Source organism: Akebia trifoliata, chromosome 12 (assembly GCF_017979445.1).
Source record: "Akebia trifoliata isolate Shusen 1 chromosome 12, ASM1797944v1, whole genome shotgun sequence".
In the NCBI taxonomy this organism is placed as follows: Eukaryota; Viridiplantae; Streptophyta; class Magnoliopsida; order Ranunculales; family Lardizabalaceae; genus Akebia; species Akebia trifoliata.
The window spans coordinates 33,578,018-33,839,382 of record NC_141386.1 but is presented as its reverse complement, the minus strand read 5'-3'; the positions used below and the strand labels follow the sequence as shown (position 1 = coordinate 33,839,382).

Sequence of the window (261,365 nt, the reverse complement as noted above, 5' to 3'; positions counted from 1 at the left end):
ACCCCATAAAAATAGTTTAAAGCCATTAATTTTTTATCATTAATTTGTAGATAATTTTTATGGGGTGAGAAGTTTTCATACTAGACTTGTTTTTTTGTGATGACGATCTCCTTACTATAGAGATCAATCTCACAAAAAAATCAGTCCATTCCGAAACTTTTAGACTATATAGGACAAAACACTTTGGTGAGGAATCTTAGCTACAGAACAACCTATTATATATATATATATAAGCAAGGGGAAAATATAGAATGGACATGTATAATTCTCAAATTAATGGTTAGATGTGGTTTTAAAGTATTAGTCAAAATATGTATATGCATTTTTTGTATTTATTTAGTTGTATCAAAATGGGTATATTTGACTGAATTTACCTTTATACCTTCTTCTAAATTTCATACAAATGGACTGATTTTTTCTAAAAGGGTAAGTGTATAAAAATAAAACCACAAAAGTGATCATACAATAAGTACCCTTTTGGTAAAAATATATAAATACCCAAACATATATATATTCTTATTGATACATACTTTGAAAATAAGTTTATGCCGGTAATTAACTTCAACAAAAGACTCGCCCATTTTGGTAAAACATCCTCTAAACAAAACAATCAAACGAGTCACATTTTTTATTATGTCATGATTAATTCCCATGGAATTTAAGATTCATGTGCGATACCACTAGTGTTTTTTTTTTTAATAAATAAAAATAAACAAGCTGACTAAAAATTATAACCAAAATTAATTAGTTTATTTATTTAAATTAATAAAATAATTAGTAAAGAAATTTGGCATAGAAGTTTAAACTTCAGAGGACAACTCCAATGTCAACTAATTCCTTTATAAAACAACCCATTAAAATAAAGGTCTTTTGTTTGTTCTTTATTTATAATTATCAGAATGAGACAATTTTTAGTGGAGTTATTTTATTTGTTTTATTTTGATTAATTCTTCAACGAAAACCTTTTTCTTAAGCAATCCAATAAGAAAACCCTTTGACATAGCATCCATTAATGGAATAAATATTTATAATTGTAATTTTTTTTATTGGAGAATAGACGAAATTTTCCTTGTAGCCACACCAATTCTCATACATGTTATAGGCTTATAGCCATCTAAAGTAAAATCAAATCGTTAGTTGATGCCTCTTCATTTATATTCTTTGATGGAAATATGAAGTATTTCGGGAATTTTTGCAAGTACACTACAAGCTTGTTACTGCCACCAAAAATCTCAGGACATTTGTTATCTTAATAAATTTATAAAAATTCTATTGCCACACTAATATTTTCTTATGACATCCTCACTGATAAATGGATTCTTCTCCCTTTTTCCTTTGTTTTATTGAAGAGAGAGATTATGGAATTTCATATTGAAAATTATTATCCCAAAATTCTTTAATGAGATATGTTGAAATTTTCAGCGCAGTACACATTCCAAAATGTTTACCAAATCACATTTTTTTTCATTATACGTGAAAATTATTTTTATTTTAAAAATAAACAGTTAAATAACAAGGGAAACATTTATATTTCACCAAATTAATATTAGGGGTATTTCCGATAATTACCAATAGTTTTTTACCATTTAGAAAGAAACATTTTTGTTATTAATTTAAATAGTTTGAAGAGTGCTAGGGTGACTTCGCAAGACACTACAATCGACACTGAGTTGATGTGGCAATGCCATAGATGCTTTTTCTCGAGATGCAAGTGAAAACATCTATGACTATGCATAACATGGCATCAGTTACATATATATATATATATATTTGGTGTAATGATTTTCTGATGTCCCCTTTTGACACACACCCCCCTACGTCCTCATCACAAAATTGTAAATCAATTACCTTGGGATACACATAATCATAAAAAAAAATTCTTGTGTATCTCGAGACTAATGATCTACGGTTTTGTGATAGTACCATGTTTTAATGGGGGGCGTCATATTATCACGACTCTTTTTATTTATTTGGTGGAATTGAACATTTGTTGTTGATAAGTAAATAGTTTGGAATTTCTTTATAAATATTTTTTGAATCTAATCTTAAGCCATTCTATAACGTTAATGGCAACTTGTATACTTCAGTACGTAACCCTTTAAATTTTCATATGCAAGCAAGAAAACGTGGTTCTTCAAGAATCACAATCATTCGATACATATTATTTTATTAATTATTAATAATAAAAAGGATTCAAAGACTTTGTATTATTATTATAAATAATACGGCATTGGTGGCAATTTTTGTTTGATATAATCCTCCAATTGGAGATCTTTGATGTGTTCCCCTATCAAAGTACATATATGAGGTATCTGAATCATTAGTTAATTAAACTCTTTTGTTTACTTAGTACAAGAGGATGATCCCAAATTATTAAAAGGCACACACTATTAAGACTTTAGTCCCCTTTGTGATTGGTCGGTCCTTTCCCTTTGAATCGATCTTTACTTACTTAAAAGATAATGTTAATTAAATAATATAATTAAGAATTTAACAATGGTATCCTACTATCCTATGCAACACAACTATTAAGTTAATAGTTGATATTATGTTTTAAAACTTGGAAACCGACCCTGACTTGAATATATTTATTGACTTGGAGAACAGGTGAGAAAATGATTTTCATTAAAAATTGCAAACCCAAAGAAATTTAAAGCCTTTTGATTAGAAGTTGAAGAAAAGAGCATTTACGTCATTTCTCACCAGTCTATTAGAGAAGAACTAATTCAAGGGGCACAGTAGAGTATCTCAAATATTTATCAAAACGCCTACATGACCCTTTGATCTCGGTCTTCTTTAATAGATTAATGTAAAATGATAACAATATGCTATCTTCAACTTGAAACTAATAACCTTTTGATTTCTCTTCCTAACACTAGTCATCTTCAACCCTTTGGATGGGGGGTTGTTGGGGAGAAAATTCAAGGACTTTTAGTTAGAGTTTGAAGAAAATAAAATTTACGTCATTTCTCACTAGTCTATTAGAGAAGACCTAATTCAAGGGGGCACCATAGAGTATCTCAAATATTTACCAAAACTCCTACATGGCCCTTTGATCTCGGTCTTCTCTAAATGATTAATGTAAAATGATCACAACACATTTTTCTTTAACTTGAAACGAATAACCTTTTGATTTCTCTTCCTAACACTAGTCATATTCAACTTGTGGACACGGGATTTTCAAAGTTTTAAAAACATCCCTCCACTTTGGGGTGTTTTGGAGTCGCCACCATTCAAATGCGGAATTGGGTGTGAATGGTCACCCGAATTTGTATTTTTTGAAAAACATGTCATTTAGACATTTGATGACTCACATATGGATAGAGCACATTTGGTCCAACCTTGATTCAAGGTAAGGGGGTCCATTTATGGAGTAGGGAAGGTGTTAGGCACCTTACTCCATCCACCATAGGTGGTAACCTCGGATTCAGTTTTTTAAAATAAAGAAAATGAAATTAAAAGAAAAAAAAAAGAAAAAAAAAACATTTGATGTGTGCCCTCAAGTGTAAGGGGCTTTCGATATAGGTTCAAATCATTGAGGGCACCCTTATGAAGAAGGGGCCCTTGGGTGATTTAGACCATAGTGGTGTGTGCAAAAGTGTAGAGAAAGGGAAGAGTAGAGGAGAGAAGTTGAGGGGGGTGTTCTTGGTCCAAACCCACCTTGTTCCTTCCTTGACTTCCTTTGACTTTCTTTGATTTCTTTTTTCCTTGCTTGACTTGTTTGAGAGAAAGTTGAGAGTTGAGAGTTGAGAGTTGGGTGTTGAGAGTAGAGTAAGAGTAGAGAGTTGAGGTGAGTTGTGATTTTTTAGAGTTTTTTGTCAAATTTTCATTAGGGATTGAGAGTTGAGAGTGATGGGGTTTTTATAGAGGTTGTGAGTTATTTTGAGGGGTAGAATTGGGTGAAATAATGAGAAGTGGTAGAATGGTGTGGGGTTTAAGAGAAGGGTATGTGTAAATTGATGGGGCTTGAGGGGTATTTGTGTAAGAAGGTTAAATGGGTGAGTTTTGACCCAAATGGTTTGGATCCAACCCAACCCATTTGGGTTGAGTGTTTGGTGAGGTGAGTTTAAGGTAGTAGTTGTGATTAAATGATGTTTGATTTAAGAGAATGAGTGATTTAATGAGGTGGTTGATGATATTTTGGGAGGGTGAGGGAGATGATGACAAGTGTCAAAGTGGGTGGAAATGAAGGGTTGAGATGAATTGATATGAAAGGATGGGTGTTTGATTTGAGAGGATGGGTATAGGTGTAGATTGTAGAGATAGGTTTTGTAAGGAATGATGGGGGTAGATTAGGGGAGGGTGATAGGTTATAAGTGTTTGATTTGAGAGAATGGATATGATAGGTTATGATAGGGTTATGGGTTGAATTAATTTTTGGAGAGAAGTAATGGAGTTGGTTGATTTGATTAGATGAGAGAGGTGAAAGGGGGTGATGACATGGATCACACCTTGATGATTGTGGTGATTGGTTGTGATGTTGGGCTTGGGTAGAGAATTGGGCTTGGGTTAAATGGTTTGGACTTGGGTAGAGTGTTTGGTTGGGCTTCGGTTGTTGGTTGAATAGGAATGAGTTTGGGTCGAGTTGAATAGGTTTGGATAATGGATTTGGGCTTATGTTGGATTGAGTTGAGTTGGGTAAGGGATTTGGTCCGTGGGCCACGTGAAGGGCCTTGGGTCGTTTATTAAAAATAAGATGACAAAATTTATTAGATTTTTGTAGGTTTGGGCTTCGAAGCCCATTCCGATTTTTGCTATTTTTGGGCACTTTGCGTCAAGGGCCCGCTCAAATTTGGGTGTCTACACAACTCTTTGGGTAATTTTTTTTTCTTTTTAAACTTCGTCTATAACCTGAATATTAATCTACTTTAATCATCAAACCTAAATAACAAGATTGATTTTTTGATATAGAAAATGATGACGTTATTTGAAGGAAAATTCTACGATTTCCAATAAAGGATTAATGTGAGATTCAAAGTGATCGATTGAAGATAAGGTTAAATAGATTAAAATTAATCTATTATAGAGGTCGAAGAAATTGAAATTGACTAGTATGAGTCGGATAGAAAAATTACGAGTTTTTGTGTTTTTTTTTTTTTCTTTTTTGGGGGAGGGGGGTTGCAACAATGTCAAAGAGGTACATTTGAAAATACATGTCGGCCGTGCTAGGTCTGCAACAAATCATTTACAAATGCGAATAGTTTTCTTAAATCTATTGTATTGAGGCTTTGTTACACAATACAAATGATTAGCATTGCACAAAATTTGCATGAATTACATAAATTTTTAAGAAATTGCAGCACAAGAAGTACCGCAAATCATTTGCAAAATCACAATGAAATTTTTTATTGCAGAGATCAACTAATCATTAAAAAAGATTCGCAATAGATTTTTCAATGGTTCCCAAGCAATAGTAAATCATTCATTGCCAGTGCAAATCATTTGCAAATATAAATGATTTGTAGTGTACCAAGTAAGGCCATCATGTCAAATATTCACAAAATTGTCAAAAGGGCTGTTATCAATTTTATCGGTCAAAGGGGGCATGTTTGAAAACACAACGGTATCTCAAATATTCACCAAAACATAGGGGGAAAGGGCTGTGATCAAATTGAAAACATGGGTATCTCAAGTATTCACCCAAATGCTTAGAGGTATCTATATAACAAAAAAATAAAAAAGTATGTGGGTGTAGGGGGGAGCTACTGCCCCTTCTTGCCCTTATCCGGCTCTCACCAAGTTGATCATCGTCACCAACATGAATTTCAAGACAGGCTTCTCAGGATGAATTGATTTATTGTGAGGATCAATGTTTTGAAAGGCATTTGAGGTTTACATCTTAGGATAAGGCTCATTAAATTTGGATTATGCCTTCAAATCAAATCAAATCAAATCAAGATGTTCAACATATGTACACCTCAATGTAAGGCTTGACTAAAGTGTCTATCCTTTGACCTGACAAGAATTGAGATAAACTAAAAACCCACCTAGATCAATCATATCTGGTGGTGAGATTATTAGTTAATAAAGAAGGTGGTTAACAACTTGATCTAATGCTAACGATGATTTGGTACTTTTACATACATTGTAATACAATACATTAACCGATTCTCTAACACCCGTCCACAATCGCACGATCCTGTGAATAAAGAACTTGCAATCGATTACATTTAGATATGAACAATCCTCACTTCAATGATTGAATTGTTCATCGTGTTTGTCATGAAATGAATATCAGTATCAATGCCATTCCAATGATGAAAAGAAGAATTCTTCTTGATTGCTTCCTGAGAGAGATATAGACAATATGTTCTTGTGTGTAGGAGCGATACGCTCAACTCGGATGGGCCAATTATCGATTTTAGGTTAGATTGAAAGCTAACTGATTTTAATCTGAAAATGATAAAATAAAGAAATGGTCTACAATGGACCAGAACAAACAAGATCAATGCTGACGTCTTTGTAGGAATAGTCATTGGCAATGACCTTTATTGGGCTCTAGTGGGCTCATCTTGAACCAATGGCCTTAAGTTGTGATTCCCATAACCAACAATGGTAGAAAAATTTCTCACATTTTATTTTTGTTTTTCTTACACAAATAAATATAGGGACATATTAGATATTATGTGCACAACTCATTGGACCATAGGCTTTGCGCAGACATATTTGAAAATTTTGGACCTGTGCACTTGAGAGGGGTTCAGGCTTGAGGAACATAAATTAATGGGCTGACTAAGACCTGTGCACTTGAGAGGGGCTCAAGCTTGAGGAACATAAATTAATGGGCTGACTATTTTCACTTTGGCTTGGTTGGAGCCTTGGAATTGGGCATCATCCCAACAAAACTATTTTTCCTTGCTTGAAAAAAAAGTAATGAGTTGGTGATTGGAATTTGGATAAAAGATCAGATTTTTTTTTTATGGGCTGGACAAAAAGAGGTTTAAACATGATTTTAAAACTCGGTTTTGCATCTCATCTAAGCTAGAAACTGAGTCATCTCGGATGAATTTTTTGATACGTTTGAGATGTTTTGGTCAAAAAATCAAAAAATTGAACGTGAATCCTAAATCTCGATTAAAAAAGTGACTTTGTGAGTTAGTCTCGTTCAGCTTAGATACCAAGTTAATTTGGATAATACATCTCGATCCCGGACAAGTTTTAAAACCATGGGAGCCTAAGTGAGAATTTTGAAAAACAAAGAAGTTACAACTTCTTCAACCATGTCAGCCCAAGGTAATTAGTAGTTTGGGTCTGATGAACAAGGATGGTGCAAGAAGAGGGTGTTAATTTGTAGTGTTTGATCTCTTGGATTACGTGATGATGGGTGAAGGATCATTAGTATGGGTCCCATACATTACCCATCGAAACAAAGGGGTAGAATTCTAAGAAGCTTACCTTCTTCAACACGCAATGACTACCGTTTATATCACTCTACTCGTAATGATCATAGAAAAGATAAAGATAAAAGAGTCAACATAAAGATTAGAAAGATTCCCCTTTAGTGGCAGACATGTCATGTAGAGAAAAGGTGGAATTTTAGTCCCATTTGACCGTATCAAACAAGTTAAAAAGTATTTTTCTTTTATGGACTCCATTTTCTTTTTTTAATTTCTCCAACTGTTCCATCAAATGATGGGTCCCTTTAATTATCCAGTTTTTGGTGGGTCCTATACTTATGGAAAAGAAAATGTTAAGAGTCAACATAAAAGACTTCTACATTTACAAGGACTTTTCTAACCTCAAAATCAAAATCATGGTTAAAGCTCTCCTTCAACATTACCGTCTGCATTCGAGAAAAAAACTAATTTCTTATGAGTTATTTTCAATCTCTTAGTGATTTATACATTTTTTTTTCTAGGCATATATTTTACTTAAAAATCTCCAATATCCCAATGGTTATGTTGATGGGTGAGTATTGTCATGATGAATGCATACGGTTGATGTGGTAACGGCACAAAATCATAGATCATTTTTATCAGGATGCATAGGAAAAGATGTGCGGTTCTGTGCTCTTGACATGTCAGTCACGTATTAAGATTGCGTGCATTTATCATTATTTTTTTCATATTATACTAATTTACTTTCAAAATGTGACTAAAGAAAAATGTGGGTTCTCCCTCAACTTGTTCGATACGCTTTGAGAAAAAAAATAGATATAATTGTAGACACCCCAAATTGGGCGGGCCCACATTCGAAAGGATCCAAAAATACTAATTTTTCAATAGGATTCGCCAACGGACCTCAAAGGCCCAAATCACTAAAAAGTGACTTTTTGATCAAACCAATGCCCCTAAGACCTCTTTATGGTCTAGGAGACCCACCAAAAGGGCTTGGCCTATCCTACGCTTTCTCAATATTCGTCGCACTATTCCCAAAATCGAAAATGATGAATTCTCAATAAAATTTACTGACAGGCCCTAAAAAGCCTGATTTGCCAACACGTGGCATCTTGATCAAACCAATAATTTCAAAAATCACAAAAAAATAAATAAAATTAAAAAACGAGACTTGGGACGCCTACCATGCCTATCCCTTCACCGCTCCATCTCTAAATCCGAAAAAATCTAAGCCCACCTAAGGCCCATAAACCCTCAATTCTTTAAAATCTATTTTCCTCATCTTAACCCTAACTTAAACCTAATCCCACATCACCTAAAATCTAAAACCAATCTACACCTTCAAAATCCATTCCAAAATAAACCTCAATCAATCCCTAAAATCCAAAACCTTTTCTAAAATCCAAGCCCAACACTACAAAGCCCACAAATAATTATCCATATCAAATTCATTATTCAATCCATAACCCTAACCCATAAATCACAACCCACACCAACCAATCACTCTTTTATCATCAAAAGATGACACATGTCATCATTCCCTCTTACCTCCCTCATCAAACCACCCACTTCATCACCTTTCTTTAAAACATTAACTACCCACATCACTTTTTCTCTAAAAAATCACATCAACCCACACCCTCCCCTAACCTACCCTCATTAGTCCCTATAAACCTCCATTCTCTCAAATCAAACACATCAACCCACACCCTCCCCTAACCTACCATCATAATTCCTTAATCCCTATTCTCTCAAATCAAACACATCAACCCACACCCTCCCTTAACCTACTATTATAATTCCCTAACCCCTATTCTCTCAAATCAAACGCCTCTAACCCACACCTCCCCCTAACCTACCATCATTTTACATCTCCCTAATCTACCATCATCATTTCTTATAAACTCATCTCTACAACCTAAACCTACACTCATTCTCTCAAATTAAATATTTAATCTCTTCCATCAATTAAATCTAAACCCTTTACATCCACATATCTTGTCACATGTCACCATCTCCCTCATCCTCCCAACCACCCTCTTACACCCTCCATTCTCTTCAACCAAACACCACTCAATCAATTAATCACCCTCTTAAATACCCATCATCTCACCTCACCAAACACTCCACCCAAATGGTTTGAGTAAGATCCAAACCATTTGGATCAAAACACAACCCATTTACCCTCATTCATATTTACCCCTCTCTCAACTCTTAATTTCATACCCTCCACCTTTAAAACATATGTCATTCTCTATTCTTCCCCACTTTACCCCATTATATCCCTAAAATAACTTTTCAACATCTATAAATACCACCATCCTCTTTCTAAAAATGGTTCCCAACTCTCACTAAAAAAAAATCACTTACAAAGTCTCACAAAAATCACTCTACTCTCTACTCTCAACTCTCTACTCATCTCTTTTCTACTCTCTCATACTAATCTAAAAAGAATTATACTCTCATGACTCATTAAGGACTCAACTCAAGAAGAAATTAAAGAAGAAGATGAGGAAAAGTAAGGGAAGAAAATGGTGAAACATCAAGGTGGGTTCAAAGAACACCCCCTCCTCCCTCCTTCTCTACCCTCTTCTATTACCCCTTCTTCTCTTCATTTTATTTTTAGATGGACTTTGGGTGAATAGTCCTCAAGGCAAAAGTTTATAAGGATCATTTCCATCAATGGAATGATCCTATAATCGAGCCGAAAGTAAGCTCTTATTTAGGGTACAAATGCACACACGTGGTACTTTTATTTTCATTTTTTAAAAAATCAAAATGACTGAGTTCTTTGAGGTTACCGTCACTTGGCGGGGAGAAAATGGTGCCTAACATCTTCCATTTTCTCCAACCGAGCCGCTTATCCCGAATCTCAAGGTTTGATTACCCCTTATCCATCGTGAGCCACTAAAATGTCAAAAATGTCATTTTTTGAAAAATGGACATGGGGTAACCATTCACACCCACTTACAACATGAATGGTGGCGACTCCAAATCTTAGTAGATGTGACCATCCTAATGACGAAAATCACGTATCTACAATAATAATGGTAAATTTACCAAAATATGAGCGACATATCGAATATTTACCAAAACGAAGCATTATACATCTTATTTATCAAAATGATAATTTACCATTTTGATAAAAATTTTATCATACCAAATGGTAAAAACATTAATTTTCATATATTTGCTATCGAAAATATTCTTTTTGTCAGAAGGATCTTTTTGACATGAAGTCAGATTGCATTTTATATAATGTTAGAAGAAACATTCTGACAAAAAAAATATTTTCAATAGCAAAAATATTAAAATTACTATTTTTATCATTTTGGTAAAATAATAATGTTTACCAGAATGGTAAATTACTATTTTGGTAAATAAGACATATAGTGCTCTGTTTTGATAAATAAGTTTGAAAAGTTGTATGTTTTATTAAACTTCTCTATAATAATTTAGATAATTAGATCTTACTGAGCTACCACAAAAGTAAATCTAATAATAGTTCAAAGGGGTAAGTAGAGAGAATTCGTTTTAAGTGTCTATGACCGCAAATCATCCAGAAATACATGAAAAAAAGAAGAAGGCAAATGCTCATTTGATGAAAATTACTAAAAGAATATATATGAGCAAAAAGTTTCAAAATGGGCTAATTTTTTGTGAGGATGATTTCTATGGCAAGGGATCATCATAAAAATAAAAAAAATCAGCTCATTCTGAAATTGTTAGTCCCAGTTTACAAGTTGAAGAATCGTGAATTGTTCATTTTAATTGTTAGTTTGTAACCACTTTTCATAGGGTTAGAAGTTTTAGAATTAGGTGATTTTTTGTGAGGATGATCTACTTACCATAGAGACCATCCTCACAAAAAATCAGCCCATTTTGAAACTGTCTTTCCATGTAGGACAATTATATATATAGGTCGGGTTATTTTGATAAAATCTTAAATAACATTTTAGATAAAGTTTTGTCTTATATGACTAAAAAGTTTCGGAATGGGATGATTTTTTGCGAGGATGATCTCTATGGTAAGTAGATCATCCTCACAAAAAATCACCTAATTCTAAAACTTCTAACCCTATGAAAAGTGGTTACAAACTAATGGTAAAAAATTGACGGTTCACGATTCTTCAATTTATAAACTAGGATTAGACATTTTAGAACTGACTGATGTTTTGTGAGGATGATTTTCTCATCATAGTGATCATCCTCACAAAAAATCAGCCAATTCTAAAATTTTTAACCCATATAAGACAAAATTCTTTGTCTAGAATGTTGCATAGGATTTTGTCAAAATAACGCTACCCTATACATATAAAAGGCATAATAATGGCTTATTTTGTGTCGTTGAGAAATTAATATACAGAACGAAAATATCTTTGACAAAGTATGTATATGTAGTAGCATAAAATGTTCATAGTAAATGATAATTTGGTAACGACTTAAAGATGATTAAAAGAATCAAATAGCTCTTAATCAAAGATGATTCTTGTACAGGGATGTAACAATTTCTAAAGACAATATATTGAATGATAAACCAGAATTATCATGATGATTTCAGTAACAACAAGCAATCATACATATGAAAATCACATTTTTCAAGTGCAAAAGAACCGTAGCAAATGAAAAATATTCTATTTACTCCATAAAAAATATTTGTGATAGGGCTTAAAATGGGTCGGGTTAGGGTTAGATATGTGTCTACCCTATATTCATATCTGGATTTTTAATTTAGGTTCAAATCATATCCAAATTATTATTATTATTATTTTACTTTCATTAAACCCATATCCAAATTTGATCCAACTGAATTAATTGATTGGAGTCGGATATTTTTAAATCAGTACAAACTAATTTATTAAAAAATAAATCTTAACAGTCAACTTTAATTATTCAATTGTTGATGGTCCCGTACATTACCCATGGACCAAAAAAACAAAGGGTAGAATTCTAAGAAGATTACCTTCTTCAACACGTAATGACTACGTTTATATAGCTATACTCTTAATGATCATAGAAAAAGAAAAAGATAAAGAGTCAACATAAAGGCTAGAAAGACTCCTCTTTACTGGCAATTTATTTCCAAAATGTGACACATCATATAGAGAAACGGTAGAATTTAAATCCCATTTGACCGTATCAAACAAGTTAAAAAGTATTTTTCTTTTGAAGATTCCATTTTTTTTTTTTTTTTTTTAAATTTCTCCAATTGTTCCTTCAAATGATGGGTCCCCAAATGCGTTGTGTCAGTTTTAATCATCTAGTTTTTGATGGGTCCTGTACTCATGGAAAAGAAAAAGCTAAAGAGTAACATGAAAGACTTCTACATTTCTAACCTCAAAACCACTGCTAAGGCTCTCCCTCAATGCGACCGTTTGGATTCAAGGAAAAAACCAATTTCTTAGGAATCATTTTCAATCTTAACATTTTTTTTTCTAGGCATATATTTTTCTTTGAAATTCTCAACATCCCAATGGTCAGGTTGATGGGGGAGTATCTACCTACATTTTCCATATGAGTCGTGATGCATGCATGCGGTTGATATTGTAAGGGCACAAAATCATAGATCATTTTCATCGGAGATACACAAGAAAAAGATATGCGGTTTTGTGCCCTTGTCACATCAACTGCGTATTAAGACCATGTGCATTCGTTATTATTCTTTCCATATTATGCTAACTTCCTTCCAAATTGTGACTGAAAAAAAATGAGGGTTCTCCCTCAAGTTGTTCAATATGATTTGAGAAAAATGCAGATATAATATGGTAAATTTATCAAAACATGCCCAACATATCGAATATTTACCAAAACAAAGTATTATACATCTAATTTTTCAAAACGGTAATTTACCATTTTGGTAAATATTTTATTTTACCAAAATGATAAAAATAGCAATTTCCATATTTTTGCTATCGAAAATACTTTTTTTTGTCAAAAGTATCCTTTGAAAATACTTTTTTTTGTCAAAAGAATCCTTCAAAAGGATACTTTTGACAAAAAAAAGTATTTTCGATAGCAAAAATATGGAAATTGCTATTTTTATTATTTTGGTAAAATAAAATATTTATCAAAATGGTAAATTACTGTTTTGGTAAATAAGACGTATAGTACTCCATTTTGATAAATAAGTTTGCAAAATTGCCCATTTTGATAAATTTCTCTATAATAATTTAGATAGTTAGATCTTCCCGAGCTACCACAAGAGTAAATCTAATAATAGTTCAAATGGGTAAGTATAGGGAATTCGTTTTAAGTGTCTATGACCATAAAGCATCCAAAAATATATGAAAAAAGGATAAACATATATATGAAAATCATATTTTCCTAATGTACAAGAACCGTAAAAATGGAAAATGTTCTATTTACTCCATCCAAAATGTTTGTGATAAGACTTAAAATATTCTGGTTGGATATGTGTCTACTCATATTCATATATAGATTTTTAATTCGAGTCCGAATTCGGATCCAATCCAACTAAATTAATTGATTTGGATCGGATAATTTTAAATTATTACAAAGTAATTTATTAAAAAAATGTGATTTTCGCTTAAAACATCTTACTATTTGAGAAGAAGTTTGACCACTACACTTAATACTCATTTGTTAATGATGATAGATTAAAAAAATATTAAAATATAACATATAATATACAAAATAATATATCATTCGGATATAGGGATGAGTTGGTATCCAACTCTTATTCGACTCGGGTCATCGACCCATATTTTAATTAGGATATGCTTAAAGAAATCAAGTACGCTAAGAATTGAATTCAGATCACTCGGATTTTGAATAAAAACCGACTCATTTTAAATCCTAATTTGTGATGTCCACCAATATTATCTAAATATATGCTTTTAGAATTAATACCCATGGGAAACTTTAACCAATCCCCAGGAAATTCTGTTTTCCTGTTTGTTTTTTTTCTCTCTCGTGTTTGAGACTATGAAAGTCCTTCTGTATGTATGAACATTAGCCTATATATAGGACTAAATACTAATCTTATTGAGACATTCTCATCTCTCTAATTAGTAATAGTTATTCGTGATGGATACATCCACAGTAATTCTTCTTCTTGGGTTTTTCTTCATTGCCAACACCAATATCAAGTTCACTTTCGGTTCATTTTCAAATCCAGACGTGCTTTGCACACAAAGAGAGAGACAAGCTCTGTTGAGGTTCAAACAAGGTCTCAAAGATCCTTCAAATCTGCTCTCCTCTTGGTCTTCTGGTGAAGATTGTTGTAAGACATGGAAAGGTGTACATTGCCACAACACCACCCATCGTGTTGTTGGCCTACACCTAAGAGGTTTTTACAAGAGATCAACGTTGGGTGGTACGTTAAGTCCTTCTCTGTTGGAGTTGAAATATCTGAATTACTTAGACCTAAGCGGTAATGATTTTGGTGGAATTCGAATTCCAAAGTTCCTCGGATCGCTCGATAATCTGAGATATCTAGACTTGTCTGTAGCTGGTTTCAGCGGCACAATTCCTCATCAACTTGGAAATCTCTCAAGTTTGCGTTACCTTGATTTGTCGTCAACTTCTCCTGGTGATTTAGATGTTGAGAATCTTCAATGGCTTTCTCGTCTCTCTTCTCTGCGATACCTTGGCTTGAATGAGGTGTACCTCGGAAAGGCATCTGATCATTGGTTGCAGGTAATCAATATGCTCCCTTCTTTATCTGAGTTACACCTACCATTTTGTTCTCTCTCTGTCCCTCTTCATCATACTCTTCCTTATGTGAATTTTACATCTCTTGCTGTCCTTGATCTTTCATTAAACTCTTTTGAGTATAATCGGATGCCTAACTGGTTGTTCAGTCTTACTGACCTTGTCTCCCTTAAACTTACGCAAACAGGTTTAGAGGGTCCAATTCCTGGAGCTCTTCAAAACTTGACTAAACTCAGATACCTTGATTTTTTTAATAACGATTTTAACTCCACCAATTTTTACTGGTTGTATAACTTTACGAGTCTTGAATCCTTGGATCTCAGCTTCAATTATAATCTCCAAGGTACAATCTCGGACACTATCGGTAACGTCACTTCAATCACGAGTCTTGACCTATCCCGTTGTTACTTTGAAGGAAGGATACCAACAACCTTGGGAAATCTTTGCAATTTGCAGAGATTAGGTTTGAGCAATAACAAATTAAAAGGAGAGATATCTGGATTTTTATCTGGATGCATGGGAGGTAGTTTGGAGTATTTAGATTTGTCCGACAACCAACTTTCAGGTCCATTGCCTGATCAACCACTAGGCCAGTTTAAAAATCTAGACTACTTGTCTCTTCGCCACAACTCCTTTTCTGGCCCTATTCCCAAAAGTCTTGGAAGCCTTTCAAAACTAGAGATATTAGACCTCTCTGGTAATCTATTTGAGGGTGTTGTGTCTGAAATTCACTTTGCCACTCTCACCAGATTAATGCAACTAGCAGTGGATTCAAGCTCATTGATTTTAAATGTGAGCTTAGACTGGATTCCTCCTTTTCAAATCAGTTTTTTACAGTTGGGATCTGTCCAATTATCTACCTTTCCAGCTTGGCTTCGTACACAGAAGGGTCTTCGTACACTAGACTTATCTAACTCTGGAATTTCAGATACCATTCCCACTTGGTTTTGGAATTTGTCCAACCGAGTTTCCTTTCTAAACCTCTCCCACAACCAGATCAAGGGGAAGTTGCCCAAGTTTTACAAGTGTGATCCTGGTGGAACTTCTTGTAGGATTTTCTTGCAGTCCAACAACTTTGAGGGCCCACTACCCCACCATGTCTCTCCCTATATAGACATACTGAATCTTTCTAACAATTCATTCTCGGGACCTATTTCTAACTTCTTATGCAATTCAGGGAACAACAGAAATTATTTGCGATTTCTTGATCTTTCAAAAAATCATCTATCGGGTGAAATTCCTGATTGCTGGATGTATTGGTCAGATCTTTCCGTCATAAATTTGGGGGCCAACAATTTAACAGGAAATATTCCAAGCTCTATGGGGTCTCTACTTGGGCTCAATTCGTTGCACTTGAGCAACAATAATCTCTCTGGAGAACTTCGTACATCTTTTGAAAATTGCTCAGATTTGCTAATTATTGACCTAAAAAAAAATGGATTCTCTGGAGTCATACCGAGATGGATGATTTATTTACCAAAGCTGTTAGTTCTTGGCCTTCGTTCAAATAAGTTTAATGGTGGTATTCCTCAAGAACTCTGTCATCTCATTTCTCTTCAAATATTGGACCTTGCACATAACAATCTATCAGGATCCATACCACAATGTTTCAGCAATCTCAGTGCTATGGCCACCAAGCCAAAATTACAGTTAATGCATTTTATTGCTGGTGATGGTACCGTTACATATGTTGAGAAAACATTGTTGGTGACGAAAGGAATGGAGCTTGAATATACAAACACTTTTACACTTGTAGCTGGCATGGACCTTTCAAGCAACAATTTGTCTGGAGAGATTCCTGAAGAGCTAACGTATCTTTTGGGATTGATATCCTTAAACTTGTCTGATAATTGTTTGACAGGAAAAATCCCTGAGAAGATTGGTGTCATGGGTTCACTGGAATCCCTTGATTTCTCACTAAACAATCTTTCAGGAGTAATTCCACAAAGCATGGCTAAGTTAAATTTTTTAGCCGTCTTGAACTTGTCAAACAATAACTTGTCAGGTAAAATTCCATCGAGCACTCAGCTCCAAAGCTTCAACGAGTCCAGCTATATTGGTAACCAAGGACTTTGTGGACCTCCACTCAATGTGAACTGCACACAAGGTGAAGTATCTCGAGATTCTGATGATGGTGATGGAGAAGAAGAAGGTAAAGATGACCATTGGATTGAAATGGAAAGCTTTTATATAAGCATGGCACTCGGAGTCGTGGTGGGCTTTTGGGGTGTGTTTGGTGTTTTGGTATTCAAGAAGACTTGGAGATTCGCTTATTTTCGATTTATCGAGGATGTGATGGACAAAGTCTGCACTCTGTTTTAATAGCATTGTATTAATTTCTGTTGATTTCTAGAGAAAAGTTTTATGTTCTGCCTGTAAGTACAACTTTTATGTTTCTGTTCTGTATTTTATTTGAAATAATGCAAGGATGATATTGCTTTGAAAATAATTATGTTTACGAGTGTTGGGCTTAGACCTATAGCCCAGTTTGTTTGACACATTGCAAAGCAACTTTGATTGCCTTCTAATCAAATAAGAGGAAAAATCAAAGTTATTCATCGTTACTTGGACCAGGAAAAAAAAAATTAAATGAACTTAATGATCTGTTCGATTGCACATGAAAATGGTTGAAAAATGAATTTCTGTGGAAAATGTGATTTTAGGCATTTGATTTCGTATTTTCCTTGGAATATAATTTTCTGCCAAAGTGATTTTCTACCCTGGGAGGGAAAATGGATTCCCATCCCACACCAAGGGAATATGGTGTGCTTTGTTCTAATAATTCATGTAATTAGCAGTGATACTTATTTGTTGGGTAAACTGTTTCATTCCAAGGGCTGTTGTAGACAGCTTATTACCACTTTGTTACATATGTTTGAGAACAATTATGTTTTCAATGAACGTAAGTGCAGAGATTAAATTATTCTTTTTCTAAACTTGCAAAGCTCCCTTCCCATAGGCATGAATTTGGGTTTGGATTGTCATGTCCGTCCGTTAATTCGGCCATTAAATAAAATTGTGATACTGTTCATATTGTTTTGCAACCAGTGACCGAGAACCAGTCTTGGGTAAATTTGCAATCAGACCTCTAGTCTTTCTAAAGGCTGATTGGGTACAATTGGTGATTTGAACTAAGTAATATGTAGATTCTATAGTTCAAAGTATGGATCAGTTTCAAACAATTATTTGTTTCTGCCCCATCTGTTTGCATTCACTTATATGTTTGGATTGAGAGAAGTAGAGAGAAGAGAAACTCATTAAGAAGAAGAGAAACTCAATTTCTCTCCACCATGTTGGGATTGATAGGAGAGATTTGGGACAATTTTAAAATATCATAAAAGAGATTTAGGGGCAGAGTTGGAATTATAAAATATTTTATATGGGTTTCTCTCCTTTTCTCTCTTCTTCTCTCTACTTTTGGAGAGAGAAAATTAACTGTTTTTTTTCTCTCTTTTTCTCTCCAATTATTTTCTCTTCTCTCTCCCACTTAACAATCCAAACAAGATAAATGGAGAGAAACTCATTTATTTTCTCTCCTCTTCTCTCCTCTCCATTTCTCTCAATCCAAACATAGGTGCTCTGGAGTTTAGAAAATGGGTACACACCTTAATTTTATTTCCTAAAAAAATTAAAGATTGGTTTCAATTAGTAGTAATAATAGGGCCTGTCTACAATTAATCTTTATCAATTGTCGAATGCTTTCAACGTTTTCATCATAATTGGTCAGAAAGTAGACATATTTTGTCAGTAAGCAATCCATCTAATAATCAATAATCATATCCTGACTATTTCGAATTAGATGTTTAGAGTCTCCAATAGCTTTATGGCCTTCCTTCCATGCAATTACTTAGACATGAGTGAAGTGAACCCCAATAAGGATAGTACATGAAGAGGGTGTTAATTTGTAGTGTTTGATCTCTTGGATTATGTGATGGTCCATTGGGTGAAGGATCTTTAGAAGGATAAGTAGGCCAAGAAAAAGCGGTACCAAGTGACAATGCTGCGCGAAAAGAAGAGATGTTGGATCCAAGTAAAGCAGCTCATTATAAGGGCTGCATATTTATAAATTTTAAAAATTCTTTTGAGGGCAAGTGCCCCCCCCACCGTTAATCCACTCCTGTATGATAACTGATTCTCTAACATGACCAAGGCTAATGCTCATAAGTTATTAGTATTTTTTTTTCTTAATTTTTTTATTTTTAAAATATTTGTCAATCATATTTCTGTCCTTTTTTTTCTCGCCCATAACATGCAACATATGATTAAAGCATTTAAACATAAATATGAATATAAAACAATAATATGTGTAAAAGATGTTGTTCAATTGACATAATTTATAAATATATTTTTGCAATATTTATTGTATAGAGAAAATTATTGAAAAATTGTACTGTGATTTTAAATTTTGAAATTTGAAACTATATATATTGTGATTACTTAAATTTTCTATTTATAATAGTAATTAATTGTATTATTTATTTAAAAAATTCCACGCACGTTGAGACTTGTGCTTTATACCTCCAATCAAGAATATATTATTTATTTCTCACTTGATGATAGTCACATGAGCCAAAGAAGTGGGCATCTAGATATGGAGATTTCTTTCTAAGAATAGATTTCTCTAAAAATGACAAGAAAGCTTAACAGCCAGACACATCTTTTGGCTTCTCATACCCTTCTTTCTAACTCGCTCCTGAGGACTCATCTACTCATGTAGGGATTTCAATTTCACTCATAATAAAATCTATTATCTTTTTAATCAAAAAAAAAAATATATATATATATAAATGTTTCAAACATTTATAAAATCTTAAAGTAAATTATTTTCAAGCGAGAGCATGGAAACTGATTTTTTTATTGACTCATTTGAGGTTTAGAAGTTCATAGAGATTTTCAAAATTTTAACGAGTCATTGAGATGGTCTAGGCATAGTCAAAATCACTCTGAGACTCCTTATAGACAGAGTCGACTCATTTTGGTACCCAAATCCTAAAGCTCATGACTCTCAGGAGATGGCCGTTATCACTTAAAAAATATATCTACTACCAAAACTCTTGAGAAATGAGAATTATACATGAAAATCCCAAGAATCAAGAAATCTAAAAAAAAACCTTAACAGTCAACTTTAACCACTCAATTGTTGATGGGTCACATGCATTACCCATGAAATAAAATGGGGGTAGAATTCTAAGAAGATTACCTTCTTCAACACACAATGATTACGTTTATATCACTCTACTCGTAATGATCATAGAAAAATATAAAAAGTCAACATAAAGACCAGAAGACTCCTCTTTACTGGCAACTTATTTTCAAAATGTGACATATTATATAGGGAAAAGGTGGAATTTTAGTCCCATTTGCCCGTATCAAACAAGTTAGAAAGTATTTTTCTTTTATGTGATTTCATTTTTTTTTTTTTTAATTTCTCCAACTGTTCCTTCCAGTGATGGAGTCCCCAGATGAGTAGCGTCAGTTTTAATTATCCAGTTTTTTGGTGGGACCTATACTCATGGAAAAGAAAAAGTTAAAGAGTCAACATGAAAGACTTCTTCATTTATAAGGACTTTTCTAACCCCAAAACCACGGTTAAGGCTCTCCCTCAACGTGACTGTTGGATTTGAGGAAAAAATCAATTTCTTAGGAATCATTTTCAATCTCTTAAGGATTAATATATATATATATATTTTAGGCATATTTTTTCTCAGAAATGCCCAACATCCCAATGGTCATCTTGATGGGGGAGTATCAACCTACATTTTCCATATGAGTCGTGATGAATGCATGCGATGGGGTATGCGGCTGATGTCGTAAGGACATAGAACCATAAATCATTTCAGCGGGATTCATAGGACAAAGATGCGTGGTTATGTGCCCCTTCCATGTCAGCTACGTGTTAAGACTGCATGCATTCATCATTATTCTTTTCATATTATGTTAACTTGCTTCCAAATTGTGACTGAAGAAAAAAGTGGGATCTCCCTCAACTTGTTCGATACAATTTGAGAAAAAATGCTAATATAATAATGACAAATTTATCAAAATATGCGTGACATATCGAATATTTACCAAAACGAAGCATTAAACATCTTATTTACCAAAATGATAAAAAATAAATGCACAAACACAAAACACAACAAGATTTTTATGGTTCGGATTATGTTAAATCCATTGATGAGATGAGAGCGATTCACCAATTGAGAAAGAAATTAAAATCCTGGATTTCTCATTATAAATCTCAAACCTATGTATAATATGACATATATCTCCCCTCCTTAATCTCAATCATTATACTAAAAAAGAATGTATCTCAAGGACAACTTTTATCTTTATTGCCTCATTTATATTCATTTCTAAGAATAATCTTTCAACTTTAAATATTTTGTTTCCTATTCTCTTTACTAACTAAATTTTTTTTTTAAAGTCTTACTAAGGGTATTTTTACTCAAATGGATTGCCACATTAGGAATTCAACACCACAACCCTCTAAGTTTCATCTAAACACTTAGATAAAAAACAAAATAAAATTCAAAAAACAATTTCTTTTTAGATTGATCCAAGGTTTTGAAAATGGACGGCTACCGATCTTCTACATAACTCCAACACTTAAAATTAAAATGGAAAATGCTAAGGTAACATTAAAATTTATATCGATTCTCACATTGTTGATGTGGATGTATGTATGGAACCAAATGTGCGTTTTATCGAGATACAAATGAAAAGCATCTATGGCTATGTATGCACCTCCACAACAGCAATGTGAGAATCAATGTCAATTTTAATGTTACTCCAGCATGATTTAATTAAAATTCAACTTTGAAAAATAATTTTTTTTGGGATTTTTTTTAGAGTTCATAGAATTTGATCCTCTACAACTGTGAAGCATTGGATCATTTTCTTGAATGCCACAAGGTGAGCCCAAGGATTCTTAATAAGGCTAGTCGGACTCTTTTAATAGTAACCTCCAACTTTATATTGTCTTTCTTTTTCTTCCTCTTTTTCAATAATGTCCTTCCAACTTTATTGTTTTCCTTTTTACTCCCTTAACTCCAAAGAGGATGCCTGTGTCATAGGCACACAACTAGATTAAAGACATCTACAACAACACCAACTCAACCATCCCAATTGTGGGTTACTAGCAAGATATGGGTATAGGGTCATCGATGTTGAAGGGTCGATAGAATCATAATCCATTCTCTACATTCAAATGGTAAGTTAAGGAATAATTTATATACCACAAGAGTTACTTTACAATGGCTGCATTTGAAGCTGGACTAAGAGTTTGTGATTTTTGTTTTTTTTTTTTTCGGGGGATGTAACAATGTCAAAGGGGTACATCTGAAAATACATGTTGACTGTGTTAGGTATGCAACAAGTCACTTACAAATGCAAATAATTTTCTTAAATCTATTTTAGTTATGCTTGGTTACACAATGCAAATGATTTGCAATGCAAAAAATTTGCATGAATCACATAAATTCTTAAGAAATTTCAGCAAATAATTTGCAACACAAAAATACCGCAAATCATTTGCAAAATCACAGTGAAATTTTTTATTACAAAGATCAACTAATCACAAAAAAAGATTCGCAAGAGATTTTTCAATGGTTACCAAACAATAGTAAATCATTCCTAGCCAGTGCAAATCATTTGCAAATACAAATGATTCGTAGTGTACCAAGCAAGGCCATCATCTCTAATATTCACAAAATGGTCAAAAGGGCTGTCATCAATTTTATCGGCCAAAGGGAGCATGTTTGGAAACATAAGGGCCTCTCAAATATTCACCAAAACATAGGGGGAAAGGGCTGTGATCAAATTGAAAACATCGGGGTACCTCAAGTATTCACCCAAATGCTTAGGGTATCCATATAACAAAAGAAAAAAAATTGATGTGGGTGCGGGAGAGGAGTTACTGCCCCTTCTTGCCCCTATCCGGCTCTCGCCAAGTTGGTCATCATCACCAACATGAATTTCAAGACAGGCTTCTCAGGATGAATTGATTTATTGTGAGGATCAATGTTTTGAAAAGCATTTGAGGTTTACATCTTAGGATCAGGTTCATTAAATTTGGCTTATGCCTTCAAATCTAATTAAGATGTTCAACATGTGTGCACCTCGGTGTAAGGCTTGACTTGAGTGTATATCCTTTGACCTGACAAGAATTGAGATACGCTAAAAGCCCACCCAGATCAATCATATCTAGTGGTGAGATTATTAGTTCACTACAACAAAAATGGAAATTAGAAACGGTTTATAACCGTTCCTAAATGGCTATGAAACGGTTGAACGACCGTCTCTAATCAAGGCGTCGTTAATGAATTTAAACGGTTAGAAGCCGTTCTATATGTCAGGATTTGGAACGGTTACAAACCGTTCCAAAATCTCGGAATTTGGAACGGCTTACAATCGTTATAAATCTAAATGCACACAAAAAAAAAAATATACCTTAGACATCGATTAAAATCCGATGTCTATAAGACTGATGTCCTAAGTTGAGACTTTAGACATCGATTACAAACCGATATTTAAAATTATCACAAACCGATATCTAAACTTAAAAAAAAAAAAAAAAAGATATATGCCAATATGGATGGGATTTGACAAAAAAATGTGGATGCAATATTTTAGAGCATAGATAAAACTTACTAGGCCTATGGATCTCTGCAACCCTATTTGCACAAGCTCGACCAAAAACAACAATGTCAAGCAAAGAATTTGCACCAAGACGATTGGTGCCGTGAACTGACGCACACGCTGCCTCCCTAGCAGCCATTAGTCCAGGAACAGTTGCATCAGATAAATATCACCTAATTAAGCTTCACCTTATGATACTCCCCCAGCATCAGCCATTAGTCTTCACCACATCGAGTGGAATCGTCAATGCAGTAGTCAAAGCCCCAGCAGCAGCCCCAGCCGTGGCATGAACCACCAACTGCTCATTGCTCACATTCACCAAGTTAGAAATATCTCAAGAAACAATAAAACAATAGAAATAGTGGAAGGGCAGTTATCAAAGCAACAACATATTCGTAGCTCTTATTGCTTTACATGCATATGCTCTACGATAGAAGTCACAAGAAAAAGTGATAACAGTCATAAACAACTCTTAAACTGTGCATTCTTTCCTTACACACTACAATATATACTCATCAAAATCTAGGGTCCTATGTTGAAGGAAATGACCTTTCTTTCCTTAAGCTCAATCTGAGAGTAATAATTAATGAAAGGCTCAGACCTTACCATACAATGGGTTGAGTACTTAAATCTTTCAGGTCAGAACTTGAAGAAATTAAAGCAGATGATCACCTACTACAACCATCCAATTTGTAAATATGTATCTAGAGGTTTGCTTTTAATTGTTAGGTTGATTTATATAGGCATTAGAAGAGACTAAAATGTTGGTTACCTCCTGGTTCCAATTGGTTTTCCAAATGACTATCAAGAGATCAAGGTCTGTAGAGCAGTTCCACAAAGTATGCCAGCCCAGATTCCCTACAACCATAGCACTACACATTAGTATAGAACTTGATATGCTCCAAAAACTTTCAATTGTTATATTATCCGAAAGCAAATGTGGCAATGAAAGTGAGATTTACCTCAACTCCCCAGTTCAATTTGTAGCCTAGAAAGAACCCAAAAGGGAGCCCAAAAACATAGTAACAAGCTAAGTTAATATAAGCCACCAGTGTGTAACATACCTGTTCAAGCGGTAATTAATGGCAGTCAAGTCTTTGGAAGGGCTTTGGTATGCATGAGTACTCTCTCTCCAACACCTGCGTAGAAGCTTCGAGAGCTACTGTTTGAGATTAAAGCATCCATCTGCACACATATTTTAACAGTCATTACAGATACCAACCTAACACAACAATGGAACCAAACTTAAAATGCAGTCATCTTTTATAGACCACACATATATTATTCAGAAAATTGGATAATTAGAAATCTGTGAAAACAAGGTCATGATCAAGCAACGGATGTGTATACGATTTGGGACTCCATTTAAAAAAAAAAAAAAAATTATGACCTTCAGTTTCATTCGGTGAACTACAATCTTGACCCACAAAAGTTTTTTTTTATTATATTCAGCTGAAAAGTCTCCAAAAGAATAAATCCTCTCGAACATTCTTTATTAAAACTACTACATTTTTCTATAGGTGAATAATTCCAACTTCTGTATCTCAAGAATAACTAATATCGGATAAGCATTCATATTGCAACAGAGTCAACCCTTGAGGATCTAAGAACTTGTATGTGCTTCAATTCTTTATTAGTTTTTCCTAGCCAAAGTGGAGAAATATCTCACTTCCCCTTCATTAAAGATGTTTCTTAGTTTTACTTAATACTTGCTAAAAAACGCTTCTTAATTTTGACTTTTGAATGAGTAATATAACTGCTCATAGGCAATGTCATTCCAAACTAACTTGCTCCACATGGAAATGTTCTCTAGATCTTTAGATTATCCTCCGTAAGATAGTAAGTATTTGTGTTCCCTTTTGTGGGGATAAAGCGTGCACATCCTACACTTGTCGTACATTGGTACCATTTAGTCTAACATGCTTAGAATATGTAAAAAATAAAAATAAAAATCTGGTCGATATGTCGGTTAAAGAAAAGCACAGTTTGCTGACAAAGGATTCTTTTAATAAGACAGTAAACAGTCTCCCTCAGTTCTTGAGACAGTTTTAGCCTTTCAACCAAGCCATTGATTCTGACAGTACCCAACTTGACAATCTATGAAGTCAACAAGATGCAGAATTAAAAACTAACTAGGAAATAAAAGAGGTACCTATAGCTGCATAGATGGGGAACTAGCAGTTGTGGGTCACATCATTGATGGGACCCACTGAGGAAATCTTCCACACCAGAACTCGACCCATTCGAGTGTAACCATCCAAGCTATACAGTTTTCTTCTTGATTATTCGCCATATATTTCCAATCATCCAGAAGAAAGCTATATTGATTAGATGGTTTCGAATTATGATTACTCTACAAGATTAACCTTTGGCAAAGATCTCATAAATGAGATCAGCCAAATGGACTACGGTCTACGTGATGAAACCTTAGATTCCTTGTAGTGCTAAAACAATGAGAAGCTGCTTTCAAAAGTTTCCCCTCGGCGCATGTTTCCCCTCCTCCTCCAGGATTTGGTCGTGTTGGGCTGAAAATGTTCACCCAAATGCAGATGTTATCATGGCAGAACAAAGAATATAGTAACATTGGCTAATGGATAGCTTTATTTCCATACAAAATTATCAAAGTACCTGGAAAAGGCAGACTGCAGAGTAGGTGGTGGTAACTTTGGTTTCGGACTGTTAAAGGCCACTAGGCGATCCTTCACCGGCGATGCAAAGGAATTACGTTCTATCAATACACTCTATAATCACCACACACTCTCTTTGGAGACCGGATATCTCCATTCTGACCTAAAGTTGAATTGAAGGATTGAAAAAATTTTAAATTAGAATACTTGAAGTCTGAATAGAAAAAGCAACATCCAAGATCTACCATCAACTGCCATACATGCTTTGATAAAATGCAATAATAAAGATTGAAAATCAATGCTAAATTGAGCTCGGAAAACTTGGAAAATCGAATTGAAGATTATTATGCTCTGCACAATCATGTACATTAACTTAGAATCATATTTCAGTAACTTTAGCTGGAAATAGACAACCATTCATAACCTGATGAAGTCTCTTGCTTGTGCAAAGTGGGCAAAGGTGGCAAGCCTCCATAGGAAATGTTATTATGATTTTCAATGGAATCCAACGATGGCATTGGTTCTGCTAAAGACAAGGCCAATCAGTGTTTCCAAGGAAGTTCTCACAGATGCCATAAAACAAAATTTGATTTCAGTGGAACCTATGCACAATCACTTATTTGAAAACATTGGTACAACTTCCATGACAACTATATCCATGCAATAACAACAAAAAATATCCCTACAAAGCAAGAAGAAAGACAAATGAATACAAACCCCCAGCATATAAAATGTTTACATCAGTTAGAGATTGCAAAACTAATAAACATATGTATATATATAATTCTCACGAAGAAAATATATAAATAAGCACCTGCCCTGGCCCCAGGAGGTTGAAGTGCATACAGACCCCCAGCATCACCATAACCAGACTGTTGCACAAAACAAACAGAAAGAGACATAGATACTTTAGCAGAGAAGGTCTGAGGAACAAACATTAAAATGATAACCCATAAAGCTTGTAAAGAAAGAAAAAAAGGTTGATGATGAGAACTGCATAGAAAACTTGGGAAATACAATGAAACAAGGGGACATACATACTTGTGATTATGGACTCGCTGGTAATTTAATAAACGGTTCACTCTTATTGATTATGGACCTTGTTTCTAAGTGCTTATTTGCTTCTAGCTGAAGAATTGGCATTCGATTGATACCCACACCTGGATTTTCGTTTGTTGCGATGGGAGTGGTTGAACTCACAATACCTTTTCCTCTGGCCCTGGCAGGGCTAGCCTCTCACTGTATCCCAACTTGGTTCATTAGTCATCTAAATTATGAGACTATATCATGTATGCCAAGAAACAAATTCATTATAAGCTCTCTATAATGTCACACTATTAGTATCACAATATGGTGATGACCCTCAAACAGTAAATATGGACATAAAAGAGTTTTAAGATTCTCCCAACACTAATAAATACAAGCAACAATCACACAAGTCTATGTACCAGTAGTAAGTTCTCATCGCATACCCTCCATCCATGAACCAACCCTCTCAATTGTGGTGATTCCTTACCTATGCTTCAAGATTATCAACTTTGAATTGTACTCCTGCCAGTTCAAGTGACACTATTTTCATTATGGAGAAACCATATTTCTTTGATGTATGAGAAAAATTTAACAACAATGCCTTCTTTATTTTTCATGCTAAAGTTCCTAACATGCTTATTTCTATTTTTTAAGCATTCAGAGATCGAGCCCCCACTACAGTTACGTCATTTCCAGACACCATAGAATAGTTGAAATGAACTTACCCACGAAGTCCCAAGTATCAAAGTTAATATTGCTTCGGTTTTCAGTTTTGGACATCACGTTAAAGAAAAATAATCAAATTATGTTTCATCAAATTCAACTCTAAAAAATAACTGGTTTATAAATTTCCCAATCCTAATATATTTCAGCTTTTACCAAAGCTTACCTAATAACTGGCATAGAGGCAGGTGCTTTGCACATGAACAAAACTCGAAATATTTTTGGTCTACTCACTCTTTTTGGAACCTTCAAGCTATTTGGTCTTCTACCTCAATCTGAACCTGAGTCAGATTCAGAGAATCATTGGAGCAACAATTGGATATAATTTCATAGGCAATAGTAAACATTCTATTTTCAGTCTCCACAATTATAATGAATCTGCCATCTTAATTACTGGTATATGTATATGATATTCTAATCAGTCAGATGTGGTGAAAAAGATCTTAGAGATATTCACACTCTATAAGTAGTAAAACCAACCATTATAAACATCGTACAAGTCAATTTTATTCTTCAAAGCATAAGAAAAGCTCATAAACAAAATTAAGGTCACAAAAGAAGAAAAAGAAGCTCATGTGAGATGACTTGAAATGAGAAAAAAATTGTAACTTATTGATCAAAAAAGACGATGTAAGATGGTTGCCAAAAAAATGAAGAACAAAGAAGACTTGTTCTTCTTTACCTCCCTCATCGGGCAAATCTGAAGTCCAAAGTGTGAGATTGTCCCTAAGAAGCTGCATTATGATGGTGCTGTCCTTATAAGATTCTTCGTTGAGGGCATCGAGTTCTGCAATAGCCTCATCAAATGCTTGTTTGGCAAGGTGGCATGCCCTGCATTGTAAGAAACCTTGAAGTGATAAGATGATCTAACGGGTAATCATTATTGATTAAAAGTAAGAAATTTAATAGAGTTCAATTATTATTATTATTATTTTAAATTTGAATTAAAAAATAGAAATGAAGGCAAAAGCAAAAGTTTTAAAAATAGAAATCCAAATTAAATACACAAAGGAAAACATAGAGAAGCTTGCAAACCTTTTGGGTGAGTTCAATATCTCATAGTAAAAAACAGAGAAGTTGAGGGCTAAACCAAGTCTGATTGGGTGAGTTGGTGGGAGATCTGCTGAAGCAGTGCTAGTGGCAGCCTACATCAGCACAAACAATTCCGTAACCACTCTCATTTCCACTTGTAAAGTTTGAAAAATTACAAAGAACGTAAATAATATATATATATATATATATATATATATAAGAGACCTCATAGGCCTTGAGTGACTGATCTGCCACTTCTTTACGTTCATTCCCTGTTTTAAATTCGGCCAAATATCAAAAATAGTTCCCCTTCCTAGACAAGAGAACCAAGATTGAAATTAGCCTGAAAAATACTTGTTATGATAGAAAATCAAAACCAGGGCAATTTTCATATATCAGGTTTTGGATTTATATATTTGTCGGTGTTATAGGAGAGAAATCGAAATGGGAAACTCGGGTTCGAGGTAGGGGAGATCTGAAAGAGCCAAAGAGGTATCATTTGGATACACGTGTATCTAATCATAATACAAGCTTATAACAAATCCAACATTTATAGCATTGAAATGTTGTTCACATTCTGAAACAAATTGAAATTAAGTCAAGGTACTCCAAACAAATATGAGGAAGTAAATGATTGAATTTACAAGTCATACTAACAGGGCATCTAACCTATAAACAAATGTTAGAATAAAAAATATAAGTACATAGCAAAGGAATATCTATAGATGGAAGGGTTTAATGACCAAAGACAAAAAGACTAGGACTAGAAGTTAGCTACTCCCACAACAGTAAGACTAGGACTAGAAGTTACTCACTAACTCACAAATTACTTATGCTACGCCTACCAAATTAAAGAAAAGAGGGAAAACTCTTAAGAGTTGCTCCCACAACAATAAGACTAAGACTAGAAGTTAGTTACTCCCACGACAGTAAGACTAAGACTAGAAGTTACTCACTCATTGCAGATTTGTAAAAGTAGACTCATCCACATAAAACCTTAATTTGGATGCTTCATCTTCTGTAGTGATATAAGTCGCATACTTAGATCAAGCATAATGAATTTTAATATAAACTAAAGCTAATATTCAAACACTAGTGAGAAATTATCATCATTGTTGAAAAAAAAAAGAGGATAACTATAACAATCCTCATCCCCATATTGCTACTTCGGACAAAAGGCATCGAAAGTTGGCTACTTTTTAGGATAAAAATTATATTCTATTCTACACAATAACGAAATTCAAATATATTTGGATAATAATGATAATGATTACCAATGAAGCCTTAAATGGCCTAAAAAAATCCAACAGAATTTTATTGTTGAAGGGTCATAGAAACATGTAATTCCAATGTAGAAATGGTAACACAGTCCTTAAATGATTGTCTGACTTGGCAAATACAATACTAACTATTGACAATCTTACATGTCACTGTATGATTCAATTAATTTTTGTTTCATATTCAAATCATTTTGGGAGTCAAGTCAATCATACCTTAATCCACAGAAACGGAAGGACTCTACAACACTTACTATCTTTTGCAGCTTGTTGGGACCTTTGGAAGGAAAGGAATTCTTAAGCATTCGATGGGAAGGAACATTCTTCAAGAACTTCTATATTAGTATTTTGAGTATTTTGTTCTTTTGGGGAGTTGTTCGAGGGGTTCAATAGGTGTCTTCTTTTTCTAAGTAGAGAAGTATATGGTTTCCTATAGTTCGCAACGGGTGCAGAAGTGTCAACCAATTAGGTAATGAACGTATTTCTGCAGAAAAACCAGGAAATCAGGCCCTTGTCATATATAAGAAGAGTAACTATATTCTTGACCAGATACATGGAGTGGTTTGTGCCCATGTGTTAAGCTGTTGATTGTAAATTTTGATCACTCACAAAGGAATTAGAATGAAACAAATGACTGCACAGAACATAAACACATCTCAAGACATCATCTTTAATCTTAGTATTTTGAATCATCTCAGCAACCATCGAGACCAAGATGACTCTGACAGCATGTAGACTAATATAAGAAGCTAAAATCACAAAATCTCATTTTATATAGCTCACAAATATTTAAATTCTGAAAAATCAATTACATATATAACCATTCTATACTGGTCGAGTCTTTCAAATTCTTGGACAAGATGACTAGTGTTTTGGACCAGTCATTAGGATGGCTGATTCATAGTAGAAATCTCGCTTGGACGCCTCAAAAGTCAGAGATCACTCGTCTAAGCTGTCTCCAAAATGTTGGATCATGGATTATGATCTATACTAAGTCCTCTATAGAATTGTACCAACCACACATAAAGAAATTCTTCAAAAATTAAAATAAAATTCAGATCAAAGAAGAATCTGAATTAAAATAAATATACCTGACTTTAAAATTAAATTAAAATTCAGATCAAATAATAGCATTACATACCTTTCAATTTGAATAATCCCAAATGTTGTTAAAGAGAGATCGAAAGAGATGTTTCAGATTTTTGGGGAGTTCTTCTCCGATTGATAGAGAGAGAGAGAGAGAGAAGTTTAAGATTTTGGGGGTTTTCGAGTTCTCCGACTGAGAGAGAGAGAGAGATATATGAAGGCAACGAATTAAAGAGGGAAGATATTGAGAGGTCGTTCGAGGGAGCGACTGAGAGAGAGAGATGAGATCTGAGAGAGCGACTGGGAGATCGAGAGATGAGATTGAGAGAGAGAGAGAGAGAGCTCGATCGAGGGAGCTACTGAGAGAGAGAGAGAGAGAGAGAGAGCTCGATCGAGGGAGCTACTGTGAGAGAGAGAGAGAGAGATCGAGAGAGAGAGAGAGCTCGATCGAGGGAGCGGCTGAGAGAGAGAATGAGACTGTGAGAGATGTTCGTTCCAATACGGTGATTGGGGCGTTTAAACTACGAATAAAACGGTTTTATAAAGTAAAACGGTTTAATACCGTTTTTAAAAAAAAACGGCTTAATACCGTTTTAGACGTCTGTTCCTATTTGGCAATTTTTTTTGGTAGTGGTTAATAATAACCAGTTAACTACCTTAACAGCTTGATCTAATTCTAATGATGATTTGGTGCATTTACATATATCATAATACAATACATTAACTGATTCTCTAACACCCATCCACAACCGGATGGTCCTGCGAATAAAGAACTTGCAATCGATTACATTAGATATGAACAATCCTCACTTCAATGATTGAATTGTTCATCGTGCTTGTCACGGTAACCGCGTGTATTTTGACGAATCTTGATTTCAATTGCCTGTTGATGATAATTCACGAAATGAATATCAATGTCAATGCCATTCCAATGATTAAAAGAAGAATTCTTCTTGATTGCTTCCTAGAGAGATACAGACAATAAGTCCTTTTGTGTAGGAGCGACACGCTCAACTTGGATGGGCCAAGTATCGGTTTAGGCTAGTCTGAAAGCTAACTGCTTTTAATCTGAAAATGATAAAATAAGAAGATTACCTTTTTCAACACGCAATGACTACATTTATATCACTGTACTCGTAATGATCATAGAAAAAGAAAAACATAAAACAGTCAACATAAAGACTAGAAAGACTCCTCTTTACTGGCAACTTATTTCCAAAAATGTGACATACCATATGGAGAGAAGGTGGAATTTTATTCCCATTTGACCGTATCAAACAAGTTAAAAAGTATTTTTCCTTTGGTGATTCCATTTTTTCTTTTTTAAATTTCTCCTACTGTTCTTTCAAATGATTGGTTCCCAAATGCGTTGCTTCAGCTTTAATTATCCAGTTTTTAGTAGGTCCTATACTCATGCAAAAGAAAAAGCTAAAGAGTCTAACAAGAAAGACTTCTTACATTTCTAAGGACTTTTCTAACCTTAAAACCACGGTTAAGGCTCTCCCTCAACGTGATCGTTTGGATTCGAAGAAAAAATTAATTTCTTAGGAATCATTTTCAATCTTTTAGAGATTAATACATTTTAGAGAATAAGCTTTGAGCGCTACACCCAATACTCATTTGTTGATGAATGAAAGATTAAACAAGTATAAAAATATAACATATAATATATCATTTGGATATAGGGATGAGTCCATATCCGATCCCGTATCCGACTTGGTTCAAGGGACATCAACCGATATTTTTAATTTGGATGTGCTTGAAGAAATCAAATTCGCTAAAAGTAAAATTCGGATCACTCAGATTTCGAATAAAATCCAAACCATTTTAAGTCATATTTTGTAATGTCCCCGTATATTATCTAAAGATATGCTTTTAGAATTAATACCTGTGGGAAACTTTTACTAATCCCCGGCAAATTCCTTTTTTTTTTTTTTTTTCTCTCTTGTGTTTGAGACTATGAAAGTCCTTTTTGAGTAAACATAAAACAGTTGTATATATGAACATTTTAGCTTATATATAGGACTAAATGCTAATCTAATTGAGACATTCTCATCTCTCTAATTAGTAATCGGTATTCATGATGGATACATCCATAGTTGTTCTTCTTCTTGGGCTTTTCTTCATTGCCAAGACCAATATCAAGTTCAGTTTCGGTTCAGTTTCATATCCAGACGTGCTTTGCACACAAAGAGAGAGACAAGCTCTGTTGAGGTTTAAACAAGGTCTCAAAGATCCTTCAAATCTGCTCTCCTCTTGGTCTTCTGGTGAAGATTGTTGTAAGACATGGAAAGGTGTACATTGCCACAACACCACCCATCGTGTTGTTGGCCTACACCTAAGAGGTGTTTCCGTTGTCATTGATCATGTCTTCGATCCTTACACTCGGGAAAAGTATGAAGTTTACAAGAGATTAATGTTGGGTGGTACGTTAAGTCCTTCTCTGTTGGAGTTGAAATATCTGAATTACTTGGACCTAAGCCTTAATGATTTTGGTGAAATTCGCATTCCAAAGTTCCTCGGATCCCTCGATAATCTGAGATATCTAAACTTGTCTCAAGCGGGTTTCAGCGGTACAATTCCTCATCAACTTGGAAATCTCTCAAGTTTGCGTTACCTTGATTTGTCATTTTCTGATAAATTTTTAGATGTTGAGAATCTTCAATGGCTTTCTCGTCTTTCTTCTCTGCAATACCTCGACTTGAATTATGTGAACCTCACAAGGCATCCGATCATTGGTTGCAGGTAATCAATATGCTCCCTTCTTTATCTGAGTTACACCTACACTTTTGTTTTCTCTCTGTCCCTCTTCATCATACTCTTCCTCATGTGAATTTTACATCTCTTGCCGTCCTCGATCTTTCAGGAAACTCTTTTGAGTATAATCGGATGCCTAACTGGTTGTTCAGTCTTACTGATCTTGTCTCCCTTAAACTTAAGAACATAGGTTTAGAGGGTCCAATTCCTGGAGCTCTTCAAAACTTGACTAAACTCAGATCCCTAGATCTTTCTGGTAACGATTTTAACTCTACCAATCCTAACTGGTTGTATAACTTTAGGAGTCTTGAATCTTTCGATCTCAGCGACAATTTTAATCTCCAAGGTACAATCTCGGACACTATTGGTAACATCACTTCATTCACGAGTCTTTACCTATCCTATTGTTACCTTGAAGGAGGGATACCAACAACCTTGGGAAATCTTTGCAATTTGCAGAGATTAAGTTTGTCAGGAAACAAATTAAAAGGAGAGATATCTGGATTTTTATCTGGATGCATGGGAGGTAGTTTGGAGTATTTAGATTTGGCTGAAAACCAACTTTTAGGTCCATTGCCTGATCAACTACTAGGCCAGTTTAAAAATCTAGACTACCTGTCTCTTCGTAACAACTCATTTTCTGGTCCTATTCCCAAAAGTCTTGGAAGCCTTTCGAAGCTAGAGATATTAGACCTCTCTGGTAATCCATTTGAGGGTGTTGTGTCTGAAATTCACTTCGCCAATCTCACCAGATTAGAACAGCTAGCAGTGGATTCAAGCTCATTGACTTTAAATGTGAGCTTAGACTGGATTCCTCCTTTTCAAATCAAGTTTCTACATTTGCAATCTGTCCAATTATTTACCCAATTATTTCCAGCTTGGCTTCATACACAGAAGCATCTTTATGAACTAGACTTATCTAACTCTGGAATTTCAGATACCATTCCCACTTGGTTTTGGAATTTGTCTAACCAATTTTCCTTTCTAAACCTCTCCCACAACCAGATCAAGGGGGAGTTGCCCAAGTTTTTCAAGTGTAATAATACTTACTATACTTGTTGGATTTTCTTGCAGTCCAACCACTTTGTGGGCCCACTACCCCATGTCTCTTCCAATATAGAAATACTGCATCTTTCTAACAATTCATTCTCGGGACCTATTTCTAATTTCTTATGCAATTCAATGAACAACAGAAATAAGTTGGTAACTCTTGATCTCTCGGAAAATCACCTATCGGGTGAAATTCCTGATTGCTGGATGTATTGGCCATATCTTTCCATCGTAAATTTGGGGGCCAACAATTTAACAGGAAATATTCCAAGCTCCATGGGGTCTCTACTTGGGCTCAATTCGTTGCACTTGAGCTACAATAATCTCTCTGGAGAACTTCATACATCTTTTGAAAAGTGCTCAAATTTGCTAATTATTGACCTCAACGAGAATGGATTCTCTGGAGTCATACCGAGATGGATAGGTAATGGTTTACCAAAACTGTTAGTTCTTGGTCTTCGTTCAAATAAGTTTAATGGTGGCATTCCTCAAGAACTCTGTGATCTCATTTCTCTTCAAATATTGGACCTTGCACATAACAATCTATCAGGATCCATACCACAATGTTTCAGCAATCTCATAGCTATGGCCACCAAGCCAAACTTAGTTTCACTAAATCAGGATGGCGCTTATGGTATTGAATATGTTGAGAAAACATTGTTGGTGATGAAAGGAATGAAGCTTGAATATACCAACACTCTTACACTTGTAGCTTTTATAGATCTTTCAAGCAATAATTTGTTTGGAGAGATTCCTGAAGAGCTAACAAATCTTTTGGGATTGATATCCTTAAACTTGTCAGATAATTGTTTGACAGGAAAAATCCCTGAGAAGATTGGTGTCATGGGTTCATTGCAATCCCTTGATTTCTCAGTAAACAATCTTTCAGGAGTAATTCCTCAAAGCATGGCTAAGTTAAATTTTTTGGCCGTCTTGAACTTGTCAAACAATAACTTGTCAGGTAAAATTCCATTGAGCACTCAGCTACAAAGCTTCAACGAGTCCAGTTATATCGGTAACCAAGGACTTTGTGGACCTCCACTCAATGTGAACTGCACACAAGGTGAAGCATCTCGAGATTCTGATGATGGTGATGGAGTAGAAGAAGGTAAAGATGACCATTGGATTGAAATGGAAAGCTTTTATATAAGCATGGCACTTGGAGTCGTGGTGGGCTTTTGGGGTGTGTTTGGTGTTTTGGCATTCAAGAAGACTTGGAGAATCGCTTACTTTCGATTTATAGAGGATGTTATGGACAAAGTCTGCACTCTGTTTTAATAGCATAGTATTAATTTATGGTTATTTCTAGAGAAAAGTTTTATGCTCTGCCTGTAAGTACAACTTTTATGTTTCTGTTTTGTAGTTTCTTTGAAATAATGCAAGGATCATATTGCTATGAAAATAATTATGTTTACGAGTGTTGGGCTTTGATCCATAGCCCAGTTGGTTTGACACATTGCAAAGCAAGTTTGAGGTCGTGGGTTTAATTCTAGCTTACCTGAAAGAAACATAACTTTGATTGCCTTCTAATCAAATAAGGGGAAAAATCCAAGTGCACTCCAAACTCTAGCAATAAAAATAATTCTTTTTAGCAATAAATTTTAAAGCTATTCATCCTTACTTGGACCAGGAAAAAAAATTATGTAATGAACTTAATGATCTATTCGATTGCACATGAAAATGGTTGAAAAATGAATTTCAGTGGAACATGTGATTTTAGGTGTTTGATTTTGTATTTTCCTTGGAATTCAATTTTCTGCCAAAGTGATTTGCTAGCTTGGTAGGGAAAATGGATTCCCATCCCACACCAAGGGAATATGGTGTTGCTTTGTTCTAATAATTCATGCAATTAGCAGTTATACTTATTTGTTGGGTAAACTGTTTCATTCCAAGTGCTGTTGTAGACAACTTATTACCACTTTGTTACATTTGTTTGAGAACAATTATGTTTTCAATGAACATAAGTGTAGAGATAAATTATTCTTTTTCTGAAGTTGCAGAGCTCCCTTCACATAGGCATGAATTTGGGTTTGGATCATCATGATCATCTGTTAATTTGGTCATTAATAAAATTGTGACACTGTTTATATTGTTTTGCAACCACAGTGACTTAAAACCATTCTTGGGTTAATTTGCTATCAGACCTCTAAAGTCTTTCTGACGGCCAATCGGGTTCAATTGACGAATTGAACTAAGTAATAAGTAGATTCTATAGTTCAAAGTATGGATTGGTTTCAAACTCTTATTTGTTCCTGCCCCCATCAGTTTGCATTCACTTAGGTGCTCTGGAGTTTAGAAAATGGGTACACACCTTAATTTTATTTCCTAATAGATTAAAGATTGGTGTCAACGTTTTCATCATAATTGGTCAGAAAGCTAAGATAATTTTTGTTGGTAAGCAATCCATATAATATTCAATAATCATAACTTGGCTATTTCGAATTAGATGTTTAGAGTCTCCAATAGCTTTATGGCCTTCCTTCTATGCAATTACTCAGACATGAGTGAAGTGAACCTCAATAAGGCATTCGATAATATGCTTCATTCTTTATTAGCGTTAACATTGCACCTTGTATACTCAATGGCATTAGTTATGTAGCTTTCATATGTGAATTTTACATCTCTTGTGATCCTTAATCTTTCTTTAAGCAATTTTGCTCCTTTGATAACTACTATTTTTTTCTGCTAAAGAATGGCATGTTTGGTCTTTGTCTTGAACCACCCAACTGATTTTTTCTAATGTCACCACTTAGCCCTTTTGCTAATATTTTTTCCACGCACAAATGACACTTTCTTTGTAGTTTTTATGCAAAATTGCTTGGTATTTATGGTTTCACATACCTTTTTTTCTTTCCTTTTCTCTTGTTTGTTTCTCTTGGAGGTGTCCCTTCTTGGTCCCGTTGTCTCTTCTCAGTATACAATCTGTCAGGAGTAATTCCTCAAAGCAATTAGGGAAAATTACTTATTGAACCCTTCTCTTTCTAATATTTCCTTTTTGTCAAAACCTCATTACCGTTATTTATGCCTTCTCTCTTAGTATTCAAAATTTCAAATTTTTTTGCAGCAATGCTGTTTCAAACAGTTGAATCAAATACATGCCATTCTGGTCACAACCTCTCTAAACAAAAATATTGAAATTTCATCTAAATTTCTTCGGCGAAGTACCGAGTTTGGAGGGATGGAATACTCCGAACTCATCTTCTCCCAAATGGATCAAATGTTTCATTCGGAGACATCTCTCTGGAATGCCATGATCAGAGGGTATGCTTTCAATGGCCCATACAAGAAAGGCATCTATATGTATGATAGAATGTCCCAAAGAGGACTCAAATCCAATAATTACACCTACCCCTATGTCTTGAACTTGTTTGGAGAAATCGGAAACCATAGAGATGGGAGAAAGGTACATTGTCAGATTATTAAAGTGGGATTCGAATGGGTCTCTTCTGTTGCAAATTCGCTTCTAAATTTCTACATAAAGATAGATAGTTTTTGTGATTTTGTGAGAAATAGGAAATTAAGTGATGCCCAGAAGATTTTTGACGGTATGATTCTTAAACAACCGATAGAATTATGGAAACGAATGATATCATTCTATGTGAATCTAGGCAAAGTTGAGAGTGCAAGAAGATTGTTTGAAGTGATGCCTGAAAGAGATGTTGTTTCCTGGAATTTAATGGTTTCACGCTATGCTAGAGTTGGGGACGTGGAAAATGTGGGAGATTTGTTTGAGTGGATGCCAGAGAAGAACGTTGTGTCTTGGACTACCATGGTTGGAGCCTAAGCTAGTTCAGGGGACTTTGAGACAGCGAGCAGATTTTTTGAAAAAATGCCCAGGAGGAATGTGGTTTCTTGGAATTGTATGATTTCAAATTACACACAACATGGGAAATATAAAGAAGCCTTGGATCTATTTGTCCGGATGCACTCAGAAAGTGTAAATTTGGATGGGTTTATTTTTGTTTCCGTTCTATCAGCTTGCGCCCATTTAGGTGCTCTAGAGTTTGGAAAATGAATACATTTTTTTCTGATAAGAGATTGGTTTCAATTGGGAGTAACAGTAGGGACTGCTTATATAGAAATGTATGCCAAATGTGGAGATGTGGACGGAACCTTTAAAGTTTTCATCAAAATTGGTCAGAAAGACATCTTTTGTTGGAATGCAATGATCAAATCAGTAGCAATCCATGGAAGGATAGAAGATGCCATGAAATTTTTTCGATTATATAAAAAAGACGATTAAAGCCAAATGACTTCACATTTACCAGCGTTTTGTTTGCTTGTAATCATGGAGGTTTTGTAGAGGAAGGTCGGGAGATATTTTATAGTATGGAAAAAGAATATGGGATAAATCCAATGCTTAAACATTATGGGTGCTTGATTGATTTGCTTGGCTGAAACAGTCGGCTTGAAGAAGCACAATTGGTAGTGAAGGAAATGCCTTTTGAGCCCGGTATTGCTGTTTGGGGAGCTCTTCTTGGAGGTTTCAGAGTTAGGAGTGATATCATGTTAGCAGAGAATATGATGGAAAAGGTTGACGAGTTGAAAACCAACACATCGGGAATTTATGTGCTCCTATCAAACATCTATGCCTCAGTGGGGAAATGGACAGTGGCTTTAACTGCAAGAGAGAAGATAGATGACTAAAGGATATGGAAGAAGGCCGGGTGTAGTAGTGTTCTTGAAATTGTTAATAATGGAGATTGAGAACTCTATGGAATGATTCCAGTGAAGTTAGAAGTAGAGTTTGTTAACCCCCACTTTTTATATTGAAATAAGAAAAAATGTAGTAATCATCCAGTCATGAATAATACATGCAGTATTCATGATCAATCCATATCGATCAACCCACCGCCTCTCAGTTATGTCCAGTATTTTGTTCTGACTTTATATCCTAGATTCTTTGATGTCAAACTATATATGTTTAAGATAACAAAACTATTTCTCATCCATATTGGCAAGAACATTTTTTGTGAAAAGTGGTGATCCGAATGAACCATTTTTTTTTTTTTTGGACAGAGAATCATAAATTGAATTTTAGTTTACCTTGCATTTCAAATGAATAAAATACAGTAACACCTTGAATTTGCTTACAAAGGAAAATGAGCCATACCCAGTTAGACAAGAATTCCCTTATGATGTGGGAATGTGATGGAACGATAAGAAATCAAATTCAGAAAGCTCAGTCTGCCTCCCTGAAGTTGCCAGTCTCCTTAAAGAGTTGCTCAAAGTGAGGTTTGCAGTAGAGGACCCCGTCCATGGAGGAGTAGTTGCTCATCTGTTTCATACCATCCCAACATGCATCAAAGAGCCAAACAATCATGACATTCTGACTTTTAAATTATGCCCTTTCTAAGAGCCCCTTTATCAGCTGTGAATGTCAATCCCCATTTAAAATAAAAAATAAATGCACAAACACAAAACACAACAAGACTTATATGGTTCGGATTATGTTAAATCCACTGATGAGATGAGAGCGATTCACCGAGGAAGAAATGAAATCCCCGATTTCACATTATAAATGTCAAACCTATATATAATATGACATATATCTCCCCTCCTTAATCTCAATCATTATACTCATAAGAAATATATCTCGAGGAAACTTTTATTTTTATTGCCTCATTTCTATCATTTTTCAAGAATACCTTTTCAATTTTAATTATTTTGTTTCCTCTTCTCCTTATTAACTTAAAAAGATTTTAAGCCTTACTAAGGGTTGTTTTACTCAAATAGATTACCACATTAGGAATTCAACACTACAACCCTCTTAAGTTTCATCAAAAAACATAGATAAAAAAAAAATAATAAAAAAAATTTCTTTTTAGCTTGATCCAAGGTTTTGAAAATGGACGGCTACCAAATTTCTACATAACTCCAAAACTTAAAATTAAAATGGAAAATACTGAAGAAACATTAAAATTTACATCGATTCTCACATTGTTGATGTGGATGCAAATGTGTTTCATCGAAATACAAGTGAAAAGCATCTATGGCTATGTAAGCACCTCCACAACAGCAATGTGAGAATCAATGTCAATTTTAATGTTACTCTAGCATGATTTAATTAAAATTCAACCATGAAAAATAACTTTTTTTGGGATTTTTTTTTTCAAAGTTCATAGAATTTGATCCTCTACAATTGTCAAGCATTGGATCATGTTTTTGAATGCCACAAATTGAGCCCAAGATCTTTAGTAAGACTAGCCAGACTCTTTTAATAATACCCTCCAGCTTTATATTGTCTTTCCTCTTCTTTCTCTTTTTCAATAATGCCCCTCTATACTTATTATTTTCCACTTTTACCCCTTAACCCCATAGAGGATGCCCGTGTCATAGACACACAACAAGATTCAAGACATCTACCGCAACACTAACTCAACCATCCCACTTGTGGGGTACTAGTAAGATATGGGTATAGAGTCATCAATGTTGAAGGATCATTAGAATTATAATCCATTCTCTACATTTAGATGTTAAGCTACGGGGATAATTTACATACCACAAGAGTTGCTTTACAATGGATGCATTTGAAGTAGGACTAAGAGTTTTTGTGTCTTATTTATTTATTTATTTATTATTATTATTTTTTTTGGGGAGGGGCAACAATGTCAAAGGGGTACATTTGAAAATTAATGTTGGCCGTGCTAGGCATGCAACAAATCATTTGCAAATGCAAATAATTTTCTAAAATCTATTTTATTGATGCTTGGTTACACAATGCAAATGATTTGCATTGTCAAAAATTTGCATGAATCACGTAAATTCTTTAGAAATTTCAGCCAATGATTTACAGCACAAAAAGTATTGTAAATCTTTTGCAAAATCACAATGAAATTTTTTATTGCAAAGATCAACCAATCACAAAAAAGATTCACAAGAGATTTTTCAATGGTTACCAAGCAATAGTAAATCATTCCTTGTCAGTGCAAATCATTTGCCAATACAAATGATTCGTAGTGTACCAAGCAAGGCCATCATCTCAAATATGCACAAAATGGTCAAAAGGGCTGTCATCAATTTTATCGGTCAAAGGGGGCATGTTTGAAAATACAAGGGTATCTCAAATATTCACCGAAACATAGGGGGAAAGGGCTGTGATCGAATTGAAAACACAGGTATCTCAAGTATTCACCCAAATGCTTAGGGGTATCTATATAACAAAAAATAAAAAAAATTATGTGGGTGGGGGGGGGAGCTGCTGCCTCTTCTTGCCCTTATTCGGCTCTCGCCAAGTTGATCATCATCACCAACATGAATTTCAAGACAGGCTTCTCAGGATGAATTGATTTATTGTGAGGATCAATGTTTTGATTGAGGTTTGCATCTTAGGATAAGGCTCATTAAATTTGGTTTATGCCTTCAAATAAAATCAAGATGTTCAACATATGTACACCTCAGTGTAAGGCTTGACTAAAGTGTATATCCTTTGATCTGACAAGAATTGAGATAAACTAAAAACCCACCAAGATCAATCATATCTGGTGGTGAGATTATTAGTTAATAAAGAAGGTGGTTACATAACTAGTAAACTACCTTAACCACTTGATCTAATGCTAATGATGATTTGGTACTTTTACATACATCATAATACAATACATTAACTGATTCTCTAACACCCACCCACAATCGCATGGTCCTGTGAATAAAGAACTTGCAATCGATTACATTATGAACAATCCTCACTTCAATGATTGAATCATGCTTGTCGTGAAATGAATATCAATGTCAATGCCATTCCAATGATTAAAAGAATTCTTCTTCTTGATTGCTTCCTGAGAGAGATACAGGCAATATATGTCCTTTTGTGTAGGAGTGATACGAACAACTCGGATGGGCCAATTATCGATTTAGGCTGGATGTGCACTAGAGAGGGGCTGAGGCTTGAGGAACATAAACTAATGGGCTGACCATGTTCAATTGGGCTTGGTTGGAGACTTTGGAGTTGAGCATCATCCAATAAAAAAAAAAAAAAATTTGTGTTGGTGATTGGAATTTGGTTAAAAGATCAGAATTTTTTTTAAAGGCCGGACAAAAAGATGTATAAAGGAGCCTAAGTGAGTTTTTTGAAAAACAAAGAAGTTACAATTTCTTCAACCATATCAGCTCAAGGTAATTAGTAGTTTGGGTCTGATGAACAAGGATAGTACATGAAAAGGGTGTTAATTTGTAGTGTTTGATCTCTTGGATTACGTGATGGTCCATTGGGTGAAGGATCTTTAGAAGGATAAGTAGGCCAAGAGAAAGCAGTACCAAGTGACAATGCTGCCCCTAATGAAGAGATGTTGGATCCAAGTAAAGTGGCTCATTGTAAGGGTAACATATTTTTTTATCCGCCGCTAATATCTGTAACAATAGTTCATTAATCTATAAATTTTGAAAATTATTTTGAGGGCAAGCACCCCTGCTGTTAATCCGTTTCTGCATGACCATGGCTTTGATACCATAATACAATACATTAACTGATTCTCTAACATGACCAAGGCTAATGCTCATAAGTTATTTATTTAGTTTTACCACACACTTTAACAAACGCGTTTTGTCTTACATGGGTTAGAAGTTTCAGAATGAGCTGATTTTTGGTGAGGATGATCTCTATGGTGAGGAGATCATCCTCACCAAAAATCAGCTCATTCCAAACTTCTAACCCATCAAATGACTTACAAAAACAGATTTTCAACGTGTAAACATGGACATTTCGGAATGGGTGATTTTTGGGGAGGATGATTTCTATCTAGAGATCATCCTCACAAAATCAGCTCATTCCAAAACTTTTAACCCATGTAGGACAAAAAACGTTTGTTAAAATGTGTGGTAAAACTTAGGGTGCTGAACATTTCCCTATATATATATATATATATATATATATATATATATATATATGGGTAGCGTTCTTTTGACAAAATCCTAATCAATATTCTGACAAAGTTTTATCTTATATAACTAAAAAGTTTCGGAATGGAATGATTTTTTATGAGGATGATCTCTATAGTGAGTAGATCATCATCACAAAAAAATTCAACCAATTCTGAAACTTCTAACCCCATGAAAAGTGGTTACTAACTAACGGGAAAAATTTATGATGCACGATAAATTAGGGTTAAAATTTTCAGAATTTACTGATTTTTTGTGAGGATGATTTTCTCATTATAGAGATTATTCTCACAAAAATTCAGTCTATTCTAAAAATTTTAGCCCACAAAAGACAACATGCTTTGTCTAGGATTTTGTCAAAAGATATATATATATATATATATATAGTGACTACTCAAATTTTCTATTTATAATAGTAATTAATTGTATTATTTATTTAAAAAATTCCACACACGTGAGACTAACGCTTTATACGTCCAATCAAGTACCTCATGTCATGCACAATGCTTGAAAACGTTGGTAGCATGGAATTCATTCTAGGGATATATTTCTCACTTGATGATAGTCACATGAGCCAAAGAAGTGGGCATATAGGTATGAAGATTTCTTTCTAAGAATAGATTTCTTTGAAAATGACTATGACGGAGAACGCTTAACAGCCATACACATCTCTTGGCTTCTCGTACCCTTCTTTCTAACTAGGTCCCGAGGACTCATCTACTCATGTAGGGATTTCAATTTCACTCATAATAAAATCTATTATCTTTTTAACCAAAAAGTAAAAAATAAATATAGATGTTCCAAACATTTATAAAATCTTAAAATAAATTATTTTCAAGCGAAAAAATGGAAAGTGATTTTTTATTGACTCATTCAAGTTTTAGAAGTTCATAGAGATTTTCAAAATTTTAATGAGTCATTGAGATGATCTAGTCATAGTCAAAATCTCTCTGAGAATCCTTATAGATAGAGTCGACTCATTTTGGTACCCAAATCCTAAAGCTCATAACTCTTGAGGGATGGCCGTTGGATCACTTAAAAATATATCTACTACCAAAACTCTTGAGAATTATACATGAAAATCCCAAGAATCAAGAAATCTAAAAATAAACCTTAATAGTCAACTTTAATTATTCAATTGTTGATGGGTCCTATGGAGGGTATTTCTTGTAGCGATTGACACGTGGCAATCTTGGAGAATCATAACCGGCTCGACGAGTTGAGTGATGAATGCATCGAGCTACATTAAAATTGACGTTTGCAAGTACCCTACATACATAGGTCGGGTGTGCCCTATGAGACCCGACAGATCAAGTGTTACAACTCTAGCATTGACAGATTAGGTAAACTCTAGCACTGACAGATCGGGTGTAACAACTCTATAGCTTGACAGATCAAGTGTAACAACTCCTGTGATTGACAGATTAGGTGTGGCCACTTTTGAGACTAACAGATTAGGGATTAGGCACAACTGATCAAGTCCTGTAAAGTCATTTTTGGGTCTATAATTACACAGAGATTACCCACACTTGATTGCTATTTTCCCCAAGTAAAGACAAATCATGTAAAATTTTCAAGTTATTGATAACTAAAAGAATTTTTATTGATTGTAGGTAAAAAGGTCAAATTCGGATATAAATGAAAATTGAATAATTTTCAATACAATGCTTGAGCCAATGAGGATCAGTCACCCAAAACTCGGAGCAAAAATCTTCCATGTCACCGTGCCATGGCAAGGGTGTGGTGCACCACGGTGATCCTAGTGAGAAAAGCCTCGAGATTTGTGTTGAAACTTTTAAGCCTTTTGGTCGTTGCATTAATGAATCTGTCTCACATTAACTGGAGTAGATATGATCTGAAAACCCTAGAAATTTTTTATAAATAAGAAGTGTTGTTAGTTTGTTAGGGAGATGAGAAGATGAAGGGAAACTCCAAGGTTTGGAGAAGGAGTCTCTCTCTCTCTCCCTTCTCCTCTTTCTTCTTTGTTCTTCTTTTAGTTTTCGTTTAATTTAAGTTTTTAATTTGAAGCTTTGTAATGAAGGATGATCCAACTACTATTTAGATTCAAGATCAATGAAGAAGACTTTTCATCTTTCTCATCTTTCATTTCTATTTTATTTTCTTATTTATTGTTTCTTGCGATGATCAACGGCTAGACCCTCCATTAGAGAGGTCAATGAAGTTGAAGCTAGTTTGCCTTCATTATTTCTAATCAGTTATATTTCTTTTGTTAAATTGTGTATTTGTGAAGACTTTTAAGATTGGAATTATCAGACCATATATCTAGTATTATAACTTTGATGATTCATGCTTAGATGAGATCAAACTTAATCATACTCAGTGATGAACATGGGACAAAAATCTAATAATCCCATCCTATTTAAGGATTCACATACTTTTGAATCACATTTGAAATTTATAGATTTACCTTCCGATCCACGAGCAATGATTTGTTGCATGGATTGAGATAAACTTAGAACCATCGAGATATTATGATAACTTGCAATGGTGGATTTAATTTCTCTAACCTTTACTTTGTATTTCATTTCTTACTTTAATTTCACTTTTTCGTAGCTATATTCTCTCCAAACACTGTTTTAAATTGGTTTTTAAAATCTGCATTGGTTTTAAGTCAAAAGAAGTTTTGAATTGGTCGTTGTCCCTATGAATCGACCTTTGCTTTCCCAAAGTTCTACTTGTTCATTTTATTATCTGTAATCCGCAACGAAAAAACAACTACTTCGAAAAAAATCACCGAGGGAATCCTAGGAAATCCACAAGTAAGGAACTCTATAAATACCAGGCAGCAAATAGAAAATACTTTATTAGATCGGCATTAAAAAGTCTAACTTGATCATTGGAATGGTTTAGTTACAGGCTACCCACCGAGCTTAGGAATTCTTGAGGAGGATCTCGAAGTAGATTGAAAATCTGCATCTACAGGTCCTATACATTACCCATGGAAAAAAAAAAGGGGTCTAAGATGATTATCTTCTTCAACACGCAATGACTACGTTTATATCACTTTACTCGTAATGATCATAAAAAAAGAAAAAGATAAAAGAATCAAAATAAAGCCTAGAAAGACTCCTCTTTATTGGCAACTAATTTCCAAAATGTGAGATATCATATAGTGAAAAGGTGAAATTTTAGTCCCATTTGACTGTATCAAACAAGTTAAAAAAGTATTTTTCTTTTGGTGATTCCATTTTGAGTCGTGCTGGGGTGACGCAAAGGGAGACACAAGGGTGACAAAAACTCGTGGTGTTGTGCACATTACCATACATGCTTTTCCACGAGATACGAGTAAAAAGCATCAACGGTTATGTGCACGCCACTACATCATTTTTGTCATCCTTGTGTCTCCATTTGTACCATTCCAGCATTTTCCTTCCATTTTTTTTCTTAAATTTCTTCCAATTGTTCCTTCAAATGATGGGTCCTCAAATGCGTTGCGTCAGCTTTAATTATCTAGTTTTTGGTGGGTCTTATACTCATGTAAAAGAAAAATTCAAAGAGTCTAACATAAAAGACTTCCATATTTCTAACCTAAAAACCATGATTAAGGGATTAATACATTTTTTATTCAAGGCATATATTTTTCTCAGAAATCCCCAACATCCCAATGGTCACGTTGATGGGGGTGTATCAACCGACATTTTCCATATGCGTCATGATGAATGCAAGCAATTGGGTATGCGACTGATGTGGTAAGGGCATATAACCATAGATCATTTTCATCGGGATACACAGGAAAAAGATGTGCAATTCTGTGCCCTTGCCATGTTGGCTGTGTATTAGGACCGCGTGCATTCATCATTATTCTTTCCATATTATGCTAAGTTGCTTCCAAATTATGATTGAAGAAAAAAGTGGGTTTCCCCTTAACTTGTTCGATACGATTTGAGAAAAAATGTAGATATAATAATGTCAAATTTACCAAAACATGTGTGACATATCGAATATTTATTAAATAGATGCATTATACATTTTATTCACCAAAATGGTAATTTATCGTTTTGGTAAATATTTTATTGTACCAAAATGGTAAAAACATTAATTTTCATATTTTTGCGACCGAAAATACTCTTTTTGTTAGAAGGATCCTTTTGACATAAGATCAGATTGTAATTTATACAATATTAAAAAGAGTCTTCTGACAAAAAATGTATTTTCGATAGTAAAAATATGAAAATTACTATTTTTATCGTTTTGGTAAAATAAAATATTTATCAAATGGCAAATAAAACGTATAGTGCTTTGTTTTGATAAATATGTTTGAAAAGTATTTCTCTATAATAATTTAGATAACTAGATCTTCTTGAGCTACCACAAAAGTAAATCTAATAATAGTTCAAAGGGGTAAGTAGAGAGAATTAGTTTTAAAAATATATGTAAAAAAATAAAAATAGACAACATTCTAAACAATGTTCTAGACAATGTGTCTTGCTTTATATGGGCAAAAAGTTTCAGAATAGGCTGATTTTTTGTGAGGATGATCTGCTCACTATATAGATCATCCTAACAAAAAATTACCCCATTTCGAAATTGTTAAAAAATTGGTTACAAACTAATGTTAAAAAATTGATGATTTATGATTTTTCAACTTATAAACTAGGCTTAGAAATTTAAGAATTGGCTGATGTTTTGTGAGGATGATTTTCTCATATGAGATCATCCTCACAAAAAATCAGCCCATTCCGAAACTTTTAACTCACATAAGACAAAATACTTTGTCTAGAATGTTGTCTAGGATTTTTTCAAAATAAAGCTACCCTCTATATATATATATATATATGTATAAAAGGCATAATGATGACTTATTTGGTGTTGTTGAGAAATTAATATAGAGAATGAAGATATCTTTGACAAAGTATGTATATGCAAAAAAACATAAAATGTTCATAGTAAATAATAATTTGGTAATGACTCGAAGGTGACTAAAAGAATCAAATAGCTCTTAATCAAAGATGATTGTTGTGCTGGGACATATCCAATTTCTAAAGACAATATATTGAATGATTCAGTAATAAAGTGTGATCATACATATGAAAATCACATTTTTCAAATGTACAAGAACCATAGCAAATGGAAAATGTTCTATTTACTCCACTCAAAATGTTTGTGATAGGGCTTAAAACGGGTCAAGTTCGGGCAAGATATGTGCCTAGTTATATCAATATCCGGATTTTTAATTCGGGTCTGAATTTGGATCCGATTAATTCAAACCATATCTGATTTTTTTAATTTTCATTAAACACATTTTCGTATCCGATCCAACCGAATTAATTGATTCGAGTTAGATTATTTCAAATGATTGCAAAGTAATTTATTAAAAAATGTAGCTTAAATGTGATTTGAACTCAAGAGTTCTCCCCTTTGGAGAAGAAACTATGCCCACTACACCTGATACTTATTTGTTGATAAATTTTAGACTAAAAAAAAAAATAAAAAATATAACATGCAATATACGAAAATATATGATTGGGTTTGTATCCGACTCGGGTCAAAAGACATCAACCCATATTTTAATTCGGATATGCTTGAAAAAATCAAATTTGCTAAAAATTGGGTTCAGATTTCTAATAAATTTTGACCCATTTTAAGTCCTAGTTTGTGATGTCCCTGAATATTATCAAAAGAGAAGCATTTAGCATTAATACCTATGGGAAACTTTTACTAATCCCCAGGAAATTCTGTTATTCTGTTTTCCTTTTTTTTTTGACCAAGAAAGTCCTTCCGAGTATACAAACAACGGTTCTTATGTTTTGAGACTATGAAAGGACTTCCGACTAAACATACAACAGTTGTATATATCAACATTTTAGCCTATATATAGGACGAAATACTAATCTTATTGAGACATTCTCATCTCTCTAATTAGTAATAGTTATTCATGATGATGGATACATCCATAGTTCTTCTTCTTCTTGGGCTTTTCTTCATTGCCAACACCAATATCAAGTTCAGTTTCGGTTCATTTTCAAATCCAGACTTGCTTGGCACACAAAGAGAGAGACAAGCTCTGTTGAGGTTCAAACAAGGTCTCAAAGATCCTTCAAATCTGCTCTCCTCTTGGTCTTCTGGTGAAGATTGTTGTAAAACATGGAAAGGTGTACATTGCCACAACACCACCCATCGTGTTGTTGGGCTACACCTGAAAGGTGTTTACGAGGGATCAACGTTGGGTGGTACGTTAAGTCCTTCTCTGTTGGAGTTGAAATATCTGAATTACTTGGACCTAAGCCTTAATGATTTTGGTGGAATTCGCATTCCAAAGTTCCTCGGATCCCTTGATAATCTGAGATATCTAAACTTGTCTCAAGCTGGTTTCAGCGGCACAATTCCTCATCAACTTGGAAATCTCTCAAGTTTGCGTTACCTTGATTTGAGTTGTGATTCATTTTCTGGTAGATTAGATGTTGAGAATCTTCAATGGCTTTCTCGTCTATCTTCTCTAAGATACCTTGACTTGAATTATGTAAACCTCAGACAGGCATCTGATCATTGGTTGCAGGTAATCAATATGCTCCCTTCTTTATCTGTGTTACACCTAAAATTTTGTTCTCTCTATGGCCCTCTTCATCATACTCTTCCTTACGTGAATTTTACATCTCTTGCCGTCCTTGATCTTTCATCAAACTATTTTGGGTATAATCGGATGCCTAACTGGTTGTTTAGTCTCACTGATCTTGTCTACCTTAAACTTCAGAACACAGGCTTTAACGGTCCAATTCCTGGAGCTCTTCAAAACTTGACGAAACTCCGATCCCTTGATCTTTCTTCTAACTTTTGTAACTCTACCAATCTTAACTGGTTGAATAACTTTAGAAGTCTTGAATATATTGATCTCAGCGATAATGATCTCCAAGGTACAATCTCAGATACTATCGGTAACATCACTTCAATCACGAGTCTGGACATATCCATTTGTTACCTTGAAGGAAGGATACCAACAACCTTGCGAAATCTTTGCAATTTGCAGAGATTAAGTTTGTCCAGAAACAAATTAAAAGGAGAGATATCTGGATTTTTATCTGGATGCATGGGAGGTAGTTTGGAGCATTTAGATTTGGCCGACAACCAACTTTCAGGTCCATTGCCTGATCAACTACTAGGCCAGTTTAAAAATTTAGACTACCTGTCTCTTCGTCACAACTCATTTTCTGGTCATATTCCCAAAAGTCTTGGAAGCCTTTCAAAACTAGAGATATTAGACCTCTCTGGTAATCCATTTGAGGGTGTTGTGTCTGAAATTCATTTTGCCAATCTCACCAGATTAGGGCAACTAGCAGTGGATTCAAGCTCATTAATTTTAAATGTGAGCTTAGACTGGATTCCTCCTTTTCAAATCAATTTTCTACACTTGGGATCTGTCCAATTATCTACCCAATTATTTCCAGCTTGGCTTCGTACACAGAAGGGTCTTTATGAACTAGACTTATCTAACTCTGGAATTTCAGATACCATTCCCACTTGGTTTTGGAATTTGCCTAACCAATTTTATTTTCTAAACCTCTCCCACAACCATATCAAGGGGGTGTTGCCCAAGTTTCTCAAGTTTAATGATACTTATGCTTGTATGATTTTCTTGCAGTCCAACAACTTTGAGGGCCCACTACCCCATGTCTCTCCCAATATACTACAACTGGATCTTTCTAACAATTCATTCTCAGGACCTATTTCTAACTTCTTATGCAATTCAGGGAACAACACAAATAGTTTGCAATTTCTTGATCTCTCGGAAAATCAGCTATCGGGTGAAATTCCTGACTGCTGGATGTATTGGTCATATCTTTCCGTCATAAATCTGGGGGCCAACAATTTAACAGGAAATATTCCAAGCTCCATGGGGTCTCTACTTGAGCTCAATTCATTGCACTTGGACAACAATAATCTCTCGGGAGAATTTCGTGCATCTTTTGAAAATTGCTCAAATTTGCTAATTATTGACCTCAGCGAAAATGGATTCTCTGGAGTCATACCGAGATGGATGGGTAAAGGTTTACCAAATCTGTTAGTTCTTGGTCTTCGTTCAAATAAGTTTAATGGTGGTATTCCTCAAGAACTCTGTCATCTCATTTCTCTTCAAATATTGGACCTTGCACATAACAATCTGTCAGGATCCATACCACAATGTTTCAGCAATCTCAGTGCTATGGCCACCAAGCCAAACTTAACTTCACTAAATTATAATGGCACTTCTGTTAATGAATATGTTGAGAAAATATTGTTGGTGATGAAAGGAATGGAGCTTGAATATACCAAGACTCTTACACTTGTAGCTAGCGTGGACCTTTCAAGCAATAATTTGTCTGGAGAGATTCCTGAAGAGCTAACAAATCTTTTGGGATTGATATCCTTAAACTTGTCTGATAATTGTTTGACAGGAAAAATCCCTGAGAAGATTGGTGTCATGGGTTCACTGCAATCCCTTGATTTCTCAGTAAACAATCTTTCAGGAGTAATTCCTCAAAGCATGGCTAAGTTAAATTTTTTGGCCGTCTTGAACTTGTCAAACAATAACTTGTCAGGTCAAATTCCATCGAGCACTCAGCTCCAAAGCTTCAACGAGTCCAGCTATACCGGTAACCAAGGACTTTGTGGACCGCCACTCAATGTGAACTGCACACGAGGTGAAGCATCTCGAGATTCTAATGATGGTGATGGAGTAGAAGAAGGTAAAGATGACCATTGGATTGAAATGAAAAGCTTTTATATAAGCATGGCACTCGGAGTCGTGGTGGGCTTTTGGGGTGTGTTTGGTGTTCTGGCATTCAAGAACACTTGGAGATTTGCTTATTTTCGATTTATCGAGGATGTGATGGACAAAGTCTGCACTCTGTTTTAATAGCATAGTATTGATTTATGTTGATTTCTAGAGAAAAGTTTTATGCTCTGCCTGTAAGCACAACTTTTATGTTTCTGTTTTGTAGTTTCTTTGAAATAATGCATGGATGATATTGCTTTGAAAATAATTATATTTACGAGTGTTGGACTTTGACCAATAGCCCAGTTTGTTTGACACATTGCAAAGGAACTTTGAGGTCGTTGGTTCAATTCTTGCTTACCTGAAAAAAACAAAATTTTGATTGCCTTGTAATCAAATAAGGGGAAAAGTCCCAAGTGCACTCCAAACTCTAGCAATAAAAATAATTCTTTTTAGCAATAAATTTTAAAGCTATTCATCATTACTTGGACCGGGAAAAAAATTTATGTAATGAACTTAAGGATCTGTTCAATTGCACATGAAAATGGTTGAAAAATGAATTTCCGTGGAAAATGTGATTTTAGGTGTTTGATTTTGTATTTTCCTTGGAATTCAATTTTCTGCCTAAGTGATTTTCTAGCCTGGGAGGGAAAATGGATTCCCATCCCACACCAAGGGAATATGGTGTTGGTTTGTTCTAATAATTCATGTAATTAGCAGTGATACTTATTTGTTGGGTGACCTGTTTCATTCCAAGAGCTGTTGTAGACAACTTATTACCACTTTGTTACATTTGTTTGAGAACAATTAATGAACACAAGTGCAGATATAAATTATTCTTTTTCTGAACTTGCAAAGCTCCCTTCACATAATATGCATGAATTTGGGTTTGGATCATCATGATCATCCGTTAATTCGGCCATTAAATAAAATTGTGATACTGTTCATATTGTTTTTCAACCACAGTGACCTAAAACCATTCTTGGGTTAATTTGCTATCAGACCACTAAAGTCTTTCTGAAGGCTGATCGGGTACAATTGACGATTTGAACTAAGGAATGAGTAGATTCTATAGTTCAAAGTATGGATTGGTTTAAAACTATTATTTGTTTCTGCCCCCATCAGTTTACTTAGGTGCTCTGGAGTTTAGAAAATGGGTACACACCTTAATTTTATTTCCTAATAAATTAAAGATTGGTTTCAATTAGTTGTAATAATAGGGACTGTTTACAATTAATGTTTATCAATTGTAGAGATGTTGATAGAGCTTTCAACGTTTTCATCATCATTGGTCAGAAAGCTAAGACATTTTTTGTTGGTAAGCAATCCATATAATATTCAATAATCATATCTTGGCTATTTCGAATTAGATGTTTAGAGTCTCCAATAGCTTTATGGCCTTCCTTCTATGCAATGACTTAGACATGAGTGAAGTGTACCTCAATAAGGCAATCAATAATATGCTTCATTCTTTATCAGCGTTAACATTGCACCATGTATAATCAATGGCATTAGTTGCTCCTTTGATAACTAATATTTTTTTTCTGCTAAAGAATGGCACGTTTGGTCTCTGTTTTGAACCCAACTGATATTTCTAATATAACCATTTAGCCCTTTTGCTAATATTTTTCCACGCACAAAGGACACTTTCTTTGTATTTTTTTTTTTTATATGCAAAATTGCTTGGTATTTATGGTTTCACAGTTGTAAATCTGCTATCTTTGTCTTTCCTTTTCTTTGGTTTGTTTCATATTTATGCCTTCTCTCTTAGTATTCAAAATTTCAAATTTTTTGCAGCAATGCAGTTTCAAACAGTTGAATCAAATACATGCCATTCTGATCACAACTTCTCTAAACCAAAATATTGAAATTTCATCTAAATTTCTTCGGCGAAGTACCGAGTTTGGAGGGATGGAATACTCTGAACTCATCTTCTCCCAAATGGATCAAATGTTTCACCCAGAGACATCTCTCTGGAATGCCATGATCAGAGGTTATGCTTTCAATGGTCCATACGAGAAAGGCATTTATATGTATGATAGAATGACCCAAAGAGGTCTCAAATCCAATAATTACACATACCCCTATCTCTTGAACTTGTTTGGAGAAATCGGAAATCATAGAGATGGGAGAAAGGTACATTGTCAGATTATTAAAGTGGGATTCGAATGGGTCTCTTCTGTTGCAAATTCGCTTCTAAATTTCTACATAAAGATAGATAGTTTTTGTGATTTTGTGAGAAATAGGAAATTAAGTGATGCCCGGAAGATTTTTGACGGTATGAATTTTAAACCGATAGAATTATGGAATCGAATGATATCTTTCTATGTGAATCTAGGCGAGGTTGAGAGTGCAAGAAGATTGTTTGAAGTGATGCCTGAAAGAGATGTTGTTTCTTGGAATTCAATGGTTTCATGCTATGCTAGAGTTGGGGATGTGGAAAATGCTGGAGATTTGTTTGAGCGGATGCCAGAGAAGAACGTTGTGTCTTGGACTACCATGGTTGGAGCCTATGCTAGTTCAGGGGACTTTGAGACTGCGAGAAGAATTTTTGAAAAAATGCCCAAAAGGAATGTGGTTTCTTGGAATTGTATGATTTCAAATTACACGCAACATGGGAAATATAAAGAAGCCTTGGATGTATTTGTCCGGATGCACTCAGAAAGTGTAAATTTGGATGGGTTTACGTTTGTTTCTGCTCTTTCGGCTTGCGCCCATCTAGGTGCTCTAGAGTTTGGAAAATGGATACATTTTTTTCTGATAAGAGATTGGTTTCAATTGGGAGTAATAGTAGGGACTGCTCTTATAGAAATGTATGCCAAATGTGGAGATGTCGACAGAGCCTTTAAAGTTTTCATCAAAATTGGTCAGAAAGACATCTTTTGTTGGAATGTAATGATCAAATCATTAGCAATCCATGGAAGGATACAAGATGCCATGAAAATTTTCTCAATTATACAAAAAAGACGATTGAAGCCAAATGACTTCACATTTACTAGCGTTTTGTTTGCTTGTAATCATGGAGGTTTGGTAGAAGAAGGTCGGGAGATATTTTATTGTATGAAAAAAGAATATGGGATCAATCCAAAGCTTAAACATTACGGTTGCTTGATTGATTTGCTTGGCCGAAATGGTCGACTCGAAGAAGCACAATTGGTAGTGACGGAAATGCCTTTTGAGCCTGATATTGCTGTTTGGGGAGCTCTTCTTGGAGGTTGCAGAGTTAGGAGTGATATCATGTTAGCAGAGAATATGATGGAGAAGGTTGACGAGTTGAAAACCAACACATCGGGAGTTTATGTGCTCCTATCAAACATCTATGCCTCAGTGGGGAAATGGACAGAGGCTTTAACTGCAAGAGAGAAGATAGATGACAAAAGGATGTGGAAGAAGGCCGGGTGTAGTAGTGTTCTTGAAATTGTTAATAATGGAGATTGAGAACTTCTATGGAATGATTCCAGTGAAGTTAGAAGTAGAGTTTGTTAACCCCTGCTTTTTATATCGAAATTAGCAAAAAAATTGTAATCATCCAGTTGTGAATAATACATGCAGTATTCATGATCAATCCATAAAAGATCGACCCACCACCTCTCAGTTATGTCCAGTATTTTGTTATGACTTTATATCCTAGATTCTTTGATGTTAAACTAGATATGTTTCAGATAACAAAACTATTTTTCATCCATATTGGCAAGAACATTTTTGTGAAAAATGGTGACCCTAATAGAACCTATTTTTTTATTGGGACAGAGAATCATAAATTGAATTTTCGTTTACCTTGCATTTCAAATGAATAAAATACAGTAACACCTTGAATTTGCTTTTAAAGGAAAATGGGCATACCCAGTTAGACAAGAATTCCCTTATGATGTGGGAATTGGGATGGAACGATAAGAAATCAAATTCAGAAAGCTCAGTTTGCCTCCATAGAAATATGTTAGAACATGGGGAAAAAAAATGAAAGAATGTAGAAATTGGCAAGGAATTAAGGCACTCATTTATGATTGCTCCTGTGTCGTTTCTGGTTCTGGTGTAGCTGCATGTTCAGGTTCTGGTACTTGTGCTACATTTCGCTTAATTGAAGCAGTCTTGATTAGATGATTGTAACTACCTTTTTCCTTGAACAATTGTGCAAAATGGTGCTTGCAATAGAGGATTCCATTCAAAGCAGCATAAGATGAAGGTGTAAGGCAACACCCCCCATGAGAACACTTGAAACATGACTTATGGTAAGATTCTCCCTCCACAGTAACCTATCAGACAAATATGGTATGATTTATTATTATAATTTGGATTTTCATTAAAAAATTTGTTAAAATTCAACAAAAATTAAAAAAATAGATGATAATTTTGCGATTTTTATGTTGAAGTAGTGTTTTTTTTTTCTTTAACTGGGTCAAAGATCAAGTCCATTAATGTTCACACGATCATTTGGTTGGATCAATTTCAGGCTTATGAATCTCCCTAATGGTTAGCCATTCTACCTACAATATGTGCTGCATCTGCTACTCCTACTACTACTATGGCATCAGTCATAGAGAAAAACACAACTGAAGACCATCTCAATATTGGGAGACCCATTTATCAATATAGATAAAAGCCGGGCATTGCAAACCTTCTCCAGTGGATAAGCTGTTTTGTGACAAGTGGCGCATTTGTCTTGGGTCCCAGAGAACAAAGAGGAGAGCTTGCTAGGAGTCCTAGACTGGAAAAATTAACATAGAATCAAGTATCAAACACAAAATATAAAACAATGTAACAGAGATATAGATAGCCAAGTTTATGGAGTTACAAAACTGTACCAGCTCATTTAGCTTCTCAGCTGACTTTCCAGCTTAAATTTCATCACAAATGCAACAATATTAGCCCACCAATATCCATAAACTAAGGCTACATAAGTAAGTAAATTATTGAAAAAGAGAGAAAGGAAAACTCACATGTTTGAAAATTCTTACTGAAGTTGCCACTCTCCTTAAAGAGTTGCTCAAAGTGAGGTTTGCAGTAGAGGACCCCATCCATGGAGGAGTAGTTGCTCATCTGTTTCATACCATCCCGACATGCATTGAAGAGTCAAACTATCATGACATTCTGATTTTTAAATTATACCCCTTCTAAGAGGCCGTTTATCAGCTGTGAATGTCAATCCCCATATAAAATAAAAAATGACGATAAAAAATAAATGCATGAACTCAAAACACAACAAGATTTATATGGTTCGGATTATGTTAAATCCACTGATGAGATGAGAGCAATTCACCAACTGAGAAAGAAATTAAAATCCCTATATAATATGACATATATCTCCTCTCCTTAATCTCAATAATTATACTAAAAAAGAATGTATCTCGAGGACAACTTTTATCTTTATTGCCTCTAAATATTTTGTTTCCTCTTCTCCTTACTAACTTAAAAAAAAATTTTAAGCTTTACTAAGGGTTATTTTGCTCAAATGGATTACCACATTAAGAATTCAACACCACAACCCTTTAAGTTTCATCGAATGAAAGGGTCGTTTTGCTCAATTATTGTCCCCTTTGCTTGAGTGATTGGGAATCTGTGGATCATATTTTAGTCCATTGTTCGTTTTCTTATAATATTTGGTCAATTTTCATTCATTTTTTCCGTATTAACTAGGTCCCTCCTCATAAGTTCTCCTCGTTGTTAGTAGAGTGGACCAGTAACGCTTTCCACACCAAAAAAATGATTCTTTGGGCTATGCTTCCCTCAGTTAATGTTCTGGGGAGTCTGGAACAAGAGGAACAATAGTGTGTTCAATAATAAGAGTAGAAGCTTTCATGTAGGTTTTTTGGAGATCTTGGGTTTGTTAAATTTTTGATTAAAGCAGAATATAGAGTTTGCGGAGACTACTTTTGATGATTTTATTTTTAGATGGCATTTTTTATGTAATCACTGATGTTGTTTTTTTTTTTGCTCTTCTTGAGGCTATCTCGACCTCTTTGTTTTTTATTATACTTCTCAAAAGAAAAAAAAAAGTTTCATTGAAAAATTTAGATAAAAAAAATCAAAAAATAATTTCTTTTTAGCTTGATCTGAGGTTTTGAAAATGGATAGCTACCGAACTTCTACATAACTCCAAAACTTAAATTTAAAATGGAAAATGCTGAAGTAACCACTAAAATTTACATCAATTCTCACATTGTTGACGTGGTTGTATATACAGAACCATAGATGCGTTTCATCGAGATATAAGTGAAAAGTATCAATGGTTATGTATGCACCTCCACAACAAGAAGGTGAGAATTAATGTCAATTTTAATGGTACTCCAGCATGATTCAATTAAAACTCAACCATGAAAAATAATTTTTTTAGGATTTTTTTTTCAAAGTTCATAGAATTTGATCCTCCACAACTATGAAGCATTGGATCATGTTTTTGAATGTCACAAGGTGAGACTAAGGATCCTTAGTAAGGCTAGTTGGACTCTTTTAATAATACTCTCCAATTGTATATTATTTTTCCTGTTCTATCTCTTTTTCAATAATACTCTTTCAATTTTATTATTTTTCTCTTTTACCCCCTTTACCTTAAAGATAATGCCCATGCCATATGCACACAACTAGATTCAAGACATCTACCACAACACCAACTCAGCCATCCCAATTGTGAGTTATTAGTAAGATATGAGTATAAGGTCATCAATGTTGAAGGGTCATTAGAATCATAATCCATTCTCTACATTCAAATGTGAAGCTAAGGGGATAATTTACATACCACAAGAGTTCCTTTACAATGGCTGCATTTGAAGCAGGACTTATGGTAGGTGACTCCATCCGCAGACAATAAATCAACCACATAAACAGTCTTATCACATGCATTACACTTCTGCAGAGTCCCAGTGAAAGACATTTTTCCTTTCGCGAGTATCTGAAACTCGAACCAAAAATTAAAATCCAATCTAAACTAGGACGTAGAGAGAATCGAAGAAAACTTAGAAGATACAAATTGAATGAGAAATCATAAACTTCTCTTATCTATACTTTTGGGAAATTGAGATAGAATGAACTCTGATTAAGCTTATTGAAGACCCATTTAAATGTGTCGGATCTTCGGCATCTCTTGCAATGAGTGAAGGTACATTAAAGGACAAAAAAAATGGATGGATTGATTGGTAGACAAGCAGAATTCAACCAGTAAATCAAGGACAAGTGATTGAAGGTCCAATTATTTAGGAAAAGTAGAGATTAAAGGGCAATTATGGTCATAATTTCATTTAAAATAGAAATGGAGAGAGAGAAAAGACATTTTGTCCGAGTCAATGAGAAATGGTCGGGAGGGAACAACTAACAAGTGTGCTATTCTTATGTTGGTAGTTAAGTTCGTTTTCTTTCGTTAAATTCTACTATATTTAGTTGATAATGATTGTGTATTTTGAGTTTGCCATTCATGTTGTGGCATATTTATGGCCCACTTATGAATCAATCTTGACCGTTCTATTTGTGGGTCAACTCTTGATTATATCCCTCCAATATTAGTAATACAGTGTCATTGTATGTCTATAGGATCTGTTCATGACATGGTGGAGGATATTATTCCATATCTTAAGGGCCACACTTTGTTAATGGGGAATATTATGGAAATTAGGGCTTTCAACGACTCGGTTCTTGTCGGATTGTTACTAAATGGTACCAATCTGATGAAAAAATTAGACCCAGACCCCATTGGGTCTGTCATTTTAGGCTCTGGACTTGATCCGACAAAATACATGATATTTTGGATTTGACTGATCCGAAAATCGATATTTGTAGATTTTATTTGTTTTAATCTATTTCAAATTGATCTAAACATAGAAGTAGGACATATACAATATAAAATATGGGTTGGGATCTGTTGACTCGTGAAGTATAATTAATGAGAAAATGCATGATTCCAGTCGTGTAAATACAAAGTCAAACAGCCAAGTTCGATTTATACATATCTTTGCAACTGACATCTCGGAGATACTTACTCTGGGATAAATCTCAACCATTGGATTTTAAATTTAAATGACTGGGATCATGTGTTTTTTTTTCATAAGTCATTGATTCTGATCCTATAAATATACATAATTTGTATTAGTTGAGATAAATGCATGTGATCTTGGTTGGCGGCTGACATGGCAAAGGTACAAAACCATAGATCGTTTTCATTGAGATACATAGGAAAAAGATGTGCTATTTTGTGCCCTTGCCCTGTCAGCCGTGTATTAAGACCATGTGCATTTATCATTATTCTTTATATATCTTTAAAAAGGGTCCAGATCCCTTGACTCCTAAGAATGACTCGTGAAATCCTTGGGATAAATATCTTTGCAATTTATATTATCAAGATACTCATAAATCTCAACTTTTAGATTTTGTGTTTGAAGGGTTGGGATCATGTGCTTTTTTCCTGATTCATTCTTAGGAGTCATCGGATCCCAACCCCTTTGAAAATATTATGAGATTGGGTCTCTATGTAAAGTTGATCAAAACCACTCAAATAAATTACATTTTTATCCACTCCGACCCTTAATCTTTTGGAATGACTATCAAAGTCGAGTTACAGTCTTTGAAATGACAACTTCCTTGATGAAGTTCCCATGGGTTACCATTATGTCTCCCAATTTTTCTGAAAGAAAGTACTAAAAGCCATCTGGCCTATGGCTCAGCTCGCTTTGTAGATTTGATTTATTGAAGCTCTTCCTTATTTTCGTTTGAAAAATCATCATTATATGTAAATAATGGTTACAATTCTTAGTTTGTTCGTATGGAATTCTTCAACGAGCTGGGCTTTCAAGTTCAAGATGCTAAAAGAGCGAGATCAAGATTCAAAAGAATAAGAGAATCGAAGAAAAAACTTGCTCTCAATTATAGAAGATTGAATTTAGACAAAATAAAAGGAGAACATTATTTGTCTAGTTGACCCAAATATTTGTGATACGGCTTTGTTATTGTCGTTGTAAATTTAAATGCTTTTTCCTAGTTAACTTTGTTGCATTGGACTATTCATAACCCCGTAATAAGGAAGTGGAATAATATGTACATGAGTGACCTTAAAATTTACAACGATTCACACTTTGCTGATGTGGATGTGTATAGAACCATATAGATATTTTTCATTGATACAAAAGTGAAAAGCATCTATGCTTCTGTGCACACCTTCATATGTCAACAAAGTTTGAGTCAATGTAAAATTTAAAGTCACTCCACCACGACTCTAAGGAAGTGTTTAAAAACTTGAAACCCAAAGACTGGGAAATATAGAGGATAATTTAGTAAATCCCTTTACAAAATTAGTGATATTAGGTTTATCCTTTCAAAATGCAGTATAGAAACAACGCCTCTTCAACCATGGTTTTGGGTTGATTTTTATAATTTACTAAAATTTGTTAATACTTCTTAACATATTATTTTAAACTAATAATAAATTGAATCGAAAAAAACCACTCGCTTTTCACGCGTTTGACGTGGCATGTAATCTTTTTTTCTTATGTATCCCGAAGAAAAAGATCTATGGATATAGAAGGAAAAAAGATCTATGATTATGTGCACATGCCACGTCAAGTAAGTAGTTTATTTGGACTCATTATTTTTATTATATTTTTTTAAATATTCTTTTATTTTATTTAAATTTTGATTTTATAATTCAAGTTTTGAAGGATATTTTGAAAATAAAACCAAAATTTCAATACTTCACCCTTAATTCCTTTTTGAAAAAAAAAAAAAAGAGAAATACTATTGCCACCCAACTTTAACTTATTACACCCCAATTTCTTAAATTATTTACCACACCTTAATTAAAAATTAAAACAAACCATTCAAATATAATAAAAAGTTAGGTTTAAGTTATTACTTCAACGTTTCAAAACATTATAACACATTCAAAAAACTTCACCAATTATTTACAATTAGGATTAGACCCATGTATAATCCTAAATCTAACAAATATATAAATCTAAAAAATGAAAAAAAAAAAAAAAAGAAAAAAAAAAAAAACTTTTACTTATTCTCATCTATTGATTTTTTTTTTCTTTTAAATTTTAATTGAGATGTAACAAGTAAGAGTTGGGGGTGCCAATAGCAGCTCTAAAAAAAGGACCCTTGAGTAAACCCAATCTTTTATTTTCTGGGGTTAAATCTAATATCTTAAATTTCACATGGGATTTTACTAAATTACCCAAATAGATACCACATGAATCGAATTTAAATAAAAAGGCACGAGCGTGGGAAAGAGAAAGGTTCTAGTCTTCCGGATCCCTTTGAAGCCTCTTTAATTACTTCCATAGAAAGACCCTTCCATCCCACGTTCTATCGTCGTAAATTTACAAAACTCGCTTGGACATTCTCGTACTTTAACATTCTCTGTGCTTAAGCTTTGATACAGACAGAGAGATGCAGACATCACCAGTAGTAAATACGTTTCCTCTCTCGAGCTACACTTTGGAACGAAGGAGCCGAAGTTGGACAAAGACGGTTCGCCCGCAGATCGTCTCACTCGAATGAAACTCAAGTAACGTTAATTTCTCAAAATCCTACAAAAAACCATATCTTTCATGATTTTACTTCTCAAAACTTGTGTTTTATTTCTAAGAAATCAAATGTATCAAACTAAGATCAAATCAAAATTAACTGAAAACAGCAAGAAATTAATCTGTAATCTCTGAACTACAGATACATGGAAGAAGGCATGAGGACAAGCGTTGAAGCAATTCTAGTGGTTAGTATTATCATCTTGGATTTCTTGACATTCTTCAAGTTCTTTGATTTCTTGGTTTAGTTTTTGAAATTTAAAGTTTTAAACATTATAAATCATTATTTCAAGAGCATGCTTACGTTTTTTGTTTTATTATTATTGTAAATTCGAAATTTGAAAAAACTGTTTCTTGATTTCATAACTGGAACATGTGTTCCTCGTCGTGATGATCGTGGTGTGAAATGTTAGTTTTGGTTAAATTGAACATTTTGGATTGTTGTTTTGTTAGGATACAAGATTGGGAGTCTTGAGTAGATCAAAGAGGGATTCTCTGTTTCAGTTATTTCTTGAATTATGTGATACATAATGTGGAGGCATCTTTGTTTAGGAATGCTAGCTTAGCAGTCTAAGGCCCTGTTTGAGTACAAAGTAGAAAGTGCAAGAAAGTGGAAGAAAGTAGTTTTTTTGTGGATAGCTTTTCAAAAGTAGAAAGTAGTTTCCCTTTGCTTTTTAAAGAATTAAGCTTTTTAGTTTTTAAAATTAACCCAAACAATTTTTTTAAAGTGTTTCCAAATGGGCTCTAAAACAGATTCAATTTCTTGAGAAATAATTTTTTATATGATTTTTGTCTTTGCAAAAAATATATAATTGTGGCCTGTCAATTTGGCTTTTCTTGCAGACACATGAGCATAACCACCCTCACATGCTAGTTTTGAAAAAAATAGGGAACAGTTCTTACAAACTTCCTGGTGGACGATTGAATCCTGGAGAGAATGGTATGAAATTATCCTTTTTTTTTTCCTGAAAAAATATGTTTGTTTTTTCTTCGTACGTTGGATCCCTGAGTATGCTTCAAATTTCATATTATTTATTATCTTTTTTTGAACTTTTTGTAGTAATTGAGGGCCTAAAACGAAAACTAACTAGCAAACTTGGGCTACTGCCACTTCTCTTCAGCCAGATTGGCAGGTATAGTTTCTTAAGGTACTTTGAAGATTTAAAGGCATCTTACTTCTCACCTTTGGTAATATGTTGAATATTGACTTTCTGACGCCCCCTCTGACACACGTCCCCTAACGTGGCATGTGCTAGAACCATAGATTATTTTCCTTGGAATACACAACTGCACATATTTATGGGGATGTACAGTTATGTATCCCGAGGGAAAAAAATTTATGGTTCTAGCCCATGCCACGTCAGGGGCGTGTGTCAGAAGGGGTGTAAGAAAATCACGACTCTAATATTTTAGACTATTCCTTTCATATTGTTCATGCACATGTGTGCTATGTTTCAACATTATTAGCTAAGGTGATGAACTTGGCTGGCCAACACCTTGAGGTATAAGGGGTGGTAAATCTCACATGGTATAAATAATGTAACATATGTAAATAACTAACATTGAAGAATAAAAACATTTAGGGTAGAAGCTACATATTTCCAACTTTTTCAAGTTTGAAATCCACATAATCAAATGTCGTTGAAAGTGAGTAAATAAATTTGTATATTTATTGCAAAAATACAACTAAAAAAAAAAGGAAAACCAACTGACAAATTAAAGTGTGAAGCATATGCCCCCCAATCAGACATCACACTAATGCATGCACCTTTTGTTTGCCTCTTTGGTCTAATGAACCTCACCGCGAGGCTGTGTCGAGTTGTAAGCCTCACACACCTTAAAAATACTTGTCTGAACCATGCCATAGTGAATGTTATCAACTCTCCTGGTATGATTGGTGATTTGTTAGTTGTTAATTTCAGAGCTGGACCTTTGTTGAGCTGACATTAACTAGTTCCAAGGGCACAAGCTTGGATAGTTGTTGGATTATCTTATCTTTGTATAGAAGACTTCATTCCCCATTCCCTTATTGCAGATTGGAGAGTGTGTTGCTATCTGGTGGAGGCCAAACTCTGATGCAGCAATGTACCCATACTGCCTCCACATATCACAAAACCTAAGGTAGGGTCTTTTGAAACTTAGAAAAACTCTGGTTACGTACTTCATTTTAAATCCTTTTTATTTTTATTTTTTATTTTATTTTATAACTTTACTAAGTTAAAAGGGGACTTTGATTCAGGAGTGTAAGAAGCTTTTCCTTGTTCACTTGTCTGAGAGGGAGTACTTTGAAGTACGCAAAAACTTTAATCTTATTGCTGTTTCGTTCTTTGATCTCTATGATAACGCTGAGGTATGATGTTCTCTGTGTTATCTTGGAGGTGAGCCTGTCTGTCATTGTCGGACACTGATGAGTGTTTGTCAGAAATCGCCTTTGGCTTTAAAGAAAATAGATCATTATAGACGTTTGCTTCCATCTAAATCAAGGTTTAAAAGGTTTTATTAGTGTTAAAACTGTTATGCCATTAGGATCACCGTTGTAATGTTAGATCCATCGTTTTTGTCATATAAGTTCAAAAATGTGTGCTTAAGTGTCAAACATGGGTCTTCTTTGAAACATGTCTTATTAACTTGGTTGCAGAAGTACGGATCAGTAATCTCCTCCATGCCACTGCAGTTGTCCAGCTTTGAGTTCCGCATGTTCTGACAGGTTATCAGGCTGTGATTCAAATTAAATTACCCATTGAATGGGGCTTTCAAATTTTGCAGATAGTCGTACATGTGAAGAGCTAATACAACTTATACTTTGTGCACTTTATAAAATGGTTTTGTTGTTTAGTTGTATGAATATAGATTTCACTTAAAACTACTAAGGTTTTTCGGACCAATGGGTCCAAAAAACTTATACTTTGTGCAATTTATAAAATGGTTTTGTTGTTTAGTTGAATGAATATAGATTTCACTTGAAACTAGTAAGGTGTTTTTGGACCAATGAGTCCAAATCCCTTTTAGAACCTATGGCCCTCGTATGTGTTTGGGCTTTACCCATATCTCTTTAACATTTACTATCTTATATGAGAGTTTCCATATAAAATTTACACTCTTTAGTTGTTCCATCTGATGTGGGACTAACGCATTTACACCACAATGTAAAAAATAAACCACTTTCACATCCATTCAAATATTGGGATAAATCCCAGATTTTCCAACAAAAATTTATGAGCAGTATCTAACTTCTTGTGCTGCCATTGTAATCTGGTGAATGAAGAGAACTATAAGTAATTGTGGTTCTTCTCTCATTATCTTATCTGATAGAAAGCTAATGAAACTAATCCTTGATTACCAAACCAATTCACTTGAGATGGTTATTATTATGAAAAAAAAAATCCATTTTTTTAGATTCTTCTATTAAATAATGCAGAGATCTGGCAGAGTTGTTACATGTTAAATTTGATTACAATCTGGGGCAAACGTGCCTATTTAAGATTGCAATATGACTCTAAACAAAGATCCTATTAATTAATTAATGTGTATGTCTACATCTAAAACATCTAATCCGGTGATGCTAAAGTTGGGCCTATTAAGCCCAGTCCATTTAGAAACCTGCATTTCCTTAAAAAAAAATTTGATTTAGACCCATCCCTAACGTTTTTGTGAATTTTTCGATGCTTCTATATTTTCAAAATGATGATATATTCCCTGACCTCAGTCTTATTTGAGTGACTAATGAAAATGAACTAAATGCTCTGATCTTCAACCTATAGGAAGACCCTGATTTTTCTTCCTAACAAAACCTATCATCTTCAACTGTTAAGATTCTATCTCCTTCAACCTTCCAACCTAGAGAAAAGATAGATATTTTAATGGATGTTTTAGTAGAAAAATCAAAGGTTTTCTATTCTAGGCTAAAGATTTGGGAGAAAAATCAAGGGTTTTCAAAGGTTATTTTCTTAGTCTTCTAGAAGAGACTTAGGTCAAAGGGATATGCACAGTTAAAAAAAGAGGGAGTGTATCTCAAATATATCCCAAAATGTGAGGAGGTTGTTCTAAATCACCAACTATAAAAGCGCCAATTCAACTGTTTTTCTCCTTATAACTACCACTCTCTGAACCCCCTCAAACACTGTCAAACCGCCAAACATGGGGAAGCAGAAGCAACAAGTGATTTCCCGCTTTTTTGCCCCTAAACCCAAAACTCTTCCTTCATCTTCTAGTCTTCCAGAGAATTCAAACCCACCAACCCCTCCCCCAAGAATCTCCGCCACTGTTTCCTTCTCTCCCTCAAAACGCCTTCGATCCACAGAACTAACCTCACCACTCAAAACCCTAACAATCAAAAAACCAAAACTCTCTCCTCACACCCAAAACCCAATCCCAAACCCCTCTCTCCACCAAAAATTCCTCCAGAAGCTTCTAGAACCCTCTCCAACCTCTTCTCTCCCCACTCAATCCCTATCTTCCTCAAACCCTAAGTACACTCCTTTGGAACAACAAGTCTTGGATCTTAAATCGAAGTACCCTGATGTCCTTCTAATGATCGAAGTTGGATATAAATATCGGTTTTTCGGTGAAGATGCCGAGGTTGCAGCTAGGGTTTTGGGAATTTACTCTCACGTTGATCACAATTTCTCGACTGCAAGTATCCCGACTTTTCGATTAAATGTTCATGTGAGGAGACTTGTGAATGCTGGGTTTAAGGTTGGAGTTGTTAAGCAGACGGAGACGGCAGCGATTAAGGCTCATGGGTCGAATCGGTTGGGGCCGTTTACGAGAGGGCTTTCGGCTTTGTATACGAAAGCCACGCTTGAAGCAGCTGAGGATATGGGAGCTGGAGAGGAGGGATGTGGATCTTGTAGTAATTATCTTATTTGTGTTGTTGAAAAGGGGGTTTTGGTTGGGAATAAGGATTGTGGTGTGGAGGGTGGATTTGATGTGAGAATTGGGTTTGTTGCTGTGGAGATTTCAACTGGAGATGTTGTTCATGGAGAATTCAATGATAATGTGATGAGATCGGCACTTGAAACGGTGATTTAAGCTTGTCTCCTGCGGAGATACTTCTTGGGGAGTCTATTACGAAACAGACGGAGAAGGTATTCTGCTATTCGATTAACATTTGAAAAACTTAATATTAACATGGGGCTTTGATCCATAGGTCAGTTGATTCAAAGAACAGTATTTTATATCTCATTTGAAAACATTAATATTAAGAAGTAATGATCTTACATTTCTATATTGATGTGTCACCTGAGGTTTAAAAGGGTCTGGCTATGACAATGTTCTAATTTTAGGTTGGCCCAACCATTATAACTGTTATCGCGGCATTTTACATTATAAAGGTGCCCACAAGTTATGTTAAAAAATGGCCATTACAAAATGGTTAAAATAAAATGTTTCAGATTAGATCATATTGAATTTTAAATCTGAAACCGATTAATGGCCTATCATTTTGGAAAACATAAAAATAATTATTTTGTAATGTTTAAAACATGGTAACAAAGATGGGGTTCAGGAATAATTCGGCAAGAGAATGCTTCAGAAAAAGTCGGCAAAAGATTGATAGAGTTTGGAAAACATCGGATAAATTAAAATTTTAAAATAATTTTTTTTAAGTGTAAAAACTATGTATCTCAAATTAAATGATAAAATAATTAAATAACACTTAAAAATGCTAAGCATAAAAACAATCTGTATTTTTCAAAAAATCATCGATTAAATCACGATTAATCATGTTTTTTCCCCCAAAAATGTCACACTTTTTTGAAAAAAATTGTGATTTACTTGACAACATTTAAGATCGTGATTTTTTTTTTTTTTTCAAAAAATCTCAGAGTTTTGTCACTATGTTTAAAACTGCTGTATTTGAACCATTTATTACTAAAATAACATTGTTACAAGTCACTATGACATCAATGTTCATTACAAATAGTAAAATAGGCCTGTAATGGATATCATGAGAGCCAACTCAGCAACTAGTGGGCATTTTGTTTGAATGGCCACTACATTACTATCATGGTTATTTTAAATCACGGTTCAGCCAAACATTAAAATACTCGTTTTGTGTTGGGAGTCTTCTTAAAGATTTCACCCATTTTCTACATCTTCCTGAGAAGTTGGGATTGTTAATATTTAGTTACTATTGGCGTATGCTGGACCTACATCCAATGTTAGAGTTGAGCGTGCTTCACATGATTGTTTCAAAGATGGGGGTGCTCTTGCTGAAGTAATGACTTTATATGAGAGCGTAGATGAAGATACCTTTGGAGATCCTCATGAGCACATCACGGAGACTGCAGAGCAGGATAAACATCGTCTGGGGATTGAGGTATGCTGACTATTTTGTTCTTCTTTACATGAATAAATTATTTTTAGGCTTGAATTCTTCTATCTACGGATCTTGTGGCTATCTATTGTTGATTAAGCTGCTAATTTAACTTTGTTAAACTAAGTCTGAATATTAATTTTGTGACTTTACAGGAAATTATAACTATGCCTGGGTTGGCTGTCCAAGCATTGGCCTTGACAATTCGTCATCTAAGGCAGTTTGGGTTGGAAAGGATTATGCGTCTTGGTGCTGCATTTCGTCCTTTCTCGAGCAACATTGAGATGACCTTGTCGGCCAATGCCCTTCAACAGCTAGAGGTAATATTTGACAAATTGCATGCTTAACTTGGGATACTTTTTTGAATCCTTCCTAATGGATTGAAAATGCTTTGAACTTTAATAGTATTTTATGATAAGGCTTTATGACTAATTCATGAACTTCGAATCACTGCTAATCCACAATTTTTCGGCATTTATTTTATTTTCACAAAACTCCGCCTTTGTAATGTTTCCTTTACACTACATTGCCAGTCCAAAGCCTGGATACAGGAGGAGATAGTCATAGTGAAACAAATATTAAACACATTCATAGCAAAAGATGTAGCTCTAGAAAGAATTGAATGGAGAAACAGGATTTGTTTAGCCGAGCTTTGATGATCTTGGTGATTTAATTTTCACAAAGAGAATAATAATTTGATTTTTTTCTTGCATTCAGCAAAATTATTTCCAATATCTTTACTCATGTTTTGTGCTAAATAAGTTACTTGATGTTTGTAGGTTCTTAAAAATAACTTTGATGGGTCAGAGATTGGTTCTTTACTTCATTCGATGAATCATACACTCACTATATTTGGTTCAAGGCTTCTTAGACACTGGGTATGAGGTGGGCTTATATGCTTATTTTATTGTGCCTTCATTTTTTAACATTTTTGTTTTGACTTGTCATGTTTGCTGCATTATGCAGGTGACTCATCCTCTATGTGATAGAAGTTCAATATTTGCACGGCTTGACGCCGTTTCTGAGATTGCAGAATCAATAGGGCCAAGCACTTCGCAAGATGTTTGTGGGTTTAACGTGGATGATGGATGTGTTGCAATTGTAAAACCTGAGGTCAATTATTTGCTTTCTTTGGTTTTAACCACTTTAGGAAGATCTCCAGATATTCAGCGTGGAATAACAAGAATTTTCCACCGAACCGCAACTGCAGCTGAGGTAACAATTACCTTCCTAGGTTCACTTTTAGAGCGTTTCTGATACCTTGTCCATGGCCGAGTAAAGTTTCCTCAATTACTTTACTATGTCTATGTGCCCTGCATTCAAGGTGGGCTGAACTAACCATGAATCATAGTTCAACTTGGAGATAAAATAGTTCTATCTCGAAGAAAAAACTGATGGGGCTTCTTAGATTTGAATAAGTTGGGTTCAAAATAATGATTTTGCCTTTAGTGCCCCATAAATTAATTATGTCTGTTTAAAATACATCTTTTGCTTGATATATTATCAGTTTATCATGCATCTATATTGTGTGCTGACGATTTCTGTCTGAATGCTACAGTTCATTGCTGTCATTCATGCTATTTTATTTGCTGGAAAACAACTTCAGCAACTTCAGGTTGAAGATGAGAACAATAATGAAAAAGTGCAAGGGAAGACAGTGCAATCGGTTTTGTTGAGGAGGTTGATTTTAACAGCCTCATCCTCCACAGTAGTCGGTCATGCTGCTAAGCTTCTTTCCATCCTGAACAAGGACGCAGCTAATCAAGGGGATCTCCAAAACTTATTCATTGTTTGTAATGATCAATTCCCTGAGGTGTGTGTGTGCAGATAATCTATATTTCACATTGATTTCTTTTCATTTTGCAAAATTTCCCATTTCTTGCTTGTTTTCTCTCTCTTTATTGGTTTGGTCATCTCAACCATGCCCTGTTAATAAAAGATTTTTTTGCTTATAAAAAATATCAATTTGTGGACAGGTTGCAAGAGCTCGCACAGCTGTTCAGGTGGCAAGCAAAAAGTTGGATTCCTTGATTGGTCTGTATCGAAAGCAGCTTGGAGTGCGGAATTTGGAATTCATGAGTGTTTCTGGATCAACACACTTGATAGAGGTAATTCAGGGTAAAATTATATTGAAGTCGATTTATCCAGATGCTTTTCAGCTACTAATAATTCGTTATTTGATCTTTCTCCTTGTCATCACCTCTAGCCTGCATGCATTATCAGTTCTTTACAATTAAGTAATGACATATCCATTTATATCTCTACTAGAAGGTGGCATGTGCAAACACACATCTAGGGTCGTATGCTACAATTTTATTGGATTTTGACCAAAATGACCCTGATTGTATTAGGTTTAAATGTAAAGGTGTGGGCATTTGTGAGATCCAAATTTTGGTGTCGAACCATTGTTAGTATTTTTTTTTAATAAGTAGCTGAATCATTTCCATTATTCCAAGGATATATTAGTAGTTTGTTCCCAGAGAATTGAATCATTATAGCTTTGATCACAGTTGCGCTCAGAGGTAAGGGTACCTTCGAATTGGGTCAAAGTCAATAGTACTAAGAAGACAATTCGCTATCACCCTCCTGAAGTCTTGGAAGCTTTAGATCAGTTGTTGCTGGCCAAGGAGGAATTAACTGTTGTCTGCCGCAGTGCCTGGAATAGTTTCTTAGAGGGATTTGGTAAATATTATGCAGAATTTCAAGCTGCTGTTCAAGCACTAGCTGCTTTAGACTGTCTTCATTCACTTGCCATTCTTTCGAGAAATAAGGTAACACTGTTGTTATTGTAATTCCTTGGGCTCTTAAGTTTGAAACTTTTTTCGAATTTTATTTAATTCGTTTAAAGCATATATTGCAGAATTATGTCCGTCCAGTTTTTGTGGATGAGAATGAACCTGTTCAGATACACATTTGTTCTGGTCGTCATCCGGTATGCCACATATAGATCTACATTCAATATGTCTATAATGTATGGAACTAAATGGATTTCTGTTGCTCTGTTAATGTCAAAATTTTTTTTCCAGTTACTTGCATCAACTGAACCATTTTTTTTTTTTTTTGAAATAAGAATATCTGTTACCAGTTCGGTGTTTTTTTTTTTACTTAAGTGGCTGTCGGGGTTGGTTTGTTCACTGCTTACCAAAAATTATTTCATTCAGGTTCTGGAGTTGATATTACAAGACAATTTTGTTCCAAATGACACCAACTTGCATGTAGATGGGGAATACTGTCAGATCATTACGGGCCCAAACATGGGTGGAAAAAGTTGCTACATTCGTCAGGTTGCTCTCATCGCAATCATGGCTCAGGTACAATCTGAGCTCCAATTGACGTCAATTGTCTATGAATTGTTGGAGCACCAATTGTGATTTTTTTAATTTGGTGATGAGCTCTGTTGGTTGTTAATGTGTATGCATGGATGCATGTGTGTCTCTTTATATAGGAGTCCTCAAATAAATGATTCTGTTCAAGTTCTCTTCTTCATCAAATACTTGTTATGTTGCATGGACTATAATGGGTCAAGTACCTATGTTGGGTGTATGTTGGGTTCCAACTTTCCATGGACTCCTGTGTGACTGAATATTTTTTTTCAAGGTAATATTAGCATTTATATAGATAGTGAGTGCTACCATTTCGACTTAAGATTTTCTTTGTAGCAAAATATTACATTGAATGGGTATATGATACATTCTTAAGATATCTCATCCCATAATTCATTAGTCCATGAAGTTTTGGGGTTTGCCAAATTCAACACTTTGTACCCTTTTCAGTCCCTAACACTCATGCATCCATGCAACATTGCCGACCTCTGTTTTAAAAGTTTGTGATTTATCCATACAAACTGTGCCTATTATTGCTTTAAGTTCCTTATGTGGAATGTGATTCGCATGGCACTGCTTCATTAAAATGTACCCTCTGATCCCTCTAGGTTGGTTCCTTTGTACCAGCATCGTCAGCAAAGTTACATGTTCTAGATGGAATTTACACCCGAATGGGTGCATCCGACAGTATCCAACAAGGAAGGAGCACCTTTTTAGAGGAACTGAGTGAAGCTTCTCATATACTCCATAACTGCACACCACGCTCACTGGTAATCATTGATGAGCTTGGGCGAGGCACGAGCACACATGATGGTGTTGCAATTGCTTATGCAACATTACGCTACCTTCTCGATCAGAAAAGATGCATGGTCCTCTTTGTCACTCACTACCCTAAAATTGTGGATATCAAGAATGAATTTCCAGGCTCTGTTGCGGCTTACCATGTTTCGTATATGACATCACAGAATATTCCAGAAATTATGGACTCTAAATCAGATCAATGTGTTGAGAATCTTGACCATTGTGACATCACTTTCCTTTATAAGGTTGTGCCTGGCATGTCAGACAAGAGTTTTGGTCTTAATGTTGCCCGGCTTGCACAGGTAGTGTCTACTAAACTAAAATGCTATGTTTTCTGGTGTGTTAATTTTTAGTGCCAGTTGGACCTGAACATGCATGTTTGTGTCATTCGTCAACATGAGGTAGGAAACACAAAAATGTAGTGGGTTAAAATGCCTAGACTGTAGCAGACCTTCTCTAATGTTTGTTTTCTCTGATAAGGGGGAAAAAACCCCTTTAATTTTCATTTGCTTGTGAGTAATCTTTAGTTGGATTTCTATATGACAAAGACAGGGATATGAGTGTTAGTGTTGGACACTGATGAAGCGTCATACAAACTGTATCCTGCAAATGTTATATGCTGATACGTCCGTACAGTTGACCTATGTTTTAAAATACATGAATTCATGTCTAGTGTACAAGAGATGCCTTAACTGAGAATGACTCAAGATGAAGTTGAATGCTGAAATAGGATTCATGTTGCCAACTCTAATAATTGGCATTTGATGTAGATGAGGGTGATGCTGATTTAAGTGTCCAACATTGAAAGAATGTATTCCATGTAAGATGAATTACATTAAAATCATATAAACAACCTGTGTCCAACCTGCACAGGTATGGAAAATTATTAGAGAATGTAGTCTTCCTGTCGCATAGGGTAGGAATGGTTACTTGTTTTCTTCATATAACCATCGTGGTAGGTTCTTAATTGCAAGATGTCTGATATTACAGAACTAGTGTAGTATTGCCTTTCCTCCTGACTACAGTTTAGTTTATAACCCCCACCCCACCTCCCTGGGCACCCTATGTATATTCTCTTCTATGTCTTTTATAAAACTGAGCTAACTATGGTAGTCTGCTGGTCAATCAAATTGTTAACACTGTTCAGTTCTTTTTAGCTACCTTCTTCATGTATTGCTCGAGCTGCTGTCATGGCTGCAAAATTGGAAGCAGTAGTCAGGACCAGGGTGGGATCCCGATTAACACAGACATTGTTGATGGAAACACGATCTATCCAAAAGGAAGATAAAGTGCAAGAGAATATCTGGAAACATTCTAATTGCCCCCATGGAGACCAATTTGGTGGTTACTCTGTGGACAAACAACAGGACTTCAGAGAATTGAGTAAGGCTTACCATGAACTATTTCTAAACTTAAAATCTTTATTGGTTGATGCTGACCATGTGAAAAGCTTGACGCCTTTGAAGTATGCTCATAATCTTGCAGTGAAGATGATGAACAGGTTAAATATTTTATTTCCACTTGTTCCTGTGTTGTATTTGTGGCATTTTTCTTATTTCTACTAATTACCCATTCAAATTTGATTATTCTGATTCTTAGAAGCCATTTATGTTTCTGCAGGGAAATGACGGTTACTGAAAAACTGGATACATGATATGTATCGTATTTTCTGAAATAGAGGAAGCTAAAATATTGAAGTTATATTTCTTGGTCTTGCAGTTTATGGGTACATGTCATGGGCAAATTGTATTCATGATGATTACCATTGCGGGTGTATTTTTTTGGGAATCAAGTAGCTTTCTTCTTTTTATCTGTACAGTCACTCATGCAGGGAACCGAGTAAATGTTTCTTACCTTTTTGGGTTCGTAAATTCAAACCTTGGAGTGAAGAGGATCCTATTCAGAAGGGGAGAGGTCTGGTAAATGTCCAAGTTATTATTGATCTACTTATATACACTGCTAGTTCAAGTATGGGTTGGAACATGCACTCCCTCTGCAAAAGTTATCTCATTGAGAATCAATCAATTATATTTCTTGCTTCACTATGCATTTTTTATATAAGCTGTTTAGATTATGGTTCTGATCTATATGTTCTAATCTCAGCCTCGCTTAGGATGTGCAATACAATTGTGACCACATAATTCATGGGTGTCTAGTTTGATTTTCAAAGAGACAACTCACATATTCCCAATCATCAGTAAATATATATTCCCCAAAAGTCGAAAACTATTCAACAAGGATTTCTTGAAATGTTCTAGGATCTTAATTGGTTAAAATATTGGAGTTGGTTGAATGGATTTATCGAAATAACAAAAACCTTTTTTGGCAAGATCTGCATCCAAATATGCCAGTGCAAGGAGATCGGAAGACCGTATTCCTCTACTCTCTAAGTTCTGCTCAAGTTTCAAATGAATTCAATAATATATTTGAATAAATTCTGACTGTTGGTTTGAGGGTTTTGAATAGCTATAGTGACTAAGCCTAATAAGATTGCAATTTCTACCTAATGAGTAATAAATACTTGGGCATGAATTGTAACTCTTATCCTATTGATCTTTTGTTGATCCTTGATAAGGATCGTAGTGGTTCGCGGTTCCTAAGGTTGTAGTTGGTTTGGGTCTGGCCTTAACCTAGTTAATCTTCTTTAAAAAAAAAAAAAAAAAAACTTGGGCAAGAATTTGAACATCTCCTATTTGCCAACAGAAATGTTGGTCCACTTCCACACTAGATGTATCCTGTCACTTTGTTAAGTGTGTTGATGAAACATTCATAATAAAACTTAAAAAAAGAATTATTTTGATTGTACCATCTCTTTATTATTGACCTGCTCTTACCTAATAGAAGAGATCCCTCTATGTCTAATTAATGGGTAAGGATAACGATTTTTTGAACATCTCTCACATATGTCCCAATGCAAAATCATGATCATTTGCCTTGGGATATGCAAAATCATAAATCTTTTTCTTGTATATCCCAAGGCAAATGATCTACAGTTCTATAATGGGACGTAGGGGGTATATGTGGGAGGCGTCAGATTATCACCACTCAATGAGTAATGAAATGACATGCTGCTCCTGACCTTAAAACATGGAGAAAAATTAAGGGTTCTTTGCTTTAGGTTGGGGCAAAAGCATTTAAGTCATTTTATTAAGAAGATTGAGGGTGATAATTAATTGAGTCCTACTAACCTTACTAAGATAGTGAGGAAGAAAAGGCCTTCCTATGACTCTTCCGTAGTCAAAAAGACTTTGAGATTCACAATATACATCCTTGAGATTCACATAAATCTCAAGATATTGTTCTTGCATCTTGAAGTATTTTGACGGTGGATGAGGTTTATTAGGGCTTTTTTCCTCTCTATCTTAGTAAGGAAAGGGATTCTCTAATTAATTTGTCTATCTGGCAAGCATGGTGTCCTTGTACACGTGGATCTATGTAACATCTATCAATTCCACTTGTAGAGAATCAGATGGTTTAATTGCTTCCTACGTGGCACTCTGATCATTCGATTAAGTTGTGGGACATCTCAGAGAGATGTCCAAAGAACTCAGAGAGAGAGAGAGAAAGAGAGAGGGAGAGAGTGATTCTGCAATTAGGTCTCGATATTTGTTCCTTCGCCATTGAAGCTCGAACGATTGCTCTTCGTTCGCGTAGCTCTTCAGTTTCCGAAGCTCTTCATACAGGACAGGTTCTTTTCAATCATTCAATGGGAATCTCAATTGTTTAAAGGCATTTTATCTCGTTTTTTAGGGTTCTTTTGACACAAGAATCTAAGAAATGTAGAATTTCGTTTATTTGTTTTTGTAATTTCTTTGGTACTTCTGTTCAAGAATCGTTAATGATTTCAGTTCTTGCTGATTATTGTGTTGAATTTTCTCCGAGACCCGATTGACTTTAGAGCAATTATTCTGTTCTGGGTAGATTTTCAGTGGCGATCAATGCAATTGGTTGATCGATTAGCTTTGAACCCAATCCATCGCAGCTTATACCTTCCAAAAGAAATTTTTTTTTTTTTTGATAGACTCAGAATACACTTGTGTTGTATTTGGAATTCTCTTTATTCTCAATCAGAGAAATCCCAGCTTAGTTTGCAGTCATTTGTTCTTATATCTTGATTCCATTGAAAGCTGCTCCAATGTCAGAAACATGGGTATGACCTGGAAATCATTTTCTTGATTTCCTAGTTCACCAAGACCGAATCAAATTAATCATGTTGTATGAAATTGAGTTTGGGCATTGGAATGTGGACAAATCAGCATAGCTTTGCTTCTGTGGGCTGTGGCCATTGTTGTGTAACTGTGTTAATTGTTGACCTCTAATAGTTATGCTTATTTTATTTGCCACCCTATACTGAAATCTATACATTTTCCTTGAAGTTTGATTAGTGTGTTTGCAATAGCTTGATCATGCCAGGCTTTTTTCTTTCTTTTTTTCCTCGATGGATTTATTTCCTAGGTTATGAATTCTAGTTTTGTATTTGTGTGTTGAATTCGTGTGTTTTCCAGTTGGAAGTTTTGTATATGATTGGAGGAAAGACCTAGGTATTGCCTGTCCTCATTTCGAACCCTTTACTAACCTTGAGATATCTTTCTCTACACTTGTATTGTTACTTGAATATAGCTTTGGCAAAAGAAAAAAAATAAACAAAAACAAGGCCAAAACCCTGAAACACCCAAAAAATTTGAGTATCCCATGCTTAGTATGGTTTAGGTTTTAAAATATGATCAAAGAAATATGTTTATGTGTTTTTTGTCAATGAGTATATACATTGTATTAGAAGCATAAAAGGGATAGAAACAAAAAAAAAAGTTTAGGAGGTTGAAGAGACTTCCATGGATAGCACAAAGATGCACAATACTGATGAACAAAGGAGGAATCAAAATATCACCATACAACCATATTCCATATAAGAAAAATATTCAAAGTTATATATATGCAATGGATTTTGTGCTTCATTTGGGTTGAGCGGAGGAACCACAAACATTGACTTGATGTACGGCAACAATTACAAGCCCATTCCTAAGGGATTGTTGAGTGGAGACTTTTTTGGGAAGAAGATCACACACTGGCATCATCAATGAATGGAAAAGGAGGTGTTTAGGGAAAAGGAGGTGTTTAGGAAATTAGGCCACCAAGGACAACATACAATAACCGAAATCTAGCTAAAAACATGTCTTATATGTCCAAACAACTTCTTTCCAAGACTATCTAAAACCTGCCCCTACATTCACCACAAATGTCACAACGGATTCTCTCAGTTCCCAAAGAATTAAAACATACCTTTGACCAAGTAAACCTTCTACCGTGTTATTTGGATATTCTTTTTTTCTTGTTTTTAGGTGGATTGGGTTCTTCCTTTGTCTTTTTTTGCCCTTTCAGGGGGTTGGAGTTTCAATATCTTTTCTTCTAGAAAGAGGCATCTCTGGGCTATCCTTCCTTCTGCAATTGCTTGAGGTCTCTGGAGAGAGCGCAACAACAGGGTATTCCATAGCAAGGAGAGTTCGTCTCACACAGTGATTTTAGAGATTCTGGGGTTGCTTTTCCTTTGATCTAAGATGAGTAAAGATTTTGAGGGAGTGTGCTTACAAGATTTTGTTTTTAATTGGGAAGCTACTTTTTATCTCCTTGTTGTTTTTTGCCTTGTATTTGGGGGCTAACTCAGCCTCCACTTCTCGGTTTCTTCATTTATATAATTTATAATTTTCAAAAAAAAAAAAAAAATGGAAGTTCCATGTCAAAGACATCATCAAAGCCTTATCCTAACTCCAAAGTATTTAGGGGTTCAGCTAAAAAAATCCTGTTACTCCATTCCATTTTGTCCAGATGAAACACAGATGATATTGAAAATTTAAAAAAAAAAAAAAAAAAGTATTTATTTTGGTTTTTGAGAATTTATGTATTATTTTTATGGTTTCACAATCTTAAATGCTTTCATGAACTAATAGCCATTACCAAGATAGTTTTATATTATCATAATACTTTTACGGCCAAGCCAACATTGAATTTCCATGGTTCCCTACCTCATTTGTGTTGACATCTTTTGGTAGTACATAGATCTACTTATCCATTTTGTTGATGCATTTTGATATTTGTGATGCACCAGTGTAAAATCAAGTATGGGGGAGCGAAGGGTTTCAGATGCTCTGAATAAAAGCAAAGTGGAGGATGCCAAATCTGATTCAGAAAGTGATGAACCAAGTGAGGAGCCAACCGAGGAGGAACCCATTGAGGAATTTTCGGAAGAATCCGTGCCTCAGCCTTCTTTAGACAGTGACAACGATTGCACTGAACAACAAATTGAGTGTCCAGGCGAGGAATTGGGGGATGAACTAATTGGGACATTGGGAGAATCTTTGACTAGGCCATCCTCATACGACGACAATGAAAACAATGACCAATCGATTGAGGAACCACATGAAGAGTCGGAAGAGGAACCAGAAGAGGAGCCATTTGAAGATTCTGCATCTCAGCCATCCTCGAGCCCTGAAAATAATGACACTGCAGGCCAGTCCGAATCTGTTCTGGTAAATTCAAACAAAAAGAAGAGATCATTGGATGAAACAGGAGGTGATTTGGGTCCCTTGCTACATTCTCGGTTACCAAAGAAGTGCAAGCCAGAGTCATCCTTGGAACTAGAGTCCGACGCTTGGACTGCTGTTACAGATCCCGGGAACAAGTCTGTGAGTTCTGAAATGGTTGCTTGTGCTGGAAATGCTTCTGAACAACAGGAACACACAGGAAGTTCTGGAAAACGAAAGCGTAGTAGATGGGGTCCACTGCCTGAAGGTCATGTTGAAGAAGGTGAAGATGATAGGACTAGAAACATAAGGAAAACCAGGTGGACTTGTGTTGATTCTCAGTTGAAAATGCTGGGTCCAATACAACTGCCCGACTTTGTGAAGGAACTTGTTGTCGAAATGAACACGGATCCTGTAATTCAGGAGCTGAAAATGAAGCTTACAGAGATCAACAGGAAGCTTTTGGGGGCAGAGGTTCATGATGACAGGCCAGAGGAAGAAAGATCTCCTTCTCCTCCGCCAGTTTACGATAACTTGGGAATTAGAATAAACTCAAGGGAAGTAAGATTCCGTGAGAAACTGATTCGAGATCGACAAGATATCATTTCGAGGTTGATTCAGAAGAACCCGACGTTCAAGGCACCATCTGATTACAAACCCGCAAAGTTCCTCAAGAAACTTTATATACCATTGAAAGAATACCCTGGGTATAATTTTGTTGGTCTTATAATTGGCCCCCGAGGGAACACACAAAAGAAAATGGAGAAGGAAACTGGGGCTAGGATTTTATTAAGGGGTAAAGGGTCTATGAAAGAAAGAAAAACACAGAAGCCTGATCCCTCTGATAATGAAGACCTCCATGTCTTGGTAGAGGCAGATAACCAGAAATCACTGGATGAAGCAGTTGGAATGGTTGAAAAGCTACTAATTCCAGTGGCCGAGGGAATGAATGAGCACAAACGTGCCCAGTTAAGGGAGCTTGCCAAACTGAATGGAGTGCTTAGAGATGAGAACTCGTGCCCCCGTCGAGATTCGACTTTCAATGTTGACTTATCCTGTGATACATGTGGTGGCCGCAGCCATTCCACTGTCAATTGCCCATTGACGGCATCCACTCCGGGTAGCAATTCTGATAACCAATATCATAGTTTTCTTGCAGACCTTGGAGGAGGGGCTACTTTCGGTACCTCACCCAATACAAATAGCACAACTTGGGGGGGTGCCAACAATGGATTTGGTACATCACCATCCAATGGTTCTTATCCTCGCCCAGGCCTTGGTTCGACTCCAACCACAGACGGCAAATCCAACAAAATAGCTGATGATTCAAATCTGTTTGTGGGTTACATTCCTCAAACTGTGGATGACAATCGATTAACGGAGCTCTTTTCTCCTTTTGGAAGGCTCACGGAAGTGAAAGTTATCAAGGACCGAAGCACAGGTTTAAGTAAGGGCTATGGCTTTGTTAAGTATGACAATCCCATCAGTGCGGCTACAGCTGTCGCACACATGAATGGGTACAAGATTGATGGGAAAACGTTGGCAGTTAAGGTAGCAGGACGGCCACCTGTAGCAGGATCCTCGGGCATTAGCCTTCTCCCGAAGTACACAGGTAATGCAGTGGTGTCTCAAGATAGCCCTGTTCAGGTAGCTTGGCCAGGCCCACCAGGATCATTGCTTCCTGAGCCTCATTCATCCTCGATTAAGAGCGATGACATAGGTTTACCTCCCGTGTCTGTTTTCTTAGGGCATGGTGATTCCTCCAGTAAACAATTACCGTCATCTTTCGAATCACCACTCCATATGCCACTCTTTTCACCTCATTCCCTTGTACAATTCCCTGGTAATCTGAACTTCCCTGTTTCTGAATTTCAGTCATACTATGCCACACCACCAAGCAATTCATATCCATTGACCCAATATAACACTACAACACTTGGCCATAACCCGACACCTTTTACTCCAATGCCCACTCACCTTCTTGGGAGAGGGGCAAAAAATGTGGAATTTGAGTGTGAGAAATTTATGCCAGAAGTCTAGTTACCCCATTTACTGTTCAACTGAACAGTTTTAGATCAGAAACAGCTGGGATAAGGCAAGTGACCAATCTATGTGCAGAAATGGCTGGAGTAGGCTTCTTCCTGATTCCGACTATGGCCAATTAAGTCAACATTTATAAATTGAGATTTATCAATCGAAACCAATACAAATAGTTACATTTGTATTGGCAATTAGTTCCACCGATTTAACTGACATTGTTTTGCCCTTGACAGTACTTGTAGTGTGTACATGTTATTACTTCCTCCATTTGTAAATCTAGACAAATACCATGTGATGGACATGCTTCTGTTCCTTTGCGTATTGTGTGTGTGTGTGTTTTTTTTATAATTGTTGAGTTAAATTTTATTGATATAGGGGAAAGGCTGGTTGAGATGACCAGCCAAACTACAAGTGACTGAAAGCAAGAATTACAAAGTTGATATGTGACAGACCCAGTCCCATCTACCTACGAGTAGGAGATTTAGATTTTAGACCAATAGAACATGAAACCCAAAATATAGAAATAATATCATGAACATTATGCCCCTTGCACTAAAAAACACGATTACTCTCCCAATTTCCCAACAAACTGCAAATCAAGTGGTGCTCGAACTGGGTTTCTGAATTCCAATGGAGAGAAATGAACTGGGCTGCTTATTTTTTGGCTAGATTGGAAAGTCATTCCAGTGATTGTTTTGTAGTAGAGGAATCTAGTTCTATTCCTCGAAGAGTTAGCGTGAATATTGGTTGAGGATTAATGCTGTAACTATTCTCGATGAGTCTGGTTTTTAGGGAGGGGTCCCTTCAACCCCAACTGATCAATAAAAAGAAAAAAAAAAAAAAAGTGGTGCTTGAAAACCTTCTCTTTGTATCTGAAATGACAAAGCCAAGAGACCCCTGGACTCGAACAGACTTCGGAGAACATCTAGAAATACCAAATAAGGTGATGAAGTGAGACCATATCCACCGAGCAATGCAAAAGTATGTGATTTGCTGACTTGTTGGCCCTTTTACACATCCAACAGAAGTAACTCCACTAAACCTCTTCTCAGTAGTTGGTCCGTCATTAGAATCTTTCTCAAGGCTACGCACCAGATGAAGAACGAGATTTTGGATGGTATCTTTGGATCCCACAGTACCGTCACCACCAGGATGCGAGGGGACTTGCTAAAGCTTGGTAGAAAGATTGCACCGAGAACACATCGCAACACATCGTAACGCTCCTCCCGAACCTCATGTCTTCCGTTGTCCCATTGACTTGCTATCAATACAATCTGACAGACTAGCAATCCCTTCTACTTTCCAATCATTAAAGATAATGTGGCTGAATGTTGGTCACTCTCCTTGATTTTTTGCCACTCCAATGAGTTGCATTCTTGACAATCAAAACATTTTATGTACATGGTATTAAGGTTAAAGATATGAAGATACTAAGATGGATGACCGCGAAAGATAAAATTATGAATGAATGATTCCAACAAAACAAAATAAAACAAAACAAAAACAAACAAACAAAAAAACCATAGGAATACCCTCTATGGGTGACTGACATGGTTTGTTATATGGATCAAAGATTAATCTCAACTCTACGGCAAAGAAGCTTATATATAAGAACAATTCTTTTAATAAAATGAAGTCACTCCATCATTTATTTTGAAAATTCACAACAAAATAAAATGCTCCACAATATATTCAAACAAGTACAATTAAGCTCCATCTTCACTTAGATCATCTTTCCTCTACTAAATATAACTTGAAACACCAACTTCAAGTCAAAAGGTTGACATGTTCATCTGATTAAAGTAGGTGCCAGAAGGGCCATTCTCAGGCAACAAAGCCAACATTACAGGAGCTCTTGCACCTTCCTCAGGTGTCAAAAGTCCTTTCTGAAACGTAATATCCGTTTTGACATAACCTGGATGAACGCTATTTATGAGAAAATTCGGGAATTTTCGGGCTAGGATCCTCGTGTAGGCATTTATTGCAGCTTTGGAGATTTTATAAGCAGATACAGTAATGGGCCAGCCATTAGCCTCCAACATATCCTCCTTTAAATCCTTTAGAAACCTTTGCAACAGCTCATCCAACTTCTCTTCTGTTAGGCAATCGATGTCGTTCAACTCCGCTTTGATCTTCTCGTTGGGGATAAACTGAAACAACAAGAAGACAATATCATTGTTGTTATAATTTCTATAGTTAAATTGTTTTAAAAAAAATAAAAATAAATAAAATGAATTTATTAAAAAGAGAGAAAATTATAAATAAAGGATGTAAAGAAACCTACCTACAAATATAGGATAAAGAGAAAAATTTGCAAAGATAACACTCCAAAGTGGAAAATATGATCTATTGGAACAAATGCTCAAACTTTCGAATGCCTAGCATTTCATTTCCTTCCAAATACCCCAACACACAGCAAAAGAGGTAAAATTCCACATAATATTTTAGGTAGAATTTAGGCCCATGATTTGCCAACTATTAACAAAGGAGACGACCTTGGAAAACACAAACTAAGAGTAAATAAGGAGATAAAATTAGATCAGACCATATAGGTGAAGTCACAATGGATGAGGAGATAATTTATATGTTCACCACTAACTTTGCAAGGAAACAAAAATCAATCAATACAATACAAAGAACCATTCAACACGTTGGAGCTCAACACTCATATAGGGATTTAGAACAATGAAATGAAAATACACTTGAATGCTGGCAGGGGCGGAGCCAGGATTTTCTTGTAGTGGGAGCAAACTATGGTTAGTTGTATTGTTGAAGAACTTGAAGATGAATGGTTTTAGGGAGAAATTCAGAGGTTTTTGGTTAGAAGTAGAAGAAAATAATATTTAGGTCATTTCCAATTAGTATATGAGAAGGCCTGGTCAAGAGTTAATGTCATCAACAAAAAATTGAAAAGAGATGGGGGGAGGGAGGAGGGGGGGGTTAGGACTTGGAGGGAGGTAAGGATGAAAATATAGGGGTGTCTAAAAGTTCAGTGGGGGCAATTACCCCCACCAGCTCCTTACTAGCTCCACCCCCGAATGCTGGTTAGAGTATTTTATATATATATATATGGACCGCATTCCGTAAATAATATTCTAGACAACGTTTTGTATTATATGGAAAAAAAAAATAATTTCGGAATGGGCTGATTTTTTGTGAGGATGGTCTTTACGGTGAGGAGATCATACTCACAAAAAATCAGTCGGCTTTAAAACTTCTAACCCTATGAAAAATGGCTACAAACTAACGATAAAAATGAACGGTCCACAATTCTTCAACTAGTAAACTGGGGTTAGAAATTTCAGAATGGACTAATTTTTTGTGAGGATGATCCCCTTGCTATAGAAATCATCCTCACAAAAATTAGCCCATTCTGAAACTTTTTGTCCATATAGGACAAAATATGTTGTCTAGAACGTTGTCTATTGAACCCGACCCTATATATTTATATGTGTGGGTTGGGATCCGTTGACTCCTAAGAATGACTCATGAAAAAAACACATGATCCTAACCCTTTAAATACAAAATCAGATGGTTGAGATTTATGAGTATCTTGAAAACACAAATCTCGGAGATACTTATCCCGATGATAAAATTCAATCATTGTTTTTTTCATGAGTCATTCTAAGGAGTCAATGGATCCTGACCCTCTCTCTCTCTCTCTCTCTACATATATATATATAACGGATCATGATTCTTCATCTTATCAACAAGGGTTAGAAATTTCAGAACTTGCTAATTTTTTGTAAGAATGATGTTCTCATCATATAAGACAAAATGCTTTGTCTAGAATGTTATCTAGGATTTTGTCAAAAGAACGCCACCCATATATATATATATATTTAGAAAGGGTAAAGTACCCATGTCACACACACATGCATATTTTCTTCTTTACAAGTCATTGAGACATTATGCAGCATTGTTCTTATACAAAATATCATATACGAAACAATTGCTTTGTTTCAGATTATCTAATGTCTAATTTTCAGGGTTCACCAAAGCCGACACTCGAACCCATGTTACATACTGATATATCTTGTATTCGTGTTGATTAACTACACCGACCATCATTAGGAACCAATATGGGTTTCAATTATATTATCATTGCTCTATAATAAATAAAAAACTGTTAGCACCATGTTGCTACTTTTTTTCTTTCCTCTACTAGTAGAGTCATGCTAGGGTGACACGAACAAAGACACAAAGGTGACAAAATGATGGGGTGTCGTGCACATTATTGGAGATGCTTGTCCCCGAGATACGAGTAAAAAGCATCTACCGTTATGTGCGGGCCACCACATCATTTTTGTCACCCTTGTGTCTCGGTTTGTGTCTGTCCAGCATTTTCCTTACTAATATTGTTTCATAAGAAGCCATGAATTTCCAGGTTAAATATTACCCCAAGTTGGCCATATATGGAGGAAACATTCACTATCCTCGCTGAATTGGAGAGTTGAAGAAGGGGAACAAGTGCTTCAGTCACTCCTTTGGTTCCATAATAGTTGGTTTTCAAACATTCTTCGGCCTTTTCGTAAGTTTGCACTACTATTCCTTCCAACAAGTTGGCCTCTATATCTTTCACCTAGAAGAATTAAAACCATATCAAATCTTTAGCTAGTTAATAGCAAACTTTTAGATAGATTAACAACGTAAACATTTAAATTTGCAATCATCAATAATGTCTATAAGTTATACAAGACTCAACAGGCTAGGACTTACATCGCCACCCCCTAACGTAAAAGCTGTAAAAGCTTCAATATCAATTTCAAGTCCACCAATCCCTGCATTATTCACCTGCATAAATTGTTATTTTTCCACAAAATCTATGTCATCAGTGGTAGGAAATATATCTGCAATGATGTTGGATTTCATCTTTTAAATCAACATCTCTTTACCCAAATTTGTACCTTAAATTTTGTTACACAATTTAACTGTGTTTCTATTAGATTTTTAGAATTAAATACAAAAAATCAAGTCGAATTACTTCCTTGGAGAGATTTGTTAGGAAAATTTTTCCCATCTTTCATACAGGGCTTATTAATACGATGCTTTAATAACTTGCATTCTTATGTAATTTATAGTACAAAGATATTGGAAAATATGGTTAGGAATCTGAAAGACTAATTAGAAAAAGAAATCACGAGAGGTTGAGCTCGATGTGTGTAATCGTTTCTTTAAAATGTTAATCACTTCTTACTCAAGGATGAACTCAAGTATGCAATATGATTCCAACAAAACGTTTGCACTACAATGAGCCCAATCTCTTGATCACAATTTGTCGTCTTGCAAAGATGGAGAATTTTCCTAAATAACTCAATCGTTATGGATCGAACTAGTAAATAGTCAAATGTTTTGAGCATGGCCAAACGTGTTTGACCCATGGTCACACCTCTTTGACCAATGATCAACTTGTTTGAGCAAAGTCAAATCATTTTGACCAATTATCGAATTATAATTTCGTGTTCAAACCCCCTTGGACCAACAAGAATTATGTTTTTCAAGTCCATCCGAACACCATAATAGTTTCACACCCATTTCGATCTTCCAACAGAGCAAATCAACAATTGATGGTACATCTAACAAATAAGTCTCAAAAGTGCCCAAATGCACTAGCCAGGTAAGTGTCAAGGTATGGTCTCTCTCTCTCTCACATACTAGTTGCACACCACCCATTACTAATTGCAATCTATCACTTCAAAATACCCCTTAGCACTCCATTTGGATGATTACACATCAAAAATAGTTTTTAAAAAATCTTGCACTCCTTTTTTAATTTTTTTTCCTTCTTCCTCAGCTATATCCACAGGTTCATATTAATTTCTAAATAGAGACTAGAAAATCAATACCTTGAGTAGGAGTCAAAGAGAATACGGAGCAAAACTAATCACAAAGCACGAGAAAAGAATACAAAGCAACAAATTAAAATAAAGGTTGAACCCTAAAAAGGTTATGTATTGGAGTGCAAGCAGTAGGTTCAAATGGATGTTATAAAAACTAAAAGGATTTTTTAAGATTGTTGTGCAATCAAACATGGTGGTGTGCAACTAGTCGGACCATTATTAAAATAGAGATGTGAGAAAACCTGTATGGTTGACTTTTCTCTTCTTCTTCTTCTTTTTTTTTAATATGTCAAAAATAAATAATTTTTTTATTTAATTGAATCTAATAATATATTTTTATATTAATTTAAATAAATTAAATATAAATACTTTGCTCATATTATCTCTGTCTCTTTCTTTCATGAATCTGCCTTGAAAGATATGATATAATATGTCTAAAAAAAATTGGATCTTTTTTCTCACCAAGATATCGAGTTTGCCAAAATGGGTTTTGATGAAATTTGCCAAAGAAGTAATAGTTGCAGGAACCTTGACATCAAGTTGATGAAAAACCACATTAGAGAGTCCAGACCCTTTAATATGTTCAACAGCTTCAATGCCCCTTTCTTCGTCTCTTGCAGTTAGTATGACTATGATGCCATTAGAAGCTAGTTGACGGCATATCTCCAGTCCAATTCCTTTATTACCCCCAGTTACAACTCCACACCTGAAAGATATACTGAGATTTTTAAAAACTTGGTTTTGAAAATAAATTTTATCACAATAAGAACAATAAAATAAACAGAAAAAATAAAATATAAGAAACAGAAAATATTTGCCTCTTTTCAGATGGATTGAAGGATATTTCTTCCATTCCCGAAGTGATATCAAAATGATAAGTTTCAGTATGCAAGTTAATGTGATCAACAGAAAAATTATATTGCTTCTAACACCATTTGCATTGAATACAATAATATGTGTAATGACTAAAATACCCTTAAAGGAATACCACACTGTGACACAGGCAGCTAATCCTCAAGACAAAGACAACCTTGAATCTGCTTTTCACTAGAAGCAAATACAAATCGGGAATATGTCTATCCCTATAATTGACTTCAAACTTCAAAGTAGATTTAAATTGGTTAATGATCTCGGCTTAATTCTGATTATTTTTCACTGATTATTAATGAATTGGCAGAGAACCCGTGAAAAAGCACCAGAAATCATAGACAAAAAGGGCAAAAGAGGAATCATAAATGTGCTCCATTTGAAGCACTAAGCAAATGTTCTGAACTGTGGATAGGGGAATAAATTGGTGCCAACCATCAACATTTGATGCTGCATGGACCACTATGCATTTCTCAATAGTAACAATCCATGTGGCAATAACTTTAATAGGTTAGGTTGGTCATCTTGAATATTTAATGACTCAGGATCCAGTGCGAGTACGGTTCCTATAAAATAGGAACAGTGTCTATGTCTATTTAGTTGGAGTTTATGTCACCAAGGACTCCTAATTCACCAGTTCAAGTAGCCCAATGTATTTATTATCCAACCCTAGGGTGCCACGTACAGAAGATCATATTTAATTTTAGAAACTTAGAAGTCTGTCCTTATAAAACACTTCCTAAAAATACAAAGTTAGGGTAAATTACACTTTTGATACCCTAAAGTTTTGATAATTGCACCTACCGGCTTTATAGTTATCTAAGGGTTCACCTGCCCCTTCCATTAAATTGCCGTCAACTTAATATTTAAATTTCTTTTATAAAGATCATTTAAAAAAATTACTAACATACACATGTGAAAAAATGAGTTCAGTGAATGCCAAAGTGGGGCATTTAATAAAAAAAATTCTAATAAAAAATAACATAAAATTATAAATTAACATCTAAATTTTAAACTTGTCAATGAAAGGGGAGGTAAATACAATTATCAAAATGTTAAGGTGTCAAAATGGAATTATGCCAAACTATAAGAGGTCAAAGTATAATTTAGCCTAAAAATTAAAGTAAAACATTTGAATTTTGAAAAAAAGAAAAAGAAGAAGAAAGAAGAAAGAAGAAAGAAAAGAAGACGATTTACAAGGTCTTGAAGGACTGATAAAAATTAAGGGTGCAACTTGGTTCAGTTTGAGGTAAATTTGGAACCAAATCAACATAGGTCGATTCCACTAAATAAGAACCAGAACCGAACCAAATTCCATTGGAACCAACCCAACCCAAACCGAATTAAAGTTGATTTGGTTCAGTTCGGTTCAGTTCTATGGGTTGCCAGTATTCTATAAATTACGAGTAACATTTTTTACTGAAAAAATAAAATATATAATAAACATAAATTTTCATACAATAAATCTAGTATATCCACAAAAAGTCATTAGTTTATCCTAAAAAATTATTAATCTACGTCCTATCTCTTAAATTAATTCACAATAATAATAATAATAATAATAATAATTATTATTATTATTATTATTATTATATATTGCATAAGGGTTCGGTTCTATACAAGCTTGATCCGAGAACCGAGTCAAATTTGATCAATTCTCCATTTTTGTAATCAGGAACCAAATCACGACTTGTTCCAAACTAAACCAAACCACCCCAAAGCTTTGGTTTGATTTGGTTCTCGGTTTGAACCTGACCAAGTTGCACCCCAAATAAAAGTGACTTGGGTGGGATATGCCAATCTCAAAAGCAATCGGGCAAGATGGTCCATTTGAGTCATCCATCACAAGGACTTGGATAACTTCTCACTTGATTCATTATAAAATTTCAAAATATAGGTTGAGGAGTCAATCAGATTTTATTGGTCATAAGAGGGCAAAGAAGCTCATTTATAAGATGTAAGAACCATTCTTCTAGTCAAATGAAATCACTCCTTAGTTTATTTTGAAATTCCCAACAAAAAGATGATCCAAACAAGCTCTAATTTCATCGTCAATGAACTTTTAGGGGCTTGATAGGAACCTACACGATGCACCAAAAGAACAAGGCTTGATACATAGAAATTCCAAATTTCATTTATTTTACCAACAGCATAGGACTAGGAAAGAAGATATTCCATGTTTTCAATTAAGAAACATGGATCCAAATGTTTCAAATATAACAGAAAATTAACCAGTACAATTACTAAATAGGTCTTGAAACACCAACTTCTAGTCAAAAGGTTGACATGTTCATCTGATCAAAGGAGGTGCCAGTAGGGCCATTCTCAGGCAACAAAGCCAACATTACAGGAGCTCTTGCACCTTCCTCAGGTGTCAAAAGTCCTGTCTGAAGTGAAATATCTGTTTTGACAAAACCGGGATGGACGCTATTTATGAGAAAATTTGGGAATTTTCGGGCTAGGATCCTCGTGTAGGCATTTATTGCAGCTTTGGAGATTTTATAAGCAGATATAGTAATGGGCCAGCCATTAGCCTCCAACATATCCTCCTTTAAATCCTTTAGAAACGTTTGCAACAGTTCATCCAACTTCTCTTCTGTTAGGCAATCGATGTCGTTCAACTCCGCTTTGATCTTCTCGTTGGGGATAAACTGAAACAACAAGAAGACAATATCATTGTTGTTATAATTTCTATAGTTAAATTGTTTTTAAAAAAATAAAAATAAATAAAATGAATTTATTAAAAAGAGAGAAAATTATAAATAAAGGATGTAAAGAAACCTACCTACAAATATAGGATAAAGAGAAAAATTTGCAAAGATTACACACCAAAGTGGAAAGTATTATCTATTGGAACAAATGCTCAAACTTCGAATGCCTAGCAGCATTACATTTCCTTCCAAATACCACCGACACAGCATGGCGTAAAATTCCACATAATATTTTAGGTAGAATTTAGGCCCATGATTTGCCAATTATTAACAAAGGAGACGATCTTGGAAAACACAAACTAAGAGTAAATAAAGAGATAAAATTAGATCAGACCATATAGGTGTGAAGTCACAATGGATGAGGAGATAATTTAGATATTAATTAGGGTGATTTAGAGGTTTTTGGTTAGAAGTTGAAGAAAATGATATGTAGCTCATTTGCAATTAGTATATGAGAGGCATGGTCAAGAGGCAATGTCATCAACAAAAAATTGAAAGAGGGCGGGGGGGGGGGGGCAAATGGAACATATAATTAGTTGAAAATATAGGGGTGTCTTAAAGTTCTGTGAGAGCAATTGCCCCCGCTAGCTCCGCCCCTCAATGCTGGTTAAAGTATTTTATATATACATGGATGGCATTCTGTAGACAACATTCTAGACAGCATTTTCTATTATATGGAAAAAAAAATGTTTTGGAATGAGCTGATTTTTTGTGAGGATGATTTCTATGGTGAGGAGATCATCCTTACAAAAAATCAGCCGACTCTAAAACTTCTAACTCTATGAAAAGTGGTTACAAACTACGGTAAAAATGAGCAGTCCACAATTCTTCAACTTGTAAACTGGGCTAGAAATTTCAGAATGAACTGATTTTTTGTGAGGATGATCCACTCACTATAAAGATCATCCTCAAAAAAAAAAAAAAAAAAAAAAAAAAAAAATACCCAATTCTGAAACTTTTTGTCCATATAAGACAAAATATGTTTTCTAGAACGTTGTTTCTATATATATATATATATATATATATATATATATATATATATGTGGGTTGGGATCTGTTGACTCGTAAGAATGACTCATGAAAAAGCACATGATCCCAACCCTTTAAACACAAAATCAAATGATTGAGATTTATGAGTATCTTGATAACATAAATCTCGGAGATACTTAACCTGAGCATGAGTTTCGGCATTGGCTGATTTTTTGTGAGGATGATCTCTGTGATGAGGAGATCATGCTCACCAAAAATCAGCCCATTCTGAAACTTCTAATACTATAAAAAATGGTTTATGAAAATCGGATGGTCCACAATTCTTCAACTTGTAAATTGGAGGTACAAGTTTCAGAATAAACTGCGTTTTGGAATGAGCTGATTTTTTGTGAGGATGATTTCTATGGTGAGGAGATCATCCTTACAAAAATCAGCCGACTCTAAAACTTCTAACTCTATGAAAAGTGATTACAAACTACGGTAAAAATGAGCAGTCCACAATTCTTCAACTTGTAAACTGGGCTAGAAATTTAGAATGAACTGATTTTTTGTGAGGATGATCCACTCACTATAAAGATCATCCTCAAAAAAAAAAAAAAATACCCAATTCTGAAACTTTTTGTCCATATAAGACAAAATATGTTTTCTAGAACGTTGTTTATATATATGTGTGTGGGTTGGGATCTGTTGACTCGTAAGAATGACTCATGAAAAAGCACATGATCCCAACCCTTTAAACACAAAATCAAATGATTGAGATTTATGAGTATCTTGATAACATAAATCTCGGAGATACTTAACCTGAGCATGAGTTTCGGCATTGGCTGATTTTTTGTGAGGATGATCTCTGTGATGAGGAGATCATGCTCACCAAAAATCAGCCCATTCTGAAACTTCTAATACTATAAAAAATGGTTTATGAAAATCGGATGGTCCACAATTCTTCAACTTGTAAATTGGAGGTACAAGTTTCAGAATAAACTGATTTTTGGTAAGGATAATCTTTTCATCATAGAGATCATCCTCACAAAAAATATCATATAGATTATCCTTACCAAAAATCAGCTCATTCCCAAACTTCTAACCCATATATATATATATATATATATATATATGGGAGCGGTTTAGCAGCCCTAAAGTTTGCCAAACATTTTCCAAACATGGGTTAGAAGTTTTGGGAATGAGCTGATTTTTGGTAAGGATAATCTATATGATATTTTTTGTGAGGATGATCTCTATGATGAAAAGATTATCCTTACCAAAAATCAGTTTATTCTGAAACTTGTACCTCCAATTTACAAGTTGAAGAATTGTGGACCATCCGATTTTCATAAACCACATCAAAAGTCATTTACAAAAATTGGACAGTCCACGATTCTTCAATTTGTAAACTAGGGTTAGAAATTTCAAAATGAGCTGATTTTTGGAGAGGATGATCTCCTCATCATAGAGATCATCCTCACAAAAAATTAACTCATTCCCAAATTTCTAACCCATGTTTTGAAAAATGTTTGGCACAATGTTTAGTAAACTTTAGGGTTGTTGAACTGCTCCCTATATATATATATATATATATATATGGGAAATGTTCGGCACTCAACTATTTACCCAACAATTTGCTCAACATGTTTTGTTCTACATGGGTTAGAAGTTTTGGAATGGAATGATTTTTGGTGAGGATGATCTCTATGGTTAGAAGATATGAAAAAACGTATGTAAAAACAATGTAATATTAATAAATTTTCAAAATATGGGTTAGAAGTTTCGGATTGAGCTGATTTTTTGTGAGGATGATCTCTATGATGGGAAGATCATCTGAGAAAAAAAAAAAATCAGTCCAATCTGAAACTTCTAACCCCATTAAAAGTGATTTAGAATGTGGACCGTCGATTTTTTTGCCAATTTTTGCCAATAATTTGTAAATCACTTTTGATGGATTTAGAAGTTTTTGATTGAGCAGATTTTTTGTGAGGATAATCTTCTCATCATAGTGACCATCCTTGCAAAAAATCAACTCAATCCAAAACCTCTAACCCATATTTTGAAAAACCATTGTTTTTTCGTATGTTTTTACATATGGCCTTTGAACTGCCGCACCCAACCATTTACCCAACAATTTGCCCAACCATTTTTGTCTTACATGGGTTAGAAGTTTTGGAATGGGCTGATTTTTAATGAGGATGATCTCTATGGTGAGGAGATTATCCTCACCAAAAATCAGCTCATTCCAAAACTTCTAACCCCATGTTTACAAGTTGAAAAATCGTGGACCGTCCAATTTTTGTAAATCATTTGTGACGGGGTTAGAAGTTTTGGAATGTGCTGATTTTTGGCGAGGATGTTCTCCTCACCATAGAGATCATCCCACCAAAAATCAGCCCATTCCAAAACTTCATGTAAGACAAAAATGGTTGGGTGTTGAACATTTCCCATATACATATATATATATATATATATATATATATATATATATATATATATATATATATATATATAAAAGTTTTGGAATGGACTAATTTTTTGTGAGGATGATCTCTACGGTTAGAAGACCATCTTTGCCAAAAATCAGCCATTTCCAAAACTTCTAACCTCATGTTTACAAGTTGAAAAATCGTGGACCATCCATTTTTTGTAAACCATTTGTGATGGGGTTAGAAGTTTTGGAATGGGCTGATTTTTGGTGAAGATGATCTCCCCATCATAAAAATCATCCTCACAAAAAATCAGCCTATTCCAAAACTTCTAACCCATGTAGGACAAAACATGTTGGACAAATTGTTGGGTAAATGGTTAGGTGCTGAACGGGACCCACATACATATAGGGTCAGGTTCCGTAGACCTCTATTACGACTCACATTGCGACACACCGTTTTGTCTTATATGGGCAAAAATGTTTGGAATGGGCTGATTTTTTGTGAGGATTATCTCTTTGGTGAGGAGATCATCCTTGCCAAAAATCAGCTCATTATGAAACTTCTAGCCCCATGTTTACAAGTTGAAAAATTTTAGACCGTCCAATTTTTGCAAATCAATTTTGATGGGGTTAGAAGTTTTGGAATGAGATGATTTTTGCAAGGATGATCCCCCTCATCACAGAGATCATTCTCACAAAAAATCAACTCATTCCAAACATTTTTGCCCATACAAGACAAACGGTGTGTCGCAATGTGAGTCGTAATAGGAGTCGTAGGAACCCCACCCACATATATATATATATATATATATATATATATATATATATAGGGTCGGGTTCCGTATACCCTTATTACGACTCACATTGCGACACACCGTTTTGTCTTATATGGGCAAAAATGTTTAGAATGGGCTGATTTTTTGTGAGGATGATCTCTATGGTGGGGAGAACATCCTTGCCAAAAATCAGCTCATTATGAAACCTTTAGCCCCATGTTTACAAGTTGAAAAATTTTAGACCGTCCAAATTTTGCAAATCAATTTTGATGGGGTTAGAAGTTTTGGAATGGGATGATTTTTTTGCCAGGATGATCCCCTCATCACAGAGATCATCCTCACAAAAAATCAGCCCATCCCAAAGATTTTTGCCCATATAAGACAAACGGTGAGTCGTAATAACGCTGTCCATATATATATATATATATATATATATATATATATATATATATATGTATAGGTAGCGTTCTTTGACAAAATCTTAAACAACATTCTAGACAAAACATTTGATCTTACACGGACTAAAAGTTTTGGAATGGGCTGATTTCTTGTGAGGATGTTTCCTATGGTAAGAAAATCATCTCCACAAAAAATTAGCTAATTTTGAAATTTCTTACCCAAGTTTATAAGTTGAAGAATTGTGAACCATCTATTTTTTACTGTTCGTTTGTAACAACTTTTCATAGGGTTAGAAGTCTCAGAATTGACTGATTTTTTTTAGGATGATCTAATCACTATAGAGATCATCCTCATCGAAAATCAGCCCATTTCAAAACTTTTTAGTTATATAAAACAAAACTTTATCTAGAATGTTGGCTAGTGTTCTTTTGACAAAATCCTAGCCAACATTCTAGACAAATTTTTGTCTTATATGATTAAATTTTTTTGAAATGGAATTATTTTTTGGGAGGATGATCCCCATGGTCAGTAGATCATCCTCACAAAAAATCAGCCAATTCTCAACACTTCTAAACCCATGAAAAGTGATTACAAACTAACGTTAAAAATTGACGATTCACAATTCTTCATTTTATAAATTAGGGTTATAAATTTCAGAAATTACTATTTTTTTGTGCCGATGATTTCTCATCATAGAACAATTGCTTTATTTCGCATTATCTAATGCCTAATTTTCAGGGTTCACCAAAGCCGATACTCAAACCCATGTTGCATACTGATATAGCCTCGTATTCGTGTTGATTAAGTACGCCGACCACCATTAGGAACCAATATGGGTTTCAATTATATTATCATTGCTCTATAAAAACAAATGTTAGCCCCACGTTGCTGCTTTTTTTTTTCTATCCTTTACTAATATTGTATCATAAGAAGCCATGAATTTCCAGGTTAAATATTACCCCAAGTTGGCCATATACAGAGGAAACATTCACTATCCGTCCTGAATTGGAGAGTTGAAGAAGGGGAACAAGTGCTTCAGTCACTCCCTTCGTTCCATAATAGTTGGTTTTCAAACATTCTTCGGCCGTTTCATAAGTTTGCACTACTATTCCCCCCAACAAGTTGGCCTCTACATCTTTCACCTAGAAGAATTAAAAGCATATCAAATCTTTAGCTAATTAATTGCGTTTTTTAGATAGACTAATGACATTAACATTTTAATTTGCAATCATCAATAATGTCCATAAGTTATACAAGACTCAACAGACTAGGACTTACATCAGCACCCCTTAACGTAAAAGCTTCAATATCAACTGTAATTCCACCAATCCCAGCATTATTCACCTGCATAAATTATTATTTTTCCACAAATCTATGTCAGTGGTAGGAAATATATCCGCAATGACAGTTGGATTTCATCTTTTAAATCAAAATCTCTTTACCCAAATTTATACCTTAAATTTTGTTACACAATTTAATTGTGCTTTTATTAAATTTTTAGAATTAAATACAAAAAATAAAGTCGAACTGCTTCCTCGGAGATATTTGTTAGGTAATTTTTCCCATCTTGCATACAGGGCTTGTTAATACAATGCTTTAATAACTTGCATTCTGATGAAATTTATAGTACAAAGATATTGGAAAATATGGTTTGAAATCTGAAAAATTAATTAGAAAAAGAAATCACGAGAGGTTCAGCTCGATGTGTGTAATCATTTCTTTAAAACGTTAATCACTTCTTACTCAAGGATGAACTCAAGTTTGCAATATGATTCCAACAAACCGTTTGTATTACAATGAATCCAATCTCTTGATCACAATTTGTCATCTTGCAAAGATGGAGAATTTTCCTAAATAACTCAATTGGATTGAACTAGAAAATAGTCAAATGTTTAGAGCATGGTCAAATGTGTGGTCACACCTCTTTGACCAATGATCAACTAGTTTAAGCAAAGTAAAATCATTTTGACCAATTATCGAATTATAATTTCGTGTTCACACCTCCTTAGACCAACAAGAAATATGTTTTTCAAGCCCATCAGAACACCATAATAGTTTCACACCCATTTCTATCTTCCAACAGAGGAAATCGACAATTGATGGTACATCTAACAAATAAGTCTCAAAGCGCCCAAATGCACTAGCCAGGTAAGTGCCAAGGTATGGTCTCTCTCTCACATACTAGTTGCACACCACCCATTACTAATTGTAATCTCTCACTTAAAAATACCCCTTAGCACTCCATTTGGATGATTACACAACAAAAATAGTTTTAAAAAAATCTTGCACCCCTTTTTAAAAAAAAACTTTTCCTTCTTCCTCAACTATATCCACAGGTTCATATTAATTTCTAAATAGAGATTAGAAAATCAATACCTTGAGTAAGAGCCAAAGAGAAGACGAGCAAAACCAATCACAAAGCACGAGAAAAGAATACAAAGCAACAAATTAAATAAAGGTTGAACCCTAAACAGGTTATGTATTGGAATGCAAGCAATAGTTTAAAATAGATGTTATAAAAAATAAAAGGATTTTTTAAGATTGGTGTGCAATCAGCCATAGTGGTGGGCAACTAGACGGACCATTACTAAAATAGAGATGTGAGAAAGCCTGTATGGTTGACTCTTCTCTTTTTTTTTTTTTTAATATCTCAGAAATAAATAATATTTTTTATTTAATTGAATCTAATAATATATTTTTATATTAATTTAAATAAATTAAATATAAGTACTTTGCTCATATTCTCTGTCTGTTTCTTTCATGAATCTGACTTGAAAGATATGATATAATATGTTTTAAAAAAAAATTGGATCTTTTTTCTCACCAAGATATCGAGTTTGCCAAAATGGGTTTTGATGAAATTTGCCAAAGAAATAATACTAGCAGGAACCTTGACATCAAGTTGATGGAAAAGCACATTAGAGAGTCCAGACCCTTTAATATTTTCAACAGCTTCAATACCCCTTTTTTCATCTCTTGCAGTTAGTATGACTATGATCCCATTAGAAGCTAGTTGACGGCATATCTCCAGTCCAATTCCTTTATTACCTCCAGTTACAACTCCACACCTGAAAGATATACTGAGATTTTTAAAAACTTTGTTTTGAAAATAAATTGGATCACAATAAGAACAATAAAAAAACAGAAAAAATAAAATAAAAGAAACAGAAAATATTTGCCTCTTTTCAAATGGATTGAAGGATGTTTCTTCCATTCCCGAAGTGATATCAAAATGATAAGTTTCAGTATGCAAGTTAATGTGATCAACTGAGGAATTATATAGCTTTTAGCACCATTTGCATTGAATACAACAATGTGTAATGACTAAAATAACTTTAAAGGAATACCATACAAAGTGACACGGTGTCACGGCAGTGTTCTTTCGAAGCGAGGTCGTGCGACACAATGGGTTGCTAATCCACAAGCTGTAAAAATGATCGTATATCACAAACGTAGCAAGCAAACAAGATAACAGGACAATACGTAGAAAAGCCCGGAGATAACTTTGTTGATATAATATTAATTACACAATGTAACACATTACAAAAGCATTAAGATGCGTTTTAAGCAATAAATGATCCTATGACATGCGAGACTCCACGTAGCTTGACTCGAGGGCTTCAGTTAACATGAGTGTAAGCTGGGATTGGAAAGCACTAAACACCCTTCCTACAAAGTGTATGCTAAAACTTTCCTAGGTTTCTAAAAGGAAACATGAAAAGTTGAGGCAATCATACTCCCTTATTACAGAAATGCCACTAAGCTAACAAATATGCCCTGGCATGGGACTGATATGACTTCATATTGAGCCGTACATATTATTACATGAGTGCTCGTAGGTGATTCTGGGGCAAGCTTGCGCCTAACTCTAGGTGATAGAATTTATGACCGTCACACACTGGCAGCTAATCCTCAAAACAAGGACAACCTTGAAGCTGGCAAATACAAATCAGGAAATAAATTGGTGCCAAAGACAACCGTGAAGCTGTTTCTCACTAGAAACAAATACAAATCGGGAAATAAATTGGTGTCAAGGACAACCTTGAAGTTATTTCTCACTAATAACAATCCATGTGCCAATAACTTTAATAGGTTAGGTCGGGTGATCCTAAATATTTAATGAATCAAGATCCAATACAAGTACCATTCCTATAATAAGATAGGAACAATGCATGTGGTATACTTTAGTTTGAGTTTATGACACCTTGCACTCCTAGTTAGGCGGTTCAAGTGGCTCAATGTATTTACCATCCAACTCAAGTGTGCTAGGAACATATGAGAAGGACACTGTCTTGGATCGTGACTCATTTAATTTTAGAAACTTAGAGTTAATTTTTATAAAATACATCCTAAAAATAAAAATTAGGGTAAATTACACTTTTGAAGACCTAAAATTTTGATAATTGCACCTACCTACTTTATAGTTATCTAAGGGTTCGCCTACCCCTTCTATAAAATTGCCATTAACTTAATAGTTAATTTTTTTTCTTTTTTTATAAAGATAATTTAAAAATTTTATAAACAAACATGTGCATATGAAAAAATGAGTTCAATGAATGACTAAGCAGGTGCTAAGGTCCCAATAATTTGATTTTGGGATTGGAAATTCACAAAGATTATCAACGTTTAAATGTTAGTTTATATAAATAATAGCAAATTATATTAATTTTTCAAATTAATGAAGCTAATGAGATATAATTGCTAATTGCATATAAATAAAGCGCATGTGAAAGTTACTAAACAACATAACAAAATCGCTTACAATGTGCAAGCAAAAAGGAGAAACTTGGCCGAAGATGAGCAGCAAAAGCTGCCACGTCACCTCACTACGGTGTCTTCCTAGTGCGCCACGGTGATCTAGAGACATCTTACTTCGAGATTCGCACTGAATACTCCAAATGCTTCGGCCGTTGTAACTAACTGAATCTTTTGTATCGAATCATCCAAAAAGTCGACCCAATAACTCAATTACGAATGTTATAAATTAGAGGGTTGATTCCAAGAAAGGACCTCTAATCATCTCTATTCTCTTAGTGTAAATTCTCTGTAATTTTCTTTTGAGAGAGCTCTTGATTGTAGTAAGAACATCAAGAGTGATTCTGTTGATTTTTCCTTCCTTTAGTTCTTATTGTAATTCTCTTAAGAGACTATCAAAGAAAGAATCAAGTTGCAGTTCTGTTTTACATTTTTCTCTCCATTTATTGTCTTATTGCTTGCAACCATGACCCTTGCAATGAGTGGCTAGACTCTCCTTAGAGAGGTCAAGAATGCTAGAGCAAATTCATCCCTCTAATGTAGTTTTAATTCCTTATTTTGCTTACATGTTAATTATTCGAAAAATTCTTCTATGATTAGATAATCTAACTTACATTTATGATTTAAACTTGGATACCCATTGTTTAGATAAGTTCAAGAACGGCTATACTTTGTGAAGAATCTAAATATAAGTTAGGCAATCTCAATTAAATTAGGATTTTCATGAATAACCTTTGGTTGCTTTTGATGATTAAACTACTCCACTTTCTGATTCATGAGCAATAACTTGCTACATGGATTGAATTATTCTTAGAATTAATCTGCATTATGGATAGTTTGTAAAGGCTGAATTGACTTTTCTAAGCTCCTTTTCTTATATCTTCAATCTATTTTTTGTTTTATTTTCAATTACAAGTTAATTTCCATTTTATATTTTGTTACAAATCTATTTTGTTTTTAATCAATCTATTTTAAACACTATTCTGGTTTACAACTCGAATTTTAAGTGAATCCCAACTGTCCCTGAAGAACGAATCTGACTTACCCAAAGTTCATATTTTAATCTCTATCTCTGCAATTTATACATCAAGTTTTTACAATGATCAACATGGCATTTTTAAATTTGTTTTTTTCTAATAAAAAATAACATAAAATTCGTAAACTAACATCTAAATTTTAAACCTGTCAATGAAAGGGGAAGTAAGTGCAATTATCAAAATGTTAAGAGGTTAAAATAGAATGATTCTAAAGTATAGGGGTCAAAATGTAATTTATCCTAAAAATTAAAGTAAATATTTGAATTTACAAAAAAAAAGAAAGAAAAGAAGATGATTTACAAGGTCTTCAAGAACCAGTACAAACTAGGGGTGCAACTTAGTTCGGTTTGAGGTCAAATTGGAACCAAACCAGCATAGGCCGATTCCACTAACTAAGAACCAAAACCAAACCAAATTCCATTGGAACCAACCCAACCCAAACAGAACTAAAGTCGATTTGGTTCGGTTCCGTTCTATGGGTTGCCAATATTCTATAAATTTAAATAATATTTTTTAATAAATATATATAATAAACATAAATTTTCATATAATAAATTTAGTATATCCACAAAAAGTCATTAGTTTATCCATACTAGATCATTAATTGACATCCTAACTCTTAAATTAATTCATAATTATTATTATTAATTCATTAATCTAAGGGTTTGGTTCTATAAAAGCTTGATCCGTGAACCGAATTAAATTGATCGGTTCTCCATTTTTTTAACCCGGAACCGAACTACAACTTGTTCCAAACAAAACCAAACCACTCCAAATCTATCGGTTTGATTCGGTTATCGATTTGAACCAGACCAAGTTGCACCCCTAATAAAAATGACTTGGGCACGATATGCCAAATCTCTAAAATAATTGGGCAAGATGGTCTATTTGAGTCATCCATCACACGAACTCGGATAACATCTCAGTTGATTCATTCAAAATTTTCAAAATATAGGTTGAGGAGTCAATCAGATTTTATTGGTCATAAAAGGGCAAAGAAGCTCATTTATAAGATGTAAGAACCATTCTTCTAGTCAAATGAAATCACTCCGTAATTAATTTTGAAATTCCCAACAAAAAGATGATCCAAACAAGTTCTAATTTCATCATCAATGAAACTCTTAGGGGATTGATAAGAACCTACACAATTCACCAAAAGAACAAGGCTAGATAAATGAAATTCAAAATTTCATTTATCTTACCAACAGCATAGGATTAGGAAAGAAGATATTCTATGTTTTCAATTAAGAAACATGGGTCAAAATGTTTCAAATATAACAGAAAATTAACCAGTACAATTACTAAATAGATCTTGAAACACCAACTTCTAGTCAAAAGGTTGCCATGTTCATCTGATCAAAGTAGTTGCCAGTAGGGCCATTCTCGGGAAACAAAGCCAACATTACAGGAGCTCTTGCACCTTCCTCAGGTGTCAAAAGTCCTTTCTGAAACGTAATATCCGTTTTGACATAACCGGGATGAACGCTATTTATGAGAAAATTCGGGAATTTTCGGGCTAGGATCCTCGTGTAGGCATTTATCGCAGCTTTGGAGACTTTATAAGCAGATACAGTAATGGGCCAGCCATTAGCCTCCAACACATCCTCCTTAAAATCCTTTAGAAACCGTTGCAACAGAACATCCAGCTTCTCTTCTGTTAGGCAATCGATGTCGTTCAACTCTACTTTGATCTTCTTGTTGGGGATAAACTGAAACAACAACAAGACAATATCATTGCTGTTATAATTTTTATAGTTAAACTGTTTTTTTTTTTTTTAAATTAAATAAATAAAATGAATTTATTAAAAAGAGAGAAAATTATAAATAAAGGATGTAAAGAGACCTACCTACAAATATAGGATAAAGAGAAAATTTGCAAAGATTACACACCAAAGTGGAAAGTATAGTCTATTGGAACAAATGCTCAAACTTCGAATGCCTAGCATTACATTTCCTTCCAAATTCCCCAACACACAGCAAATGAGGTAAAATTCCACATGATATTTTAGGTAGAATTTAGGGCCGTGATTTGCCAACTATTAACAAAGGAGACAACCTTGGAAAACACAAACTAAGAGTAAATAAAGAGATAAAATTAGATCAGACCATATAGGTGTGAAGTTACAATGGATGAGGAGATAATTTATATATTTAATTAGGGTGAAATTCAGAGGTTCTTGGTTAGAAGTTGAAGAAAATGATATGTAGCTCATTTCATTTAGTATGTGAGAGGCCTGGTCAACAGGCAAATGGAACATGTAATTAGTTGAAAATGTAGGGGTGTCTCAAAGTTCTGTGGGGGCAATTGCCCCCATTAGCTCCGCCCCCTCAATGCTGGTTAGAGTATTTTATATACACATGGTCAGCATTCCGTAGACAACATTTTGTATTATATGGAAAATAAAATTTTGGAATGGGCTGATTTTTTTGTGAGGATGATCTCTTCACAAAAAATCAGCCAATTCTAAAACTTCTAACCCTATGAAAAATGGTTACAAACTAACAGTAAAAATGAACAGTCCACAATTCTTCAACTTGTTAATTGGGACTAGAAATTTCAGAATGAACTGATTTTTTGTGAGAATGATTCACTTACTATAAAGATTATCGTAAAAAAAAAAGCCCATTCTGAAACTTTTTATCCATACAAGATAAAATACATTGTCTACCAAACCCGACCCTATATTATATATATGTGGGTTGGGATCTGTTGACTCGTAAGAATGACTCATGAAAAAAACACATGATACTAACCCTTTAAACACAAAATCAAATGATTGTGATTTATGAGTATCTTGAAAACACAAACCTCGGAGATACTTACCCTGAGGATAAAACTCAATCATTGGATTTTGCATTTAAAGGGTCGGGATCATGTGTTTTTTTCATGAATCTTAGAGTCAATGGATCCTGATCCTCTCTCTCTCTCTCTCCTCTCTCTCTCTCTCTCTCTCTTCTCTCTCTATATATATATATATATAGAACAGCGTTATTACGACCCCCTATTACGACTCATATTACGACACACCATTTTGTCTTATATGGGCAAAAATGTTTGGAATGGGCTGATTTTTGTGAGGATGATCTTTGTGATGAGAGGATTATCCTGGCAAAAAATCATCCAATTCCAAAACTGCTAACCCCATCAAAATTGATTTACAAAAATTGGACGGTCTAGAAGTTTCATAATGAGCTGATTTTTGGCAAGGATGATCTCCTCACCATAGAGATCATCCTCACAAAAATCAGCCCATTCCAAACATTTTTGCCCATATAAGACAAAATGGTGTGTCGCAATATGAGTTGTAATAAGGGTCATAAGAACCCGACCCATATATATATACCCATGTCACACACACACATGCATATTTTCTTCTTTACAAGTCATTGATACATTATGCAGCGTTGTTCTTATACAAAATATCATATAAGAAAAAAGAACAATTGCTTTGTTTCAGATTATCTAATGTCTAATTTTCAGGGTTCACCAAAGCTGACACTCGAACCCATGTTGCATACTGATATAGCCTTGTATTCGTGTTGATTAAGTACGCCGACCATCATTAGGAATCAATATGGGTTTCAATTACATTATCATTGCTCTGTATATAAAAAAAATGTTAGCCCCATGTTGCTGCTTTTTTTGGTCTTTCCTTTACTAATATTGTATCATAAGAAGCCTTGAATTTCCAGGTTAAATATTACCCCAAGTTGGCCATATCTGGAGGAAACATTCACTATCCTTGCCGAATTGGAGAGATATCTGGAGGAAACATTCACTATCCTTGCCGAATTGGAGAGTTGAAGAAGGGGAACAAGTGCTTCACTCACTCCTTTGGCTCCATAATAGTTGGTTTTCAAACATTCTTCGGCCTTTTTGTAAGTTCGCACTACTATTCCCTCCAACAAGTTGGCATCTATATCTTTCACCTAGAAGAATTAAAACCATATCAAATCTTTAGCTAGTTAATAGTTAACTTTTAGATAGACTAATGACATTAACATTTAAATTTGCAATCATCAATAATGTCTATAAGTTATACAAGACTCAACAGGCTAGGACTTACATCGCCACCCCCTAACGTAAAAGCCGTTAAAGCTTCAATATCAATTTCAACTCCACCAATCCCTGCATTATTCACCTGCATAAATTGTTATTTTTCCACAAAATCTATGTCAGTGAAAGAAATATAGATGTTGGATTTCATCTTTTAAATCAAAATCTCTTTACCCAAATTTGTACTTAAATTTTGTTACACAATTTAACTGTGTTTCTATTAGATTTTTAGAATTAAATACAAAAAATCAAATCGAATTACTTCCTCGGAGATATTTGTTAGGAAAATTTTCCCATCTTGCAAACAGGGCTTATTAATACAATGCTTTAATAACTTGCATTCTGATGAAATTTGTAGTACAAAGATATTGGAAAATATGGTTTGGAATCTGAGAAACTAATTAGAAAAAGAAATCACGAGAGGTTGAGCTCCATGTGTGTAACCGTTTCTTTAAAACATTAATCACTTCTTACTCAAGGATAAACTCAAGTTCGCAATATGATTCCATTTGTATTACAATGAGCCCAATATCTTGATCACAATTTGTCATCTTGCATAGATGGAGAATTTTCATAAATAATTCAATTGGATCGAACTAGAATATAGTCAAATGTTTTGAGCATAGTCAAATGTGTTTGACCCATGGTCACACCTCTTTGACCAATGATCAACTTGTTTGAGCAAAGTCAAATCATTTTGACTAATTATTGAATTATAATACGTGTTCAAACCCCTTAGACCAACAAGAATTATGTTTTTCAAGTCCATCCAAACACATCATAATAGTTTCACACCCATTTCGATTTTCCAACTGACAAAATCAACGATTGATGGTACATCTAACAAATAAGTCTCAAAAGCGCCAAAATGCACTAGCTAGGTAAGTACCAAGCTATGGTCTCTCTCTCACATACTAGTTGCACGCCACCCATTACTAATTGCAATTTATCACTTAAAAATTCCACTTAGCACCCCATTTGGATGATTACACATCAAAAATAGTTTTAAAAAATCTTGCTCTCATTTTTTATTTTTTTTTCCTTCTTTCTCAACTATTTCCACAAGTTCATATTAATTTCTAAATAGAGATTAGAAAATCAATACCTTGAGTTGGAGCCAAAGAGAAGATGAGCAAAACCAATCACAAAACACGAGAAAAGAATACAAAACTACAAATTAAAATAAACGTTGAACCCTAAAAAAATTATGTATTGAAGTGCAAGGAGTAGGTTAAAATAGAGGTTATAAAAAATAAAAGGATTTTCTAGGATTGGTGTGCAACTAATGTTAAAATTCAACACCAGCCCAAATTGGAAAAGTCCATATTTATTGTTCAAGCCCAATAGTTATTTATAGCCCAATTTCTAGAATCTTCCTAGAGAAAACTCTAGATGTCTTTAGATAAGAGAAAATAGAAGATTCTAGAATTATAGATATTTTGGTAGAAAACTCTAGACTAATAGATATTTTTAGAAAGTTCTAGATGACAAAATTGTAATCACTAAATTAAGAAATGTGTTGGCACAATCCTAACCATTAGTTAAGGAAGTGCCACTAGTATAAATAGGGGTGAGTCCTCTCATTTTGTAATCAAGTAGTAAGAAACAAGTTGTAGAAATAAGTTGTAAGTAAGAAGTCTTGAGAGGTTGTAAAAAGTTGAGTGTTTGTAAAAGTGTGTTTTTCTTAATAGAGTGTCATTTTCTTCTTCAACTTGTGAGTGATATCTTTATTGAGGGTATAGTACAAGTAAATTGTTTACTTGTTTATATCTAATATTTGTGCATTTAGAGTCAAGTACTCTAGTTTTTCCTCAACAACTAATCAATCCATTACTAAAATAGAGTTGTGAGAAAACCTATATACTTGACTCTTTTTTTTTTTTTCAATATGTCAAAAATAAATAATATTTTTTATTTAATTAAATCTAATAATATATTTTTATATTAATTTAAATAAATTAAATATAAATACCTTGCTAATATTCCCTCTGTCTCTTCTTTCATGAATCTTACTTAAATGATATGATATAATATGTTTAAAAGAAAATTGGGTATTTTTTCTCACCAAGATATCGAGTTTGCCAAAATGGGTTTTGATGAAATTTGCCAAAGAAGCAATACTAGCAGGAACCTTGACATCAAGTTGATGGAAAAGCACATTAGAGAGTCCAGACCCTTTAATATTTTCAACAGCTTCAATACCCCTCTTTTCATCTCTTGCAGTTAGTATGACTATGATCCCATTAGAAGCTAGTTGACGGCATATCTCCAGTCCAATTCCTTTATTACCCCCAGTTACTACTCCACACCTGAAAGATATACTGAGATTTTTAAAAACTTGGTTTTGATAATAAATTGGATCACAATAAGAACAATAAAAATAAATAAACTAAATAAATAAAAAAACAGAAAATAAATAAATAAAATAAAAGAAACAGAAAATATTTGCCTCTTTTCAGATGGATTGAAGGATATTTCTTCCATTCCTGAAGAGATATCAAAATGATAAGTCTCAGTATGCAAGTTAATGTGAATTATATTGCTTTTACCACTATTTGCATTAAGTACAATAATGTGTAATGAATAAAATACCCTTAAAGAATACCACAGAGAGTGACATGGGCATCTAATCCTCAAGACAAGGACAACCTTGAAGCTGTTTCTCACTAGAAGCAAATACTAATCGGGAAATAAATCTACTGTGCATTTCTCAATAGTAACAATCCATGTGTCAATAACTTTAATAGGTTAGATCGAGTACCATTCCTATAATAAAATAGGAACACTGTACGTGGTATATTTTAGTTGGAGTTTATGTCACCTTGCACTCCAAATTAAGCTGTTCAAGTCGCCCATTGATATTTATTATCCTACTCAAGTGTGCCACGAACATAAAAGCAGGACACCCTTTTGGATCGTGACTCATATTTAATTTTAAAATTTTAGAAGTCTATCTTTATAAAAACACATCCTAAAAATAAAAATTTAGGATAAATTACACTTTTGATACCCTAAAATTTTGATAATTGCACCTACCTACGTTATAGTTATCTAAGGATTCACCTACATCTTCCATCAAATTGCCGTTAACTTAAAGAGTTAAATTTCTTTTATAAAGACCATTTAAAAAAATTATAAATAAATATATGCATGTGAAAAAAATGAGTTCAATGAAGGCTAAAGTGGGGCATTTTAAAATTTGTTTAAATACGTTAATGAAAGGGGAGGTAAGTGTAATTATCAAAATGTTAAGGAGTTAAAATGAAATTATGCCAAATTATAGGGGGTCAAAATGTAATTTATCCTAAAAATTAAAGTAAAACATTTGAATTCAGAGAAGAAGAAAGAAAAGAAGATGATTTATAAGGTCTTCAACGACCAATAAAAATTAGTGATGCAACTTGATTCGGTTTGAGGTCAAATTGGAACCGAATCAACATAGGTCGGTTCTACTAAATAAGAATTAGAACCGAACCAAATTCCATTGGAACCAACCCAACCCAAGCCGAACTAAAATCTATTTGATTTAGTTGAGTTCTATGGGTTGCCAATATTCTATAAATTTAAATAATATTTTTTAATAAAATAAATAAATATATAATAAACATAAATTTTCATATAATAAATTTAGTATATCCACAAAAGTCATTAGTTTATCCATAAAAGATCATTAATCTACATCCTAACTCTTAAATTAATTCATAATAATTATTATTAATTCGTTAATCTAAGGGTTCAGTTCTCGATTTGGTTTGGTTCTATACAAGCTTGATCCGAGAACCAAATCAAATTGATTGGTTTTCCGTTTTTCTATTTGGAACCGAACTATAACTTATTCCAAACTAAACCAAATCACCCCAAAGCTATCGGTTAGATTCGGTTCTCGGTTTGAACCAGACAAAGTTGCACCCTTAATAAAAATGACTTGGGCACGATATGCCCAATCTCAAAAGCAATTGGGCAAGATGGTCCATTTGAGTCATCCATCACACGAACTCAGACAACATCTCAGTTGATTCATTCGAAATTTTCAAAATATAGGTTGAGGAGTCAATCAGATTTTATTGGTCATAAAAGGGCAAAGAAGCTCATTTATAAGATGTAAGAACCATTCTTCTAGTCAAATGAAATCACTCCTTAATTAATTTTGAAATTCCCAACAAAAAGATGATCCAAACAAGCTCTAATTTCATCATCAATGAACTCTTAGGGAATTGATAAGAACCTACACAATTCACCAAAAGAACAAGGCTAGATAAATTGAAATTCCAAATTTCATTTATTTTACCAACAGCATAGGATTAGGAAAGAAGATATTCTATGTTTTCAATTAAGAAACATGCATCAAAATGTTTCAAATATAACAGAGAATTAACCAGTACAATTACTAAATAGATCTTGAAACACCAACTTCTAGTCAAAAGGTTGACATGTTCATCTGATCAAAGTAGGTGCCAGTAGGGCCATTCTCAGGCAACAAAGCCAACATTACAGGAGCTCTAGCACCTTCCTCAGGTGTCAAAATCCCTGTTTTAAATGTAAGATCAGTTTTAATGTAACCGGGATGAACACAATTTATGAGAAAATTTGGGAATTTCCGGGCCAGGATCCTCGTATAGGCATTTATAGCAACTTTGGAGACTTTATAAGCCGATGCGGTGATAGGCCAGCCATTAGCCTCCAACATACCCTCCTTGAAGTCCTTCAGAAATGATTGCAACAGCTCCTCCAGCTTGTCTTCTGTTAGGCAAACGATATTGTTCAACTGTGATTTGATGTTCTCATTGGGGATATTCTGAAATAACAAGATTATAATATCGTTGTTATTAAGTTTCCTCTCTCTCTTTATATATATATAGAGATATGGGGAATGCTAACGTCCAAGACCTCATGAGGACCTTAGTAATCTCCATCACATTTACTTTCCAATAATATCCCTCCTCATTTTACCTTTTAATGAAAAAAATAAGAGTATTAGTCTTTCACATAATACATACTAACGTCATCATGAGGTCTTAAATATTAGCATTCCCCTATATATATATCAATCGATTATCTATTGGAGTGAGTTCTCAATCCCTTCAAATTTCTGGTGTTTATTTTCCTTCAAAATACCACCCACCCACCCACACACACACACACAAATGGGGTAAACTCCACAAAATTCATTTGCTGGGATTAATGCCCGTGATTTGCCAATCGCTGAAAAAATTGTGAAATGGATCTTGGAAACACCAATTATGATTAAACAAAGAGATAAAATGAGATCAGACCTCCTGGGTGAAGTCACAATGGATGAATAAATGATTTATAGATTTCACCACTAGCTTGCAAATGAAACAAAAAGTCAATCTAAACGATGCCCTGATAGATGATGTTATCCAATATTATAATTTTGCCCAAACTAGCCACCCATATAAAGAAAGAAAATGTTGAACTAAAAATCACACTAGTGAAATTAACGACGATGATCATGATTGGTCCAAAGAGTGGTAGAATAACCTTGTATTAGTGCTGATTCAATCAAACCCCAACCATCATTAGGAACCAATCTAATTTCAATCATATTAGCATTGCTCTATTAAAAAATGTTCACACCATATAAACTATGCCATTTTTTTCCTAATATGATAAGTAACCATAATTTTCCAAGTTAAATATTACCTCAAGCTGGCCACGTACAGAGGAAATATTTACTACCCTTGCCGAATTGGTGCAGAGTTGAAGAAGGGGAAGAAGTGCTTCAGTCACTAATTTGGTTCCATAATAGTTGGTTTTCAAACATTCTTCGGCCTTTTCGTAAGTTTGCTCTACTATTCCCCCCTCCAACAACTTGGCCTCTATATCTTTCACCTAGAAAAATTAAAAGCATATCAAATCTTTAGCTAGTTAATAGCAAACTTTTAGATAGACTAATAAAATTAACATTTAAATGTACAACCATCGATAATGTCTATAAAAAGCATTAAATATCATGAAAATGTTGCATAACTTATACAAGCCTCAATAGATTAGGACTTACTTCGCCACCTCCCGACATAAAAGCCTCAAAAGCTTCAATACCAACTTTAACTGAACCAATCCCTGCATTATTCACCTGCATAAAAGGTTATTTTTCCACAAAATCCATGTCAGTGCTAGGTAAATATATATGCAATGAGGTTGGATTTCATCTTTTAAGTCAAAATTCTCTTACTCAAATTTATACATTAAATTTTGTTACACACTTTATCTGTGTGTTTCTATTAGATTTTTAGGATTAAATACATAATCAAGTTGAAATTACTTATATCTTCCATAGCTAGAAAAACACACAAGAGAAGAGATGGGTATTGTGTTTACATTGCTTGACTTCTTCACAAGATACTGAAGTGCAGCATTGCAACTTAGAAAATTTTCCCAAACTTCCATGGAAGGCTTCAGCTTAGTAACTTGGGTTCTGATGAAATTTAGATTGCAATGATATTGGAAAATATGGTCTTAATCACTTCTTACTCAAGAATGATCTCATGTTTGCAATAGGGTTCCAATAAAAAAAATAACATTTGTAATAATACAACAAGTCAAATCTCCTGATTAAATTTGTCGTGTTGCAAAGAAGGAGAATTGCCCTAAAGAACTCAATCAAATAAAACTAGAAAATAGTCAAATGTATTGAGCATGGTCAAATGGATTACCACCTAAGCAATCCGACAACACAGACCTCTAAGTTTCTTCCAAAAATTCAGATTAAAAAAAAAATTAATTCAAAAAACAATTTCTATTGAGCTTCATCCATGTTTTTGAAAATGGATGGCTACCGAATTTCGACATAACTCCCAAACTTAAAATTGAAATTCAACGGTAAAAAATAACTGTTTTTGAAAAGAACAAAATTCAAAGTTGATAGAATTTTGTCCTTTACAACCCTGAAGCATCGGATCATGTTTTTGGATGCCACAGTAATTTGCTCATGTTTTTTTTTTCTCTCTCTCTTCTTTCCTTCATGAATCTGATTTGAAAGATATTAAATGTTAAAAAAAAAAAAATGGGGTCTTTTTCTCACCAAGATGTCGAGTTTGCCGAAATGAGTTTTGATAAAATCTGCCAAAGAAGCAATATTAGCAGGAACCTTGACATCAAGTTGATAGAAAACCACATTAGAGAGTCCAGATCCCTTAAGATTTTCAACAGCTTCAATGCCCCTTCTCTCATCTCTTGCAGTTAGTATGACCATGATTCCATTGGAAGCTAGCTGACGGCATATCTCTAGTCCAAGTCCTTTATTACCCCCAGTAACAACTGCACACCTGAATGACAAATTGAGATTTCTAAAAACTTGGTTTGGAAAATAAGTTGGATACATAAATAACAGATTTTTTTTAAAAAGATAGAAAATAGTTGCCTCTTTTCTGATGGATTGAAGGATGTTTCTTCCATTCCTGAAGTGAAATCAAAATGGTAAGATTCAGTGCAAGTTGGTCTGATCAGCAGAGAAATTATGAATTTACAGTAAAAGCTAACAATCCAGGGGGCAAGCTGGTGTGATCAGCTTAGCACTGAAATTGATGGTTTTTTTTATTTAAATAAAATAAATTTATATAATTTTTTATAATCATTAAATTTAGTTTTTAAATTTTTTCCAAAAATGATGCATGGTTTAAAGAAATGAAAAAAAAAAATACTGAAATGACAAAAAGAATTTACTATGATTCTCACAAGTTTGATGTGGAATGTGCACATAACCATAAATGTGTTTCCTCGTGATACGAGTAAAAACCATCTACGGTTATGTATGCATGTCCACGTCAGAATTGTAAGAATCATAGTAAATCCTATGTCACCCCAGCACGACTTAAAAAAAAAAAAAAAAAAAGGTTCATTGTATCTAATTCATGAATTGAAATTGATGGACCTAAGTGCATGTATCAAGGTTCATAACATTTATGTTGGTTCATACATCGAGATTTATTAATTAGAAGATATGAACCTAAGGTTGAAAAACCTTTTGGGATATGTATATAATAAATACAATACAATGCACCTAAGTTTGGAGGTAGAATTTGTAGGATATCTATCAATTAAGGAAAAATTACTTTAAGGGACCCTCATGGAAGGATTTTTTTTCTAAATGGTCCCTAAATTTTGAACGGTCCCTTAATAGTCCATTTAGTAAACTTTTCTTCTCTTAACAGTCCCTGAGCCTCATCACCCTGCATTTCTCACGATTGAACTCCCTAACCGTTCGAACTCATCGTTTTCATCCAAAAAGTTGGATTTTTGGTATCTCAATCAATTTTCAGAGCTTTCATTCTGTCGGAGATGATTTAAATAAAAAAAAAGCAATTTTCAAACATTTTGAAAATGCATTATAAAATTAGCGTTTTTTTTTTAATACTTTTTTTCTTAGTTTTTGGATGACAATCAATCAAGAATAGTTCTTTTGGGTTAAAATCATCTAAACAAATTGTTATCTCAAAATTTTAGTCTATCTTTCCATGCATTTTAGTTGAAAAAACTCGAAAATTGAAAATGCGTGGATTTTACTAGTGGTGAACTGGACAGTAAATAAAAAAGTGATGAGTTATCCAATAATGAAGGACCATTAAGAAATAAAAAGTTTACTAAATGACCTATCAAACTATTGTGCAAGACTTAGGGGCTATTTAAAAACAAATACCTCCGTTAAGGTCCTTTAAGTAATTTTTACATCAATTAATGGTGATTCATTGCACTAAGTACATCTTCACCACTATATAAACCCATATAATCACATTGGTTTTGACATCTCACAAATCTTACACATTTCTTACATTGCTCAATTTTCTCTTCATTCTTTTGTGATACTTATTTTCTTCATCATTTTTCTTAGGTATCCTAAAGAGGCAAGGTACAAGTTCTTGTCAAATAATGCAAACTTGTAAAGAATAAAATCGATTCCAGGCTAGGTTAAATCTTGAAGATAGTATTGTCGTGTTCCCTTGCACAAACATAATCGAGGCTCCGACTATTTTGAAGAAGCGTTTATGCACCTCTTACCTAAGTTAATTTGATTAGAGATTATTATTTTTGTTTGTTTCTTATAATCGAAATCAAGTTCTGAGTTTTATTTCCAACAGAAATTCCTCTATAGTAGTTTTTCCCTATCGTTCTCTGTATGGTTTTGGACGGTTGAGGGATTGCCATGTCACAGAGTCACAAATATCCATCTGCAAAAAAAATTGTAGTTTAGGGATCGACCATTTTCTAAGCCTATGATCAAACTTAAAAAATGTTTTTTTTATTATTTCCTTTTCATATAATTTATGACGTGATCCTTACATGGTTGGTGTATTATTTTTTTCTTTTAACAATGTCTCTGTCAAGAATTAACACATCACCACAGGAACTGCAAGGTTTTTAACAACATTCCCCAGCCTATTGAGCTCACTCGTTCTTGTGCTAATGATCAAAGCAATTGAGTCACTACTTCTTGGACTCGAAGTTATTTGGTTAGATGATGTGAATTACCTCGGATCCTTAGGCAACATGTGTCATCATTTGAAGGGTTATGAGTTTTATCCTCCACAATGTAGAGGATAAAAATCATCACTCCCATATGGACAGTTCATATGACACCGAGCAATGGGAATCTTGATGCAAGTATGAGACAAGAGGATCACGTTGGTTCATATCTTGAGGTCTATGTCAGATGCATACTATGCCAAGCTACACAGTTGGATAAGTCTTAGTTATTAGACTTCCATTTTTAGGTTGCAAGAGTTTTATCTATTTAAATATTTAAAAAGGGTAAGTAAGTGTAAGAGGGAGATGAAAAAGGGATAAGAGAAAAGAGATGAAAACTTATCATATAACTGCAAAATTCATGTAATATGGATATAGATTATAATAAATGACTCCCATTGAGCTTGTGGATGTAAGTATCTTTGTTGAACCATGAAAAGTTTTTAACGTTTGTTTTTTTTGTTTTTTACTATTGGAATCTGAGCTTTGTCAAAGTTGGGATCTCAAGGTGGATTGTGATTTTCTGAATACAAACATTACATTGATTGTCATTCCTATATCAATCGGGATTCGAGTTGATACATTTGATATTTTAAAAATATCAGGTAAGGAGTCAATAGATTTTTTTGTTATGCTATAAAATTAATTTAAATTAAAGTTGCTTATATAAGTACTAGAGTTTGCTTGTACCTTTTAACACAGATATCCTCTTTGAGGTTAATGGGGTAGGAGAGAAAATAAATTTGGAGGAGTTTTAGAGTAAGTGTTGTAGAGGAAAGACAATAAAGCTAGGATATTATTGAAAAAAGGGGAGACGAGGAAATATAACAAAATTGGTAAGGTATTCTTGAAAAAGGGTAGAAGAGCAAAAGTAATAAAGTTTGAAGGATATTCTTAAGAAGTGATAGAAGAGAAAGAAAAAAAAATTAAAAATTGTACTCAAGTTTCAATACGAGATTAAATCCCAATCCCTTTCTATTGGAAGATAAAGGGAGTGAGGTCCACGTTATAATAAAAATATATATTTAAATATTTAAACATAATATTAAACAAATTTAAATGGATTTAAATGATTTGACTCTTCTAAGACAAGCTGATTGGGACTACTCAACTTGATCTTTACAGCGGAGACGAGATACCTGATTATAAAACCACGATCACTAAAGATAATAGGGGAAAAAACTTCAAAGCAAACAACCCGCTTCAAAATGTTGAAGAAACCCTCTCCATTGAAATACACGTGGCATTTCGAAGGAGGTGTTTCAAATTTTGGCCTCTTTATCTTAGAAAAAGTTCAAAACTTTGATATGCTCATGTTGTTTTTCTTTCGTGAATTTAATTTGAAATATATGTCGATATGTTTAAATAAAAAAAATCTCATCAAGATACTGAATTTGCTGAAATGGGTTTTGATGACATTTGCAAAACGAATCTTGACATCAAGTGATGCAAAACCACAATTTTTTTTTGATAAATATGGGGAACCACGTTAGAGAGTCCAGTTCATTTCTTGAAGTGACATCAAACTGATGAGTTCAAATTTGGTATTATCAAAAAGTCCTGCGAGCTCACTTTACGTTCATTCATTTTTTTATTATTTCTTGGACCGTTTATATTGATATGTGTAATGACAAAAGTAGCCTTATAAGGACAGTACACCTAATTGTCCAGACATAAAGACAGCTGGATTCTGATTCGTCCTGTAATTGGAAAGTAATGATTATGTTCAAACCAAAAGGTTACATCTAGTGGTCAAGAGCGTTGACTTAGATAATATGTAGTGGTCAGTTCCACAAATCAAATGCAGTGAACTAGGGATCAAGATTCAAGGATAACAATTAACCAAAAAGCAAGAGACTTGTTATTGGCACCCTCTTTATTGGTCGCGATGCCTCTTTACTGCTTTCACTCACTTAAAAGCAATAATTTTAATTTTATTATTTTCACCCACATCCCTTACCAAATCCTCTTTCGTTTTCATCTCCATCTTTCTTATTCTTCTTCTTCGAATTTACGTAAGTTTCAATAAAGATTTTATAATAGACCTTAAAACTTGTAAAACAGGTTAGTAATGTTCGTGGAAACCTCAACTTCAAATCTAATACTTGTTAGAAAATCTTGGTAGCGATAAAAAAAAATCAAAAGAAATCTCATTCGATGAATCAGTGTCAAATTCGTCAATCAATAAGTTCCCAATTGGATTTGGTAGAATCTTACTAAGTTGCAATCTGAATTTCTAATAGCTTCCTATCGGACAAAAAATTAATCTTCTTTTTAGTGGGTTTGATGAGTAACTTCAGGATTTATTAAAAAGGAGGGTAAACGAGTAGAAAAGTGGGTGTATATAAAACGCCCCATTCCAAATTTCATTTATGATACCTAGACCAATTACATGTTACAAATCAGATCCTACAATGTTTCAAATATAACAGAAAATTAACTAGTACAATTAAGCTCCATCTTTTCTTTGATCATCTTTCCTCTCTACTAAATGGATCTTGAAACACCAACTTCTGAGTCAAAAGGTTGACATGTTCATTTGATCAAAGTAGGTGCCAGAAGGGCCATTCTCAGGCAACAAAGCCAGCATTACAGGAGCTCTAGCACCTTCCTCAGGTGTCAAAATACCTGTGTTAAATGTCATATCTGTGATGACATAACCAGGATGAACACAATTTATGAGAAAATTTGGGAATTTCCGGGCCAGGATCCTCGTGTAGGCATTCATAGCAACTTTGGAGACTTTATAAGCAGATACAGTACTAGGCCAGCCATTGGCCTCCAACATATCCTCCTTGAAATCCTTTAGAAACTTTTGCAACAACTCGTCCAGCTTCTCTTCTGTTAAGCAATCTACATTGTTCAGCTTTGCTTTGATGTTCTCATTGGTGATATGCTGAAATGACAAGATGGTAATACCATTGTTGTTAAAATTCCTATAAAGTTTTTTTTTTTTTTATTACTTATTTTATAGAACATGAATTTATTTTGAAATAAAAATATACATAAAGATGCAAAACTATCAGATCGACTTCCACTTAAAAACAATTTCTTTAAAGAAATTTCCTTTAAACTTTTCAAATTGCTAACACCAAAAGAAAAAAAAATCTAAAGCATTAATCAATTGGAGTGAGTCCGCTCAATCCCTTCAAATACCCAACATTTCCTTTTCTTCAAAATATCCCAACACACAACAAATGGGATCAAATTCCACAAAATTCTCATTAGGTAGAATTTAGGCCTGTAATCTGCCAACCATTAAAAAAAAGCAAATTTACCAAAACATGCACTGAATATTGAAATATTTTATTTTACCAAAACAGTGTTTAATGCCAAAAATGCCCTTTTTATAAAACAATATACATATCCCCTTAGTGTTGATTCAATCCAAACTCTATAAAACATGTTAGCACCATTTTCTTTTTCTTCTCTAATATGATAAGTAACAAAGAAATTCCAGGTTAAATATTACCTCAAGCAGGCCATATGCAGAGGAAACATTAACTATCCTTGCTGAATTTGAGAGTTGAAGAAGGGGAAGAAGTGCTCCAGTTACTTCTTTGGTTCCATAATAGTTGGTTTTCAAACATTCCTCGGCATTTTCATAAGTTTGCTCTACTACTCCCCCCTTCAACAAGTTGGCCTCTATATCATGTACCTGGAAGAATTAAAAGCATACCAAATCTTTAGCTAGTAAATAGCAAACTTTTACATGGACTAATTACATTAACATTTAAATGTAAAATCTCAATAATGTCTATAAAAAAGCACCAATTAGCATGAAAATGTTCTTACTGCAAAAGTTGCATAGTTTAAACTAGTCTCAACAGATTAGGACTTACATCGGCACCTCCTGGCTTAAAAGCCTTAAAAGCTTCAATATCAACTGTTAATCCACCAATCCCTGCATTATTCACCTGCATAAATTGTTATATATTTTCCACAAAACCCATGTCAGTGCTAGATAATATGTAGGCAATGATGTTGGATTTTTTATCTTTTAAATCAAAATATTTTTAACCAAATTTATACATTAAATTTTGTTAAGCAGTTGATTTGTTTTTCTATTAGAATTATAGCATTAGCTATAGAATCAAGATGAAATTAACCATATCTTCCACAACTGGAAACATAGCATGAGATACAACATTTTGTACAATAAAAGAAGAGATGGGTATGAGGATATCTTTAGATCCAATTTATTGGTCTGATGGACCAATAATTAAATATGTTGAGCAAGGTCAAATGGGGTTGACCCATGATAACACTTCCTTGACCAACGATTAAGTCATTCGAGCATTATCAAATTAATTTGACCAATGATCCAATATTCATTTTGTGGTCAATCCCCCAAGCTAATTATTATAGTCCCACACATACTCTATCAAGCTGATGAATGGGTTGTATACCTACGAATTAACCATTTTCAGGTATAAATATTTTGTTAATTTTAGAGTCTTTTAATTGTTTTTATTTAAGTTTATTTTATTTTATATTTTTGTGTGATTTTGTGTTTTTATTTGATTTTTATGTTCATTTTGCAACTTAAGAGCATTATGGAACATTAGGATAATTGCCAACACTTGGAAGAAATTCTAGCTCCAAATTGATTCACTCTCGGAAGAAGAAAAATATGCATACAAGCTAAAAAGTTTTCAAACCGCGGCTTGATAGCAAGCGAGGTCACAACACGAGTTCAAGAATTGCATATCACAGAGATGAAACACGATGGGCCGTGGCATGACATGTTTTAAGGCTGCTGCCTGGTTACGTTTTCAGTATTATTCATTGATTTTTAGAACCAAATTAAATGAGAATTTTGGGACATTTACCCTAATGATTTATACCTATAAATAAGAAAATTAAGACTTTTAGGGGGCTTGAAATTTTTGGTTTTCTTGGAGGCATAATGTTGAGAAGGAGAACGAGAACTAGAGATTTATTTTTAATGATGAACTAATTTCCATTTTAGGTTTATAATGGAACACATTCATGATGCTTGATTAATTTTCTTTCTTTCTTCTATGGTTATTTTACATGTGATTGTTTATTCTATCCTATGATTAATGCGATTTAATTAATTAGTCATTGATTAAATTAAATTGGTAAACCTTAATAGTATCGACAGAGTTGTTTTGTATTCATGACTTAGATAGAATAACATATGTTAATTAGAGATAGACTCACATTGCGTATGCATCCTTTATTAGAGTTTATTCTTAATGAATTCTTCTTGATTTAATTCTTATAGATATAAAGAGTTAATCTATGAGTGTATTTTTACATGACCATCGATAGAGGCTTGTAAAGAATTTAGTGCTCTTGGATAACAATTATAGTGGATTAATTTATCATAGAAGGAAGGAGAATTTAATGAAGTGGAAAGTTTGGGAGAAATTATAAGTCTAAGTTTCATCACTCATTAATCTTAATTTTAAAATTTATTATCTATGTTATTTTCCTTGTTTATTTTGAAATCTTATTTTCATAATTGTTTGGATAAAATTAGAGTGAGATAGATTGATAATTAACAAATGATTGATATTTAATCTCTGTGGGAACGATACTTTCTCATCACTTTATTAGTTGTTTCAAAACGTATACTAGCGTGCGTAAAATTGACAACACAAACAAATAACCCTCAAAAGCATCCAAACACACTAAGCACATGTGTATGTGTGGTTGCCAACAACAAAATATAGTAACTTGAAGGAGACGCTTCTTCTTTTTTTTTTTCATGTGGGACTATCTTTTAGGAAAGAGGTTTGCTATTTGCACCCACCTTTTTTTTCTTCTCACCCACTTTACTGTTTTCACTCACCTGAAAATTGGGTGAAAGGTGTAATTTTAGTTTTACTACGTTCATCCACCAATCCCAAATAGAATTCAATGTTCTTTTTCTTCTCTCTCTTTCTCTCTCTCTCTTTTTCTTCTTCTTCTTCTTTGCATCTACGAAAGTTTCAGCTAGGATTCAACAAGGATTTCGTGGTACAAGAAGTAATACACTTAGAGTTTGCAAAATAGGTTAGAAATGATCGTGGTAACCTCAACTCCAAATCTAGGCGATGTTTGAAAATCTTGGTAGCGAAAAATAAAATAAAAATTCAAATAAAGCTTTATTCATTAGGTCAGTAAAGAATTTGTCAACATGGATTCACTAAGAGCCTATCAAATCTACCTAAAATGATTTAGTAGGTTTGTTCCAAGTGCAATAAAATTTTTCAGTAATTATTAACTTTAATAATCACAATTAGACGGCCTCGATATCTTTAGATCTAATCTAATGGTCAAAGGGTGAGAAGACACCATTTCTACCATTTTGAAGAGTTGCAACTTTTGGAGGGTTGCAACCCTTATTGGACCAACAATCAAATATTTCTCTCTCCCTTTTTTTTTTTTTTTATAAATGTCAAATATAAACATTAGTATCCTAGAAACAGTTCAAAACTTTGATATGCTCAGCTCATATTCTCCCTTGGTTTCTTTAATGGATCTTATTTGAAAGATGCGATTGATATGTTTAAAAAAATTGGGTGCTTTTCTCACCAAGATATCAAGTTTGCCGAATTGGGTTTTGATGAAATATGCCAAAGAAGCTATACTAGCAGGAACCTTGACATCAAGTTGATGGAAAACAACATGAGAGAGCCCAGATCCTTTAAGATTTTCAACAGCTTCAGTACCCCTTTTCTCATCTCTTGCAGTTAGTATGACTATGATCCCATTAGAAGCTAGTTGACGGCATATCTCCAGTCCAATTCCTTTATTACCTCCAGTAACAACTGCACACCTGAATGACACATCGAGATTTTTAAAGATTTGGTTTTGAAATAAGTTGGATCACAATAAGAACATAAATAAAAAAGGAAAAATAAATATTTACCTCTTTTCAGTTGGATTGAAGGATGTTTCTTCCATTCCTGAGAAGTGTTATCAAAATGGTGAGGTTCATATTCGTCTTAATCGGAAGGGAAAAGATCATGTTTTTTTTTATTAAATATGTGTAATGACAAAAGTACCCTTATCTGCAGTTGTGTATCCCCTTTTTATCCTGAGGGATTAGTTTCAAACTTCAAACCTAATGTAATGTCTTGATCAGGAGCGCTTTGATTTAGAATATTTTAGTTGGCTCTGTCCCACAAATCAATTGCGTGAAGTCCGGAGCAATAAGTCTCAAATCTCATTGCGGACTACAAATCTCAAGGTCTGTTTGTACAAATCTCAAGCTCTTGTTGACGGTGGATGAGAATTATTTAGATAAATTTTAAATTTAATTTTTGTCTTTTTATCCTTATTTGGGTAAATTTATTTTTAATGAGATCAGTAACTTGATCTTCTAACGATCAAGCCTAGGTCTAAGGACAAGGTCAGGGTCTAGATCAACTCGACTCGAAGTTGACCTAAACTGGGTCAAATTTTAGGCCCAAAAATAAGATGGCGGACTCATTTTTACATCCCTAAGGTCATAGGACATTTAACGTTGACCAATAGTCAAAGGAGGCATCAATAATTCTGTGAAGTACGACTTCTATATCCCGAATAAAATGTCAAAGGAAAATGTTGGAATGACACATACGGATACACAAAGTAACAAAAATGATGTGGTGGTGCGCACATAATCGTAGATACTTTTGACTCGTATGTCATGACTCTGTGTCAAAAAAACAAAAAACAAAAGGAGGAGAGTAAATTAGTCAAAGAATCTATACTCGACCTTGAGTCGTAAGTTATGATATTTTCTGGGGGACATTCTAACACTCAACAAAACCAATGAAATGCTGACACAGTAAATTCAATTGGATTAATTAGGAGCTCGTGTCAATTGTTAATTGTTTCTTTCATTATTGAATGGGTGGGTGACACAAAGGGAGACAAGGAGGTGGTGGTGTGCACATAACCATAGATGCTTTTCCGTGAGATACAAGTAAAAAAACATCTACGATTATGTGCATGTCACCATGTCATTTGTGTCACTCTTATCCCCTTTTATTTCACTCTAGCATTAGTGTTTTTTTTGTACTTTCTCCAATTGAAGATGATCAGAAGGTGTGGATGTGAGTGTAATCTCAAATTCTCTAACTTAATTATTTGGGTCCTAATGACCTGACTCACCAAGTGGAATGATCAAATGACTTCGTGACTTGGACGAGTTCGAGTACCATAGACCTCAATGCCTCAGGATACATGATTCAACGATATATGAACTTATCACGCCATGGAATCATTTGAGTATGTCACTTTGCGGGTCACATTATCAGGACTCTAATTATTTATTTATAAAATTTGGAAACATCATAGTAGGTGTCAAGGTGGCTTTTTTTGTTTGTAGGCTTTGGATAAGAATAATTTTGTTATAGGGTTTAGAATGAGCAAAAGTTGGAGTGCCAATAGAAACTCTCTCTCTCTAGATTTCAATTAAGATATTTAAGATTTTATATGAGCCTAATTCTAATTGTAAACAATTATTTTATAAAGTCGTACCTACTTCTACATTTTGTTATAGTGTCTCTCTCTAGATTTCAATTAGTAAACAATTCCTCAAGCTGTTTGAATATATTATCATGCTTTGTAACATTGAAGTAATAACTTAAACTAAACTTTTGTAAGTTCCAATGATTTGTTTTAATCTTTAATTAGGGCCAAGGGGATAAATGATTAAGGAATTGAGGTATAAAAGTAAAAGTTGGGGTGCCAATAGCAGTGCTCTATTATTGTTGGCTAGAAACATTATCTCCTCTCCATCACATTGATCTTGGAACTTAGAAACTTTACAAATGGATTTTTTAAAGGACCATTGTCACGCCCGTGTGAGGAAAAATCATAATATTAGACATGACCATGCCGAATAAACAGATTCCTCATCTTCACAAAATAAATTTCCTTCCCCGACTTCAATGTTTCTTGCCATACAAAGTCAAAGGAAAAGTTAAAATATAAAGTTTTACTACAACGATCCACCAAATCAATAATTATCAACAATATCTCCTCAAACTGCTCCCACTTCAACTTGACTTTTACAAACTAGTTCAAAACTCTTATCATACCATATAATAATAAAAAATACGCTCCCTTTTGCACGCATCAAGTGCTTCTTTAATTCTTCGGATTGAAAGAAATTCATGAATCTTGACTTTTATGAATTTTAACACTTGCACGTCTCTCTCTCCATGAACTTAAATTTAAAATCATGAATCTTGACTTTTAGGGTTTATCTTGAATAAGGATTACTTTCGTATTTTACAAAATTCAAAAACCTAATTTATTTTAATATGAGTCACGTCGCCTTACTAATGTATGAATCTCAAGAAAAAATTTGCCAATGTCACTGTGTTGTCCAAGGGGTTTATTACAGTGCTTGTGGGCCTAATTGACATGAATTTGGTTTACAACTTTATCTTGGGTCCTAGATTGCAATGCACTTTTCCATTCGTCTTGATTTATCTTTTTGACTCTCACGACTTTGACCTATTACACGTAAATAATCATAATTAGTTTGAAAATTCACAATTCATTTTAAAATAATAATAATTATGGACTATTAACGTATTATGTCTACTTATGGGATTTTATGTATTTTTCAATCTTAAAGTCTCTGTAAATAAGACCCTAAATTCAATTTTATAGGCCTTGATATTCTCCAAAATCTAGATTTTATTAGTCCCAAGCAAAAATAAAGAAAATTTAAAATTTTCACTGTTGCAGATTGCGCGATTGTATTTAACAAATACAATAAGTTCTTAAATTCCTAGGTTATTCCTACTGGATGAGTTTGACTCATGAGGGTTTACAATGAATATACCCATAAAATTCTAACACTTTATAAAACTATCAAAATCAAAATCAACATATGTAATAAAAACATAATGACATTTCACAAATCAATTAAAGATCTTTTACGTTTGTAAAGAGTTCTAAGTTTTCATTCTACATTTTAGAAAATTTTAAAAATAACTTGAGTGCCTATGTAATTTTTTGATTTTAAATTTTTTTTTCAAAACAAGATTTCACTTCTTAATTGCAAAAAATAGTCAATTCTACTAAGTCGAAATTAAACATCATGTTTAAGATAGTGAAAGGTGTGGATGTTTACTTTAATATCTCTAAAGGATTTTATCTGTAATATTCCAACTTACTTACATTTCTACTATTGACTGTTTTCACCCTGTTGAAAATATTTTATTTGACCTCATTGAACTCTTTTCTTTTTTCATTTTTTTAGTTCTAGTATTTTTATTTTGCTTTGGTTTTTTGAATTTTTGAATTTTTTCTTTGTGCTTCTTTTTCACATTTAATTATTTTTCTAATATTCTTTTTTAAAAAATAGGTAGTCTTTTTCAATGTACCCAATCTAATCATATAACCGTTGTTTAAGTTACATTAACTCCAATTCTATTTTTCTTCAAACCAACCAATCAACCAAAGGACAAGAAAGTCAAAGTTCACTAGACTAAGTTTTTCTTAACACTCTAGATAAATAAGAGGATTAACTTTTTTTCAATGAAATTTAATTTTTCAAGTGATTTAATCAGAAATGACGTATATTTTTTGAAGTACTTTTTTTTAATGATTTTTTAGTGAGGAATAATAAAAAAAACTTAAGGCAAAAAATTTAGAACATGAGACATAGATTTGAAATTCATATGTAACAAGTGCATACAAATATTTTGAAGAAAATATTTTTAAAGTGTTAAATATTTTTTTTTTTTTTGAAAATTTGAAACTAAATCAATGCAATGGTGAACTACTCTTAAAACCCTCAAACTTAAATAAAATATTATCCTCAATATATAAGAAATAAAGAAAGATAAAATATTTGCCTCTTTTCAGGTGGAATGAAGGATGTTTCTTCCATTCCTCAAGTGATATCTAGTTCAAAGTGGTCTGATCAGAAGAGAAAAAGATAATATAAAAAAATTTCACTGTTTTTATTCATATGTGTAATGACAAAAGTACCCTTATTAAAAAATTACGCTTGAGACATGATAATCCGACCACCCTACATGGCACACTCAATCGACTTTCCTGAGCTACAAGTTTGGGAACCGTAACTCTGTACGTCTTGGGATACACTTTAATGGGAAAATGCACTTTTGTATCCCAAGGCCGATAGATCTATGATTCTCAAACTTGTCACATCACCAGAGTTGATTGAGTGTGCCACGTGGGGTAGTCAGATTATCACAATTCATTACACTTAATTTTCCACACACAAACCGATACGCATTGACACAAAGATGACTTGAAAAGTGTGTATTGGGAGCGGATCCTCTGGAGTGAGTTTTCCCTGTAGTGATAATAGATGATTGGAGGACAGCTTCATCGCATAATCACAAATCTGTTTAGTTAAAAAATTGGAGGTCGTGGACCATCCTTCTTCAAAGCCTTCATCGGATTTAAAGAATTCAAGATTTCAATCTCTACTAATTAAAAGGCACTACAGGGAAGACACATTACAGAGGATCCGCTCCCATATGTATGCCCTTATAATAAGTAGGTTCAAGTTCAAACCAAAAGTAACATTATTTGTAGTTGGGTGTCCCACAAATCAAATGCTGTGAACTCCGGATCAAGAACCTAAACAATTAACCAAAAGCACAGACTTGATGACATGAAATTCCAAATTTCGTTTGAGTGCTGATATTCTAACTAGAAAGTCTTCACTCGATCAAATACTCGGCTGACTTGTTATGGACACGGAACAATAGTTTTGTTTCCTTGAGATTTACAAATGTACATCTTTTATGGGGATTTGCATTTCTGCATCCCGAGGAAACAGATCTATGGTTCCATGCCCCATAACACATCAGCTGAGTATTGACTGAGTGAAGACTTCCTAGTTAGAAGATCATTATTCATTTCATTTATGTAACATCGACCAGTTATACAAGTTACAAATCAAATCCTATAATGTTTCAATTAAGAAACATGGATCCAAATGTTTCAAATATATATAACAGAAAATTAACCGGTACAATTAAGCTCCTTGTACTCAATTCCATCTTCTCTTTGATCATCTTTCCTCTCTACTATCATATATAGATCTTGAAATACCAACTTCTAAGTCAAAAGGTTGACATGTTCATTTGATCAAAGTAGACACCAGAAGGGCCATTCTCAGACAACAAAGCCACCATTACAGGAGCTCTAGCACCTTCCTCAGGTGTCAAAACCCCTGTATCCAATGTCATATCTGTTTTGACATAACCGGGATGAACGCAATTTATGAGAAATTTTGGGAATTTCCGGGCCAGGATCCTCGTGTAGGCATTTATAATCACTTTGGAGACTTTATAAGCACATACAGTAATAGGCCAGCCGTTGGCCTCCAACATATCCTCCTTGAAATCCTTTAGAAACCTTTGCAACAACTCCTCCAGCTTCTCTTCTGTTAAGCAATCAACATTGCTCAACTGTGCTTTGATGTTCTCATTGGTGATATGCTGATAAGATGGTAATATCATTGTTATTAAAATTCCTATAAAGTTTTTATTTTTTTTTATAGATAACATGAATTTATTTTGAAATAAAAATATACATAAAGGCCGAGATTGAGAGACCTAATAACAGATTAAATGGTAAAGAGAAAAGGATGCAAAGACCACACATCAAATTTACAAAGCTATCAAACCCAACTTCTGCCTAAAGACAATATCTCTTCAAAGAATTACCTTTAAACACTTCAAATTGCTTACATTGAAAAGGGAGTGAGTGCTCAATCCCTTCAAATGCGAAATGCCCAAACATTTCTTTTCCTTCCAAATATCCCAACACCCAACAAATGGGATCAAACTCCGCAAAATTCATTAGGTAGAATTTAGGCCCGTGATTTGCTTAAAAAAATTAGGACATGGATCTTGGAAAACACCAATTAAGATTAAATAAAGAGATAAAATGAGATCAGATCTCACAGGTGAAGTCACAATGGATGAATAGATAATTTATAGATTTACCATTAGCTTTGCAAAAGAAACAAAAAATCAATCCAAACAACCCAAACTTCCCATATAAAGAAAGAAATTTTTGTACTTCGATTGCACTAGCAAGAAAAAAAAAACAATGATGATGATAATGATCGATTCAAAAAGTGGTACTATAAGTTGGCCAAAAAGGTCTTGCATCAGTTAAATATTACCTCAAGCAGGCCATATACAGAGGAAACATTAACTATCCTTGCTGAATTTGAGAGTTGAAGAAGGGGAAGAAGTGCTTCAGTTACTTGTTTGGTTCCATAATAGTTGGTTTTCAAACATTCTTCGGCCTTTTCATAAGTTTGCTCTACTACTCCCTTCAACAAGTTAGGATTTACATTGCCACCTCCTAACTTATAAGCCCTATAAGCTTCAATATCAACTGTAAGACCATCGACTGCTGCATTATTTACCTGCATAAATTGTTATACACTAAATTTTGTTAAACACTTAATCTTTGTTCCTATTAGAATTATAGCATTGACTACAGAATCGAGTTGAAATTAACTATATCTTCCACAACTGGAAACATAGCATAAGATACAACATCTAGTACAAAAAAGAAGATATGGGTATGTGTATTTACATTCACCATAATTATTAAATTTAATATTCACGATTACATGATCTCGATATCTTTAGATCTAATCTAATGGTCAAAGGGTGAGAAGACACCATTTCTACCATTTTGGAGAGTTACAACCTTTATTGGACCAACAATCAAATATTTCTCTATTTTTTTTCCCCCTATAGTTTCCTAACTTAACAAATAATTAGCATACACAAATATTAGTTTAAATGTCAAATATAAACATTGGTATCCTAGAAACAATTCAAAACTTTGATATGCTCTGTGCTCATATTCTCCCTTTGTTTCTTTAATGGGTCTTATTTGAAAGATGTGATTGATATATTTTAAAACAATTGGGTGTTTTTCTCACCAAGATATCAAGTTTGCCGAATTGGGTTTTGATGAAATTTGCCAAAGAAGCAATACTAGCAGGAACCTTGACATCAAGTTGATGGAAAACGACATGAGAGAGTCCAGATCCTTTAAGATTTTCAACAGCTTCAGTACCCCTTTTTTCATCTCTTGCAGTTAGTATGACTATGATCCCATTAGAAGCTAGTTGACGGCATATCTCCAGTCCAATTCCTTTATTACCCCCAGTAACAACTGCACACCTGAATGACACATTGAGATTTCTAAAGATTTGGTTTTGAAATAAGTTGGATCACAATAAGAACATAAATAAAAATGGAAAAATAAATATTTACCTCTTTTCAGTTGGATTGAAGGATGTTTCTTCCATTCCTGAGAAGTGGTATCAAAATGGTGAAGTTCATATTGGTCTTGATCGGAAGAGAAGATAATCTTGTTTTTTTTTTTTTCACCGTTTGTATTAAATGTGTAATGACAGAAATACCCTTATCTGTAGTTGTGTATCCCCTTTTTATCCCGAGGGACTGAATCTACGGTTCTTTCCCATGCCACGTGGATGACTTTTTGAGTCACCCTGTCAGCTTGAGTTACTAAATCATTTATATAGATCACGTGGAAAGTATGTCTGTCTTTATAATGTCTGTGTTCAATCTTCAAACCTAATGTCTAGATCAGGAACGCTTTGATTTAGAATATTTTAATTGGTTAAAAACACATTGCTGAGTACAAATCTCAAGGTTTGATTTTACAAATCTCAAGATCTTGTTGATGGTGGATGAGCCTTCGTAAGGCCAGTTTTCTTCACTGCCCACTGTTAACGCCCTTCACTAAAAACAAATTTCCTTAAGAGTAGTGATAATCTCTGACTTACGCTCCCACACATACTCGTAAATCATTTATCTCGGGATATACAAGAAAAGGATTATTAATTCTGCGTATCCCAAAAAAATGATTTACGATTCTGTGAGGGGGCGTATGGAAGTGTCAAAAAATCATTACTCATTTCCTAAAGATCAATATTAACCTTCTAAAGTTTTGCACAAATTTTGTAACAATGCATTTATTTATTTCTTTGAAAAATCTTAAGAAACTTTACCATCTCTTGGATGGAGAGTCAACTGTGGGTTTTTCCTTGGAAGTGCATGTAATCCCATCATACTTGCATGTGTTATAATCATGATTCCGAAGAATTAAAATCAGAAGTCGATGCAAGAATTAAAATTCTAAAAGTAGTGATAACGGTTCCCAAGTTCGACTCCTTCAGATGAGAAGAATCATTGATGGAAAACTTATCTTTTCTAAGAGGATATTCAAAATTCTTAAGGTAACAAAAGCCACCTTAAAACTCAAATGAATCCTCCAAATGTGGTCAAAATGGGGCATTGCCGAAACAAAGGCAAAATCCGCAATCTTCTCTAAACCAATCTTATACTTTGTCAAAGAGTTAATTGTCTAGTGCATCAAAATGAAATCAAGGGCATCTCATTAGAATTCACTAAGTAATCAAAGGAGACAACCGGAGAACTTTCTTAAAAGGTGCCATACATCCCAAGGTATTGGAAGAAGATTCTCCCCAACACCCTAGAGATCATTCTCACGTAAATGAGTCCATTCTGACATTCCAAGTTCTATAAAAAGTGGTTACGCACAAATTATCAAAATAATACATTTTACTATAAAACAAAACTTAAATATCATCAAGTTTCCCATACCACATTTTTGAAATAAAATGCATAGAACATCAATAACAGAGCAGTTCTACCTTCATATATTCTCTTTTAATAAAATCGGTTTTCAATCAAAACGATGCCACTTCCTTCCGATTAAAGAAAAGGCCAGAAGGTCCACCATGAGGCAACAAAGCTAATGACACAGGATTTTCAGCGCCTTCTTCAACAGTCAGGATTCCAGTATTGGCGCTCATATCTGTTTTGACAAAACCAGGAGAGACACAATTTATGCTGATAGAAGGAAACTTCTTTGCTAGAATCCTTGTGTAAGCATTCAGAGTTGCTTTGGAGATTGTATAGGCAGATGGGGCAGTAGGCCATCCTTGGCTTTCTAGCAAACCATCCTTAAAATCCTTTAGAAATTCATTGAACAATCCATCCACTTTCTCCTCAGTGAGACCATCAACATAACTTAGTATCAATTTAGCCCTTTCATTGGGGATATTCTGAAAAAACACAATTAAAACAATCAATGGCTCAAAAATCTGGCTTCGAAGTACAATGAACATTGTTAACTTTAACAAAATATTTGAACCCCACCCCCAACCCAATTGTGCAACAGATTATTCAAAAACTGAACTTCAAGATACAATTAAGCCCAATTGCACATCATATAATTCCAGATTAGCTTTAAAGTAAGGCTAACATTGCTAACTTTAACACAATATCCCCTCCCCCAACCTTGATTCCCAAATGAAACGATAAATTGGTGGTGGGTAATGGCTCAAAATCAGAAATTGAAGGATTTAGGTAAGAGATGTCGTATGTTAAATTTCAGATTTGCCTCAAAGTACCATGAACATAGCTAACTTTAACACAAGGCTGGACTGATCTTTCAAGGATAAAAAACAAGGCATGAGAATAAAATGAAGTATGGACCTTTGAAATTCATTTTTATAAGTTGTGGGTTCGTATTTTAGAAAAAATCAAGGGGACAAAGAAGGTAGCAAATTTCCGTCTTATCCCATTAATTTTGCTAGTAAAATAGCTTTCGGATCAAGTGATTTTTTAAGCTAATTAAACGAGAAAAAATAAACTGGTGTAGAACGAGGATGGATTTCCGCGATATAATGTTCTATTAATAGGACTACAAAAAGATCACTTTTGTACCTTTAGCTGGCCTAATTTGGATGAAACATTAACAATCCTTGGGGATTTGGAGAGCTGAAGGAAGGGAAGAAGTGCTTCTGTCACTCCTTTGGTTCCATAGTAGTTTGTTTTCAGACATTCTTCTGCCAATTCGTATGTCTGTACCATTGCTTCTGTAAGATTTTGCTGCATTGATAGAATAGTTCAGTCCTAACTATAGCTAAAAATTACCAAACCCCTTGATAAACCAAATTCTCCATAGAATTAACAAATAATTATGAAATTTTAAAGTACTACATAAAGGTATAATTTATGGTAGCTATAAGAAATAAAAAAAATTGATTCTCACATACCATAGCATCCCCATGGCTTTGGGTCCTTAAAGCATCATCATTTATTGTGGTTCCACTAATTGCTGCATTGTTAACCTGAATTGAGATTTTTAACTCATCATTATGTTGTGCGAAAGCATGCAACAAACAAAAGGAACTATGAGCAAGAGATTAAAAGCAAAACGAGCTAGAGAAAACAGAAACAGAAGACACGATTTACATGGTTCAGCAAGATGCCTACTATGTTCATGGGAAACGATGATCAATCCACTATCCGCAATGAGATTTCTACAAAATTCATCAGAGAACCCTAGTCCCCTGTTACACCCATTCTGTACTCTTTTGTGGCTCTTCTTAATCACACAAAGAATGAACTCTAAACACACCCTTTATATACTTAAGGTTACAAAGAAGACAAAACAGGTCGTTAACGGATCATCAAGAATCCAGGTAGAATTCATGACAATTCTCCAACACATTATACCCATGTTACAAATAGCAAAAGGTATTGTAAAATAACAAAGTAACTCAGCCAAGCAATTTGGGTTCACCTTTTATCTTTTCTAAGAAATTTGATCACAAAATGAATAGAAGGGATCTTTTCCCACCTTCATGTTGTGTAAATGTCTTGTATTTTGTTGCACTATGCAAAGTTGTAGGAGGTGCAGGGGGAAGCGCTCCCGCCCAAAAAATTTTAAGTGGTATGAAAAGGGCAATCATGTAATATTTTCTTAAGGGTTTTCTATTTTTTGAGTACAAGTTTTGGTAACTCTCAGTTATATAAATAGAGATCTTTAGGGTTGTAAAACTTATGAGAAAATAGTGTTTGTTTTTGTTCTGTTCCGTGAACGTAGGCACACTGCCGAATCAAGTAAATCCTTGTGTTTTGTGCGATTGTGTTATCTTTGCTATTTCGTTTTTTTCAGACTTCATTATTGTATATTCCATATGAATTGATGTATAAGTGGGTTCCAAACCTATGGAAAATACCCGAATCCAATGGCTAGAATTCAACCATCAGACTGATTTTTCTTGTGCATGTTCAAGAAGACTAAAACAACCCTTCATTTTCTACCTCTCATTAAAAAGGAACAAAAGAAACTACACAAAATTAGAAATATAGTCAAATAAGTTTACTTCATAATGTAATAATTTGTTAAAGGGAGATAAGTTTGAATGTTGGGGATTTAATCAAATAGAGATGAAATGACTAGGTTATAAAACCTAATATAGGATTTATGTGTTTGTATTTTTCCCTTGAAACCTTAGAAATCAATTAAATGGTGAATTTTCTTGATTTCTTTGTTCAGATGTTAAAAATGGTAGATTTGTTTCAGTTTTGTATCTTTATCTGTTAATGAGTTCTAAAACAAAACCAAAGTAAAATTTCCTATAAAGAAGTAATGAATGCCGAGTTTTACAATTAAAGAACAAATGGAAACATCTAGAAAAACTGATTTTGAATATTACCAAGATATCAAGTTTTCCAAATTGGGTTTTGATGAAATCTGCCAAGGAAGCAATACTTGTTGGATCCATCAGGTCAAGTTGATAAAAAATCACATCAGACAGTCCAGATCCTTTGAGATTTTCAACAGCTTCAACACCTCTCTTCTCATCTCTAGCTGTTAATACCACCAAGACTCCATTATAAGCTAATTGTCTACATATCCCCAATCCAACTCCTTTATTGGCTCCTGTAACAACTGCCACTCTGAATCAAACATTGTGTGTTAGATTTTGATGGGTTGTACAAATAAATCATGAAAGGAAAAAACTTTATAGTATAGTAGTACCTTGTAGTTGCGGAAATGGTTGCTGTTTCTGCCATTTTTAATGAAAAGGTGTTAAATGTTAGAGATGATTAAGTGGGTATTTTCAAGGATCATTGCTTCACTTCCTATAAGAAGGGTCGTGGTCGTGGTCGTTAGGGGAATTCTAGTACAATTGGTAAGATCCCCAGTACTCTGAGAAATTGGTATATCCCCCCTTGACCGTTGGACAATGACGTTGTAAACTTTTGCATATCTTTTCCATTAGCCCAAATTCCCAACTGCCCACTTCTTGCTTCCCCTTGACCGTTGATCGATGTTCCATCAACTCAAATGCCGACTAGCACCAATTTTTTTAATCACGAACACCAAAATTTGCTTGGAGGAAATTTGTTTAGGCATTTGTACAGCGAATAATAGTCCAAGTTGGCTAAGCCCAAGCCCTCTCCTAACAACCGGGTTGGGCTCGCAATGTTTTTCATCCACTCTAGAGTGTGTCATACTCTGGTTAACAAACACCCCCCCCCCCCCCCCCCCCCTTTATTAGTCTCTTGGAGTAGTTGACTGATTAACATGGTATCAAAGCACTAGGTTCATGTAGGTCATTTTCCACCGTTATGACAGAGGGGGAGTGGAGTGCATATTTTCTTCCACACATTTAACAAGGCTTCCTGATTGATATTTTCGATGAAAATTAATTGGTTGTTGTTAGATTAAACCCTATGATCCGAAGTATAAATCAAGCAAGAACACAAGAATCTCACACAACACAAAATATACGTGATTCGGTTAAAGAATCGACCTATGTCCATGGGTGAAAACGACGATTTCACTATATTAATCAAAGAAGAACACGGTTACAATTTCTCTCTGTCTCTCGTATATCTTTCTCCCCCTTTAGGATTTCATCTCTTACTCTTTATATACTTAGGGTTACAAAGAGGTTAAATGGGTCGGATCCAAAACCAAATCAAATGGACCCAATATTTCGTCCGGGGGCAACTTAAATGGGTCATGTAGGTCGTTAACAGATTTCAAAAGATCTGGGTTGAATCCACGACAACCCTTCACATACAAGAATAAAAGACATAACCAACAATTGTCAATGGGATTCATATAGGATCGGACTATGGCCTGTAGGTCGAACATGATTTAATCAACTTGATAAGCGATACCAAACCCAACATGCATTCCTACTTATAGCAGGTTCTGGGATGGCTTCAAGTTGGGCTTTAGATTGGGTTGAATTTATCTTATAGTATTGTTTGCACTTCCATCTTTCTGATAATAATACTTTGTATGCCCTACTTTGGATTGACTGTTGAGAGAAATCATCACTTGAAATGTAGTTGGTTTTTTCAGTGATGCATGAATTCTAAAAATAGCGTTCCATTTGAGCACTATTGATGGTGTAATTCTAGCACTTGCCTGATTGTTTTTTATTTTGTTTAATTTTAAATTTAATTTTTGTGTTTTTATCCTTATTTGCGTAAGCTTGTTTTTAATGAGATCAGTAACTTGATGCTTGTAGTAATCAAACCTAAGTCTTAAGGACAAGGCCGGGTCTACATCAACTTGACTCCAAGTTGGGCTTAGACTGGGTCGAAATTTAGGCCCAAAAAAATAAGATGGCGGACTCATTTTTTCATCCCTAAGGTAAAGTCACAGGAGATTTAACGTTGACCAACATTCAAAGGAGGCATCAATAATTCTGTAAAGTACAATTTTTATATCCCGAATAAAATGTCCAAAAAAAACAAAAAGAACAAAAAGAGGAAAGTAAATTGGTCAAAGAATTTGTGTCGTAAGTAGTGACGTTTTTTGGGGGTCATTCTAACGGTCCAACGATACTAATGAAATGCTGACACAGTAAATTCAATTGGATTAATTAGGAGCTCATGTCAATTGTTAAATTGTTTCTTTCATTATTTAATGAGTGGGTGACATGAAGGGGGATGCGGGTGAGACAATGAGGTGGTGGTGCACACATAACCATAGATGCATTTCCACGGGATACAAGTAAAAAGCATCTATGGTTATGTCCACGTCATTTGTGTCACTCCTTTGTCTCCTTTTGTCATTCCAGCATTAGTGTTTTTTTACTTTCTCCTATTGAAGATGATCAAAAGGTGTCACAATGTGAAAAAAAAGTTCAAATTTGACAGTCTTAAACCGTTAAATTTCATAAAATTTGATATTCCAAATTTGAGTTACAAAATCGTTATATAGATCACGCAGAAAGTATGTCTGTCTTTATAATGTCTAGGTTCAAACTTCAAACCTAATGTCTAGATCAGGATTGCTTTGATTTAGAATATTTTAGTTCTCTGTCCCACAAATCAAATGTCGTGATGTCCGGAGCAATAAGTCAAAGGTTGAAAACACTTTGCTGATTACAAATCTCAAGGTTTGATTTTACAAATCTCAAGATCTTGTTGATGGTGGATAAACCTTCGTACGCCTTTTTTCCTTACAGCCCACCGTTAACGCCTTCCACTTCAAACCAACGCCCCCATCACATCACATCATCGTAGATCATTTGTCTCGAAATACATATAAAATGATTTATGATTTTATGTATTCCAAAAAAATGATCTATAATTTTGTGAGAGGGCCTAGGGGAGTGTCAAAAAATCATTATTCATTTCCTAGATATCAATATCAATATCAACCTTCTAGTTTTGTACAAGGTTTTCAAGGATGCATTTATTTATTCTTTTGAAAATTCTTAAGAAACTTTACCGTCTCTTTGATGGAGAGCCTCAACAGTGGGTTTTTCCTTGGAAGTGCGTGTAATCACATCATACTTGCATGTGTTATAATCACGATTCCAAAAAATTAAAATCACAAGTCGACGCAAGAATTAAAATTCTAAAAGTAGTGACAACGGTTCCTAAGTCCGACTCCTTCAGATGGGAAGAATCTGACCTTCAAAGTCATAATCTAGCACGTTGAATCTTCGATAGAAGACTAATCTTGTTCGAGAGGATATTCAAAATTCTTAATGTAACAAAAGCCACCAAAGTAGTTTAGAGACGGCTAAGCACCTTAAAACTCAAATGAATTCTCCAAACGTGGTCAAAATGGGGCATTGCCGGAACTTGTCTCCTAAACGATCTAGTAGAAATGACCAAAGAAGCACAAACATGACCAGACTTCGAGCATAGTAGAAATGACATGTTAACGATCTACCACATCCAATGCATAGGCAAAATCCACAATCTTCTCTAAATCAATCTTACACTTTGTCAAAAAATTTATTGGCTTGTGCATCAAAATGAAATCGAATGCATCTCATTAGAATTCACTAAGTAATCGAAGGAGACGACCGAAGGTCTCTCGTAAAAGTTGCCATACATCCCAAGGTATTGGAAGAAGATTCCCCCCTAACACCCTAGAGATCATTCTCACATAAATGAGCCCATTCTGACATTCCAAGTTCTATAAAAAGTGGATTATGCACAAATTATCAAATATTTTACTATAAAACAAAACTTAAATATCATCGAGTTTCCCATACCGCGTTTTTGAAATAAAATGCAAAGAAAATCAATAACAGAGCAGTTCTACCTTCATATATTCTCTTATAATAAAATCGGTTTTCAATCAAAATGATGCCACTTCCTTCTGACTAAAGAAAAGGCCAGAAGGTCCACCATGAGGCAACAAAGCTAATGACACAGGATTTTCGGCACCTTCTTCAACAGTCAGGATTCCAGTATTGGCGCTCATATCTGTTTTGACAAAACCAGGAGAGACACAATTTATGCTGATAGAAGGAAACTTCTTTGCTAGAATCCTTGTGTAAGCATTCAGAGTTGCTTTGGAGATTGTATAGGCAGATGGGGCAGTAGGCCATCCTTGGCTTTCTAGCAAACCATCCTTAAAATCCTTTAGAAATTCATTGAACAATCCATCCACTTTCTCCTCAGTGAGACCATCAACATCACTTAGTATCAATTTAGCCCTTTCATTGGGGATTTTCTGAAAAAAATACAATTAAAATGATAAATGGCTCAAAATCTGGCTTCGAAGTACAATGAACATTGTTAACTTTAAGACAATATTTGAACCCCACCCCCAACCACAATTGTGCAACGGATTATTCGAAAACTGAATTTCAAGATACAATTAAGCCCAATTGCATATCATATAATTCCAGATTGGCTTTAAAGTAAGACTAACATTGCTAACTTTAACACAATGTCCCCTCCCCCAACCTTGATTCCCAAATGAAACGATAAATTGGTGGTGGGTAATGGCTCAAAATCAGAAATTGAAGGATTTAGGTAAGAGATGTCGTATGTTAAATTTCAGATTTGATTCAAAGTACCATGAACATAGCTAACTTTAACACAATGCTCGACTGATCTTTCAAGGATAAAAAACAAGGCATGAGAATAAAACGAAGTATGGACCTTTGAAATTCATTTTTATAAGTTGTGGGTTCGTATTTTAGAAAAAATCAAGGGGACAAAGAAGGTAGCAAATTTCCATCTTATGCCATTAATTTTGCTAATAAAATAGCTTTCGGATCAAGTGATTTGTTAAGTTAATTAAACAAGAAAAAATTAACTGCTGTAGAACGAGGATGGATTTCGGCGATATAATGTTCTATTAATAGGACCACGAAAAGATCGCTTTTGAACCTTTAGCTGGCCAGCTTTGGATGAAACATTAACAATCCTTGGTGATTTGGAGAGCTGAAGGAAGGGAAGAAGTGCTTCTGTCACTCCTTTGGTTCCATAGTAGTTTGTTTTCAGACATTCTTCTGCCAATTCGTATGTCTGTACCATTGCTTCCATAAGATTTTGCTGCATTGATTGAATAGTTCAGTCCTAACTATAGCTAAAAATTACCAAACCTCTTGATAAACCAAATTCTCCATAGAATTAACAAATAATTATGAAATTTTGAAGTACTACATAAAGGTATAATTTATGGTAGCTATAAGTAATAAAAAAAACTGATTCTCACATACCATAGCATCCCCATGGCTTTTGGTCCTTAAAGCATCATCATTTATTGTGGTTCCACTAATCGCTGCATTGTTAACCTGAATTGAGATTTTAACTCATCATTACGTTATGCGAAAGCGTGCAACAAACAAAACAACCTTCGAGCAAGAGATTAGAAGCAAACTGAAATAGAGATAATAGAAACAGGAGACACGATTTTCACGGTTTGGCAAGATGCCTATGTTCACGAGCAACGATGATCAATCCACTATCTGCAACGAGTTTTCTACAAAGTTAATCAGAAAACCCTAGTCCCCTGTTACACCCATTTTGTACTCTCTTGAGGCTCTCCTTTCTCACACAAAGAACGAACCCTAAAAACACCCTTTATATGATGAGGGTTGCAAAGAGGATATAAACGGGTTGTATCGAAACCCAAACCAAACGGGTCTTTAACAGATCATCAAGATTCCAGGTTGAATTCATGGCAATTCTCCAACACATTATATCCATTTTACAAATAGCAAAAGGTATTGTAAAAGAACAAAGTAATTCAGCCAAGCAATTTGGGTTCACCATTTAATTTTTCGAAGAAATTTGATCTCAAAATGAAGAGAAGGGTTTTTTTTCCCTTCTTCATGTTGTGTAAATGTCTTGTATTCTATTGCGCTACGCAAAGCTGTGAGGGGTGCAGGGGGAAGTGCCTCTGCCCCGAATTTTTTAAGGGGTATGAAAAAGGCAATTATGTAATATTTTCTTAAGGGTTTTCTATTTTTTGAGTATATGTTTTGGTAACTTTCGGTTATATAAATAGAGATCTTTAGGGATGTAAGACTTATGAGAAAATAGTGATTCTTCTTGCTCTATTCCGTGGATGTAGGCACACTGCCAAACCAAGTAAATCCTTGTGTATTGTGATTGTGTTACCTTTGCTATTTCGTTTTTTCAGACTTCAATTATTGTATATTCTATATGAATTGATGTATAGGTGGGTTCCAAACCCATGGAAAATACCCGAATCCAATGGTTAGAATGCATGTTCAAGAAGACTAAAACAACCCTTTGTTTTCTACCTCTCATTAACAAGCAACAAAAGAAACTACACAAAATTAGAAATATAGACTAATAAGTTTACTTCATAATGTAATAATTTGTTAAAGGGAGATAAGTTTGAATGTTGGGGATTTAATCAAATAGAGATGAAATGACTAGGTTATAAAACCTAATATAGGACTTGTGTGTTTATATTTTGCCCTTGAAACCTTGGAAATCAATTAAATGGTGAATTTTCTTGATTTCTTTGTTCAGATGTTAAAAATGGTAGATTTGTTTCAGTTTTGTATCTTTATCTATTAATGAGTTCTAAAACAAAACCAAAGTAAAATTTCCTATAAAGAAGTAATGAGTATTACCAAGATATCAATTAAAGAACAAATGGAAACATCTAGAAAAACTGACTTTGAATATTACCAAGATATCAAGTTTTCCAAATTGAGTTTTGATGAAATCTGCCAAGGAAGCAATACTTGTTGGATCCATCAGGTCAAGTTGATGAAAAATCACATCAGACAGTCCAGATCCTTTGAGATTTTCAACAGCTTCAACACCTCTCTTCTCATCTCTAGCTGTTAATACCACCAAGACTCCATTATAAGCTAATTGTCTACATATCCCCAATCCAACTCCTTTATTGGCTCCTGTAACAACTGCCAGTCTGAATCAAACATTGTGTGTTAGAAATTTTGATGGGTTGTACAAATAAATCATGAAAGAAAAAAACTTTATAGTATAGTAGTACCTTTTAGTTGCAGAAATGGATGCTGTTTCTAATAGGATATCTCCGGATTATTCTTGATTATTCTTTATTATTCTTGTAATATTCTAGATTATGATAGTTGGGACTTTCTAGATTATTCTTACAAACTTTTAGATTAGGATAGTTAAGACTTTCTAGATTATTCTTACAATCTTCTAGAATATGATAACTAAGACTTTCTAGATTATTCTTGTAATGCCTATAAATACCCTATTTGGGCATTTGTAACAACAATCTAAGAATTCTAAATCAAATAAGATCTTTACATGGTATCAGAGCCTCAAGGCTAACGCCACCCATTTCTTAACGCTAGCCGATCACACCTCCACCACAAAAATTTTCTTTCTAAGTCATGGCCTCCACTCCCACCACACCGTCATCAACCACCCCCCACCCCACCGTCATTAATCCTCTAGACAACACCACACACCTCATTGCTATTAACGTTTCAGCACAAGCACCCCTAAAACTCACATCCACAAATTACACCGCATGGAGGCTCCAATTTCAAACGCTTCTCATCGGCTACGACTTACTCGGATTTATTGATGGAACAAAGCCATGTCCACCTTCCACCATCATGCAAAACGGTGTCTCATCACCCAATCCCGATTATCTCATATGGATCCGTCAAGACCAACTCTTGCTCAACGCCATCATCGGTTCTCTCACACCGTCACTAATCCCATTCATTGCTACTGCAAAAACATCCTATGATGCTTGGACTACTCTTTCCAACACCTATGCTAAGCCGACTCGTGGTCGCATTCTCGGTCTCAAGGGCCGCCTCACCAACCCCGTCAAAGGTACTCAGTCTATCACTGAGTATATGCAAGGCATCAAAACCACTGTTGATGCACTAGCCCTTATGAACGTCTCGATTGATTCTGAAGATCTCGTCATGAAAATTCTTAATGGCCTTGACGAGAATTATAAAGAACTCTCTAATGCTATTCAAGCACGAGAAACATCCATCTCTTTCGATGAGCTACATGAGAAACTGCTCAACCATGAAGCACAACTGGCGGCCAAAACAGATTCATCTTCTCCTATCCCTGCCACAGCTTTCCCTACTACTCGGTCTTCCCCACATAGTTATGCTTCATCACCCCAACCATCGCGTGGTTTTCCCCGCCCCTTTAACCAAACTCGCGGTCAGTCAGTCCGATCGCCACACGCCTCCTTGACATCTCGACCTCCATTTTCCATCGACAATCAAGGACAACGCCCGTATCTCGGTCGCTGCCAATTGTGTGAACAACAAGGCCATTCCGCAAAACGTTGTTCCGTTTTCAAGCATATTCCATGGACTCCTACTGTCCAACAGTCACGTCCCCGGCCTCGTCCAGCCTATACGGTGCCAAGTGCTCACACGGCCACTCATCCATCAGCTTCTTCAACACCATCTGAATGGATCCTAGACTCTGGTGCTTCTCATCACGTCACTACTGATCTTGCGAACCTTTCGCTTCATTCTCCTTATGATGGTTTTGATGACATTGTCATCGGTAATGGTAAAGGCCTGGTCATCACTCATACTGGCTCTCTAAACCTACCCACTTCATCCTCATTATCCTTCCCAAATACTCTTTGTGTTCCAACTATGACAAAAAATCTTATCTCTGTCTCCCAATTATGTAACACTAACAATGTTGTTGTTATATTTTCCATGTCTGGCTTTCAGGTGAAGGATCGTCAAACGGGGGCCCTTCTTCTCCAAGGACCACATAAGGACGGAGTTTATTATTGGCCGGTCACGACGGGCTCGTCAGCTCCACCACGTGCTCTCTTGTCTGTCACTCACTCCTTGTCTTTGTGGCATTCCCGTCTTGGTCACCCATCCCACAAAATTATTCGTCATTTAGCCTCATCTAATGTTTTTTCTTTATCTTCCCGTCTTCTATCAAACTTTTCTTGTAATTCTTGTAAAATTAATAAAAGTCACAAGCTTCCGTTTTATGAATCTACCCTTTCATCTTCAACACCCCTTGAATTAATTTTTTCTGATGTGTGGTCTTCTCCTGTTCTCTCGGTTGATGGATTCAAGTACTATGTTGTTTTTGTTGACCACTTTACTAAGTACATTTGGTTATATCCTCTACGGCGAAAAGCAGATGTTCTTGAAGCCTTTGTCAAATTTAAGTCTCTTGTGGAAAACTACTTCAAAAGTAAAATAATTACCTTATACACAAACAACGAGGGGAATATATTGCACTATGTTCATTTCTTGCATCTAGTGGGACTACACATCTCACAACACCTCCACATACTCCCTAACATAATGGCTTTTCAGAACGTTGACACCGTCATATTGTCGATTCCGGTCTCACCTTCATCCATGCGTCCATCCCTCTTACTTTCTAAGCCTTTGTTTTTGTCACAGCTACCTACCTCATCAACCGCATGACCAAATCCAATCTCTCCATGATATTTTCATTTGAAAAATTGTTTGGTCATCTCTCTAACTTTCAAAAGCTTCGTGTGGTTATCAGTGGTACCCATGGCTACGTCCGTATACCGCTCATAAATTGAAACCTTGATCTCGTGCTTGTGTTTTTCTAGGCTACTCCTTAACACAAGGTGCATATATCTACTATGATCGATCTTTTTCCAAAATATTTACTTCTCGTTATGTTGAGTTCGTCGAAGACGTTTTTCCATTTTTCATGCCCGTCTCATCTGTCCCACCCTCGAGTCCTTCGTCATCTTCCCCTCTTTTCTTTAAAGCCCCGTCTACCTCACGTGGTGGTGCTGCCGGTTCGTCTCTTTTGCTCAATGATAAACCCTCATCCTCGGTCTCGCTCACGGCCTCCAACGATGATTCATCACCACCGAGCTCTTCCTCTGTCCCTCCCATTTCTCCGATTACTTCCACCTTGCCCAGACCCATTTCCAATAGCCACCCTATGCTCACCCGCTCCAAAAATAACATTCACAAGCCGAACCCCAAGTATTGCCTTATCTCTTCCCATCCATCTACTGACTTTGAGCCCACAAGTGTAACTCAAGCCCTTACTAATCCACGATGGCGTTCTGCGATGTCCACTGAGTTTGATGCTCTCCTTCGGAATGGTACGTGGGATCTTGTTCCTTCTACTGGCTCACAGAATATAGTTGGTTGTAAATGGGTGTTTCGAATCAAACGCAATCCTGATGGATCTATTGACAAATACAAAGCTCGTCTTGTTGCCAAAGGTTTTCACCAACGACCCGGCATTGATTACTATGACACTTTTAGCCCAGTTGTTAAGCCCACTACTGTTCGTCTTGTTCTGAGTCTAGCACTGTCACGAGGTTGGGCTCTTCGGCAACTTGACGTCAATAATGCTTTTCTCCATGGCCATCTTGATGAAGAGGTCTATATGGCACAACCACCTGGCTTTATTGATGCCAATTTTCCCTCTTATGTTTGTAAACTTAAGAAAGCCATCTACGGTCTTAAGCAAGCACCTCGGGCGTGGTATCAAGAACTTCGTAGCTTTTTGCTTCAGCTGGGCTTTGTTCATGCACAGTCGGACACGTCTCTCTTTGTGTTTAACCGTGATGGTCTCATTGCTTACTTCCTGGTATATGTTGATGACTTAATCATCACAGGTAGCGATACTGTTTTTGTTTCTCGCATCATTGATCAGCTGGCTGCCAGGTTCTCTATCAAAGACTTGGGATCGTTATCCTACTTTCTCGGTATCGAAGTTCTCTTGCACCAAAACTCATGTTTCCTCTCTCAACGGAAGTACATTGTGGACTTACTTGCTCGACACAACATGCTCTTTTCTAAACCGGTTCAGACACCTCTTGCAGTTGGTACTATACTTTCACTTTATGATGGCTCTCCCCCCACGGATGCCACTTTGTATCGACAGGTTATTGGAAGTCTTCAGTACCTCCTTGTCACGCGCCCAGACATTGCCTTCGCAGTTAATAAACTCTCACAATTTATGCATGCACCGTCTGAACGTCATTGGGGTGCTGCCAAGCGTCTGCTCCGCTATTTAAATGGTACTCGTGATCTTGGACTTCGACTTCGTGCAAGCTCTTCTCTGTCTCTTCACTGCTTCACCGATGCTGACTGGGCCGGAAACTCTGATGATCGCACCTCTACAGGGGCCTATGTTCTTTTTCTTGGTCATAATCCCATCTCTTGGAGCTCGAAGAAACAACGCTCTGTGGCCCGTTCCTCTACTGAAGCTGAGTACAGAGCGATTGCCTCTGCTGCATCAGAAGTTCAGTGGGTTAGGTCTCTACTTACTGAACTTGGGGTCTCACTCCCCTCACCACCAGTTATTTACAGTGATAACATTGGCGCAACGTATCTTTGTGCTAATCCCGTTTTTCACTCTCGCATGAAGCACATCTCCATTGATTATCATTTTGTCCGGGATCTTGTTCAACGCTCTATGCTTCGCGTGTCCCACGTTTCTTCCACTGATCAGCTTGCCGACGTTCTTACAAAGCCTCTTTCTCGGACTCGACTGCGTGACTTAGTTTTCAAGATTGGTGTCTCCTCTGGATCACCATCTTGAGGGGGCCTAATAGGATATCTCCGGATTATTCTTGATTATTCTTTATTATTCTTGTAATATTCTAGATTATGATAGTTGGGACTTTCTAGATTATTCTTACAAACTTTTAGATTAGGATAGTTAAGACTTTCTAGATTATTCTTACAATCTTCTAGAATATGATAACTAAGACTTTCTAGATTATTCTTGTAATGCCTATAAATACCCTATTTGGGCATTTGTAACAACAATCTAAGAATTCTAAATCAAATAAGATCTTTACAGTTTCTGCCATTTTTAATGAAAAGGTATTAAATGTAAGAGATGAGAAAGTGGTTTCTTTCGAGGATCATTTGCTTGGAGGAAATTTTTTTTGGCATTTGTACAGCGCATAATAGTCCAAGTTGGCTAAGCCCAAGCCCTCTCCTACCAACCAGGTTGGGCTCGCAACGTTTTTTGTCCATTCTAGAGTGTGTCATACCCTTTTAAGCCCCCGCGACTCTTTTTATATTCCTAGTTCTCCCCCTCGCTAACATATCCGTCTCTTGGAGTGGTTGGTTGGTTAACATGGTATTAGAGCACTAGGTTCATGTAGGTCATGTTGGTTGGTTAACATGGTATCAGAGCACTAGGTTCATGTAGGTCATGTTGGTTGGTTAACATGGTATCAGAGCACTAGGTTCATGTAGGTCATGGGTTTGACTCTTTCCACACTTATGAGAGAGGGGGAGTGGAGTGTATATTTCTTCCACACATCTAACAAGTCTCCCTGATTAATATTTTCAATGAAAATTAATTGGTTGTCAATGGGATTCATATAGGAGTGTAAATCGGACTACGGCCTTTCAGGTTGGACCTGATTTAACCAACCTGATAAGGGATCCCAAACCCAACATGCGGCCCTACTGATAGCAGGTTCTGGGATGGCTTCAGGTTGGGCTTCAGATTGGTTTCAATTTGTCTTGTAGTATTGTTTGCACTTCCATCTTTCTCATAACTATGCTTTGTATGCCCTACTTTGGATTGGCTGCTGAGAGAAATCATCACTTTAAAAATGTTGCTCCATTTGAACCCTATTCGACCACTTGCCTGTTTGTTTTGAATTTGTTTAATTTTAAATTTATTTTTTTTCTTTTTATCTTTATATCTGGGTAAACTTGTTTTAAATGAGATCAATAAGTAACTTGATGCTTGTAGTAATTAAACTTAGGTCAAAGGACAAGACCGGGTCTAGATCAACTAGACATCAAGTTGGGCCTATAATGGGTATATATTTGGGCCCAAAAAAATAAGATGGTGGACTCATTTTTACATCCCTTAGGTCATAGGAGATTTAACGCATTGACCAACAGTCAAAGGCGGCATCAATAATTCTGTGAAGTACGACTTTTATATCCCGAATAAAAGGTCCAAAAATAAAAAACAAAAAGAGGAAAGTAAGTAACGCTCAAACAAAACCAATGAAATGTTGACAGAGTAAATTCAATTGAATTAATTAGGAGCTCATGTCGATTGTTAATTGTTTCTTTCATTATTTAATGAGTAGGTGACATAAAGGGTGACATGAGTGAGACAATGACGTGGTGGCGTGCACATAACCAAAAATGCTTTTATGCAAAATACAAGTAAAAAGCATCTACAGTTAGTGCACGTCATCCCGTCATTTATGTTATTCATATGTCCTCATTTGTGTCACTCCAGCATTAGTGTTTTTTTACTTTCTCCAATTGAAGATGATCAGAAGGTGTGAGTGTGAATGTAATCTCAAATTTTCCAACTTAATTATTTAGGTCCTGATGACCTGACTCACTAGGTGGAATGATCAAATGACTCGATGACTTGGACAAATTCGGACACCATAGACCTCAATGCCTCACGATACATGATTCAATGGTATCCGAACTTGTCACATCTTGAAGTCTTTTGAGTATGTCACTTGGCGAGTTACATTATCAATTCTCTAATTATTTATTATTTATTTATGAAATTTGGAAACATCATAGAAGGTGCCAAGGTGCCAAGGTGACTTTTTTTCTTTGTAGGCTTTGGATAAGAATAATTTTGTTTGATTACTTTCTATTCCATATTGGAGGTTAGGGGTGAAGAGGATAATTATCTCTTGATCTGTTTTATTTTTATCGTGCTTACTTGTTCCATTTCACACTATTTAATTTGATTTTTCCTACTTCAGTTTTATACCCTTTTTAATCCTCGCAATTTACACAGAAAGAAAAGCAAAAATGCTATTGACACCCCAACTTTTACTTATTATACCACAAATAAAATTATAAAAATAAAAATCAATCAATGGTTTAGAATGAGCAAAAGTTGGATTGCCCATAGAAACTCTCTCTATCTAGATTTCAATTAAGATATTTAGGATTTTATATGAGCCTAATCCTAATTGTAAACAATTATTTTATAAAGTCATTCCCACTTTTACATTTTCTTGTAGTGTCTCTCTCTTGATTTCAATTAATAAACAACCGCTCAAGTTGTTTGAATATATTATCATGTTGTATAATGTTGAAGTAATAACTTAAATCAAAATTTTGTAATGTTCCAATGGTGTGGTTTAATCTTTAATTAGGAACATGGGTGATAAATGATTAAAGAATTGAGGTATAATAAGTAAAAGTTGGGGTGCCAATAACAGTGCTTTATTATTTTCGGCTAGAAACAATATCTCCTCTCCACATTGATCTACGGACTGAAAATTTGTTGGAACTTAGAAACTTTACAAATGAATTTTTTTAAGGTCTCATTCATGAATGGGATCGACTTGTCTCGAACAAAGCCATCTCTAACAAGGACAAGTAATTCATCTTCAAAACTAAAAGCCTTCAGATTTTTCTTATTAGCTCAGTCATCTTTAATCTGCCCAAAATAAAAAATTTAAATCCTTAATTGTAACCTAAAGATTCTATCTGCTTCAAGTCTTTAACCTTTAAATATTGAATTTTTACAAACGTATTAAACGAATGAAACCTAGAAATATTAAACAATGAAACCTTGTGTAGAAAAATCTAATATTTTTTATGAAGAGTTAGATAGAAGGTAGAAATCATTAGAGTGAAGGTTGAATATATTAAATTAATTTACTATTTGAGGTTAGGTTGAAGTACTTGAAGATGATTGGTTTGAAAAGAAAAATCGGGGATTTTTGAATGCTGAAGACGATGGCATATCGATCTTTAGACTGGAGTCAAGGGAGGCATGGCATCAATTTCAAATTCAAAATACAGGGGTATCTCTTATATTAATCAAAATTTGAGGGGTTAGATCCAATTAAAACCATGGTGTGAACACGGCTTCGGAAAATCCAAGGGCATGGTGGTCCAGATATCAATCTCCGTGCAGTAATAGGTTTGAAAAAACCCGTCTAGTGAAATTGGAAAATAACATTGTTTAATGGTCCAAGAAACCACTCCATCCATATTGTGGAAAAAAATATAAATTATTTGCTTATGCTTTTGATCAAGACATGGGCCATGGACCATCTCCCATTCTACACTTAAAAAACTTTTGACTACTTCAACCATAGAAACTTACCATTTCGGCAGGTCAAAGTCAACCCCAAAACACCATAAAAGTTGGAACCGATCTCACAAACCCAATCCATGGATAATTGGGTCGGATTTGGATCCAATTTGTTTTAATAGCATACATGAATGTTTATATTTAATCTACTAATATAATAAAATTTATAGAAATTCTCACGTGATAACAGATTGGGTACATATTAAATCAGGACCTTATTGATCGAGAACTATTTGATAAGTTACTAATTGGGACCTTATCAGAACCCGAATTGTTAATCCAGTTTCCTAAGTTATGAGGATTGGATCCAATCCATTGACAGCCTCCTGAATACAAGACATACATGCCATCCAGCAACCATGTCATGCTATATTCGATCCTTGTCTAGGATTTCTCATCTTTTTCTCCATCTGACTGAGAGCAAGCTCCGGGGGTTGGATCGACAAAGAACTCCTCAACTGAAACAGAGAAGCAGCTTTTCAACTACCAATAATATTAAACATGACATTGCCGAATAAAAAGATTCCTCATCTTCACAAAATAAATTTCTTTCACCAACTTCAATAGTTCTTGCCATACAAAGACGAAGCAAAAGTTAAAATATAAAGTTTTACCATGACGATCCACCAAATTAATAACTATAAACCGAGCCCACTTCAACTTAACTTTTACATACAAGTTCAAAACTCTAATCATAATACGCATCAAGTGTTTCTATAATTTTTTAGAATGAAAGAAATTCATGAATCTTGACCCTTGCACGTCTTCTCTCTTCATGAACTTGAAATTTTAAAAGCATGAACTACGAAGCCCAATAAATATAATATTTTCCTTTATTTTACTTAAAGCAATAAAATGCATGGTATGTTTAACATGCAAAGCACTACGTGAAAACTGGAAAATTCGATAGAAAAAATTGAAGGGCCAAGGTCAACGGATTTTAGAAACTGAATTTTGACGGTTTAGGACTGTCAAAATTCTTGATGTTCCAAGATTTAATGGTTTGGAGTTGTCGAATTTCTCCCATCCTTCATTAATTTGACAACTTCAACCCGTCGAAAAACAAATTTGACAATGAAAAATTTGACGCAAATTCGACCTCTTGGTTCGTCAAATTTTATGAAATTTGACAACCCAAGACCGTCAAATTTAAGCTTTTTTCACATTGTGAATCAATCAAGCATTTCATCTTTTAAATATGGTAATATATTCAACATATGCCTCGAATTTCGCACCAACTCGGCTACACTATCCTTGTCGATTTTCACACTAGTTTAACCCAACTCTCATCCTACAACTTGGGATCTTCCTTAAGGAATTTTCGAGTAAACACAAACGGATAATCGATTCTTTTCATGCCAACAACACAAGTATTTCATCATCTCATAACCAGATTTTTTTTTGTTACACATGCACTAATGCATTCACATATAATCTATAATCATCACATTCAAGCATTAAAATTCATGTACATTCATTAATTCATATTTCGAATTATCAATTTCCATCTAAATATCAATTCTCTTCTTGTGATGAGTTATTTAAACTCAAATATTTCGAATTTAATTCCCCATCCAGTTATTTTCTAAAATAACATTCCTTAACTTTATTTTCCAACATATGGTGTTCTAATAAAAAATTGCATTAATATTATAAAATTTCTCCTCAACTAAAGAGATAAATGGAAGAATATCCTATAAATATATTTAATACAATACAAATGAAATTATATGGAAAACACTTACCCTCGATGATTATGACAACCATATATATGAAATCCATGGCCAAATCTTTCTATCCTTTTCCCTTCTTTTTTTCTATTCCCATACTTTCATGAATTCTATCGAACACTAGATGAGAAAACATAAATTAATGCATAATATAGTGATTAAGATTTTCCTTAGAAAATACCATTCAAAGAAATTTTTCTTACCTTTACATCGGAATAGATTCTATTTTGAACACACACAACCCAGCCATCTCTCCCTTCTTAACGCCTTTTTCTATCGTTCTATCTCTCGACATTCAATCATTTATAAATGCCTCCACTGATCCTCCCTTCCACACCACATGGTTTTAAAACATGAGTCGTGGTGGGGTGATACAAATGGAGACATAAAGGTGACAAAATGATGGGGTGTCATGCACATTACCGTATATGCTTTTTCACGAGATATAAGTAAAAAAGCATCTACGGTTATGTGTGTACCACCACATCATTTTTGTCACCTTTATGTTTTCGTTTCTCTCATTCCAGTATTATCCTTACAACATTTATTCTTTTTTTACTTGTAGAGGTAAATTTTCGGATGCCATTGATTCTTTGAGATTTACTCCTAACAATCGATCTTCATTATTCTTGATACACACAAATGATTAAAAATCATGCATAAAAATAATCAAAGAGATAGAAAAGTAGGGAGAGAAGACAAAACACGATATTTGTTTATGGGGTTTATCTTAAAATCAGACTATGTCCTTGAACTCGGAAAAGCCTATCCACTATTCTTCAAACTATCACAAGATTTACAAAATCTAACCTCCTTTACCTTTTTGCTTCCTCCTAAGAGTCTCTTTCTACCTAATAGTTCACCTTATATAGATAAAAAGTCAAATCCTTAAAAAAATAAAATCATTCAGGATTCTTTACAAAATCTATTGTTATCTAGAAATAAATATTCTCTAATCAATTAAGAGATTTTCTATTTGTGGATAAGATTACAATGTTAACTAAATAAAATTTAACCCAAGATTTATCAATCAATATCTTGAGATACGCATTAATTATTGTGTGATTGATCATGGATATTTATCTTGTTTACATCATAGGTCTAATACCGATTTTAATCTCTAGACTACTAAAATTACTTCACTTCATTTATTTCAATTTGCAAGTTAGTGGTAATGTCCACCATTAACATAATTCCAACCAATAATGCTTCATATTCTTTCTTTTTATTTTGCAAGCAAGTGATGAGGTCCACCATTACAACAACCGTCATTTCAATTACTATCTTTGCCTCCCGCGTACGGACACACATTTCTTAACAAGGACCACCACTAACTCTCAATCCATTTCTTTTCTCTATTTGATAACCGAAAGGAAGGTAAATCATTTTTTTATATTTATTATCACCTAGATATAGGGTAATTTGCAAAGTCCTCCTCATGCATCAGTGAATTTTAGAGATGCCCCTCTCAGTTTTAAACTTGATTACATGCCACCCTTGACCTTAGTCTTTGTTTATAGATTAATAAGGAATTTGACCCCAGATGTTTTTATCTTCATGTCATTCAACTCAACCCGTTTTATTTCTAGTCAAGACACACATAAAAATATTATTTTCACAAATACCAATATTACCAACATCATCATTCTCTAAGGTAACCTTAAGTCACATTTTAAATAATCAATCCAAAAAATCAGGTTAGTACAACTTTATGCATGTTATATATGAAATGGGCTGATTTTCTACAAGACAAATCACATTGGCCAACTAATTGGCTATTGAACATGACAATATTTACTACACTACGTCAAAAAAACTAAAATTCGTTATTAATATAGCGTTAAATTCGGCAGCCCAAGTCTCACGTTTATTTTGGGCGGCCCAAAACTCACGTATAAGCCCAACAAATTAATTCGACGGGCGAAGCCCAACGAACCACCAGATTTTGGTTTTTTTTTTTAACAATAAAAAACTGAAACTAGCAGGAGCCACTGTAGTTTGGAGAAGATGAACGAAAACTCACATGCGATCTCCTCTTTCATCGAAAACTCACATTCGATCCCCTCTTTTATCGAAAACTCAATGGAGCCATTGAAGAACACGGTCGAAAACTCACATTCGATTTCTTCTTTCATCGAAAACTCACAAATCCCTGTTTCGATCTCTTGTTTCGATCGAAAACTCACGATAGATCTCTCATTCTCACTCTACACCTTTGTCTTCAATCGCTCACGTCCCTCAAATCGAAAAAGACCTAGTTCTTTTCACTTCGTCTATGGATTTTTGATCTCTTAGATCTCAAATTGAAGAGTAAATCAAAGTTCAAGTCGGAAACACTAAGAACTGAAGCTCACTCATCAGTGCCACCGAACAAACCCTAAAAAAATCACTCTAGATCTCTATTCTTCGTCTGAGGTATTGCTTAATTTCTTCTGATTTTGTTTATTTGTTGTTAATCTGTTGATACATTGCCTTATGATTTTTTTCTTTATTGTTAATCTGTTAATTTCTTCTGATTTGTTTCTTTGTTGTTAAGTTGATACATTGCCCTCTAGTTTTCAATGAAAAATGGTAGCTATTTCAATTGAATAATCTTATTGAGTTAAATTATGTTTTGTAGAGAGTTTGGTGTCTGAAATTTCAGCATCTGTGTTTATTTTTGTCGTTCAAATCCTCTCGATCTCGTTGTCATCTGCACTTTTGTTGTGTATCCCCCCTAATTGTGCATAAAAATAAAATGTGGCAGGTTATGATTGGGATACATTAAGCGACTAAGAAGGACCTATTTTAATAAGCCGGCATGGACGGCCATTGGTACCGGGCAACTTCATGGGTTTCCAATGGAGTCCACATTAATCTATCACTTGTAGGTGACATATACCTCTACAAATTCTGAACCTAAACCACTTCACACCGATTGATTTTATATAGTGGTTCTAGTGTAGCAAACAAATTTATTATGTTTATGCCTTGTATTATATGTTGGCACACCAGGGATTGCACACCTGAATATGTGTGGAGACTTTTTAAGTCAATTTCATAATAATCTGACTATTAAGGACTGGTGAAAGAAGGCTGAGTTGTTGTCTCCCAACTTAAGTTAGTTCACTCTAGATCTCTGCTTAAATCAAAGAAATATATGACTGCAGATGGATTCTGCAGGTATTTTATTCTCCCTTATAAAATTTGAATTTCAACTAGATGTCTAGGTTTGTAGGACCATGATATTCTTTGTGGTGAGGTGATTAGATGGCCTAGGAGCCACTGTCGTGTATTTTGATGGGCATGAGGTAATTTCCATAAATCTCAATTCTGTATCTCTAGATGTAGGGAAGATATAGTCAATGTTTTCTAATGCAATTTGGTTTGCATTTACCATGCCAACTTGTTTTTTATAGTTATGTATGCTATAACTTTCCCCTGCAAAAAATTTGAGTTGATTTTGATCAAGTCACTAACTTGTTTGAGGATTTGTGGAATCTTTCATAACGTTCTGGATTCCTGATTTTTCATTTTGTTTCTTTGCTAGCTCGAATGGGGCGAGAGCTGCAACTTTACAAGGATGGATTTCGTCTTGTGGCTGGGTATGTTCTCTGTGTGTGTGTGTGTGTGGATGGGAAAATGATGAGACTGTTGGCCAAGCCACATGTCCTCTATGATACTGTTAGTATACCTTTTTTTCTTTTTACAATATATGTATTCTTATCCCAGTTAATGGACTGCGATGGTGATTTATTTCTTGAGAACAGATTTTATTTGAAGGGTGCTGACGATGCTGTGAAAGGATTTAGGGGAAGAGGATAAAGGTGGAATTAAGGTAGTTTGAACTTCCATTTCCTCTAGTTTTAACTTTTAATTTATAATATAGGAATTTCTTGCTTAAGACCTGATAAGGTCCCAATAATATCATTTTGGGACCGTAATTTCACCGAGATTACCATCATATAAATACTAGTTCCCTTAAAATAATAATAAATTTTATTAAATCCCAAATTAATGTGACTAACAATAGTTTGTTACTAATTTCAGGTGAAAAGGGCACATTCGGAAACCCACAAAAGAAATAACAATTATGGTTACAATACGCGGGCCGAAAGGAAGTTTCTAGAAAAATATCGATCGATTCGGGCGCCACGTCACCGCGCCGCGGCTAGCCAAGACCGCGCTGCGGTCATTTCGAGGAATTTATCCTCGAGATTTTTACAGAAGCTTCTAGAAGCTTCGGTGGTTGTAACTGATTGGGTCATTTGAATCGAATTATCCGCTAAATCACCCCGATTACCCGAATAAGAACATTATAAATTTGAGGGTTGATTTCAAAGAAGGGGTCCCCTCTTGGGTCCCTCTTAGGCTCTTATCTTCTATAATTTTCTTTAGTTTCTTCTTAGAATTCTCTGTAATTTTCCTTTTGGTGAGATCTTGAGTGTAGTGAGAACATCAAGAGGAACCATTCATTGTTTGTGTAATTGTTGGGAGAGCTATAAAAGAAGCAATTCGGATCGATCATCATCTTCATCTTCTTCACCCATTTTCTCTTTTCTTTTATTAATTTCTGCAAATTTTAATTCTTGCGATGATCGGCTAGACCTTCCTTAGAGAGGTCAAGAATGCCGGAGCAATTTCATCTTACCAATATTGTTTGATTCTTAATTTCTAGTTTACATGTTAATTCTGAAAATCCTCTTAGGATAAGATTAGCAAACTTATACATCCAAATCAAGCTTAGATGATTGTTACTTAGATAAGCTCAAGAACAATCATGCTATGCGAAGAATTGAAGTATAAGTTAGCTACACTTGTTTGAAGTTGGGATTCTCATGAATACTCTTCGGTTACCATCAATGTTTAATTCGATTTATCATCCGATCCACGAGCAATGACTTGCTACGTGGATTGAGTTATAATTAGAATAAATCAATATTTTTGGATGAATTGCAATGGTTTGATTGACTTCTCTAATCTCTCTCTCTTAGATTTTCAATTTTTCTTTTCAGTTTCAATTTCTTTTACAAATTAGTTGTTATGTGCTTCTTTGTTTCAACAAATCAATTTTGTTTTTAAGAAAAATCTGTTTTCCAATTCTGTTTTGGACTTTTATCCGATTGAATCTTTGAATCCAAACTGTCCCTGTGGAACGAATTCGACTTGCCCAAAGTCCATTTCTTAATCTCTATTTCTGCATTTATTTAACAAGATTTACAACCGATCAAAATGGCGCCGCTGCCGGGGACAGCGAGTTGATTCATTCTTCAATTCGGAAAGTATCCGAAACAGTTTCCGAAACAGAACCGAATGTGTTTTGCTTGAAACAGAAGCCAAACGAACAGAAAAAAAATTGAAAAAAATTTCATTACAATCCTCAGGATATCAGAAACCATTTCCAATTTGAAAAATCGATTTTCATCAAAATTTTACCGCGCCGCGGTTGCCCCTTAGTGCGCCGCGGTGACGTGGCAACATTTTCTGCTGATTTTTGTTGGACAAGTTTCTGACATCATGGACATTGTAATGGTCATATTGTTTTTTTTTCTTAGTATTCTGATTTGAATAATTTTGTTCTGTTCAGGTGAAGGACTCGACGGAAGTCGACGGAAATTGACGGAAGGCGACACGTGGAATTTTTATCCACTAAATTGGTTCTATCACCAAGAAGATCAGCAATTTTCAATTCTCTGCATTTTTTTTTTTTTTTAGAAACCAACTTGTATTAGGAACTTGAATTTGTATTAATTTTTAATTTCATCCGAGAGGGCTCGGATTGTAATAGATTTAGGGACGGACGATAGTGGGACGAAACTATCTCAGCCCCTCGGGTTCGTACACCAAATTTGGTGTTGGTGGCCCGAGTCGACTCAACTCGATCATCCCCCGTTTAGAACGAGAGGTAAATTTCGAAACACTCACGCATCACTCGCTAATGAGTTTCTGTATTGCTTTTGAGTGACTAATTTGTACACATTGGATTGCACCTAGTAACAAGGGCACCCTTACGAGGATGGCACCATAAGATAAGAATCGGAGTTCATTACCGATTTCTTGCCCTTCTAGGAAAATCAAATTCACAGCAAATTAATTAATTAAAATTTGATTAGACTGGACTTTAGGTTCCATCGAGCTCATTAAACAAAGCTAATCAAAAGTTGCACCAATTGCACTTCTTGATCGTGAACAGTGCCTAGCGCAATCTTGCCCTGTAGTTCTACGTGAATTCAGGGGATAGACTATGTCTATTCAAGACGAGAGGTGATCTAAGAGTGCCCTTGCTCAGCATTGTGCGCCACCTCTCCTCTGGAGATTAAACTGGCTGTTCCGATTTCAGAGATTTGGGTTGGAGGCTTTGATTAATCCTTTGAACCAGTTAGGAGCTGTCTAGTCTTAGGAACCCAGTTTTCACGTGTGAATTCCTTCCTCTTCTGTGTGCAATTCAATAGTGTATGTTACAGTAGATACAGAACCTCGAGCAGATTTATATCGTCATGGAGTTTAGGAGAGAATCATTGATCTCGTGCGGCTTATGTGATAATTATGGTCATTCTCCCGAGCATTGTCCGAGTCAGTCCATGCTACATGCTACACAGGCCAATATGCATCATTCTCAAAACTCGTATTGGATGCCAACACCCAGTTCGTTCGACCAACCATACCACGTAGATAATTTGTTTCCACAAAATTCCATACCGTGTCAGAACGAGTTCACTCAGGGCAGTCATTTTGGTAACCATGAGGATTTTTATTTGCATGACACTTCGATGATGAATCCAACCATAATTTCTCAACAATCTTATGATTCTCGACATTTCTCCGATTACAGAGCTACAGAACCTGAGCCAACATCCACTCACTCATGTTTGTCTTCTCCTCAATCGTCGTCATTAGAGTCTATGATGTCTGCCTTCTTAATTCAACAACAACAATTAATCCAACAACAACAGCTCCATCAACAAATGTTGGTAAATCATCAACAACAGTTGTTAAATCATCAACAACAATGGGATATGGGTCAAGCCTTAGTCAACATAGGAACTCAACTGAGTCACCTAGCGTTGTCCTTAGAAGAAGGAAAATTTGATAAATTCGAAAATGAGGATATCTCAATCCTAGAAAATCCACCATTCTTTCAAAATAACCTTAGTGACCAGTTCTACTCTTTTGAAGATGTCGATATTTATCCATCAACAATTGATAACCCTGTCTCAATTGAAGTTCAAATTCAAACCAATGAGGTTACAATTCCAACCGAAGCAACGATGGAAGTCCAACTAGGTCAGCTTATTGTACCCTCAGAAGAAAGAGAGAATGGACAATTTTCAAATGAGATAACCCATGAGAGCCAACCAATGTTTCAAAGTCCTAATAAGCAAGGTGATTGTACAAATTTGGCTAAGCAAATTGATCTGCCATTAGAGGATACTGTTGTCCAGGAGGAATCAACGACCAATTCTACTTTGTTAGTCACACCAATTCCGATCATTATTGATTCAATTTCGTATCCCATCCAACCCATCATTTCACAAAAGTGTAAAGACCCTTCATGTCTTACAACTTCCATTCTCTTTGGGAATATGATGATTGAAACTTGTTTTGAAAAGGTGATGACACTAAGAACTGAGGACAAACGAGGGTTGTTGATCATTTTTAAAAATAATTTTCAAGTCCTAACGATGGTAAAAATTTGTCTACCTATTAATTGGGGTAGGAAATCGATCGTTGTGTCCGTCAAAATGAATGTTGGGAAAATTCCTATATATCAGACCTTTTGATAGGTCCGGCTGAAGACGTTAAACTTAGCGCTGCTTGGGAGGCAACCCATGTGCTTTTATTTTAATAAGTAGTGTAGTTAGGAAATAAAATTTTTCTCTAAAAAAAAAAAAAAAAAAAAAAAAACCTCTAACCTTAATCCCTTTCTCATTCTCTTCATCTTCAAGTCCACTATCAAACCAAATCAATGAGTGTCACTAGGACTGCAGCCTGGTCACTAATTGTTGATTGAGTAGCAGAGATAGATGTTAGCTTATATTGAGGAGAAAAAGGCACAGACTACTGAATGTTCGGATTAAGATAGGTTTAAATTTTAGATTAGAATGTTCTTAATTTCTTAATTAGGTTATTTTTCTATTTTAGAAAGGATTTCTTTTATGCAGAAAAAAAAAACTGCTTTGAAAATTATCATTGTTATAACTTTCATTCTTTTCAGATTAGTTGTAACAAGACTTTGCACATTAATGCCCAATCTGTTTCAGGTGTGATCTAACCTTTTTATTTTTCCTTACTGCTTGCATATTGAGGACAATATGTCATTTAGGCTTGGGGGTATTAGGTTAGTTCACAATTGCATTGCATTGGTAGTTTAGTTTCAGGTTTATTTCATTGCTAGTTTAATTTCATGTTCAAAAAAAAAAATTTAAAAATATTCAACACTTTCGAAATATTTTCTTCAAAATCTTTGTATATATTTTTTACATATGAATTTCAAATCTCAGGCTCATGTTCTAACTTTTGATCAAAAGTTCTTTTTGGTTATTTCTCATTAAGAAAATCATGAAAGAATTACTTTAGAAATTTACTTCTGATTAAGTATTTGGAAAGATAGATTTTATGGAACAAAAGTTGACCATCTTTTCTGACTAGAGTGTTAGGGAAAACCTAGTCTAGTGAACTATGACTTCTTTGTCCCTTGGTTGGCTTGTTAGAAGAAAAACAGAACTGAAGTTAGTATTACTTGGACAGCAACCATAGGATTAGACTGGGTACCTTGAAAAGGGCTACCTGCTTTTTGTAAAAAGAATACCAGAAAATGGTGAAGTGTGATAAAATCTAAAAAAAGCAGAAAATATGAGAAAAATGTCAAAGATGGCTAGAGCTGCAAAAATGAAAAAAAGAGTCCAATGAGACCAAATAGTGCAGTAGGGTGAAAGCCGTCAATGGTAAAAATGTGAGTAAACTGGAATATCACAGATAAAGCCCCTTAGAGGTATTAAAGTGAATATCCATACCTCTCACAATCCCAGACAAGATGCTTAGTTTCGAGTTAGAACTTAGGTAAAACCGACCATTCTTAACAGTTAGGAGGTGAAATCTTGTTCCTAAAAAGATATTGCTTTAAAAAAAAAAAATCAGAAAATCACACAAGCACTCAAGTTATCTTTCAAATTTTCTAAAATGAGGAATAAAAACTTAGAACTTTGTTCAAACATAAATGACCTTTGACTGATTTATGAAATGTCGTTATGTTCACTTTACATACTTTGATTTTGATTTTAATATTTTTGTAAAATGTTAGAATTTTGTGGGTATTTTCTTTCACTGCAAACCCTCACGAGTCAAACTCGTCTACTAGGGGTAACCTAGGGGTTTAAGGGCTTACTGCATAAGCTAAATGCAGTCGGGAACCTCACGAAAGAGGAGTTGTTTAGATTTAAGTTTTGCTCGGGACTAGCAAAATTGAGGTTTGGGGGTGTGATAAGGTCCCAATAATATCATTTTGGGACCGTAATTTCACCGAGATTACCATCATATAAATACTAGTTCCCTTAAAATAATAATAAATTTTATTAAATCCCAAATTAATGTGACTAACAATAGTTTGTTACTAATTTCAGGTGAAAAGGGCACATTCGGAAACCCACAAAAGAAATAACAATTATGGTTACAATACGCGGGCCGAAAGGAAGTTTCTAGAAAAATATCGATCGATTCGGGCGCCACGTCACCGCGCCGCGGCTAGCCAAGACCGCGCTGCGGTCATTTCGAGGAATTTATCCTCGAGATTTTTACAGAAGCTTCTAGAAGCTTCGGTGGTTGTAACTGATTGGGTCATTTGAATCGAATTATCCGCTAAATCACCCCGATTACCCGAATAAGAACATTATAAATTTGAGGGTTGATTTCAAAGAAGGGGTCCCCTCTTGGGTCCCTCTTAGGCTCTTATCTTCTATAATTTTCTTTAGTTTCTTCTTAGAATTCTCTGTAATTTTCCTTTTGGTGAGATCTTGAGTGTAGTGAGAACATCAAGAGGAACCATTCATTGTTTGTGTAATTGTTGGGAGAGCTATAAAAGAAGCAATTCAGATCGATCATCATCTTCATCTTCTTCACCCATTTTCTCTTTTCTCTTTTATTAATTTCTGCAAATTTTAATTCTTGCGATGATCGGCTAGACCTTCCTTAGAGAGGTCAAGAATGCCGGAGCAATTTCATCTTACCAATATTGTTTGATTCTTAATTTCTAGTTTACATGTTAATTCTGAAAATCCTCTTAGGATAAGATTAGCAAACTTATACATCCAAATCAAGCTTAGATGATTGTTACTTAGATAAGCTCAAGAACAATCATGCTATGCGAAGAATTGAAGTATAAGTTAGCTACACTTGTTTGAAGTTGGGATTCTCATGAATACTCTTCGGTTACCATCAATGTTTAATTCGATTTATCATCCGATCCACGAGCAATGACTTGCTACGTGGATTGAGTTATAATTAGAATAAATCAATATTTTGGATGAATTGCAATGGTTTGATTGACTTCTCTAATCTCTCTCTCTTAGATTTTCAATTTTTCTTTTCAGTTTCAATTTCTTTTACAAATTAGTTGTTATGTGCTTCTTTGTTTCAACAAATCAATTTTGTTTTTAAGAAAAATCTGTTTTCCAATTCTGTTTTGGACTTTTATCTGATTGAATCTTTGAATCCAAACTGTCCCTGTGGAACGAATTCGACTTGCCCAAAGTCTTAATTCAAATCTCTATCTCTGCATCTTTATAACAAGCTTTACAATCGATCAAAATGTGAGATCTTGAGTGTAGTGAGAACATCAAGAGTAAGCCATTGGCTCTATTGTAACTCTTTTGAGAGATCCATTCAAGAAGGAATCAAGTTGCATCTTCATCTTCTTCTCCCATCTTCTCTTTGCTTTTTAGTATTGTTGCAATATAACCCTTGCAATGAGTGGCTAGAATCTCCTTAGAGTGTTCAATAATGCCAGAGCAAGTCCATCCATTTAATGTAGTTTAAATTCATTATTTTTGCTTATCTTGTTAATCATTCTATAAATTCTCCTTTGATTAGATTCCTTAGCTTATGTTTATGATTCAAGCTTTGATAGCCATTACTTAGATAAGTTCAAGAATGGCTATGCTCTGTGAAGAATTGAAATATAGGTTAAGCAATCTTAATTAAATCAGTATTTCATGAATGATCCTTAGTTACATTCAATGATTAAACGGCTCCACTTTCCGATCCATGAGCAATGACTTGCTACATGGATTGAGTTAGATTCAAATTTAATTTACATTATGGATGGTTTGTGAAGGCTACATTGAACTCTCTAATCTCCCTTCCTTTTATCTTCAACCTCTAGTTTCTGTTTTAAATAGAATTACAAGTTTATTTCCATCTTATTTGTGCAACAAATCAGTTTTGTTTTTAAATCAATCTGTTTCAAAGCTTTGTTTTGGTTTCTAATCGAATGAATATTTGAATCTTCGTTGTCCCTGTGGAACGAATTCGACTTACCCAAAGTCCATTTCTTAATCTTAATCTCTGCATCTCTTTTGCAAGCATTACAACCGATCAAAATGGCGCCGCTGCCGGGGACAGCGAGTTGATTCATTTTCCAATTCGAAAAGTATCCGAAACAGTTTCCGAAACAGAACCGAATGTATTTTGCTTGAAACAGAAGCCAAACGAACAGAGAAAAAATTGAAAAAAATTTCATTACAATCCTCAGGATATCAGAAACCATTTCCAATTTGAAAAATCGATTTTCATCAAAATTTTACCGCGCCGCGGTTGTCCCTTGGTGCGCCGCGGTGACGTGGCAACATTTTCTGCTGATTTTTTCTGGACAAGTTTCTGACATCATGGACATTGTAATGGTCATATTGATTTTTTTTTCTTAGTATTCTGATTTGAATAATTTTGTTCTGTTTAGGTGAAGGACTTGACGGAAGTCGACGGAAATTGACGGAAGGCGACACGTGGAATTTTTATCCACTACATTGGTTCCATCACCAAGAAGATCAGCACTTTTCAATTCTCTGCATTTTATTTTTTTTTTAGAAACCAACTTGTATTAGGAACTTGAATTTGTATTAAATTTTAATTGTATCCGAGAGGGCTCGGATTGTAATAGAATTAGGGACGGACGATAGTGGGACGAAACTATCTCAGCCCCTCGGGTTCGTACACCAAGTTTGGTGTTGGTGGCCCGAGTCGACTCAACTCGATCATCCCCCGTCTAGAACGGGAGGTAAATTTCGAAACACTCACGCATCACTCGCTAGTGAGTTTCTGTATTGCTTTTGAGTGACTAATTTGTACACATTGGATTGCACATAGTAACAAGGGCACCCTTACGAGGATGGCACCATAAGATAAGAATCGGAGTTCATTACCGATATCTTGCCCTTCTAGGAAAATCAAATTCACAGCAAATTAATTAATTAAAATTTGATTAGACTGGACTCTAGGTTCCATCGAGCTCATTAAGCAAAGCTAATCAAAAGTTGCACCAATTGCACTTCTTGATCGTGAACAGTGCCTAGCGCAATCTTGCCCTGTAGTTCTACGTGAATTCAGGGGATAGACTACGTCTATTCAAGACGAGAGGTGATCTAAGAGTGCCCTTGCTCAGCATTGTGCGCCACCTCTCCTCTGGAGATTAAACTGGCTGTTCCGATTTCAGAGATTTGGGTTGGAGGCTTTGATTAATCCTTTGAACCAGTTAGGAGCTGTCTAGTAATAGGCACCCAGTTCTCACGTGTGAATTTCTCCCTCCTATTGTGTGCAATTTGGTAGTGTATGTTAGGTAGGAGATCGCAGAAAAATCCGATTGTATTTGATCCGGAGATCACAAGGTCTCACCCTCTACCTAAGGTTAGACGAGAAAACAACACCGTTCTCACTCCACCAGTCCCAGAAATGGATCCACATCCACTTCCACCTCATCACATCCATGAGGATCAACGAACGCTCAATGAGTTGTTCGCACCTATTACTGCCAACCCTCCATCATGTATAATTTTACCTGCCGCTAACGTGGCACAATTTGAAATTCGGGCAGCCACCATCAATATGCTGCCCAAATTCCACGGTTTCGAAAGCGAACAACCGTACAATCACCTCAATAAATTCTTGACCTTATGCCAGACATTCAAAAATGGTCACCTCGACGATGAGAATGTCAAGCTTAGGTTATTCCCTCTCTCTCGAAGACCATGCTGCGGCTTGGTTAAATTCCCTGTCCTCCAACTCTATCACTACATGGGATGAGTTGTCGAGAAAATTCATGGCCAAATTCTTCCCTATGGCGAAGACGGAACAATTCAAAAATGCCATTCGGAACTTCAAGGGAAGACCGGATGAAGAATTCTCCCAGACTTGGGAAAGGTTCAATGACCTTCTTGTCAAGTGTCCACATCATGGGATAGACAAAGCCCAATTAGTTAATTTCTTTTACCGAGGTCTCCCACAGCCCAGCGTATTCTTCTCGAGTCTATGCATCAGGGTAAATTCATGAATCAAACTCCTAATCAAGCTTATGAATTCTTAGTCGAATTGGCTGAGAATGCTCGAAATTGGAGCACAAACATAGGGGATTTCGATAGAGGAGATTTAGGAGTCAAGAAGCCGGGCATGTATGAGGTTAAGTCTGATCCTGAACTTAAGAGTGTCATGAATAGCCTTGTGAGTAGCTTACAAAGTCTCAATAAGAAGTTCGACGCTTTTAGTGTCAAATCCAATTTTCACGAAGCCACTCCAATTCTACAAGTTGCCACAGAGACATTTTCATCATGTCAGCTGTGTGAGAATTTCAATCATTCTACAGAGAATTGTCCCACCTTGACTCTCTCGCAGTCAGAGCAAGCCAATGCTGTTGGAAATTACAGCACATATAGGAAACCCACTCCTAACTCCTATAGTCAGACGTACCATCCCGATAATAGGTTTCACCCCAATTTCTCCTATCGACAAAGTGAACCTATCCAATCAGGAGGTCCTCCAGGGTTTCAGAAAAATTTCAATCGTCAAACTCATGCCAGTGCGAACCTATCTTTGGTTCCGCAGCCATCCTATTCTTCACCTCAAAATTCTGATCAACGGGCGATCGTTGTCGACCCTATGACCAATTACTCTCCTCCTGTTGCTCAACCAAACTCAGCATTGGAATCAATGATGGCTGAGATATTAAAGCAACAACAGCAACTCATACATCAACAAATCCAAACTACCCAGAACCAGTCTCAGACCAACCAGGTCACTGCGCAAGCAATCAAAAATTTAGAGGTTCAGATGGGTCAGTTAGCTTCATCCATAGGAGAGAAAAACAAAGGCCAGTTTCCCAGTCAAACTGTGCCTAATCCAGCAGGAACTGTTCCAAGAGGACAGTATGAAATCAATAGTCAGGCAGGTCCCTCTAATTCTGTCCAAGCCGTCCACACCTTACGATCTGGCAAATTGGTGGACAATAAAGTTGAAATGCCTGAGGAGGTTCTATCCAAAGAAACAACCTCTAGTGCACCTTCCACAGAAAAAGAAGACCAGTCTAAGGAAACACCTCCTCCTCTCGAAAGTCGAGTAATCATTCCCAAAGCTCCGTTCCCTCATAGACTTCTAGACAACAAAAAGGGAAAACAATTGGAAGGAATTTAGAAGTGTTCAAAAATGTTCAAATAAATATTCCCTTCCTTGACGCAATTCGTCAAATTCCCTCATATGCCAAGTTTCTCAAAGATCTCACCACAGTGAAGCGAAAAACTCCTGTGCCAAGAGAGGCTATGATGACAGCCCAGTCTTCCTGTCTAATTCAGCAGACAATTGTTCCTAAATTCAAGGACCCAGGCTGTCCTACAATTTCTGTGCACATCGGAGATACGATGATTGAGAAATGTCTATTAGATCTCGGGGCTAGTGTGAATCTTCTTCCTTTCTCAGTCTACCAGCAATTAGGTTTAGGTGAACTTAAACCTACGGATATCACTCTGAGTCTAGCAGATAGATCGGTGAAGATTCCCAAGGGAATAGTGGAGGATGTGATTATCAAGGTGAAGGATTTCTACTTTCCTGCTGACTTCGTAGTTCTTGACACTGAACCTGTCATTAACCCAAATTCTCATGTGCCAGTCATCTTAGGAAGACCTTTCTTAGCCACTTCTGATGCAGTCATCAAGTGTCGCAATGGTATCATGACCCTATCATTTGGGGACATGAAGGTAAAATGAATGTCTTCCAAAATAAGTTTCAATCTACTGACATGGATGATTTGGAAGAAGTCAACATGATCGACACCCTGGTCAGTAGCACTTTTGAGGAAGCGGAGAACAAGGATCCGTTTGAAGAGTATTTTGGCCAATTCGGCCTTGAGTTCGATATTGAGAAATCCATCAGGGAGGTGAACTCTCTTCTTGAATCTGTCCCTATGATGGATTGGCAGCCAAAAATTCAGAGTCTGTCCTCTCTCTCGTCATCTCCAATAGTGGAAGAAATTCCAAAGCTCGAGTTAAAGCAATTGCCTGATACGCTGAAATACGCATTTTGGGTAATGCTGAAACTTTTCCTGTCATTATCTCCCCTACTCTAGAAAAATCACAAGAAAATCGGTTACTTGACGTTCTGCGCGAAAATCGAGAAGCTATTGGGTGGACCATAGCTGATATCAAAGGCATCAGTCCTTCTGTGGTCATGCATCAAATTCATCTTGAGGAAAATTTCAAACCATCGAGAGAACCACAGAGGCGACTCAATCCGGTGTTACAAGAGGTCGTTCGAAAAGAAGTCATCAAACTTTTAGATGCGGGTATTATATACCCCATCTCGGATAGTAAATGGGTTAGTCCAGTTCAGGTTGTCCCTAAAAAGTCAGGTGTCACAGTTGTGACAAATCAGGATAATGAACTCATACCTACTCGAGTCCAAACCGGATGGAGAGTTTGTATAGACTACCGAAAACTAAACACGATGACACGTAAGGATCACTTCCCTCTTCCATTCATCGATCAGATGCTTGAACGTTTAGCCGGTCATGCTTATTACTGTTTTCTTGACGGATATTCGGGATACAACCAGATCCCAATTGCTCCTGAAGACCAAGAAAAGACAACGTTTACCTGTCCATTTGGGACCTTCGCTTATCGACGTATGCCCTTTGGGCTATGTAATGCTCCTGCCACCTTTCAAAGGTGCATGTTGAGTATATTTTCTGATATGGTCGAAGACTTTCTTGAAGTCTTCATGGACGATTTTTCTGTATTTGGGTCGAGTTTTGATGACTGTTTGAATCATTTAAAGCTAGTTTTGAAAAGATGTCGAGAGAAGCACCTCGTGCTAAATTGGGAGAAGTGTCACTTCATGGTTACCTCTGGGATAGTTCTAGGACACATTATTTCTCACAAAGGAATTGAGGTAGATAAAGCCAAAGTCGATCTCATCGCAAATCTCCCTCCACCTAGAACTGTGAAAGAAGTCCGTTCGTTCCTAGGGCACGCAGGGTTTTATAGAAGGTTCATCAAAGACTTCGGAAAAATTTCAAAACCCCTGTGTGATTTGTTAGCCAAAGACATTTCTTTCGAGTTTTCTACCGCTTGTTTATCCGCCTTTGAGAAGCTGAAAACTGAGTTGACCTCAGCACCTATTATCCAACCACCCAATTGGGATCTCCCATTTGAGGTGATGTGTGATGCATCCGATTACGCTATAGGTGCTGTATTGGGGCAACGAGTTGACAAACTCCCCCATGTCATCCAGTATGCCAGCAAGACGCTTAATGATGCCCAGCTCAATTATTCCACCACGGAAAAGGAACTACTAGCAGTAGTTTTTGCCTTAGATAAATTCCGTTCCTATCTTATAGGGTCCAAAGTAGTCATTTTCACTGACCACGCAGCGCTGAAATACCTTCTTGCCAAGAAGGATGCAAAAGCGAGGTTGATACGATGGATCCTTCTTCTTCAAGAGTTTGATCTCGAAATTCGAGACAAAAAGGGATGCGAAAATGTGGTTGCAGACCACCTATCTAGGCTAGTAGTTGAAACTCTCTCTGACTCTCTTCCGATTTCTGAAAATTTTCCTGACGAGCAAATTATGGCAGTTTCTAATTCTGACACACCTTGGTACGCTGACATTGTCAACTACCTGGTGACAGGTCAAACTCCAACCTCTTGGAGTAAACAAAATCGTCTGCGCTTCCTCGCCCAAGCCAAATGGTTCTTCTGGGATGATCCGTATTTATTTAAATACTGCCCAGATCAGATAATTCGTCGGTGTGTTGATGAGAGAGAACAGAGTGGGATTCTCGAGTTCTGCCACAATCACGCTTGTGGTGGACATTTTGGAGGAAAGAAAACAGCAGCTAAAATCTTACAGTGTGGTTTTTATTGGCCCACAATCTTTCGTGACGCTCATCTCTTTGCTAAATCTTGTGATAGATGTCAACGTCTAGGAAAAATCAGTCGAAGAAATGAGATGCCCCAACAACCAATTTTGATCATCGAAATCTTCGATGTTTGGGGCATTGACTTCATGGGTCCCTTCCCCATTTCACACGGATTCCAATACATTTTAGTCGCAGTCGACTACGTGTCAAAATGGGTTGAAGCCACAGCTTGTCGAACGAATGATCATAAGGTTGTTGTTCAATTTCTAAAAAATACTGTGTTTGCCCGATTTGGTACCCCTCGTGCTATCATTAGTGATGGAGGGAAACATTTCTGTAACCGAGTTTTTGAAAGTTTGATGCGCAAATATTCAATCACTCATAAGGTAGCTACTCCGTATCACCCACAAACCAGTGGGCAGGTCGAAATTTCTAATCGTGAGATCAAAACCATTCTTGAAAAAACCGTCAATCCGACTCGTAAAGATTGGTCCTTACGATTATCTGATGCCTTGTGGGCCTACAGAACAGCGTTCAAAACTCCAATTGGAATGTCCCCTTATCGTTTAATCTTTGGTAGAGCTTGTCATTTGCCAGTCGAACTTGAGCATCGAGCTTATTGGGCGATCAAACATTTAAATTTTGATCTAGCGAAAGCCGGCGAGCTTAGAAAACTTCAACTCACTGAGTTGGAAGAATTAAGGAATGATGCTTACGATAGCGCAAAACTTTACAAAGATCGAACGAAAATCTGGCATGATAGGCACATTCAGAGAAAATCTTTCCACGTAGGCCAGAAAGTGCTCTTGTATAACTCTCGCCTTCATTTATTTCCAGGGAAATTAAAGTCCCGTTGGACTGGACCATTTTTTATCCACAATATTCACCCTCATGGAAACATCGAGGTACTCAACCCAGCCAATGGAAATATTTTCCAAGTCAATGGCCAAAGGCTGAAGCCATTTCAGACTCTCCCTCATCCATCAGAAAAAGACTCATTTCTGAGTAATCCTGTGTACCAGGATTAGCTCTAATTCCATGTCTGGCTGAAGACATTAAACTTAGCGCTACTTCGGGAGGCAACCCTTGATTTTTGTACATATTCTGCGTGACCATGTAGGATTTATTTTTCAATTCTTTCTGCATTCACTAACTTTCTTTCAGGTGTACACCCTGTGTAGTGTGCTTTTCACTTTTACACCCTGTGTGGAACACTTCTTTTGGTTGTACCTACAACTTTTGCAATGTAATGACATCCGCTTTCAGGTGTACTCTAAACCTCTACTCTTTAATCATTGAGGACAATGCTAAATTTAGGTTTGGGGGTGTGGGATAGCACATTTCATTTTTCAATTTTTGTACATTATTTTCGGTACATTTTCAAAAATACCTTCATCAAAATTTTTATATGTACTGTCATCATACGAATTTTTAAAACCAGGCTCATGTCCAGTTTGTTTATAAATTCTTATTCCTCGGAAACAAGATATTTTGAAAAACAAACTTCACGTCACTTCTGATTGTAGTGAAAAAGTTATTTTGGATTAAGAGTTGTCTTCTTCACTGTCTAGAATGAGAGGGAAAGCTTGAAAAATAATGAACTTTGACCTCCTTGTCCTTTGGTTGGCTGAATAGAAGAAAAACAGAACTGTAGTTGATATTTTTGGAGACAGCAACCATAGGATTAGACTGGGTACCTTGAAAAGGGCTACCTGCTTTTTGAAAAAAAAAAAAAAGAATATCAGAAAAATGATAAAGCTTGAAAAAGGTTGAAAAGAAAAGCAGAAAGATGTGAAAGTTAGAACTGAAAAAGTGCAAATTGTAAAAAGAGTCCAATGGGACCAAAATAGTTCAGTAGGGTGAAAGCCGTCAATGGTAAAAACGTGAGTACACTGGAATATCACAGATAAAGCCCCTTAGAGGTATTAAAGTGAACATCCATACTTCTCACAATCCCAGACAGGAGGCTCAGTTTCGAGTTAGAATTTAGGCAGACCCATACATTTTAGTAGTTAAGAAGGGAAACCTTGTTCCGAAAAATTTATGTTACAATCAGAAAAATTTGTGCACACACTCAAGATATTTCTGAAAATGAGGAATAAAAAGAATTTTTACTCAAATAGACCTTTGACTGGATTCTGAAAATTGGTGTGATGGCATTATATACAATAATTTTGAAGTTGTTATCTTTTAAAATGTTAGAATTTTGTGGGTATATTCGCTGCAAACCCTCACGAGTCAAACTCGTCCACTAGGGGTAACCTAGGGGTTTAAGGGCTTACTGCATAAGCTAAATGCAGTCGGGAACCTCACGAAAGAGGAGTTGTTTACATTTAAGTTTTGCTCGGGACTAGCAAAATTGAGGTTTGGGGGTGTGATAAGGTCCCAATTATTCGATTTTGGGACCGTAATTGCATTAAGATTACCATTGCATAAATGTTAGTTCCTTTAAATAATTGCAAAATTATTTTATTTATCCAAATTAATAAAGCTAATGATATATTAGTGTTAATTGTAGCGCACGTGGAAGCCAACAAATCGCGAAACAATTACGGTTACAATACACGAGTCGAAGGGAAGTTTCCAGAAAAATCTCGGTCGATTTGGGCGCCACGTCACCGCGCCGCGGCTAGGCATGACCGCGCCGCGGTCATTTCGAGGAATTTATCCTCGAGATTTTTACAGAAGCTTCTAGAAGCTTCGGTGGTTGTAACTGATTGGGTAGTTCGAAGCAAATCATCCGAAAAGTTGACCCGATTACCCGAATACAAATGTTATAAATTGGGGGCTCTTCTCTTCTTCTCTTGTTCCATAAGTTTTGATTTTTTCTTCTTTTAATTTTCTGTAATTTTTCCTTTTGGTGAGATCTTGAGTGTAGTGAGAACATCAAGAGTAAGCCATTGGCTCTATTGTAACTCTTTTGAGAGATCCATTCAAGAAGGAATCAAGTTGCATCTTCATCTTCTTCTCCCATCTTCTCTTTGCTTTTTAGTATTGTTGCAATATAACCCTTGCAATGAGTGGCTAGAATCTCCTTAGAGAGTTCAATAATGCCAGAGCAAGTCCATCCATTTAATGTAGTTTAAATTCATTATTTTTGCTTATCTTGTTAATCATTCTATAAATTCTCCTTTGATTAGATTCCTTAGCTTATGTTTATGATTCAAGCTTTGATAGCCATTACTTAGATAAGTTCAAGAATGGCTATGCTCTGTGAAGAATTGAAATATAGGTTAAGCAATCTTAATTAAATCAGTATTTCATGAATGATCCTTAGTTACATTCAATGATTAAACGGCTCCACTTTCCGATCCATGAGCAATGACTTGCTACATGGATTGAGTTAGATTCAAATTTAATTTACATTATGGATGGTTTGTGAAGGCTACATTGAACTCTCTAATCTCCCTTCCTTTTATCTTCAACCTCTAGTTTCTGTTTTAAATAGAATTACAAGTTTATTTCCATCTTATTTATGCAACAAATCAGTTTTGTTTTTAAATCAATCTGTTTCAAAGCTTTGTTTTGGTTTCTAATCGAATGAATATTTGAATCTTCGTTGTCCCTGTGGAACGAATTCGACTTACCCAAAGTCCATTTCTTAATCTTAATCTCTGCATCTCTTTTGCAAGCATTACAACCCATTTTGATCGGTTGTAATGCTTGCAAAAGAGATGCAGAGATTAAGATTAAGAAATGGACTTTGGGTAAGTCGAATTCGTTCCACAGGGACAACGAAGATTCAAATATTCATTCGATTAGAAACCAAAACAAAGCTTTGAAACAGATTGATTTAAAAACAAAACTGATTTGTTGCACAAATAAGATGGAAATAAACTTGTAATTCTATTTAAAACAGAAACTAGAGGTTGAAGATAAAAGGAAGGGAGATTAGAGAGTTCAATGTAGCATTCACAAACCATCCATAATGTAAATTAAATTTGAATCTAACTCAATCCATGTAGCAAGTCATTGCTCATGGATCGGAAAGTGGAGCCGTTTAATCATTGAATGTAACTAAGGATCATTCATGAAATACTGATTTAATTAAGATTGCTTAACCTATATTTCAATTCTTCACAGAGCATAGCCATTCTTGAACTTATCTAAGTAATGGCTATCAAAGCTTGAATCATAAACATAAGCTAAGGAATCTAATCAAAGGAGAATTTATAGAATGATTAACAAGATAAGCAAAAATAATGAATTTAAACTACATTAAATGGATGGACTTGCTCTGGCATTATTGAACTCTCTAAGGAGATTCTAGCCACTCATTGCAAGGGTTATATTGCAACAATACTAAAAAGCAAAGAGAAGATGGGAGAAGAAGATGAAGATGCAACTTGATTCCTTCTTGAATGGATCTCTCAAAAGAGTTACAATAGAGCCAATGGCTTACTCTTGATGTTCTCACTACACTCAAGATCTCACCAAAAGGAAAAATTACAGAAAATTAAAAGAAGAAAAAATCAAAACTTATGGAACAAGAGAAGAAGAGAAGAGCCCCCAATTTATAACATTTGTATTCGGGTAATCGGGTCAACTTTTCGGATGATTTGCTTCGAACTACCCAATCAGTTACAACCACCGAAGCTTCTAGAAGCTTCTGTAAAAATCTCGAGGATAAATTCCTCGAAATGACCGCGGCGCGGTCATGCCTAGCCGCGGCGCGGTGACGTGGCGCCCAAATCGACCGAGATTTTTCTGGAAACTTCCCTTCGACTCGTGTATTGTAACCGTAATTGTTTCGCGATTTGTTGGCTTCCACGTGCGCTACAATTAACACTAATATATCATTAGCTTTATTAATTTGGATAAATAAAATAATTTTGCAATTATTTAAAGGAACTAACATTTATGCAATGGTAATCTTAATGCAATTACGGTCCCAAAATCGAATAATTGGGACCTTATCAAGACCTTAAATTTTACTGTTAAATTGGTGTATTTCACGATAGGAGATCTTAACATATTGTAGCTCTAGATAGAGCTGAATAGTGGAATGGAATCTTGCAAACCAGAGTATTTCTTACTTAACTGAAATGAATTGCTGCGAGCATTGGACTTGAGACTCACGGCATTGGAATAAGAGTTTGTTACTGCTTTCAAGTAATCATGACACAATGTGGCAGCACTTCATCGTGCAGCATGCCAACTTTGAGATAACAGTCCACGATGTGGCAGCACTTGGTATTTTTCTACGTTCAAGTGATAAGGCATGTCTATTAATCATTTTGCACCATTTTGCAGACAATCACAGTAATTTCAGTTGGATCCCAAGGGGTAGTGCAGTTTGGATCCACTCATAAGGTCAGTTGTAGGGAAACTTATAATGTAATAATAGGGTTTCAATATTGATCACTAATAACAACAGGAAATGTTTTTTTTTTCTTCTTTTTGACTACCACATATAGTGTTGCAGTTATAAACTAGTGCTTCAAAACTACTAAGTTAAAAGGTTTCTCTTAAGTCTTGGTTAGAGCTAACATTGTTTGTATTGCTACTACAGATTTTGGAGAGGTTGGACTTCGTGGATCATATTTTTTGTTTGTGAATAGTGTTTTTGGTTATTTCCAATTTGTTAATTCTCTCTAATTTTCTGTTCTATAGGTTTATGTATGGAGCAAGCAGAACCCCTTTATCCCTATGAGTTTCTTGGGCGCCTCTTTACTTTTACAGCAGCATATCTACCATGGGTGAGTTGCCGAACCTCTAAATACACCACATGTTTGTATTATATTCTGATACTGGATAACCTCATATTCATTCCTTTGATGACCCTAACATAAAGGGTTGTAAAAGTAGCACTTAAAAGATCTTGACACGTCCTTCCTCCCCCCCCAACATGCTTGCTTCCTTTCACTTATCACTTTTTCCTGCCTTTCCAAATAGCAGATTTATAGTTTCTGTGAGCTCATGACATGAGCTTAACTGTGAATCATAATGGTAGTACCAAAAGATGATTTTAATCATTAATGCTTCTAGCCTTTCCACTGTAGAAAAGGTATCTTGGGTGTTAAATCATTAATTTATTCTTTCATAATATAAATCGTACTCTTTGCAAACTCCTCTTGTACCTATGTTCTCCATAGTCTTCTGTTTTGGTCTCGCTTTTTTGCTTGTTTATTTTTTGGATGAAGTTATTAAAAAGCTTTAGCAACTTCTCTTGAAATAAAAACCATTGCTTTATCAAGTTTAAGTTTCATAGTAATCAAACTATAACTGTTTTGGTTTCACTTATCACTTTTTCCTGCCTTTCCAGGATGCCCCCAACATTTTTGCCGTGAACATGTCCCTATACACATATTATAATATATAAGTTTCATTATATTTAACTCAAAAGTTTTTAAATAAATATAAGGAAGAAATATATGAAAAGCCAAAAAAAAAAAAAAAACATTTTTTTACACACCATGAAACAGAACTGACCTCCTTGACTTCACTATTCTGTTCATAGGGTGTAATGAGTTTCTTTTGTTTTCCAGTTTAGTTTGCTAAGATTTGGAATTCTGTTCTAAGGTGTATTTGCTAGGTAAAGGCAGTGAAACTGAAGGATGGGAGAGTGTTGGATGCTGACATTGTTGTTGGTGTTGGTGGTTGACCATTTACAACACTATTCAAGGGCCAGATTGAAGAGGATAAAGGTGGAATTAAGGTAGTTTGAACTTCCATTTCCTCTAGTTTTAACTTTTAATTTATAATATAGGAATTTCTTGCTTAAGACCTTAAATTTCACTGTTCAATTTTTAATGTTCTCCTTATTCATAGTAATCCCCTCTCACTTATTCTATTTACCTCCAAATCCAAGCTGTTAAAAGCATTTGTAGCCTCTGTCTGAACCTTCAAATTGAATAATTATCCTCACATCTGTTATACACTCATTCTATGAAGATTTTATATCTGTTTGTTTCTAAAGCTATGCGGAATTTATCCTCTTATTTTGTCTCAAAAGTCAAAATAGATAGCTAACAAGCTCTTCACTAATATAAATCCTTTCATTACGTTCCAGAATGTTTTGGTGGAACATTTCAATTTTGGTTGAGATGAAACAAAATTAGATCTTGGATTGTTTCGAACATTTCAATTATCTGTGTAATTGGTTTGAAAATTTTCACGATAGGAGATCTTAACATATTGTAGCTCTAGATAGAGCTGAATAGTGGAATAGAATCTTGCAAACCAGAGTATTTCTTACTTAACAGAAATGAATTGCTGCGAGCATTGGACTTGAGACTCACGGCATTGGAAGAAGAGTTTGTTACTGCTTTCAAGTAATCCTGACACAATGTGGCAGCACTTCATCGTGCAGCATGCCAACTTTGTATTTTAGTATAGTTTTAACTCATAGACAAAAGATGACACAATCACATGAAGGCACAAAACTCATCAAAATTTCACATCCTAATTAATCCTTCTGCAAACATTAAGTGAGTGGTACTTGATGCATAATGGAGGATCAAAATTCACGTCTACAAATCTTTAACATCCACTCTAGGGTCTTTTACTTCACCTATCATGGACTCAAAATAATTACAGGCCTCAAAAATGAGCTTAGAGCTACAAACATTTTGAATGGAACGTCAAAATCCCGACAGTCATTACTTCCCTAATGCTGGCATCAAAGATCAAGTCCATATATCAGAAGGTATAGGAGGGTTTTGAGATGAAATATGTGCCTCGAATAACAGTCCACAATGTGGCAGCACTTGGGTGTGTAGCAGAGTATCTAATTGAAATGATTACAAGAGCACTCTACAGAAATAAGATTAATATTGCATTCTTATTTCAAGAAGTAATAAGTGTTAGGCATAGTTTCTTATCAAAAAGTAGTTAAAAATAAATAAAATTAATTGTGTGCTTGTGATCTATGTAGGAGTAGGACCTATATCAAATCGTGGGTTGATAGCTACCCACATTTTATATGTATAATATACCACTAATGAAGTTGGATATAGAGACTTAGACAGAGAGACAAACTCATCTCTGAAAATTCTATCATTTTTTATTTATTTTTTAATTTTTTGTTCTTTTGTTTGTAGAAACAAAAACATGTGGAAAATAGTTGGAAGGAAACTCCAGCTGAGTTTACTTTTTCAACTACTTGTTTTGAAAGGGTGCCTAGGCTTTAAGAATGTTGGGAGTCTATAAATCTTGGGCTATAGCTTCAGCTTCACTACTTTTAACTTCCAACACTGATAAAAAATACTAAACTTTTTCATTATCTTTCTTCTCTAGTTTAATACATATATATGTAGGTGTGTCTCTCTCTATATATATATATATGAGTAACCATGTCTACTGATACTAAGAAGAGATGTAATCATGTTGAAGAAGATATTAAGCTAAGGAGAGGACCATGGACTCTTGAAGAAGATGCTCTTCTCACACATTACATTGCTTCTCATGGTGTAGGTCGCTGGGATATGTTATCCAAATGTTCAGGTAAAACTACACCAATATCTTTTTATCCTATTTTATTGTTTTTTCAATTAAGTTTATAACAATATGGATGATCAATATTTTTCTAAGACAATCTAAAACATTTTATAGGCATTTAAATTAAAATTTCATGAGTTTGGTCTTGGTCTATATCAAAACGATCGACACATCTCAAGATGGTATGAAACTTTAAATAAGTGGATGATTATCTCACAACCCTTTATTCTTTGGAATTATCTTTACAGGATTGAAGAGAACTGGAAAGAGTTGTAGATTGAGATGGTTGAATTATCTAAAACCTGACGTAAAGCGCGGCAACCTTACTCTTGACTTGAAGAACAGATCCTGATTCTTGAACTCCATTCCAAATGGGGTAACCGGTACTTATTCTACTTGTATCGTAAGTAACACAACCGACCTTCACCAACTGTTTATATTCCATTCGCTCTTGTTATGTGATGGCATCCTCTTTATTTTCTCTTTTGGTCGTTTTTTGTACTCTTTCGGGTGGTCACCTCAGCCCTCTTTTTCTTAGGTGTGCAACTTAGTTCGGTTTGGGGCCAAATTGAAATTGAACCAACATATATCTTTTCTACTAAATAAGAACCAGAACCATAACCAGAACTGAACCAAATTTCCCGTAGAACTGGACTAAGTTCTGTTTGGTTTGGTTTTGTTCTATGGATTGCCAATATCCTAAAAACCTCCTTGGAAGTAGCATATTTTAAACCAAAAATAAATAAATAATGAACTTGAAATTTCATTAAATAAGTCATTAATCTATCCATAAACAAAAGCCATGAACTAATATCCTAACTTCTAAAAAGCAGCGAGTCATTAAGGGTTCGGTTCTATAGAAGTTTTGAACTTAGGCATTAACGTGGTTTTAGGCGTCAGTGGTGTGTAGAAGTTGAAATGATGCTGGTAGATAGCTTGTCTAGTCCTTGAGTAGGCATGACATGTGATACGAAGTGGAAAGATTCAACTGAAAACTAGCAGAGCTCATTTTTCCTTATTACGAAGGAAAAAAATAGAGTCGATTTTTAGATTCCCATTTGTTATATTTGATAGAATTTCATATCTTAGTATTGTTGATTTTCTGAAAATAACTCAAAATTCGGTTGACGAATGAAATTCTTCCATTTTTCTTCTTGGGGTTTCAAAATGAATGTGGGATTGTTCGATTGATTGTATTGTGGGTGCATTTTTTATATTATTTTCAAATTGATTTTCACTTAAATAGTTTACATTTCACATGCAGATTGTGTTTTTCGTTGCTGTCAATGGGAGAAGTTTGGTTAATGGGTGTGTTCTTCGCATATTCTAGTTGAAGACGAGGGGCATTTGGGTCTTTTCATGTTGCTAGTTGGGGTCAAGGTCATTAATTTTAAAATATAGGGGTATCTCGAATATTCAGTAACATGTGAGGGGGGCAGGTGTAAAATTATTATTTTTTTTTTCAAAAGTTATTATACACGGTCGTGACCGCAGCAAAAGCTCTAATTTTTTTTTTTAAAATAACTTATAGCGACGGTCATCGACCGTCTCTAAAGGCAATAGCGACCGTCGCTATATCCCTACTTTACTGCAGCGAGCAGACGTCGAAAATATGTTATTCGACGGTCCTAAGCCGTCGAATTAATGAAATTTCTATGGTTTTAAACCGTCGAATTTTTTTTCGACAAACTCAAATTCGACAGACCAATTCGACGGTCGAGGCTGACGAATTGTTGCATAATTCGACGGCTTTGGGCCGTCGAATTTATGATATTTTCACGTAGTGCTATAAAACTCAATATCATTAAATTTATAATTTCTCGTTAGATTTACCGAATTATACTTGAAATTTTCTCATATTGTACTCTTTGAGTCCAATTACTTTATATTAAGTAGAATCAAGATGGGGCATATTCCTTGGCCACTCTTTTTTGGAATCTTTGTATACCAACAATTTCGAATTAGAAATAGAGAAGTAGATCAGGGAAGGGCTAACTGTTGGAATAAAAGATATCAATTAGTTTTTATTTGGATATGATAAATTGTGGTTATTATCGCTCCGGATAGGTAAAGGTATAAAAAAAATAAGGATTCGAACGCTCGATTTTTTTATTTATTTTTGTAATGATGTAATACAAATACATTCATGCAAAAGAGCTACCTAAGTGTAGAAAATGCATCCACAATAGAAAAGTTCTACATTTATTCTCTCCTAATAATATGTGTAGAACATCCACAATAGAATAATTCCACCTTTATAAGTCTCTTCTAATATGTTTTTTCTGATCAGAACGGCCTTACTTCCTTTCGAGAAAAGAAGAGGCCAGAAGATCCGCCATCAGGTAACAAAGCTAACCACACTGGAGTTTCGGCGCCTTCTTCAAGGGTCAATGACCCAAGATTGAAATTCAAATCTGTTTTTACAAAACCAGGACAAACAGAATTTATGATGAAAGTAGGGAACTTTTTTGCAAGAATCCTTGTGTAAGAATTCATAGCTGCTTTAGAGACTACGTAGGCAACAGGAAATGGACAAGACCAGCCTTTGCTTTCTAACAAACCATCCTTGTAATCCTTTAGAAACTCATTCAACACTCCCTCAACCTTCTCCTCAGTGAGAGCATCAACATCATTTAGTATCATCTTAGCGCTTTCATTAGGGACATACTGGAACACAAGTAGAAGAATTTAAATGAGGAATAAAATAAGAAAACTACTCTTTTACCCCAATTAATTTTGCATTTTTCCAACACATAAATTGCTTTGTGGATCAAGTGATTATTCTAATTTATTGGAACTAAAAGATGGCTTTGAAAAAAGTAGGATTAATCGAGAATTTATTTCATGGGAAATGTTCAGCACCCAACCATTTGCCAAACATGTTTTGTCCTACATGGGTTAGAAATTTTGGAATGGGCTGATTTTTGGTGAGGATGATCTCTACGGTTAGAAGATCATCCTCACCAAAAACCAGCCCATTCCAAAACTTCTAACCCCATGTTTACAAGTTGAAAAATCGTGGACCATCCATTTTTTGTAAACCATTTGTGATAGGGTTAGAAGTTTTGGAATGGGCTGATTTTTGGTGAGGATGATTTCTTCACCAAAGAGATCATCATCACCAAAAATCAGCCTATTCCAAAACTTCTAACCCATGTAGGAGAAAACATGTTGGGCAAATGGTTGGGTAAATGGTTGGGTGCCGAACGGGACCCTTATTTCATATATCAATAAGATGATAATTCAAAAAATGTTAAAAATAGAATAATTTGTGAATTTTTCAAAAAATCATCAATTAAATCATGATTAATCGTGATTTTTTGATAAATCAAATATTTTTTTCAAAAACTCAATGGTTTTTAAGAAAAAAAAATCATAGAATCTTGTCACCATGATTAGAACAGAGACCAATCTCCCCTCTAAATTATTGTTCTATGAATAGGATTAGTGGGAGATTATCGTTCATCCAATATGTCATTATAAAGGAGGAGTTTTTGTACCTCTAGTTTGCCAACTGTGGATGAAACATTAACAATTCTTGGTGATTTGGAAAGCTTAAGATAGGGAAGAAGTGCTTCAGTCACTCCTTTGGTGCCATAGTAGTTTGTTTTCAGACATTCTTCTGCTAATTCGTATGTCTGTGTCATTGCTTCCACCAATTTGCGCTGCATTCATGAAGAATAGTTAAGTACTTCCTATAGTTAAAAGGGTGAATTACTATTTCATGAGCTGAAAATGAGTTATTTACGATTCGTGCTCACTGTTCATTTTAATTACCAAAACATGAACAAACACGTTTTCGTTAAAAAAAAGTTCAAAACAAAGAAACTATTTCATAGGTTTAAAGTGACAATTTCACTTTAAACCTCTGAATTCGTTATCGTTATTGTTCATGTTTTGGTAATTAAAATGATCAGTGAGCCGAAATGGTAAAAAGTTGGTCACTTTTTCTTAAATATCTCTAGTAAAAATTACCAAATTTCTTAATAAACCAAATTCTCATAAACTTACCTCAACATTTTCGCTGCTTTGGCCCTGTACCATGTCACTATTTATTATGGTTCCAATAATTCCTGCATTGTTAACCTGCATTGAGTTTCAGTTTTTTACCTATTCATTAAGACCATTTCACAGCTAGCACAAAAATTTGTAATAAAAGAAGAAAAAAGAAAATTCAGCGAAGCAATTTAATTTACTTATTATGAATACATTAAAAAAATGAAGATTATACAAGTGGATAAGGCCTTTCTTAAGAACTATTTGATAGTATGTACATGTGGACAATCACCCAACTTCCACCTAAACTATGATGATAGCCATACGAAAGGGTACTTGAATGAAAAATGCAGTGCTGTGCTAAAGCGTGCAATAAATAAAACGAACTGGGAGCAAGAGATTAAAAGAAAAACAAAATAAATAAAATAGAAACATGAGACACAATTTACATGGTTTGGCAAGATGCCTACGTCCACGGGCAACAATGATCAATCCACTATCTACAATGAGATTTCATTCATCAAAAAACCCTACTCCCTTATTACATCCATTCTTAGCTCTCTCTGACGGCTTTCTTTGCAACACACAAAGAATAAACCCAAAAAATACCCTTCATACACTTAGGGTAACAAAAGAGGATAAACAAGTCAGCTCAAAACCCAAATCAAACAGGTCATACGGGTCGTTAACAGATCATCAAGAATCCGGATTAAATTCATGACAATTCTCCAACATATCGAACATATTGGTCACCATCACCTTGACCTCTCTCCTAATTATCTTCTAATGGGTCTTAAAATCCCAAGTATAGATTATGTAAAAAGGGCCATAGGTAATGTATTTTTTAAATTTCTGATACAAAAAATAAATGATGGGCATGTTCAACAAAGACTGATTATATCCCAAGTAGAAGGAATATATAAAATGAAGGTTCTACAAAAAGCGATACAAGGATCAAAAATAACGTAGATTGAAATATTGAAAGCAGATATGAACACATTTTCAATAATATTAATGTTGATAACGAATTAAGAAAAAAAAATAGAAACATTTAAAAACATTGATTTTGAATCTTACCAAGATATCAAGTTTCCGGAATTGGGTATGGATGAATTCTGCCAAGGAAGCAATACTTGATGGGTCCATCACATCAAGTTGATGAAAAACAACATCACATAGTCCAGATTTTTTGAGATTTTCAACAGCTTCAACACCTCTTTTCTCATTTCTAGCTGTTAATACTACAAAAACTCCTTTCTGAGCTAACTGTTTACATATCTCCAACCCAATTCCTTTATTGGCCCCTGTAACAACTGCAACCCTGAATACACCATTATATGTTAATAAGTTTGATGAGTCTTACAAATAAATCATAAAAAATAAAAGTAAAACTAGAACCTTTTAGTTGTAGAAGAGGAAATCGTTTCTGCCATTTTATATGGAAGTGAGTTAGATGCAGAGAGACAGAGAGAGAGAGAGAGAGAGAGAGAGAGAGAGAGAAAGTGGAGCAGAGAAGATACTTCGTTAAGGATCATGGCTTCCCCTTTTATATGCAAAAGCGCAGCCGTAGCCCCAAAGGGATTTTTAATTGCTAATCCCTGGAAAATATGTTAATTACAAAGATTTCTTATACTTCTATAAATTTATAAGACACCCTTAGCTTGATCAATTCTCTTTAGAATAATGATAAATTGACTCCCCTCTAATAAATTCTCGTCAACAAGTGCTAGTTTCATAATTTTTTTTCCTTGGAATAAACAACTGCATTATTTTATAGAGATCTACAATTGTGAATCCTGAAAAAAATTTATGATTCTATTTACAATCATGCAGAGAGAGTTTGATGGGAATTTGTGAGAGGGAAAGTTAGAAAATCACGACTCTTCCCTTTATCCAACATCAACTTTTTGTCTTTGTTATATATATATATATATATATATATAGGGGAATGTTGAGCACCCTAAGTTTTACCACACACTTTAACAAACGTTTTTTGTCCTACATGGGTTAGAAGTTTTGGAATGAGCTGATTTTTGGTGAGGATAATCTCTATGATTAGAAGATCATCCTCCCCAAAAATCAGCCCATTCCGAAATGTTTAGCCCCATGTTTACACGTTGAAAAATCGTGGACCGTCCATTTTTTGTAAATCAATTTTGATAGGGTTAGAAGTTTTGGAATGAGCTGATTTTTGGTGAGGATGATCTCCTCACCGTAGAGATCATCCTCACCAAAAATCAGCTCATTCCGAAACTTCTAACCCATGTAAGACAAAACGCATTTGTTAAAGTGTGTGGTAAAACTTAGGGTGCCGAACGGGACCCATATATATATGTGGTAGCATTCAAGGGCAAACTTTTTGGCAAAACATTTTTCAAAACATGGGTTAGAGATTTTGGAATGGGCTGATTTTTGGTGAGGATGATTTCTACGGTGAGTAGATCATCCTCACCAAAAATCAGTCCATTCCAAAACTTCTAACCCATGTTTACCAGTTGAAAAATCGTGGACCGTCCATTTTTTGTAAACTATTTTTGATGGTGTTAGAAGTTTTGGATTGAGCTGATTTTTGGTGAGGATGATCTCCTCACCGTAGATATCATCCTCACCAAAAATCAACCCATTCCAAAACTTCTAACTCATGTTTTGAAAAATGTTTTGTCAAAAAATTTGCTAAAAAGTTTGCCATTGAACGCCCCCATATATATATAAATTCAAACATTTGGATAATGTTTCCAAGAGGCTAACAATGTTCACCAAATGCTCAAAGGAGGTCTGACGAAATTCAAACCTTTGTGCCCACGAAATATATATATATATATATATTTTCGAACGGCGTTAGCCGTGACGTCTTGCATGCATTCTATTGGAGTATTTTTCCTAAGGTCCAACAACCAATGAGACAATGACGTGTGGAGTATAAATGAGGTACCCAATTAAGTTCGTCACAAACTATCTCATGACACACAGGTGCATTTATATCTCCATCAAGACCTGATCAAACGATATTAAACATTCAGAAAAATAATCAGACGAGGCTTATCTCATACTTAAGGACGGTTAACTTTTGTTTTCGACCTTGTGTCGTGATCAGTAGCAACGTATTTCAGAGACTTTCTAACACTCCAATAAAACCAATGAAATGTTGACATGTCGAAAGCAGGGGTGGGCCAGGATTTTCTGTCAGTGGGAGTGGGAATGGGAGTTGGGGGGATGGCAGGGCTAAATTTGAACTCGTTGACTAATAATTATATCGATCCTCTACATAAAGATCTATTTTATTCAGAAAATAAAACAAAATAAAGATATGTTTTCAAAATGCGATGATTCCTACATTTTATAAGCATTTTGTATAATTCCCCCCTTTTTTTATTGAACCTCTTTTAAGTTAGATTGTTTTTCGTAATTTGAGTTTAAATTAAAAAAGAATTCATGCTGTTTCCTAAAAAAATGTAATACCCATATGGTTCTAAGGCATCTAGTTGGGGATGTGAATTTTATCACTAAAACAAGGTTGAGGAATATTATTGGTCAAAATATCTATCAATTGGTTGTCTTTGTAGCTCGCATATTCGATGGGATATGTAAGTTCCTTTTTAAATACTTCAGTTTTAATCTATATTTTAAATAGAGATTATTGACCTTTTAATATAAATAGAAGTCTCTACTAATGTTTCATACCTCGAACGCATTAAATTCATAACCTTTCGTGCATAGTTAGGCATTGTACTCTTTGCCTTAATTATATAAATACATATTTGATTCTTTCAATCCAATCTGCGATTCCTTCTCAATCCTCTCAAGGAGTTAGTTTGACTTAATGAGCATTCTCTACCAATCAAAACAATAAAATTTGACTTGGTTTGAATCATCTTTCAATTGGTATTAGATTTCATATTTTAGTTTTTTATGCAGCTTGAACTAGTGGGTAAGAAAAGAAAATCTCTTCTTCTATTTCTCAAGGCCCCAACAAAAGATTAATTGGCTATTCCTATTTCTCAAGCCTCCAACACATCTTATATATTATCAAAGGAGTATGTAAGATGCTAGAATGAATTAATACAGTTAAACTTTTTGGGGTAAAAAGATTAATAATTTAAACAAGCAACATATTACAACTAGGATAGAAAGGATTAAGAAAACACACTTGTCTATGATAAGACATATAATTTTTAAACATTTTGTTTAGATTAATCTCTTAAGTCTTTCTTATAATGGAGTTTTGAAGTTTTCCATAGGTTCTAGAACTATATTTCCTTAAAAAAGTGGTTGAGATATTTCTAAAATTCTAAAATAATAGTTGAATTTAGATGTAGTCTGTGATTCTCAGTTGCTTCAATAACTTCCCATGAGTGCATGACAATATTTACATGTTAATATATACAAGTATTATATATATTACAATAGTTATAATTAGATATGATTCATAATAAATTTTATTTTACTAATAGATAGTTGAAAAAAGTGAAGTTTTATTATCTTTGTGTATATTCTGGTATTTTAAGGATATGGTTTGATGCCTTTCAATTTATGAAAAGTGTGAAAATAACGACAACTACAAACTTTCAAACATGTAGCGATGGATTCCATATTCTACAGCGGCAGATATATCCGCCTCTATAGACCCTTTTTTTTTTTTTTCTTTTTTCTGAAGTCCAGTGGGAGCTATAACCCCCCACTCGCCCCTGTATAGCTCTGCCCCTGGTTGGAAGAAAATAGAAGGTAAACTCAATTGGATTAATTAAGAGTTCATGTCACTTGTAGTCCTTATTAATTCTCTTTCATTTTATTTTCAAACGCTCAGTTTTTATTTTATTTTAATGTAATACAAGTACATTCATGCAAAAGAGCTACCTAGGTGTAGAACATGCATCCACAATAGAATAGTTCTACATTTATTCTCTTCTAATAATATGTGTAGAACATCCACAATAGAATAGTTCCACCTTTATAAGTCTCTTCTAATATGTTTTTTCCAATTTTTTTTTTTTTTTTTCGATCAGAACGACCTTACTTCCTTTTGAGAAAAGAAGAGGCCAGAAGATCCACCATTAGGTAACAAAGCTAACCACACTGGAGTTTCGGCGCCTTCTTCAACGGTCAATGGCCCAGTATTGAAATTAAGATCTGTTTTTACAAAACCAGGACAAACAGAATTTATGATGAAGGTAGGGAACTTTTTTGCAAGAATCCTTGTGTAAGCATTCATAGCTGCTTTAGAGACTATGTAGCCAGCAAGTGTAAGAGACCAGCCTTTGCTTTCTAACAAACCATCCTTGTAATCCTTTAGAAACTCATTCAACACTCCCTCAACTTTCTCCTCAGTGAGACCATCAACATCATTTAGTATCATCTTAGCCCTTTCATTAGGGACATACTGGAACACAAGTTGAAGAATTTAAATGAGGAATAAAATAAGAAAATTACCCTTTTACCCCAATTAATTTTGCATTTTTCCAACACAAAAATTGCTTTCTGGATCAAGTGATTATTCTAATTTATTAGAACTAAAAGATGGCTTCAAAAAATGTCGGATTAATGGTGAATTTATTTCATATATCAATAAGATGATAATTCAAAAAAGGTTAAAAATAGAATAATTTGTGAATTTTTCAAAAAATCTTCAATGAAATCGTGATTAATCGTGTTTTTTTTTAAAATTTTTGTAAATCAAATATTTTTTCAAAAACTCGATGGTTTTTAAGAAAAAAAATCGCAGAATTTTGTCACTATGATTAGAACAGAGACCAATCTCCCCTCTAAATTATTGTTCTATGAATAGGATTAGTGGACGATTAATGTTCATCCAATATGTCATTATAAAGGAGGAGTTTTTGTACCTCTAGTGTGCCAAATGTGGATGAAACATTAACAATTCTCGGTGATTTGGAAAGCTTAAGATAGGGAAGAAGTGCTTCAGTCACTCCTTTGGTGCCATAGTAGTTTGTTTTCAGACATTCTTCTGCTAATTCGTATGTCTGTTTCATTGCTTCCGTCAATTCGCGCTGCATTCATGAACAATAGTTTAGTACTTCCTATAGTTAAAAGGGTGAATTACTATTTTGTGAGTTGAAAATGAGTTATTTACGATTCCCGCTCACTGTTCATTTTTATTACCAAAACGTGAACAATCACATTTTTGTTAAAAACAATTCAGAATGAAGTGACTATTTCATCGGTTTAAAATGACAATTTCGCAGGTCTAAAGTGAAATTATCACTTTAAACCTCCTAAATAATCCCTTTTAAAACCTCTGAATTCATTATCGTTATTGTTCACGTTTTGATAATTAAAATGATCAGTGAACCGAAGTCGTAAAAAGTTGACCACTTTTTTCTTAAATATCTCTACTTAAAATTACAATATTTCTTAATAAACCAAATTATCATAAACTTACCAAAGCATCCTCGCTGCTTTGGCCCGTTATGCTGTCACCATTTATTATGGTTCCAGAAATTCCTGCATTGTTAACCTGCATTGAGTTTCAGTTTTTTACCTATTCATTAAGACCATTTCACAACTAGCACAAAAATTTGAAATAAAAGAAGGAAAAAAAATTCAGCGAAGCAATTTGATTTACTTATTATGAATACATTAAAAAAAATGAAGATTATACAGGTGGATAAGGCCTTTCTTAAGAACTATTTGATAGTATGTACACGTGGACAATCACCCAACTTCCACCTAAACTACGACGATAGCTATACGAATGGGTACTCGAATGACAAATGTGGTGCTGTGCGAAAGGGTGCAATAAATAAAATGAACTACGAGCAAGAGATTAAAAGCAAAACGAAATAAAGAAAATAGAAACATGAGACACGATTTACATGGTTTGGCAAGATGCTTACGTCCATGGACAACGATGATCAATCCACTATCTACAACGAGATTTCTACAAAGTTCATCAAAAAACCCTAGTCCCTTGTTGCACCTATTCTTAACTCTCTCTGACGGCTCTCTTTCTTACACAGAAAGAATGAATCCTAAAAATACCCTTTATATACTCAGGGTTACAAAGAGGATAAAATGAGTCAAATCAAAATCCAAACCAAATAGGTCATACGGGTCGTTAACGGATCATCAAGAATCTGGATTGAATTCATAACAATTCTCCAACATGTCGAACATTCTGGTCACCATCACTTTGACCTCTCTCCTAATTATCTTCTAATGGGTCTTAAAATCCCAAGTATAGATTATGTAAAAAGGGCCATAGATAATGTATTTTTTAAATATCTGATACAAAAAAAAAAAAAAAAATGATGGGCATGTTCAACAAAGATTGATTATATCCCAATTAGAAGGAATATATAAAATGACGGTTCTATAAAAAGCGATACAAAGATCTAAAATAACGTAGATTGAAATTTTGAAAGCAGATATGAATACATTTTCAATAATATTAATGTTGATAACGAATTAAGAAAAAAAATAGAAACATTTAAAAACATTGATTTTGAATCTTACCAAGATATCAAGTTTCCAGAATTGGGTATGGATGAATTCTGCCAAGGAAGCAATACTTGATGGGTCCATCACATCAAGTTGATGAAAAACAACATCACATAGTCCAGATTTTTTGAGATTTTCAACAGCTTCAACACCTCTTTTCTCATTTCTAGCTGTTAATACTATAAAAACTCCATTCTGAGCTAACTGTTTACATATCTCCAACCCAATTCCTTTATTGGCACCTGTAACAACTGCAACCCTGAATACACCATTATATGTTAATAAGTTTTGATTAGTCTTACAAATAAATCATAAAAAATAAAAGTAAAACTAGAACCTTTTAGTTGTAGAAGAGGAAATCGTTTCTGCCATTTTATATGGAAGTGAGTTAGATGCAGAGTGAGAGAGAGAGAGAGAGAGAGAGAGGAGCAGAGCAGATACTACGTTAAGGATCATGGCTTCCCATTTTATAGTAGCCCCAAAGGGATTTTTAATTTTTCGAATGGCATAGGCCGTGACGTCTTGCATGCATTCTGTTGGTGTATTTTTCCTAAGGTCCAACAACCAATGAGACAATGACGTGTGGAATATCAATGAGGTACTCAATTACGTACTTAAGGAATCGTGTCATAATAGATCAGTGCATATGGACCGTGCTAATCTATCCCACGTGACAAATTCAATCGACTACTCTGACCTGCCAAGTTTAAGTACGAAGTATCTCAGAACAGACAAGTGCATTTATAACTCGATGACTAATAACTATATTGATCCTCTACAGAAAAATCTTTTTTATTCAGCAAAAACAAAACAAAATAAATATATGTTTTCAAACTGCGATGATTCCTACATTTTATTAGCATTTTGTTTAATTCCCCCCCTTTTTTTATTGACCATCTTTTAAGTTAGATTGTCTTTCGTAGTTTGAGTTTAAATTATAAAAGAGTTCATGCTCTTTCCTAAAAAATGCAATACCTAACTGGTTCAAAGGCATCTAGTTGGAGATGTGAATTTTATCACTATGACAAGGTTGAGGAATATAATTGGTCAAAATATTTATCAATTGGTTGTCTTTGTAGCTCTCATATTCGATGGGAAATGTCAGTTCCTTTCTAAATACTTTAGTTTTGAGCTATATTTTAAATCGAGATTATCGACCTTTTGATATAAATAGAAGTCTCTACTAATGTTTCATACCTCGAACACATTAAATTCATAATCTTTCATGCATAGGTGGGCATTGTACTCTTTACCTTAATCATATAAATACATCTTTGACTCTTTCAATCCAATTTGTGATTCCTTCTCAATACTCTCTAAGAGTTAGTTTGACTTAATGAGCCATCTCTACCAATTAAAACAATAAATTTTGACTTGGCTTGAATCATGTTTCAATTGGTATTAGTTTTCATATCTTAGATCTTTATGCAACTTGAATTAGTGGGTAAGAAAAAGAAAATCTCTTCTTCTATTTCTCTAGGACCCAACAAAAGATTAATTGTATAATTTTATTCATATTTCTCAAGGCTCCAACACATCTTATTTATTATCAAAGGAGTATGTAAGGTACATGATGCTAGAATGAATTAAGACAAACTTTTTGAGGCAAAAAGATTAAAAATTTAACAACAACAAATTACAACTAGGATAGAAAGGATAAAGAAAACACACTTGTCTATGATAAGACATAATTTGTATACATTTCATATATATTAATCTCCTAAATCTTTCTTATAATGGAGTTTTGAAGTTTTTCATGAGTTCTAGAACTATTTCCTTAAAAAAAGTAGTTGAGATATTTCTAAAATTCTAAGATAATGGTTGAATTTAGATGTAGTCTGTGATTCTCAGTTTCTTCAATAACTTCCCATGAGTGCATGACAATGTTTACATGTTAATATATACAAGTATTATATATATATATATATATATATATATATATATATATATATATATATATATATATATATATATATATATGGGAAATGTTCCGCACCCTACGCTTTACCCTACGTGTTTTGTCCTACATGGGTTAGAAGTTTTGGAATGGGCTGATTTTTTATGAAGATGATCTCTACGGTTAGAAGATCCTAATCCTCACCAAAAATCAGCCCATTCCAAAATTTCTAACCCCCTGTTCATAAGTTGAAAAATTGTGGACTGTCCATTTTTTTAAATCATTTTTGATGGAGTTAGAAGTTTTAGAATGGATTGATTTTTGGTGAGAATGATCTCCTCACCATGGAGATTATCCTCACAAAAAATCAGCTTATTCCAAAACTTCTAACCCATGTAGGACAAAACATGTAGGGCAATATATAAATATATATTATGGTATTTTAAGGATATGGTTTGATGCATTTCAATTGGATTAGTTAAGAGTTCCCACTTGTTGTCCTTATTAATTCTCTTTCATTTTTTATTTTTTTTGAAGATGATCGAAGGTCTAGATGTGGAGTATGGGTGAAATTTTATCATTTAAATTATTAACATAGTCTCAAATTCTTCATCTTGTATTCCATCCAAGGTGGCTTATTTTGTTTAATTGCTTTGGAAAAGGTTCTAACTGTTGACAAAATGCTTTTTCTTGAAAATTTTGTTTGTTTGATTTCTATTCCAAATTGGAAGTTGGCGGGAAGTGGTTAATTATCTCTTACTTGTTCTATTTCATGCTAGTTTGATTTTCCCTAGGTTGATTTTGTTAAATTTTGTTTGTTAATATTATTGGCTAGAAATAATATCACCTCTCCTTTATATTGATCTACCGACCAACAATTTGTTGGAACTTTACAAACTTTACAAACACGGATTTTTTTAACGTAGCGTATTATTCATGAACTATATGCATGTTAAATGTCTAATTATACACGATAATTAAAAAAATCTTTTTGACTATAAAATTTAATACCATCAAATTTGTATTTTCACATTGTTAGCTCTTCCAAATTTTCAAAAAACAAACCTGAATTATAATTTAATTTTTCTCATATCATATTCTTCTATTTGCAAAATTAGCGTTTTGGAAAACTTCTGGGAGTCCAATGACTTTATAATAAATAGATTAAAAACAAAGTGTTTATACTGTTAATTTTAAGTAATTTTATGGCCATTTTTTCCAGAACTTTTTTTCCAATAACAATTTCAATTAGAAATAGAGAATCTAGATCAAGGAAATGGCTAATTATTGGAATAAATATATCCATTGGTTTTTTTAATTGGATTTGATGAATTACAATCAATAACATTCTTAGATTAAGTAAAGGTATGGAAAAAGAAGGATTCTGATCAGGACTTATAAAGTTATTTTTAGAGTCATATTTACAAAGACTTTAAGATTCAATTATACATTAAATTTCCTAAATAGACATAATTCATTAATAGTCTATGTTTATTATTTTTTTTTCAAATAAATTATATTTTTTTGACATAATTCAAATTATTTATTTGTTATAAGTCAAAGTCACGAGATTCAAAAGGATGACCAGGATGAATGAAAAAGTACATTACAATCTAGAACCCACAACAAGACTATGGACTAAAATCTATATCCATTAGACCCACACTAACCGCAGTGCCAAGATCTCCTTGACTTCTCATTTTATAGGATGCAAAACAGGCTTGTTGTCCCACGTAAAAGAAAAGTATTTTTTTTTTAAATGTTACACCCTAAGAAATATGTTAACTACTAAGACTTCTTGTATTTTTTGGAATTTATAATACCCATTTGACATGATTAGTAATTTTGGCTTTGAATTACACATAGTATTTTCAAGGAGGTATTTCAAATTTTGGTGGAAATAGAGGGTTATAATGTGTGAAACGATGTCTATTTCAATCTCACTTCAGCATGACTCATTTGTTTTCCTAATTAACAAAAGATTATGGCTTGAGATAGTATAAATTGGAAGATGTAATTAACAAGATTTTCTGAGACCAGACCTAATAATGCCAATTGAGGATTAATTATTGTTCAATGGGGTTAGGCTAAAGTTTTCAAAGTACTAATAACGTTAACCAAACAGTTGAAGGAGGTCTGAATAGTTTTCTAAAATGTAAAGGGCTATGATAAATTACAGAATTTTCGAATTGTAATTGTAACGTGCCCAGGAAATATTGACGGCTAGACTTTGTTCTCGAATGGTCTTAGCCACGTAGGGCATGACGTCTTGCATGCATCTAGTGGGGGATTTTTCCTAAGGTCCAACAACCAATGAGACAATGACGTGTGGAATATCAATGAGGTACTCAATTACGTACTTAAGGAATCGTGTCATAATAGATCAGTGCATCTGGACCGTGCTAATCTATCCCACGTGACAAATTCAATCGACTACTCTGCCCTGCCAAGTTTAAGTACAGTACAGTAGATCTTCTCTCCTCGGATACACGGCTGCACTTCTCCATAAAAAAGTGTATCTCGAGGGAATCGTGCATCCCCAAGAGAATATATCTACGTTTCCTAAATTTGTCACGTTAGATAGTCGATTGAGCATATATATCTTCACCAAGACCTGATCAAACAATATTAGAGTCGTGATAATCTGACCACCCCACATGATAAACTCAATCGACTACCTGACGTGACAAGTTTGGAAATTGTAGATATGTACTCCTCAGGATACACAGTTCCCTTGAAATACATTTTTATGAGAATGTTAAGGTGTGTATCTCGAGGAGTGCAGATCAACGGTTCCCGAACTTACCATGTCAAGGTAATTGATTGAGTTTGCCATGTGAGGTAGTCAGATTATCACGACTCAACAATACTAACCTTCTAGACATTCAAAAAAATAACTGGACTAAGTTTATCCCGTGCTATCGTAATGAAGCATACATATCTTCTATAATAGGAGTGACCTTATTAAACAACTCTTTTTTATATAAAAGTCGGGAGTTATTTATGAAAACATGATTGACTTTTGACGAATGTACGATTCCAGCTCACTGTTCATTTTAATTACCAAAACGTGAATGGAAACGAATTCGAAGGTTTAAAATGACTATCTTGCAAGTTGCGCTATTTTAAATAGGATAGTCACTTTAAATATGCAAAATAGTCACTTTAAAACCTTCGAATACGTTATCGTTCATGTATTGATAATTAAAATGAACAGTCATAAATTTATCAAATTCAACTCACGAAATGGTAATTCGCCCCAAAAATTGAGATATCAGACAAAAAAGTGCTTTTTTGCTTTTCAAAATCTTAATAGGTTGAGTCTGGGCTTGGTTTTCCATTATCTTTGTTGTTTCAATTTTTCACACTTGACACACTTAACTCTGTTGGGTTACAGTTCATTGACACTGGAAAACTTTACAAGCATGGATAGGTGAAGATATATTGAAAGGCTTAAGAGATCAATGACCTCTAGCTAGGAGATTATATATAAATATATATATATATATTTTATACATTGCAAGGTATCCCAACTTTTAGGATGACACAAGTATTTACTGTTGCACCACCTAATCCCATAGAAGTTTCCTAACATGCAGCAGAATAAGTAAGGAAACCACTCATTTTATAAACACTCTCAATTAATTCCCTCTTCCATTCCATCAAATACACATAACGGCTCCACTTTAATCCCTTGGTCTCACTATCTCTTCTCCTTTTCTAAGTAGATTCACCGACAAGATCATTACATATTCCCACATCAAGTAAGTCAATGTTTAGAGCCTGAGCAGAATAAGTAACTCAATGTTTAACACTAAGCATTTTAAAGTTGGGCAGGTTAAAACCTTAAGCAGGCAATGTCATTACTGTGGACCAGGGGCACTATACAACCAGAGAGAGTGATCTCTTGCGCTAGTTTTATCATTGACCCAACCCCATCGGGTCGTCCAATACTATATTGCGTTTACCAAGTTATATATAAAATAAATAAAAGAAAGAGACTTTTGAAGCTTTGATGACATTCTTAGGGCCTTAATATATTTAGGACTCACTTATAAAGATATTTTGTCAGTATATCTTGATTCAACCACATTGGAAAACCATTTATAATCTTCTTGTGTGCTCTTCTAATTTTGTATCAAAACCATCCTAGTTCTTTATGCAGGTGTCGCCTTTACTTGTATCAATTGGTGTCAGAGCATTGTTGTAATGTGAGCCATGACGTCACTTGGATTTCAGTGATTACTTTCATGATAACTTCACAGTTGTGAGCGATTCAAACTATCCAATAGAGTGATTCTGTGACTATTTACTAGTAGAGAGATTCTAGATTATCTTCTCTCACTATGTGACACACGGGGTAAATTTGATGTTAAGGTCCGTCGAATTTAGCCAAATTTAGCCGGACCTTGGTGTCAAATTTACAGCTTTTTCATGTAGTGTCTGAACATCTGTTTGGCTGGGCTGTTCCCAAGCTTTTGACAGTTTTGCAGTTGGGTGGTTCCAGGGATCTTAAAGCACCTGACTAATCCATGGGGAGAGGGCACAAGCAGTCCATCCCCCCACAGGCACCGGGTAATTTCTGGGATGAATCCTTAAGGGGAGATTCAAACGCAATACATCTGCTTTGTTAAGCGTGATAATCTTGACCATCTCTCCAACGTTTTTTGGGTTTTTACTATAAATATTCGATATCATTAAAATAATATTTTTCATTGTTAACTTTACCAAATTTTCAAGACATACAACCCTACAATATGATACTAACAATTTTTCTAGGTCCAATTTTTTTCATCGCAAAACCAGAATTCTAGAAAACTTCTTTGGATTCAAAGAACTACACTCAAAGTAGAACAAAGACAAAGTATATTGAGTGCAACTTTATTAATGTCATACACCGGATTGCTCGAGTCAAACTCAAGAACAAGTAAACTGATTCCCAAAACTAATATAATATACAAACAAGTAGAACAGCCACTGAAGTGTCGAACATCGACATTTATTCTCTTTCTATAAGACCTTTCTTTTATTTTTTTCAGTCAAAATGATACTACTTCCTTCCGAGAGAAGAAAAGGCCAGAAGATCAACCATCAGGTAACAAAGCTAACCACACAGGAGTTTCGGCGCCCTCTTCAACAGTCAAGAACCCAGTATTGGCATTCAAGTCTGTTTTGACATAACCAGGACAAACAGAATTTATGCTTAAATCAGGGTACTTCTTTGCTAGAATCCTTGTGTAAGCATTCACAACCGCTTTAGAGACCGAGTAGGCAGTAGGCCAGCCTTTGCTTTGATGCAAATCTTCCTTATGGTCCTTTAGAAACTCATTCAACACTCCATCAACTCTCTCCTCAGTGAGACCATCAACATCACTTAGTATCACTTTAGCCCTTTCATTGGAGATATACTGAAACAACACGATTAGAACAATAAATTGGTCGTAGGTAATGCCTCACATTGGAAATTGAAGCCTTAGATAAGAAACATACGATGTTAATTTTGGATTTTCTAGAAACCACGATGAATATCATTGTGTTTCATATGATATCCCCACCACTTTGTTCAACATACAATTAAACTCCAAGATACAATTAAGTCCAGTTGCACATTATACAAGTAAAATACTATAACTTGCACTACTAATAGATACAACTAGAGAAAGAAAGTGAATAACTTATAGTACATGAGCTTGAGAACATTTTTTTTCTCATAAAGGGCAGGAAAGTACAACAAAGTAGACCTTTTTTTTGTCTCCATTTATTTACAAATTACCAACACAAATTTCTTTTTGGATCAAGTAATTTTGCTAATATATCGAAAGTGAAATATGAATGGGTTAGAACAGGGACAGATCTCGAGCCCAAAAGCTGTTATGCTAATAGGAATACGAAGACATTGGTAGTCCAAAATGTCACTAATAGTGTGTGTTCTCTATGTAGACATATGGCAGTGTCACCATTGTGAAGCATAACTTAGTAGCATTTTTTTTTTTAAAGCAGCGTGAGGTGCAAGCCTCCCTCCTTAGAATGAATGATGTTCACGCATCCATGAATGCCTCGCGGCTCATCTGTTCACTTTAAAACATTTTAAGTCTTCTAGTTCTAGTATCCATTTTTTTTTTCTTCAGTACAATGTGTTATAGTCAAGTTTCACCTCTACTGAAGTGCTTTAACATATTTTCTTCTCTTCAAAGCACATTTATAATAATTATGATTACAACATGATTGTTTGGTGACAGTATCCAAGAACTGCTTGTTAAGATCTAGAACTGTGTTTTTTGGTAAAAGTAACTTATGCATACTAGATAGTGAAATTCTTGGTTGACAGAGAGAGGAGAGAGGTTTAGTTCAGGGACTTTTTTTACACCACAGCAGAGGTGACCACTTTCTTTTGTATCGTGCCCAACAATGAATCAAGTAGAAGAAATAGATAAGCGATTTTGATGGGGTTTGTTGCTGTTAGAGATAAATTTGGATGATATTTTATTTTAGTTTTTTGCACGACATAGGTTAAATATGCAGCACTGGAGCGATATAAATGGAACATACAAAGGGTTCGCTCATATGGAATGAAGGTGATGTTGACTTTGTTCCACCACTTACTTCCTCCATGGGCTGGAGAATATGGAGGATGGAAGCTTGAGAAAACCATTGATTATTTTATGAATTTTATAAGGTTAGTTTCTTGCTTGTTGATCGGTTTTTTATTTTATCAATTTCATTTTCATCAATTTTTCATTGAGAATACTTCACTTGGTAATGTTTAAAAAATAATAACATCAAATAAAATTTGATTTTTTGTTGTCAACACGGACTCTGAGTCCTTTATCTTAGGTACTTTTATTTGTATTCAATTTATTTATGCTTCTGATTGAACTGCCTTTAGAATTGAACAGTGGACATGAAGGTTTCTCACTTTATAGTCTTTGGTTGATCAGGAGCATTTGCTTTTCAAACACTCATTTGAAGGTGTCGAAGCTCATCGTGGGAGTATGTAATGTGGTGACACGAAAGACTGTTTGATAGGCAATTGCGGGTATTGTGGGGATCTTAAAGAAGATAAGGAGGGATGGTATTGCTTTCTTGTAGGCACTTATACTTATGTAATGATTGTGAAGGGTTTATCGATGCATTGTAATTTGGATTTGTAAATTGTGACTCATTGTAACTCCTTTTGTGTATAAATTAATGTGATACATAATTTTGATGTTTTCTATTTAGGTCTATTTTGATCGTGGGTAATAGGTGCAGATAAAAAAAAAATTAATTTTTTTAAAAAAAAAAGTTTAGATATCAGTTTATGACAATTTTAGATATCGGTTTGTAATCGATGTCTAAAGTCTCAAACTTAGGAGATCAGTCTTATAAAATCCGATGTGTAATATGTTTTTGGGGAAGGCAAATTTGGAATGGTTCTTACCCGTTCCAAATGTTGAGATCTAAAACGGCTTCCAGCCGTTTAAATTCATTAACGACGCCACGATTAAAAATGGTCTATAAACCGTTTCATATTGGCTTAGGAACGGTTTATAACCGTTCCTAATTGCCATATTTGTTGTAGTGTACTATCAACAATAAAGATTACAGACTCTCTGTCCACAGCAACAAGAAACCTCACAGAGCAAAAAAGATAAAGAAACCCTACTTGTCCAAGCCTAATAAGAATAGTAGACATCTCACAACATATTATAATTTAACAAACGCCAAATTATAGTTTTATGTAAAAGGAGCGATGTGTACTGAATTTTTGATGTGATATAAAAAAGAAAAAGTTGGGCACGAAGGTGGATTACAATTTCAATAAAAGATTTTAAAAAAGTAAGAAAAAGATTCATAATAAATAAATTGAGATGAAAGCAAATATAAACACACTTTCAATAACTGAAGACGTTGTTTGAACATTATTATAAAAAATGGAAACTTATTAAAAGATCGGTATTGAATTATTACCAAGATATCAAGCTTGCCAAACTTAGAATTGATGAAATCTGCCAAGGAAGCAATACTAGATGAGTCCATCAAATCAAGTTGATGAAAAACAACATCACATAGTCCAGATTTTTTTAGATTTTCAACAGCTTCAACACCTCTTTTCTCATTTCTAGCTGTTAATAAATACTACAAAAACTCCATTCTCAGCTAACTGTTTACATATCTCCAATCCAATTCCTTTATTGGCCCCTGTAACAACTGCAACCCTGAATACAACATTATATGTTAATAAGTTTTGGTGAGTCCAACAAATAAATCATAAAAAATAAAAATAAAACTATTTTCTTTTAGTTGTAGAAGAGGAAATCATTTCTGCCATTTTATATGGAAGTGAGTTAGATGCAGAGAGAGAGAGAGAGAGAGAGAGAGAGGAGCAGAGCAGATACTTCGTTAAGGATCATGGCTTCCCATTTTATGGGATGCAAAAGCAGAGTCGTAGACCCCAAGGGATTTTTAATTGCTAATCCCTGGAAAATATGTTAATTACAAAGATTTCTTATACTTTTATAAATTTATAAGACACCCTTGAGTTGATCAATAATATTGGGGTGTGATTTCTCTTTAGAGTAACCACCACGGGGGTGGCTGAATAGTACCGACCTGGGGTGGCTCAAGTTCGAATCCCACTTCCCTTAAAAAATCTTGGTGACTATGCACTATTTCACCTAAGTAGGGTAAAGCTTGGGTGCGGAGTGTAGGGACTAGTCTGGTGCGCACAAGTTGGTCCGGATTTCCTTTGATATCAGAAAGAAAAAATAAATTTCTCTCTAGAATAATGATAAATTGATTCCCCCCCTCTAATAAACTCTCTCCCACTTAGTGCTAGAACCATAATTTTTTTCCTTGAAATAAATAACTGCACTATTTTATAGAGATATGCAATTGTGTATCCCAAGAAAATTTATGATTCTATACATGATGAGGAGAGTTGATGGGAATTTGTTAGAGGGTGAGTTAGAAAATCATGACTCTTCCCTTAATCCAACATCAACTTTTTGTCATTGCTATATATATATCCCTAATAACCAAAACGTCATGGCTTGAATTAATAGAAATTGAAAGAGATACTTTTTCCGATTTATTAAAAAATTGGTGCAACACAGTCTTAAACAAGTTTTTCCTAGGCCGGGCTCAATATAATGTTAATCAAGGATTATTTATTTGCCAATGGGATTAGGTTAATGTTTCCAAGAGACTAATAATGTTCACCAAATGCTCAAAGGAGGTCTGAATAGTTTTATAAATGCAAAGGGCCTAATAAATTGCTCCAGTTCCCAAGCGCAACTCCAACCTTTGTGCCCACGAAATATATACATAGGGGGCGGTCCAGCAACCCTAAAGTCAAACATCTTGTCAAATATTTTTCAAAACATGGGTTAGAAGTTTTGGAATGAGCTGATTTTTTGTGAGGATGATCTCTATGATGAGGACATCATCCTCACCAAAAACCAGCCTATTCCAAAACTTCTAACCCCATCAAAAGTGATTTACAAAAATTAGATAGTCCATGATTCTTCAACTTGTAAACTAGGGTTAGAAGTTTCAAAATGAGCTGATTTTTTGTGAGGATGATCTCTTTACCATAGAGATCATCCTCACCAAAAATCAGCCTATTCCAAAACTTCTAACCACATCAAAAGTGATTTACAAAAAAGGTCCAACAACCAATGAGACAATGACGTTGGCCGTGACGTCTTGCATGCATTCTATTGGAGTATTTTTCCTAAGGTCCAACAACCAATCTGACAATAACGTGTGGAGTATAAATGAGGTACCCAATTAAGGTCGTCACGAACTATCTCATGACAGACAAGTGCATTTATATTTCCATCAAGACCAGATCAAACGATATCATACATTCAGAAAAATAATCAGACTAGGTTATCTCATACTTAAGGATGGTTAACTTTTGCTTTCGACCTTGTGTTGTGATTATTACCAACGTATTTTAGAGACTTTCTAACGCTCCAACAAAACCAATGAAATGTTGACACGTCAAAAGCAGGGGCAGGCCAGGATTTTCTGTCAGTGGGAGTGGGAGTTGGGGGGATGGGAGGGCTAAATAATTATATCGATCTTCTACATAAAGATCTATTTTATTCAGGAAAAACAAAACAAAATAAAGATATGTTTTCAAAATACAATGATTCCTACATTTTATAAGCATTTTGCATAGTTCCCCCCCCCCCCCCCCCCCCCCCTTTTTTTATTGAACCTCTTTTAAGTTAGATTGTTTTTTGTAATTTGAGTTTAAATTAAAAAAGAATTCATGCTGTTTCCTAAAAAAATGTAATACCCAAATGGTTCCAAGGCATCTAGCTGGGGATGTGAATTTTATCACTATAACAAGGTTGAGGAATATTATTGGTCAAAATATCTATCAATTGGTTGTCTTTGTAGCTCGCATATTCGATGGGATATGTAAGTTCCTTTCTAAATACTTTAGTTTTAATCTATATTTTAAATAGAGATTATCGACCTTTTGATATAAATAGAAGTCTCTACTAATGTTTCAAACCTCGAACACATTAAATTCATAACCTTTCGTGCATAGGTAGGCATTGTACTCTTTGCCTTAATTATATAAATACATATTTGATTCTTTCAATCCAATCTGCGATTCCTTCTCAATCCTCTCAAGGAGTTAGTTTGACTTAATGAGCATTCTCTACCAATCAAAACAATAAAATTTGACTTGGTTTTAATCATCTTTCAATTGGTATTAGATTTCATATCTTAGTTTTTTATGCAACTTGAATTAGTGGTTAGAAAAGAAAATCTCTTCTTCTATTTCTCAAGGCCCCAACAAAAGATGAATTGTCTAAATTTATTCCTATTTCTCAAGGCTCCAACACATCTCATAATCTCTTAAGTCTTTCTTATAATGGAGTTTTGAAGTTTTTCATACCTTCTAGAACTATATTTCCTTAAAAAAGTGGTTGAGATATTTCTAAAATTCTAAGATATTAGTTGAATTTAGATGTAGTCTGTGATTCTCAGTTGCTTCAATAACTTCCCATGAGTGCATGACAATATTTACATGTTCATATATACAAGTATTATATATATTACAATAGTTATAATTAGATATGATTCATAATAAATTTTATTTTACTAATAGATAGTTGAAAAAAGTGAAGTCTAATCTTTGTGTATATTCTGGTATTTTAACGATATGGTTTGATGCATTTCAATTTATGAAAAGTGTGAAAATAACGACCACGACAAACTTTCAAACATGTAGCGAGGGATACCATATTCTATAGCGGCAGATATATCCGCCTCTATAGACCTTTTTTTTTTCTTTTTTCTGAAGTCCGGTGGGGGCTATAACCCCCACTCGCCCCTGTGTAGCTCTGCCCCTGATCGGAAGAAAATACAAGGTAAACTCAATTGGATTAATTAAGAGTTCATGTCACTTGTAGTCCTTATTAATTCTCTTTCATTTTATTTTCAAACGCTCAGTTTTTATTTTATTTTATAACAATGTAATACAAGTACATTCATGCAAAAGAGCTACCTAAGTGTAGAACATGCATCCACAATAGAATAGTTCTACATTTATTCTCTTCTAATAATATGTGTAGAACATCCACAATAGAATAGTTCCACCTTTATAAGTCTCTTCTAATATGTTTCTTCTAATTTTTTTTTTGATCAGACCGACATTACTTCCTTTTGAGAAAAGAAGAGGCCAGAAGATCCGCCATCAGGTAACAAAGCTAACCACACTGGAGTTTCGGCGCCTTCTTCAAGGGACAATGACCCAAGATTGAAATTCAAATCTGTTTTCACAAAACCAGGACAAACAGAATTTATCATGAAAGTAGGGAACTTTTTTGCAAGAATCCTTGTGTAGGCATTCATAGCCTGCTTTAGAGACCATGTAGCCAACAGGGAGTGTAGTAGACCAGCCTTTGCTTTCTAACAAACCATCCTTGTAATCCTTTAGAAACTCATTCAACACTCCCTCAACTTTCTCCTCAGTGAGACCATCAACATCATTTAGCATCATCTTAGCTCTTTCATTAGGGACATACTGGAACACAAGTTGAAGAATTTAAATGAGGAATAAAATAAGAAAATTACCCTTTTACCCAATTAATTTTGCATTTTTCCAACACAAAAAGTGCTTTGTGGATCAAGTGATTATTCTAATTTTTTGGAACTAAAAGATGGCTTCAAAAAATGTCGGATTAATGGTGAATTTATTTCATATATCAATAAGATGATAATTCAAAAAATGTTAAAAATAGAATAATTTGTGAATTTTTCAAACATCATCAATTAAATCATGATTAATTGTGTTTTTATTATTATTTATAAATCAAATATTTTTTCAAAAACTCAATGGTTTTTAAGAAAAAAAGTTGCAGAATTTTGTCACTATGATTAGAATAGAGACCAATCTCCCCTCTAAATTATTGTTCTATGAATAGGATTAGTGGACAATTAACGTTCATCCAATATGTCATTATAAAGGAGTTTTTGTACCTCTAGTTTGCCAATTGTGGATGAAACATTAACAATTCTTGGTGATTTGGAAAGCTTAAGATAGGGAAGAAGTGCTTCAGTCACTTCTTTGGTGCCATAGTAGTTTGTTTTCAGACGTTCTTCTGCTAATTCGTATGTCGGTTTCATTGCTTCCGTCACTTTGCGCTGCATTCATGCAGAATAGTTCAGCACTTCCTATCGTTAAAAGGGTGAATTACTATTTCATGAGCTGAAAATGAGTTATTTACAATTCCCGCTCACTATTCATTTTAATTATCAAAATGTGAATGATGAGTAGGTTTTATACCTATGAATTAACCACTTTTAGATATAATATTTTGTTAATTTTAGAGCCTTTTAATTGTTTTTAGTTAAGTTTAGTTTATTTTATATTTTTTAGGTGATTCTATGTTTTTATTTGATTTTTATGCTCATTTTGCAGTTTAGGAACAATATGGAACGTTGGGATGTTTGCATATGTTTAGGAGAAATTCTGGATCCAACTTAGCTCTCTCTTGGAAGAAGGAAGCTAAGCACACAAGCTAAAAAAAAAGTCTTCAAGCTGCAAGTTGATAGAAAACGAGACCATGGCGAGAATTCAAGAATTGCACAACAGAAATATGAAAATATAAGCAGCAACATGATATGTTTTGAGGCCATGGCTTGCTCACGTTTCCCACTTTACACGTTAATTTTTGGTAATCGAATTAGAGACGGATTTTGGGACTATTAAACCCTAATGACTCCATACTTATAAATAGGAAAGTTTAACCCTTATTCCAGGACAGAAGTGTTGGGGTTTTTCTTGGAGGTACAAGATCGAGAAAGAGGACGAGAGATGGAGATTCGACTTTTGAGTTTTATCTTTCTGAACTTTATCTCTTCTTTAGATATTTGTAATCTTTAAGAATGGCTGAATACTTTTGTGATTTTGTTTTCTTTTCAATGAAGAATTAATTTCTATTCTAGGATTATAATGGAACCTATTCATGATATTTGATTAGTTTTCTTTCTTTCTTTTATGATCCCACATGTGATTGTTTATTCTAATCAATGTTTAATGCGATTTGATTAACTGATCATTGATTGAATTGATTTGGTGAACCTTAATAATATCGACAGAATTATTTTATGTTCATGACATAGATAGATTAACATATGCTAATTTGATATAGGAATATACTCAAGTTGTATGTGCATTCCTTATGAGAACTTATTCTTAATGAATTCTTCTTGATTTAATTCTCATACGCATATAGGGAGTTAGTCTAAAATGGTATTTTTACATAACCATCGGAAGAGGCTTGTAGAGAATTTAGTGTTCTTGGATGATAATCATAGTGGATTAATTTATCATAGAGGGAATGAGAATTTAATCAAGTGGATTGTTTGGGGGAAATTATAAATCTAGATTTCATCACTCATTGATTTTAAACTTCAAATTTATTATCTGTGTTATTTTCTTGTTTAGTTTTAAATCTTATTTTTTACTCTTGTTTGGATAAAATTAGATTGAGATAAATTGGTAATTAGCAATAGATTGCTATTTAGTCTCCGTGGGAACGATACTTTCTTATCACTTTATTACTTGTTTCGATACGTATACTTGCATGCGTAAATTTAGATAACAGTGAACAATCACATTTTCGTTAAAAACACTTTAAAACGAAGTGACTATTTCCTAGGTTTAACGTGACAATTCACAGGTCTAAAGTGAAATTGTCACTTTAAATCTCTAAAATAGTCCCTTTAAAAACCTCTCAATTCATTATCGTTATTGTTCATGTTTTGATAATTAAAATGATCAGTGAACAGGAGTCGTAAAAAGTTGAGCACTTTTTCTTAAATATGTCTAGTTAAAATTATGAAATTTTTTAACAAACCAAATTCTCATAAACTTACCAAAGCATCCTCGCTGCTTTGGCCCGGTGTAATGTCACCATTTATTATGGTTCCAGTAATTCCTGCATTGTTAACCTGCATTGAGTTTCAGTTTTTTACCTATACATTAAAACCATTTCACAACTAGCACAAAAATTTGTAATAAAAGAAGAAAAAAATTCAGCGAAGCAATTTGATTTACTCATTATGAATACATTAAAAAAATGAAGATTATACAGGTGGATGAGGCCTTTCTTAAGAACTATTTGATAGTATGTACACGTGGATAATCGCCCAACTTCCACTTACACTAGGACGATAGCTATACGAATGGGTACTCGAATGACAAATCTGGTGCTGTGCGAAAGTGTGCAATAAATAAAATGAATTATGAGCAAGAGATTAAAAGCAAAAAAGAAATAAAGAAAATAGAAACATGAGACACGATTTACATGGTTTGGCAAGATGCCTACGTCCACGGACAACAATGATCAATCCACTATCTACAACAAGATTTCTACAAAGTTCATCAAAAAACCCTAGTCTCTTGTTACACCTATTCTTAACTCTCTCTAACAGCTCTCTTTCTTACACACAAAGAATGAACCCTAAAAATACCCTTTATATACTCAGGGTTACAAAGAGGATAAAACGAGTCAAATCAAAACCCAAACCAAACAGGTCATACGGGTCGTTAACAGATCATCAAGAATCCGAATTGAATTCATGACAATTCTCCAACATGTCGAACATGCTGGTCACCATCACCTTGACCTCTCTCCTAATTATCTTCTAATGGATTTTAAAATCCGAAGTATAGATTATGTAAAAAGGGTCATAGGTAATGAATTTTTTAAACATCTGAAACAAAAAATAAATGATGGGCATGTCCAACAAAGACTGATCATATCCCAATTAAAGGATTATATAAAATGAAGGTTCTATAAAAAGCAATACAAAGATCTAAAATAACGTATATTGAAATATTGAAAGCGGACATGAACACATTTTCAATAATATTAGAATATGTGATTCCAGACAGAATTGAATGGCAGAATAGGATTCACTAGGCTGATCTCAAATCTTTGGGATAAGGCTTGATGATGTTGATAAAGAATTAAGAAAAAAATAAAATGGAAACATTTGAAAACATTGGTCTTGAATCTTACCAAGATATCAAGTTTCCCGAATTGGGTATGGATGAATTCTGCCAAGGAAGCAATAGTTGATGGGTCCATCACATCAAGTTGATGAAAAACAACATCAGATAGTCCAGATTTTTTGAGATTTTCAACAGCTTCAACACCTCTTTTCTCATTCCTAGCTGTTAATACTACAAAAACTCCATTCTGAGCTAACTGTTTACATATCTCCACTCCAATTCCTTTATTGGCCCCTGTAACAACAGCAACCCTGAATACAACATTATATGTCAATAAGTTTTTGTGAGTCTAACAAATAAATCATAAAAAATAAAAATAAAACTACAACCTTTTAGTTGTAGAAGAGGAAATCGTTTCTGCCATTTTATATGGAAGTGAGTTAGATGCAGAGAGAGAGAGAGAGGAGCAGAGCAGATACTTCGTTAAGGATCATGGCTTCCCCTTTTATATGCCGAAGCGCAGTCGTAGCCCCAAAGGGATTTTTAATTGCTAATCCCTGGAAAATATGTTAATTACCAAGATTTCTTTTATAAATTTATAAGACACAGTTGGCTTGATCAATAATATTGGGGTGTGAATTTTGTTTAGAATAATGATATATTGACTCCCCCTCTAATAAATTATCCTCACGAAGTGTTAGAACCATAATTTTTTTTCCTTAGAATATGGAGATGTACAATTGTGGATCCTGAAAAAAATTTATGATCCTATGCAAAATCATGTGGAGAGATTTGATGGGAATTTGTTAGAGGGAAAGTTAGAAAATCACGACTCTTCCCTTAATCCAACATCAACTTTTTGTGGTTTGTTATATATATATAAATATATAAATTTAAAGTTTTGCACTTTTTCCCTTGTAAACAAAAGGTCACGGCTTGAAATAATAGAAATTGAAAGTGAAACTTCACCCGATTTGTTAAAAAATTGGTGCAACGCAGTCTTAAACAAGATTTTCCTAGACCAGGCACAATATAATGTTAATCCAGGATTATTTATTTATCAATGGGATTAGGTTAATGGCATAAATAGTTTTATAAATGCAAAGGGCCTAATAAATTGCTCCAGTTGCCAAGGGCAATACAAACGTTTGTGCCCACGAAATATTGATTGCTTTCGAATGGCATAGGCTGTGACGTCTTGCATATTCGACCTTCTGTCAAAAAGTATGTTTTCAAAATGCAATGACTCCTACTTTTGTTTTCAACCTTGTGTTATAAGTAGAAGTGACATCTTTCAGTGACTTTCTAACACTCCAACAAAACCAATAAAAGTAGAAGTGACATCTTTCAGTGACTTTCAGTGACATCTTTTGTTTTTGACCAATAATTATATCAATCCTCTACGTAAAGATCTTTCTTATTCAGCATACATAAAATAAAATAAAGATGTATTTTCAAAATGCAATGATTCCGACATTATATAAGCATTTTGTATAATTCCCCCCTTTTTTAAATGGGGGGGGGGGGGGGGGGGGTTGAACTCGATGACTAATAACTATATTGATCCTCTACATAAAGATCTTTTTTATTCAGCAAAAACAAAATAAAATAAAGATATGTTTTCAAAATGCAATGATTTCTACATTTAATAAGCATTTTTGTATAATTCCCCCCCTTTTTTTTATTGAACATCTTTTAAGTTAGACTGTCTTTCGTGGTTTGAGTTTAAATTAAAAATGAGTTCATGCTGTTTCCTTAAAAATGCAATACCTAAATGGTTCAAAGGCATCTAGTTGGGGATGTGAATTTTATCACTATGACAAGGTTGAGGAATATTATTGGTCAAAATATTTATCAATTGGTTGTCTTTGTAGCTCTCATATTCGATGGGATATGTCAGCTCCTTTCTAAATACTTTAGTTTTGAACTATATTTTAAATCAAGATTATCGACCTTTTGACATAAATAGAAGTCTCTACTAATGTTTCATACCTCGAACACATTAAATTCATAACCTTTCGTGCATAGGTAGGCATTGTACTCTTTGCCTTAATTATATAAATACATATTTGATTCTTTCAATCCATTCTGCGATTCTTTCTCAATCCTCTCTAGGAGTTAGTTTGACTTAATGAGCCTTCTCTACCGATCAAAACAATAAAATTTGGCTTGGTTTTAATCATCTTTCAATTGGTATTAGATTTGAAAATCTCTTCTTCCATTTCTCAAGGCTCCAACACATCTTATATATTATCAAAGGAGTATGTAAGGTACATGATGCTAGGATGAATTAAGACACTTAAACCTTTTGGGGGCAAAAAGATTAATAATTTAGACAAGAAACAAATTACAACCAGGATGGAAAGGATTAAGAAAACACACTTGTCTATGATAAAAAATATAATTTGTAGGGTCTCGTTCAGCACCAAACATTTTGGCCAACATTTTAGCCAACCATTTTTGTCCTTCATGGGTTAGAAGTTTTGGAATGGGCTGATTTTTTGTGAGGATGATCTCTACGGTGAGGAGATCATCCTCACCAAAAATCAGCCCATTCCAAAACTTCTAGCCTCATGTTTACAAGTTGAAAAATCGTGGATCGTCCATTTTTTGTAAACCATTTTTGATAGGGTTAGAAGCTTTGGAATGGGCTGATTTTTGGTGATGATGATCTGTACACCAAAGAGATCATCATCACCAAAAATCAGCCCATTCCAAAACTTCTAACCCATGTTTTGAAAAATGTTTTGCCAAAATGTTTGGTGCTGAACATTTCCCTAATTTGTATACATTTCGTATAGATTAATCCCTTAAGTCTTTCTTATAATGGAGTTTTGAAGTTTTTCATTTGTTCTAGAACTATTTCCTTTAAAAAGTAGTTGAGATATTTCTAAAATTCTAAGATAATAGTTGAATTTAGATGTAGTCTGTGATTCTCATTTGCTTCAATAACTTCCCATGAGTGCATGACAATATTTATAATAAATATTTATGTTCAAGTATTATATGTATTACAATAGTTACAATTAGATATGATTCATAATATATATTATTTTACTGATAGATAGTTGAAAAAAGTGAAGTCTTATCTTTGTGTAAATTTTACTATAAAATTTAATATCATGAAATTTGTATTTTCACATTGTTAGCTTTTCCAAAATTTCAAAAAACAATCCTGAATTATACTTTAATTTTTCTCATATCGTATACTTCAATAAAAACAAAGTATATATAATGTTAATTTGAAGTAATTTCATGGCCACTCTTTCCGGGATTTTTTTTTACAATAACAATTTTAATTGGAAATAGAGAATCTAGATCAAGGAAATGGCTAATTATTGGAATATATATATCCATTGGTTTTTTTAATTGGATTTGATAAATTACAGTCAATAACATTCTTGGATTAAGTAAAGGTACGAAAAAAGAAGGATTTTGATCAGGGCCTAGAAAGTTGTTTCTAGAGCCTTATTTACAAAGACTTTAAAATTCAATAATATACTAAAATTTTTAAATAGACATAATTCATTGATAGTCTATGTTTATTATTATTTTCGAATAAATTATAATTTTTTGGCCTAATTTAAGTTATTTACTTGTGATAGATCAAAGTCACGAGATTCAAAGGATAAATCAAGATGAATGAAAAAGTACATTACAATCCAGAACCCAAGACAAGATTATGGACCAAAATATAAATCCATTGGGCCCACTCTAACTACAGTGCCAAGAAGATCTCGTTGGCTTTTCATTTTATAGGATGCAAAACAGGCTCATCGCCTCACGTAAAAGAAAAGTATTTTTTTAATGTTACACACTGAGAAATATGTTAACTACAAAGACTTCGTATACCTTTTGAAATTTATAAGACCCATTTGACTTGATTAGTAATTTCAGCTTTGAATTTCCTCTTCCAATTGAAAAAAACTTTGAAGCGGGCAACCCATTTCAAAATTTTGAAGGAACTTTCATTGAATTGTACGTGGCATTTCAAAGGAGGTATTTTAAATTTTGGTGTAAATAGAGGGTTATGAAATAAATTGAAAACACCACGTGTCTTGCATCAAAGAGAGTTCCTTCAAATTTTGAAACTTCCAACAATCCACTTCTTTACATATAAAATTGAAACTTTGGTCAAAAAAATTGGGAAGTATATTACCTCGATTAAAAGTATCTATGGTTCTGTACACACATCCATGTTAGCAATGTGTGAAACGATGCCTATTTCAATTTCACTTCATCATGACTCAATTATTTTCCAAATTAATAAAAGATTATGGCTTGAGATAGTGCAAACTGGAAGATGTAATTAACAACATTTTCTGGGACCAGGCCTAATAATGTCAATCAAGGATTAATTATTGTTCAATGGGGGTAAGGCTAAAGTTTTCAAAGGACTAATAACGTTAACCAAACAGTAAAAAGGAGGTCTGAATAGTTTTTTAAAATGCAAAGGGCTATAATAAATTGCTGAATTTTCGAATTGTAATCGTAACGTGCCCGGGAAATATTGACGGCTAGACATTCTTCTCGAATGGTCGTAGCCACGTAGGGCATGACGTCTTGCATGCATTCTAGTGGGGGATTTTTCCTAAGGTCCAACAATCAATGAGACAATGACGTGTGGAATATCAATGAGGCACTCAATTATGTACTTAAGGAATCGTTTCACAATAGAGCAGTGCATATGAACCATGCTAATCTAACTATCCCACCTGGCAAACTCAATCGACTACCCACAAGTTTAAGAACAGTAGATCTTCTCCCCTCGGGTTACATGATTGCACTTCTCCATAAAAAAGTGTATCTCAAGGGAATCGTGTATCCCTAAGAGAACATATCTATTTTTCTTGAATTTGTCACATCAAGTAGTCCATTGAATATGCATGGGGTAGTGAGATTATCACGACTCAGTGCATATATACATCTTCATCAAGACCTGATCAAACATAATTAGAGTCGTGATAATCTCACTACCTCACGTGGCAAACTCAATCAACTGCTTGACGTGACAAGTTTGGAAATCATAGATATGTGCTCCTCGGGATACATTGTTCCCACGAGATACATTATTTATGGGAATGTTCAGCTATGTATCTCGAGGAGTGCAGATCAACGGTTCCTCGAACTTGCCATGTCAGGGTAATTGATTGAGTTTGTCACATGAGATGGTCAAATTATCACGAATCAACAATATTAACCTTCTAGACATTCAGAAGAATAACTGGACTAGGTTTATCATCACATGCTTATCGTAATGAAGCATACGCATCTTCTGTAGACACCCCATTTTTGCATCTGCCTAATTCGACAATTCGTCATCCGGTTACCGTGAATTCCTAATGATGATCGCAAAGAATTCGAAGGCTTGTGAGTACTGTCCCTGATTCCCTCCGTTTCCACTCTTTTCATCTCCCCTACTCGTTACGACTCGACATAGAAATTTACGCACGCTTAGGATCGCCATACGTCACACCCGATTTAGCAAGCACGTACGCGTAGGCTCACAACACAGTTCGATAACCTAGAGATCTCGTCACGTTAGGAAAATACGACTTTGAAACATAGAAATAATCACGTTGGGACTAAAAGAAACCTCACGCTAGAATTCGTAAAAATCCGCAAAAATCTGACAAAATGACGAAAATACCCCTCATAAATTTTGGACCTCCGAAAGTACCTCCATTGTACTTAGAATAGGATTTCAAGTCTAATGGGACCCAAACCGACAAAAACAGAAAATTTTAAGAAAAATCGTAAAAAAGACCGAAATGCCCCCTCAACCGCCAAACTCAACTTAGAAATCTCGATCTTTAGGAAAATATAATAAAAATGAAAATCAAATAAAAAATTAAACAATTAAAACTTAAAATTAAAAATTAAAATCAAATAAAAAAATTAAGCAATTAAAATTTAAAAATTAAAATCAAATAAAAAAATTAAATAATTAAAACGTAAAAAGTAAAACTAGTAACATCTAATTCAAAATTAAATAATTAAAACTTAAAAATTAAACAAATAAAATTTAATTCAAACAAAAAATTTTAAATCTAATTCACAATTAAACAATTAAAATCCAATTCAAAGCTAAACAATTAAAATTCAACATCCAATTCAAAATTAAATAATTAAAACTTAAAATTAAACGATTAACATCTAATTTGAAATTAAATAATTAAAACTTAAAATTAAAAAAATTCTAAATCCAATTCAAAATTAAACAATTAAAATCAAATCAAAAGTTAAACAATTAAACCAATTAAATTCAAATCAATAAAACCTAAAACAAAATTTTTCATCGAAACGAGAGTAGACCAATCACAAGTTGAAGTTACCGTGCTACGAGTAGCGGGGGATCACCCCACCATCATTTTTCCAAAAGAAAAGAATGCGTATAGAAAAAAGAAAGAAGAAAAATTAGAAAGAAATAAAAAAACCAAAAAATAGAAAGTTGCTTTCTATATAAAAGAGAGAACGTTTTCTCTCTAGGGATCGGCTTCTCTTGGAACATCCTTAGGCTGAACGGACAATCATCTCCTTCAACGCCTCTCCCTCTTGGCTGCTCAATGTCCATAGGCTGAACGAGGATCATCTTGCTCAACGTCCTTGGACTGAACGGACAGATCTGCTCCTCTCTCCACGTCTTCTTCTCTTCTTCTTCAACATCTCTCTTTCACCTCTGCTCTTCAGTCTCTCTCTCTTTGCTCTCTCTCTCTTTTAGCCAAGTTCTCCCACGTTTTCAGCCTTCTTCTTCCAGCTCCTTCATCTTCTTCAACGCCTTCTTCTCTCAGGTTTTATTGCCCAGCCAATATCATCATCTCCCTCACGTTTTCAACCCACTAATGAACACCTTACCCCTTGCTGTTCCATCTCCATTGTATGTTCCATAGCCTCATTACAACTCATCTCTCAGCCCTCATCATTAACGCCCCAACAGACTCCCCTCCCTGATCTTTCCTCCACGTTTTTCAGACAATGAACCTACTCTCTCCGTCTCCCATGTGTTTAAACCATTAAACCTATTCTCTCCCTACTGTGTTCATATCTTAACATCCCCTTGCCGTTTTTTTCTCTCCCGGTTAAGCCTACAACGTAGCTAGAACGTCCTCCTTGCTGCCCGATCTTTCCGCGCACTACTACAACGATTCACTCCTCCTCTCTACTCAAAGCAGCGAATACTCGCAAGCCTTCGGATCAGACTTGAAGGGATCGACTCAGCATTATTTTATTCTATAGGTAAGTCATTTTTTGTTAAGTTTGTTTTTATGTATTTATTTTTGTTTACTTTCATACGTCGATAGGATTAGAAGAATTTTGTTACGAATCTTTGTATGTATTTTTCTTGTTTTTACATAGTAATAGGATTAATAGAATATTTTTTATGCATTTTTTATTTTTATTTTTATTTTTATTTATTTTTACGTAGCAATAGGATTACTAGGATATATTTTCTATGCATTTTTCTATTTTTTATTTTTTTTGTATATTGATAGGATTAATAGCAATTTTTTATTTATGCTTTTTATTCTATATTTTTTTTTATTTTTTTGTTTTTTTAGCCTTGATAGGGTTAGGAGAATATTTTGTTCTTCAGTTTTTTAATGCAGATTTCTAGGTGTTTTATTTTTTTTTATTTTTCATTGTTGTTTCGCATGTTAGTAGAATTAGGGGATCTTTTTCTTTAAATATCATGATCATTATGCTTGAGTTAGATTCATACGATTTGTGATGATATTTAAGCTCATCTATTATTTTGAGAATTGGCCGAATATGATCTTTCACGAATTTTTAGATTGTGTATGCTTTGGTAATTGTGGATCTCCAATTTAGTAAGTGTGGTAACATAGATTCTCTATTTTGATAAATTTTCAATTTAGTGATTTTTGGTGAATCCATGATTTTCTAATATGGGACTGCATTGTTTATATAATTCTCCTTTTTGGGGATTATTGTGGATTCTTGGAAAACTCATATTTAGAAACTTTTTAATATGGGGTTGCATAATTTCCTATTTTGGGAGAATATATTCATAGGTTTCTAATTCAGAAATTTCATATTTTATCAATTTCCCAATTTAGAGAATCCTGCATCCTTGTATTTAGAAAGTTCATATTCATGGAAATATGGGAATTTCAAATTTAGAAACTTACATTTTTTAGAATATTCTATTTTAGGAAATGTATCTTTTTTAAAATTTCTAATTTGGGAACGCAGCATATATCTTATGAGCTTTAATTTAGGAAATTTTACATTCCTAATTTAGAAATGTTAAGTCCCAGTTTGACATGTTTCCATTTGTAATCTTCCTATTTAGGATATTCTCATGATCTTCTATCTCGGACAGTTTGAGGAATATTTGCAGGTGGAGTTTCTTAATTAATTTCAGGTCATGGAGCTAATTAGGGCTTTTTCAAACCTTCCCATACTTTGTGGAATTCAAAGAAGAATCGTGTGATAATTGGGATAAATTTTAGCCATGGGATTTGGTTGGAAAATCCAACATGAATTGATGATGATGATTGGACTGTGACCTTGACCGTAGTCTCTGTATGTTGACCATAGGGTGATCTTGGATTGTAGTAGAGACCGATCATATTGATTGGGCGGGTTCGGTGCCTAACACCTTCCGAAACCCGTGACCTGACCCCTGACCCATACCTTTGATCCGTGGATCGACCCATTTCCATTTGGAGTTATTTATGGTTCCTAGACCTAAACTAGGTGGCGACTCCTTTATTTTAAAGTCCCCCATTTAATGAATCGGACCCATATCCACTATTGAGTGAAAACGGGTCGAGGCGATTTCAATCGTGTATCCCTAAGAGAACATATCTATTTTTCCTGAATTTGTCACATCAAGTAGTCCATTGAATATGCATGGGGTAGTGAGATTATCACGACTCAGTGCATATATACATCTTCATCAAGACCTGATCAAACATAATTAGAGTCGTGATAATCTCACTACCTCACGTGGCAAACTCAATCAACTGCTTGACGTGACAAGTTTGGAAATCATAGATATGTGCTCCTCGGGATACATTGTTCCCACGAGATACATTATTTATGGGAATGTTCAGCTATGTATCTCGAGGAGTGCAGATCAACGGTTCCTCGAACTTGCCATGTCAGGGTAATTGATTGAGTTTGTCACATGAGATGGTCAAATTATCACGAATCAACAATATTAACCTTCTAGACATTCAGAAGAATAACTGGACTAGGTTTATCATCACATGCTTATCGTAATGAAGCATACGCATCTTCTGTAATAGAAGTGACCTTATTAAACAACTCCTTTTTATATAAAAGTTGGAGATATTTATGAAAAACATGATCCACTTTTGACAAATTTAAAATTCCGGCTCACTGTTCATTTTAATTACCAAAACATGAATGGTAACAAATTCGAAGTTTTAAAATAACTATCCTGCAGGTTTCACTATTTTTAACAGGATAGTCAATTTAAATATGAAAAATAATCACTTTAAAACCTCCGAATATGTCATCGTTCACATATTGATAATTGAAATGAACAGTCATAAGTTTGTCAAATTCAACTCATGAAATGGTAAGTCACCCCAAAAATTGAGATATCAATCAAAGAAGTGCTTTTTCTCTTTTCAAAATCTTGATAGGTTGAGTCTGGGCTTTGTTTTCTATTATCCTTGTTGTTTCGATTTTTCACACTTGACACACTTAAATCTATTGGGTTACAGTCCATTGACACTGGAAAACTTTACAAGCATGGATAGGTGAAGATATATTGAAGGGTTTAAGAGATCAATGACCTCTAGCTAGTATAATATTTTTTTTTTTACGTATCGCAAGGTATCCCAACTTTTAGGATGACACTAGTATTTATTGTTGCACCACCTAATCCCATAGAAGTTTCCTAATATGCAGCAGAATAAGTAAGGAAACCACTCATTTTATAAACACTCTCAACTCCCTCTTCCATTCCATTAAATACACATGACGGCTCCACTTTCACCTCTTGGTCTCACTATCCCTTCTCATTTTCTAAGTAGACGCACCGACAAGATCATGACATATTCCCACATCAAGTAGGTTAATGTTTAAAGCTTGAACTATAAGCTTTTAACACTAAGTATTTTAAAGTTGGGCAGGTTAAAACCTAAGCGGGCAATGTCATTACTGTGGACTAAGGGCACTATACAATCAGAGAGAGCGATCTCTTGCTCTAGTTTTATAATTGACCCAACCCCATTAGGTTCTCCAATACTACATTGCTTTTACTAAGTTATGTATAAAATAAATAAAAGAAAGAGACTTTTTATTGATCTAAAAGGCTTTTGCAGTTTTGATGACTTTGTTAGAGCCTTAATATATTTAGGACTCACTTATAAAGATATTTTGTCAGTGTATCTTGATTCAACCACATTGGAAAGACATTTGTAATCTTCTTGCGTGTTCTTCTAATTTTGTATCAATACCATCCTAGTTCTTTACGCAGCTGTCGCCTTTACTTGTATCAAATGGTGTAAGAGCATTGTTGTAATGTCAGCATTGTCAAATGATCAAAAATCATACATAAAAATAATCAAAGAGATAGAAAACAAGGAGAGAAGACAAAACACAATATTTATTTATGTGGTTCATCCTAAAATAAGACTATGTCCTTGAACTCGAAAAAATCATTTTACTATTTTTCAAACCATTACAAGATTTACAAAACCTAACCTCCTCTACCTTTTTGCTTCCTCCTAAGAGTCTCTCTTCCTTCTACCTAATAGTTCACCTTACAAAATCTATTCTTATTTAGAAATAGATCTTCTCTAATAAATTATGAGATTTTCTATTTTTGGATAAAATTACAATCTTAACTAAATAAAGTTTAATCCAAGATATATCAATCAATATCTCAAGATACGCATTAATTATTGTAATTAATCATAGATATTTGTCTTATTTATATCATGGGTCTAATATCAATTTTACCCTCTAAACTACTAAAAATGCTTCACATCATTTATTTCAATTTGCAAGTTAGTAGTGATGACCACCATTAACATAATTCCAACCAATAATGCTTCATATTCTTTCTTTTTATTTTGCAAGCAAGTGGTGAGGTCCACCATTACCACAACCGTCATTTCAATTACTATCTTTGCCTCCCACGTACAGACAAACACATTTCATTAACAAGGACCACCACTAACTCACAATCCATTTCTTTTCTCTATTCGACAACCGAAAGGAAGGTAAATCATTTTTTTTATTATTTATTATCACCTAGATATAGGGTAATTTGCAAAGTCCTCCTCATGCATTAGTGAATGTTAGAGATTCCCCTCTCAGTTTTAAACTTGATTACATGCCACCCTTGACCTTAGTCTTTGTTTATAGATTAATAAGGAATTTGACCCCAGATGTTTTTATCTTCATGTCATTCAACTCAACCCGTTTTATTTCTAGTCAAGACACACATAAAAATATTATTTTCACAAATACCAATATTACCAACATCATCATTCTCCAATTAATTACCTTAAGTCATATTTTAAATAATCAATCCAAAAATTCAGGTGATTACAACTATATGCATGATATATGAAATGGGCTGATTTTCTACAAGACAAATCACATTGGCCAACTAATTGGCTATTGAACATGACTTAATTTACTATAAAACTCAAAATCATTAAATTTATAACTTCTCGTTAGATTTACCGAATTATACTTGAAATTTTCTCATATTGTATTCTTCTCATCACAAAATTAGAATTCTGGAAAATTTCTTTTGAGTCCAATTATTTTATATTAAGTAGAATCAAGACGGAGCATATTCCTTGGCCACTCTTTTTTGGAATCTTTGTATACCAACAATTTCAAATTAGAAATAGAGAAGTAGATCAAGGAAGGGCTAACTGTTGGAATAAAAGATATCAATTAGTTTTTAATTGGATATGATAAATTGTGGTTATTATATCGCTCCTGGATAGGTAAAGGTATAACAAAAATAAGGATTCGAGCACTCGATTTTTTTATTTATTTTTGTAACGATGTAATACAAAGACATTCATGCAAAAGAGCTACCTAAGTGTAGAACATGCATCCACAATAGAAAAGTTCTACAGTTATTCTCTCCTAATAATATGTTTAGAACATCCACAATAGAATAATTCCACCTTTATAAGTCTCTTCTAATATGTTTTTTCCGATCAGAACGACCTTACTTCCTTTCGAGAAAAGAAGAGGCCAGAAGATCCGCCATCAGGTAACAAAGCTAACCACACTGGAGTTTCGGCGCCTTCTTCAAGGGTCAATGACCCAAGATTGAAATTCAAATCTGTTTTTACAAAACCAGGACAAACAGAATTTATCATGAAAGTAGGGAACTTTTTTGCAAGAATCCTTGTGTAAGCATTCATAGCTGCTTTAGAGACTACGTAGGCAACAGGAAATGGACAAGACCAGCCTTTGCTTTCTAACAAACCATCCTTGAAATCCTTTAGAAACTCATTCAGCACTCCCTCAACTTTCTCCTCAGTGAGACCATCAACATCATTTAGTATCATCTTAGCCCTTTCATTAGGGACATACTGGAACACAAGTAGAAGAATTTAAATGAGGAATAAAATAAGAAAATTACTCTTTTACCACAACTAATTTTGCATTTTTCCAACACAAATTGCTTTGTGGATCAAGTGATTATTCTAATTTATTGGAACTAAAAGATGGCTTTGAAAAAAGTCGGATTAATCGAGAATTTATTTCATGGGAAATGTTCAGCACCCAACCATTTGCCCAACATGTTTTGTCCTACATGGGTTAGAAGTTTTGGAATGGGCTGATTTTTGGTGAGGATAATCTCTGAGTTTTGGTGAGGATGATCTCTACGATTAGAAGATCATCCTCACCAAAAAGCAGCCCATTCCAAAACTTCTAACCTCATGTTTACAAGTTGAAAAATCGTGGACCGTCCATTTTTTGTAAACCATTTGTGATGGGATTAGAAGTTTTGGAATGGGCTGATTTTTGGTGAGGAGGATTTCCTCATCATAGAGATCATCCTCACCAAAAATCAGCCTATTCCAAAACATCTAACCCATGTAGGAGAAAACATGTTGGGCAAATGGTTGGGTGCCGAACGGGACCCTTATTTCATATATCAATAAGATGATAATTCAAAAAATGTTAAAAATAGAACAATTTGTGAATTTTTCAAAAAATCATCAATTAAATCATGATTAATCGTGATTTTTTGATAAATCAAATATTTGTTCAAAAACTCAATGGTTTTTAAGAAAAAAAAATCACAGAATTTTGTCACCATGATTAGAACAGAGACCAATCTCCCCTCTAAATTATTGCTCTATGAATAGGATTAGTGGGTGATTATCGTTCATCCAATATGCCATTATAAAGGAGGAGTTTTTGTACCTCTAGTTTGCCAACTGTGGATGAAACATTAACAATTCTTGGTGATTTGGAAAGCTTAAGATAGGGAAGAAGTGCTTCAGTCAATCCTTTGGTGCCATAGTAGTTTGTTTTCAGACATTCTTCTGCTAATTCGTATGTCTGTGTCATTGCTTCCACCAATTTGCGCTGCATTCATGAAGAATAGTTAAGTACTTCCTATAGTTAAAAGGGTGAATTACTATTTCGTGAGCTGAAAATGAGTTATTTACGATTCGTGCTCACTGTTCATTTTAATTACCAAAACGTGAACAAACACGTTTTCGTTAAAAAAAAGTTCAGAACAAAGTGACTATTTCGTAGGTTTAAAGTGACAATTTCACTTTAAACCTCTGAATTCGTTATTGTTATTGTTTATGTTTTGGTAATTAAAATGATCAGTGAACCGAAATGGTAAAAAGTTCGTCACTTTTTCTTAAATATCTCTAGTTTAAATTACCAAATTTCTTAATAAACCAAATTCTCATAATCTTACCTGAACATCCTCGCTGCTTTGGCCCGGTACCATGTCACTATTTATTATGGTTCCAGTAATTCCTGCATTGTTAACCTGCATTGAGTTTCAGTATTTCACCTATCATTAAGACCATTTCACAGCTAGCACAAAAATTTGTAATAAAAGAAGAAAAAAGAAAATTCAGCGAAGCAATTTAATTTACTTATTATGAATACATTAAAAAAAATGAAGATTATACAAGTGGATAAGGCCTTTCTTAAGAACTATTTGATAGTATGTACACGTGGACAATCACCCAACTTCCACCTAAACTATGATGATAGCCATAGGAAAGGGTACTTGAATGACAAATGCAGTGCTGTGCTAAAGCGTGCAATAAATAAAACGAACTGGGAGCAAGAGATTAAAAGAAAAACAAAATAAAGAAAATAGAAACATGAGACACGATTTACATGGTTTGGCAAGATGCCTACATCCACGGGCAACAATGATCAATCCACTATCTACAATGAGATTTCGTTCATCAAAAAACCCTAGTCCCTTATTACACCCATTCTTAGCTCTCTCTGGCGGCTTTCTTTGCAACACACAAAGAATAAACCCTAAAAATACCCTTCATACACTTAGGGTTACAAAAGAGGATAAACAAGTCAGATCAAAACCCAAATCAAACAGGTCATACGGGTCGTTAACAGATCATCAAGAATCCGGATTGAATTCAGGACAATTCTCCAACATGTCGAACATTCTGGTCACCATTACCGTGACCTCTCTCCTAATTATCTTCTAATGGGTCTTAAAATCCCAAGTATAGATTATGTAAAAAGGGCCATAGGTAATGTATTTTTAAATATCTGATACAAAAAATAAATGATGGGCATGTTCAACAAAGACTGATTATATCCCAATTAGAAGGAATATATAAAATGAAGGTTCTATAAAAAGCGATACAAGGATCTAAAAATAACGTAGATTGAAATATTGAAAGCAGTTATGAACACATTTTCAATAATATTAATGTTGATAACGAATTAAGAAAAAAAAATGGAAACATTTAGAAACATTGATTTTGAATCTTACCAAGATATCAAGTTTCCCGAATTGGGTATGGATGAATTCTGCCAAGGAAGCAATACTTGATGGGTCCATCACATCAAGTTGATGAAAAACCACATCAGCTAGTCCAGATTTTTTGAGATTTTCAACAGCTTCAACACCTCTTTTCTCATTTCTAGCTGTTAATACTACAAAAACTCCATTCTGAGCTAACTGTTTACATATCCCCAATCCAACTCCTTTATTGGCCCCCGTAACAACTGCAACCCTGAATACAACATTGTATGTTAATAAGTTTTGGTGAGTCGAACAAATAAATCACAAAAAAAAAAAAAAAACTAGAACCTTTTAGTTGTAGAAGAGGAAATCCTTTCTGCCATTTTATATGGAAGTGAGTTAGATGCAGAGAGAGAGAGAGAGAGAGAGAGAGAGAGGAGCAGAGAAGATACTTCGTTAAGGATCATGGCTTCCCCTTTTATAGGCAAAAGTGCAGCCGTAGCCCCAAAGGGATTTTTAATTGCTAATCCCTGGAAAATATGTTAATTACAAAGATTTCTTATACTTTTATAAATTTATAAGACACCCTTGGCTTGATCAATAATATTGAGGTGTGATTTCTATAGAATAATGATAAATTGACTCCCCTCTAATAAATTATCGTCAACAAGTGCTAGTATCATAATTTTTTCCTTGAAATAAACAACTGTATTTTTTTTATAGAGATCTACAATTGTGAATCCTGAAAAAAATTTATGATTCTATTCACAATCATGTAGAAAGAGTTTGATGGGAATTTGTGAGAGGGAAAGTCAGAAAATCACGACTCTTCCCTTAATCCAAACGTCAATTTTTTGTCTTTGTTATATATATATATATATATATATATATATATATATATATATATATATATATATATATATATATATATATAAATTCAAACTATTGGTTAATGTTTCCAAGAGACAATTGATGTTCACCAAATGATTAAAGGACGTCTGAATAGTTTTATAAATGAAAAGGGCCTAATAAATTCCTCCAGTTGCAGGGCAATACAAACGTTTGTGCCCACAAAATATTGATTTCTTTCGAATGGCGTAGGCCGTGACGTCTTGCATGACACAATGACACAATGACGTGTGGAATACAAATGAGGTACCCAATTAACTTCGTCACGAACTATCTCATACCAGACAAATGCTTTTATATCTCCATCAAGAGCTGATCAAACGATATTACACATTCAGAAAACCAATGAAATGTTGACACCTCGAAAACAGGGACGGGCCTGGATTTTCTGTCAGTTGGAGTGGGAGTTGGGGGGATGGGCGGGCTAAATTTGAACTCGATGACTAATAATTATATCGATCTTCTACATAAAAATCTATTTTATTCAGCAAAAACAAAAGAAAATAAAGATAAATTTTCAAAATGCAATGATTCCTACATTTTATAAGCATTTTGTATAATTCCCCATTTTTTTTTTATTGAACCTCTTTTACGTTTGATTGTCTTTCGTAATTTGAGTTTAAATTAAAAAAGAGTTCATGCTCTTTCCTAAAAAAATGCAATACCCAAATGGTTCAAAGGCATCTAGTTGGGGATGTGAATTTTATCACTATGACAAGGTTGAGGAATATTGTTGGTCAAAATATCTATCAATTGGTTGTCTTTGTAGCTCTCATATTCGATGGGTTATGTTAGCTCCGCTCTAAATACTTTAGTTTTGGTCTGCATTTTAAATCAAGATTATCAACTTTCTAACATAAATAAAAGTCTCTACTAATGTTTCATACCTCGAATACATTAAATTCATAACCTTTTGTGCATAGGTGGGCATTGTACTCTTTGCCTTAATCATATAATACATATTTGATTCTTTCAATCCAATCTGCCATTCCTTCTCAATCCTCTCTAAGAGTTAGTTTGACTTAATGAGCCTTCTCTACAGATTAAAACAATAAAATTTGACTTGGTTTGAATCATCTTTCAATTGGTATTAGTTTTCATATCTTAGATCTTTATGCAACTTGAATTAGTGGGATAAGAAAAGAAAATCTCTTCTTCTATTTCTCTAGGCAACTTGTATAATTTTATTCTTATTTCTCAAGGTTCCAACACATCTTATATATTATCAAAGGAGTATGTAAGGTACATGATGCTTGAATGAATTAAGACAAACTTTTTGGGGGTAAAAAGATTAATAATTTAAATGAGCAACAAATTACAATCAGGATAGAAAGGATTAAGAAAACACACTTGTCTATGATAAAACATATAATTTGAATACATTCATATATATTAATCTCCTAAGTCTTTCTTATAATGGAGTTTTGAAGTTTTTCATACGTTCTACAATTATTTCCTTAAAAAAGTAGTTGAGATATTTCTAAAATTCTAAGATAATAGTTGAATTTAGATGTAGTCTGTGATTCTTAGTTGCTTCAATAACTTCCCGTGAGTGCATGACAATGTTTACATGTTAATATATACAAGTATTATATATATGGGAAATGTTTGGCCCCCTACCCTTTACTCTACTTTTTTTTGTTCTACATGGGTTAGAAGTTTTGGAATGTGCTGATTTTTGGTAAGGATGATTTCTACGGTTAGAAGATCCTCCTCACCAAAAATCAGCTAATTCTAAAATTTCTTGTCCCATGTTTACAAGTTGAAAAATCATGAATCGTCCATTTTTTTTAAACCATTTTTTATGGAGTTAGAAGTTTTAGAATGGACTGATTTTTGGTGAGGATGATTTCCTCACCATAAAGATTATCCTTATCAAAAATTAGCCTATTCAAAAACTTCTAACCCATGTAAGACAAAACGTGTAGGGTAAAGCATAGGGTAAAGCATAGGGTGCTGAACGGGACCCATATATATATATATGGGTCAGGTTCAAGGGCCATATGAGAAAACTTTCGTTCTTCAAAATAAGGGTTAGAGGTTTTGGATTGAGCTGATTTTTTGCAAGGATGGTCACTATGATGAGAAGATCATCCTCACAAAAAATCAGCTCAATCAGAAACTTCTAAATCCATCAAAAGTGATTTACAAATTAGTGATAAAAAGTGGTAAAAAATCGACGGTCCACATTCTAAATCACTTTTAATGGGGTTAGAAGTTTAGATAGGGCTGATTTTTTTTTTTTTTTTTGGATGATCTTCCCATCATAGAGATCATCCTCACAAAAAATCAGCTCAATCCAAAATTTCTAACTCATATTTTAAAATTTTATTAAAAACGAAAGTTTTCTCATATGGCCCTTGAACCTGACCCTATATATATATATATATATATATATATATGGGGTTAGAAGTTTTGGAATGGGCTGATTTTTGGTGATGATGATCTCCTCACCGTAGAGATCATCGTCACCAAAAATCAGCCAATTCCAAAACTTCTAACCCATGTTTTGAAAAATGTTTGGGCAAAATATTTGGTGTTGAACATTTCCTTCTCTCTCTCTCTATATATACAGGGTCACGTTCAAGGGCCAACTTTTTGACAAACTTTCTGACAAAACATTTTTCAAAACATGAGTTAGAAGTTTTGGAATGGGCTGATTTTTGGTGATGATGATCTCTACGGTGAGGAGATCATCATCACAAAAAATCAGCCCATTCAAAAACTTCTAACCTCATCAAAAATAGTTTACAAAAAATGTACGATCCATGATTTTTCAACTTGTAAACATGGGTTAGAAGTTTTGGAATGGGCTGATTTTTGGTGAGGATGATCTCCTCACCGTAGAGATCATCCTCACCAAAAATCAGCCCATTCCAAAACTTCTAACTCATGTTTTGAAAAATATTTTGCCACAAAGTTAGCCATTGAATGGGACCCATATATATATATATATATATATATATATATATATATATATATATATATGGAAATGTTGAGCAACAAACATTTTGGCAAAACATTTTTCAAAACATGGGTTAGATGTTTTGGAATGGGTTGGTTTTTGGTGAGGATGATCTCTACGGTGAGGAGATCATCATCACCAAAAATCAGCCCATTCCAAAACTTCTAACCCCATAAAAAATGGTTTACAAAAAATGGACGGTCCACGATTTTTCAAATTGTAAACTGGGGCTAGAAGTTTTGGAATTTGCTGATTTTTACTAAGGATGATCTCCTCACCGTAGAGATCATCCTCACCAAAAATCAGTCCTTTCCAAAACCTCTAACCCATGTTTTGAAAAATGTTTTGCCAAAATGTTTGTTGCTAAACGGGACCCATATATATGGGTAGCGTTCAATGGCAAACTATAGCAACAGATTCCATATTCTATAGCAGTGGATATTGATCGGTTGTAAAGCTTGCTAAATAAATGCAGAGATAGATATGTGAATTAAGACTTTGGGCAAGTTGAATTCGTTCCACAGGGACAGTTTGGATTCAAAACCTTATTCGGATAAACAGACCAAAACAGAATTGGAAAACAGATTTTTCTTAAAAATAAAATTGATTTGTTTAAAAATAGAGAATAAATTAACAACTAATTTGTAAATGAAATTGAAACTACAAATAGAGATTGAGGATATAAGAAATAGGGCTTGGAGAGGTCAATTCAACCTTTGCAATTCATCCAAAATGCTGATTTGTTCTAATTATAACTCGATCCACGTAGCAAGTCATTGCTCGTGGATTGGAAGATAAATTGAATTAAACATTGATGGTAACCAAAGAGTATTAATGAGAATTTCAACTTCAAACAAGTGTAGCTGACTTATACTTCAATTCTTCATATAGCATGATTGTTCTTGAGCTTATCTAAGTAACAATAATCTAAGCTTGAGTTGAAATGTATAAGTTTGCTAATCTTATCCTAAGAGGATTCTCAAATTTAACATGTAAAACAGAAATAAAGAATCAAAACAACATTGGTAGGATGAAATTGCTCTGGCATTCTTGACCTCTCTAAGGAGAGTCTAGCCAATCATCGCAAGAATCGTAATTGCAGAAAATAACAAACAAATGAAGAACATGGGTGAAGAAGATGATGATCGATCTATAATCCTTATTTATAGCTCTCCAACAAATACAAAGATAAAGAATTGAGCACTCTTGATGTTCTCACTACACTCAAGAGCTCTCTCAATAGAAAATTACAGAGAATTAAAGAGAGGAAAAATAAAAAATTAGAGAAGAAGAGAGCAAAGAGAAGACCCCTTCTCTAAAATCAACCCTCCAATTTATAACATTCGTATTCGGGTAATCGGGTCAACTTTTTGGATGATTCGTTTCGAACAACTCATTCACTTACAACCACCGAAGCAATTGGAAGCTTCTGTGAAAATCTCGAGGACAAATTCCTCGAAATCACCGTGAAGCACCTAGGGGTAACCGCGACGCGGTGCCGTAGCGCCCAAATCGATCGAGGTTTTTCTAGAAACTTCCTTTTGGCTCGTATATTGTAACCGTAGTTGTTTCGCGATTTGATAACTTCTACGTGCGCTTTATTTATCTACAATTAACAATAAAACCTCATTAGCTCTATTAATTTGGATAAATAATTTAATTTTGTAATTATTTAAAGGAACTAGCATTTATAATGTTATAGAATCTGAGAAATTACGGTCCCAAAGTCAAGTTATTGGGACCTTATCAGATATAATTGCCGTTGTAGACCGAATTTTTTATTTTTTTTTGGAAGTTCGATGAGGACTATAACCCCCACTCGCCCCGTGTAGCTCTACCCTTGGTTGGAAGAAAATACTATGTAAACTCAATTGGATTAATTAAGAGTTCCTATCACTTCTTGTTGTCCTTAATAATTCTCTTTCATTTTTGTTTTGAAGATGATCGAAGGTGTAGATGTGGAGTATGGGTGACATTTTATCATTTAAATTATTAACATAGTCCCAAATTCTTCATCTTGTATTCCATCCAAGGTGGCTTATTTTGTTTAATTGCTTTGGAAAAGGTTCTAATTGTTGACAAAATGCTTTTTCTTGAAAAGTTTGTTGTTTGAATTCTATTCCAAATTGAAAACTTGTTCCATTTCACGCTAGTTTAATTTTCCCTAGGTTGATTTTGTTAAATTTTGTTTGTTAATATTAATGGCTAAAAATAATATCACCTCTCCTTTATATTGATCTACCGACCAACAATTTGCTGGAACTTGGTAACTTTACAAACACATTCACGAACTATATGCATGTTACATGTCTAATTATCCAAGATAATTAAAAAAATCTTTTTGACTATAAAATTTAATATCATCAAATTTGTATTTTCACATTGTTAGCTCTTCCAAATTTTCAAAAAACAAATCTGAATTACACTTTAACTTTTCGCATATCGTATACTTCTATTTGCAAAATTAGAGTTTTGGAAAACTTCTTAGAGTCCAATGACTTTATAGGAAGTAGAATAAAAACAAAGTATATACACTGTTAATTTTAAGTAATCTTATGGCCACTTTTTCTAGGATTTTTTTTACAACAACAATTTCAATTAGAAATAGAGAATCTAGATCAAGGAAATGGCTAATTATTGGAATAAATATATTTATTGGTTTTTTCAAATAGATTTGATGAATTACAATCAATAACATTCTTGGATTAAGTAAAGGTATGGAAAAAGAAGGATTATGATTAGGGCCTACAAAGTTGTTTCTAGAACCATATTTACAAAGACTTTAAGATTCAATTATACACAAAATTTTCTAAATAGACATAATTTATTAATAGTCTATGTTTATTATTATTTTTTTGAATAAATTATGATTTTTTGGCATAATTTAAGTTATTTATATGTGATAAGTAAAAATCACGATATTCAAAAGGATGACCAGGATGAATGAAAAAGTACATTACAATCTAGAACCCAAGACAAGACTATTGACCAAAATCTATACCCATTGGACCCACACTAACTACAGTGCCAAGATCTCCTTGACTTCTCATCTTATAAGATGCAAAACAGGCTTGTTGCCCCACGTAAAAGAAAAGTATCTTTTTTAATGTTACACCCTGGGAAATATGTTAACTACAAAGACTTCTTGTATTTTTTGAAATTTATAATACCTATTTGACTTGATTAGTAATTTTGGTTTTGAATTCTCTTCTTCCAAAAGATAAAAACTTTGAAGCGGGCAGTCCATTTCAAAATTTTGTAGGAACTCTCTCCATTGAATTACACATGGTATTTTCAAGGAGATATTTCAAATTTTGGTGGAAATGGAGGGTTATGATTTAAATTGAAAACACGTGTCTTGCAACAAAGAGAGTTCCTTCAAATTTTGAAACTTCCAACAATCCACTTCTTTACATATAAAATTGAAACTTCAATAAAAAAATATTGGGAAATATGTTACCACGATTAAAAGCATCTATGGTTCCATACACACATCCATGTTAGCAATGTGTGAAACGATGTCTATTTCAATCTCACTTCAACACGGCTCATTTGTTTTCCTAATTAACAAAAGATTATGGCTTGAGATAGTATGAACTGGAAGATGTAATTAACAAGATTTTCTGAGACCAGACCTAATAATGTTAATCGAGGATTAATTATTGTTCAAAGGACTAATAACGTTAACCAAACAGTTGAAGGAGGTCTGAATAGTTTTCTAAAATGCAAAGGGCTATGATAAATTGCTGAATTTTCGAATTGTAGTTGTAACGTGCCCAGGAAACATTCACGGCTAGACTTTGTTCTCGAATGGTCGTAGCCACGTAGGGCATGACGTCTTGCATGCATTCTAGTGGGGGATTTTCCCAAGGTCCAACAACCAATGAGACAATGACGTGTGGAATATAAATGAGGTACCCAATTACGTACTTAAGGAATCGTGTCATAATAGACCATTGCATCTGGACCGGGCTAATCTAACTACCCAACGTGGCAAATTCAATCGACTACTCTGACCTGTCAAGTTTAAGTACAGTAGATCTTCTCTTTTTGGATACACTGCTGAACTTCTCTATAAAAAAGTGTATCTCGAGGGAATCGTGTATCCCCAAGAGAACATATATACATTTTCTGAACTTGTCACATTAGGTAGTCGATTGGGCATATATATCTTCATCAAGACCTGATCAAACAATATTAGAGTTGTGATAATCTGACTGCCCACATGGTAAACTCAATCGACTACTTGACGTGACAAGTTTGGAAATCGTAGATATGTGCTCCTCGGGATACACAATTCTCTCGAGATACATTTTTATGAGAATGTTAAGATGTGTATCTCAAGGGGTGCAGATCAACAGTCCCCGAACTTACCATGTCAAGGTAATTGATTGAGTTTGCCATGTGAAGTAGTCAGATTATCACGACTCGACATTATTAACCTTCTAGACATTCAAAAAAATAACTGGACTAAGTTTATCCCGTGCTATCGTAATGAAGCATACATATCTTCTATAATAGGAGTGACCTTATTAAATAACTCTTTTTTATATAAAAGTTGGAGTTATTTACGAAAACATGATCGACTTTTGACGAATTTACGATTCCGGCTCACTATTCATTTTAATTACCAAAACGAAAATGGTAACGAATTTGAAGGTTTAAAATGAATATTCTGCAAGTTTCGTTATTTTTAACAGGATAGTAACTTTAAATATGCAAAATAGTCACTTTAAAACCTCTAAATATGTTATTGTTCACGTATTGATAATTAAAATGAACAATCATAAATTCATCAAATTCAGCTCACGAAATTGTAATTCGCCCCAAAAATTGAGATATCAAATGATCGATTGTAAAACTTGCTAAATAAATGCAGAGATTAAGATGTGAACTAAGACTTTGGGCAAGTCGAATTCGTTCCACAGGGACATTGAAGATTCAAGGATTCATTCGGATAAAAAGGTCAAAACAGAATTTAGAAACAAAAACAGATTAGTTTTAAAAATAAAACAGAGTTGTAATAGAAACTAAATTGAAATCTAAACAGAAAATAAAGATTGAAATTCTAAGAAAGAGGGATTAGAGAGTTCAATGTAGCCTTTACAAACCATCCACAATGCAGATTAATTCTGAATCTAACTCAATCCATGTAGCAAGTCATTGCTCATGGATCGAAAAGTGGAGCCGTTTAATCAACGAAAGTAACTAAAAGTTATTCATGTAAATCCTAATTTGATTGAGATTGCTTAATCTATATTCCGATTCTTCACAGAGCATAGCCATTCTTGAACTTATCTAAGTAATGACTATCAAAGTTAAATCAGAAATATAAGCTAAGGGATCTAATCAAAGAAGAATTTACAGAATGTTTAACAAGATAAGTAAGAATAATGAATTTGAAACTACATTAAATGGATGGACTTGCTCTGGCATTATTGAACTCTCTAAGAAGATTCTAGCCACTCATTGCAAGATTCATAGTTGCAGTAAGAAGAAAGTAAAGAAGACAATAGATGAGAAGAAAATGTAAAATAGAAATGCAATGTGATTCCTTTCTTGAGGATCTCTCAAAAGAGTTACAATAGAGCCAATGGTTTACTCTTGATGTTCTCACTACACTCAAAAGCTCACCCAAAGGAAAAATTACAGAGAATTAAAAGAATAAAAATAAAAAATTATGGAAAAAGAGAAGAGGAGAAGAGTCCCCTTCTCTAAAATCAACCTCCCAATTCATAATGTTCGTATTCGGGTAATCGGGGTGGTTTGGCGGATAATTCGACTCAAATGACCCAATCAGTTACAACCACCGAAACTTCTGTAAAAATCTCGAAGACAAATTCCTCGAAATGACTGCGGCGCGGTCTTGGCTAGCCGTGGCACGGTGATGTGGCGCCCAAAATCCTCGAGATTTTGCCGGATGCTTTCTTTTTGTTCGCATGTTGTAATAGTAATTGTTACACTGTTTGTTGGTTTCCGAATGTGCCCTTTTTACCTGAAATTAGTAACAAACTATTGTTAGCCACATTAATTTGGGATTTAATAAAATTTATTATTATTTTAAGGGAACTAGTATTTATACGATGGTAATCTCGGTGAAATTACGGTCCCAAAGTGAGATTATTGGGACCTTATCATCAAACAAAGAAGTGTTTTTTTGCTTTTCAAAATCTTGATAGGTTGAGTCTGGGCTTGGTTTTCTATTATCTTTGTTGTTTCAATTTTTCACACTTGACACACTTAACTCTATAGGGTTACAGTTCATTGACACTGGAAAACTTTACAAGCATGGACAGGTGAAGATATATTGAAGGGTTTACGAGATCAATGATGTCTAGCTAGTATTATATATATTTTTTTTATGTATTGCAAGGTATCCCAACTTTTAGGATAACACTAGTATTTACTGTTACACCACCTAATCCCATAGAAGTTTCCTATCATGCAGCAGAATAAGTAAGGAAACCACTCATTTTATAAACACTGTCAATTCCCTCTTCCATTCCATCAAATACACATGACGGCTCCACTTTAACCTCTTGGTCTCACTATCCCTTCTCTTTTTCTAAGTAGATTCACCAACAAGATCATTACATATCGAGTAAGTCAATGTTTAGAGCTTGAACTATAAGCTTTTAACACTATGCATTTTAAAGTTGGGCAGGTAAAAAAACCCTAAGTAGGCAATGTCATTACTGTGGACCAGGGGCACTATACAACCAGAGAGAGTGATCTCTTGCGCTAGTTTTATCATTGACCCAACCCCATCGGGTCCTCCAATACTATATTGCTTTTACCAAGTTATATATAAAATAAATAAAAGAAAGAGACTTTTGAAGCTTTGATGACATTCTTAGGGCCTTAATATATTTAGGACTCAATAAAGATATTTTGTCAGTATATCTTGATTCAACCACATTGGAAAACCATTTTTAATCTTCTTGCGTGTTCTTCTAATTTTGTATCAAAACCATCCTAGTTCTTTATGCAGGTGTCGCCTTTACTTGTATCAATTGGTGTCAGAGCATCGTTGTAATGTGAGCCTTGACGTTACTTGGATTTCAATGATTCTTTTCATGATAACTTCACAGTTGTTAGCAATTCGAACTATCCAATAGAGTGATTCTGTGACTATTTACTAGTAGAGAGATTCTAGATTATCTTCTCTCACTACGTGACACAAGGGGTAAATTTGATGCTAAGGTCCGTTGAATTTTGCCAAATTTAGCCAGACCTTCGCGTCAAATTTACGCCTTTTTCATGTAGTGTCTGATCATCTGTTTGGTTGGGCTGTTCCCAAGCTTTTGACAGTTTTGCAGTTCAGTGGTTCCGGGGATCTTAAAGCACCTGACTAATCCTTGGGGAGACAGCACATGCAGTCCCTCCCCCCACAGGCAACAGGTAATTTCTGGGTTGAATCCTTAAGGGGAGATTTGAACTCAATACATCTGCTTCGTTAAGTGTGATGATCTTGACCATCTCTCCGACGTTTTTTGGGTTTTTACTATAAATATTCAATATCATTAAAATTGTATTTTTCATTGTTAACTTTACCAAATTTTCAAGACATACAACCCTACAATATGATACTTAAAATTTTTCTAGGTCCAATTTTTTTAATCGCAAAACCAGAATTCTAGAAAACTTCTTTGGATTCAAAGAACTTCACACAAAGTAGAACAAAGACAAAGTATATTGAGTGCAACTTTATTAATGTCATACACCTGACTGCTCAAGTCAAACTCAAGAACAAGTAAACTGATTCCCAAAACTAATATAACATACAAACAAGATGAAGAGCCACTGAAGTGTCGAACATCGACGTTTATTCTCTTTCAATAAGACCTTTATTTTATTTTTTTCAGTCAAAATGACACTACTTCCTTTCGAGAAAAGAAGAGGCCAGAAGATCCACCATCAGATAACAAAGCTAACCACACAGGAGTTTCGGCGCCCTCTTCAACAGTCAAGAACCCAGTATTGGCATTCAAGTCTGTTTTGACATAACCAGGACAAACAGAATTTATGTTTAAATCTGGGTACTTCTTTGCTACAATCCTTGTGTAAGCATTAACAGCTGCTTTAGAGACCGAGTAGGCAGTAGGCCAGCCTTTGCTTTGTTGCAAATCTTCCTTATAGTCCTTTAGAAACTCATTCAACACTCCATCAACTCTCTCCTCATTGAGACCATCAACATCACTTAGTATCACTTTAGCCCTTTCATTGGAGATATACTGAAACAACACGATTAGAACAATAAATTGGTCGTAGGTAATGGCTCACATTGGAAATTGAAGCCTTAGATAAGAAACATAAGATGTTAATTTTGGATTTTCTAGAAACCACGATGAATATCATTGTGTTTCATATGATATCCCCACCACTTTGTCCAACATATTAAGTCCAACATACAATTAAACTCCAAGATTCAATTAAGTCCAGCTGCACATTGTACAATTAATATACTATAACTTGCACTACTAATAGATACAACTAGAGAAAGAAAGCGAATAACTTTTAGTACATGAGCTTGAGAACATTTTTTCTCATAAAGGGCAGGAAAGTACAACAAAGTAGACCTTTTTTTTGTCTCCATTTATTTACAAATTACCAACACAAATTTCTTTTTGGATCAAGTAATTTTGCTAATATTTCGAAAGTGAAATATGAATGGGTTAGAACAGGGACGGATTTCTAGCCCAAAAGCTGTTAGGAATACGAAGGCATTGGTAGTCCAATATGTCACTAATGGGGAAAAGTATTTGTACCTCTAGCTTGCCCCGTGTGGATGAAACATTAACAATCCTCGCTGATTTGGAGAGCTGAAGGAAGGTAAGAAGTGCTTCTGTCACTCCTTTGGTGCCATAATAGTTTGTTTTTAGACATTCTTCTGCTAATTCGTATGTTTGTGTCATTGCTTTCATTAAATTGCTCTGCATTGATGTAGAGTAGTTATACAAGTCTTTTCTATAGCAAAAACTTACAAAAACCTATTAATAAACTATTTTCTCGAAGACTTACCACCGCATCCCCACTGCTTTGGCCCCTTAAAATGTCATCATTTATTATGGTTCCAGTAATGGCTGCATTGTTAACCTGCATTGAGTTCCAGTTTTGTATCTACTCTGTAGCACTGACTTTGTAAAAGAACAAAAAAATTAGCCAAGCAATTTGATTACGCTTTACCTTTTTTGTTGAAATTTTAACTCAAACGAAGAGATATGTATGTTATTTTATTAAGTATGCTTCATGAATTGGCCCCTAGGTGGATTCAAAACCCATGAAAAATGCTCGAATCCAATCATTAGAATTGTTGCTTTTTGCTGTATGTTTTCATTATTATCGTCATCAAACATTTTACAAGGATTGTAAGGTTTCAACATCATTTTATGTCGATTGCCAACCTGAGGTGACATCATCATCCTAGAACCATATGACCAATGTTCATGGTATATTGGTACCATATATGGGATTTGCTTTAACAGATGAGTGTTAAGCTATGCTAAATGAACAAGAAGCTACCACATGCACTTAAACAAGTAAAAATTCAAGACAAATAACCGCTTCACCCAAGTTTTCCGACATTTTTCCTATCACCCAACAAAAAATATTTTTTCAAGGAACACATGGCAGCTTGATATTGATTTGACAGCTTAACTATTGAGTTGAGTCCCACATTGGACACTCATTGCCTTGTCTCTCCCCTTATAAGCTCCTAGGTCTCTCCCCTCATTTCTAATTGGTTTTGAGTTGGAGCCCCAAATTTATCATGGTATCAGAGCAGGCCTTTTTGTCCACATCACCCACTTCGTATCTCCACGTGCTTGGGCCCAGTCCGGCCCACTCATACGGGGCCGTGTTGAGTTTAGTCCCTAATCAAACACTCATTTCCTTGTCTCTATCCTTATAAGATCCTGGACTTCTCCACTCCTTGCAAATTGGTTTTGAGTTGGACTCCCACCCAAATTTATCATTAACAACCTCATTTGATCCAAACCCATATTCCTGACAAACAGTTTATCATTTGGGAGAAAAGAAGTAAAACCATTTTTCTTTGAATCTTTTTCTTTTTTTCTTTTTTCATTATTATAAGTTTATCATTATATTATGTTGTGCGGAAGCGTGACAAGAGTAAAGATAAAAACAACACGAACACACAAGATTTATATCCGGCAAATTACTTATGTCCACGGAGGAGAGGGAGAAAAATCCACTATCAACAATAAAGATTAGACTCTCTGTCCACAGCAAGAAGAAACCTCATAGAGCAAAAAAGATAAAGAAACCCTACTTGTCCAAGCCCAATAAGAATAGTAGACATCTCACAACATATTACAATTTAACAAAACCCAAATTAAAGTTTTATGTAAAAGGAGTGATGTGTACTGAATTTTTTATGTGATATAAAAAAAAAAAAGTTGGGCGAGGTGGATTATAGTTTCAATTAAAGATTTAAAAGAGTAAGAAAAAGATTCAAAAGAAATAGATTGAGATGAAAGCAGATATAAACACACTTTCAATAACTGAAGACGTTGTTTGAAGATTATTATAAAAAATGGAAACTTATTAAAAGATCGGTATCAAATTATTACCAAGATATCAAGCTTGCCAAACTTAGAATTGATGAAATCTGCCAAGGAAGCAATACTAGATGGGTCCATCAAATCAAGTTGATGAAAAACAACATCACCTAGTCCAGATTTTTTGAGATTTTCAACAGCTTCAACACCTCTTTTCTCATTTCTAGCTGTTAATACTACAAAAACTCCATTCTGAGCTAACTGTTTACATATCTCCAATCCAATTCCTTTATTGGACCCTGTAACTACAGCAACCCTGAATACAACATTATATGTTAATAAATTTTGGTGAGTCTAACAAATAAATCATAAAAAATAAAAATAAAACTAGAACCTTTTAGTTGTAGAAGAGGAAATCGTTTCTGCCATTTTATATGGAAGTGAGTTAGATGCAGAGAGAGAGAGGAGCAGAGCAGATACTCCGTTACGGATCATGGCTTCCCATTTTATGGGATGCAAAAGCAGAGTCATAGCCCCAAAGGGATTTTCAATTGCAAATCCCTGGAAAATATGTTAATTACAAAGATTTCTTATACTTTTATAAATTTATTAGACACCCTTGGCTTGATCAATAATATTGGGGTGTGATTTCTCTTGAGAATAACCACCAAGGGGTTGGCTTAATGGTGCCGACTTGGGGTCAAGGAGTTTGCTCCTTCTATAGTCTCAAGTTCGAATCCCACTACCCATAAAAATCCTTGGTGACCACGCAATGTTTCACTTAAGTGGGGTAAAGCCTGAGTGCGGGGTGTAGGGACTATTCTGGTGCTCACAAGCTAATCCGGATACCTTTTGTTATCAGAACAAAAAAAAAAAAAAAATTTCTTTAGAATAATGATAAATTGATGTCCTCCTCTAATAAACTCTCCCCGGTTAGTGCTAGAACCATAATTTTTTTTCCTTGGAATAAACAACTGCACTATTTTGTGGAGATGTACAATTGTGTATCTTGAGAAAAATTTATGACTCTATGCACAATCATGTGAGAAGAGTTTGATGGGAATTTGTTAAAGGGTGAGTTAGGAAATCATGACTCTTCCCTTAATCCAATATCAACTTTTTGTTGTTGTTATATATATATTCAAACTCTAGCACTTTCTCCCTAATAATCAAAACGTCCCGGCTTGAATTAATAGACATTGAAAGAGATACTTTATCCGATTTATTAAAATATTGGTGCAACGCAGTCTTAAACAAGTTTTTCCTAGACCAGGCTCAAAATAATGTTTATCAAAGATTATTTATTTATCAATGGGATTAGGTTAATGTTTCCAAGAGGCTAACAATGTTCACCAAATGCTCAAAGGAGGTCTGAATAGTTTTATAAATGCAAAGGGCCTAATAAATTGCTTCAGTTCCCAAGCGCAATTCAAACCTTTGTGTCCACGAAATATATATATATATTTTCGAATGGCGTTGGCCGTGACGTCTTGCATGCATTCTATTGGAGTATTTTTCCTAAGGTCCAACAACCAATGAGACAATGACGTGTGGAGTATAAATGAGGTACCCAATTAAGTTCGTCAAAAACTATCTCATGACACACAGGTGCATTTATATCTCCATCAAGATCAAACGATATTAAACATTCAGAAAAATAATCAGACGAGGCTTATCTCATACTTAAGGACGGTTAACTTTTTTTTTCGACCTTGTGTCGTGATTAGTAGCAACGTATTTCAGAGACTTTCTAACACTCCAATAAAACCAATGAAATGTTGACATGTCGAAAGCAGGGGTGGGCCAGGATTTTCTGTCAGTGGGAGTGGGAATGGGAGTTGGGGGGATGGCAGGGCTAAATTTGAACTCGTTGACTAATAATTATATCGATCCTCTACATAAAGATCTATTTTATTCAGAAAAATAAAACAAAATAAAGATATGTCTTCAAAATGCGATGATTCCTACATTTTATAAGCATTTTGTATAATTCCCCCTTTTTTTTTATTGAACCTCTTTTAAGTTAGATTGTTTTTCGTAATTTGAGTTTAAATTAAAAAAGAATTCATGCTGTTTCCTAAAAAAATGTAATACCCATATGGTTCTAAGGCATCTAGTTGGGGATGTGAATTTTATCACTATAACAAGGTTGAGGAATATTATTGGTCAAAATATCTATCAATTGGTTGTCTTTGTAGCTCGCATATTCGATGGGATATGTAAGTTCCTTTTTAAATACTTCAGTTTTAATCTATATTTTAAATAGAGATTATTGACCTTTTAATATAAATAGAAGTCTCTACTAATGTTTCATACCTCGAACGCATTAAATTCATAACCTTTCGTGCATGGTTAGGCATTGTACTCTTTGCCTTAATTATATAAATACATATTTGATTCTTTCAATCCAATCTGCGATTCCTTCTCAATCCTCTCAAGGAGTTAGTTTGACTTAATGAGCATTCTCTACCAATCAAAACAATAAAATTTGACTTGGTTTGAATCATCTTTCAATTGGTATTAGATTTCATATCTTAGTTTTTTATGCAACTTGAACTAGTGGGTAAGAAAAGAAAATCTCTTCTTCTATTTCTCAAGGCCCCAACAAAAGATTAATTGGCTATTCCTATTTCTCAAGCCTCCAACACATCTTATATATTATCAAAGGAGTATGTAAGATGCTAGAATGAATTAATACAGTTAAACTTTTTGGGGTAAAAAGATTAATAATTTAAACAAGCAACATATTACAACTAGGATAGAAAGGATTAAGAAAACACACTTGTCTATGATAAGACATATAATTTTTAAACATTTTGTTTAGATTAATCTCTTAAGTCTTTCTTATAATGGAGTTTTGAAGTTTTCCATACGTTCTAGAACTATATTTCCTTAAAAAAGTGGTTGAGATATTTCTAAAATTCTAAAATAATAGTTGAATTTAGATGTAGTCTGTGATTCTCAGTTGCTTCAATAACTTCCCATGAGTGCATGATAATATTTACATGTTAATATATACAAGTATTATATATATTACAATAGTTATAATTAGATATGATTCATAATAAATTTTATTTTACTAATAGATAGTTGAAAAAAGTGAAGTCTTATTATCTTTGTGTATATTCTGGTATTTTAAGGATATGGTTTGATGCCTTTCAATTTATGAAAAGTGTGAAAATAACGACAACTACAAACTTTCAAACATGTAGCGATGGATTCCATATTCTATAAAGGCAGATATATCCGCCTCTATAGACCTTTTTTTTTTTTTCTTTTTTCTGAAGTCCAGTGGGAGCTATAACCCCCACTCGCCCCTGTATAGCTCTGCCCCTGGTTGGAAGAAAATAGAAGGTAAACTCAATTGGATTAATTAAGAGTTCATGTCACTTGTAGTCCTTATTAATTCTCTTTCATTTTATTTTCAAACGCTCAGTATTTATTTTATTTTAATGTAATACAAGTACATTCATGCAAAAGAGCTACCTAGGTGTAGAACATGCATCCACAATAGAATAGTTCTACATTTATTCTCTTCTAATAATATGTCTAGAACATCCACAATAGAATAGTTCCACCTTTATAAGTCTCTTCTAATATGTTTTTTCCAATTTTTTTTTTTTTTTTCGATCAGAACGACCTTACTTCCTTTTGAGAAAAGAAGAGGCCAGAAGATCCACCATCAGGTAACAAAGCTAACCACACTGGAGTTTCGGCGCCTTCTTCAACGGTCAATGGCCCAGTATTGAAATTAATATCTGTTTTTACAAAACCAGGACAAACAGAATTTATGATGAAGGTAGGGAACTTTTTTGCAAGAATCCTTGTGTAAGCATTCATAGCTGCTTTAGAGACTATGTAGCCAGCAGGAAGTGTAAGAGACCAGCCTTTGCTTTCTAACAAACAATCCTTGTAATCCTTTAGAAACTCATTCAACACTCCCTCAACTTTCTCCTCAGTGAGACCATCAACATCGTTTAGTATCATCTTAGCCCTTTCATTAGGGACATACTGGAACACAAGTTGAAAAATTTAAATGAGGAATAAAATAAAAAAATTACCCTTTTACCCCAATTAATTTTGCATTTTTCCAACACAAAAATTGCTTTGTGGATCAAGTGATTATTCTAATTTATTGGAACTAAAAGATGACTTCAAAAAATGTCGGATTAATCGTGAATTTATTTCATATATCAATAAGATGATAATTCAAAAAATGTTAGAAATAGAATAATTTGTGAATTTTTCAAAAAATCATCAATTACATCGTGATTAATTGTGTTTTTTTTTTTTTTTTTTTTTTTTTTTATATTTTATAAATCAAATATTTTTTCAAAAATTCGATGGTTTTTAAGAAAAAAAATCGCAGAATTTTGTCACTATGATTAGAATAGAGACCAATCTCCCCTCTAAATTATTGTTCTATGAATAGGATCATTGGATGATTAACGTTCATCCAATATGTCATTATAAAGGAGGAGTTTTTTGTACCTCTAGTTTGCCAAATGTGGCTGAAACATTAACAATTCTTGGTGATTTGGAAAGCTTAAGATAGGGAAGAAGTGCTTCAGTCACTCCTTTGGTGCCATAGTAGTTTGTTTTCAGACATTCTTCTGCTAATTCGTATGTCTGTTTCATTGCTTCTATCAATTTGTCCTGCATTCATGAAGAATAGTTCAGTACTTTCTATAATTAAAAGGGTGAATTACTATTTCGTGAGCTGAAAATGAATTATTTATGATTCCCGCTCACTGTTCATTTTTATTACCAAAACGTGAACAATCTCATTTTTGTTAAAACCAATTCAGAATGAAGTGACTATTTCATCGGTTTAAAGTGACAATTTCGCAGGTCTAAAGTGAAATTGTCACTTTAAACCTCCTAAATAATCCCTTTAAAAACCTCTGAATTCATTATCGTTATTGTTCACATTTTGATAATTAAAATGATCAGTGAACCGGAGTCGTAAAAAGTTGAGCACTTTTTTCTTAAATATCTCTACTTAAAATTACAAAATTTCTTAATAAACCAAATTCTCATAAACTTACGAAAGCATCCTCGCTACTTTGACCCATTATAATATCACCATTTATTATGGTTCCAGAAATTCCTGCATTGTTAACCTGCATTGAGTTTCAGTTTTTTACCTATTCATTAAGACCATTTCACAACTAGCACAAAAATTTGTAATAAAAGAAGAAAAAAAAAATTCAGCAAAGCAATTTGATTTACTCATTATGAATACATTAAAAAGATTATACAGGTGGATAAGGCCTTTCTTAAGAACTATTTGATAGTATGTACACATGGACAATCACCCAACTTCCACTTAAACTACGATGATAGCTATACGAATGGGTACTCGAATGACAAAGGTGATGCTATGCGAAAGGGTGCAATAAATAAAATGAACTATGAGCAAGAGATTAAAAGCAAAACGAAATAAAGAAAATAGAAACATGAGACATGATTTACATGGTTTGGCAAGATGCTTACGTCCACGGACAACGATGATCAATCCACTATCTACAACGAGATTTCTACAAAGTTCATCAAAAAAACCCTTGTCCCTTGTTACACGTATTCTTAACTCTCTCTGACGGCTCTCTTTCTTACACACAAAGAATGAATCCTAAAAATATCCTTTATATACTCAGGGTTACAAAGAGGATAAAACAGTCAAATCAAAATCCAAACCAAACAAGTCACACGGGTCGTTAACAGATCATCAAGAATCCAAATTGAATTCATAACAATTCTCCAACATGTCGAACATTCTGGTCACCATCACCTTGACCTCTCTCGTAATTATCTTCTAATGGGTCTTAAAATCCCAAGTATAGATTATGTAAAAAGGGCCATAGGTAATGTACTTTTTAAATATCTGATACAAAAAAAAAATGATGGGCATGTTCAACAAAGACTGATTATATCCCAATTAGAAGGAAAATATAAAATGAAGGTTCTATAAAAAGCGATACAAAGATCTAAAATAACGTAGATTGAAATATTGAAAGTAGATATGAACACATTTTCAATAACATTAATGTTGATAACGAATTAAGAAAAAAAAATAGAAACATTTAAAAACATTGATTTTGAATCTTACCAAGATATCAAGTTTCCGGAATTGGGTATGGATGAATTCTGCCAAGGAAGCAATACTTGATGGGTCCATCACATCAAGTTGATGAAAAACAACATCACATAGTCCAGATTTTTTGAGATTTTCAACAGCTTCAACACCTCTTTTCTCATTTCTAGCTGTTAATACTACAAAAACTCCTTTCTGAGCTAACTGTTTACATATCTCCAACCCAATTCCTTTATTGGCCCCTGTAACAACTGCAAACCTGAATACACCATTATATGTTAATAAGTTTTGATGAGTCTTACAAATAAATCATAAAAAATAAAAGTAAAACTAGAACCTTTTAGTTGTAGAAGAGGAAATCGTTTCTGCCATTTTATATGGAAGTGAGTTAGATGCAGAGAGAGAGAGAAAGAGGAGCAGATACTTCGTTAAGGATCATGGCTTCCCATTTTATAGTAGCCCCAAAGGGATTTTTAATTGCTAATCCCTGGAAAATATGTTAATTACAAAGATTTCTTATACTTTTATAAATTTATAAGACACCCTTGGCCTGATCAATAAAGATTGCTTTCGAATGGCGTAGGCCGTGACGTCTTGCATGCATTCTATTGGTGTATTTTTCCTAAGGTCCAACAACCAATGAGACAATGACGTGTGGAATGTAAATGAGGTACCCTATTAAGTTCGTAACGAAGTATCTCAGAACAGACAGGTGCATTTATATCTCCATCGAGACCTGAACAAAGGATATTTAAAGAAAAAAACATAAAGTTATGTTTTCAAAATGCAATGACTCCTACTCTTGTTTTCAACCTTGTGTCAAAACTAGAAGTGACATCCTTCAGTGACTTTCTAACGCTCCAACAAAACCAATAAAATGCTATGACGGCAGGATTTTTGTTAGTGGGGTAGGGGGACTAATAATTATAAAATAAAATAAAAATATATTTTCAAAATGCAATGATTCCTATATTTTACAAGTATTTTGTATAATTTCCCCCTTTTCTTAAAAAAAAAAGGAAGGGGGAGGGGAGGGGAGGGGAGGGGGGTTTAAATTTGAACTTGATGACTAATAACTATATTGATCCTCTACATAAAAATCTTTTTTATTCAGCAAAAACAAAACAAAAAAAAAAAATTGTTTTCAAAATGTGATGATTCCTACATTTTATAAGCCCCCTCCCCCCCCTTTTTTTTATTGAACATCTTTTAAGTTAGACTGTCTTTGGTAGTTTGAGTTTAAATTAAAAAAGAGTGCTCTTTCCTAAAAAATGCAATACCTAACTAATTCAAAGGCATCTAGTTGGAGATGTGAATTTTATCACTATGACAAGGTTGAGGAATATTATTGGTCAAAATATTTATCAATTGGTGTCTTTGTAGCTCTCATATTCGATGGATGTCAGTTCCTTTCTAAATACTTTAGTTTTGAGCTATATTTTAAATCGAGATTATCGACCTTTTGATATAAATAGAAGTCTCTACTAATGTTTCATACCTCGAACACATTAAATTCATAATCTTTCATGCATAGGTGGGCATTGTAGTCTTTACCTTAATCATATAAATACATCTTTGACTCTTTCAATCCAATTTGTGATTCCTTCTCAATACTCTCTAAGAGTTAGTTTGACTTAATGAGCCTTCTCTACCAATTAAAACAATAAATTTTGACTTGGCTTGAATCATGTTTGACTTGGTATTAGTTTTCATATCTTAGATCTTTATGCAACTTGAATTAGTGGGTAAGAAAAGAAAATCTCTTCTTCTATTTCTCTAGGACCCAACAAAAGATTAATTGTATAATTTTATACTTATTTCTCAAGGCTCTAACACATCTTATTTATTATCAAAGGAGTATGTAAGGTACATGATATTAGAATGAATTAAGACAAACTTTTTAAGGCAAGCAGATTACTAATTTAACAAGCAACAAATTACAACTAGGATAGAAAGGATTAAGAAAACACACTTGTCTATGATAAGACATAATTTGTATGCATTTCATATATATTAATCTCCTAAGTCTTTCTTATAATGGAGTATTGGAGTTTTTCATACCTTCTATAACTATTTCCTTAAAAAAGTAGTTGAGATATTTCTAAAATTCTAAGATGATAGTTGAATTTAGATGTAGTCTGTGATTCTCAGTTGCTTCAATAACTTCCCATGAGTGCATGACAATATTTACATGTTAATATATACAAGTATTATATATATATGGGTAGCGTTCAATGGCAAACTTTTTGGCAAAACATTTTTCAAAACATGAGTTAGAAGTTTTGGAATGGGCTAATTTTTGATGATGATGATCTCCTCACCGTAGAGATCATCGTCACCAAAAATCAGCCCATTCCAAAACCTCTAACTCATGTTTTGAAAAATGTTTTGCCAAAAAGTTTGTCATTGAACGCCCCCCTATATATATATTTGGGAAACGTTGGGCACCCTACGCTTTACCCTACGTGTTTTGTCCTACATGGGTTAGAAGTTTTTGAATGGGCTGATTTTTGGTGAGGATGATCTCTACGGTTAGAAGATCCTCATCCTCACCAAAAATCAGCCCATTCCAAAAATTCTAGCCCCCTGTTCATAAGTTGAAAAATTGTGGACTGTCCATTTTTTTAAATCATTTTTGATGGAGTTAGAAGTTTTTAAAATGGATTGATTTTTGGTGAGAATGATTTCCTCACCATGGAGATTATCCTCACAAAAAATCAGTTTATTCCAAAACTTCTAACCCATGTAGGACAAAACATGTAGGGCAATATATAAATATATATACTGGTATTTTAAGGATATGGTTTGATGCATTTCAATTTATGAAAAGTGTGAAAATAACAACAACGACAAACTTTCAAATATGTAGCAATAGATTCCATATTCTATAACGGCGGATATGTCCGCTGTTGTAGACCTGTTTTTTTTTCTTTCTTTTGAAGTTCAGTGGGGGCATAACCCCCACACGCCCTTGTGTAGCTCTGCCCCTGGTTTGGAAGAAAATACTAGGTAAACTCAATTGGATTAGTTAAGAGTTCCAACTTGTTGTCCTTATTAATTCTCCTTCATTTTTTTTTTTTTTTTTTGAAGATGATCGAAGGTCTAGATGTGGAGTATGGGTGAAATTTTATCGTTTAAATTATTAACCTAGTCTCAAATTCTTCATCTTGTATTCCATCCAAGGTGGCTTATTTTGTTTAATTGCTTTGGAAAAGGTTCTAACTGTTGACAAAATGCTTTTTCTTGAAAATTTTGTTTGTTTGATTTCTATTCCAAATTGGAAGTTAGCGGGAAGCGTTTAATTATCTCTTACTTGTTCTATTTCATGCTAGTTTGATTTTCCCTAGGTTGATTTCTCTAAATTTTGTTTGTTAATATTATTGGCTAGAAATAATATCACCTCTCCTTTATATTGATCTACCGACCAACAATTTGTTGGAACTTAGAAACTTTACAAACACAGATTTTTTTAACGTAGCGTATTATTCATAAACTATATGCATGTTTAATGTCTAATTATACACGATAATTAAAAAAATCTTTTTGACTATAAAATTTAATATCTTCAAATTTGTATTTTCACATTGGTAGCTCTTCCAAATTTTCAAAAAACAAACCTGAATTATACTTTAATTTTTCTCATATCATATTCTTCTATTTGCAAAATTAGAGTTTTGGAAAACTTCTTGGATTCCAATGACTTTATAATAAATAGAATAAAAACAAAGCATTTATACTGTTAATTTTAAGTAATTTTATGGCCATTTTTTCCAGGATTTTTTTTCCAAGAACAATTTCAATTAGAAATACAGAATCTAGATCAAGGAAATCACTAATTATTGGAATAAATATATCCATTGGTTTTTTTCATTGGATTTGATGAATTACAATCAATAACATTCTTAGATTAAGTAAGATTTTGATCGGGACCTATAAAGTTGTTTTTAGAGTCATATTTACAAAGACTTTAAGATTTAATTATACATTAAATTTTCTAAATAGACATAATTCATTAATAATCTATGTTTATTATTATTTTTCAAATAAATTATATTTTTTTGGCATAATTCAAGTTATTTATTTGTGATAAGTCAAAGTCACGAGATTCAAAAGGATAACCAGGATGAATGAAAAAGTACATTACAATCTAGAACTCACAACAAGACTATGGACTAAGATCTATACCCATTGGACCCACACTAACCGCAGTGCCAAGATCTCCTTGACTTCTCATTTTATAAGATGCAAAACAGGCTTGTTGCCCCACGTAAAAGAAAAGTATTTTTTTTTAAATGTTACACCCTAAGAAATATGTTAACTACTAAGACTTCTTGTATTTTTTGGAATTTATAATACCCATTTGACTTGATTAGTATTTTTGGCTTTGAATTCTCTTTTCCAACAGAAAAAAAAAAAACTTTGAAGCAGGCAGGCCATTTTAAAATTTTGTAGGAACTCTCTTCATTGAATTACACGTGGTATTTTCAATGAGGTATTTCAAATTTTGGTGGAAATGGAGGGTTATAATGTGTGAAACGATGTCTTGAGATAGTATAAATTGGAAAATGTAATTAACAAGATTTCCTCAGACCAGACCTAATAATGTCAATCGAGGATTAATTATTGTTCAATGGGGTTAGGCTTAAGTTTTCAAAGGACTAATAACGTTAACCAAACATTTGAAGGAGGTCTGAATAGTTTTCTAAAATGCAAAGGGCTATGATAAATTACTGAATTTTCGAATTGTAATTGTAACGTGCCCAGGAAATATTGACGGCTAGACTTTGTTCTCGAATGGTCGTAGCCACGTAGGGCATGACGTCTTGCATGCATTCTAGTGGGGGATTTTCCCAAGGTCCAACAACCAATGAGACAATGACGTGTGGAATATAAATGAGGTACCCAATTACGTACTTAAGGAATCGTGTCATAATAGACCATTGCATCTGGACCGTGCTAATCTAACTATCCCACGTGGCAACTTCAATCGACTACTCTGACCTGTCCAGTTTAAGTACAGTAGATCTTCTCTCCTCGGATACACGGCTGCACTTCTTCATAAAAAAATGTATCTCGAGGGAATCGTGCATTCCCAAGAGAACTTATCTACGTTTCCTAAATTTAGCACGTTAGATAGTCGATTGAGCATATATATCTTCATCAAGACCTGATCAAACAATATTAGAGTCGTGATAATCAGACCACTCCACATGGTAAACTCAATCGACTACCTGAAGTGACAAGTTTGGAAATCGTAGATATGTGCTCCTTGGGATACACAATTCCCTCGAGATACATTTTTATGAGAATGTTAAGATGTGTATCTCGAGGAGTGCAGATCAACGGTTCCCGAACTTACCATGTCAAGGTAATTGATTGAGTTTGCCATGTGAGGTAGTCAGATTATCACGACCCAACAATATTAACCTTCTAGACATTCAAAAAAATAGCTGGATTAAGGTTATCCCGTGCTATCGTAATGAAGCATACATATCTTCTATGATAGGAGTGACCTTATTAAACAACTCTTTTTTATATAAAAGTTGGAGTTATTTATGAAAACATGATCGACTTTTGATGAATTTACGATTCCAGCTCACTGTTCATTTTAATTACCAAAACGTGAATGGAAACGAATTCGAAGGTTTAAAATGACTATCCTGCAAGTTTCGCTATTTTAAATAAGATAGTCACTTTAAATATGCAAAATAGTCATTTTAAAACCTTCGAATACGTTATCATTCATGTATTGATAATTAAAATGAACAGTCATAAATTCATCAAACTCAGCTCACGAAATGGTAATTCGCCCCAAAAATTGAGATATCAAACAAAGAAGTGCATTTTTGCTTTTCAAAATCTTGATAGGTTGAGTCTAGGCTTGGCTTTCTATTATCTTTGTTGTTTCAATTTTTCACACTTGACACACTTAACTCTGTTGGGTTACAGTTCATTGACACTGGAAAACTTTACAAGCATGGATAGGTGAAGATATATTGAAAGGTTTAAGAGATCAATGACCTCTAGCTAGGATAATATATATATATATTTTTTTTATGCATTGCAAGGTATCCCGACTTTTAGGATGACACAAGTATTTACTGTTGCACCACCTAATCCCATAGAAGTTTCCTAACATGCAACAGAATAAGTAAGGAAACCACGCATTTTATAAACACTCTCAATTCCCTCTTCCATTCCATCAAATACGCATGACGGCTCCACTTTAACCTCTTGGTCTCACTATCCCTTCTCCTTTTCTAAGTAGATTCACCGACAAGATCATTACACATTCCCACATCAAGTAAGTCAATGTTTAGAGCCTGAGCAGAATAAGTAACTCAATGTTTAACACTAAGCATTTTAAAGTTGGGTAGGTTAAAACCTTAAGCAGGCAATGTCATTACTGTGGACCAGGGGCACTATACAACCAGGGAGAGCGATCTCTTGCGCTAGTTTTATCATTGACCCAACCCCATCGGGTCCTCCAATACTATATTGCTTTTACCAAGTTATATATAAAATAAATAAAAGAAAGAGACTTTTGAAGCTTTGATGACATTCTTAGGGCCTTAATATATTTAGAACTCACTTATAAAGATATTTTGTCACTATATCTTGATTCAATCTCATTGGAAAACCATTTTTATCAAAACCATCCTAGTTCTTTATGCAGGGGTCGCCTTTACTTGTATCAATTGGTGTCAGAGCATTGCTGTAATGTGAGCCTTGATGTCAATTGGATTTCAGTGATTACTTTCATGATAACTTCACAGTTGTGAGCGATTCGAACTATCCAATAGAGTGATTCTGTGACTATTTACTAGTAGAGAGATTCTAGATTATCTTCTCCCACTACGTGACACAAGGGGTAAATTTGATGCTAAGGTCCATCGAATTTAGCCAAATTTAGTCGGACCATGGCGTCAAATTTACGCCTTTTTCACGTAGTGTCTGAACATCTGTTTGGTTGGACTATTCCCAAGCTTTTGACAGTTTTGCAGTTGGGTGGTTCTGGGGATCTTAAAGCACTTGACTAATCGATGGGGAGAGGGCACATGCAGTCCCTCCCCCACAGGAACCGGGTAATTTCTGGGATGAATCCTTAAGGGGAGATTCAAACTCAATACATCTGCTTCGTTAAGCGTGATGATCTTGACCATCTCTCCAACGTTTCTTGGGTTTTTACTATAATTATTCAATATCATTAAAATTATATTTTTCATCGTTAACTTTACCAAATTTTCAAGACATACAACCCTACAATATGATACTTACAATTTTTCTAGGTCCAATTTTTTTCAATCGCAAAACCAGAATTCTAGAAATCTTCTTTGGATTCAAAGAACTTCACTCAAAGTAGAACAAAGACAAAGTATATTGAGTGCAACTTTATTAATGTCATACACCGGATTGCTCGAGTCAAACTCAAGAACAAGTAAACTGATTCCCAAAACTAATATATCATACAAATAAGTAGAAGAGCCACTGAAGTGTCGAACATCAACATTTATTCTCTTTCAATAAGACCTTTATTTTATTTTTTTCAGTCAAAATGATACTACTTCCTTCTGAGAAAAGAAATGGCCAGAAGATCAACTATCAGGTAACAAAGCTAATCACACAGGAGTTTCGGCGCCCTCTTCAACAGTCAAGAACCCAGTATTGGCATTCAAGTCTGTTTTGACATAACCAGGACAAACAGAATTTATGCTTAAATCTGGGTACTTCTTTGCTAGAATCCTTGTGTGAGCATTCACAACCACTTTAGAGACCGAGTAGGCAGTAGGCCAGCCTTTGCTCTGATGCAAATCTCCCTTATAGTCCTTTAGAAACTCATTCAACACTCCATCAACTCTCTCCTCAGTGAGACCATCAACATCACTTAGTATCACTTTAGCCATTTCATTGGAGATATACTGAAACAACACGATTAGAACAATAAATTGGTCGTAGGTAGTGGCTAACATTGGAAATTGAAGCCTTAGATAAGAAACATACGATGTTAATTTTGGATTTTCTAGAAACCACGATGAATATCATTGTGTTTCATATGATATCCCCACTACTTTGTCCAACATATTAAGTCCAACATACAATTAAACTCCAAGATACAATTAAGTCCAGTTGCACATTATACAATTAAAATACTATAACTTGCACTACTAATAGATACAACTAGAAAAGAAAGTGAATAACTTATAGTACATGAGCTTGAGAACATTTTTTTTCTCATAAAGGGCAGGAAAGTACAACAAAGTAGACCTTTTTTTTGTCTCCATTTATTTACAAATTACCAACACAAATTTCTTTTTGGATCAAGTAATTTTGCTAATATATCGAAAGTGAAATATGAATGGGTTAGAACAGATACGGATCTCTAGCCCAAAAGCTGTTATGCTAATAGGAATACGAAGACACTTGTAGTCCAATATGTCACTAATGGGGAAAAGTATTTGTACCTCTAGCTTGCCCTGTGTGGATGAAACATTAACAATCCTCGCTGATTTAGAGAGCTGAAGGAAGGGAAGAAGTGCTTCTGTCATTCCTTTGGTGCCATAATAGTTTGTTTTTAGACATTCTTCTGCTGATTCGTATGTTTGTGTCATTGCTTTCATTAAATTGCTCTGCATTGATGAAGAGTAGTTATACAAGTCCTTTCTATAGCGAAAACTTACAAAAACCTATTAATAAACTATTTTCTCGGAGACTTACCACAGCATCCCCGCTGCTTTGGCCCCATAAAATGTCATCATTTATTATGGTTCCACTAATGCACTACGTGAAAATACCATAAATTCGACGGCACAAATCCTTCGAATTATGTAACAATTCGGCAGCCTCGACCATCGAATTAGGCCGTCGAATTTTGGCGTTAAGGTTTGATCGAATTTCTCAGTGTTCTTCAAATATTCAGTGAGTTTCGAATGTCTCAAATGGTTTTCCTCTGGTTAGGCTGAGAAGGAAAGTCTAAGTCGTTAAGGCTTTTTTAGTTAGAAAAGAAATTCGATAGTTCGTTGGGCCGAGGCTGTCGAAATTTTTTATCGGGCTTAAATGCGAGTTTTGGGCCGCCAAAAATAAACGTTGATCATGGGCTGCCGAATTTAACGGTATAACAGTAACGAATTTAAGCCTTTTTGAGGTAGTGATGGCTGCATTGTTAACCTGCATTGAGTTCCAGTTTTGTATCAACTCATTACCACTGACATTGTAAAAGAACAAAAAAATTAGCCAAGCAATTTGATTTCACTTTACCTTTTTGTTGAAATTTTAACTCAAATGAAGAGATATGTATGTTATTTTATTAAGTATGCTTCATGAATTAGCCCCTAGGCGGATTCAAAACCCATGAAAAATGCTCGAATCCAATCGTTAGAATTGTTGATTTTTGCTGTATGTTTTCATTATTTTCGTCATCAAACATTTTACAAGGATTGTACAGTTTCAACATCATTTTATGTCGATTGCCAACCTGAGGTGACATCATGATCCTAGAACCATATGACCAATTTTCATGGTATATTGGTACCATATATGGGATTTGCTTTAACAGATGAGTGTTAAGCTATGCTAAATCAACAAGAAGCTACCACATCCACTTAAACAAGAAAAATTTCAAGACAAATAACCGCTTCACCCAAGTTTTCTGAAAATTTTCCTATTACCCAACAAAATATATTTTTTCAAGGAACACATGGCAGCTTGATATTGATTTGACAGCTTAACTATTGAGTTGAGTCCCACATTGGACACTCATTGCCTTGTCTCTCCCCTTATAAGCTACTAGGCCTCTCCCCTCATTCCCAATTGGTTTTGAATTGGAGCCCCAAATTTATCATGATATCAGAGCATGCCTTTCTCTCCACATCACCCACTTCTTATCTCCACGTGCTTGGGCTCAGTCCGGCCCACACATGCCGGGCCGTGGTGAGTTTAGTCCCTAATCGGACACTCATTTCCTTGTCTTTATCCTTATAAGCTCATGGACTTCTCCACTCATTGCAAATTTGTTTTGAGTTGGACTCCCACCCAAATTTATCATTAACAGTCTCATTTGATCCAAACCCATAATCTTGACAAATAGTTTATTATTTGGGAGAAAAGAAGTAAAACCATTTTTCTTTCAATCTTTTTCTTTTTTTCTTGTTTCATTTTTATAAGTTTATCATCATGTTATGTTGTGCGGAAGCGTAACAAGAGTAAAAACAAAAGCAACACGAACACACAAGATTTATATCATTCGACAAATTACCTACGTCCACGGAGGAGAGAGAGAAAAATCTACTATCAACAATAAAGATAACAGACTCTTTGTCCACAATAACAAGAAACCTCATAGAGCAAAAAAGATAAAGAACCCCTACTTGTCCAAGCCCAATAAGAATAGTAGACATCTCACAACATATTATAATTTAACAAACCCCAAATTATAGTTTTATGTAAAAGGAGCGATGTGTACTGAATTTTTGATGTGATATAAAAAAGAAAAAGTTGGGCACGGAGGTCGATTTTAGTTTCAATAAAAGATTCTAAAAGAGTAAGAAAAAAATTGAAAATAAATAGATTGAGATGAAAGCAAATATAAACACAATTTCAATAACTAAAGACGTTGATTGAACATTATTATTTTAAAAATGGAAACTTATTAAAAGATCGGTATGGAATTATTACCAAGATATCAAGCTTGCCAAACTTAGAATTGATGAAATCTGCCAAGGAAGCAATACTAGATGGGTCCATCAAATCAAGTTGATGAAAAACAACATGACGTAGTCCAGATTTTTTGAGATTTTCAACAGCTTCAACACCTCTTTTCTCATTTCTAGCTGTTTATACTACAAAAACTCCTTTCTGAGCTAACTGTTTACGTATCTCTAATCCAATTCCTTTATTGGCCCCTGTAACAACTGCAACACTGAATACAACATTATATGTTAATAAGTTTTCGTGAGTCTAACAAATAAATCATAAAAAATAAAAATAAAACGAGAACCTTTTAGTTGTAGAAGAGGAAATCGTTTCTGCCATTTTATATGGAAGTGAGTTAGATGCAGACACGGCAGGAAAAATCAGTTACGGCAACAACTTTTAGTGACGGTCAAAGTTTGACCGTTGCTGTTCTTTATTTTGCGACATCGGCTCTCCTTCGTGTAAATCGCAAATATTGATGAAAAATTGTTGGGGCTGCCCCGACGAATTTTAAAAATCCAATTTCTATGGCTATTAGACCACGAATTTTGCAAATTCTCCGCGTCTCTCTCTATTCTCTCTCTCTCTCTCTGGTCTCTCTCGATGAATAGCTCGATATCTCTCTCTGTCTCTCTCGATCGATCTCACCTCTCCAGCTCTCAAATCCGCAATTATTGTAACCCAAAGCATCCATCCAACCAATCTATCTCGATCCTCAAAGGTTTTTTTAGCAAGGAGGTTTCATATTTAATGTATAAAGCTTTCGATTGTTCTGTGTTTGAGGTAATTTTGATTGGAACCAATCTATCTCTTTGTATGTATCTTTTTCGTTTCAAAATTTTCTTTGTGCTTGACATTTCCAGGCTTTATTGCATTAGAAAAACCTAGGGTTTCAATGGTTTTCATCCTCATTTTGTAGGTTTTTCCATTGTTTCTTGTGTTTATCAAATTCACTGATAATCTCATAATTCTGTTTAATTTAGGTCTACTTTACTAAAAAAATTTTTGGCTATAATGATCTTGACTATTTGTTGGAAAGGTTTTTCTATTAGAGAATTATAAGATTATCTTTGGGGTTCGATAAAAATGCTACTTTTATTTTCTTGCCGACTGTTGTGACTTCGAACCACTTGCAAATGTTTAAGTAGAAGATTGAGATTGTTTTTCATCTTCGTTGTGGAAAATTCCAATTAATTTTAGGATTTTGAATGACAGCTCAAATTTTTAAGAGTAGAAGATTGTGTGTTTCTTTGAAAAACCAAATTGAAATCACATAGCTAGTATTTTCTATAATGTAAATTGTGGTTTGGGAACCTTTTTAATACTCAAAATAGTGGCTCAATCTTGATGACTAACTCTTGGTTCAGGTTGGTTTCCAATCAACTTGGGTTTAAGACCATGTTTCCTCATAGTTCTAAACTCAAATTGTTACATTATTTACCCTGGTTTTAAGTCATGAAAGTTTATAGTGGATTTTCTCTTTACTTGTTGGCCCAAATCACTAACAAGTTCATCTAAAGTTTGTTTTGGATCAACTTGGGTTGAAGACCATGTTTCCTCATGCTTTTATAAGAGACACAATATAAACGTAAAGACCATTGTTGATAGATTAGTTGTATGTAAATTAGCATCTTTGTAGAGTTAAAAACATCTGTTAATCAAATTATTTTTTTCAAACAAATAAAGTGAGTCAACGTTCTAGTTTATAGAAATCCTTTGGTTTTCTTAGCTCTCCAGGTTCACAGTGGTAGCTTGTTTCATGATGCCTTGTCTTTTTAATCCCTTTTGTTCTACAAATTTTTTAATCCCAACATTTTAGTGTGGAACAATAGCTCTTTTTATGTATGGCTTACATCCTTTCTCTATTTGGGTTATAATGATCAAATGTTGTTGGATTGTGTTTTTCTATGAACATATTGATTTATAACTATTTCATATACTTGGGTAATGTTGGATGGAGGAGTACCTATATTATTTGTTGGAATTGAAGAGTCAGCTACTTATGGAGAATTGATATCCATTGGAGGGCTTGGTCCGAGTGTCAATGGAAAGCTCAATTCAACCATTACAGAAATTTTTGAAACCAAGCTTTCCTTGGATAGCTCTTGATTATGCTTCAAGTTCTATGATGTTGAGGTGAGTTCAACCAGAACCATAAGTCTTTTCTTGTTTGATGGCATGGATATTATTGGGATTAATGTTAATATATTGTCCTTGTATGACATTTCTACGTTCTTCTATTGTATATATTTACTAATCTTAAGAGTTTGCATGACAACTTTTACTATCTAAATTGTTGAATGACTTGGATGTTTTAAGAAAGACTTATTTGTTATCATTGTCCTAAATTGAAGTAACTCTTGTTTTGCCTTTCTAATGTAAGTAGGAATAATTTGTGTGCTTCCTTTGGTTATATTTCCAGTTGGATTGTTCATTGTTAACATTTGTAACTAGTAAGTGATATAATGTTCAAAATGCTGGCAATCCTGAAATTGAGAATGAATCCAATTCATCCCTTGGTGGTTCATTCACCTTAAAGTGGAAGGGTATGTCTAAATAACACACAAATGCAAAAACTGGAGGATATTGAGATCAAGCTTGGACATCACAACATTACCCCAAGAATGGTATCCATTTTGATCTCATATTTTTTTATTAGTAGAAAATTTTCTATGAAAACTCAACTGTAATATGATTTTAGCGTTGCCTAATTTGTTTAGAATAGTATCTATTTTAGTTTGTCTTTTAGAAGTCTAGTTAGAGGGCTTCTTTATTATAAGAGATCAATAACAAGATGATTTAGTAGTTTTTATGATGATATGGCTCAAGAATCAAGATAGATTTGAATGGCTAAATAATATTCTTATTACTTAGCCAATGGGGTAAGGCATACTATATTCATACCAAATCAGTAAATTGAGTTGTTCAAGGAATAGGATGAGATATCGGTTGCTCAATGTGTTGTGAATGGCTGATATCCAACAAACATGCCACAGTACTTACAGTCTTTTTTTTTACTCGATCCTGAGATCTCCTTCACATGAGGGTTTTTCCTAATCCCTTGAGTTACGAGGGGATTTTTAACCTAGCTATCTTGGTTCAACCATGATTTTTGGAGTCAAAGTTGGATGGCCATTCGTTCAAAGTAAAAGCTTTGCTTGATGTTTCATCAATACTGCAGGGTGCTTCCTGTTTTTTTCTGCAACAAATTTGTAGTTTATAAATCTTTTACTGATCATGCAGGTTCCTTGTATTTAGTGTCAATTTGTAGTTTATCCATGGCACAAAACCATAAATATTTTTTTAGTCAAATTTTCATGACTTTATAACTAAAGGAGTCGTGTTGGAGAAACATTAAAATTGACATCGATTCTCACATTGCTGATGTGGAGGTGCACACATAACTTTATCTTTCTCTTATTTATTTCTAAATAAAATCCTTTACTTCCTCAATTTCTTCCTCTTTATGTCCACTGAGCCCCCTGTATTAACAAGATTTTGGATTAAAAAACATTACATTAGATTCTGGTGTAACAGACAAGGTCTCTTTTATATATTTTTTCTTCTCTTTCTAATGTCTTTTTCGATCAATCCTTTTTTCCAATTAAAATGTGCTCTCTAGTGTAGGTACATGTTACAAATCTGATTTTTATCAAGTAATAAACTCTACTACTGACCTAATAGTAACGGATTCTACTAAACATAATTTCAGTACCCCATAAATTCTACTACCGAGATCAGTGCTGCTCATGTCTCTCTTGGGTGGCTTGAACGACCATTAATGTATCTGTGCAGTCTCAGCTGAATAAAGCAGTCCAGTTCGAGGGAAGTTGAGTTGAGGTCAAAGCTGGCAGGTTTCAGACATTGACATCATAAGGCAACAAGCGATACTCGATGTCAAGGTCCGTGAAAATTTTGATCAACTCGTCAACCAAGAGAGCCCTCCTTACCCATCTTTTGCCCGTGTCCTGGTGATTCATTCGATGGTTGGCCACACTGACAACTTCAGCCTGTTCATATCCTCCACATCCCTCACAACAACCATTGGAGCAGGATGCCAGTGTTCTGTCTTTTTCTCAATGTAGTTGCAACATCAAAATCAAGAATTGTTCATCAGACCTCTCCACATGAAAATAGATTGATCAAATTACTGGAACCAGACAACTTGTTCCACTATTTGGGATGGTAAGGTATTCCAGTAGCCCAAGAAGACCTCTACATAATATATATATATATGGTTATGATCAACCAAACGAGTTTGTTTTGGGCCTAGGTGAGGCAGTCATCTGCACTAATGCACACAGATGCACTGTTCTTAGGCATTTGGAAATTTGATTGAACAGGTGCACCTCATAGTGACTGGCCCACTGTCTAAGTATCAAACCGATCTTATGAGCATAAACATCCAGTAAACTGATCTGTTTTGTAGATGAGAAGTGATCATATGGTTTTCCATCAACCAAAAGAAAGCAATTGATCAGTTAGGGTCATAGAGTTGGTTTTATTTTTATTTTTTGATTGGTGGAGTGGTGTTGGTTTTATGTTAGGTCAGAAACCAAATGAAAAACATCACCATAGGTCACATGGTTCAGATCAATGTGCTGCTCCCCCACCAATTTCACTGGTGGAAATGATTGAACTTTGTATGAGGTACACCCACTTTACTCGGTGTTCGAACTATTCCTTTCTCTTTCCTATATACACTCCGTAGATAGTTTGTTTGTATGTAAACACGAGTTTGAACAATGACATGTATGAGGCCTTGCCACTAGTAAGCTAATGTTCTAGTGGTTGCTTTTCACACCTGGCCCATTAAATCGTGTTGGGGATCTCCTTTAATAGCACAACCTATAACTCTTTTCAATTCAAGAATAAGGTAAGCAAACTCAATGTCTCTGATTGAACAACTTTTAACCTGATGGCTAAAATACCCATTTGTGACACCAATGATAATAATATATTTAAAAAAAAAAAAAAAGAAACTTGTGTCTTAGCTTCTTATATGTGACAGTTTCTTGTAATACCTCTGTTGATGTTTCTATTGTCTGAATCTGATTTCTTGTAGGTAAATGCTGCGGCAGGGGTGATATATGACCTTGTCGATCCAGCTGCAAACTTGATGTTTGGGGCAGTGATAGATCCGTCTCAGTGGTCAAGTAAGTTGTCAATTATGTTTTATTACCATCTTTTTTCTTTTTTCTTTTTCTTTTTCTTAATGGTTTGGGTTGGCTGATGATATACTTCCGCGGTTAACAACTTATCATTTGGAATGACAATAAGTGTGTCATCATTATTCATATTGGATCATCCGTCCATGATGTCTGAATCACCCTGATTTATCCATAATGCTTGACAATAAGTGATTAAATCCAACATTTAAATCAAAATGCAGCTAAGAATCCAAATAGGATTGGGTTACATAACTTACTGAGGGTTATGCAGGCCTATTCTGAAATAAAGAGTATGTCGCTTCGCACTTCTATGGAGAATTGTGTTATGGTACGTCTTGAGGCTGGAAAACCCATGTATACGCCATCGTGAGTATTGAAAATTATTATAATGTTGTTTTTTCACAAACTATAAGACATGAGCATAGATGTGTGAACTGGGCTTTTCAACTATGTTATATAGTATCTTTGCATTGCTATTTTTTTATATTAATTTTTTTTTTGTCACTATCTTCAGATGTTATGGATTCTCATATGCATTTTATGAGATGCAAAAGCATAGTCAATAATATTGGGGTGTGATTTCTTATACTTTTATAAATTTATAAGACACCCTTGACTTGATCAATAATATTGGGGTGTGATTTCTCTTTAGGCTGTGTTTGTATTGAGGGAAGGGGAGGGAAGAGAAACTCATTAAGGGAAGGGAAGGGAAGGGAAGTTTCTCTTCACCCTGTTTGGATTGAAAGAGAAGAGAAGAGAAAAAGTCAAGTTTCTACTGTTTGGTTAGGATTCATAAGAGAAGAGAAAAGAAATTATTACTGTCAAATGACAATTATACCCTTCATAGTCTAAAAAACAAAATTCTACTTGCACAATGATACAAAATATAAACACCTAAACTCATTTGACCTTCTTTGTTCTAAGAAATATTTTAAAAATTGAAACGGTCGGGTTAAATTAATCGGATCCAAAAATGTAATATTAAATAGATATTTTTTATTTCTTTCCAAAATAAAGTAACTTCAACTTTAAAACCATGATCCAATGCCATAGGATATAATCTACAAAACAGCTCTTTTTGGAATTTTGGGTCTTAAAAGGTTCAAAGATGATGAAGAGAAGCTCAATAAATTCATCAAAATGCATGTATTGAGGTTCTTGAAGATGGACATGATTGTTGTCTCACTGAGCTTGAAAGGCAGGAAGAAGTCACTTTGGCTCTCAAGGTGCTGTTTTTATGTCTAATAAGTTCTACTTTTTGTTTTCTTGAATGATTTTATGATAAATACTCGAGATTTCTTACTTTCAAGGATAATTTAGGGTTTTCTTAAATGGTTTCAGATTTTTCAACTTGTAGTTTAATGCACCAAGTTTTGTCTAATTGTAATTCGTCCTTCGGGTTGTAAGGAAAATCCACAAAATTAAGGAATATTTGCTATAATGTACTTAAGAACATAGTGATAAAATCTGAGTTTTTTTTTTTAAAGATCTCAATTAAATCATGATTTAAATAGTTATCGATTAAATCATCACAAAGTTTTTGAAAAAAGTCATGATTAATCATGATTTAATCAAGGATTTAAAAAAAAAAAATCACATATCATTTTTGTTTTTTCTTATCATTTTTACTTTTAAAGTTATCCAATGTTTTCCCGCTGTTTCCAAAGCTTTCTCTGGTCGAATTATTCTCAAACCGTGACTTTGTCACTGTGGTTAAGAACCATGTATAGCTAGTGTTCAAGTTCTGGTTTGTTCTGCTTGATATTCCATTTGTTTGTCAAGCTAATTTACAAATGTAATTAAAAATGAGAACTTCTATTTTCACACCAACCCTTTAAGACTCCAATTAATGGAATTATAAATGAAATACCTAGTAGCAATACAAGCATACACTAAATATCTCCTCCTTGAAAAAGAAAAAGAATGAATATTAAAAGATTACAAATACCTAGAGAAAGATGAACGGGATGACAGAGATTACCTTTTGGGTAATTTATTAACATTCATCTCAACCCATTGTTGACCCCCCTGTTCCTCATTTTAGTGTAAAAATTGTTTGTACTAGGACTTCAACCTCAACTCGTTATCTTCTAAGCAATCTTAAAATCACAAAGAAAAAGATAGGATATTTGGGAACACATAATAACATGATTTCTTAGAGAGGTCTCAAGAGGTACTTGAAATGAATCATATATCACTTTGGGGAACAACAATATTTCATTGCTACAAACTTGAACTACCGTGTATAGACACGATTTTTTCCGTGACGTTGGAATTGGAAACCAAACATGTCTCAACAAAAACATTTAAGTTACAAGTTTGTGTATACATTGCATTCACAGATTAAGCTCTATACCCGCTTCCCCATAACCACCATAATTGTTGCCATTGCCAGTACCACAAGAACAGTTCCTGTGGTCGGGTCTTTCCATATATTGTTTCCATAGCTATTTCCCTCGATTGGATTTATATGGATGCAATGAAACAACTCTGATAGATTTTTCACCATTGCCAACACTCTTAACTTGATCGTTGCATCAAACTCATGGCCGAGCTTCCAAATGGTTCTCCAATATCAGGATTATTTTCTGGACTTTTCTCATCCTCAATTCTTAATGTAGATCCGCCCATGTTCTTGTTCATTTCTGGAGTAGAAGTAGAACAACCACAATGCAATCAGTATTTAAGAACACAAATATGAAAAAGAGTTTATAAATAGCATAATTTTATATAACTCCATAACCTTCTCGTTCGTCATCACAGCTTCCTAGACATTTTTATTAGAGGTCAGCGAGGCAACAACATTCTGCAAACAGAACAAAACCACATCATTCGGATGAGAACATGAATCACATTGGCCATCTGTAATCAGTGAATCATTATTTTCCATTCAATTCTATCTAGATCTAAATCTTACGTCAAGGCATGAGTCTTTGATATTTTGGAACAACTCATAATTTATGTCACTTTCAGCCTTCTTCTCTGTTTAGAACCTTCAACCAGCATTGCTAGTCTTAGTTAGACAAGCCAAAACCATCTTAATTGAATTTTTTTACCTCTTCTAATAAGGTTACTACTAAATTCATCGGGTTGTTCTCACTTTTATTTCATCTTTCCTAGTCTTTCCACTCATCTATCTTGATACCATCATTCCTCCTACAGCCATTTTAGATGGGCCAGCTTTCTGCGGCCTAAAGAATATTTCGTCATATTGTTATGATGTACAATTTTCGTTTTCCCTTTGGTATAATCAGAGTACACTTCAACTCCAATTAAACGGAAGGAAATTATCAGGGATACAAAATGTGGACCAATCCTTCTTTAATGGTTGCTAGTCAGAAATTCCAGGTCCATCTAGCTAATTGGAGTTGAAATAAAAGGAGAACGTAAGTAAGCGTTTTTGGGGTTGGTGGATCAATGACAAGTGGAAATAAACCTATAGCATTGTGGGAGGCCTTCACTTTTCTTTTTTTTCTTTTAAAGGATATGGCATCTCCTAGAGTAGATATCTCAACAAGATCAAATGGGCATCAGGATTTAAAGACTTAGCTAATAAAATAAGAGAATTTAATGAATAAAACTCAAATTCTCTTACTTTGAGTTCCTTCACAGGATCAAGTTGATACAAGTCATTGAGAGAGATAATTGTGCATTTACAAACAAATATTCTTCATAATTAAATTTGAAAAAAAAAAACCCTTTAAGAATAGTTAATGAAGAATTGCATGAATACATATGACATCAAGAACCAATTCCCTAACCGAAGTACACATTCAAAGATTTCTCAATAAAAAAATATATTTGCTGAACCTCTGTTTTGATCTAAGGTATCAAAAAGTATACACCCAGAAACACAAACAACATACTCCAATAAACATTTGTTGATAAAAGGTCAAGTTCACAGTTGAACTTCAGGACTGTTTTGCAACATTGAAAATGCCTGAAAAGCATGTTCTGAATGTGAAGTAACACAAACTTCGGAAGGCCTAGGGGAGGTAGATCTTTGAATGTTCGTAGAGGAAACATCACCTCCAGCTCCGGAATTACGGGAGAAACACATCCTAAAAAGATAATAATTTCTTAAATTTTTATTTTTTATTTTTTTATTTCTTTATGTATTACATATGTTATACATATGAGTCAAGTTAAATCTACATCCAATCCAACAACACAATAAGTTTGCACCACCATGCCGATTATAAATGCCAAAAAACAATCCGTTTGTACAATGTTGAGAAGGTTGGGATGCCAATATAAGGTCTCTTTCTTTTTTCTTTTTTTTTTTGTTGCTGTTAAGCTGGTCCTTAGAAGGATTATACCCAGAAGTTTACCAATCTAACATGCCTACTACTCCAACATACCAGCACATTCCCATGACCTTGTTACTATCGATCCATCCATATCTTAGCTCAT

At 34.4% G+C, this 261,365-nt stretch overlaps 20 protein-coding genes, 5 long non-coding RNA genes and 3 pseudogenes across 45 annotated transcripts; 11 read left to right on the top strand and 17 right to left on the bottom strand.

The window, feature by feature from the left end:
* The first annotated feature begins 14,279 nt into the window (after positions 1-14,279).
* On the top strand, positions 14,280-17,460 carry LOC147389737 (receptor-like protein EIX2). Its single transcript, XM_086419470.1, has one exon. The coding sequence runs from the start codon at positions 14,385-14,387 to the stop codon at positions 17,331-17,333; it is 2,949 nt and encodes a 982-aa protein (XP_086275596.1). The 5' UTR covers positions 14,280-14,384; the 3' UTR covers positions 17,334-17,460.
* A 6,104-nt stretch (positions 17,461-23,564) lies between these two features.
* On the bottom strand, positions 23,565-31,797 carry LOC147389736 (uncharacterized). 7 transcript variants are annotated; one of them, XR_015170869.1, is made up of 9 exons: positions 31,478-31,797; positions 30,591-30,820; positions 29,285-29,372; positions 29,063-29,172; positions 28,710-28,858; positions 27,317-27,514; positions 27,090-27,147; positions 26,277-26,438; positions 24,885-26,173 (listed from the first exon to the last, which is right to left on the bottom strand). It is a non-coding gene; the product is annotated as an uncharacterized LOC147389736 (long non-coding RNA). The 7 variants fall into 7 exon arrangements; XR_015170866.1 differs by lacking the exon at positions 30,591-30,820 and having other exon boundaries at positions 31,478-31,789; XR_015170867.1 differs by lacking the exon at positions 30,591-30,820 and having other exon boundaries at positions 27,375-27,514; positions 31,478-31,786.
* Positions 31,798-33,358: 1,561 nt separating this feature from the next.
* LOC147389735 (receptor-like protein EIX1) lies at positions 33,359-36,639 on the top strand. The gene is given in 2 exon segments (XM_086418750.1): positions 33,359-34,144; positions 34,147-36,639. Coding segments are annotated over 2 exon segments (3,003 nt in total). The 5' UTR covers positions 33,359-33,502; the 3' UTR covers positions 36,508-36,639.
* A 1,090-nt stretch (positions 36,640-37,729) lies between these two features.
* On the top strand, positions 37,730-40,210 carry LOC147389734 (pentatricopeptide repeat-containing protein At3g12770-like; annotated as a pseudogene).
* Positions 40,211-49,933: 9,723 nt separating this feature from the next.
* LOC147389733 (receptor-like protein EIX2) lies at positions 49,934-54,742 on the top strand. 2 transcript variants are annotated; one of them, XM_086419307.1, is made up of 3 exons: positions 49,934-50,620; positions 51,701-54,131; positions 54,611-54,742. In XM_086419307.1, the coding sequence occupies exons 1-2, from the start codon at positions 50,000-50,002 to the stop codon at positions 52,952-52,954; spliced, it is 1,875 nt and encodes a 624-aa protein (XP_086275433.1). In that variant the 5' UTR covers positions 49,934-49,999; the 3' UTR covers positions 52,955-54,131; positions 54,611-54,742. The 2 variants fall into 2 exon arrangements, with proteins under 2 accessions (XP_086275433.1, XP_086275432.1); XM_086419306.1 differs by having other exon boundaries at positions 49,934-54,131.
* LOC147389732 (pentatricopeptide repeat-containing protein At3g29230-like) lies at positions 54,171-56,387 on the top strand. Its single transcript, XM_086419310.1, has one exon. It carries the CDS (start codon positions 54,569-54,571, stop codon positions 56,249-56,251), a length of 1,683 nt encoding a protein of 560 aa, XP_086275436.1. The 5' UTR covers positions 54,171-54,568; the 3' UTR covers positions 56,252-56,387.
* A 180-nt stretch (positions 56,388-56,567) lies between these two features.
* Positions 56,568-59,961, bottom strand: LOC147389731 (LIM domain-containing protein WLIM2b-like). Of its 2 annotated transcripts, XM_086419606.1 has the most exons (6): positions 59,813-59,961; positions 59,547-59,699; positions 57,751-57,850; positions 57,616-57,647; positions 57,429-57,518; positions 56,568-57,066 (listed from the first exon to the last, which is right to left on the bottom strand). In XM_086419606.1, exons 2-6 carry the CDS (start codon positions 59,679-59,681, stop codon positions 56,812-56,814), a joined length of 612 nt encoding a protein of 203 aa, XP_086275732.1. In that variant the 5' UTR covers positions 59,682-59,699; positions 59,813-59,961; the 3' UTR covers positions 56,568-56,811. The 2 variants fall into 2 exon arrangements, with proteins under 2 accessions (XP_086275732.1, XP_086275731.1); XM_086419605.1 differs by having other exon boundaries at positions 59,547-59,925.
* A 3,095-nt stretch (positions 59,962-63,056) lies between these two features.
* On the top strand, positions 63,057-66,456 carry LOC147389730 (pre-mRNA cleavage factor Im 25 kDa subunit 2-like; annotated as a pseudogene). The gene is made up of 7 exons (XR_015170807.1): positions 63,057-63,302; positions 63,464-63,509; positions 64,165-64,261; positions 64,382-64,454; positions 65,357-65,442; positions 65,561-65,671; positions 65,960-66,456. The product of XR_015170807.1 is annotated as a pre-mRNA cleavage factor Im 25 kDa subunit 2-like (transcript).
* A 954-nt stretch (positions 66,457-67,410) lies between these two features.
* Positions 67,411-75,803, top strand: MSH3 (homolog of DNA mismatch repair protein MSH3). Its single transcript, XM_086417654.1, is given in 14 exon segments — positions 67,411-68,344; positions 68,347-68,408; positions 69,449-69,640; positions 69,793-69,957; positions 70,417-70,515; positions 70,604-70,852; positions 71,196-71,450; positions 71,614-71,745; positions 72,148-72,408; positions 72,498-72,569; positions 72,799-72,948; positions 73,569-74,063; positions 74,919-75,262; positions 75,382-75,803. Coding segments are annotated over 14 exon segments (3,396 nt in total). The 5' UTR covers positions 67,411-67,458; the 3' UTR covers positions 75,416-75,803.
* Positions 75,804-77,285: 1,482 nt separating this feature from the next.
* Positions 77,286-82,631, top strand: LOC147389728 (uncharacterized). Its single transcript, XM_086417655.1, has 2 exons — positions 77,286-77,449; positions 79,865-82,631. Exon 2 carries the CDS (start codon positions 79,878-79,880, stop codon positions 82,317-82,319), a length of 2,442 nt encoding a protein of 813 aa, XP_086273781.1. The 5' UTR covers positions 77,286-77,449; positions 79,865-79,877; the 3' UTR covers positions 82,320-82,631.
* Positions 82,632-83,906: 1,275 nt separating this feature from the next.
* Positions 83,907-99,631, bottom strand: LOC147389727 (short-chain dehydrogenase/reductase 1-like). 3 transcript variants are annotated; one of them, XM_086417659.1, is made up of 5 exons: positions 99,495-99,631; positions 99,140-99,383; positions 87,039-87,113; positions 86,719-86,901; positions 83,907-84,469 (listed from the first exon to the last, which is right to left on the bottom strand). In XM_086417659.1, the coding sequence occupies exons 1-5, from the start codon at positions 99,527-99,529 to the stop codon at positions 84,092-84,094; spliced, it is 915 nt and encodes a 304-aa protein (XP_086273785.1). In that variant the 5' UTR covers positions 99,530-99,631; the 3' UTR covers positions 83,907-84,091. The 3 variants fall into 3 exon arrangements, with proteins under 3 accessions (XP_086273785.1, XP_086273786.1, XP_086273787.1); XM_086417660.1 differs by lacking the exons at positions 99,140-99,383; positions 99,495-99,631 and adding exons at positions 88,622-88,865; positions 88,978-89,128; XM_086417661.1 differs by lacking the exons at positions 87,039-87,113; positions 99,140-99,383; positions 99,495-99,631 and adding exons at positions 88,622-88,865; positions 88,978-89,129.
* Positions 99,632-103,322: 3,691 nt separating this feature from the next.
* On the bottom strand, positions 103,323-108,691 carry LOC147389726 (short-chain dehydrogenase/reductase 1-like). 3 transcript variants are annotated; one of them, XM_086417657.1, is made up of 6 exons: positions 108,614-108,691; positions 108,230-108,473; positions 106,175-106,249; positions 105,909-106,037; positions 105,813-105,866; positions 103,323-103,816 (listed from the first exon to the last, which is right to left on the bottom strand). In XM_086417657.1, the coding sequence occupies exons 1-6, from the start codon at positions 108,646-108,648 to the stop codon at positions 103,439-103,441; spliced, it is 915 nt and encodes a 304-aa protein (XP_086273783.1). In that variant the 5' UTR covers positions 108,649-108,691; the 3' UTR covers positions 103,323-103,438. The 3 variants fall into 3 exon arrangements, with proteins under 3 accessions (XP_086273783.1, XP_086273782.1, XP_086273784.1); XM_086417656.1 differs by having other exon boundaries at positions 105,813-106,037; XM_086417658.1 differs by lacking the exon at positions 106,175-106,249 and having other exon boundaries at positions 105,813-106,037.
* A 1,420-nt stretch (positions 108,692-110,111) lies between these two features.
* LOC147389725 (short-chain dehydrogenase/reductase 1-like) lies at positions 110,112-113,470 on the bottom strand. Its single transcript, XM_086418603.1, has 4 exons — positions 113,210-113,470; positions 112,187-112,261; positions 111,829-112,017; positions 110,112-110,959 (listed from the first exon to the last, which is right to left on the bottom strand). Exons 1-4 carry the CDS (start codon positions 113,378-113,380, stop codon positions 110,582-110,584), a joined length of 813 nt encoding a protein of 270 aa, XP_086274729.1. The 5' UTR covers positions 113,381-113,470; the 3' UTR covers positions 110,112-110,581.
* A 4,504-nt stretch (positions 113,471-117,974) lies between these two features.
* Positions 117,975-122,664, bottom strand: LOC147389724 (short-chain dehydrogenase/reductase 1-like). Its single transcript, XM_086418573.1, has 5 exons — positions 122,531-122,664; positions 122,194-122,437; positions 119,490-119,564; positions 119,120-119,305; positions 117,975-118,543 (listed from the first exon to the last, which is right to left on the bottom strand). The coding sequence occupies exons 1-5, from the start codon at positions 122,563-122,565 to the stop codon at positions 118,166-118,168; spliced, it is 918 nt and encodes a 305-aa protein (XP_086274699.1). The 5' UTR covers positions 122,566-122,664; the 3' UTR covers positions 117,975-118,165.
* Positions 122,665-127,261: 4,597 nt separating this feature from the next.
* LOC147389723 (short-chain dehydrogenase/reductase 1-like) lies at positions 127,262-130,027 on the bottom strand. The gene is made up of 4 exons (XM_086418574.1): positions 129,894-130,027; positions 129,557-129,800; positions 128,780-129,028; positions 127,262-128,087 (listed from the first exon to the last, which is right to left on the bottom strand). Exons 1-4 carry the CDS (start codon positions 129,926-129,928, stop codon positions 127,710-127,712), a joined length of 906 nt encoding a protein of 301 aa, XP_086274700.1. The 5' UTR covers positions 129,929-130,027; the 3' UTR covers positions 127,262-127,709.
* Positions 130,028-131,218: 1,191 nt separating this feature from the next.
* On the bottom strand, positions 131,219-134,988 carry LOC147389722 (short-chain dehydrogenase/reductase 1-like). The gene is made up of 5 exons (XM_086417739.1): positions 134,506-134,988; positions 134,180-134,423; positions 132,731-132,805; positions 132,399-132,563; positions 131,219-131,734 (listed from the first exon to the last, which is right to left on the bottom strand). Exons 1-5 carry the CDS (start codon positions 134,538-134,540, stop codon positions 131,357-131,359), a joined length of 897 nt encoding a protein of 298 aa, XP_086273865.1. The 5' UTR covers positions 134,541-134,988; the 3' UTR covers positions 131,219-131,356.
* A 2,959-nt stretch (positions 134,989-137,947) lies between these two features.
* On the bottom strand, positions 137,948-146,165 carry LOC147389721 (short-chain dehydrogenase/reductase 1-like). 2 transcript variants are annotated; one of them, XM_086417737.1, is made up of 6 exons: positions 146,048-146,164; positions 141,238-141,267; positions 140,910-141,153; positions 139,463-139,537; positions 139,131-139,295; positions 137,948-138,465 (listed from the first exon to the last, which is right to left on the bottom strand). In XM_086417737.1, exons 1-6 carry the CDS (start codon positions 146,050-146,052, stop codon positions 138,088-138,090), a joined length of 897 nt encoding a protein of 298 aa, XP_086273863.1. In that variant the 5' UTR covers positions 146,053-146,164; the 3' UTR covers positions 137,948-138,087. The 2 variants fall into 2 exon arrangements, with proteins under 2 accessions (XP_086273863.1, XP_086273864.1); XM_086417738.1 differs by lacking the exon at positions 139,131-139,295 and having other exon boundaries at positions 146,048-146,165.
* A 3,154-nt stretch (positions 146,166-149,319) lies between these two features.
* On the bottom strand, positions 149,320-151,336 carry LOC147389720 (uncharacterized). Its single transcript, XR_015170425.1, has 3 exons — positions 151,231-151,336; positions 151,043-151,147; positions 149,320-149,755 (listed from the first exon to the last, which is right to left on the bottom strand). It is a non-coding gene; the product is annotated as an uncharacterized LOC147389720 (long non-coding RNA).
* Positions 151,337-152,928: 1,592 nt separating this feature from the next.
* LOC147389719 (uncharacterized) lies at positions 152,929-174,678 on the top strand. The gene is made up of 4 exons (XR_015170928.1): positions 152,929-154,611; positions 154,777-154,844; positions 173,649-173,708; positions 174,009-174,678. It is a non-coding gene; the product is annotated as an uncharacterized LOC147389719 (long non-coding RNA).
* A 514-nt stretch (positions 174,679-175,192) lies between these two features.
* LOC147389718 (uncharacterized) lies at positions 175,193-178,296 on the top strand. Its single transcript, XR_015170927.1, has 3 exons — positions 175,193-176,840; positions 177,083-177,237; positions 178,099-178,296. It is a non-coding gene; the product is annotated as an uncharacterized LOC147389718 (long non-coding RNA).
* A 630-nt stretch (positions 178,297-178,926) lies between these two features.
* On the bottom strand, positions 178,927-182,278 carry LOC147389717 (short-chain dehydrogenase/reductase 1-like). The gene is made up of 5 exons (XM_086418131.1): positions 182,229-182,278; positions 181,908-182,151; positions 180,846-180,920; positions 180,335-180,499; positions 178,927-179,501 (listed from the first exon to the last, which is right to left on the bottom strand). Exons 1-5 carry the CDS (start codon positions 182,261-182,263, stop codon positions 179,121-179,123), a joined length of 900 nt encoding a protein of 299 aa, XP_086274257.1. The 5' UTR covers positions 182,264-182,278; the 3' UTR covers positions 178,927-179,120.
* A 3,318-nt stretch (positions 182,279-185,596) lies between these two features.
* LOC147389716 (short-chain dehydrogenase/reductase 1-like) lies at positions 185,597-188,703 on the bottom strand. Its single transcript, XM_086418130.1, has 5 exons — positions 188,623-188,703; positions 188,301-188,544; positions 187,228-187,302; positions 186,671-186,835; positions 185,597-186,207 (listed from the first exon to the last, which is right to left on the bottom strand). Exons 1-5 carry the CDS (start codon positions 188,655-188,657, stop codon positions 185,830-185,832), a joined length of 897 nt encoding a protein of 298 aa, XP_086274256.1. The 5' UTR covers positions 188,658-188,703; the 3' UTR covers positions 185,597-185,829.
* Positions 188,704-195,221: 6,518 nt separating this feature from the next.
* On the bottom strand, positions 195,222-199,211 carry LOC147389715 (short-chain dehydrogenase/reductase 1-like; annotated as a pseudogene).
* Positions 199,212-201,638: 2,427 nt separating this feature from the next.
* Positions 201,639-206,404, bottom strand: LOC147389714 (short-chain dehydrogenase/reductase 1-like). The gene is given in 6 exon segments (XM_086418129.1): positions 201,639-202,044; positions 202,046-202,213; positions 202,669-202,833; positions 204,571-204,645; positions 205,719-205,962; positions 206,041-206,404. Coding segments are annotated over 6 exon segments (900 nt in total). The 5' UTR covers positions 206,076-206,404; the 3' UTR covers positions 201,639-201,831.
* An 11,222-nt stretch (positions 206,405-217,626) lies between these two features.
* Positions 217,627-235,524, bottom strand: LOC147389713 (short-chain dehydrogenase/reductase 1-like). 3 transcript variants are annotated; one of them, XM_086418863.1, is made up of 5 exons: positions 235,393-235,460; positions 220,632-220,875; positions 219,570-219,644; positions 219,059-219,223; positions 217,627-218,217 (listed from the first exon to the last, which is right to left on the bottom strand). In XM_086418863.1, exons 1-5 carry the CDS (start codon positions 235,425-235,427, stop codon positions 217,837-217,839), a joined length of 900 nt encoding a protein of 299 aa, XP_086274989.1. In that variant the 5' UTR covers positions 235,428-235,460; the 3' UTR covers positions 217,627-217,836. The 3 variants fall into 3 exon arrangements, with proteins under 3 accessions (XP_086274989.1, XP_086274988.1, XP_086274987.1); XM_086418862.1 differs by lacking the exon at positions 235,393-235,460 and adding an exon at positions 220,953-221,048; XM_086418861.1 differs by lacking the exons at positions 217,627-218,217; positions 219,059-219,223; positions 219,570-219,644; positions 220,632-220,875 and adding exons at positions 232,156-232,712; positions 233,247-233,411; positions 233,500-233,574; positions 235,071-235,314 and having other exon boundaries at positions 235,393-235,524.
* A 2,946-nt stretch (positions 235,525-238,470) lies between these two features.
* On the bottom strand, positions 238,471-241,565 carry LOC147389712 (short-chain dehydrogenase/reductase 1-like). Its single transcript, XM_086419614.1, has 5 exons — positions 241,430-241,565; positions 241,108-241,351; positions 240,047-240,121; positions 239,490-239,654; positions 238,471-239,009 (listed from the first exon to the last, which is right to left on the bottom strand). The coding sequence occupies exons 1-5, from the start codon at positions 241,462-241,464 to the stop codon at positions 238,629-238,631; spliced, it is 900 nt and encodes a 299-aa protein (XP_086275740.1). The 5' UTR covers positions 241,465-241,565; the 3' UTR covers positions 238,471-238,628.
* A 6,954-nt stretch (positions 241,566-248,519) lies between these two features.
* LOC147389711 (short-chain dehydrogenase/reductase 1-like) lies at positions 248,520-252,073 on the bottom strand. Its single transcript, XM_086417784.1, is given in 3 exon segments — positions 248,520-249,011; positions 249,555-249,719; positions 251,764-252,073. Coding segments are annotated over 3 exon segments (603 nt in total). The 5' UTR covers positions 251,833-252,073; the 3' UTR covers positions 248,520-248,642.
* Positions 252,055-257,442, top strand: LOC147389710 (uncharacterized). Of its 5 annotated transcripts, none has more exons than XR_015170465.1 (5): positions 252,055-253,917; positions 255,577-255,966; positions 256,334-256,431; positions 256,847-256,937; positions 257,224-257,442. It is a non-coding gene; the product is annotated as an uncharacterized LOC147389710 (long non-coding RNA). The 5 variants fall into 5 exon arrangements; XR_015170463.1 differs by having other exon boundaries at positions 256,329-256,431; XR_015170467.1 differs by having other exon boundaries at positions 255,577-255,971.
* The last annotated feature ends 3,923 nt before the right edge of the window (positions 257,443-261,365 follow it).

Excerpts from the sequence above, each read along its gene's own strand:
- LOC147389732 (XM_086419310.1), top strand. The coding sequence starts at position 54,569 with ATGCCTTCTCTCTTAGTATTCAAAATTTCAAATTTTTTGCAGCAATGC.
- LOC147389725 (XM_086418603.1), bottom strand. The coding sequence starts at position 113,380 with ATGGTCATACTAACTGCAAGAGATGAGAGAAGGGGCATTGAAGCTGTT. Across the intron at positions 112,262-113,209 it reads TCGGCAAACTCGACATCTTG|GTGAATAATGCAGGGATTGG; the intron begins GTGAGAAAAAGA and ends CCTTTTATGCAG. Across the intron at positions 110,960-111,828 it reads CTGTACGTGGCCAGCTTGAG|AATATCCCCAATGAGAACAT; the intron begins GTAATATTTAAC and ends TTGTTATTTCAG.
- LOC147389726 (XM_086417656.1), bottom strand. The coding sequence starts at position 108,648 with ATGGAAGAAATATCCTTCAATCCATCTGAAAAGAG. Across the intron at positions 108,474-108,613 it reads TTCAATCCATCTGAAAAGAG|GTGTGGAGTAGTAACTGGGG; the intron begins GCAAATATTTTC and ends TATATCTTTCAG. Across the intron at positions 106,038-106,174 it reads TTACGTTAGGGGGTGGCGAT|GTGAAAGATATAGATGCCAA; the intron begins GTAAGTCCTAGC and ends TAATTCTTCTAG.
- LOC147389733 (XM_086419306.1), top strand. The coding sequence starts at position 50,000 with ATGATGATGGATACATCCATAGTTCTTCTTCTTCTTGGGCTTTTCTTC.
- LOC147389716 (XM_086418130.1), bottom strand. The coding sequence starts at position 188,657 with ATGGCAGAAACGATTTCCTCTTCTACAACTAAAAG. Across the intron at positions 187,303-188,300 it reads TCTGGAAACTTGATATCTTG|GTTAACAATGCAGGAATTTC; the intron begins GTAAGATTCAAA and ends AACTCAATGCAG. Across the intron at positions 186,836-187,227 it reads AAAGCAGCGAGGATGCTTTG|CGCGAATTGACGGAAGCAAT; the intron begins GTAAGTTTATGA and ends TCATGAATGCAG.
- LOC147389713 (XM_086418861.1), bottom strand. The coding sequence starts at position 235,493 with ATGATCCGTAACGGAGTATCTGCTCTGCTCCTCTCTCTCTCTGCATCT. Across the intron at positions 235,315-235,392 it reads TCCTCTTCTACAACTAAAAG|GGTTGCTGTAGTTACAGGGT; the intron begins GTTCTAGTTTTA and ends TGTTGTATTCAG. Across the intron at positions 233,412-233,499 it reads AAAGCAGTGGGGATGCGGTG|AGCAATTTAATGAAAGCAAT; the intron begins GTAAGTCTTCGA and ends ACATCAATGCAG.
- LOC147389717 (XM_086418131.1), bottom strand. The coding sequence starts at position 182,263 with ATGGCAGAAACGATTTCCTCTTCTACAACTAAAAG. Across the intron at positions 182,152-182,228 it reads TCCTCTTCTACAACTAAAAG|GGTTGCAGTTGTTACAGGGG; the intron begins GTTCTAGTTTTA and ends TGGTGTATTCAG. Across the intron at positions 180,921-181,907 it reads TCCGGAAACTTGATATCTTG|GTTAACAATGCAGGAATTAT; the intron begins GTAAGATTCAAA and ends AACTCAATGCAG.
- LOC147389723 (XM_086418574.1), bottom strand. The coding sequence starts at position 129,928 with ATGGAAGAAACATCCTTCAATCCAACTGAAAAGAG. Across the intron at positions 129,029-129,556 it reads TCGGCAAACTTGATATCTTG|GTAAATAATGCAGCAGTCGA; the intron begins GTGAGAAAAACA and ends CAATTTATGCAG. Across the intron at positions 128,088-128,779 it reads CTGTATATGGCCTGCTTGAG|CATATCACCAATGAGAACAT; the intron begins GTAATATTTAAC and ends CCATCTTATCAG.
- LOC147389737 (XM_086419470.1), top strand. The coding sequence starts at position 14,385 with ATGGATACATCCACAGTAATTCTTCTTCTTGGGTTTTTCTTCATTGCC.
- LOC147389727 (XM_086417659.1), bottom strand. The coding sequence starts at position 99,529 with ATGGAAGAAACATCCTTCAATCCATTTGAAAAGAG. Across the intron at positions 87,114-99,139 it reads TTGGCAAACTCGATATCTTG|GTGAATAATGCAGGGATTGG; the intron begins GTGAGAAAAAAG and ends CAATTTATGCAG. Across the intron at positions 86,902-87,038 it reads TTACGTTAGGGGGTGGCGAT|GTGAAAGATATAGAGGCCAA; the intron begins GTAAGTCCTAGC and ends TAATTCTTCTAG.
- LOC147389731 (XM_086419606.1), bottom strand. The coding sequence starts at position 59,681 with ATGTCTTTCACTGGGACTCTGCAGAAGTGTAATGCATGTGATAAGACT. Across the intron at positions 57,519-57,615 it reads CTGAGAAGCTAAATGAGCTG|TCTAGGACTCCTAGCAAGCT; the intron begins GTACAGTTTTGT and ends TAATTTTTCCAG. Across the intron at positions 57,067-57,428 it reads CAGCTTATCCACTGGAGAAG|GTTACTGTGGAGGGAGAATC; the intron begins GTTTGCAATGCC and ends TTTGTCTGATAG.
- LOC147389724 (XM_086418573.1), bottom strand. The coding sequence starts at position 122,565 with ATGGAAGAAACATCCTTCAATCCAACTGAAAAGAG. Across the intron at positions 119,565-122,193 it reads TCGGCAAACTTGATATCTTG|GTGAATAATGCAGGGATTGG; the intron begins GTGAGAAAAGCA and ends CAATTTATGCAG. Across the intron at positions 118,544-119,119 it reads CTGCATATGGCCTGCTTGAG|CATATCACCAATGAGAACAT; the intron begins GTAATATTTAAC and ends TTGTCATTTCAG.
- LOC147389712 (XM_086419614.1), bottom strand. The coding sequence starts at position 241,464 with ATGGCAGAAACGATTTCCTCTTCTACAACTAAAAG. Across the intron at positions 240,122-241,107 it reads TCCGGAAACTTGATATCTTG|GTTAACAATGCAGGAATTTC; the intron begins GTAAGATTCAAA and ends AACTCAATGCAG. Across the intron at positions 239,655-240,046 it reads AAAGTAGCGAGGATGCTTTC|GACAAATTGATAGAAGCAAT; the intron begins GTAAGTTTATGA and ends TCATGAATGCAG.
- LOC147389721 (XM_086417737.1), bottom strand. Across the intron at positions 141,154-141,237 it reads TCCATTTCTGCAACTAAAAG|ACTGGCAGTTGTTACAGGAG; the intron begins GTACTACTATAC and ends TGTTTGATTCAG. Across the intron at positions 139,538-140,909 it reads TTGGAAAACTTGATATCTTG|GTTAACAATGCAGCGATTAG; the intron begins GTAATATTCAAA and ends ATCTCAATTCAG.
- LOC147389722 (XM_086417739.1), bottom strand. The coding sequence starts at position 134,540 with ATGGCAGAAACAGCAACCATTTCCGCAACTACAAG. Across the intron at positions 132,806-134,179 it reads TTGGAAAACTTGATATCTTG|GTTAACAATGCAGCAATTAG; the intron begins GTAATATTCAAA and ends ATCTCAATTCAG. Across the intron at positions 131,735-132,398 it reads CCAAATTAGGCCAGCTAAAG|AATATCCCCAATGAAAGGGC; the intron begins GTACAAAAGTGA and ends GTGTTTTTTCAG.
- LOC147389728 (XM_086417655.1), top strand. The coding sequence starts at position 79,878 with ATGGGGGAGCGAAGGGTTTCAGATGCTCTGAATAAAAGCAAAGTGGAG.